Source organism: Sminthopsis crassicaudata, chromosome 6 (genome assembly GCF_048593235.1).
Source record: "Sminthopsis crassicaudata isolate SCR6 chromosome 6, ASM4859323v1, whole genome shotgun sequence".
Classification (NCBI taxonomy): domain Eukaryota; kingdom Metazoa; phylum Chordata; class Mammalia; order Dasyuromorphia; family Dasyuridae; genus Sminthopsis; species Sminthopsis crassicaudata.
The window spans coordinates 2960387-3247654 of record NC_133622.1 but is presented as its reverse complement, the minus strand read 5'-3'; the positions used below and the strand labels follow the sequence as shown (position 1 = coordinate 3247654).

Sequence of the window (287268 nt, the reverse complement as noted above, 5' to 3'; positions counted from 1 at the left end):
CAAAAATGGAATCCTCCATGGGAAAAAGATGCAGAAATCCAAGGTGTAGAAGAACAGTAGGGGTTGTTCCTTCAGAGTCCTAGCAGGCTTTAGATAATGACTCCTGCAATGGTATCCTCAGAATTACAGGATTCCACTTTCTATTAAAGAGGAGACACAAAGTAGAGAAAACACCGGGTCACTGCTGGGGATTCCTAGTAGCTTTTATCTCCTTTAGATCAGGAGCACCTCAAAAATGGAATCCTGCATGGGAAAAAGATGCAGAAATGGAAGGTGTAGAAGAACAGTAGGGGTTGCTGCTTTGGAATCTTATCAGTCTTTAGATAATGACTCCTGCAGTGGTATCTTAAGAATTACAGAAATCTCCCTTCCTATTGAAATGGAGAAACAAGAGTACAGAAAAAAAAAAAGGGGTCATTGCTGAAGAATCCTACCAGCCTTTTTCGCCTTTGGACCAGGAGTGCCCCAAAAATGGGATCTTCCACGTGAACAAGATGCTGAAGTGGGAGGCATAAAAGAACAGTAGGGGTAGCTTCTTCAGAGTCCTAGGAAGCTTTAGATAAAGACTCCTGCAGTGGTATCTTCAGAATTACAGGGGTCCCCTTCCTATTAAAGAGGAGAAACAAAAAATAGAGAAAAAAGAGGGGTTCGCTGCTAGTGAGTCCTAGAAGACAGATATAGGAACCTCGAACCAGGAGCACCCCAAAAACAGAATCATCCAGGTAAAAAAGTTGCAGACATAAGTGTAGAAGAACAGTAGGTGTTGGTGCTTCAGAGTCCTATCAGGCTTTAGATAAAGACTCCTGCACTGGTATCCTCAGAATTACAGGGATCCCCTTTCTATTAATGAGCAGAAAAAAATTAGAGAAAAAGGAGGGGGTCACTGCTGGGAAATCCTAGCAGCCTTCATGGCCATTGGACAGAATCACCCCAAAAATGCAATCTTCCAAGGGAGTGAGATGCAGAAATGGAAGGTGTAGAAGAACAGTAGGGGTTGCTGCTTTGGAATCTTATCAGGCTTTAGATAATGACTCCTGCAGTGGTACCCTCAGAATTACAGGGGATATCCTTTCTAATAAACAGGAGAAAAAAAGACTAGAGGAAAAAGAGGATGTCACTCCTGGGGTGTCCTATAGGCCTTTATTTAATGGATGCTCCAACCAGGATCGCCGCAAAAATAGAATCTGCAGAAATGGAATGATTAGAACAGTAGGGGTTGCTTCTTCAGAGCCCTATCAGGCTCTAGATAACTACTCCTGCAGTGGTATCCTCAGAATTACAGAGGATCACCTTCCTATTAATGAGGAGAAACAGAAAAAGGGGGTCAATGCTGGGGAGTCCTAGGAAGCTTTAGTTAAAAACTCCTGTAGTAGTATATTAAGAATTACAACGGATCCCCTTTCTATTAAAGGGGAGAAATGGAAAGAATAGAGAAAAAAGAGGAAGTCGCTGCTGGGGAATCCTTGAAGCCTTCAAGGCCATTGGACCAGAATCACCCCAAAAATGCAGTCTTCCAAGGGAGTAAGATGCAGAAATGGAAGGTGTAGAAGAACAGTAGGGATTGCTGCTTTGGAAACCTATCTGGCTTTAGATAAAAACTCCTGCAGTGGTATCCTCAGAATTACCGGGGATCCCCCCTTTCCATGAATGGAGAAAAAAAAAGTAGAGAATAAGGATGGGTTACGGCTGTGCAGTCCTTGAAGAAGTTGGATAATGGAAACTTGAACCAGGAGCACCCCAAAAACGGAATCTTCCCTGTGAAAAAGATGCTGAGATAAGTGTAGAAGAACTATAGGTTGGTGCTTCAGAGTCCTATCAGGCTTTAGATAAAGACTCCTGCACTGGTATCCTCAGAATTACAGGGTTCCCCTTTCTATTAATGATTAGAAAGAAAAGAGTAGAGAAAATGGAGGGTGTCACTGCTGGGGAATCCTAGCAGCCTCTATGGCCATTGGACAAGAATCACCGCAAAAGAGCAATTCTCCATGGGAAAAAGATGCTGAAATGGAAGGTGTAGAAGAACAGTAGGGGTTGCTGCTTCACAGACCTATCACACTTTAGATAAAGACTCCTGCACTGGTATCCTGAGAATTACAGGGTTCCCCTTTCTATTAAGGAAGAGAAACAAAGAGTAGAGAAAAAAGGGGGTCACTGCTGGGGAGTCCTTGAAGACATTAGATATGGGAACATCCAACCAGGAGCATCCCAAAAATGGATTCTTCCATGGGAAAAAGATATTGAAACAGAAAATGTACAAAAACAGGGGAAATCCCTGATTTGGAATCCTATCAGACTTTGATAATGACTCCTGCAGTGGTATCCTCAAAATTATAGGGGATCTCCTTTCTAATAAACTGGAGAAACAAAGAGTAGAGAAAAAAGAGGGTGATATTACTGGGGAGTGCTAGCAGCCTTTATGTAAAGGACCCTCCAAGATCACCCCAAAAATGGAATCCTCCATGGGACAAAAATGCGGAAATGGAAAGTGTGGAAGAACAGTAGGGGTTGCTGCTTTGGAAACCTATCAGTCTTTAGATAATGACTCCTGCACTGGTATCCTCAGAATTACAGAGGTCCCCTTTCTATTAAAGGGGAGACAGAAAGTAGAGAAAACACCAGGTCACTGATGGGGATTCCTAGTAGCTTTTATCTCCTTTAGAGCAGGAGCACCTCAAAAAATGTAATCTTGCATGGGAAAAAGATGCAGAAATGGAAGGTGTAGAAGAACAGTAGGGGTTGTTCCTTCAGAGTCCTAGCAGGCTTTAGATAATGACTCCTGCAGTGGAATCCTCAGAATTACGACTCCCTTCCTATTGAAGAGGAGAAACAAGAGTACAGAAAAAAGGGGGTCACTACTGAGGAATCCTACCAGCCTTTTTCACCTTTGGACCAGGAGTGCCCCCAAAATGGGATCTTCCACGTGAACAAGATGCTGAAGTGGGAGGCATAAAAGAACAGTAGGGGTAGCTTCTTCAGAGTCCTAGGAAGCTTTAGATAAAGACTCCTGCAGTGGTACCCTCAGAATTACAGGGGATCACCTTCCTATTAAAAAGGAGAAACAAAGAATAGAGAAAAAGGAGGGGGTCACTGCTAGGGAATCCCAGCAGCCTTTCTATAATAGAACCTCCAACGAGGATCACCCCAAAAATGGAATCCTCTATGGGAAAAAGATGCTGAAATGGAAGGTGTAGAAGAACAGTAGAGTTGCTGCTTCAGAGTCCTATCAGGCTTTAGATAAAGACTCCTGCACTGGTATCCTGAGAATTACAGGGTTCCCCTTTCTATTAAGGAAGAAAAACAAAGAGTAAAGAAAAAAGAGGGGGTCGGCTGCTGGGGAGTCCTAGAAGACATTAGATATAGGAACCTCCAACCAGGAGCATCCCAAAAATGGATTCTTCCATGGGAAAAAAGATATTGAAACAGAAAATGTACAAAAACAGGGGAAATCACTGATTTGGAATCCTATCAGACTTTGATAATGACTCCTGCAGTGGAATCCTCAAAATTATAGGGGATCTCCTTTCTAAGAAACTGGAGAAACAAAGAGTAGAGAAAAAAGAGGGTGATATTACTGGGGAGTGCTAGCAGCCTTTATGTAAAGGACCCTCCAACCAGGATCACCCCAAAAATGGAATCCTCCATGGGAAAAGATGCAGAAATGGAAGGTGTAGAAGAACAGTAGGGTTGCTGCTTCGGAGTCCTATCAGGCTTTAGATAAAGACTCCTGCAGTGGTATCCTCAGAATTACAGGGTTCCCCTTTCTATTAATGAGCAGAAAGAAAGAGTAGAGAAAAAGGAGGGGGTCACTGCTGGGGAATCCTTGCAGCCTTCAAGGCCATTGGACCAGAATCACCCCAAAAATGCAATCTTCCAAGGGAGTGAGATGCAGAAATGGAAGGTGTAGAAGAACAGTAGGATCTGCTGCTTTGGAAACCTATCTGGCTTTAGATAATGACTCCTGCAGTGGTATCCTCAGAATTACAGGGAATCACCTTTCCATAAATGGAGAAAAAAAAAAAAGAGTAGAGAATAAGGACGGGTTACAGCTGCGAAGTCCTAGAAGAAGTTGGATAATGGAAACTTGAACCAGCAGCACCCCAAAAATGGAATCTTCCCTGTGAAAAAGATGTTGACATGTAAGTGTAGAACAGTAAGGGTTGTTGCTTCAGAGTCCTATCAGGCTTTAGATAAAGACTCCTGCAGTGGTATCCTCAGAATTACAGGGTTCCTCCCTTTCTATTAATGAGCAGAAAGAAAGTAGAGAAAAAAGGGGGTCACTGCTGGGGATTTCTTTCAGTCTTTACTGCCTTTCAACCACGAGGACCCCAAAAATGGAATCCTCCATGGGAAAAAGATGCAGAAATGGAAGGTGTAGAAAAACAGTAGGGGTTGCTACTTTGCAATCTTATCACATTTTAGATAATGACTCCTGCAATGGTATCCTCAGAATTACAGGGGATCCCCTTCCTATTAATGAGGAGAAACAAACAGTAGAGAAAAAAGAGGTTCACTGCTCTGCAATCCTAGGAAGCTTTAGTTAAAGACTCCTACAGTGGTACATTCAGAACTACAGCGGATCCCCTTCCTATTAAGGGGGAGAAATGGAAAGAGTAGAGAAAAGAGAGGGAGTCGCTGCTGGGGAGTCCTAGTAGCCTATCCCCTTAGATCAGGAGCACCTCAAAAATGGAATCTTGCATGGGAAAAGATGCAGAAATGGAAGGTGTAGAAGAACAGTAGGGTTGCTGCTTCGGAGTCCTATCAGGTTTTAGATAATGACTCCTGCAGTGGTATCCTCAGAATTACAGAGGTCCCCTTTCTATTAAAGAGGAGAAACAAAGAGTAGAGAAAAAGCAGGGGTTACTGCTATAGAGTCCTAGAAGAAGAGAGAACCACGAGCACCCCAAAAACAGAATTACCCAGGTGAAAAATTTGCAGCCATATAAGTGTAGAAGAACAGTAGGTGTTGGTGCTTCAGAGTCCTATCAGGCTTTAGATAAAGACTCCTGCAGTGGTATCCTCAGAATTACAGGGTTCCTCTTTCTATTAATGATTAGAAAGAAAGAGTAGAGAAAAAGGAGGGGGTCACTGCTGGGGAATCCTTGCAGCCTTCAAGGCCATTGGACCAGAATCACCCCAAAAATGCAATCTTCCAAGGGAGTGAGATGCAGAAATGGAAGGTGTAGAAGAACAGTAGGGTCTGCTGCTTTGGAAACCTATCTGGCTTTAGATAATGACTCCTGCAGTGGTATCCTCAGAATTACAGGGGATCACCTTTCCATAAATGGAGAAAAAAAAAAAAAGAGTAGAGAATAAGGACGGGTTACAGCTGCAAAGTCCTAGAAGAAGTTGGATAATGGAAACTTGAACCAGCAGCACCCCAAAAATGGAATCTTCCCTGTGAAAAAGATGTTGACATGTAAGTGTAGAACAGTAAGGGTTGTTGCTTCAGAGTCCTATCAGACTTTAGATAAAGACTCCTGCAGTGGTATCCTCAGAATTACAGGGTTCCTCCCTTTCTATTAATGAGCAGAAAGAAAGTAGAGAAAAAAGGGGGTCACTGCTGGGGATTTCTTTCAGTCTTTACTGCCTTTCAACCACGAGGACCCCAAAAATGGAATCCTCCATGGGAAAAAGATGCAGAAATGGAAGGTGTAGAAAAACAGTAGGGGTTGCTACTTTGCAATCTTATCACATTTTAGATAATGACTCCTGCAATGGTATCCTCAGAATTACAGGGGATCCCCTTCCTATTAATGAGGAGAAACAAACAGTAGAGAAAAAAGAGGTTCACTGCTCTGCAATCCTAGGAAGCTTTAGTTAAAGACTCCTACAGTGGTACATTCAGAACTACAGCGGATCCCCTTCCTATTAAGGGGGAGAAATGGAAAGAGTAGAGAAAAGAGAGGGAGTCGCTGCTGGGGAGTCCTAGTAGCCTATCCCCTTAGATCAGGAGCACCTCAAAAATGGAATCTTGCATGGGAAAAGATGCAGAAATGGAAGGTGTAGAAGAACAGTAGGGTTGCTGCTTCGGAGTCCTATCAGGTTTTAGATAATGACTCCTGCAGTGGTATCCTCAGAATTACAGAGGTCCCCTTTCTATTAAAGAGGAGAAACAAAGAGTAGAGAAAAAGCAGGGGTTACTGCTATAGAGTCCTAGAAGAAGAGAGAACCACGAGCACCCCAAAAACAGAATTACCCAGGTGAAAAATTTGCAGCCATATAAGTGTAGAAGAACAGTAGGTGTTGGTGCTTCAGAGTCCTATCAGGCTTTAGATAATGACTCCTGCAGTGGATCCTCAGAATGACAGGGTTCCCCTTTCTATTAATGTGCAGAAGGAATAGAGAAAAAGGAGGGGGTCACTCCTGGGGAATCCCAGCAGCCTTTCTATAATAGAGCCTCCAATGAGAATCACCCCAAAAGTGAAATCCTCCATGGGAAAAAGATGCAGAAATGGAAGGTGTAGAAGAACAGTAGAGTTGCTGCTTCAGAATCCTATCACACTTTAGATAAAGACTCCTGGCACTGGTATCCTGAGAATTACAGGGTTCCCCTTTCTATTAAGGAAGAGAAACAAAGAGTAAAGAAAAAAGAGGGGGTCGGCTGCTGGGGAGTCCTAGAAGACATTAGATATAGGAACCTCCAACCAGGAGCATCCCAAAAATAGATTCTTCCATGGGAAAAAGATATTGAAACAGAAAATGTACAAAAACAGGGGAAATCCCTGATTTGGAATCCTATCAGACTTTGATAATGACTCCTGCAGTGGTATCCTCAAAATTATAGGGGATCTCCTTTCTAATAAACTGGAGAAACAAAGAGTAGAGAAAAAGAGGGTGATATTACTGGGGAATCCCAGCAGCCTTTCTATAATAGAGCCTCCAACGAGAATCACCCCAAAAGTGAAATCCTCCATGGGAAAAAGATGCAGAAATGGAAGGTGTAGAAGAACAGTAGGGGTTGCTCCTTCAGAGTCCTATCAGGCTTTAGAAAAAGACTCCTGCAATGGTACCCTCAGAATGACAGGGGATCACCTTCCTATTGAAGAGGAGAAACAAAGAGTAGAGAAAAAAGGTGGTCACTTGTGGAGTCCTAGGAAGCTTTAGTTAAAAAGACTTCTGGAGTGTTATCTTCAGAATTACAGCGGATGCCCTTTTTATTAAAGGGGAGAAATGGAAAGAGTAGCGAAAAAAGATGGAGTCACGGCTGGGAAGTCCAAGCAGCCGTTATGTAAAAGACCCTCCAAACAGGATCACCCCAAAAGTGGAATCCTCCATGGGAAAAAATGCAGAAATGGAAGGTGTAGAAGAACAGTAGGGGTTGCTGCTTTGGAATCTTATCAGACTAAGATAATGACTCCTGCAATGGTATTCTAAGAATTACAGAGATCCCCTTTCCTATTAAAAGGGAGACACAAAGAGCAGAGAAAAAAACCAGTTCACTGCTGGGGAATCCTAGAAGCTTTTATTGCCTTTAGATCAGGAGCACCTCAAAAATGGAATCTTGCATGGGAAGAAGATGCAGAAATGGAAGGTGTAGAAGAACAGTAGGTGTTGGTGCTTCAGAGTCCTATCAGGCTTTAGATAAAGACTCCTGCACTGGTATCCTGAGAATTACAGGGATCCCCTTTCTATTAAAGAGGAGAAACAGAGTAGAGAAAAAGGAGGGGGTCACTGCTGGGGAATCCCAGCAGCCTTTCTATAATAGAGCCTCCAACGAGAATCACCCCAAAAGTGGAATCCTCCATGGGAAAAAGATGCAGAAATGGAAGGTGTAGAAGAACAGTAAGGGTTGCTGCTTTGGAATCCTATCAGGCTTTAGATAATGACTCCTGCAGTGGTATCCTCAGAATTACGACTCCCTTCCTATTGAAGAGGAGAAACAAGAGTACAAAAAAAGGGGGTCACTGCTGAGGAATCCTACCAGCCTCTCGACTTTGGACCAGGAGCGCCCCTAAAGTGGGATCTTCCACGTGAACAAGATGCTGAAGTGGGAGGCATAAAATAACAGTAGGGGTAGCTTCTTCAGAGTCCTAGGAAGCTTTAGATAAAGACTCATGCAGTGGTATCCTCAGAATTACAGGGGATCACCTTCCTATTAATGAGGAGAAACAAAAAGAAAAAAGGGGTTCACTACTGAGGAGTCCTAGGAAGTTAAAGACTCCTGCAGGGGTATATTAAGAATTACAGCAGATCCCCTTTCTATTAAAGGGGAGAAATGGATAGAGTAGAGAAAAAAGAGGGAGTCGCTGCAGGGAGGCATAAAACAACCTTTATTATGTAAAGGACCCTCCAACCAGGATCACCCCAAAAATGGAATCCTCTATGGGAAAAAAATGTGGAAATGGAAGGTGTAGAAGAACAGTAGGGTTGCTCCTTCAGAGTCCTAGCAGGCTTTAGAGAATGACTGCTGCAGTGGTATCCTCAGAATGACAGGGGATCGAGGAGAAAGAGTAGAGAATTAGCAGGGGTTACTGCTGCAGAATCCTAGAAGAAGAGAGATAATAGAACCTTGAACCAGGAGCACCCCAAAAACAGAATTATCCAGGTGAAAAAGGTTGCTGCTTTGGTTTTCCCATTTCTAATAAACGGGGAAAAAAGGACTAGAGAAAAAAGGGGTTCGCTTCTGGGTAGTCCTAGGAAGCTTTAGTTAAAGACTCCTACAGCGGTATATTCAGAACTACAGCGGATCCTCTTCCTATTAAGGGGGAGAAATGGAAAGAGTAGAGAAAAAAGAGGGAGTCGCTGCTGGGGAGTCCAAGCAGCCTTTATGTAAAGGACCCTCCAACCAGGATCACCCCAAAAATGGAATCCTCCATGGGAAAAAAATGCAGAAATCAAAGGTGTAGAAGAACAGTAGGGGATGGTGCTTCAGAGCCCTATCAGGCTTTAGAAAATGTCTCCTGCACTGGTATTTTCAGAATTACAGGGTTCCCCTTTCTATTAAACAGGAGAAACAAATAGGGAAAAAAAAGAGGGGGTCGCTGCTGCGGAATCCATGAAGATGTTAGATAATGGAACTACAAACCAGGAGCATCCCAAAAATGGATTCCTCAATGGGAAAAACATACTGAGATAGAAAATGTAGAAGAACAGGGGGGATGGGCTGCTTTGGAATCCTATCTGGCTTTAGATAATAACTCCTGCAGTGGTATCCACAGAATTACAGGGTTCCCCTTTCTATTAATGAGCAGAAAGAAAGAGTAGAGAAAATGGAGGGGGTCACTGCTGGGAAATCCTAGCAGCCTCTATGGCCATTGGACCAGAATCACCCCAAAAGAGCAATTCTCCAGGGGAAAAAGATGCTGAAATGGAAGGTGTAGAAGAACAGTAGAGTTGCTGCTTCAGAGTCCTATCAGGCTTTAGAGAATGACTCCTGGCACTGGTATCCTCAGAATTACAGGGTTCCCCTTTCTATTACAGAGGAGACACAAAGAGTAGAGAAAAAAGAGGGGGTCACTGCTGGGGAGTCCTAGAAGACATTAGATATAGGAACCTCCAACCAGGAGCATCCCAAAAATAGATTCTTCCATGGGAAAAAGATACTGAAATGGAAAATGTACAAAAACAGGGGAAATCGCTGATTTGGAATCCTATCAAACTTTGATAATGACTCCTGCAGTGGTATCCCCAAATTATAGGGGATCTCCTTTCTAATAAACTGGAGAAAAACAAAGTAGAGAAAAAAGAGGGAGTCGCTGCAGGGAGGCATAAAGCAGCCTTTATGTGAAGGACCCTCCAACCAGGATCACCCCAAAAATGGAATCCTCTATGGGAAAAAAAATGCGGAAATGGAAGGTGTAGAAGAACAGTAGGGGTTGCTGCTTCAGAGTCCTATCAGGCTTTAGATAAAGACTCCTGCAGTGGTATCCTCAGAATGACAGGCTTCCCCTTTCTATTAATGAGCAGAAAGAAAGAGTAGAGAAAATGGAGGGGGTCACTGCTGGGGAATCCTAGCAGCCTCTATGGCCATTGGACCAGAATCACCCCAAAAATGTAATCTTCCAAGGGAGTGAGATGCAGAAATGGAAGGTGTAGAATAACAGTAGGGTCTGCTGCTTTGGAAACCTATCTGGCTTTAGATAATAACTCCTGCAGTGGTATCCCCCTTATGATAAACAAGGGAAACAGTAGAGAAAAAGGAGGGAGTCACTCCTTGGATAGGCCTTTTTGTCATGGACCCTCCAACCAGGATTGCCTCAAAAGTAGAGTCCCTCATGTTTAAAACTGCAGAAATGGAATGATTAGAAGAACAGTAGGGGTTGCTTCTTCAGACTCCTATCAGGCTCTAGATAACGACTCCTCCCAGTTTTATCCTCAGAATTACAAGGGATCCCCATCCTATTAAAGGTGAGAAATGGAAAGAGTAGAGAAAAACGAGCTAGTCTGCAGGGGAGTCCAAGCAGCCTTTATATAATGGACCCTCCTACCAGGGGTACCCAAAAATGGAATCCTCCATGGGAAAAAGATGTAGAAATGGAAGGTGTAGAAGAACAGTAGGGTTGCTGCTTCAGAGTCCTATCAGGCTTTAGATAACGACTCTTGCAGAGGTATCCTCAGAAATACAGGGTATCACCTTCCTATTAATGAGGAGAAACAAAGAGTAGAGAAAAAAGGGGGTCACTGCTGCAGAGTCCTAGCAGCCTCTATCGCCTTTGGACCAGGAGCACCCAAAAATGGAATCCTCCATGGGAGAAAGATACTGAAATAGAATTCCAAAGCAGTGAATCCCCCCTGTTCTTCTACATTTTCTATCAGGCTTTAGATAACGACTCCTGCAGTGGTATCCTCAGAATTACGGGGTTCCCCTTTCTATTAAAGAAGGGAAACAAAGAATAGGGAAAAAAGGAGAGGGGTGGCTGCTGCAGAACCCATGAAGAAGTTATATAATTGAACTTTGAACCAGGAGCACCCCAAAAATGGAATTCTCCACGTAAAAAGATGCTAAAATGGAATGTGTAGAAAAACAGTAGGGGTGAGTGCTTCAAAATCCTATCAGTCTTTAGGTAAAGACTCCTGCATTGGTAACCTCAGAATTACAAGGATCCCCTTTCTATTAAGCAGAAGAAACAAAGAATAGTGGGGAAAAAAGAGGGGGTTGCTGCTGCGGATTCCATGAAGACGTTGGATAATGGAACTACAAACCAGGAGCATCCCAAAAACGGATTCCTCAATGGGAAAAAAATACTGAAATAGAAAATGTACAAGACCACGGGGGATCATTGCTTTTGAATCCTATCAGGCTTTAGATAAAGACTCCTGCACTGGTATCCTAAGAATTACAGGGATCCCCTTTCTATTAATAAGCAAAATGAAAAGTAGAGAAAAAGGAGGGGGTCACTGCAGGGGAATCCTAGCAGCCTTTATGGTCACTGGACCAGAATCACCCCAAACATGAAATCTTCCATGGGAAAAACTGCAGAAATAGAATGATTAGAACAGTAGGGGTTGCTTCTTCAGAGTTCTACCAGGCTTTAGATAATGACTCCTGCACTGGTATCCTCAATTACAGGGTTCCCCTTTCTATTAAGGAGGAGAAAAAAATAATAGGGAAAAAATAGGGGGTCGCTGGTGCAGAATCCATGAAGACGTTAGATAATGGAACCACAGACCAGGAGCATCCCAAAAACGGATTCCTCGATGGGAAAAACATACCGAAATAGAAAATGTAGAAGAACAGGGGGATGGGCTGCTTTGGAATTCTATCTGGCTTTAGATAATGACTCCTGCAGTGGTATCCTCAGAATTACAGGGATCCCCTTTCTATTAATGAGCAGAAAAAAATTAGAGAAAAAGGAGGGGGTCACTGCTGGGAAATCCTAGCAGCCTTCATGGCCATTGGACCAGAATCACCCCAAAAATGCAATCTTCCAAGGGAGTGAGATGCAGAAATGGAAGGTGTAGAAGAACAGTAGGGGTTGCTGCTTTGCAATCTTACCAGGCTTTAGATAATGACTCCTGCAGTGGTACCCTCAGAATTACAGGAATCCCCTTTCTATTAATGAGCAGAAAAAAATTAGAGAAAAAGGAGGGGGTCACTGCTGGGAAATCCTAGCAGCCTTCATGGCCATTGGACCAGAATCACCCCAAAAATGCAATCTTCCAAGGGAGTGAGATGCAGAAATGGAAGGTGTAGAAGAACAGTAGGGGTTGCTGCTTTGCAATCTTACCAGGCTTTAGATAATGACTCCTGCAGTGGTACCCTCAGAATTACAGGGATCCCCTTTCTATTAATGAGCAGAAAGAGTAGAGAAAAAGGAGGGGGTCACTGCTGGGGAGTCCAAGCAGCCTTTGTGTAAAGGACCCTCCAACCAGGATCACCCCAAAAATGGAATCCTCCATGGGAAAAAGATGCGGAAATGGAAGGTGTAGAAGAACAGTAGGGGTTGCTCCTTCAGAATCCTATCAGGCTTTAGATAAAGACTCCTGCACTGGTATCCCCAGAATTATAGGGCTCCCCTTTCTATTAATGAGCAGAAAGAGTAGAGAAAAAGGAGTGGGTCGCTGCTGGGAAATCCTAGCAGTCTTCATAGCCATTGGACCAGAATCACCCCAAAAAATGCAATCTTCCATGAGAATAAGATACAGAAATGGAAGGTGTAGAAGAACAGTAGGGTTGCTGCTTTGGAATCTTATCAGACTTTAGATAATGACTCCTGCAGTGGTACCCTCAGAATTACAGGGGATCAGCTTCCCATTAATGAGGAGAAACAGAGAAAAAAGGGGATCAATGCTAGGGAGTCCTAGGAAGCTTTAGTTAAAAACTCCTGTAGTAGTATATTAAGAATTACAACGGATCCCCTTTCTATTAAAGGGGAGAAATGGAAAGAGTAGAGAAAAAAGAGGAAGTCACTGCTGGGGACTCAAAGCAGCCTTTATGTAAAAGACGCTCCAAACAGGATCACCCCAAAAATGGAATTCTCCATGGGGAAAAAATGCAGAAATGGAAGGTGTAGAAGAACAGTAGGGGTCGGTGCTTCACAGTTTTATCAGGCTTTAGATAAAGACTCCTGCACTGGTATCCTCAGAATTATAGGTCCCCTCCCTTTCTATTCAAGAGGAGACACAAAGTAGAGAAAAAACCGGGTCACTGCTGGGGATTCCTAGCAGCCTTTTATCCTCTTTGCACCACGAGCACCTCAAAAATGGAATCCCGCATGGGAAAAAGATGCAGAAATGGAAGGTGTAGAAGAACAGTAAGGGTTGCTGCTTTGGAAACCTATCAGTCTTTAGATAATGACTCCTGCAGTGGTATCCTAAGAATTACAGAAATCTCCCTTCCTATTGAAGAGGAGAAACAAGAGTACAGAAAAAAGGGGGTCACTGCTGAGGAAGCCTACCAGCCTCTCACCTTTGGACCAGGAGTGCCCCAAAAATGAGATCTTCCACGTGAACAAGATGCTGAAGTGGGAGGCATAAAATAACAGTAGGGGTAGCTTCTTCAGAGTCCTAGGAAGCTTTAGATAAAGACTCCTGCAGTGGTACCCTCAGAATTACAGGGGTCCCCTTCCTATTAAAAAGGAGAAACAAAGAATAGAGAAAAAGAGGGGTTTGCTGCTGGGGAGTCCTAGAAGACATTAGATATAGGAACCTCGAACAAGGAGCACCCCAAAAACAGAATCATCCAGGTAAAAAAGTTGCAGACATAAGTGTAGAAGAACAGTAGATGTTGGTGCTTCAGAGTCCTATCAGGCTTTAGATAATGACTCCTGCAGTGGATCCTCAGAATGACAGGCTTCCCCTTTCTATTAATGAGCAGAAAGAAAGAGTAGAGAAAAAGGAGGGGGGTCAGCCTTTCTATAATAGACCCTCCAACGAGGATCACCCCAAAAATGGAATCCTCCATGGGAAAAAGATGCAGAAATGGAAGGTGTAGAAGAACAGTAGGGTTGCTGCTTTGGAATCTTATCAGACTTTAGATAATGACTCCTGCAGTGGTATCCTCAGAATGACAGGGGATCAGGGGATCACCTTCCTATTAATGAGAAACAGACAGAGGAAAAAAAGGGGGTCAATGCCGGGGAGTCCTAGGAAGCTTTAGTTAAAGACTCCTGCAGTGGTATATTAATAATTACAGCAGATCCCCTTTCTATTAAAGGGGAGACACAAAGAGCAGAGAAAAAAACCAGGTCACTGCTGGGGAATCCTAGCAGCCTTTATGTAATGGACCCTCCAACCAGGAACACCCCAAAAATGGAATCCTCCAGGGAAAAAATGCGGAAATGTAAGGTGTAGAAGAACAGTAGAGGTCGGTGCTTCAGAATCCTAGGAAGTTTTTGATAAAGACTCCTGTATTGGTATCCTCAATTTGAGGAATCTCCTTTCTATTAACTAGGAGAAACAGTAGAGAGAAAAAGGGAATCACTGCTGGAGAGTCCTAGCACTTTATTGCCTATGGATCAGGAGCACCCCACAAATGGAATCGTCCATGGGAGAAAGATGCTGGAATGGGAGGCATAGAAGAACAGGAGGGATTACTACTTTGGAATCATATCAGACTTTAGATAATGACTCCTGCAATGGTATCCTCAGAATTACAGCGATCCCCTTTCTAATAAACAGGAGAAACAAAGACTAGAGAAATAGTCAGGCGTCACATCTGGGGGTCCTACCAACCTTCATGTAATAGACCCTTCCAACCAGGAACACCCCAAAAATGGAATCCTCCATGGGAGTAAGATGCAGAAATGGAAGGTGTAGAAGAACAGTAGGGGTTGCTCCTTCAGAGTCCTACCAGGCTTTAGATAATGACTCCTGCAGTGGTATCCTCAGAATGACACGGTTCCCCTTTCTATTAACGGGGAGAAGCAAATTAATAGGGAAAAATAGGGGGTCGCTGCTGCGGAATACATGAAGACTTTAGGTAATGGAACCACAAACCAGGAGCATCCCAAAAATGGATTCTTCCATGGGAAAAAAAATACTGAGATAGAAAATGTAGAAGAACAGGGAGGATTGCTGCTTTGGAATTCTATCAGGCTTTAGATAATGACTCCTGCAGTGGTATCCTCAGAATTACAGGGGATCCCCTTTCCATAAATGGGGAGGAAAAAAAGAGTAGAGAATAAGGATGGGTTACGGCTGCGGAGTCCCAGAAGAAGTTAGATCATGGAACTTTGAACCAGGATCACCTCAAAAATGGAATCTTCCATGGGAAAAAGATGCTGACATAAGTGTAGAATAACAGTATAGGTTGGGGCTTCAGAGTCCAATTAGGGTTTATATAATGATTCCTCCTCTGGTATCCTCAGAATTACAGGGTTCCCCTTTCTATTAATGAGCAGAAAGAAAGAGTAGAAAAAAAGAAGGGGATCACTGCTGGGGAATCCTAGTAGCCTTTATAGCCACTGGACCAGAATCACCCCAAAAATGCAGTCTTCCATGGGAGGAAGATGCAGAAATAAAAGGTGTAGAAGAACAGTAAGGGTTGCAGCTTTGGAATCTTATCACACTTTAGATAAAGACTCCTGCAGTGGTTTCCTCAGAATTACAGGGGATCAGCTTCCTATTATTGAGGAGAAACAAAGAGTAGAGAAAAAAGGAGGTCACTGCTGGGGAATCCTAGCAGCCTTTATCACCTTTGGGGCCACGAGCACCCCAAAATGGAATCCTCTATGGGAGAAAGATACTGAAATAGAAAATGTAGAAGAACAGGGGGGAATCGCTGCTTTGGAATTCTATCTGGCTTTAGATAATAACTTCTGCAGTGGTATCCTCAGAGTTACTGGGGATCCCCTTTCCATGAATGGAGGAAAAAAAGAGCAGAGAATAAGAATGGGTTACGGCTGCTCAGTCCTAGAAGTTGGATAATGGAAACTTGAACCAGGAGCACCCCAAAAACGGAATCTTCCGTGTGAAAAAGACGCTGACATATAAGTGTAGAACAGTAAGGGTTGTTGCTTCAGAGTCCTATCAGGCTTTAGATAAAGACTCCTGGCACTGGTATCCTGAGAATTACAGGGTTCCCCTTTCTATTAAGGAAGAGAAACAAAGAGTAGAGAAAAAAGAGGGGGTCACTGCTGGGGAGTCCTAGAAGACATTAGATATAGGAACCTCCAACCAGGAGCATCCCAAAAATGGATTCTTCCATGGGAAAAAGATACTGAAATGGAAAATGTACAAAAACAGGGGAAATCACTGATTTGGAATCCTATCAGACTTTGATAATGACTCCTGCAGTGGTATCCCCAAATTATAGGGGATCTCCTTTCTAATAAACTGGAGAAACAAAGAGTAGAGAAAAAAGAGGGTGATATTACTGGGGAGTGCTAGCAGCCTTTATGTAAAGGACCCTCCAACCAGGATCACCCCAAAAATGGAATCCTCCATGGGAAAAAGATGCGGAAATGGAAGGTGTAGAAGAACAGTAGGGGTTGCTGCTTCAGAGTCCTATCAGGCTTTAGATAAAGACTCCTGCAGTGGTATCCTCAGAATGACAGGCTTCCCCTTTCTATTAATGAGCAGAAAGAAAGAGTAGAAAAAATGGAGGGGGTCACTGCTGGGGAATCCTAGCAGCCTTCATGGCCATTGGACCAGAATCACCCCAAAAATGCAATCTTCCAAGGGAGTGAGATGCAGAAATGGAAGGTGTAGAAGAACAGTAGGGTCTGCTGCTTTGGAAACCTATCTGGCTTTAGATAATGACTCCTGCAGTGGTATCCCCCATAAGATAAACGAGGGAAACTAGAGAAAAAGGAGGGAGTCACTCCTTGGAAGGCCTATAGGCCTTTGTCATGGACCCTCCAAGCAGGATTGCCTCAAAAGTAGAGTCCCTCATGTTTAAAACTGCAGAAATGGAATGATTAGAAGAACAGTAGGGGTTGCTTCTTCAGACTCCTATCAGGCTCTAGATAACGACTCCTCCCAGTTTTATCCTCAGAAATACAGAGGTTCCCTTTCTATTAATGAGCAGATAGAGTAGAGAAAATGGAGGGGGTCACTGCTGGGGAATCCTAGCAGTCCTTATGGCCATTGGACCAGAATCACCCCAAAAATGCAATCTTCCAAGGGAGTGAGATGCAGAAATGGAAGGTGTAGAAGAACAGTAGGGGTTGCTGCTTTGCAATCTTATCACATTTTAGATAATGACTCCTGCAATGGTATCCTCAGAATTACAGGGGATCCCCTTCCTATTAAGGGGGAGAAATGGAAAGAGTAGAGAAAAGAGAGGGAGTCGCTGCTGGGGAATCCAAGCAGTCCTTATGGCCATTGGACCAGAATCACCCCAAAAATGCAATCTTCCAAGGGAGTGAGATGCAGAAATGGAAGGTGTAGAAGAACAGTAGGGGTTGCTGCTTTGCAATCTTATCACATTTTAGATAATGACTCCTGCAATGGTATCCTCAGAATTACAGGGGATCCCCTTCCTATTAAGGGGGAGAAATGGAAAGAGTAGAGAAAAGAGAGGGAGTCGCTGCTGGGGAATCCAAGCAGTCTTTATGTAAAGGACCCTCCAACCAGGATCACCCCAAAAATGGAATCCTCCATGGTAAAAAAAAAAAAAAATGCGGAAATGGAAGGTGTAGAAGAACAGTAGGGGATGGTGCTTCAGAGTCCTATCACACTTTAGATAAAGACTCCTGCACTGGTATCCTCAGAATTCAGGGTTCCCCTTTCTATTAATGAGCAGAAATAAAGAGTAGAGAAAAAGGAGGGGGTCACTCCTGGGGAATCCCAGCAGCCTTTCTATAATAGAGCCTCCAACGAGAATCACCCCAAAAGTGGAATCCTCCATGGGAAAAAGATGCAGAAATGGAAGGTGTAGAAGAACAGTAGGGGTTGCTCCTTTAGAATCTTATCAGACTTTAGATAATGACTCCTGCAGTGGTACCCTCAGAATTACAGGGGATCACCTTCCTATTAATGAGAAACAGAAAAAAGGGGTTCACTACTGAGGAGTTCTAGGAAGCTTTAAAGACTCCTGCAGTGGTATATTAAGAATTACAGCAGATCCCCTTTCTATTAAAGGGGAGAAATGGAAAGAGTAGAGAAAAAAGAGGGAGTCGCTGCAGGGAGGCATAAAGCAGCCTTTATGTAAAGGACCTTCCAACCAGGATCACCCCAAAAATGGAATCCTCTATGGGAAAAAAAATGCGGAAATGGAAGGTGTAGAAGAACAGTAGGGGTTGCTGCTTCAGAGTCCTATCAGGCTTTAGATAAAGACTCCTGCAGTGGTATCCTCAGAATGACAGGCTTCCCCTTTCTATTAATGAGCAGAAAGAAAGAGTAGAGAAAATGGAGGGGGTCACTGCTGGGGAATCCTAGCAGCCTTCATGGCCATTGGACCAGAATCACCCCCAAAATGCAATCTTCCAAGGGAGTGAGATGCAGAAATGGAAGGTGTAGAAGAACAGTAGGGGTTGCTCCTTTAGAATCTTATCAGACTTTAGATAATGACTCCTGCAGTGGTACCCTCAGAATTACAGGGGATCACCTTCCTATTAATGAGAAACAGAAAAAAGGGGTTCACTACTGAGGAGTTCTAGGAAGCTTTAAAGACTCCTGCAGTGGTATATTAAGAATTACAGCAGATCCCCTTTCTATTAAAGGGGAGAAATGGAAAGAGTAGAGAAAAAAGAGGGAGTCGCTGCAGGGAGGCATAAAGCAGCCTTTATGTAAAGGACCTTCCAACCAGGATCACCCCAAAAATGGAATCCTCTATGGGAAAAAAAATGCGGAAATGGAAGGTGTAGAAGAACAGTAGGGGTTGCTGCTTCAGAGTCCTATCAGGCTTTAGATAAAGACTCCTGCAGTGGTATCCTCAGAATGACAGGCTTCCCCTTTCTATTAATGAGCAGAAAGAAAGAGTAGAGAAAATGGAGGGGGTCACTGCTGGGGAATCCTAGCAGCCTTCATGGCCATTGGACCAGAATCACCCCCAAAATGCAATCTTCCAAGGGAGTGAGATGCAGAAATGGAAGGTGTAGAAGAACAGTAGGGGTTGCTGCTTTGGAAACCTCTCTGGCTTTAGATAATGACTCCTGCAGTGGTATCCCCCTTATGATAAACAAGGGAAACAGTAGAGAAAAAGGAGGGAGTCACTCCTTGGAAGGCCTATAGGCCTTTTTGTCATGGACCCTCCAACCAGGATTGCCTCAAAAGGAGAATCCCTCATGTTTAAAACTGCAGAAATGGAATGATTAGATGAACAGTAGGGGTTGCTTCTTCAGACTCCTATCAGGCTCTAGATAACGACTCCTCCCAGTTTTATCCCCAGAATTACAAGGGATCCCCATCCTATTAAAGGCGAGAAATGGAAAGAGTAGAGAAAAACGAGCTAGTCTGCAGGGGAGTCCAAGCAGCCTTTATATAATGGACCCTCCTACCAGGGGTACCCAAAAATGGAATCCTCCATGGGAAAAAGATGTAGAAATGGAAGGTGTAGAAGAACAGTAGGGTTGCTGCTTCGGAATCCAATCAGGCTTTAGATAATGAATCCTGCAGTGGGTATCTTTAGCATTACACAGATTCCCTTTTCTATTATAGGGGAGAAACAAAGAGTAGAGAAAAAGGAGGGGGTGCAGAGTCCTAGCAGGTTTAGGGAATGACTCTTGGTACCCGTTTCCATGGTGACAAGCCCATGTGGTCTCCAGCAGCTCTCTGCTGCCCAAGGAGTTGGGGTGAGCGGGGCTCCCGCTCCTCAGCCTGCAGCCACAAATAGGTTCCTTCATCCTTCCAGAAGCCAAGGGCCCCTTCCTTCCTGAGACCCTCGAGACAAACTTTGGGTCAAGCTAACAACCCCTAAATCCTCCAAAGAGCTCAGATCCCTCAGTCACTGGAGGTTCCACAGGGCGGTTTCACCAGTTTCCAGCAGATTCAGGGGGGGCGCCATCGCTGTCACCCCCAGACTGGATCCCCGACAAGCCAGGGCACATGGGGTTAGACAAGGCCCCATGGAAGGAAAAGGCAGACGTTGTGGCACCTTCAAAGCCCGACAGTAACACGAAAATGCTAAAAGACATGGCCAAGGAAGGGCCGAGGGGCCATGCAGGGCCCCACAACAGGCAGAGGGCTCAGGGCCGTGGGTAGCGAGGAAGCCCAGTGTCGTCAAGGTCCCCACTGCACAGAAGCCGGGGAGGGCGATGAACTGGATCAAGCAGGAGAGAGCTGAAACAGCGTGGGTACTGCTGAGCCTAAATCAGCTGCAATGGGAGAAGTCCTCCCCAGTGACTCATCTCAACTGCGGCTGGGATCCTTCAGAGGAGATGGAACAGCCTTCAGTCAAGAAGGCGGCGGGAGGGAGGAGTACTGGGGGGCATTGTACCCCATTCACCAACAACAACAGGCTTGCTCTCACCACTGCCAGGGCCCCAGCGGGCAGGGCCTGGGCACGCCCTGGGAAGAAGAGAGGCCCGTTTGTCACAGGGGATTCCCACGCAACCAGGAGACAATGAGCAAATCTGGCAGGCGGACAGCAAGAGTTGGTCAGGATTCGGGGCCAGAGTAAATGCTTTGCTTTCAACAACCCGAAAGGCAACTTGCCCACGGGCACAGTCAAATTGTTCCATTTGCTGCCAAAGGCAGAGCCGCTCTCCGCAGTTACTTAAGACCTGGAGCCAAAGGTGGAACGCAGCCTTATCACAAAGTTAAAGAGGTCAATCAGAATGGGAAACAGACCACACAGGTACCAACTAAAGAGCATCTTCTATGAGCACATATAACAGAGGAGCAGAAGCATCTCAAGGGTTAAATCTGGTGAACGGCACTACAGCCGCAACAAAAAATACCCCCCAAAAAACCAAGAGAACAAAATGGCTCTCCAATGAGGCCTTCCAAATAGTGAAAAGAGTAAGCAAAAAGCAAAAGAAAAAGGTGCGCTCAACTCGGCCCAAAACACCAGAGAGCAGCAAGGAAAGAAGGTCTTACATGAGCCTCACAAAGACAGAGAAGGCGATATTTCACTTAAGAGTCAAAAAGTGAAGCATCCTTCTGTCCGTCAAGGAAAGTTTCTTTTTAATAATGCTTACAATTTATATCTATAAAAGTCAGGAGGAAATTTTTAAAAATAATTGTTTAAAAAAAAAAAAAAAGATGGAACGACTCCACAGAACCGGACAAATCTCAGTAACCACGAAGACGTGGTTATTGACCCGGACACCCTGAAGAACTCCCATGGGCTTTAGGAATCATTGTTAACGACAAGGCCAGTGGCGGCGACACCTCCTGCCGAACTCGGGGCAATTCTACAACGATGCAGTCCATATGCTAGCAATTGTGGAAAACTAATCGGTGAAGGCTGGATGAGATGGGCCCCGCTTCCCAATTCCAAAGGAGGGAGGCACCCGAGAACATCCAAATCATTCACCAAGCGAGCTCCTTCCGTCCACCGGCAAGGCCCTGCCAAAGGCCAGTGTGAGCTAGGCTCCAGCCAACTGTGGAGGAAAACGTCCCGAAGGGCAGTCTTTGAGGAGCCAGAGGACCAGAGAGCAAATTGCCAACTTTGGCCAATTATCAAGAGAGTGCCAGGAAAACATCTCCCCCTTCTTCAGCTAAAGCCACTGTGGATGGTGACCTCTCACAGGGTCAGCTGGTCAAAAGGAGCCATACGGGGGCCAGGCAAGGTGCGTCACAGGGGTGTGGGAGGGATGAGGTGCAGCCCTGGGGCATGGGGCAACTGGGAGGCTGCTCACATCCAGGAAAGCGGACCGGTTCTGGACACCTTATTTAGGGTCTATGCAAAGGACCTCATGGGAAACTGAGGCTGGAGAAATTAAAAGGATTTTAAGGTTCCTGGTAGAAACAAGGACACTCAGACAACACAATGATGCTAATAGATCATGAAGAAGGGAAAAACCTCTCAAGGAGGGCAAGAGCAAAGATCTGCCTTGAAGTGGAACATTACAAAACCCCTAAACTCATGCTATTTGATCCCATTACTTTGCTGCAGATAGAGGGGAGCAGCTGTACTTGTGGGCTCCTCATCTAAAGGCTAGCAGGAGTCTGGAGAATTGGCCCGCTTTTCTTTTTCCTCTGCTCCTTCCAATGCTCCCTTCATTATAGAATTGGGGGAGCTCTACAATTGGGCTCCCAATGAAGGAGTCTATCTAAAGGCTGGCAGGATTCTGGAGCATTGACTCCCTCTTTTTCCTCTGCTCCTCCTATTGCTCCCTTTGTTTTAGAATTGGGGAGCCCCACAGTTGGGCTCCCAATGAAGGAGTCTTTATCTAAAAGCTGGCAGGTGTCTGAAAGCATCGACCCCCTTCTTTCTCTTCTGCTCCTATTGCTGCTGCTCCCTTTGTTTTAGAATTGAGGAGCCTCACAATTGGGCTCCCATTGCAGGAGTCATTATCTAAAAGCTGGCAGGAGTGTGGAGCTTTGACCCCCTTCTTTCTCTTCTGCTCCTATTGCTGCTCTCTTTGTTTTAGAATTGGGGGAGCCCCACAGTTGGGCTCCCAATGCAGGAGTCATTATCTAAAAGCTGGCAGGAGTCTGAAGCATTGACCCCCTTCTTTCTCTTCTGCTCCTATTGCTGTTCCCTTTGTTTTAGAATTGGGGGAGCCCATGGTGGGCTCCCATTGCAGGAGTCATTATCTAAAGGCAGACAGGATTCTGGAGCATTGACTCCCTCTTTTTCCTCTGCTCCTCCTATTGCTCCCTTTGTTTTAGAATTGAGGAGCCTCACAATTGGGCTCCCATTGCAGGAGTCTTTAAAAGCTAGCAGGAGTGTGGAGCTTTGACCCCCTTCTTTCTCTTCTGCTCCTATTGCTGCTCTCTTTGTTTTAGAATTGGGGGAGCCCCACAGTTGGGCTCCCAATGCAGGAGTCATTATCTAAAAGCTGGCAGGAGTCTGAAGCATTGACCCCCTTCTTTCTCTTCTGCTCCTATTGCTGCTGTTCCCTTTGTTTTAGAATTGGGGGAGCCCATGGTGGGCTCCCATTGCAGGAGTCCTTATCTAAAGGCAGACAGGATTCTGGAGCATTGACTCCCTCTTTTTCCTCTGCTCCTCCTATTGCTCCCTTTGTTTTAGAATTGGGGAGCCCCACAGTTGGGCTCCCATTGCAGGAGTCTTTATCTAAAGGCAGACAGGAGCGTGGAGCATTGGCCCCATTCTTTTTCCTCTGCTCCTGTTGCTGTTCCCTTTGTTTTAGAATTGGGGAGCCCCACAGTTGGGCTCCCATTGCAGGAGTCATTATCTAAAAGCTGGTAGGAGTCTTAAGAAGCATTGGCCCCCTTCTTTCTCTGCTCCTCCTATTGCTCCCTTTGTTTTAGAATTGAGGAGCCCCACAATTGGGCTCCCAATGAAGGAGTCATTATCTAAAAGCTGGCAACAGTCTTAAGAATCATTGACCCCCTTCTTTCTCCTCTGCTCCTATTGCTGCTGCTCCCTTTGTTTTTGAATTGGGGGAGCCCACAGTTGGGCTCCCATTGCAGGAGTCATTATCTAAAAGCTGGCAGGATTCTGGAGCATTGACTCCCTCTTTTTCCTCTGCTCCTCCTATTGCTCCCTTTGTTTTAGAATTGAGGAGCCTCACAATTGGGCTCCCAATGCAGGAGTCATTATCTAAAGGCTGGCAGGTGTCTGAAAGCATCGACCCCCTTCTTTCTCTTCTGCTGCAAGTTTTAGAGAACTGGGGAGCCCCACAATTGGGCTCCCAATGCAGGAGTCTTTAAAAGCTAGCAGGAGTGTGGAGCTTTGACCCCCTTCTTTCTTTTCTGCTCCTATTGCTGTTCCCTTTGTTTTAGAATTGGGGGAGCCCATGGTGGGCTCCCATTGCAGGAGTCCTTATCTAAAGGCTGGCAGGAGTCTGGAGCATTGACTCCCTCTTTCTCCTCTGCTCCTCCCTTTGTATTAGAATTGGGGAGCCCCCAGTTGGGCTCCCAATGAAGGAGTCTTTATCTAAAGGCAGACAGGAGCGTGGAGCATTGGCCCCATTCTTTCTCCTCTGCTCCTATTGCTGCTGCTCCCTTTTTGTTTTTGAATTGGGGGAGCCCCACAGTTGGGCTCCCATTGCAGGAGTCATTATCTAAAGGCTGGCAGGTGTCTGAAAGCATCGACCCCCTTCTTTCTCTTCTGCTGCAAGTTTTAGAACTGGGGAGCCTCACAATTGGGCTCCCAATGCAGGAGTCTTTAAAAGCTAGCAGGAGTGTGGAGCTTTAATCCCCTTTCTTTCTCTTTTGCTCCTAGTTTAAGAATTGGGGAGCCCCACAGTTGGGCTCCCATTGCAGGAGTCTTTATCTAAAGGCAGACAGGAGCGTGGAGCATTGGCCCCATTCTTTTTCCTCTGCTCCTGTTGCTGTTCCCTTTGTTTTAGAATTGGGGAGCCCCACAGTTGGGCTCCCATTGCAGGAGTCATTATCTAAAAGCTGGTAGGAGTCTTAAGAAGCATTGGCCCCCTTCTTTCTCTGCTCCTCCTATTGCTCCCTTTGTTTTAGAATTGAGGAGCCCCACAATTGGGCTCCCAATGAAGCAGTCATTATCTAAAAGCTGGCAACAGTCTTAAGAATCATTGACCCCCTTCTTTCTCTTCTGCTCCTATTGCTGTTCCCTTTGTTTTAGAATTGGGGGAGCCCATGGTTGGGCTCCCATTGCAGGAGTCATTATCTAAAGGCAGACAGGATTCTGGAGCATTGACTCCCTCTTTTTCCTCTGCTCCTCCTATTGCTCCCTTTGTTTTAGAATTGGGGAGCCCCCAGTTGGGCTCCCAATGAAGGAGTCTTTATCTAAAGGCAGACAGGAGCGTGGAGCATTGGCCCCATTCTTTCTCCTCTGCTCCTATTGCTGTTCCCTTTGTTTTAGAATTGGGGGAGCCCATGGTGGGCTCCCATTGCAGGAGTCATTATCTAAAAGCTGGCAGGAGTCTGGAGCATTGACTCCCTCTTTTTCCTCTGCTCCTCCTATTGCTCCCTTTGTTTTAGAATTGAGGAGCCCCACAGTTGGGCTCCCAATGAAGGAGTCTTTATCTAAAAGCTGGCAGGTGTCTGAAGCATTGACCCCCTTCTTTCTCTTCGGCTCCTATTGCTGTTTGCTTTGTTTTAGAATTGGGGGAGCCCACAGTTGGGCTCCCATTGCAGGAGTCATTATCTAAAGGCTGGCAGGTGTCTGAAAGCATCGACCCCCTTCTTTCTCTTCTGCTGCAAGTTTTAGAACTGGGGAGCCCCACAATTGGGCTCCCAATGCAGGAGTCTTTAAAAGCTAGCAGGAGTCTGGAGCTTTGACCCCCTTCTCTTCTGGCTCCTTGTTTTAGAACTGGGGAGCCCCACAATTGGGCTCCCATTGCAGGAGTCATTATCTACCGTGTTTCCCCGATAATAAGACACTGTCTTATTTTTTTGGGACTAAAAAACACCAGAGGGCTTATTTTCAGGGGAGGGCTTATTTTATCCTCCATCATGCCCCTTTTAGCCTCCATCATGCCCCTTTTATCCTCCATCATGCCCCTTTTAGCCTCCATCATGCCCATTTTATCCTCCATCATGCCCCTTTTAGCCTCCATCATGCCCCTTTTAGCCTCCATCATGCCCCCTGAGTGCTTATTTTATTCTCCATCGCTTACTGAACTTACCGAGTTTTTAGATGGTCCTGTCTCAGCTCTACTCCGGCGCTGCTCTCAGTAGCGCCAGCAAGCAAATCACCAGGGAAGAAGAGGATGACGCGCTCACTGCTGCAGCTCTGATTGGATGCAGCTCGGAGCGCGACGTGCGTTTCACCCGGGAGGGGAGGGCGGCGCTGCTTACTGAAGGTACCGCTACGCAGCATATAGCGCAGGGGATCACCTGATGACCGTTTTCATAGTAAGTTCGATAGGGCTTATTTTCGGGGGAGGGCTTATTTTAGCGGAATATTAAAGAGTATGTGGGTGTCTTATTTTCAGGATAGGTCTTATTATCGGGGAAACACGGTAAAAGCTGGCAGGAGTCTGGAGCATTGACTCCCTCTTTTTCCTCTGCTCCTCCTATTGCTCCCTTTGTTTTAGAATTGGGGAGCCCCACAATTGGGCTCCCAATGCAGGAGTCATTATCTAAAAGCTAGCAGGAGTGTGGAGCTTTGACCCCCTTCTCTTCTGGCTCCTTGTTTTAGAACTGGGGAGCCCCACAATTGGGCTCCCATTGCAGGAGTCATTATCTAAAAGCTGGCAGGATTCTGGAGCATTGACTCCCTCTTTTTCCTCTGCTCCTCCTATTGCTCCCTTTGTTTTAGAATTGGGGAGCCTCACAATTGGGCTCCCATTGCAGGAGTCTTTAAAAGCTAGCAGGAGTGTGGAGCTTTGACCCCCTTCTTTCTCTTCTGCTCCTATTGCTGCTCTCCGTTTTAGAATTGGGGGAGCCCATGGTTGGGCTCCCATTGCAGGAGTCCTTATCTAAAGGCTGGCAGGATTCTGGAGCATTGACTCCCTCTTTTTCCTGTGTCCCTCCCATTGCTCCCTTTTTTTAGATCTAGGGGGGAGCCCCACAATTGGGCTCCCAATGCAGGAGTCATTATCTAAAGGCAGGCAGGAGTCTGGAGCATTGGCCCGCTTCTTTCTCTTCTGCTCCTATTGCTGCTGCCTTTGTTTCAGAATTGGGGGAGCCCACGGTTGGGCATTATTTAAAGGCTGGCAGGAGTCTGAAGATTGATTCCCTCTTTTCCCTCTGGCTCCTCCAATTTCTCCCTGTTTTAGAATTGGGGGAGCTTCACCATTAGGCTCCCAATGCAGGACTCATTATCTAAAAGCTGGCAAGAGTCTGAAGCAATGACTTCCTTTTTCCTCTGCTCCTCCCATTGCTCCCTTCACTGTAGAATGGGGGAGTCCCCCAGTTGGGCTCCCAATGAAAGAATCTTTAAAGGCAGACAGGAGTCTGGAGCATTGACCTCCATTTTCCTCTGCTCTCCCCATTTCTCCCTTGGTTCAGAAGGGGCTCGGTGCCCGTTGGGGGGCCACTACCAGTACTCTGGAGCCCCCAGGCTTTTGTCCCTTCCTCCAATGCCCCGTCCCATCTCCACAAGGCAGACAGCCGCCGGCAGCTCCGAGAGGACTCAGGGGCCGAGTTCTCTAGCCTCATGGCCACCGTCCTGTCACCCAGCATTGTTAGGAGGAACAGGTTAAGATGGAGACCCTTCCTGAGGAGGGGCTGATGGCAGATGCTGAATAGTTAATAGGAGAGCCAGGGTTCTAATGCACCGGAAGGTCAAGGCCCCAGCCAGAGGGTTCACACTCACCAAGGGAGGAACCCAGTTGCTTCTCCCCCCCCCACACTGTGTGCTGTACCTAAAGGAACAGGCCCGTGCCATTTATCAGAGCGCCTGGACCAAACTCGCTATGGGGGAGCCGAAAGGTCACGGCTCACCCGGCTTCCTGCGGGGAAGGACTGACCGCAGGCGCTGGGAGGACACTGAGGGGCAGCACTCGCCCTGGGGCCCCAGCAGCCACACTCTGGGGTCCCCCTCCCCCGCAGAAAGCTTTTTTCAAAAAAAAAATCGAGGGAAATTTTTCAGAAGAAAACCCAACGATGATCTAGAAAAAGAATGCTGTCCAAGGCCCGGCGTCAAACTCTCCTGACAGTCATTTTTGCCACTGACCTGCCAGGGACGCCCCTTTCAGCCCTCAAGAGCCCGGGCTCGGCGGGCCAGCAGAGGCTCTCTGCTGCGACCCCGTGTAGTGTTTCCTGGGCAGGCTGAAGGAAGGCCCCCTGGGCCCAACGTGGGACCCCCAAGGCTCCCCAGCAAGCGCAAATCCACACGTGACCAAGCAGCTGTGGGCTGTTTTCTTTTTCAAGTTTAGACTGAAGTCTGATAGAAAAACCCTGAGGAAGTGTTAGTGCGGAGTTTCGCTGAGCCACCAGAGGGCACCAGAGCCACACCAATCCCGTGGACGTGGTTCTGGCCCAGGCCCCTACTCCTAGACTTGTTAATCCCTTAATGCTCTGCATGGCCGCCCACAGGGCAGCTTTCTTAGGCTGTTCTACTCGTTCGAGCCTTCCCAATTCTACTCCTCACTGGGGAGGGCAACTTTCACTGCGAATAAGTCATTTTCCTCATTTGTTCTATTTCTTTCATTTTCACCCTAAAATTTCTTTCTGCCGTCCCTTTGCTCCTCTTCAATACCATCTTTTTTTTAAAAAAAAAAGCACAAATAAAGAAGTTCTTGATGTTTAAAACTCAGTTTCCTCCATTCAGATGTAAAAGCTTTTTCAGATGAATTTTTTAAAGTTTTGTTTCAAATTCTGGGCTTCTGCATCCTTCTTCCCTTCTGGAGGAAGGTAAATCTATGTGAAGGCGTACAATTCCTCATCAGTCACCTTGTTTCACCATCATCCTGCACAGTGCCAACAAGTCCACGCTCCCAAACCCACGCTGCCGCCCTTTGTCGCTACCTTCCTGAGAACCAGTCAAGTGCCCAGCTTCTTGCGCCTTTGGGCAAGGCTCGAGACCCTCAGGCTCACCAGTGGGGGGGGGGGCTCTCCTGGTGACAGAACTTCCTAGAGGGGATCCTCACAAAAGGGTATGTGGGGACAGACTAAGGCTTAAGCCATCAAACCTCATGTCTCTGTCTCATGAATGGCACCCCCAACTACAAGGGCTCCCCTTCTAGGAAGACAGAAATGGAAGTAGAGGAAAAGGAGGGGGGATCACTGCTTCAGAGTCCTAGCAGGCTTTACATAATACCAACAGTGGGATTCCCCCCCATTTCAGGGCTCCCCCATCTGAAAAAGATGCAAACAGTAGCAATCAAGCAGAGAGTTCAGAGCCTGGAGTCTTCAGGCTCCCTTCCTTGTAAAAATCTAGAAGTGAAAGTAGAAAACCTGGAGGGGGGGGGTGTCTGCTTCAGTCCTAGCAGCTATAGATAATGGTCTCTACTGGGAGCACCCCAACTACATGGGTTCCCCCTTCTACAATCAGCAGAAATGGAAAGAGATTAGGAGGCAATTGCTTTGGAGTGCCTTTAGATGAGGACCCTTCCACCAGAATCCCCCACACACACAAGTGCTTCCCGCTTGTAAAAATCAAGGAATGTTAGGAAAAAGAGGAAGTCGCCACTAGGAAGTCCTAGTAGCCCTCCAGTTAGAGGCTCACCTTTCCGGAAAAAGGCAGAGAATTAACAGGAGCAAAGCAGAAAGGAGGGGGATTCACTGCTTCAGTCCTAGTAGCCTTTTGATAATAGCTCCTCCACTAGGAACTTGTTAGGGCTAGAAGCCCCCCCAACTACAGGGACTCCCCCTCATCTGAAAAAAATAGTAGCAACTTAGCAGAGAGCAAGAGCCTGGAGTCTTCAGAGTTCCAGTAGCTTTTAGTAATGAGATGCTCCTAAGTGGCCATCAGCTACAGGGACTCCCCCTTCTAAAAAGACTGACCCGAAAGAACAGGAGAGGGTCAACTACTTCAGAGTCCTACTAGCACTAGATCATGGCCCCTCCCCAGCTAAATACAGTAGCTCCCCCCTTATAGAAGGGGAAAAAACCAAAGGAGGGGGTGGCTGCTCAGGAGTCTGAGCAGCCTTTAGGTAATGACCCCTCCACCAGGGGATCCCCACTTCTATAAAAGAGAAGTGGAACAACAGAAGGGGTCCTGCTCGGGTGTCCAAGCAGCCTTTAGGTAACCTGGCCCCTGTACTGGGAACAGCTCAGCTCCAGGAGCCCCCCTTTCTAAAGAGGGAGAAATGAGAGAGCAGAGGAACAGGAGGGGGACAGTTTGAGTCCTAGCAGCTACAGGTATCGGCCCTTACACCAGGAGCCCCTCAACTACAGGGGTTCCCCTTCTAAAAGGAATGGGAAAATAAAACCAGAATAAGTACAAAAGTAGGGGGTCTGTTTTGGCGTTTTAATAGCCTTTAGAGAACCCCACACAAGCCCTGGTTCGGGGGCTCCCCCTTCGAAAAAAAACGGCAGAAATAGGACAGAGCAGAGGGAGCAAGTTCAGAGCTTTGGAGTCCTTACAGGACAGAGCAGAGGGAGCAAGTTCAGAGCTTTGGAGTCCTTACAGCCTATAGACAACCCCCCCACCCGACCCCAGTTCCAGGCGCTCCCTTCTAGAAAATATGGAAAAACAGGAAAAAAAAAAAAAAAAAGCAGAGCAGAAAGGTATGTAAGGTTGCTGTTTGAGTCCTTAAGAGCCTATAAACAACCCCCCACCCGACCCCAGTTACAGGATCTCCCCCTTTAGAAAAAACGGAAAAACAGAGAAAAAGCAGAGCAGAAATGTTTGAGGTAGGTGTTTCAGAGTCCTTAGCAGTCTGTAAACAACCCCCCACCAGACCCCCAGTTCCAGGCGCTTCCCCTTCCAGAAAAAACAGAGAAATAGAGAAAAAGCCGAGCAGAACGGTATGAGGTCGCTGTTTCAGAGTCCTTAACAGCCTATAGACAACCCTCCCCACCCGACCCCCAGTTACAGGGGCTCCCCTTCCAGAAAAAACAGAGAAATAAAGGAAAAGCCCAGCAGAACGGTATGAGGTCGCTGTTTCAGAGTCCTTAACAGCCTATAGACAACCCTCCCCACCTGACCCCCAGTTACAGGGGCTCCCCTTCCAGAAAAAACAGAGAAATAAAGGAAAAGCCCAGCAGAACGGTATGAGGTCGCTGTTTCAGAGTCCTTAACAGCCTATAGACAACCCCCCCACCCGACCCCCAGTTACAGGGGCTCCCCTTCCAGAAAAAACAGAGAAATAAAGGAAAAGCCGAGCAGAACGGTATGAGGTCGCTGTTTCAGAGTCCTTAACAGCCTATAGACAACCCTCCCCACCTGACCCCCAGTTCCAGGGGCTCCCCTTCCAGAAAAAACAGAGAAATAAAGGAAAAGCCGAGCAGAACGGTATGAGGTCGCTGTTTCAGAGTCCTTAACAGCCTATAGACAACCCTCCCCACCTGACCCCCAGTTCCAGGGGCTCCCCTTCCAGAAAAAACAGAGAAATAAAGGAAAAGCCGAGCAGAACGGTATGAGGTCGCTGTTTCAGAGTCCTTAACAGCCTATAGACAACCCCCCCACCCGACCCCCAGTTACAGGGGCTCCCCTTCCAGAAAAAACAGAGAAATAAAGGAAAAGCCCAGCAGAACGGTATGAGGTCGCTGTTTCAGAGTCCTTAACAGCCTATAGACAACCCTCCCCACCTGACCCCCAGTTACAGGGGCTCCCCTTCCAGAAAAAACAGAGAAATAAAGGAAAAGCCCAGCAGAACGGTATGAGGTCGCTGTTTCAGAGTCCTTAACAGCCTATAGACAACCCCCCCACCCGACCCCCAGTTACAGGGGCTCCCCTTCCAGAAAAAACAGAGAAATAAAGGAAAAGCCGAGCAGAACGGTATGAGGTCGCTGTTTCAGAGTCCTTAACAGCCTATAGACAACCCTCCCCACCTGACCCCCAGTTCCAGGGGCTCCCCTTCCAGAAAAAACAGAGAAATAAAGGAAAAGCCGAGCAGAACGGTATGAGGTCGCTGTTTCAGAGTCCTTAACAGCCTATAGACAACCCTCCCCACCTGACCCCCAGTTCCAGGGGCTCCCCTTCCAGAAAAAACAGAGAAATAAAGGAAAAGCCGAGCAGAACGGTATGAGGTCGCTGTTTCAGAGTCCTTAACAGCCTATAGACAACCCCCCCACCCGACCCCCAGTTACAGGGGCTCCCCTTCCAGAAAAAACAGAGAAATAAAGGAAAAGCCCAGCAGAACGGTATGAGGTCGCTGTTTCAGAGTCCTTAACAGCCTATAGACAACCCTCCCCACCTGACCCCCAGTTACAGGGGCTCCCCTTCTAGAAAAAACAGAAATAAAGGAAAAGCCCAGCAGAACGGTATGAGGTCGCTGTTTCAGAGTCCTTAACAGCCTATAGACAACCCTCCCCACCTGACCCCCAGTTACAGGGGCTCCCCTTCCAGAAAAAACAGAGAAATAAAGGAAAAGCCGAGCAGAACGGTATGAGGTCGCTGTTTCAGAGTCCTTAACAGCCTATAGACAACCCTCCCCACCTGACCCCCAGTTACAGGGGCTCCCCTTCCAGAAAAAACAGAGAAATAGAGAAAAAGCCGAGCAGAACGGTATGAGGTCGCTGTTTCAGAGTCCTTAACAGCCTATAGACAACCCTCCCCACCCGACCCCCAGTTCCAGGGGCTCCCCTTCCAGAAAAAACAGAGAAATAAAGGAAAAGCCCAGCAGAACGGTATGAGGTCGCTGTTTCAGAGTCCTTAACAGCCTATAGACAACCCCCCCACCCGACCCCCAGTTACAGGGGCTCCCTTCTAGAAAAAACGGAAAAACAGAAAAAAAAAGCCGAGCAGAAAGTTATGAGAGGTCGCTGTTTCAGCGTCCTTAAAAGGCTCCCCCCCCAACCCCGTTACAGGCGCTACTCCTAGAAAAGACGGAGAAACAGGAAGAGAGCAGAGAGAGCAAGGAGGGAAGAGAGGGCTTCGGGGAGCTGCCCCTTCTTCAGCGTACTTTGCCCCCACACTAAAAGGCAGAAGCCGCCCCACCCACCCCACCCGCCCAAGCCCAAGCCGAGTCTTCATGCCCCACGCCCTCTTCTCTCCCGGGAACGTTCTGAGCTCGATTTTTATACCGGCGGCGCGAGGCGGGCGGCCTGCGTCACTTCCGGGGGGCGCGTGGACCGGCGAAGGGGAGGGGCCGCGGGTGGGGGATGGGTCGCGGGTGCGCGCGAGTACGCGCAGGCGCGAAGCCGCGCACTTGACTATATATGGTCAAAGCTGGGCGAGGGCGGCTCGCGGGCTCTGGCTTCCGGGTTGGGGAGACTCGGCCGCCGCCTGTGCCCGCGGAGCTGCCAGACCAGACCGGGTCCGAGTGCGCGAGCGCCGTGCCGTGACCGGGGGCCAGGATGCCGTACGAGATCAGTAAGTGGGGGCGGTCGAGATCCCTCTAGCTGCGGGGGGCTCTCCGCGGGGCCGGAGGGGGAGCCCCGAGATGGGGGGAGGCGCCCCCTGCTCCAGCCTGCCGGGAAGCCGTCTCGGGGTCCAGCGGGCCTTGCCCCCCTTCTCGCCGAGGTTCTCTGCAGGGACACCCCCAGAGACCTTCCCGTGCCCTTAAGGTGGCTGGGCGGTCCTTTCCCCCAGGGCGCACCCCTCCCCTCCGGGACCTGGCTCTCTCCTGCTTCCCGGCGGGGTGCGGGGCCTCCCTCCCCCTCCTCCCGGCGGGGTTCCGGGCCTGCCCCTCACCCACCCCCCTACCCGTGCCCCCCCCAGAGCAGGTGTTCGCCAGCCTGCCCCAGGTGGAGCGTGGCGCCTCCAAGATCCTCGGCGGGGACCCCAGAGGCCACAACTTCCTCTACACCAACGGCAAGTGCGTCATCATCCGGAACCTGGAGGTGCGTGCCCCCCCGTACCCCTGGGCGCCCCAGCTGCCCCGCCCCTCCCCGCGGCCCGCCCTGCCGGGAGGGGGCGCACTGCCGGCCTGCGCTCTCCCCGTCTGCGCTCCCGTGTCCCGGGCCGGGACGGTGGGTGCCCCCGGCTCCGCGGGGGGCTTTCCGGCGGCCCGTGGGGACGAGCCCCACCTCCGGGGCCCCAAGGCGTGGTCTTCTCCCTGATTGTGCCTGGGGACACTTGGAGGGGAGGACCTTGGGGAGAAGGGGGCGGGGCGGCCCCAGGTTGGTCCGGGCCTGGAGAAGGGCACAGTGGGGTCTTGTTGCCCGTGGTGGGGACTCCTGGGCGAGGAAGACCCCTGGGGACCCGGGCCGGGGGCCCTGCCCCGGAGGGGCGTGGCTAACGTTGCAGCCCTGGCCCCGCCTCTTGGCTGGGCTGGGAGGGAAGGGGAAGCACCTGGGACAGGTGCTTGGGCTTCTCCGGCCCGGGGGCGTTCTGGGGGAGGGGCCTCTTTCGGAGGGCCGGCTGCGGCTTAGTGCCCCCTGCAGGAGGAGGGGGCGGAGGGGGACGGCGCCCACGCCGGGGCTTTAACCTCTGCCCTCGTGCTGACCCGCCTGCGGCTTCCCACAGAATCCCGCCATCGCGGACATCTACACGGAGCACGCCCATCAGGTGGTGGTGGCCAAGTACGCGCCCAGCGGCTTCTACATCGCATCCGGAGGTAGGGCCCCGCCCTCAGTGTCCGCCTTCCTCCCCCCCAGCCTCTCCTCGGGTACCCTGTGCCCCGCACCCACTGGGGGGGGGGAGATTCGAACCCGGATCTTCAGAGACGCTTCTGTGGTTCGCGGGGGAGATCTTGGTTTGGGCGCATCCCCGAGGCCAGCGTTCACATTTGGGTTGTTTTGCTCGTCTGCCGGCCCGGATGCGGGACCCCTTGTGCGTATATTTGGAGTGAAGCTGAGCTCTAGGAAAGAGGAGGGAGGGGATTGTGGGTGTTCCCAGCCCCCCATTCATTCTCTTGATCCTTTGGAGTCAAAATGGTTCGGGGGGGGGGGGGGGGGGGGGGGGGGCGGAGAGTGTCCGGGCGGGGACTTTGTGGCCAGAACCCGTCTGGAGAACGGAGAGTGACATGGGCCACTCTCCCAGGCTCCCCCGCGGTGGGCCCGCGTGTCCGCCTGTAGCCCCCCTCCCCAGAGTTTGTTCTGTGAAGTTGGTTCAGGGGAGGGGGCGTGGCTTCTGGGGCCCACTGAAGTCGGGCCCCTCGGTTCTCCTGCAGATGTCTCTGGGAAGCTCCGGATCTGGGACACCACCCAGAAGGAGCATCTCCTCAAGTACGAGTACCAGCCTTTTGCCGGCAAGATCAAGGACGTGGCCTGGACCGAGGACAGCAAGAGGATCGCTGTGGTTGGCGAAGGGAGAGAGAAGTGAGCGACTCCTTGGCTCCTGCTGGGGGGGGGGCTCCCCCTCCGGAGTCCTTGCAGAAGGGAGGCTTCCGTCCCTTCCTGGGGCCTTTATTCCTGCCTCTGGGAGCGGCCTGGGCTTAATCTCCAGTCTGTCCCTGTCCCTGAGCCGCTTCCCCTCTTGGCCTTAAAACGGTCTGAAGCTGATCCCGCACTTACCCGCTCGCAGTCTCACACATGCTCGTGTACGGTCTCACTCACACACTCATACAGTCTCACACTCGTACACAATCTCACATAGTCTCACACTCACACACAATCTCACACATCCTCGTGTACGGTCTCACATACAGTCTCACACTCGCACACACTCATACACAATCTCACACTCACAAACACACACTTGTACACAGTCTCATACACATACTCATACACAATCTCATACACTCACACATACACAATCTCACACTCGTACACAATCTCACATAGTCTCACACTCACACACAATCTCACACATGCTCGTGTACGGTCTCACATACAGTCTCACACTCGCACACACTCTTACACTCGCACACACTCATACACAATCTCACACTCTCATACACACTCACACTCACAAACACAGTTGTACACAATCTCACAGTCTCATACACATACTCACACACAATCTCACACACTCACTCGTACACAATCTCACACTCACACACACTTGTACACAATCTCACAGTCTCATACACATACTCACACACAATCCCACACACTCACTCGTACACAATCTCACACTCACAAACACACACTTGTACACAATCTCACAGTCTCATACACATACTCACACACAATCTCACACACTCACTCGTACACAATCTCACACTCACAAACACACGCTTGTACACAATCTCACAGTCTCATACACATACTCACACACAATCTCACACACTCGTACACAATCTCACATACAGTCTCACACTCGCACACACTCTTACACTCGCACACACTCATACACAATCTCACACTCTCATACACACTCACACTCACAAACACAGTTGTACACAATCTCACAGTCTCATACACATACTCACACACAATCTCACACACTCACTCGTACACAATCTCACACTCACACACACTTGTACACAATCTCACAGTCTCATACACATACTCACACACAATCCCACACACTCACTCGTACACAATCTCACACTCACAAACACACACTTGTACACAATCTCACAGTCTCATACACATACTCACACACAATCCCACACACTCACTCGTACACAATCTCACACTCACAAACACACACTTGTACACAATCTCACAGTCTCATACACATACTCACACACAATCTCACACACTCACTCGTACACAATCTCACACTCACAAACACACACTTGTACACAATCTCACAGTCTCATACACATACTCACACACAATCTCACACACTCACTCGTACACAATCTCACACTCACAAACACACACTTGTACACAATCTCACAGTCTCATACACATACTCACACACAATCTCACACACTCACTCGTACACAATCTCACACTCACAAACACACGCTTGTACACAATCTCACAGTCTCATACACATACTCACACACAATCTCACACACTCGTACACAATCTCACATACAGTCTCACACTCGCACACACTCTTACACTCGCACACACTCATACACAATCTCACACTCTCATACACACTCACACTCACAAACACAGTTGTACACAATCTCACAGTCTCATACACATACTCACACACAATCTCACACACTCACTCGTACACAATCTCACACTCACACACACTTGTACACAATCTCACAGTCTCATACACATACTCACACACAATCCCACACACTCACTCGTACACAATCTCACACTCACAAACACACACTTGTACACAATCTCACAGTCTCATACACATACTCACACACAATCCCACACACTCACTCGTACACAATCTCACACTCACAAACACACACTTGTACACAATCTCACAGTCTCATACACATACTCACACACAATCTCACACACTCACTCGTACACAATCTCACACTCACAAACACACGCTTGTACACAATCTCACAGTCTCATACACATACTCACACACAATCTCACACACTCACTCGTACACAATCTCACACTCACAAACACACGCTTGTACACAATCTCACAGTCTCATACACATACTCACACACAATCTCACACACTCATACACAATCTCACATACAGTCTCACACTCGCACACACAGTGATGGCTCATTCCAGTTGTTTCTTAGATTACCGGGGATGAAAAACCCGAGCCACGGCATCCTGGGACGTGGGAGCTGGAGGAGACCCATTAAGGGGAGGCCCCGGGCTCCCACCAGACTCGAGGACGGTGCTCCTGCGCCCTCGAGTCCATTGACCTGGCAAACCCCAAATCGGCAGCCCCTGTGCCTTCCGTGGGGGGTTTCCCGATGGTCCTTCAGTCTGGTCCGGGGGACTTCCTTCTCTCCCTCTGTGAGATGCTCTCCTCCCTCGCCCCCTTTTGGGGAGATCGCCTGCTTGGGATCCTCGCCCTGCCTCAGTCTCCCCCTCTGAAAAGCTCGGGTCACAGCGGGTGGAGGGAAGCGAGCGCGGCCGGCTTGGACAGCCGGTGGGGGCCGAGATGGCACCGGGTCTCCCGCGGTGACGGGGTCGTGTCCTTCGGCCAGGTTTGGAGCGGTCTTCCTTTGGGACACCGGCTCCTCCGTCGGGGAGGTGACCGGACACAACAAAGTGATCAACAGCGTTGACATCAAGCAGACCAGGCCTTACCGGCTGGCCACGGGCAGCGATGACAACTGCGCGGCCTTCTTCGAGGGGCCGCCGTTTAAGTTCAAGTTCACCATCGGCGTAAGTCGGGGCCGGTGGCATGGAGCTGTCGGGGAGGGCAGAAGTTGAGGGGTCTCGGCCGGGGCTTTGGGGGAGGCGCTCGTGGCTGGCCAGGCTCGCACGGCTAGCTGTGTCTGGGTTTGACCCCGGAGATTGCATCCACTACCCCCCAGAACGTTGGAGGGGTGTGCACGGCCCAGCACCCTGAGGGTCAGACCTCCAGGCCCCAGAGGAAGCCGGGGGAGACAGGACGCTGGACTGCAAGCACCTGACCTCAGACCGAGGCTCCCTCCAGCAGGGGCGCCAGCCCTGGCCACCTTAGAGAGCATCTCCTTTCACCAGGGCCACTCGGTGCCTGGACTGCAGCCTCGGTGGCAGGGGGAGCCCTGGGTGTGGGGGCGTGCCGCGAGAGGAAGGAGGGGATGGGATTCCAGGGGGCCGAAAGTTTGGCTGAATGGGGGTGTGCTAGGGGCCCGGGCTACCCAGACCCACCTTGTCAAAGCAGGCGGGAGTCTTGCGGGTTCCAGGAGGTGCGACCTGTGAACGGCCTCCACGGGGGGAGCTGTAGGGGGGGGGGATATCCGGTTCATCGTGACTTCTCCTGGGGTGGGGTGCTGAGAGAGTGGGGCGGAAAGCCAGGTCAGATGAGGGGGCTGCCCTTTCTGGTCTTGGAGGTCGCTGTTCCTGTCACCCCGAGGTACAGAGTGGAGCCTGAAGGTTGCGCCCCATTTCACCTTCGAGGTTTGCAGGCCGTGGTCGTCCACGGCGGCGTTGTAAATGTCTCAGGATCTAGAAGTCCTTGTTAGATTCTGGGAAGGGGGCTTCCTTGAGGGCGGTCCGTGCAGGTGGGGCTTCCTTTATTCTAAGCAACCCTAAAACAAAGCCCTGTGAGGGCCGGGCTCCATGTGGCTCCGTGTCATTGACAGCTGGGCGCCTCGCCCGGCACCCCAGGTTGGGAGGCCCAGGACCTGGCCCTGCTGCCTCGAGGAGCCCCTGGGACGTTTCAGGGGAGACCCCGGGAGAGAGCTGCAGCTGCCACCCTGACCGCAGGATCGCTCTCCTCCTCTTCCCTCTTGGAGTGAGCTGCTCTGCGCAGCGTGTGGGGCCGGAACCTCAAGGGGAAGGAACCTTGGGGGGGGCCTCTTCCCGCCCCTCCTGACGGAGCAGGGCTCCTTTTAGCTTCTGCCTCGGGGAGCCCCACGTTTACTCGGCTCCGCTCCCCTTGGCCCCGGGCTCCGGGGGAGTCTCGGAGAGGAAGGGCCAGAGCAGTGCCCTCGTGGCCCGCAGCCGGTCCCACCTGAGCCCTCACGGGGTCCCTAAGCTTGAGGTGGCAGGCGGGAAAGTCGGACCCAAAGGCAGAAGCTTCTGGTTTAAGTCCCCCCTCTCCCCCCCTTCCTTTATGCACTCGGGCAAACCGAGGCAGGCCGAAGTCGGAGGGTTGGCTGAGCGCCCTGCCATTAGTCCAAGGTTCCCACGTAATGTGACGTTGGTTCTCCGGCACTGCGCCTACTGCTCCTCCCTGACACTTGCGGTCACGTTGCCCACTTCCTTCAGGTCTCTGCTGTCCGGGTCTTGGAAGGACAGGCGGAGGGGATGAGAAGAGCCCCTCCCTCCCCCCCCTTGCTCCCCACTTTGGAGACCGGGTGGAGGTGAGGGAAGGCTGTCTGTGAGTTTCCCCGCCGCCAGGAAGAATCTCTGCGCCGTGGTGGTCAGGCTCTGCAGTCTGGGCCGGGAGTCGGCTAGAGACTGTGCTTTTCTCGCTTGGGGGGTGGGGAGGAGAAGCAGAGCATCCAAGCGCCGCCCCGTCTCCCGCTGACCTGCTTCGAGGGTGAGCCCAGCACACGCCGCCACCCGGGAGGCCTCGGCTCCCCCGTCCGTGTGATCGGGGCCTCGTGTTAGATTTTAAGCCTGTCGCAGGCCGTCGTTCCCCTTCTCCGGCCTCTCGCCGCGTCGCCACTTTTTTAAAAAGCGTGTTCTCCACAAAGCTGGTGCTTCAGGCGGCCGTCTCCTTGTCTGCAGGACCACGGCCGATTCGTCAACTGCGTCAGGTTCTCTCCGGACGGGAGCAGGTTCGCCACGGCGGGCGCCGACGGCCAGGTACGGGGCCCTCGCCTTCTCGCTTGAAGAGTGGCGAGCTTGCTTTTTAAAAACCTGCTTGCACGGCTTCCAGGAAGCTGCTGTGGGGGAGGGGGAGATTTGATCGTTTCCCTGGGTGCAGCAGTTTCACCAGAGCCTTTTGCTGGCCCTCTGGGAACCCCAGCGACGAGGGGCTGGGTCAGCTCGGAGCGAGGGAGGTCCCGGAGCCGCAGATGGTCGTTCCTGAGCGTGCGCTCTTCCGGGAGGCCCGGGTCTGAGGCAGCTAGCTCTCGGGGGGGGGAGTCTGGTCTGGTCACGGGGTGACAGCCGGGCAGCCCGGGCAGTGCTGACAGGAGCCTCTGCTTTGTCTCCCAAGATCTACATCTACGACGGGAAGACTGGAGAGAAAGTCTGTGCCCTGGGAGGAAGCAAGGCTCACGACGGGGGCATCTACGCCGTGAGTGCCGCCTTTTTTCTGGCGTCTGTGCTGACAGATGCACCGCTGGGGGGAGTGGGGAGGCTGTGGAAAGGTGCCTGGGGTGGGAGGCCCCACTTCCCCTCGAGCTCCGCCCCCCGTTCGCCAGGACCGAGCTCCGAGTACTTTTTGTTTTTTGGCTTGTTAAAGCTTATTTTTTCAACGTGGCTTGGATGGCTTCTCGCCATTGCTGTCTGCATGTTCTTATGTCCCAGTTCCGCCCCCTCCCCCCCGGGGCAGGTAGTCCAGCCCCTTGTGCCTTCACTGACCTAGGCCCCGGGACTCTCTCCTAAAGCCCAGTCAGACTGGCCCCTAACAGGCCAGCGTCCGCCTGGCAGAGACGAATTTCCTTGGAATAAAACGCTTTCTCTTCTGATACGTTAAGTGCCAGAACCCGCGAAGGCCACGCTGCTCCAGGACCCCCGGGCCAGAACGTCTGGGTTTCTCCTGGACCGGGGCCGGGCTCTGGTGCTCGTCGGGTAGGCCCGGGCGGGGTCTGAGGTTTAGCGGCGCCCCCTTCCTTCCTGACTTTAGATAAGCTGGAGCCCCGACAGCAGCCACCTGCTCTCCGCTTCGGGAGACAAGACGGCCAAAATGTGGGACGTCGGCGCCAACGCGGCGGTAAACACTTTCGCCATGGGCTCGACTGTGCTGGATCAGCAGCTGGGCTGCTTGTGGCAGAAGGACTACTTGATAAGCCTCTCCCTCTCGGGCTACATCAATTACCTGGACAAGAACAATCCCAGCAAGCCGCTGCGCGTCATCAAGGTGAGGGGGGCCCCAGGCCGCTGCCGCCGCCTCCTCTCCCTAGTCAGTTGGTGTTTGTCTCCCCAGTGAGCCCATAGAGGGCAGGAAGATGCCTGGCACATAGTAGGCACTCAGTAAATGTTGATTGAAGGGGCAACTAGGTGGCGCAGTGGAGAGAGCACCAGCCCTGAAGTCAGGAGGAACCGAGTTCAAATCCTGCCTCAGTCACTTAGTACTTCCTGGCTGTGTGACCCTGGACAAGTCGCTTAACCCTAACTACCTCAGCAAAGTGAATGAGTATCATTGATTCTCTGGCCCGGGAAATCGTAGTCCTCCTCTGCACCCGACCCGTCGCCTCGGCCCCTCTGACCTTTCACTTGTTCCCAGTAAACGTTGCCTGTCCGGGAAGGAAGGGGTTATTAAGCCCCCTGCCCCCGGGACAAACTAGTCTGACTTGGGGAGGTAGTGGGTAAAAGGGGTGGGGCAGCTTCCCGCGGTCTCCTTGGATGGGCTTCGTAGGATTCATCTCAGGCCCGCCGTGAAGGCTCGTGGGGAGGACGGGCCAAGTGGGAGCTGGGGGCCAGCTCAGAAGGGAGATTCTGGGCCGGGGCCTTGCGGAGGGAAGGCTGCTTATTGAGGTGCTCCTAGAAACTGGTCAGCTGCTGTACCCTGGCATCTCCGACTCTCAGACAAAGGCCTCCCCCTTGCCCCCCAAAAGCAATGTGGTTGACAAGGCTGGGCCATCAGGAGGACCGCCAGTCCCGGCCTGTAGCCGCCCCTCTGTGGGCCAAGCCAGGGATCGGCGTTTGGGCCGGCTCCGCTGACCGGTTATTGAGACCAGGGTGCTCTTCATCGAGCCATTTCTCAGCCTCCTGGTGCTGTCGAGCCTCGGCCTCGGGACGCCGGCCTCCCCTGTGCCCAGGGTGGGGATGGAGCTCCCGACCTGAGCAGGGGCCTGCGGATGCGGGGCAGGGGCGGCCTGCAGATGGGGGCCAGTCTCTGCCTTGAGGAGTAGGCCCCGGAGGGGCGGCTTGGGCCCTCCTTTGGAGACCCGCAGCTTTCCGGGGCTGTGTCCGTCTCCCCCCCACTCCACCGGGAGTGTGTCCTACCCGCTTATTCTCCGGTCCCTCTCTTCCTTTCCAGGGCCACAGCAAGTCTATCCAGTGCTTGACGGTTCATAAAAATGGCGGCAAATCGTACATCTACTCGGGGAGCCACGATGGACACATCAATATCCTTTGGAACACGAGCAGGCTCATAATCCTGGACTCTCCCACCCAACCCCTCGGCCCCCTTGTTCAGGATGACCTAGAGGTGGGGACGTTGGGTCACATGGCCGAGCATCACCCCAAGTCTGCCAGAAACTCCCCTCCTGTGGCAGGGTCTGCCTCTTGTGGGCCTGAGGAGCACTGTGGGGCAAAGTGGGCCCTATCTCCAGGCACGTCCCCACCCCCACCCCCACACCTTCAGTCTTTCCCTTAATGCCGCTGGCACATTACTGGGATTCTGAGACGGGCGAGAACGACTCCTTTGCCGGGAAGGGCCACACCAACCAGGTGTCCAGGATGGCCGTGGACGAGGCCGGCCGGCTGGTCAGCTGCAGCATGGATGACACCGTGCGCTACACCGACCTCAGCCTGAGGGACTACAGGTGGGGGGCGGGCCGCTGGCAGACATGGGGGGGTGCCAGGCACACAGCAAACACTGGGCATCGGGGCGTACACGTGTGTGCACATTGACATACACGTGTGGGGTGCAAGGGGAAAGCGAAGGCTTCATGTGGCCAGAAACAAGGTTGCGCGCGGGCCAGAGTGCGCTGACAGTCAAGGGTCAGCAAACTGTGACCCGAGAACAGCCGAGGGATTTTCGATTGAAATTCCATTTTAAAACCAGGAAACCCTGGAGGTTCAGAGTTTGGGGGCAGGGAGCCCGCCCAGAGGCAGAGAAGATGACTGTCCACACCGGGAGGGAAGTGCTGTGGCCGGGGCCTTTGAGCCCCCGCCCTGCAGTGTCACCCGCTCACCCTCCCCCACGTGCAGTTGATTGGAAGCCTTTCCGGCGCACCGGCACACGTTTCCTGTGGATTCTGTAGCGTGGGCCGGGACCCCTGGGACTTCACGGGGAACTTTTAAGATGGGCGCGCCTGATGGCTTTCCCTTCCCCTTTCTCCCAGCGGGCAGAGCGTCGTGAAACTGGACGTCCAGCCCAAGTGTGTGGCGGTCGGGCCTGGCGGCTACGCGGTGGTCGTGTGCATCGGCCAGGTGAGGCTGCGCCCCGGCGCCTCCTGTGGGGAGGGAGGGAGCACAGCAGGGAGTGCGGGGGCGGGGGGGGGCATGCCCTCCTCGGAGCACTTGCAAGGTGGGGGGGGGTCATTAGTAGAGCCCCTCCTGGCACCCAGGCCGCTTTCCCTAGGGTCAGAGGGTGCTCCTCAGCTCAGACTGGCACAGTGCCCAATGGGTGGGGGAGCTCAGGAAGGGCCAGTGGGCTCGGGAGGCCCTGCTGGACCCTCATCTCTCCTCTTGCTGCAGATCGTCTTGATGAAGGACCAGAAGAAGTGCTTCAGCATCGAGGACCCCGGCTACGAGCCTGAAGTTGTGGCCGTGCACCCCTCGGGAAGCACCGCGGCCGTGGGCGGAGCGGTAAGCCCCTTTTTACTTGCCCCCACCCCCCCAGAGCGTTCATGGGGCCTTCCTGAAAGGCGCCCTCACTCACTGCGCTGCCGGCCGCCATTAGGGCGCGGCACCTGCAGCTTCTCCTTTGCCCTTCACGCCCCTGAGGGACGCCGGCACCGAGTCCTCCCCGTTTCACAGAGGAGGAGCCTGGGGTCTGAGCCCCAGGACCAGCGTGCTCCGGGGGCCCTGCCTTTACTCCCCCGAGTCCTCTCTGGGCAGACTCCTTCGGCCCCGGATGGAGAGCCAAGGCTGGCCGGGGTGGGCGGGGTCACGGCCTGCGAGCTGGAGCCTGCCTCCGTCCCAGGGGCACTGCCCTGCAGTGTTCCGTCTCTGTGGCGCCCGGGACCGTCCTGTGCCAGGACTGTGGGGCTAGAGGTCGCGCTCTCAGGGCCTGAGGTCGCAGTCTGGGGGTGCTGCCCCCTGCCTGTAGGGGGAGCTCAAGTGTCCTCTTTGAAGGGCAGGGTTTAGTTTGGGCGTTTCCTTCAGGGAGAGCTGTGAGCCAATGAGCGCGGCCCGGGGCCACCCCTCCCCCCCCTCTGTCGCCCCCCTCACCCTCTTCTTGCTGCGCTCCTCCGCAGGATGGGAATGTCCGGCTGTACTCGATCCAGGGGGCGGCGCTGCAGCACGAGGACAAGCTCCTGGAGGCCAAGGGGCCCGTGACGGACCTGGCCTACTCCCACGACGGGGCCTTCCTCGCCGTCTGCGACGCCAGTAAAGTGGTCACCGTCTTCAGCGTGGCCGACGGTTACTCGGTAAGGGGCGGCCTCGGCGGCACGGGGCAGTGCCCCTCCCCCACACTGGGTGGGGGTATCGCCGGGCAGCAGCCCGAGGAGCTCGGTGCTTCAACTCCCCCGGCGCGGGGCTCTCGTCTCCTTTGTTCTCCTCTGGCGGGTGCTGGGTGCGAGCAGGGCCCCCCGACATGCCGCGCTGGAAGGCGGCTCCCACGGTCCTGACCTTAGAGTCGGAGCGCGGGCCGCTCACTAACTCTCTGTGGGATCCAGAGCTCGGCCAGGGTCCCTTCAGCCGCCTTCAAATGCGTGTTTAAAATGCCCGCCGGAAGAGGGCCGCCTGCCTGGCAGGGTCCCCCCGCCCCGCCCCCTCTGCCACAAGCGCCCGTGACCTCGTCCTGTCTCACGCAGGAGAACAACGTCTTCTACGGGCATCACGCGAAGATCGTCTGCATCGCCTGGTCCCCGGACAACGAGCACTTTGCCTCGGGGGGCATGGACATGATGGTCTACGTGTGGACCCTGAGCGACCCAGAAACCCGGGTCAAGATCCAAGGTAAGTTGTCCGCTTGGCGGGGCCCCCCTCGCGGCGTGGGCACGAACAGCCGGCCCCCAGGGGCCGTGAGTCCCGGGGCAGGCGCTTGGCCACAGCTCGCCCTGTCTGGGGCGGGGCAACTCTGAAATGACTCTATTTAAAAGCAGTTTGTGGGGGAGGGGGCAGTCCCAATGCTCCCCGATGCCTTGGGTGGGGGTCAGATGAAGGGGAGGGAGACTGAGCCCCATTCTGAGCCTCCGGACGAGGCTGGCGGGCGCCTGTAAGGCGGGGCCCCGTGGGAGTTAGTGTGGAGAAAGCAGCTGAGCGGGGGCAGCCGGGGCGGGACGGGGCGTCGGTGTGAGGGGGGGGCTCGGCCCTGAGCACGCCGGGGTCCTCCCTGACGGCAGGCTCTCTCTCCCTAGACGCCCACAGGTTGCACCACGTCAGCAGCCTGGCTTGGCTGGACGAGCACACGCTGGTCACCACCTCCCACGACGCCTCGGTTAAAGAGTGGACGATCTCCTACTAGCCCCGGGGCCGGCCAGGCCTCTCCGGAAGGACCGAATCAGGGACTTCTCTGGCGCGCCGCCCCAGCCGCGGGGGAGCGGGGGACCGCTACTCATTACTCTCCTATCTTTACAGGGTGTTCATGTCTGTCCGTGTATTTTGAAAGCTTTAGCCACTAACGGTTTGCACATTTAAGAAAAGAAAAGAAGCACTAAAGTGTCCCGGGGGGAGGGGGGAGGAAGAGACATCCCCCCCCCCCAATTCGACTGTGCTGAACATTCCAGAAGGAACGGCCACCCAGTGGGGCTCGAGAAGCCCCGGCCTCCAGGCCTTCCGCGCCCTCTCTGCCCTCCGGGCCCTGGGGCTGCCCGCCGCGCAGACAGGGGAACGTGGGGGCTCCTCAGGCAGGCCCTTTCTGCCCCTACTCCTCATGGGTTTTCTGGGGGCGGCGCCGGCCCAGAGCCCCCCTGGCCCGTGGGCGGGGCCGACGTGAACTCCCCTGTTTGCGTTTGTGGGCGAGTGCTGTGCTCCACATCCGGTCTCGTGCTTCATCCTAAACATGCAAACGTGGTTTGTCCCTCTGTCCTCGCACCGTGGCCTGCGGCGGATCACGGCGCCATCCGCGGATGGTGCGCCCTGCGCTCCCCCACATCAGGGCGCGTCCCCGGCTCCGCCTCCTCGGCCTCCTCTGAGGCTCAAAAACGAAATCACTGTAAGCTGGTCACTGGTCCCTCCCACTTTTCCTTTTCCAGTGCAGAAATTAAAGTAAGTATAAAGCAGCACGGCTGGCGAGCGTCTTTCATTGGTCATTGTCTGAGAGGCCATGGCCCAGAGCCCTGGGGGGCAGGGGGCTTCTGCCCTGGCGCCATCTTCCGGGGGGGACTTCTGCCCTGGCGCCATCTTCCGGGGGCGACTTCTGCCCTGGCGCCATCTTCCGGGGGGGACTTCTGCCCTGGCGCCATTTTCCTGGGAGGAGGGCAGCTTGGCAGGAGCCGCTCAGAGCCGCGGTTTTTGTCGGGCCAGTCGTGAGGAGCGCCGATTTGACTGAAGCACTTTATTGTCATCAGGTCTTCCCAACATGCACCCTGTGGGCCCCTCACCCGAGGGGACCTTCCATGCTTGGGTGTCCCCCTTGGAGAGGTGCCCCTGGATTGGGGGGAGGTGGGCTGTGGGTCCCCCACTTTTCAGAGGAACAGTTGTATGGCGGCGAGCGGCTGGGTCTGTAGTGCTGCGCACGCACAGGGGGTGTTGCCTGGCGGGAGCCGTGGTCGTGGAGTTGGAAGGGGCCGGTGGTCTTTTACAGACAGAAACTGGGGCTGAGGAGGGACTCGGGGAGGGAGGGGCAGTGGCAAAGGGGGCTTTGTACCCAAACTGCCGCTGGTGAATTCGAGTCCCCCGCTCGGTGCATTTGTCAAGCGGCACTTCAGCCTTGGAGGCTAGGTTGCCATTTCTCGCTGCCGCCGGGCTGGGGGACCGAGATGTCTCCTCCTTTGTCCATCCCAGAGCCCTCCCCGCTCCCTCCTTGCCCCTGGGGAGGGTCTGGGCCGGTCCATGTCTCCCCAGAGGGCTGGGATTGCAGGCAGCGCCCCCCCCACCCCACCTCTGGCTCCACCCCCATTGCATGCGATGTCCCCACAATTGGGGAGGGGGGAGCTCAGGCTCACAGGGGACCCCATTTCCCGGCTCTGCTCCCAACCTTGGGCCCCTCGCTTCCGGCCGCCTGCCCGTGGTCTTGGCGTGTGAGCGATCCCTTTGGTGGGGTCCCGAGAAGCCGGTTTCGGGGCCGGAGCCCGACAGGCGGGTGCGCGAGCGGCGACTCGTCCCTTCCTCTTGGGAGCCGAGACCCCTTTGCCTGCCCCGGGCTCGCTTCTCCAAGCTGCCGCTGGGCCGACCGCCCTGTGGCTTCGGTCAGCGTCCCAGCGTGTTGGTTGGAGGAAACTGCCCGGCTGCAGCACTTTCTTTTTCCTGGAGATTTCCCCGGCACCGGAACTTCATTCCTTCATTTCCAAAGTATAAGATTGCTTCTTGGAGGTGCCCCCCCCCCAGCTCCATTTTGTTCTTCCTCTCGTTTGTTCTCCACCTTGTTCCCTCTTGCCCTCACTGGTTTTTGCGTCTGCTCTCTAGTTTGCTGGCTCTGGTTGGTTTTCACTCTTGCCCACCATTTCTCTTGCTCACTTTCAGGGACTCTCACTCTTGGTCGCTCTCATTGGCTCTCACTTTCAGGGACTCTCACTCTTGGTCGCTCTCATTGGCTCTCACTTCCTGGCTCTCACTCTTGCTGCCCTTTCTCTTGCTCACTCTTATTGGCTCTCACTCCTGCTGCTCAGTCACTCCCACTTGCTCTCCTTGGCTCTCACTCCTTTTCACTAGATCTTGCTTGCTCTCATTGGCTATTTCTCTTGCTTTTGCTCTCCGTTCTTGCTCTTACTCACTGGCTCTCTTGCTCTCTCTCATTGGCTGTCACTTGCTCGCTTGCTCCTGCTCTCCTCAGCTCGCTCACTTACTCTCATTGGCTCTCGCCCTTGTTCCCCAGCTCTCATTTGCCCTCATTGGCTCTTGCTCACCAACTCTCACTTGCTGTCTTTGGCTCTTGCCCTTGCTCACCAGCTCTCTTGCTCTTGTTTCCCAGCTGTCTCGCTTGCTCTCATTGGCTCTTGCTCACCAGCTCTCTTGCTCTCTTTCATTGGCTCTTGCTCTTGTTTCCCAGCTCTCTCGCTTGTTCTCATTGGCTCTCGCTCGCTTGCTGGCTCTCATTCTTTTTCGTAGCTTCCTTGCTCCCTTTTGCATACTCTCCCTCTCTCAGCATTTGCCTTACTGTCCCACCAGCTGTCTCCATCCGGCTCCGTTTCTTTCTCTCTCTCCCTCTATCTTGAGTTCTCCCCACTCGCTCTTTTGTCCTGTTTTATTCCTTTTTCTCCCTACGCATACACACGTTCGCCCAGATAACTGTTCCTTCTCTGACTTTAGCACAAACCAGCCCCCCTTGGGATAGAGCCTGGGCTGTCAGGAAGGTTGGAGATGTGGCTCAGGGTCCCTGTCCCTCCCCCCCAGCTACATCCCGAGCCTGCCGACTTCAAAGCCCTCCCTGGGGCCCGCGGACGGTGACTGGATCACGCCTGTGGGCGGGAGGTTCCCGGGAGGCACAGGCATGGATGGGCGGCTTTGGGCCGGCTTGTGGCTCTGAGACCCTGCAGCCCTTCCACCAGTGCTGGGGTGTCTGGAGGGGGCGTCCCTCTGCTCAACGGTGCTTCTTGATTAAGGTGACGGTTCCCCATCTGGTAATCATCCCACCAGTCATCTCTTTCGTGGTCGTTATTCCGATTTGTGTGAAGTCGGTGATTCTCCCAGGCTCCTCCTGGGGCAAGCTCTGGGACTCTGCATGAAAGCCTCGGGCAGAGGACTCTTTGCCAGTCACTGTGATGTAAACTATTTTTTTTCTGAAAATGGAGATTTGTATTCTAATGGAAATCGTAGAGAAGCCCTCTTCTTGTACAGTGGTTTTGTGCTTTAATAAAGTAGAACGCTGTTGTCCCGACAGCCCCCCGCTTCCCCGTTTGCTCCTGTCTCAGAGGGGGTCGCTCCTCATCCATCGATTTGTGACACTATTCGTAATCATCGGGAACCATAAAGCAGGGCCTCGGTTTGTTACGCTGCATGTTGACCTGAGGGGGACATCCAAAAAGCGCCGCGTTAGAAGGCGCGGGCCTCAGCGTTTAATCCCAGGGTAGAGCCTCGGTTTCCCCGACCAAGGGAGCTGAGCCGGCTCGTTCGCGTGAGGACTCCGAACAGTCGTTCGGGCCTCGAAGGCGAACACTCGCTCCTGTTGCCGGTCTGGGTTACAATCGCAAATGCCCACCCTGCCGCGGACCCTCACTAAATGTTACAGGGCCCCGTGCCCTGGATGAGTTGTCATAATGATGATGAATAAAGCTGCCTCCTCTGCCTGGCGTCCTGCGTTTCCTGTGTCTGCGTCCGGCTCCGGCCTTCTCTCTGCTCGGCCCTTAGCCACGGGTCTGTGCTGGCAAAAAAGGCCTTGGGCAGGTATGACATGTCGAACACACGCTTATTTACGTAATATACATACACGTGTGTAACGACACATCAGTTTGATATATACACATGTGAAATGACACACATGGGTGTCGCGATGCATGTGATGCATGTGTGCATATAAGATGCATCGTGCATGTAGTGCAGCCCATTTATATGTGCATGTGTGGTACGTGAAGCATGCATTTGTGGAGCACATGTAACACACTTTTTATATATAACTGGTACAAGATGCTGTCGGGTACGGTTTGGGGGTGAGATCAGGCCGGTCCCCAGCCCAGCAACAGTCTGTCATCCAAGAGTAGGAACCCGTCTAGAGTCAGCACAGAAGCCGTCGTCCTCACAGATTATCCATGAAGAGCCTGCGGAGAGGCTGCCCCCAAGCGGTCACCATTAATGAATTGCCGCCAGCTGGAAGGCGGCTCCTTGGGATCCCAGGGGGTCTCCGTGCTGTGATGGAGAGAAAGGTGAATTTAAGAACTTCACAGCCACAGTTGTGAGTGGTAGATGAGGGTGGCAGGTTCCCAAAATAACCCGATAGGGCCGAATTTTAAGGTCAAAGCTAATCAAATTTAAGGAACAGAAATGGAGCTAAAATCATGCCAAAAACTTACAAGAGTGAGTTTGCAGCGATCCTTCGGGCGGCACAGGCAGTCCAGAGCTTTGAAAGTGGGCTGCCGGCCCAAGGGGAGGGAGCCGAGGACCCTTGGTGATGCTGGGCTCCCAGGAGTAGCGGGGGAAGGGACGCCTGCAGACTGCCCTCTAGGCACCGGGTTTTAGGAAGGAGACTGGTAAGGCGCCCGACAGCCCCAGAATGCTGAAGCGCCTTGGGTTGGTAACTTCAGGAGGATCCTAGTGAAATCAGCAGTGTCTAGTCTGGAGAAGAGCACTTGGGGATAGGGTAGTTGTCCACAAATATCGAAAGGGAGCAGTAAGCCGGGAACAAAACGAGGAGCGGGGCTTCGGAGTTAGGAAGGGCACGAGGTGACGGCCGGTGGCAAGAATAAGGATCCATTTAAAAGAAGGGCACATAGTTCACTTATATTGGACCTCCTGCTGGCAGGGTGGGGAGCGGGAGGGGAGGAAGAAAAGCTTGGAACCCAAAGTCTTTCGGAAATCGGTGTGGAAAACTATGTTCTCATGTGTTTGAAAGAATAAAACTGCTGAAAAAATATTTAAAAGCTTCTAGCAATTACTTATCCAGAAATGGAACGGCCTGCCTGAAGAGACAGTAGCTTCCCCCTGCCCCCAGAAGCTCTTGAAACATGTTGGCTAACCCCTCATCACCCCTCCCCCCCCCATCTTCAGGTATGGCCTGAAGGAAACGGTTTCCTGCGAGCACTGTGAGGAAATTCTGTGAACAAAGGCCAGAGGTGAGTGATGGGAGTGACTTACCATGGGGGGGGGGGGGTGCAGGGGAGAAGCGCGTGACCTGCAGAGGAAAAGGCCACCTGAGGAAAAGGCCCCAGTTCGGTGTATCTCGGGGCCTCTGAGCAGAACCCCAGCACAGCCTCCGGAGAAATGTGAGTTTAGAGGAAAGGCGCTCCGCCCTCTTTTCCTTGGCTGGCTAGTGGGTGACCTCAAAGGTTTACATGTTGGTGGCGGTCTCCTTTATTTTTCCCCCTCTGCCCTATTTCCATCTGGTAGGGCCCAGAGATGAAGGCCAAGCATCTGTAATACCTGAAGGGAGATTTCTGCCCACCTTCATAGCGGTCCAAATTGTGGAAGCCCCACATTTGGAGAAAGTGGCCCCCCCTAAGTGATGGCACCGAGAGCCCTCCCTGGGACTCAGGAGCCTCTGAAAGCAGGCCGGTTGGCCCCCCACCGCCAAGAACCGGCCCGGAGGTGGCCAGATTTCCATCTAGGGACAAAGCAACACCCAGTGTTGTGGGAAGGAAAGAGCCAGAGAACCCGTGTCCTTCAGTGAGCAGCACCTGCCCGTTCTTGCTAAAAATAGCTTTTATCGCTAAAGGCCGGCCCCACAGCCGAGGAAGCCGAGATTTTTGCCCCCCACAAGAAAGGCTGAGTCCAGAAGGGGCCTGGGAAGGCCTTGCGGGAGCCACCCGGGGCCTTCAGGCCCAGCCTCCCAGAGCCACAGCAGCGCCACGCATGCTTAATTGCACAAATGGCATGGTTCCATTTTTTAGAGCATTCATTAAAAAAAAAAAGTCCCCAGGCCCTAGCCTTTCCCCATCCATGGAGAGGCCACAGATTACACAGCCATCAGGTGGGGAGAGTCACTTAACAAACACAGGACACACAGCGGCCCCTAAGGTAAACTCCCTGTAACCCATGGGCCTCAGCGTCAGGCCCCAGCTGGTCCCTGACCCAAGATCCAGCCCATTCTACAGATGGGGAGATTGAGGCAAACAGCATCCCACCTGAGCTGTGGCCAAGGCCAGGTTCAGAGCTTCCCAGTTCCGGTGTCCCTTGGCCACAGACAGACGAGAAGGAGGAGCACGGTTAGAAAGTGCTTTAAAGTCCGCAAAGCCCGGAGGGTCTCGCACTCCAGCCTCAACTCCCCTTTTATCCTATTTCAGAGGAGGTAACAAGCAGAAGTGAAGGGCGTTGGGGCTCATCGAGGGCATGTCTGAACTCCGCCTTTGCCTGCCGTGTCCCCCCACCTGTTCCCCTGTCAAGGTCTTCAGCTTAATTCAGCCTGTATTTGTGATGTTCTGTAATCTAAATTCTAATCCTTCTCTGGGAGCAGGTTTCTTGGGGAGCTTCTGGAGGCAGCCTTAGTTTCAGTTCAGTTCAATAATCCAAATACAGCCAGGAGGTAAAGTCCAGATCCTTTCTTGTGTCCTTCAAAGTCCTGAATCTTTTCCTGGGCCCAGTTAGCTTTCGTAGAGGCCTGTCTCTCTCCTTGGTTCCAAGAGCTCCCTCGGAATCTCTGCAGCCAGCTTCAGCCTCTCTCCCAGGGTCTCCAGCCTGCACAAAGGTGGAAGGTATTATGACTGTGAATCTCCCAGAAGTCCAAGAGCAAGCTTTTCCTTTAGACTTGCAAATCTCCTGACTGAATCCTGGCTCGGAATCTCCCGGAGCTTCCAGTGGGCCTGTCCTTTGATATGCTCCTTGAAAGGTATGAAAGGTGTGAACTCTGACCATGAGAACTGTTAAGTACCATGCTAAAGTAGACAACCGACTTAGCACCTTGTAAGAATCCTAACAAGTATTATTAAGCACTTGCAGTTTACCCCGCCATGGAGACAGACCCAGGTGAAACCGTTCTTGCCCTTGTTGAGGCTCCATTCTCCTGGCACGGGCAGAGGGAAGTCCCCACAAGGTGGACTCTGGCTCTGGGACCAAGAGCTCACCTTAGGAAGCAGGAGGGGATGTGATGTGATGGGGAGAAAGGGAGCCCAGCCCAGGGATGGAGAAATGAACTGGGGGGGATAGCAACTTTGGGGTGACTGGGGGTGGTATGGAAATGTAGGTGGGGTCCAGATTAAAGAGAACTTCCTACACAGTCACCCAGGCAATGGCTGGGAAAGAGCAATGTGCCTCAGCTTAAACTTCAAAAGGAGGAAAACAGTGCAGGGACAAGAGGAGAAAGACAAAGTGCAAGGTGAGTCACCTGCATGGGGAGCTCAGAGCAAAATTTATTCCAAAAACAGGCTTTGTGGGCCTGCAGGTTCTGACAGGACTTCCATGGGGATAATTCTGAGACAACTCAAACACAAGAAGTCTCAACAACTTTATTAGCAAAAATGGCGGAGTTTTTTCAATAAAAGATGAAAAACAAGATTAGGAGACATCGAAAATCCAGAGAAATTGGGCCTTATCTTGAAGACAATGCTTTGATAAACTAGGCACACTCTAAAATATAAAAATGATTCATTCTCTCGGATTTTTCCAGAGCTTCCATAGGGGAAAGCAAATCTACAGTAAGATTTTTGATGTGCAAATTAACCCAGGAGAACTCTAAAAATTAGAGAAAGGGAATTGACTGAAGCCTTTGAGATGCAAATTAACTGTGCACTTCAAAGAAGAAAAAGTATAAATGGAAAACTTTGCTTCTTTAAATGGAGAGTCCATGTAAATGGTGCACAGGATTTGTTAGAAAAACAACAACCACCACTTCCACAAATACAAAGCAGCAAAAAGTTGTGATCTGCAATTTCCTAAAGCCAAAAGGAGACAGGGGAATCAAAATAACAGAATTGATATAACTGAGTGCCTTTTTTATTGGATCTGGATTTTGGATAACTTAACAAAGAGCTCCGAACTCTACTGGGGAGGGAAAAGGCAGCAGGAAAGTTATCTGGAACCAATCAGACTCCCAAGAAATTATTTTAATGATCTAGAAAAAATAACAACAAAATCCATATGGAAGAACAAAAGGTCGAAAATTTCAAGGAAACTAATGAAAAAAATAAAATAAAATAAAATCCAGGTGGCCCAGCGGGACCTGATCTAGAACTGTATTATAAAGCAACAGTCACCAAAACCAACTGGTATTGGCTAAGAAATAGACTAGTTGATCAGTGGAATAAGTTAGGTTCACAGGGCAAAATAGTCAATAACTATAGCAATCTAGTGTTTGACAAACCCAAAGATCCCAACTTTTGCAATAAGAATTCATTATTTGACAACAACTGTTGGGAAAACTGGAAATTAGTTTGTCAGAAATTAGGCATGGACCCACATTTAACACCACATACCAAAATAAGATCAAAATGGGTCTATGATTTAGACGTAAAGAATGAGATCATAAATAACTTAGAGGAACAGAGAATAGTCTACCTCTCAGACCTGTGGAGGAGGAAGGACTTTATGACCAGAGGAGAACTAGAGATCATTATTGATCACAAAATAGAAAATTTTGATTACATCAAATTAAAAAGCTCTTGTACAAACAAAACTAATGCAAACAAGATTAGAAGGGAAATAACAGACTGGGAAAACATTTTTACAGTTAAAGGTTCTGAGAAAAGTCTCATTTCCAAAATATATAGAGAACTGACTCTGATTTATGAGAAATCAAGCCATTCTCCAATTGATAAATGGTCAAAGGATATGAACACACAATTCTCAGATGAAGAAATTGAAACTATTTCCACTCACATGAAAGAGTGTTCCAAATCACTACTGATCAGAGAAATGCAAATTAAGACAACTCTGAGATACCACTACACACCTGTCAGATTGGCTCAGATGACAGGAACAAATAATATGAATGTTGGAGGGGATGTGGGAAAACTGGGACACTGATGCATTGTTGGTGGAGTTGTGAAAGAATCCAGCCATTCTGGAGAGCAATCTGGAACTATGCCCAAAAAGTTATCAAACTGTGCATACCCTTTGACCCAGCAGTGCTACTACTGGGCTTGTACCCCAAAGAAATACTAGAGAGGGGAAAGGGACCTGTATGTGCCAAAATGTTCATGGCAGCTCTTTTTGTAGTGGCCAGAAACTGGAAGATGAATGGATGCCCATCCATTGGAGAATGGTTGGGTAAATTGTGGTATATGAAGGTTATGGAATATTATTGCTCTGTAAGAAATGACCAGCAGGAGGAATACAGAGAGACCTGGAGAGACTTACATCAACTGATGCTGAGTGAAACGAGCAGAACCAGAAGATCGCTGTACACGTCAATGTTGTATGAAGATGTATTCTGATGGAAGTGATATCTTCAACATAGAGAAGATCCAATTCAGTTCCAATTGATCAATGATGGACAGAATCAGCTACACCCAGAGAAGGAACACTGGGAAATGAGTGTAAACTGTGAGCATTTTTGTCTTTCTTCTCAGGTTATTTTTACCTTCCGAATCCAATTCCTCCTGTGCAACAAGAAATTGGGTTCTGCACACATATATTGTATCCAGGATATACTATAACATATCTAACATATATGGGACTGCCTGCCATCTCGGGGAAGGGGTGGAGGGAAGGAGGGGAAAATTTGGAACTAAGTGCAAGGGATAATGTTGTAAAAAATTCCCCATGCATATATATGTACTGTCAATAAAAAGTTATAATTAAAAAATAAAAAAAAAAAAAGGAAAGTTATCTGGAAAGGCAACTAAAAGTCACAAGTGGACTTAAAGGTGGAGATGGAGAAATAGAATAAACAAAACAAATGAGGAAATAAAAGACTTAATTTAGATTCCTTATGCATTTAGATACCTATTAGGTGTCTGATTTTTTGCTGGGAGATGGAGTTGATGAGGTTCGGTGCAGGTCAGAGTTGTGGGAACCCCTTCAGGTTGGCACAGGTCCTTCGTAAAAGAATTTATCAACCCGAAAAATTAGACTGATAAAAAGTTTATTGTTACTGAGAAGTCAGCCTTTGCTAGAGGCTAAGATGACAATCCTGGCACAAAAGTAAAGGCCTAGCAGAAGAGTCCTGGCAGAAAGATATACAAAGGGTATAGAGAAATCCTGGCAGAAAGATAAAGAGGGGTTAACACCAAGAAGAGGGTGCTTTCTCAGCAGGCAGGGGGTCCTGGCAGGCAGCTATGCCAAGGAGAGGTCCCTTGGCCAGGCATGGTCTCTGCAAAGAAATGAACCAGCAGAAACTTATTTTTTATATTGGCTGGGAGCTGGGGGCAGTTTGAGTTTAAATCAGACTGAAATCTTCCAATTGAATGCTTGTCCCTGAACTAATTAATAAAGGTGGAGGGTGTAACTGAATGAAACTACTTATATTGATTCCCTGGGGCATGGCTTTCTTAGGGGAGAGCTTCTCTGAGAGTTCAAGGAGAATTTCTCTCCTTGAAGGAGTTTCTCTAGCAGTTACCTCAAGTCCGGAGAGTTTAGGTTGCCCTTATCAGAGTATAGAATGTTCTCCTAGAGGAATCAAAAAATGAATGTGTGTGTGTGTGTCAGAGAGACAGAGAGAGATAGAGAAACATACTCACAAATAATAAATAAATAGCAAAGAAAACGTGAGGGAAAGAAGGAAGCAGATCATACCAAATAAGTACTCCTGTCTTGCTGGGGATGGGGCAGGGGAGAGGAAGACAAGAAGGCTGAATCCATTAAAAATTAAGTTTAGGAACGACATTGAATGTTGTTGTATATTTGGGAAAAAAGATTGTGTTTAGATTCATTCTAGTCAAATGAAATAGACTAATCTTTACAGATGAAGCAAACGATATAGCAGGGTGTGATAAAGGGAAAAAAACAAAACAAAACCAAAAAAAACCTCAAAAACCACATTTAACATTTTAAAAAACAATCAACAAATTATAGCTTTTACAATTAATGCATATTTTCCCCTTATAAAATAAAGGGAGTTTACAAAGATAAATAGGCAACACTTAAAAATATGTTGCATACAGGGAACACATCTGTGTGAAGAGTAACCCTTACCCAAATTAAAATCAAACACTCTCAATGTTAAGGAAAAAAAAAAAAAAAGAATTTATTACAATCTCATGAGAAGGGGCAACTCTCAATAGGCAAAATGTCAGAGAGGAGTGCAAAGCACAAACTCCAAAACACAAGATTAAATAGACCCTAAACAGAGAAAAAACCCCTCTGACTTTTTCTCCATTGTCTGGAGGAATCCAGACTTACATTTTAAACATGGAAATCTATCCCAGAAACAAGAGAGCTCAACTTTTTATTGTAAAATCTCAAATCGTAGTTCAAGCCACATTCACATGTTTATCCCATTTATAACTAAGTTGTATGTGCCCATCAATTTGGGAATGGCTAAACAAATTATAACATGTGAAGTTAAGAGAATATCCCAACTCTAATTCTAAATACACTTGACTCTATTATTTCATAAGAAATGAGAAATATGTAAATTTCCAAGAAATATGTGGTAGATGAAGTTATGTAAAGAAAAATGAATCTCAAGAACTATATATATATTCATATATGCAGGTACCTAACATAATTAAAGACTTAGAAAAGTCACTGAATGAAGAGAACAGATCCAGAAGAATGATTTATACTAGTATATCAATAATCTAAAAATGAACAATTTTGAGGGCTTCTATAAACTGATAAAAAGTGAAATAAGCAGAAATGAGAATAATTTATCCAATAACAATGCTGTTTTTGAAAAATGGGGGAGCAACCTTGAAAACTTTAAGAATAATAATCAATATAATGAGAATTCATCATTCCTGAGGCCTGATGAAACACGCTATCCATTTCAGAAAGGTGATGGCTTCACAGTGCAGAATGAGATGTATTTTTATATATAATCTTTAGGGGAGTTGTTTTCCTTGACCACATATTATTTATTATAAGAAATTTGGCTTTTTCTCTATACTTTTCTCAATGGGGTGAAGATTGGAAAAAAAATTCTTTCTATTCATGAAAAAGACTAGAAAGATGAGAGGTGCTGCTGATATGAAATGGTGCAAGAACTTTCAGATAAGATCACAATTTTAGTTTTAGTGTTTCTTAAATGTTTCTCTTGGTTACCAGAGACCTTTCCAAGAAGCATAAGTAGTCTGTAAACACATCATATAATATAAAAACAGAACACATCAATGAAACAGAAAATGACTAAAAAGGGGAAAAGACAAAGCATTCAGAATCCTCAAAGAAATAAGCAGGATGTTTTTGTCACTACTGTGCTATAATCATAACCTACAGTTTTCTTGGAAGGAGGCATTTAAAATTTGTGAAGAACAGAAGTGAATAGGCATACATAATCATTTTTGTTTCATTTAATTTGTTCATTATGTTCTTTTAAAAATGTTTAATAATCATTTAAATAAATTTAAAATTTGTCATGCTGTAGTGTGCTTTCTAGAGCCCCCACACTGGGTGCTAAAATATGCCTTCCCGACTATCTCTGCGGAGGATCTCGGGACCAGCCAAGTCCTTAGTCTTACTGGAGGAGGGATGAAGGCGGAGGACCCACAAGGACGGCAAGAGATGGAGTCCATTATTTCAAGTTCTCTCATCCCCTAAATACCTTAGTATGATTACATCACCATAGCACACTGAGCATGTGCCAACTATAGTGCCATTACATCACCACAGCACACTGAGCAGTGCCAACTATAGTATTACCATGACATCATCACAGCACACTGAGCATGTGCCAACTATAGTGCCATTACATCACCACAGCACACTGAGCATGTGCCAACTATTAGTACCACCATGACATCACCACAGCACACTGAGCATGTGCCAACTATAGTATTACCATGACATCATCACAGCACACTGAGCATGTGCCAACTATAATATTACCATGACATCATCACAGCACACTGAGCATGTGCCAACTATAGTATTATCATGACATCATCACAGCACACTGAGCATGTGCTAACAACTATAAGCATCCGGCTATTGATAAGTAAATGCCTCCTTACTGTAAGGATCCTTGCTTCAAGTAGATCACAGGTGATCACGCCCCCTTGACCTCTCAGGAAGGGGGAGGTGCCCCAAGGGGAGATGGGGAGCCGAACCAGACACTGTCAGCAGGTTCCCTCTGGGCTGAAGGGTCCTATTCCTCATCCAGAGTTCCCCCACTGTCTGTGCCCTCTACATCATACTCTGAAAAAAAAGCCACAGTTGTAAAAATGACCATAAGGACAAAAGAAAGACGATGTCCGAGCAGGTCGCTGCAGTTACCCCTGATGACTCTCCGCAACAACAAAGGATGGTAGAAAGGGCATCTGTAAGGCTGCTTAAAAGGAGAAAGGAGGAGAGCCCCCCAGGGGCAAGAACAGGAAATAAAGCGAAGCTGCCATCGCACCGGTTCAGTACTCAGTGACTCAGAAAATGGCTTCCGGGGCTCCAAGTCCATATTGATTTTACAGAAAAATTACAGAAATGGACAGACTAGAGTCACGGGGGATGGATTATGATCCACTGACCCACAAAAAGCTACCGGGATGCGTTAAAGTAAAATTGTCAGGTTCTCCTGACGAACTGCTGACTATTGCAAGTGGCTCTCAGAGCGCTTTATCCCTGTCTGACTGTTTCAGGTCCCTCTCAGGCACAGCTTCGGGCATGAAGCCTTGGGGAATCAGCTCCTGCCCCAGAACCCTCTCCGCCCGGAGGGCCGTGGCATTCAGGGCAGCCCACCCAGACGGTCTCGGTGGTGAGCTGTTTGTTCATGCACAGGATGAGAAACATAGATGTGCGTGAGAAAAAACAACCAAGAAAACAAGGCAGCCGTGGCTGTGGGCAGGGCAAGGAGTCCGGCTGTGGAAAGTCAGAGACAAGAGAAACGATGATTTCCAGCGCAGCGCACGTGCACACTGAAGTACCCGTAGACATGTATATGCACCCGCCGGGAAGAATGAAAGTCCTTCCCTGGCTAAGACTGAGGCTGGCGTCCCAGCCGCTGGCGCCCTCTGCAGGAAGCCGCCTTACTTCAAGGGCTTTTCCTCTGCAGCTCGTCTCCTTTTTAGGCGGAGCTCATTGGTACCAATGTTTGCTCCCCACTGTTAAGTTGTGGTGAGGGTAACGCAGAGTAACAGGGAGTGCCCCCCCTCCGCAGGGCACTCGGCCCAGGGCCTGACACAGAGAAACCGTTTTATCAGTGCTTAGTGCCGGGCTGACTTAGGGCAGGATACAGCCGTCCCCAGGCTCGCACCTAGACAGCAGAGCCGGACTCTGCCCACAAAGTCCAGGGAGAGAGCTGTGAGGTCAGGGGAAGGAACAATTTCCCACAGTCAGCGTGGAAAGTGAGCTAAAAGAGTCGTCGGGGGCTGCGAATGGATCGCCTGTCAGCCTGCTACTTCCGGGACGGGTCCAAAAGCTTAGGAAGCACTTTCCGGGTCATGGGGTTCTAGCACAAGCTGATAATCCCTTTCTGCTCCAGGAAACAGCGAGCCCAGTGGAGAGAGGCCTAGAAGGCCGAGCCATAGGGCAGAGGCGGAGCCATGGGGTAGAGGTGGAGCCATAAGGGGCAGAGGCCAAGCCATGGGGTGGAGGATGAGCCATGGGGGGCAGAGGCGGAGCCATATGGGCAGAGGTGGAGCCATAAGGGGCAGAGGCCGAGCCATGGGGTGGAGGATGAGCCATTGGGGCAGAGGTGGAGCCATAAGGGGCAGAGGCGGAGCCATATGGGGCAGAGGTGGAGCCATAAGGGGCAGAGGCGGAGCCATAAGGGGCAGAGGCGGAGCCATGGGGAGTGATACATAATGAGCTCAGAGGTGGGCGGGGACAGTTTGGGGAGGGCTTTCGGCACCAAACAGCAGAACTTATTAGTAATAAATCAGTCAGTCAGCAACATTTCTCAGGTGCCTCTGTTGGGGATTTGCAGGCTTTTGATGAGACAAGGCGCGGGAGAAGTAAAAGAATTTACTAAATTAAAAGTAAAATTAGAAGTAAAAGTTTAGTATAAATGATGGAGAGATCTCAGTGGAGCAGAACTCTCCGATGGAATGAGAGTTCTGTCGGTTCCGCCCACCCGCCCATTCTTCCCACCCTCTTATAGGATTTGAGACTATACAGAGCTATTGGTTTGAATAGGCTTCAGTAAGGCTATAGAAACTTTGATTAGTGATAGTTCAAATTGTATAGAACTTAAGTGGAGGTGCTTAACGTGAATTCAGTTCTATTGAAAGTTAAGTAGGGGTACTTAGCTTTAGTTCAGCTCTATAGAAAACTTGGGGAGTGTCAGCTGAACTCTATAGAAAGGTAAATTAGTGGTGCTTAACGGAGGTGGGGGTTGGCCTGACTTCTGGGTCTGAATAACGTTTTTTAGGGTCTCCAGCCTCAGTTTCCCTCATCACCTCCTGTGTCCGAGGCCGCGCTGAATGCCGGGACCACGGACCTGGGTTTGGACCCCCGGGAGTAGTTGGGAGAGCATTTATTTCATTAGATCATGATTCATCCTCTACCCCATTTAAACCCATTCCTTGGTCTCATCCCCACCGTATTTTCTTGGAGGCTGTTAACAAAGGCCCCGCGGTCTGAGGCTCTTTAATCCTATAATAATCGAATGTTCCTCCTGGGGGTATCTGCTCCCGGCCCGCGCTTCTCTTCAGATTCCCGCTGGCCCCCTGTGAGGAGCCGAATACCTGCGGGTGAGGAAGCTCGCGGTGACAGCTTAGAGGCAGGAGGAAGAACAAAGGAAACCGCTTTGACATTTTTCTGTCCATGTACTTTTAAAAGTATTGACATAATGGATAGGACCCGTGACCTTGAAGTTAAGGAATTTTACTTCCCATACTTATCATGTGTCACTAATGGAGCAAGCCAGGTTTTTTTTGTTTTTATTTAAGGCTGGGGTTAAGTGACTTGCCCAGGGTCACACAGCTAGGAAGTGCTAAGTGTCTGAAACCAGATTTGAACTGGGGTCCTCCTGAATTCAAGACTGGTGCTCTATCCTCTGCGCCACCTAGCTGCCCCCTTTTTTTCCTTTTCCTTCCTTTCTTCCTTCCTTCCTTCCTTCCTTCCTTCCTTCCTTCCTTCCTTCCTTCCTTCCTTCCTTCCTTCCTTCCTTCCTTCCTTCCTTCCTTCCTTCCTTCCTTCCTTCCTTCCTTCCTTCCTTCCTTTTTTTTTCTGTGCTATAATTTCCTCATTTGTAAAATGAGGAAATTGGGCTTCTTGGCCCCCAAAGTCTCTCCCAGCTCTCCCTCCCATAATTTGGTCTCCAGATCTCTTATTCCATCTGCATCCTCCTGCTTTGGAGGAAGCAATATTGTACATGATTACTGGCTATACTGTATGTGGAGCTCATTCTATACTCCTACAATCCAGAACCAGGAAAAACAAAAAATGCCATTTCAGCGCCTCTAACCAGGCCCGGAAGTGCTGCCTGAGGGCAGCAGGAACTGATCTTTAGTGGCTTTGATGAGGGTGGGGTCCCTTTAAGATTCCTTCCTAATTGCCCAACCCATGACTGACCTTGATTCACAAATCCTGGTCAAAGGCACCCTTTGAATGTCCGGGCCCAGCCCCCCACCCTCAGCTCAGCTTCCCCCAGCCCTCACCTGATCTGAGCTAACTGAAAAACCCGCCAAGAACTTGGGAGTACCGCCCATCATCTTCTAGGTATAAAAGAGGTGAGCTGGAACGCCCTCATTGCAGGAGCCCTCCCAGCCAACACATGGTATCCTTCCAGCCATGTAAGGGTCCCTGCCTACCCAGCAGCCATCTCTGGCCCTGGCGTCTTTCTGAGCTTTACTTCCAGATTCCTACATTAAACCTTTTATTTATCAATCTAGGTTTTCGGGCCTGTAAATTCATTTTACAGGGGACACTGCGCCTCATGGGATTATCTATGTGCTGAGAAATGGGGTTCCCCCTTTCCTTTCCCTCATTAGTTTTGGATGATCCGAGGAAAGCTTTCCTACAACTTGAGGTCATTCAGGAGCCAGCTCCATGTGACCAACGCTCATTCAGGCACAGGGAAGGCTGATTGTTCACCTGAGACCGGCAGAGGGGAAAAGAAGGGGGGGAGCGGCGATCTCAAACCAAAGTGTCACACCAGTCACCGGGAGAGATGACAGTTGTTTCATGAATGTTGTGTGAATGCTTTTATTTTTAATGTCAATCGGTTCCCAATACCAGGCCTTGAGCTCGGGCCGCAAAGCCCTGCCTCATGCCAGAGCCGAGAAAAGCCCCTTATTTCCTCGGACGCGGTGAGCAGAGTCTCTGTTCTGGCTTTTCTTTTGAAGAGGACAGCGCCCATTCGTTCTGTTCCAGGCTCCTCAGTCGGGCTCTGGACCCCAGGCTGACGGGTGCCCGAAGGGGCCTCCTGATGGGTCGTTTCCCACTTCCTGCGGGTCACTGTGCGTGGCTGGTCCCTGGTTCCTGCTTTTGTTTTCCGCATCAGCGCATGGCGCCCCCCCATCTTATGAAGTCTCTACATTTACCGCCAGAGTGGGGGGGATGGATCATTGTGGCCAGGACAGCTTCCAGTGACCAAAAGTGGGCCCAGCCCTGAGCACTTGGAGCCCATCCCTGAGGCAGCAGGAAGCCTTCCGCCTGGTCCTCTGCCCTCAGCCTTCCCTCCCTTCTGCCCAAAATCCCTACTCCAGCTTCTATTCTGACAATCATGTCCTTGAAATCTTTTGCACCAGCGAGCTTCCTGTGGGGGCTGCCCTCTCTCTGGGGGTGTTCTCTCTAAGGGGCGTTCGCTGTGGGAGGGGGCTGCCCTCTGTAGGGGGTGACATCTATAACAGGGGCTGACCACTCTGGAGGCATATGACCCCTGTGGGGGGGGTGAGCTCGATGGGGGGGGTTGCACTATGCAAGCGGGTTCTGCCCTCTGTGGTGGCGAGAGCCCACTATTGGGGGGTGGCCTGTGTAAGGAGAACTTCCCTCTGTGGCGAGGGGAGCCCTCTGTAGTGAGGTGTGACCTCAGTGGCTTGGTGTGCACTGTATGGGGGTCCTGCCCTCTGTAGAGTCAAATGACCTCTGTGGCGAGGTGTAACTTGTAATATGGTGTGACCTTAGTGGCTTGGTGTCACTTCTGTGGAAGCCCTGATCTCTATGGAGGCAAATGACCTCTGTGGCGAGGTGTGACCTTAGCTGCTTGGTGTGACCTGTGTGGGGTTCCTGCTTTCTGTAGAGTCAAATGACCTCTGTGGCGAGGTGTGACCTGTGGCATAATGTGACCTTAGCTGCTTGGTGTGACTTCTGTGGGGGTCCTGCCCTATGTAGAGGAAAATGACCTCAGTGGCAAGGTGTGACCTCTGTAAGGAGAACATCCCTCTGTGGTGAGGTGAGCCCTCTGTAGTGAGGTGTGACCTCGGTGGCTTGGTGTGAGCTCTGTGGGGGTCCTGCCCTCTGTGGAGGCAAATGACCTCTGTGGAGAAGTTTGACCTAAGTGGCTTAGTGTGACCTTTGTTGAGGTCCTGCCCTCTGTAGAATCAAATGACCTCTGTGGCGAGGTGTGACCTGTGTGGGGGTCCTGGCCTCTGTAGAGGCAAATGACCTCTGTGGTGAGATGTGAGCATTGTAAGGAGAACTTCCCGATCTGGAGGCATATAACCTCAGCAGCTATGTGTGACCTCGGAGGCTTGTGGGACCTGTGTAGGGGTCCTGCCATCTGTAGAGTCAAATGGCCTTTATGGCGAGGAGCGCCCTCTGTAGCGAGGTGTGACATTGGTAGTTTGGTGTGACCTTTGTGGGGTTCCTGCTTTTTGTAGAGTTAAATGACCTCTGTGGCGAGGAGTGCCCTCTGTGGTGAGGTGTGACCTCTGTAAGGAGAACTTCCTTCTGTGGCGAGGTGAGCCCAATGTAGCAAGGTGTGACCTCGGTGGCTTGGTGTGACCTCTGTGGGGTTCCTGCTTTTTGTAGAGTCAAATGAACTCTGTGGCAAGGTGTGACCTTAGTGGCTTTGTGTCACTTCTGTGGGGGTCCTGCCCTATGTAGAGGCAAATGACCTCTGTGGCGAGGTGTGACCTTAGTGGCTTTGTGTCACTTCTGTGGGGGTCCTGCCCTATGTAGAGGCAAATGAACTCTGTGGCAAGGTGTGACCTTAGTGGCTTTGTGTCACTTCTGTGAGGGTCCTGCCCTATGTAGAGGCAAATGACCTCTGTGGCGAGGAGCGCCCTCTGTGGTGAGGTGTGACCTCTGTAAGGAGAACTTCCTTCTGTGGCAAGGTGAGCCCACTGTAGCGAGGTGTGACCTCGGTGGCTTGGTGTGACCTGTGTGGGGGTCCAGCCCTCTGTAGATTCAAGTGACCTCTGTGGTGAGGAGCGCCCTCTGTGGTGAGGTATGACCTGTGGCATGGTGTGACCTTAGTGGATTGGTGTCACTTCTTTGGGGTCCTGCCCTGTATGGAGACAAATGACCTCTGTAGCTAAGTGTGAACTTGGTGGCTTGGTTTGAAGTGTGTGTGGGTCCTGCCCACTGTAGAATCAAATGACGTCTGTTGGTGAGGTTTGACCTTAGTGGATTGGTGTGAATTCTGTGGGGGTCCTGCCCTCTGTAGAATCAAATGAGCTCTCTGGCAAGGTGTGACCTGTGGCATGATGTGACCTTAGTGGCTTGGTTTGACTTCTGTGGGGGTCCTGCCCTGTATGGAGGCAAATGACCTCTGTAGCTATGTGTGAACTTGGTGGCTTGGTGTGACCTGTGTGGAGGTCCTGCCCTCTGTATAATCAAATGAGCTCTGTGGCGAGGTGTGACCTGTGGCATGGTGTGATCTTAGTGGCTTGGTTTGACTTCTGTGGGGGTCCTGGCCTTTGTAGAGGCAAATGACCTCTGTGGCAAGGAGCGCCCTTTGTGGTGAGGTGTGACCTCGGTAAGGTAAACTTCCCCATCTGGAGGCATATAACCTCTGTGACAAGGTGAGCCCTCTGTAGTGAGGTGTGACCTCCGTGGCTTGGTGTGACCTGTGTGTGGGTCCAGCCCTCTGTAGAATCAAATGACCTCTGTGGTGAGGTGTGACCTGTGGTATGGTGTGACCTGAGTGGCTTGGTGTCACTTCTGTGGGGGTCCTGGCCTTTGTAGAAGAAAATGACCTCTGTGGCGAAGAGCGCCTTCTGTGATTAAATATGACCTCTGTAAGGAGAACTTCCCCATCTGGAGCCTATGACGTCTGTAGCGAGGTGTGACATCGGCGGCTTGGTGTGACCTGTGTGTCGGTCATGGGCTCTGTAGAGTCAAATGACGTCTGTGGCGAGAAGCGCCCTCTGTGGTGAGGTGTGACCTCTGTAAGGAGAACTTCCCTCTCTGGAGGCATATAACCTCTGTGGCGAGGTGTGACCTCTATAAAGAAAACTTCCCCCTGTGGCGCGGTGAGCTCTCTGTAGTGAGGTGAGACTTCAGTGGCTTGGTGTGAGCTGTGTGGGGATCCTGCCATCTGTGGCGAGGTGTGACCTGTGGTATGGTGTGACTGCGGTGGCTTGGTTTGACTTCTGTGGTTTCCTGCACTCTATGGAGCCAAATGACCTCTGTGGAGAAGTTTGACCTAGGTGGCTTGGTGTGACCTGTGTGGGGCTCCTGCCCTCTGTAGAATCAAATGACCTCTGTGGCTTGGTGTGACTTCTGTGGGCGTCCTGGCCTTTGTAGAGGCAAATGACCTCTGTGGCGAGGTGTGACCTCTGTAAGGAGAACTTCCCTTTGTGGCGCTGTGGGACATGTATAGTGAGGAGTGATCTCAGTGGCTTGGTGTGGACCTGTTTGGGGGTCCAGCCCTCTGTAGAGTCAAATGACCTTTGTGGCGGGGAGCGCCCTCTGTGGTGAGATGTGATCTCTGTAAGGAGAACTTCCTTCTGTGGCGAGGTGAGCCTCTGTAGCGAGGTGTGACATTGGTAGTTTGGTGTGACCTGTGTGGGGGTCCAGCCTTCTGTAGATTCAAGTGACCTCTGTGGCAAGGAGCGCCCTCTGTGGTGAGGTGTGACCTCGGTGGCTTTTCTGTGACGTGTGTTTGGGTCCTGCTTTTTGTAGAGTCAAATGACATCTGTGGCAAGGTGTGACCTGTGGCAAGTTGTGACCTTAGTGGCTTGGTGTGACCTGTGTGTGGGTCCAGCCCTCTGTAGATTCAAGTGACCTCTGTGGCGAGGAGCGCCCTCTGTGGCGAGGTGTGACCTGTGGCATGGTGTGACCTCGGTGGCTTGGTGTGACTTCTGTGGGTTCCTGCCCTCTATGGAGGCAAATGACCTCTGTGGAGAAGTTTGACCTAGGTGGCTTGGTGTGACCTGTGTGGGGGTCCTGCCCTCTGTAGAATCAAATGACCTCTTTGGCGAGGTGTGATTTCTGTGGGCGTCCTGGCCTTTGTAGAGGCAAATGACCTCTGTGGCGAGGAGCCCCCTCTGTGGCGAGGTGTGACCTGTGCAAGGAGAACTTCCCTTAGTGGCGCTGTGGGACATGTATAGTGAGGAGTGACCTCAGTGGCTTGGTGTGGACCTGTTTGGGGGTCCAGCCCTCTGTAGAGTCAAATGACCTTTGTGGCGGGGAGCGCCCTCTGTGGTGAGGTGTGACCTCTGTAGCGAGGTGTGACATTGGTAGTTTGGTGTGACCTGTGTGGGCGTCCAGCCCCTTGTAGAGTCAAATGACCTCTGTGGTGATGGAGTGCCCTCTGTAGCGAGGTGTGACCTCGGTGGCTTTTCTGTGACCTGTGTTTGGGTCCTGCATTCTGTACAGTCAAATGACATCTGTGGCGAGGTGTGACCTGTGGCAAGTTGTGACCTTAGTGGCTTGGTTTGACTTCTGTGGTGGTCCTTGCCTTTGTAGATGCAAATGACCTCTGTGGAGAGGAGCGCCCTCTGAGGTGAGGTGTGACCTTTCTAAGGAGAACTTCCTTCTGTGGCGAGGTGAGCCTCTGTAGCGAGGTATGACCTCGGTGGCTTGGTGTGACCTCTGTGGGGGTCCTGCCCTCTGTAGGTTAAAAATGACCTCTGTGGCGATGTGTGACCTGTGGCATGAGGTGACCTTAGTGGCTTGGTGTCACTTCTGTGGGGGTCCTTGCCTTTGTAGATGCAAATGACCTCTGTGGCGAGGTGTGACCTGTGGCAAGTTGTGACCATAGTGGCTTGGTTTGACTTCTGTGGTGGTCCTGGCCTGTGTAGATGCAAATGACCTCTGTGGAGAGGAGCGCCCTCTGAGGTGAGGTGTCACCTTTCTAAGGAGAACTTCCTTCTGTGGCGAGGTGAGCCTCTGTAGCGAGGTATGACCTCGGTGGCTTGGTGTGACCTCTGTGGGGGTCCTGCCCTCTGTAGGTTAAAAATGACCTCTGTGGCGATGTGTGACCTGTGGCATGAGATGACCTTAGTGGTTTGGTGTCACTTTTGTGGTGGTCCTGCCTTTTAAGGAGGCAAACGACCTCTGTAGCGAAGTGTGAACTTGGTGCCTTGGTTTGACGTATGTGGGGGTCCTGCCCTCTGTAGAGTCAAATGAGCTCTGTGGCGAGGTGTGACCGTTGGCATGATGTGACCTTAGTGGCTTGGTTTGATTTCTGTGGGGGTCCTGCCCTGTATGGAGGCAAATGACCTCTGTGGCAAGGAGCGCCCTTTGTGGTGAGGTATGACCTCGGTAAGGTAAACTTCCCCATCTGGAGGCATATAACCTCTGTGACAAGGTGAGCCCTCTGTAGTGAGGTGTGACCTCCGTGGCTTGGTGTGACCTGAGTGGCTTGGTGTCACTTCTGTGGGGGTCCTGCCCTCTGTAGAGTCAAATGACCTCTGTGGCGAAGAGCGCCTTCTGTGATTAAATATGACCTCTGTAAGGAGAACTTCCCCATCTGGAGCCTATGACGTCTGTAGCAAGGTGTGATATTGGCGGCTTGGTGTGACCTGTGTGTGGGTCATGGCCTCTGTAGAGTCAAATGACATCTGTGGCGAGGAGCGCCCTCTGTGGCGAGGTGTGACCTCTGTAAGGAGAACTTCCCTTTGTGGCGCTGTGGGACATGTATAGTGAGGAGTGACCTCAGTGGCTTGGTGTGGACCTGTGTTTGGGTCCTGCATTCTGTAGAGTCAAATGACCTCTGTGGCGAGATGTGACCTGTGGTATGGTGTGACCTTAGTGGCTTGGTGTCACTTCTGTGGGGGTCCTGCCCTCTGTAGAGTCAAATGACCTCTGTGGCGAGGTGTGACCTGTGGTATGGTGTGACCTTAGTGGCTTGGTGTCACTTCTGTGGGGGTCCTGCCCTCTGTAGAATCAAATGACCTCTGTGGCGAGGTGTGACCTGTGGAAAGTTGTGACCTAAGTGGCTTGGTTTGACTTCTGTGGTGGTCCTGGCCTGTGTAGATGCAAATGACCTCTGTGGCGAGGAGCGCCCTCTGTGGTGAGGTGTGACCTCGGTGGCTTTTCTGTGACCTGTGTTTCGGTCTTGCATTCTGTACAGTCAAATGACATCTGTGGCGAGGTGTGACCTGTGGTATGGTGTGACCTTAGTGGCTTGGTGTCACTTCTGTGGGGGTCCTGCCCTCTGTAGAATCAAATGACCTCTGTGGCGAGGTGTGACCTGTGGAAAGTTGTGACCTTAGTGGCTTGGTTTGACTTCTGTGGTGGTCCTGGCCTGTGTAGATGCAAATGACCTCTGTGGCGAGGAGCGCCCTCTGTAGCGAGGTGTGACATTGGTAGTTTGGTGTGACCTGTGTGGGGGTCCAGCCCCTTGTAGAGTCAAATGACGTCTGTGGCGATGGAGTGCCCTCTGTGGTGAGGTGTGACCTCGGTGGCTTTTCTGTGACCTGTGTTTGGGTCTTGCATTCAGTAGAGTCAAATGACATCTGTGGCGAGGTGTGACCTGTGGCATGGTGTGACCTTAGTGGCTTGGTGTCACTTCTGTGGGGGTCCTGATCTCTATGGAGGCAAATGACCTCTGTAGCGAGGTGTGACCTTGGTGGCTTTTGGTGACCTGTGTTTGGGTCCTGCATTCTGTAGAGTCAAATGACATCTGTGGCGAAGTGTGACCTGTGGCATGGTGTGACCTTAGTGGCTTGGTGTCACTTCTGTGGGGGTCCTGATCTCTGTAGATTCAAATGACTTCTGTGGTGATGTGTGACCTGTGGCATGATGTGACCTTAGTGGTTTGGTGTCACTTTTGTGGGGTCCTGCCTTGTAAGGAGGCAAAAGACCTCTGTACCGAAGTGTGAACTTGGTGGCTTAGTTTGACGTATGTGGGGGTCCTGCCCTCTGTAGAGTCAAATGAGCTCTGTGGCGAGGTGTGACCTGTGGCATGGTGTGACTTCTGTGGGCGTCCTGGCCTTTGTAGAGGCAAAGGACCTCCGTGGCGAGGAGCGCTTTCTGTAAGGAGAACTTCCCTTTGTGGCGCTGTGGGACATGTATAGTGAGGAGTGATCTCAGTGGCTTGGTGTTGAGCTCTTTGGGGGTCCTGCCCTCTGTAGAGTCAAATGACCTTTGTGGCAAGGAGCGCCCTCTGTGGTGAGGTGTGACCTCTGTAAGGAGAACTTCCTTCTGTGGCGAGGTGAGCCCTCTGTAGCGAGATGAGACCTTGGTGGCTTGGTGTGACCTGTGTGGGGGTCCTGCCCTCTTTAGATTAAAATGAACTCTGTGGCGATGTGTGACCTATGGCATGAGGTGACCTTAGTGGTTTGGTGTCACTTTTGTGGTGGTCCTGCCTTTTAAGGAGGCAAACGACCTCTGTAGCGAAGTGTGAACTTGGTGCCTTGGTTTGACGTATGTGGGGGTCCTGCCCTCTGTAGAATCAAATGACCTCTGTGGCGAGGTGTGACCGGTGGCATGGTGTGACCTTAGTGGCTTTTTGTGACTTCTGTGGTGGTCCTGCCCTCTGTAGAGTCAAATTACCTCGGTGGTTGGGTATGACCTGTGGGGGCGTCCTGCTCTCTATGGAGGCAAATGACCTCTGCGGTGAGGTGTGACCTCTGTAAGGAGAAATTCCCCATCTGGAGGCATGTAACCCTCTGAGGCGACGTGTGACCTATTTAAGGAGAACTTCCCTCTATAGCGAGGTGTGACCTCGGTGGCTTCGTGTGACCTGTGTGGGGGTCCTGCTCTCTGTAGAGTCAAATGAACTCTGTGGCGAGGTGTGACCTGTGGCATGGTGTGACCTTAGTGGCTTGGTGTCCCTTCTGTGGGGGTCCTGCCTTCTGTAGAGTCAAATGACCTCTGTGGCGAGGAGCGCCCTCTGTGGCGAGGTGTGACCTCTGTAAGGAGAACTTCCCTCTGTGGCGAGGTGAGCCCTCTGTAGCGAGGTGTGACCTTGGTGGCTTGGTGTGTGACCTGTGTGGGGGTCCTGCCCTCTGTAGCGTCAAATGACCTCTGTAGCGAGATTCGCCCTCTGTGGCGAGGTATGACCTCTTTAAGGAGAATTTCCCTCTGTGGCGAGGAGCGCCCTCTGTAGTGAGGTGTGACCTCGGTGGCTTGGTGTGCCCTGTGTGGGGTTCCTGCCGTCTGTAGAGTCAAATGACCTCTGTGGCGAGGTATGACCTGTGGCATAGTGTGACCTTAGTGACTTGGTGTGACCTTTGTGGGCGTCCTGCCCTCTGTAGAGGCAAATGGCCACTGTGGCAAGGAGCGCCCTCTGTGGCAAGGTTTGCCCTATGTCACATGGTGTGACCTCGGTGGCTTGCTTTGACTTTTGTAAGGGGGTCTGCCCTCTGTGGAAGCCTGTGACCCTTCTGTTGAGGTGCTACCTCTGTAAGGGGGGCTGCGCTGTGTAGATGCATGAGCCCTCTGTGGGGTTATGTGAACTCTCTGGCATGGTGAGCCCTCTCAAGCGGGTTGCGGGGCTGTGGGGAGGATGGGGATTTCTTCTCTCAGGGTTTGTGTACTCTCTTGGCTGGGGGTTCCATCTCCCGGGGTGTTGTGCCCTCTCCTAGGGGTGAGGTGGGAGGGAGATGGTGCCCTCTCTGTGGGGGTTGTTTTCTCCCCGGGGTGTGTGCCCTCTCTTGGGGTGTGGGGATGGGTGTGCCCTCTCTGGGGTGTTGTCCTCTCCCAGGGTTGGGGGGGTGTACCCTCTTTTGGGGGGGTGCCCTCCCTGTTTGGTGTTGTCCTTTCCTGCGGGGTGCCCCCTCTCTTGGGTGGGGGTGTCCTCTCAGGTTGGGGGGTGGGGGGTGCCATCTCTGGGGGGGTGTCTTCTCCTGTGGGTGTACCCTCCTCCCGGGGGGAGAGGTGGGGTGGGAGTGGAGGGTGCTTTCATTGGGGGAGGTGTCCTCTGTCAGGGGGACTTTTGCCCTGTCTGGGTGGGGTGCCCTCTCTGGCGGGCATGTCTTCTCCATGGGGCGTGTACCCTCTGGGGGGATGTGCCCTCTCTTGGGTAGGTCGTGCTCTCTCAGGGGGGCATCTTCTCCAGGGGGCTGTACCCTCTGGGTGGGGTGCCGTCTCTGGGGGGGTTGTCCTCTCGGGCTGGGGGGTGGGGGGTGCTATCTAGGGGGGTGCCATCTCGGGGGGCGGGGTGGGGGGCGTGCTCTCTCTGGGGGTGTGCCCTCTCTAAGGGGTGTCCTCTGGGGGGGTGCCCTTTCTGGGGGGGTGTCCTCTGGGGGGGGGCGGGTTGTGCCATCTCTGGTGGCGGAGTGGAGGGTGTGCCCTCTCTAGGGGGTGTCTTCTATGGGGGTGTGCCCTGTCAGGGGGGGTTTGCCCTGTCTGGGGGGGGTGCCCTCTCTAGGGGGCGGGGCCCTCGCTTTCCCTGCTGCCCCTCCTCCTAGATTTGCTTCAGGCTTAGCTTTTGGAGGCTGTGCTGGTCCAGCTGGGCCTGGGGTGGGCCTGCGCGTGCTATGGGTGCTCAGGTGCTCGCCCAGGGCCTCGTCTGCTTCACCGCTTTGCCCAGGTGGTGGCTGTCCGGGAAGTCGCAGAGGGCGATCCCCGTGGCTCGAGCCCAGCGCGTGCGGCTTCGGGAAGGTTGTTCGGACGCTTGTCCAGGTTCAGGGCTGCCAGTCTGCCGCCCCTCTCCTCTTGGGCAGGTTTCTTGGAAAGGTGAAAAGCAAACGCCAGAGAACTTCATTCCCCAGAAGCCTCTGGGGGTAGTTCAGCAGCTGACAAGAGGGCTCTTTGCCGCACGGCCCTCTGGAAAATATAGTCCACAGAGCACCTGCTCTCCCCACACTTGCCAGCAGGAGGAGCCAGCCTTCACGCGGGCTCAGGAGCGTCAAGAGGCGCTGGGCGCCCTCGTGTTTGTCCTTTCACAGCTCCCACAAAAGTGCAGGCCCTGCACAGGGCGCCCACGGAAAGCCGGGGACAGGGAGGCGGCGGCGGCCTGCAGGCGGGGCGGGGCGGGGCGGGCGAGCACAGCCTCTGAGAAGTTTGGGCGGGTCTGGGAGCTGGAGCTCTGGCCCAGGAGGGAGGCGGCGGAGGTGGCGGCGGCGGCAGCGGCGTGGCGGGCCGGCAGGAAGGCGAGGGCGAAAGTGAGGGGAGCTTGGGGGGCCCGGATCTGTTCCGTCCAAACACCGATGAAACGAGAACCGTGCCGGGAGAAGCGCCGCGGCCCGGAAACCTTTGAAAGCCCCTTGTGGTGACCCCCACAGCGCCGGCGGGTTCGGGCCGGCTCACTTCTGGCCTCCGCTGCCCATCTGGGTTCTTCTTTTACCGCCCGTGATCTGATCCTCCGAGCTCCAACACCTTCCCCCGAGCACGAGGGACGTAGCCCGGCCCCTTGAGCCCGAGCCGCCAGCGCTGTCCGGAGCTGGGGGAGGATCGGGCTCAGCATCCTGGGGAAGGTCAGAGGTTAGGGGGAGAGACGCGGCCACCCGAGCTGGGAGCGCTCTTCAGACGCTGCTGCCTTTTTGCACCTGCCCCTTGACCTCTGGATTCGCTGCGGTTGTTGGACACTCACTACTCAGCGTCAAAGGCCAACTCTCCGTACCCTTTGCCAGAGAGGGCCGGGGTGCAGAACCGGGCGTCTTCCGGTCCTGCTTCCTGGGCCCAAGCCTCTGCCCCGCGAAATGCCGGGAAGTGTTGTTCCCACCCCGTCGGGATTCTTGTCAGCCTTCAGTCAGAAAATCGATGGAAGGTGCTCTGGGATGAGCTATTTGCCCTTAATAGCTCCTTGTGGATGAAATTGCATGGGGCCGCTTTGTTAATATCTGCAAAGGTGGCACTTTTGTGACTCTTCGGGCTTCTAACTCCTGAGATACAGCGACGGTCTGGTCCCAGCCCCTCCTGGAGCGGTACTGCCTGGTGAAGCCCCACTTCTACGGTCCGCTCCTGCCGCCGTCTCCGCTCAGTGTGACCCTCCCTCGGGCTTGCGGAGGTTAATGATGCTCTCGGGAGCGCGGCTCCCTCTGTGACTCAGAGCGAAGGCTGTGTTCTGTCATCAGGGACTCCTCTCCCGAAAACTCCCTCTGTGACTCAGAGCAAGGGCTGTGTGTTGTTATCAGTGACTCCTCTCCCCAAAGCACAATTAGGAGATAAGACTTGTCTGATGCTCAGCAAGATTAATGGATTTCTCCGTTGCTCACAGGCCAGTGTGTGTGCATGTTTGTGAATTTGTATGTATACATACATATATGTACTGACATCTGTCTATTATTGACTCTTTTACAAATCATTTACATGCTCAGATTTATCCTCAAGAAACATGTGGATAGTGTAAGTTTAATTATTATTTTTGCAAAGTGCTTTATTAAATGTTATTATTTCATTTGGTTCTTTAGAAGGTAGATGCCCTACGTACCCCATTTTACAGATGAGAAATCTAAGACCAAGAGAAGTTAAGACACTTGGCCGCACTCTCACAGCAGACGGGCGTCTGAGATCGAGCTCAGACCGAGGTTTTTTTATGTGAAGCGTTTCTTTGAGAAATGTTTAACTATTCCCTTCACTCGAGGAATTTATACTGTACGTGGGGGAGACAATATGTACCTAAATAGGTAAAGGACTTTGTGGTGGACTGGAGCTCACAAGTGAATTGATGGTTCTCTGTCTCTCTAGGCATATAGATTTGTCTGTTTATATATACATATACGTATACACACACACATAGACCTGGAACATAAGGCCAATATAGATTATATATAACAGATGCGTGTATACTCCACGGGTTCCTTTGTGTGTCAATTTATGCATATATAGAAAGGTGAGTGAAAAGTAGATGTAGAACTGCCCATTGTAGCCGCTAGGATGGATGGAAACGTTAAGAGAAAGCGGGGAGAGTGGAGATTATCTGCTTGGGGGACACTGACTTTTAGAGGCTGGGATAATGACCCAACCAAATGGACCCAGAAGGAAGAGTCAGGTAGAGGGGAGGGGAGTGTCGCTGCCGGCGAGAGGAGGCTCTAGAGCTTCAGGAAGAGGGGGCTGGAGGTCCGCGGCAGTAGCCGGACAGAGATCAGAGAAGCTTAGGCCTGAAAAGGGCTGTTGTATTTATCAAGTAACAGGTGGCTGGGAGAGGCCAGGTTCAGTAATGGGGCCGGAAGTGACAGTGCAGGGGCCTAAAATGAGTTGGAGCAAAGGGCGGGGTGAAACTACGGATTTCCAGGCATAGATGACTCTTCTTTCAGAGGTTTGTCAACATGAGACTAGAGAGAAGAGGGTGACTTGAGGAGCTGGAAGGAGAAGGTTGTTCATGGGCAGCAGGGAGGCAGCTGGTCAATAAGGGGAGACTAACTGATGATGAAAGAAAAGAGAGAGGAATGAGAAGGCTCCCAGAGCTGCTTAGAATGCATAGGATCAAGGGTGCCCACAGAGGGGTTGGTCTGGCTTAATAAAAAGAGAAACGTCTTCCTCAAAGCAGATGGCTTGGATCAAAGTGGATAAGGATGGGGGACAGTGGGAAAGGATACTGAAGAGCAGAGGAGGAGTAAGCTGGCGTTCATGGTGGTGCTTGGATTTTCTGATAAGTAGGAGTTGGGGCTCTTGGCTTTGGGAGAGATAGTGGATGGAACTAAGGAGAGAAAAGAAAGTTGCAAGTGGATGCTGTGAGAATCGTGCTAAAGGTTTAACCGGGCTACAATAGATTGTCCTGTAACTTTTTAAATTTTCTATTTGTTAATGTGTTGTTGATGCCTTTTTCCCGTCATCTTCATTTCCAGATCCATTCCTGTAATGTTCTTCTCTAAAGTGCAATGTTCACTGGGAGCAGGTTTCCTGGGGAGCTTCTGGAGGCAGCAGCCTTTGTTTCAGTTCAGTTCAATAATCACCTCAAATGCAGCCAGGAGTTAAAGTCCAGATGCTTTATTGTCTCTTTCCAACTGTTCTCTCCTTCCTTGGGCCCGGTTAACTTTCTTAGAGGCCTTTCTCTCTGGTACCCCCCATGTTACCCCCCCCCCCCCGTGGTCCGGGGTGTCTCAAGCCCTCCCCAGCCCTAGAACGCCTCCCCTCCCATTTCCATCACAACCCACTCCTCCTTCGAGACCCGACTCCAGCGTCCCCTCTTCCAGGAAGCCTTCCCTGATTTTGCCTCCTCCTCAGAGCAGTCTGAGTATTTTCCATCCACACGTGCCCTTAATTCGTATTCTATCTATCCGCTTTTATCTCTTCCTTCTACTGGACTGTCAGCTCCTGGTGGGCAGGAACCGTCCTCAGTTTGCAGCTTTCTGAGCTTTTTGCACAGAGCCTTACACGTAATGGGAACTGCAGGGGGAGGGGGGACTGGATGACTGAATTTACAGGTTCGGTGGGTTAGTTCTGTGTCATAGATTCCCTAACCAGACCCTCCCAGGCTGCTCCGGCCATTGATAATAAGCAAACCCGTCCTGGAGAAAGGAATTGGCTGCTGTTTTTCGTCACTTCTTCTCTCTGGGTCTCTAATTTTAAAACAACACGTTTTCCTCCAGGCCTGTTGTATGGATGATTTCAGCTCTTTCTTTTCTCCCACCACCAGGGGTAAATACGGAAAGAAGAACACACGCTCAGCAAGGCAGCCTCTGACACTTGCCCAGATTTTAAGGAAAGTCTCCGGGCCATGAGACTCAACAAATTATAGAACGTGAATCCAATGGAATGGAAGCAAAGTGAAGCGGAGGAGTGAGGAGAGGCAGGATGAGTAGGGTGAGAAGGATACTGAGGAAAAGAGGGGAAAAACACAGTCATTATAATTTAGCATGTGGCTGGGACAAACACCCAGAATATGAGGATTAAAAGTCTGAATTGTGTAAAAATGTTTTCCCAATTTGTTACTTCCCTTCTAATCTTGTTTGCATTAGTTTTGTTTGTGCAGAAACTTTTTAATTTGGTGTAATCAAAATTTTCTATTTTGTGATCAGTAATGGTCTCTAGTTCTCCCTTGGACACAATTCCTTCCTCCTCCACAAGTCCGAGAGGTAAACCATCCCATGTTCCTCCAATTTATTTATGATTTTGTTCTTTATGCCTAAATCTTGGACCCATTTTGATCTTATCTTAGTATGTGGTGTTAAATGTGGGTCCATGCCTAGTTTCTGGCATACTAATTTCCAGTTTTCCCAGCAGTTTTTGTCAAATAATGAATTCTTATCCCAAAAGTTGGATCTTTGGCCTTGTCAAACACTAGATTGCTATTTTTATTCACTATCTTGCCCTGTGAACCTAACCTATGCCACTGATCAACTAGTCTATTTCTTAGCCAATACCAAATGGTTTTGGTGACTGTTGCTTTATAATATAGTTCTAGATCAGGTACAGCTAGACCACTTTCATTTAATTTTTTTTTTCATTACTACCCTTGAAATTCTCGACCTTTTGTTGTTCCATTTGAATTCTGTTGTTACTTTTTCTAGGTCATTAAAATAGTTTCTTGGGAGTCTGATTGGTACAGCACTAAATAAATAGATTAGGGAGTATTGTCATCTTAATTATATTCGCTCGGCCTATCCAAGAGCACAGTTAAAGGTTCTGATAAAGGCCTCATCTCCAAAATGTATAGAGACTTTAGTTTATAAGAAATCAAGCCATTCTCCAATTGATAAATGGTCAAAGGATATGAACAGACAATTTTCAGATGATGAAATTGAAACTATTTCCACTCATATGAAAGAGTGTTCCAAATCACTACTGATCAGAGAAATGCAAATTAAGACAGCTCTGAGATACCACTACACACCTGTCAGATTGGCTAAGATGACAGGAACAAATAACGAGGAATGTTGGAGGGGCTGTGGGAAAACTGGGACACTGATGCATTGTTGGTGGAGTTGTGAAAGAATCCAACCATTCTGGAGAGCAATCTGGAATTATGCCCAAAAAGTTACCAAAATGTGCATACCTGTTAGGTTCTTACTAAGTGCTAATGAGATAATGAGATATTAGGTTCTTACTAAGTGCTAAATCGGTACTTGACAATTCTCTAGTTCCGGCCATGACTGGGAATTTTACTTGTGAATTTCTGGGGAAGAACTTGCATGCTTAGGAGGAGCAAGTTCATTGGTTGAAGTAATTTTTCCCAGAAGCCCTTGCATTATCCCACGCCCATTCTCTGGGAGGATAAAAAAGGGCAGCTCTGGAGGAAAAGGGAGTCTCTGCTCTAGACCAGACTTGAGGCAGCTCTCTGCAGGAAGGGAAATCACTTCTCTGGACGAGAGTTAACGGCAACTGTCTGGAGACAACAGTTCTCTACAGGAACAAGAATCTGTCTGAGAGATTTGAGTTGACACAGCAGATCTCCTCCCAGAGAACGATTGGCAGCTTCTGGAGACAACAGCACATTACACATACCCTTTGACCCAGCAGTGCTACTACTGGGCTTATATCCCAAGGAAATACTAAAAAAGGGAAAGGGACCTGTATGTGCCAAAATATTTGTGGCAGCCCTTTTCATAGTGGCCAGAAACTGGAAAATGAATGTATGTCCATCAATTGGAGATGGTTGGGTAAATTATGGTATATGAATGTTATAGAATATTATTGTTCTGTAAGAAATTTCCAACGGGAGGAAAACGGAGAGGCTTGGAGAGACAACAACTGATACTGAGTGAAACGAGCAGAACTAGCAGATCATTATATATTTCAACAATGGTACTGTATGAGGATGTATTCTGATGGAAGTGGATATCTTCAACATAGAGAAGAGCTAATCCAATTCTAGTTGATCAATGATGGACATAATCAGCTACATCCAGAAAAGGAACACTGGGAAATGAGTGTAAACTGTGAGCATTGTTTTTTGTTTTGTTTTGTTTTGTTTTTCTTCCCAGTTTATTTTTACCTTCCAAATACAATTCTTCCTTTGCAACAACAACAACAAAATTCGGTTCTGCACATATATATCGTACCTAGGATATACTTTAAGATATTTAATATGTATGGGAATGCCTGCCATCTAGGGGAGGGGGTGGAGGGAAGGAGGGGAAAAATTCAGGATAATGTTGTATAAAAAAATTACCTATGCATATGTATTGTCAAAGAAAATGTTATAATTATAAAAATTAAAAATAAATAAATTATTTAATTTTTAAAAAAGTCTGAATTGTGTTGCCTTCGGGAAACATAAAAATGAAAAGCGCACACATAAAACAAAGAGCAGAATTTATATTAAAAAGCAGGGATAGTATCATAACTTCAGACAAATTTTAAATTTAAATAGATTTAATGAAAGTCAAAAACAGAGAAATTACAATGTGTCAGCAACATCATTAAGTGTTGTTGTAGGCCATTTCTAATACAGTAAAAAAAAAAGATCTGCAAGATATCTGGTAAGAAATACTTGCCAAAAGAGACACAGAAGTATATGAACATAAACATAAAATACTCAGCCTGCATAAAAATACAAATAAACAGATCTAAATAATTGAAATAATATTTATTGTTCGTGGGTAGATAAAACCAATATAATTTTTAAAATGACAATTCTACCTAAGTTATTTATTCAATAATCTATGTATTCAATGTCATCCCAAATAAATTACTAAAAATGTGTTTTATTGAGTTAGAAAAAAAATAATAACAAAGTCTGTTTGGAAGAACAAAAAGTCAAGAACTTCAAAGAAACCTGGGGTGGGAGGGGAGATGTAAAGGGATGTAAAGGGAATAGATTCAGCAGCATCAGACTTAAACTATATTATGATGAAAGTATCATTGAAGTGTAAAAAGAATAATTTTGATTATTGTAAAGTTTTTTTTGTGTATAAATAAAATCTATGTAGCCACGAATAAAAGGAATGCAGAAAACTGGGGGGGGGAGAGAAACTTTCATAGATAATCTGTCAGATAGGATGGGATTGGGTTGGAATATTGTGGTGCTGTAGGAAATGATGAGCTGGTTGATTTAGAAAAACATTGAAAAACTTGGACTTATGAGGAAAGATGCTAATCCACTCCCAGAGAAACAGATCAGAGGAGGAAATAAACATGTTAGTACCGCCTTACAAATATGTGTATGAGTGTATATGCATATGTTTATAGATATATAAATATATGTACATTTATGTATGTAATATATCCAAACTTAATTGCTAATATTAGTTAATTGTAATTAACTTCCTTAGATGGTAAGGGGAGGAAGGGGCAAAATATATAAAAAGAACACAGCAGAGAGTAATAGAAAATCTATGAGGAAGCAAAGAAAAGCTGGGCAACTTTGAACACAATAGGTAGGATGATTTCAGAGAGGCCTGGAGAGACTGACAGTAACTGATGCTGAGTGAAGGGAGCAGAACCAGGAGATCATTGTACGTGGCAACAACAAGACTATATGAGGATCAATTCTTGTGGACATGGTTCTCTTCAACAATGAGATGAACCAAATCAGTTGTTCAGTGATGAAGAGAGCCATCTACACCCAGAGCGAAAACTGGAAACTGAGTGTGGTCCAAAGCGCAGCATTTTCACTCTTTTTGTTATTGCTTGCTTGACTTTTATTTTTTTTCTCTTCTCTTTTCTTTTTTCTTTTCTTTTTCTTTCTTTCTTATTTTTTTTTTACTGGTTTGATTTGATTTTTGTTGTGCAGCATGATAATTGTATAAATATGTATGCATATATTGGATTTATTTCTATCATGTTTAATATGTGTTGGAGTACTTGCCATCTAAGGGAGGGCATGGGGGAAGGGCAGGGGAAATTGGAACACAAAGTTTTGCAAGGGTTAATGTTGAAGAATTGTCCACATATATGTTTTGAAAACTGAAAAGGTTTAATAAAGAAAAAATAAAAATTAAACAAGAGGAAAAATAAATGTTATACTATTATTATTTATGATATTATTATATATATTACTTATTATTACTTTTATTGAATATTACTATTATCTGTGTTTCTTATCAAATTGCTGGGATTCCAAGCTAAGCAAAACTAACATTTTGGGAAAGATTTTCTTGGGTTTTCAGCTTAACGGGGTAACTCTTTCACCAAATACTAAACCCAGGAATGCTGTTTTTCTTAATTTTTCTCAAGCAAACCAACTATTCCAGCAAAAGCCAAATGTGGAAAACCTAGGTAAAGAAATATAGCCGAGGGCTGGCAACCTACCAGACTTGACCTGAAAAATTCCTCTGATGACAAAGCATAAGGAGACATGTGTCTTGACTTGAAAGTGGCCATCAGTAAGGTCACGTGATTCTAATTATAGATTCCAATCATAGATTCCAGGACCTCCCTTCAAGGAGTCAACCTCATTCATCTGCAGCTTGGAACCACAAAGGTAGGAAGGAGCTCGGGGCTCTTTGATTTCTGGGATGTTCACGGAATGGGAGAGATGCCTTGGAGCTGCTTCTCTGCTGGTCCAGCCAGCTTGGATGACTCCAAGATGGTGTTTAGAGGTTTCAAGGATCATGGAACCACGTCAGAGGGCATATAATCCAACTTGTTCTTTTAGAGATTAGGAAGCGGAAACCCACGGAGATCGTCTCATGCTCAAAGTCACACGAGTGTCGAGGCTGAGCTCAAGTTCTGGGGTCCATCACACTTTCTACCGACCCGGGCATTCAGTAAGTGCCTACTTTGTGCCAGGCGCTGTGCCAAGCCATCATGGCACAGAGAAAGCCCACAGCAGTCCTTGCTCTCACAGTTAACATTATACAAGAGGACAGCGAATCTAAGTAAATAGGAGGTAAGTAAATGTCGAGTTACTCACCAGGTTATGGAAAGAGCACCCCATGTAATCGCTCTAACAAGGAAAGGCTGGAGAGAAAAAAGGTAGCTCTGTCTGAAGGAAAGAGCACCGGGATCAGGGATCTGAGTCATAGTCAGTTACTACTACTACTTATTATTATTATTATTTTGAGGCTGGGGTTAAGTGACTTGCCCAGGGTCACACAGGTAGGAAGTGTTAAATGTCTGAGACCAGATTTGAACTTGGGTCTTCCTGAATTCAAGGCTGGTGCTCTATCCACTGCGCCACCTAGCTGCCCCCCTACTATTTATTATTTATATTTATTTAAAATAAATATTTATTAAAATTAGAAATATATATCTAATCCTTATCATTTTTTTCCCTCCTATTTCCCCATTTCATTTCCTCAGAGATGCAATCTGAGATGAGCCACAGTGGAGGAGGGGGGATCCACATTTCTCCTTTTGCCTCCATATCCTCAATGCTGATACCACAAGATGGTGAGAGAGCCATGGCTCTTGTTGAGTCAGAGGTTTATAAATTAAGTCAGGAATGCTGGAGGCTTGAAGGAAGTAGAGGGGAGGGAGAAAGATTGAATAATTAGGCTAGAATTCTTCTTTTTCACTGAAAGGAGAGAGTCTTTAGAGCTGAGCCCTGTCCAGGTGAGCAGTATTCACTCTCTAGGAAATTCCAGTTCCCCAGGCTACAGAGCCGTGGTCCAGCCAGACCCTTAGAAATACCCAATTCCCCCCTTTTTATTTTCTGTGTGAATTTGGGGGACAAGGTTTGAATTTCATATTTCCACTAGCTGCAGTTTCATCAGTGTGGCGATTCCCTTCAATGAAAGAATCCATCCCAGCCCCCCAGTATTCCAGTAAATGTTTTTCTTGAGTTGTTATGCTCTAAACAAACATCCCTGAATATTATAATGAACTTGGCTAGGCTGTTCCTGTAGTCCACACGGTCCATTGCTAGTCCAGCCTTTCCAGTTTGACAACCAGATCTGGGGTAGCAAGGTCTTTGCCACTATAACAAACAAGGCGTCAGAGGAGTACTTTAGGGCAGGATTTTGTGTTGGAGATAGACCTCCACGTGCAGAAGTGACCTGTTAGTGTCTGGCCGGGTTCTCACGACAGGACCCTAGGAACTTCTTTGTGTGTGTGTTTGCAGATGGAAGCGGTGGCAACCTGCCAAACACACACCCAAGTGCCAGGATCTTTATGGTTAGTGGGCTCTCTTCTGATCCAGCTGTTGGATGTCACCATTGATGCTGCGGTGATGGACCAGCAAGAGGAGCCACTGTATTTTAAGTTCTGTCTCCTTTCTTTCTGAAGGATGTGGGCCAGAGGAGCAACTGTATTTTACGTTCTGTCTCTTTTGTTTCTAAGGGATGTAGGCCAGAGGAGCCACTGTATTGTACGTTCTGTCTCTTTTGTTTCTGAGGGATGTAGGCCAGAGGAGCCACTGTATTTTACGTTCTGTCTCCTTTCTTTCTGAGAGATGTGGGCCAGAGGAGAAACTGTATTTTAAGTTCTGTCTCTTTTGTTTCTGAGGGATGTAGGCCAGAGGAGCCACTGTATTTTACGTTCTGTCTCCTTTCTTTCTGAGGGAGGTGGGCCAGAGGAGCCACTGTATTTTACGTTCTGTCTCCTTTCTTTCTGAGAGACGTGGGCCAGAGGAGAAACTGTATTTTAAGTTCTGTCTCTTTTGTTTCTGAGGGATGTAGGCCAGAGGAGCCACTGTATTTTACGTTCTGTCTCCTTTCTTTCTGAGGGAGGTGGGCCAGAGGAGCCACTGTATTTTACGTTCTGTCTCCTTTCTTTCTGAAGGATGTGGCTGCTCTTGAAATAGCTTTTTCTGGAAATTTGGATTCAGTCTTTTAAGGGATCAGATGTTTTCTATAGAACACAGTGACATCTAATATGTCTTGCCTTGCCTGTTTATCTGCCTTAGAAGAGAAGACTTAAGTGGGATGGAGAGAACAAATAGGAAGTTGTTGCAACGCTCTGAGGAAGTGATGGTAGCCTTCTCTAGAGTGTGGTCCTGGGATATAGAAATAACGGGATGCATTGGAGAGAAAATCTGGAGTAGAATCTAGATCTCACCACTGTTCGGATAAGGCATGCATGGAAGTGGGGAGGGGCAAAGACAATTCCAGAAGGCCTCTAGCCAGCTGGGTCTCCGTAGATGAAGTTGCTACCGATGGATAAGCAGAAAACAGGAGGAGAACAGATTATAATACTACAGCAAGCAGGGGAACCTGAGCAGGAGTTGGCTAGCTCTGCCTTTAAGAAGAAAACAGATTTTCCATGTGAGCCATGAAAGAAGAAGATGGAGGAGAATACCTTTGAATGGTGCAGGTGAAAGGTAACCGGGAAGTGACCCTAACAGGATCAGTGCCAGAGCATCAATAAAAATGGAGCAATCTTGAGTTCACTATCAAAAAGCCCTGCCCAAGATAGGGATGCCAGAGGATGCTGAGACTGGTTCTTCCGGGTCAGTCCAAGGCATATCTCATCCTGGGAGGAGAGGGGAGCTTCCAGAGCAGCACGACTTCTGTCTGCCTCAGGAAAATCCCAACTGTGGCAACAAGGTTGTGTCTGGGCTTGGAGTAATGTGGCGAATGATCAGCCCGTCTGAGGGAGGCCACATTGCCACTCTCATGGAGTGGGCCCGCTTCTGGGCTGTGCTTTGGGACCTCGAGGCTTTAGGCACGACTCGGGGGCTCACCCAGGGATGGAGGCCGTCCTCCCTGTCCCATCCTTGGTTGTTCTATGCACACACTTGGTGGAGGGCCTGCCTCTTTTTAAAGGAGGGCCTGTTCTTTTTAAAAACTATATAAATGTGTGTGTGTGTGTGTGTATACATATATATGAACTAGTTAAAAAAAAATTGTAGAGGGCCGGAACTCTGGGGAAGTAAACTTGAAACAAGGTGTTAACTCAATGCAGTTGATGAGATGATTGTTCTCTAGTTCCCATCTATACTCAGTACTTAGCATGGTGATGTTCTCTAGTTCACACATATTCCGTGTGCTGTAATGATGTAATCATACCCAGGTATCTAAGGGCTGAGAAGAACTGGAAATGATTCATTCCTTCTTTGACCTGCCTCCTGGTAGCTCTCCTGCCTCCTTCACTCCTCCACTAAGACCAAGGACTTGGGCTGATGCCGAGGTCCTCCAGAAAGCTAGCCTGAAATGTAAAAAATTCATAGTTTCTTAGACAATTAATCTTCTACAAACACATACACACGTGTGTGTGTGTGTGTATTTCTATTTAACAAGGTGGTGATTAAATGACTACTCGAGTCCCCTTCTCCACTTTTTGCTTCCTAGCGTGTAAAATTGTTTATTGAAGCTTTCTGTCATGTCTATCACTCTCCTTTTCCACCCTTGTGTCCGACGTGTAATTTAAGCAACACAAATCAACGCACTTGTTCCAAATTCCAGTCTCATAGGCTTGGACAAACATCCGTGTTACAGGCCATTTAATTTACTAGTAGTAACAGATAATATGAAGATAAACATTTGCAGGAAGGATCAGCGGTGAGCAAAGTCGGACCCGGAGTCAGCTCTCGCTGATAGCTACAACCAGGGACCCCTCCAGCAATTGCATTTTTCCTGCTCTGCCATCTTGGGAATTCTCCTCCAAAATCTACTGTCCAGGTCAAGTTTTCTCCAGAATAAAAAGAGTTCATTCAGATCAGTCTTAGAACATCTCCTGCGGTCCCATCAAACTTAATTGTCCGGGTCTCTCTCTGACGCTTTATGCATGATAGTTAATTCTCCGAGTTTCTTTAGGAAGTTCTTTTTCAGGTCCTTCTACATGCCCTTCCTCACAGTTAACACCATTCAAAAGCATGTGGGCTGATTCCGAGAGTCACGAGCTGCCTTTCTTTAAGGAGATGCTGTGGGAAATGCTGTGGAATTGTTATTCAAGAACAGCTGGAATCACTAATGTCTAAGATTCTGTGCGTATGTATGCGTGTGTGCGTGTGCGTGTGCGTGTGTGTGTGAGAGAATAGTGTGTCTAGTTGAGCTGTTTGTCAGTCACGTCCGGCCCTGCGATCGTGTTTGACATTCTTCCCCAACTAAATACGACAGAAATCAGTTCCGATGTGGGAAGAGAAGAGCAGTAGAAAGAATTAAGGCCTTCCCCCTTTTTCTCAAATAAATCAGAGGCTTCTTTGGGGGTTTGCAGAAAATAATTGAAGATGGAAATTGATGAGATTCTCATTCTTATTACTTTCAAATTTTTCATTTTAAGTTTCTCAGGACTTCATTTTCCTAGCCCTCTGTCCCCTCCTCTCATGGCCTCCAAATCCCTCTCCCTCCTCCCTCCCTCTCATAGTAGGAAGAGTTCCTCTCCAAGACAAGCCTCTCCATCTGCAGGGGACCCCTTTCGGGCAGATGGGCCTTCCATCACCCCCACTGTCCCTCTTCAGGCTCTCCTGGGCCCTGGCTGCTCCCACTGGCCTCCGAAATGCCCCGTCCCCGACCTCGAAGGCTCTCCCTTGCCCGGGTCGTGCCTCGGAGCCGCCGTCCAGGTTCTGTCCTGCCTTGGACTAGACTAGAGAGGGGTTCCCTGCCTCTCACTCCTTCCGGCCTCAGAATTCACTTCGGAAGCCAGACCTAATGGCTTTTCTCCGTCCTCATCCTTGACCTCTCTGGTAGACCATTCTGGCCAGGCTGACCTCCTTAACTGACCGTTCCTCCCTCTTTTTGCCTCTCACAAATGACAAAGCAGAGGACAACTGGTTGTACGTGGGGGTTCAGAGAGGAAAAACTGAAGAAGATTCTGGGAGAACGGGTCATCACAGGCAGGGAAATAGGGAAGCTGGTTCCATCTGGGCCCTCACGGGTCTGGGATGCCCAGGGAGCGGGCAGGTGGAGATGTCGGGCAGCAAGCGCCGGTGAGGGACTGGAGCTCGGCAGGGAGGAGGGCCACCTGTGACGACGGGCGGGGACTTGGTCCCGCTCCAGGGCCCGTCGCTCCCGAGATAGATGAGATCAAGGTTCCCCACAAACGGCCTGGCTCCCCCGGGATAGAGTGCACTTGGCATTTTTCCCACCGAAAACTCCCACGTGGCAAGAGGCTCAGGCCGCGGCCTGGTTCGGCTGCAGGGAAGCGGGTGAGGCAGGTGGGGGACGGAGCAATGGGTGCTCCTGGGCTTGCCACTCTCGCTACCTGCGGGATGTTGCCATTGCCCTCCATGCCCCCCTGGGACTGCTGCTAGGCTCCCAGCCCTGAGTCCTCCCCAGCCGGCTCCCTGGTGAGGAGCTCCTATGGGAGTGCTCTGGCCAGAGGGACCAGGAAGAGCCAGATGTTATGGCCATCGTGTGGGGCGTCCCACTCTGGGGCCCAGTCCCCTCCCCTTTGTGCCCTCTGCCCTTCCCCACATCCTGGGCCCTGGGGCCAGCGGCTCCTTGGGGAGAAGCGTTCCTGGCCTCCCATGGCTGCCCGCTCCCCGGCTCCCCGCTCAGATTTTCATACTGCCACAAAGGCCGCGCCGGGGGGCTCTTACCCACGGAGAAGGGGGCAGGGGCTAAGGGCCGTTCCAAGGCCCCCTGGGCTGACTGCCTTCCTGGCCCCTGCCGGGACCCCCCCTGTCCGCCTGTAACTTAGAACCCGCTAGAACGCCTCAGGAACCAGCCGAGGCCGGGCGCGGAGCTGCCTGTGGGCTCCCGGCATTACTCGTGTTTTATCGGGAATTAAAGGGCGGGAGAGCGGCTGCTGAGCAAAGGCTTCACGCACCAAACAGCTGCTGCTTGACCTCAGCCGACCCGTGTCATGACTAACTAAGGCCGGACTTTGCCGCTGAAATGGGTGCAGTTAATTCCTGGCCCAGAGGAGCCAGCAGGGACTGCAGGGGCTGCAGCGCTTCCACGTCCTCCATGTCCTCCCCCGCCCCCCCCCCCCCCCCAGGATGAGCAGAGAACAGCCCCCTGTGGGCCTTCCCGCTCTGGCTCAACTAAGGCAACCGCGGAGATAAGGCGTCCTGGACGGGCGCCATTACTCACCTCCCGTCCCTGCCCCATATCGCTGCCCCCACACAGCAGCAACCTGGGCTTTCTGCACAGACAAAGGCCCGGACCAGAGGAGCTGAGAGCAGGAGGTGCAAGTACAAAGACCTTCCTCAGTTTCCTCATCTGGGAAATGGGGACAGAGAGTGCACCAATGTCATAGGGATGTCACGGAGCGCCTTGGGAAGCTTAAATCGCAATATTAATTTTAAGTACGTCTATCACCTAAGGAAGAGTAAGGTAGGGGAGGAAGTCTGGGGGCCGAGCCGGGCTCCTTCCTGACAGTCCTCCTCTGCCCTGTCTCTGCCCAGGGTTCTAGGCGGCAGGAAGTGACCTCCAGGGAGGCTCCAGCGGCCTCTCTCTGGACCGGCGGGCGCTCCGCTGTCAAAGGGAGACAATACTGGGCTTGCTGAGGAGCCTGTGGGAGGCCGGGGGCCAGGGGGACGAAGGTCTCTGTGTGGCGCTGGGAGCCGAGAATGTGCTCCAGGCCCCGCCCCCTGTGCCTGTGTTCAGAAAAGAGGAATCAACATGGCAGCAGTTGTTGGGCAGAGATTCTTGGGGTCTTTCCTCCCTCCTCAGCTGGCTCTTCTCACCCAAACCGAGACCTCATGGCCTCCCGAAGAACTCCTCTCCCTCCTTGGTTTTCCACCACTTTGAAGACTCCTCCTAGGTCCATGGAGAGTGTCTGGGAAAGCATTAGGCCATGTTGGGGTTCACAGAACGAACCCTTTTTCTCCCGGGTTAAGAGCATTTAACTAGACTGTAAGCTCTCAATTATCTTACACGTTTCAGGTAAGATTTTTATTTTAATGGTTTCAATGTTTGCTTAGATGACCTTTATTTCCTGTTCAAATCCAATTCCGAAAGTCTGCACTCGCTTTTCCAAATGAGTTATTCTGTCTGTTGGAAACCATTAATAATCCAGTGAAATTTCATTCCCAGGGGGGTCACCCACTCACATACAAAGTGGTTTTGTGGGGCAGGAAAGGTAACTTCATCCTTTCCTCTGCAAACACACGTTGAACGTTTCTGTGCCTCTTGCTTGACTCCAATCCTGCTTTCTGTAGAAGTCTCCCTCTGTTTCACCCCACGTGGCGGCCGGTGACAGCCTGTTTCCAGTCGTGTCCGGCTCGTCCTGACCCCACGGGCCATGTTTGTCTCGGAGGTTTTCTTGGCAAGGATTCTGAAGTGGTTTACCGCTTCCTTCTCTAGTGGGTTAAGTCCTAAATGACTGTCCCAAAGTGATTAGTCACATCAAATTATGATTTGATTCTCCAGTTCAATGACTTGAAGTATGTCTCTGCCTCATAATTTAGTATCTGAATTATATTTTAAACATATTTATTCTTAGAATCTACCTCCCTACTCATACCATGGGCCCATGAAAGGCAAAGGGCCCTTCCCAGGAGCCTTCCCGACTTTCCCACGAGCGCCAGTCTCTCAGAGCCGGAGCAGCCATGTCCCCAGAGAACGCCAGCGGGCTCCGAGAGGCTGGCTCTCCTTCTCGGGACCTTGGGCTCTCACTAGTCACCGTGCAGGGAAACAGGTGCCAGCTGCAGAAGCCGCGAGTCCTGTGGCCCCAGGGACAGAAGGTACCGTCCGTCCCATGGGCAAAGGCTGTCCCTGGGCAGCCCTTCCAAGGTTCCCTGCCCCTGCCCCTCTCCAGTGCTCCCCGATCTAGTCAGGAAAGCCCACAGAAAGTTATCGAGGAAGAAGAAGCCAGGGCAGGGACACGCTCCAAGCTAGTGAGAGCCTTACATGGGAGCAAAAGGGTCCCTTCCTTTCCGCAGACTTGGGAGTAATTTCTCTCCCCACGTCCCCAATGTGGGGACGTTTATTCCTAAATTGGTAAGCCCCAGCAGCAGTCTGGGATGCCTTTCCTGTCCTTTCTCTATATAACACCACAGCCTGAGCCAGTATGAGAACCACAAGAAACCAGCAGAAAAGTTATTCTAGAGGTACAGTAGCAAAGTATTAAAAACGCTATCCCAGAAGAAAAGGAAGAGGAGCAATATTACTTTGTAGAATATCTGAAGTACAGGTACCCAATTGTAACTGTAAAAAGGGCTGTAAAAAAGGTCATTCACTTCCACTGGATGGTCTGCTAGTGACAGGGGAGTCCGGCTGGGGACCGAGGGAAGACAGCCAATGACAGAAGGTGGACTCAAGGAGAACCGATAGGGCAGCTGGGAGAGCCTGCAGTTTCCTTGCTCTGTTGAGCCATTGGCGGTTCTTTCACGGGCCTTTACCCTCTTGTCCTCAGGTCTTTGCCAAAGTTTCACTCTTTCTAAGTGTTGACGCACTCCTGGCTATGTTGACAAGGGGTTGAAATGGCCATCCTTACCGACCGTTAATCATTTATCTCTTATCAAGACTTGTATCAAAAAAAAGAGCTTGAAATGGTGGGTGGATCTGTTTAATCATTAATACTGCGTTTTTTTCCCCTCAATTTCCCAAGTTTACACATCATGATATTGGCGGCTCCTCAATATATGAGGCTGGCTGGATTGTTCTTTACACTGTGACAGAAGAGCTCCCAGAATACGCGGTAAGTGATTTCTCGTTCCTCTGGAGATACGTCCATATGTGTGTGCTCCGCGCTTAGAGTCCCACAGAGGCAAGATTTAGTCATGAGACGTGCTTTGTGAGAAGAACCTAAATAACTGATTTTGTTCCTTCTAAAGGAACTGGAAATTTGGAAATGAATTTCCAAAGATAGGAATACGTACTTTAAATGACGCCTGCAACAAATGACTTTCTGGAGCTTTACTCCAACTCTGCCTCAGTCTTTAATTTTGTTTACTAAAGAAACTTTTGTTCTCACCCGGCAAATGAGGGAGGGGGCTTAGAGGGTCTCTGTAGCTTCTTCTCGATCTAACCTTCTGAGTTCTGTGTTCTAAGCTCTGTCCCAGCTCCAATCTTTTATGTGATCATTCCAAAGACCTCTTCTTACTTCATCATCAGCTATAGTGACCTGAAAGGCGATCAGCCATTAAAAAAAAAAAAAAAAAAAAAAAAAAAAAAAATTAAAGAAAGTAGTTAATTAATTGGAATCTGTTTGGAATTAGGGATTGAGTTGTTGTTTCTTTTTTCATTTACCAGAGCTGAATATCTGTTATTCATGAATTTTTCCATGCCTTTTGGGAAGCTATTTTACCTTTCAATCTATGTTACCTCTTAGGATTGTCGAAGCTCATTAATCACCTCACAACATATAGCTCTCTTTTATCAATCCTGAACTAGCCTCTTGAAAGTACAGAAAATGGGTGGTCCCCTGGAAATCAAACGAAACTTTTGTGAGGTCCTTGGCTCCAAACATCTTCCCCTTGATGCCACGGACACTGCACTGGGAAGTCGGGAGCCGGGGGCTTAGTTCCCACTTACGTGGGACTTGACCTTGTAGGTCCATTTGTGACCTGATGGGAACAGGATAGAGGAGTGCTTATCTACAGCCTCTTCCATTTTTATGGTCTGAGATCACTTGACTTTTACTTTATCAGCTCTTCAGGCTTATGGCCAAGAAATCAGCACCAGGAGTTGTGACAATGAGAGAATAGCAGGCTTCCTGAAGCCCGGCAGCAAGTCTGGCTTCCAACACATGGTGGCGGTGGGACTCTGGGCAAGTCACTGGCTTTGTGGAGCTCTGAGCAACCTTCTCGTACCCCCAGAGGTCAGAACAGGGGGAGCCCTAGTTAGAAAGAGCTTACTCTTTCTTTCTTTCTTTCTTTCTTTCTTTCTTTCTTTCTTTCTTTCTTTCTTTCTTTTCTTTCTTTCTTTCTTTCTTTCTTTCTTTCTTTCTTTCTTTCTTTCTTTCTTTCTTTTCTTTCTTTCTTTCTTTCTTTCTTTCTTTCTTTCTTTCTTTCTTTCTTTCTTTCTGTTTCTTTCTTTCCTTTCTTCCTTTCTTCCTTTTCTTCTTTCCTTTCCTTCTTCCTTTCTTTTCTTTCTTTCTTTCTTTCTTTCTTTCTTTCTTCTTCTTTCTTTCTTTCTTTCTTTCTTTCTTTCTTTCTTTCTTTCTTTCTTTCTTTCTTTCTTTCTTTCTTTCTTCTTCCTTTCTTTCTTTCTTCCTTTCTTCCTTTCTTCCTTCCTTTCTTTCTTCTTCCTTCTTCCTTCTTCTTTCTTCTTCATTCTTACTTCTTTCTTTCTTTCTTTCTTTCTTTCTTCTTTCTTTCTTTCTTTCTATTCTTTCTTTCTTTCTTTCTTTCTTTCTTTCTTTCTTTCTCTCTTTCTTCTTTCTCTCTTTCTTTCTTCTTCTCTCTTTCTTTCTCTTCTTCTTCTTCTTTCCTCCCTCCCTCCCTTCCTCCCTCCCTCCCTCCCTCCCTCCCTCCCTCCCTCTCTCCCTCTCTCTCTCCCTTCCTTCCTTCCTTCCTTCCTTCCTTCCTTCCTTCCTTCCTTCCTTCCTTCCTTCCTTCCTTCCTTCCTTCCTTCCTTCCTTCCTTCCTTCCTTCCTTCCTTCCTTCCTTTCTTCCTTCCTTTCTTTCAACATGTACAAACAATTGTTCTTCTGTACAAAAAGAATTAGACTTTGAAATAGTGTACAATTTGTCTGTGAAGGAAATTCAAAATGCAGGCGGACAAAAACAGAGGGACTGGAAATTCTGCATAGTGGTTTATAGTCATCTCCCAGAATTCTTTCACTGGGGGTAGCTTCGGTTCATTACTGCTCTATGGGAGCTGATTTGGTTCATCTCATTGTTGGAGATGTACGTGTCCATCAGAATTGATCATCACACAGTATTGTTGTTGAAGTATACAACGATCTCCTGGTCCTGCTCATCTCATTCAGCATCAGTTCATGTAAGCATATCCAGGCCTTCCTGAAATCATCCTGTTGGTCATTTCTTACAGAACAATAATATTCCATAATATTCATAGACCACCATTTATTCAGCCATTCTCCAGTTGATGGGCATCCACTCAGTTTCCAGTTTCTGGCCACCACAGAGAGGGCTGCCACAGACATTCTTTAAGATCTCTTTGGGACATAAGCCCACTCACTTGTTTTTTCCCTCGTACCAGTGAAGTCTATCCCTATCCATGCGTAATTTAGCTTTTAAAAATTTAATTGTGTGTATGTGAGTGTGTGTGAAGGTGAGTGTGAGGGTATGAGAGAGGGACCCTGGTTCGCTTGCAGTGGCGCCCCTCCCCCAGGACCGGGCTTCCTCAGGGGGGCGCTTGGCCAGTTTAGTGCACAGACAGGCAAGGAGCCAAGGAGAGCCTCACACTCTGGTCTGGCTTTGTACCGGTATGGGAGGTGGGGTCTATGGGAGGTGGGGTCGGGAGGCCCAGGCCGAGTCTCAGCTCCCAGGCCCCCTCCCGCCCCTAGTCCTCTCCCTCGGTCTTGGGGTCTCCAGGAGAAGCCCCCATTCCTCCCTGTGCCAGTCTGAGATCCCCTTCCTCCCGTTTCTGGTCCTTCCTGAGCTCAGAGTCCCAATCTGTCCCGGGTCCCGCTCCCTCTGGCGCGGGGCAGCTCCCTGAATCCCTCTGCCTCCATTCCCTAATCTGTAAAATGGGAATAAGGACAGCACTCACCTGGCAGGGATTTTGTGCCGATTGGGTGGGATCACCTTCACAAAGGGATGCACAGCCCTGGGCACACAGCAGACGCTCTATAAATGCTTAATCTCTTCCCTTCCGCCCCCTAAAGGCTCTTTCCATCCCGGTAAAACCTTCCCTGCTGTTCTGGAGGCAGCCCAAGAACACCTTGGGTCTAATGTCGCCCTCTTCTCCTTTGACAGGACAACCAGGACAACCAGACGCCGCCATGAAAGACGAAGCCGACCAGAAAGAAGCGAAGGCAGAGAAAAAGAAACTGGTCAGTACCGGCGGATTTTGTAGTGGGTCTGGCTCTGGTGACCCCTGGGGGGTTCTTGGCAGACATAGGTGGTCCTGTCCTTCCTGGCTCTTTTGACAGGGGAGGAAACTGAGGCACACCGGGTGCCTTTTTTGATCAGTAAGAATTAATGTGTTTCTCTCCCTTCAGTCCTCCATTCCAAAGGAGAAAGAAAATAAGAAAACTGAAATTTTTAACAGCTAAACATCCAAATGGGTCAAGCCTCAATGTCCTACATGGCTGTATGGGGGCCCTTATTTCAATAAGCCCATTTTACAGAAAGCAGACATCTGAGGGTGCAGTGCCTTTCCCAAGTCCACACAGCTTGGAGACAGTTTCCTGGCACTGTGCCCTGGGAGTGCCAGTCTTGGAGAAGCTCACAGCTGGATGACTTTAAGGACCCTTTATTCCTCCTCCTCATTTCCCCAGGGGCAGGACTGAGAGGCAAGGACTTGTGCTAAGTGGGCCAAACTCCCCTGGCCTGGCACAGGGTGCTGAGATTCGAACCCAACGTTCCAGACTTTCCCACCATTCCCGCTCTCCCTCTGAGGGAGGGAGGCTCAGAGCTGTGCAGGTTCCAGGGAGGGCCAGTCCCTGGGAACCCTGCGGGAGATATTCAGGGAGCAGTGACCGCCCCAGTGGCGGAGGGGTGCTGCTTTGCGGAAAGGAGGAAAGGGAAGGCAAACGAGGCACCTGCAGGTTTCCTTGGGGCTCTTGGTCCAGTTGGAAAGAAGTCTCCCTGGTGTCCCATTCTCCCTTTAAATAGTGTTTGCTGTTTACTTTGGAGCTGAGGGAACATGAAACAGCTGCTTTGTACTCTGGCTTTAATGCCGGCTCCTCCTTGTGATGGAAGCTGCCCCTCCGGGCTGTGGGTCCCATTCACAAAATGGGGTGAATAATTGACTTCTCCGGGCTTGATTGCCTTACCTGGCTGTTGGGAAGCATCCCCTGGGCCTGAAACACTCTGGTCGGCCCTCAGGGAGATGCCAGGCCTCGCTCCTTGTCTTGGTGAGCTCACAATCCGCAGGGATACCAAAGGAACTACCGAGTCAGTCAATAACCATTTATCTCATCATTTCTATTATGAAAATATTCAGGGGAAAGAGGCTTCTCCTCACAGACTTCTTGGTTAAATGTTGAGAAAAACTTTGGGATTCTTATTTTTCAAAATATTTGTGGAAGTCCACTTTTTTTTTTTGCTTTTCTTCGGCTCTTTAGGGAAGGGTACTGGCTGGTGACGTTCTCTTGTTTTCCCAGACACAGGCGCAGGTCAGGCAGGGCCGGGTCCCTTTGGGAGCCACCTCTGTGAGGGGGATGGTGTGGGAAGAAATGGGGAGAAGCCTGGTTCAGGGAAGGAGAAACCCGAGCCAGCCAGTCAGAGGAGGTGCTCAGCAGGAGCTGCACCCATGGGAAAGCAAAGGAAACTGGGCAAAGGGGCAAGCACAGGTCTTAGAGCTTCCGGGCCTGGCACGGGCCGGGCAGGTGCTCAGGGGTAGGGATGCCAGCGCCTTGCCCCTGGGGGCTGCAGTCTGACACCCACGGGACTAGTGAGTGGGCAGAGGGGCGGAGCCCTTCCCCCCCTGCTGATCTCAGAATGGACCCACGGGGGCGGGGAGGGGATTGGATACAGGAGCCCAGACTTGGGTCAGATTCTGGCTTTGCTGTCTATCTGCTTCCATGGGGGACTGGGGGCAGTTTCATCCCTGAGTGACACTCCCTCCCCCACAGTTGATCGCTGTGGGTGGGCTGAGGATGGGGGGTACACAGCCCTGCCAGGTGCCCGGAGGCCTGTGATTGGTCATGGAAGGGACTCTGCACCAGGGGACGCTTCCCACCTTTAGCGGGGCTCGTGTCCTGAGGCGCCGTGGCTGAAAAGGGTCGTCCCGAGCCCAGACTCCCGTGATGGAGGGGCTCGGGCGGCAGACACCCCCGAGCTCGGCTCTCCAGAGCTTGTGGGCCTGGGAAAAGGCTTCCCCAGTACGGCCCCTGTTCCCTCTCGGAACTCAGCGGGACCACAGAGGGCCATTAATTAAACCACCACGTCACCCTGGGATAATCGGCTCCCCAGAGCTCCAGCAGATGGATTAGAAACAAGAGTGAACACAAATAGCACTCCCTGGACTTATTCCGGGATTATTTACATTTAACTTAATGAAATCCAGCCCATCAAATGATGAATGTTCAGCCCTCCTACATCACCAGCAGGTCCTTTCCTATTTACTTCTCTGCTTAAAGGTCACAATTCATACAAGCTTTTGATGGCTTTTTTTTTTTTTTTGGCACTCTTTCACACAGTTCTTTATTTCTTTATACAGATTCCTCCTACTTGTCAATCGTCCTTCCTTTCTTTCTTTTATTTCTTTTTCTGAGGCTGGAGTTAAGTGACTTGCCCAGTGTCAAGTGTCTGAGAACACATTCGAACTCGGCTCCTCCTGAATTCAAGGCTGGCGCTCTGCCCACTGCGCCCCCTAGCTGCCCCCCATTGTTTTTAATTCTTTTTGTCCATGCAAAGAACGGCAGGAGGAGTGGCTATGTTGTTTAAATTTATTTCTTTGACTAGGTGAGGATGAACTTTTTTTTCTTAAATGATTCTTAGTAATTTGTGCCTTCCTTTTTGGGTAATATCTGTTCCTATCCCTCGACAAATTTCAAATCTATCCACTGGGCTCTTTCTAAAATTTGTCTAGTTTTGTGTATGTGAATGCACACACACATGTGTACGTTATATTTATATTATATATTTACATATTTTAGATGTCAGATAGTCACATTGATCATAAAATATTGATCATCGATTTAAAATTTTGATTATATATTTTTCTGTAGAATTAAAATTTTAATGTAATTAATTAAGTGCATTTATTCATGATTAATTAAATGTAATTAAACCACTGGTCATTCCTTCCATTTGTTGAAAGGAAAAAGCAATCTCATGCTCCTTTCATTGTTTTCAGCAATCGCTCGGCGAGATGGGGAAGGTTATTACACTCCTCCTTTTGGCTGGGGACATTGAGAGCCAGCTAGGGCAGGCGCCTTTCACACAGGGGAGGGGGGGGTCATCCCTTCCTTCAGTCCCGGAGTCCTCCTCTGGCCTTCCCCGTGTCAGGGAGATAACCTCAGGCGCTCGGGAGAGGGCGAGCCCGGGGAGCGCCTCCCAGGCGGGAAAGGCCTCGGAACGGACTCGGAGCGGGACCTCACGGCTGCCTCCAGGGCCCGCCAGCCAACGCGCAGTTTGGGCACTAGGCGGGTCCACAGCCGGGAAGTTTTTTGCCCAAAGCAATTCATTAGAACGCGGCTGACGAGGGGGAGGGGCTGCCGATTGATTGGCTTTCCACGCCAGTGGGGGAAGTGGCAGCCCGTTTCAAACTCTTTAAATGTAATTCTGGACTGGGATGACTAGAAGGCAGCTGTTTTTTCTAACCGACCTAAACTTCCTCGTCCCGAGTCCCCCCCCTCCCACCGGGACCTCTGAGTGCCAAGGGGGAAGTCTCCAGCCAGCGCGAGAGTGGGCGCTTCCTTTGTCTCCGGGGGGGGGAAGGGGGAACAGCAACAAGGGACATTTTTATTAATTGAAAAAGAAAAATGGGGTTTCCCTGAGGCAGAGGGAGATACACACACACACAGAGACAGAGAGAGACACAGAGACAGGCAGAGAGAGGGACAGAGACAGGCAAAGAGAGAGAGAGAAACAGAGACAGACACACAGAGAGACAGAGACAGAGAGATAGAGATAAATAGGCACACAGAGAAATAGACAGAGACAGACACACAGAGAGACAGAGACAGAGAGATAGAGAGAGACACAGAGACAGGCAGAGAGAGAGAGACAGAGACAGAGAGAGAGAGATAGAGAGAGAGACACAGAGAGACAGAGACAGAGAGAGAGAGATAGAGAGAGAGACACAGAGAGACAGAGACAGAGAGATAGAGATAGGCACACAGAGAAACAGACACACAGACAGAGAGATAGAGAGAGACACAGAGACAGGCAGAGAGAGAGAGACAGAGACAGAGAGATAGAGATAGGCACACAGAGAAACAGACAGACACAGAGACAGGCAGAGAGAGAGAGAAACAGATAGACACACAGAGAGACAGAGACAGAGAGATAGAGAGAGACACAGAGACAGGCAGAGAGAGAGACAGAGAGACAGGCACAGAGAGAGAGAGAGAGAGACAGAGAGACAGAGAAACAGACAGACACAGAGACAGGCAGAGAGAGAGAGAAAGAAACAGAGATAGACACACAGAGAAATAGACAGAGACAGACACACAGAGAGACAGAGACAGAGAGATAGAGATAAATAGGCACACAGAGAAACAGACAGACACAGAGACAGACACACAGACAGAGAGATAGAGAGACACAGAGACAGGCAGAGAGAGAGAGAGATAGAGAGAGAGACACAGAGAGACAGAGACAGAGAGATAGAGATAGGCACACAGAGAAACAGACAGACACACAGACAGAGAGATAGAGAGAGACACAGAGACAGGCAGAGAGACAGAGACAGAGAGATAGAGATAGGCACACAGAGAAACAGACAGACACAGAGACAGACACACAGACAGCGAGATAGAGAGAGACACAGAGACAGGCAGAGAGAGAGAGACAGAGACAGGCACAGAGAGAGAGAGATAGAGAGAGAGAGACACAGAGAGACAGAGACAGAGAGATAGAGATAAATAGGCACACAGAGAAACAGACAGACACAGAGACAGACACACAGACAGAGAGATAGAGAGACACAGAGACAGGCAGAGAGAGAGAGACAGAGAGACAGGCACAGAGAGAGAGAGATAGAGAGAGAGACACAGAGAGACAGAGACAGAGAGATAGAGATAGGCACACAGAGAAACAGACAGACACACAGACAGAGAGATAGAGAGAGACACAGAGACAGGCAGAGAGACAGAGACAGAGAGATAGAGATAGGCACACAGAGAAACAGACAGACACAGAGACAGACACACAGACAGCGAGATAGAGAGAGACACAGAGACAGGCAGAGAGAGAGACAGAGACAGGCACAGAGAGAGAGAGATAGAGAGAGAGACACAGAGAGACAGAGAGATAGAGATAGGCACACAGAGAAACAGACAGACACAGAGACAGACACACAGACAGAGAGATAGAGAGAGACACAGAGACAGGCAGAGAGAGAGAGACAGAGACAGGCACAGAGAGAGAGAGATAGAGAGAGAGACAGAGAGACAGAGAGATAGAGATAGGCACACAGAGAAACAGACAGACACAGAGACAGACACACAGACAGAGAGATAGAGAGAGACACAGAGACAGGCAGAGAGAGAGAGACAGAGACAGAGAGATAGAGATAGGCACACAGAGAAACAGACAGACACAGAGACAGGCAGAGAGAGAGAGAGAAACAGATAGACACACAGAGAGACAGAGACAGAGAGATAGAGAGAGACACAGAGACAGGCAGAGAGAGAGACAGAGAGACAGGCACAGAGAGAGATAGAGAGACACAGAGAGACACACAGAGAGACAGGGAAAGAGAGAGAGACAGAAACAGAGAGATAGACACACAGAGAAACAGAGAGAGACCCCCAGAGAGAGGGAGAGACAGGCACAGAGAGAGCGCGCAGCCCAGCTTGCGCCCCTTTCCTGATCGCCGGGGCGCCCGTTTCCCCCTCGAGGGCCGGGCTTCCCGCTGCGGCGGCCGCTGCCAGCCTGGCCCGAGGGGAGGTTGCCCGCTCCGCGGGCGGCACGTTTCCTGTTGGTTCGCTGCCTCCCTTCCTGTGGACTCTGCCTCCTGGCTGAATGGGCAGGGAGCGGGAGATGCCGCTTTCTGGCTCGGGCTGCTAGTGAGCCGGGTCCCCGGCCTTCCGCCCCCGCTCGGTTTGACCATGGCCGCCCTCGGGCCCCGGGGGGAGGAAGGCCGCGTGTTTCTCGTCCCCGAGAGGCGGCAGCCTGACAGTGAGCACCTGAGGGGGAGAAAAGGCCAGGTAACGGCGGGCTGTGGAGAGCCCCGCGGGAGGCCGCGGTCTGGCCCGGGCTGGAGGAGGGGGAGCCGGGCTGCGCTTCCCTTTCCCGGAGCTGGGTCTCTCAGACTTTTTCTCTCACGCCCCTCCCCCGCCAAGCTCTCCGGGCGGGCTCCCTTTCCGTCGGACTCCGGCTCCTTCCCGGCGCCCCCGGCGCTGGCGAAAGCCGCGGCCGTGGGGAGGGGCCGGCTCCTGTAGCTCTTCCTCCGGGGGAGGCGGGGGGTGTGGCGACGGAGGCAACTGGGGGTCCGGACCGGAGACCCGAAACCTTCCGGCGGCCGGCCCGGGGGGCTCAGGCTCCGAGCCCCCCCGTGGGGCGGCGCTTGTCTGTGTCCCGGGCATCCTCCCCGGACGTGCGCCGATTCGAGCCGCCCCCCCTCCCCCCCTGCGGCTGCTTGGACTTCCCCTGTGCTGGTCTTTTTCTGGTTCCCTTTTCTGCCTCCTGCGCCCCCGCTGCCCCCGAGCACGCCGCCGCGCCCCGGCTGGGGACCCGCAGCCTCCGGCGGGGTGCTCGGCCATCGCTGTCCGGGCGCCCAGAGCCGAGCACGAGGCCCGAAGGAGGCGGCCCGGGGGGAGGCCCACGCGGAAACGTGGCTTGGGGGGCCAGCGCCGCCCCCGGCTGAGAGCGGAAGCTCCGAGAACTCGGCTTCCTGGAGGGCACCGGGAGGAAAGGCCGCCTACTGTGTGCCGGGCCCGGGCTACGTGCTCTGCGGCACGAGCTCCCTTGGGGGGGGCGCCGGGAGCTGAGCGCGGCTGGGAGCCCCTGGAGCTCCGTGGCGCCGTCTCGCCCACGGCCTCCGTGCAGGTGAGCCTGGGGGGGCCGACCTCGCCGGACTCCTCCCGGCGGCTCCGGGGCAGCTCCCGCCATGGACCGCCCCACCCCAGACACTGTGTGACCCGGCCAGCCGTGCAACCACCGCAGCGTCCCGGCTCGTAAAATGGGAATCCCAACAGCATCTCCCCCGAGCTCCGATCCAGCGCGTACCTTCTGTAAGGCGCTTAGCGCCGGTGCTAAAAGCTCCTGGGGCTCGGAGGACTTTACTGACTGCTCCCTCCTCCCTCCCTCCTTCCCTCCTCCCTCCTCCCTCCCTCTCTTCCTTCTTCCCTCCCTCCTTCCCTTCCTCCCTCCTCCCTCCCTCCTTCTCTCCTCCCTCCCTCTCTTCCTTCTTCCCTCCCTCCTTCCCTCCTCCCTCCCTCTCTTCCTTCTTCCCTCCCTCCCTTCCTTCTTCCCTCCCTTCTTCCTTCTTTCCTTTCTTTCTTCCTTCCCAGGAGTAATAAGGATTTGAGCTAGGGCGAGGACTGTGTGAGTAGAGAAAGGGGGAGATGTAAAGGATGCTGCAGAGAAGGCAATAGCAGATCACTTATCTAGGATGAGTGAGAGTGAGGGAGGAGACACCACGGTACCCAACATGGGGGCCTGGGAGGCTGGCGCTGCTCTTGAAGTGTGGAATAAGAGGAGAACCAGGAAAGAAGTGACCCCAGAGAAGAGACATTTTCCTTCGGTGTCCGATGCTTCCAGGAATTAGCATAATGGGCTCAGAGCCAAGTTGGAGAGAGGAAGTGGAGATTTCTAATATAGGTTGGCACCTGGTAAAGCTAGTTTAGATCAGTGTTCAGTGCAGAAGGGAAGGACAGGTTCAGGGGGATAGAGGCAATGATGGGATCTTTTGTTTGGGAGGGAGGAGACATGGGGAGGAATCAATAGGTAGGGAAATAGTGAAGACTAGAGAGGGATGATAGTGATGCACTTTGAGAAGATGACGGGGACAGGGTCATGGTGTAGGGGAATATAGGTTTCCATGAGAGCAAGAAGATGGAAGAAACAAGCTATTAAACAAATCTACCATTCAGGGAATTTCAGTAACAACAGAACAGGGCTACATAGGGTATGATGGGAGGGGAAGACAGGTCAGGGAAAAGGATTTGAGTGTGGAAAGACTGAGGCAGATGGAGGATGAAGTAACAGGCTATTCTGGCAGTGGGAGGGATTTTTTCCTTGGCGCTCTTGGATTCTGAGTCACAGAGACGAACAATAAATCAGTCTACTGGCTCCTTTATTGGCTCAACTGTTTTCTCTGGCTATAATTAAGCTTAGCCTCAAGATAGAAAGACTGGTTAACTGGAAACCCAGGTTCTCTGTTGGATAATAATAATGATTTAATTATCTAATTAATCTAATTATCTAATATTTAATAATCAAATATTTGTTTCTTCTGTCCATTTTATATATCTTATCTCTTAAATACACATAGTAGATGCTCAGCAAAAACTTCCAGATAGACTGACGCGGTTGACCGAACCTTTGTCATTTGGGAGGAGCTGTGTGACTGGAAATACTGAGAGCCTTTTCTGACTCCAAAAATAGAATTTGACCTTGCACACACTGTCATCGGTCTAATGGAGACACTAAAGACCCAAGTGCAATCAAATGAGAGAGGAGGAAGGGATATTAGAATGGAGACCTTCATGCCCACTGGTTGGGGAATGGCTGAATAGGCTATGGCATATGAACATAAAGGAATATTGTTGTTTTATAAGAAATGATGAGCAGAATTCAGAAATTCCTGAAAGGGAGTTCAGAAAAGCCTGGAAAGACTTTAATGAACTGATGTTGAATGAAATGAGCAGAAGCAGGAGAACTTGTACATAGTACAGCAAGATTGTGTGATCATCAACTGTGACAGACTTAGTCCTTCTAAGCAATATATTGATTCAAGACAATTCCAATAGACAGGCTGGAAAATGCCTTCCACATTTGGAATTGCAGCAACTGAATGTGGATCAAAGCATACTATTTTCACCTTTTTGTTTCCTTTTTATTTCTTGTGGTTTTCCCCTTTCGTTTGGATTGTTCTTTCACATCATCCCGGTTATGGAAGTGCACTTAAAAGTGTTGTACCTGTCTAGGCTATATCACATTGCTTCCTGTCTTGGGGAAGGGGAGATAAAGGACAGAGGGAGGGAGAAAAAATTTGGAACACAAAATCATACAAAAATGAATGTTGAAAACCATTTTTAAGGTTATTTGGGGAAAATACTATTGAGGAACCAAAAAGAATGTAGACCATAGAAAATGAGAGATTCAAGGGAACTGAGGTCTCAGAACATAGAATTTCAGAACTGGAAGGAATCTTTAGAACACATGACCCATCGATGAATCAAATAGCAAGAATTTATTAAGCTCATACTGTTTGTCAAAAACAGTTCCCGCCTTGAAGGAATTCACAAATCTAATGAGACAGACCACAAACAAATTACACACACGTACAAAGCAAATTATATAGAATAAAAAAGAGAAATACTTAACAGAGGGAAGGCACTAGAATGAACATTCCTGTAGAAGACGGGATTTTAGTTGGAGCCAGAGGGACAGGCAGGATGGCTTTGCCCTCTGCAGGATTAGGGAAGGTCAGGGGAGGGGGAGGATTGAACTGACCAAGTTCTGTCCTCAGTGTGTTGAGTTTAAATATCTTGTGCACATCCAGCTCAAGATGTCTAAAAGGCAGTTCCAGGTGCAAGGTTGGAGCTGAGCTGGGTCGCTGGGCAAGAGATGGACTGGGGAATTATCAGCTTTGAGATGGTAATTAAATCCGTGAGAGTTGTCAGGGTCCTCAAAGGAAACAATGCCATAGTATAGAGGGAGCGGAGAAAGGGGACATTTGAGGACAACAGCTGCCCGAGGATCCAGCCAAGGAGATTGAGTAGAAGGGTTAGGCAAGTGGGGGAGAAAACCTAGAGGGCAGAGAGGCCCACGGAGAGGTGGTGACCCCCAGGGTCAGAGGCTGCAGCAGCTCAAGAAGAAAAAGGCCCTGGATCTGGCCACCAGGAGAGCTCTGGCAATAGGAGGGGGAGCCGATCTCGGAAGGAAGCCAGCAAGTCCCCCTGCCAGGCTCGGGGCAGGCAGAGATGTAGGCCATAAAACCCAGAACTCTGGAGATGGAAGGAGCACCTAGAGCTTGGGAGGAGCACCTAAAATTTGGGAAGAGCTCCTAGCGCTTAGGAGGAGCATCTAGAGCTTGGGAGAAACACCTAGAACTTGGGAGGAGCACCTAGAACTTGGGAGGAGCACCTAAAATTTGGGAAGAGCTCCTAGCGCTTGGGAGAAACACCTAGAGCTTGGGAGAAACACCTAGAGCTTGGGAGGAGCACCTAAAATTTGGGAAGAGCATCTAGAGCTTGGGAGGAGAAGGGCTTCACCCACTGGCCGCCCCGCAGGCTCTTGGCCTGTGGGAAGCCTGCGGATCCTTCTCAGAACAGCGTTCTTTAGGGAGTAAGCTGAAGCACGCAGGGTACAAAGAAGCCAAGGGTCCGCAAATACAAATCGGCTCGGAAGTCCGCAGAGGGCTTTCCGCGCTGCGCTCCATCATCCCGGGAGGAGGGAAGGGCCCGCGTGGGCCGGAAAGCAGAGGAAGCGGCGCCCGTAACGCCCGGGGCGCCCACGCAGGCTTTTCCTTTTCCCGGCCGTGCCTCGGCGGCCCCCGTGGGGATCACGGACCGGGAGCACGCTGGGCCGAGCCCTAACTGCCTCTTCTCCCCGCAGGACTGGTCGTGTTCCCTCCTCGCCGCGTCCCTGGTCGGGGCTCTGGGCTCCTCGTTTCTCTATGGATACAACCTGTCGGTGGTCAACGCCCCCTCGCGGGTAAGTCCCGAAAGTCGGCGCGGCCTCGGCGGGCAGGGGACGGCCCCTTCCCACGCACCGCGCGTCCTCGGCCGGCAGGGGGCGGCCCCGCCTCAGGCACCGCGCGTCCTCGGCCGGCAGGGGGCGGCCCCGCCTCAGGCACCGCGCGTCCTCGGCCGGCAGGGGGCGGCCCCGCCTCAGGCACCGCGCGGACTCCGCCGGGAGGGGGCGGCCCCTCCTTACGCACCGCGCGGACTCGGCCGGCAGGGGGCGGCCCCGCCTCAGGCACCGCGCGGACTCCGCCGGGAGGGGGCGGCCCCTCCTCACGCACCGCGCGGACTCGGCCGGCAGGGGGCGGCCCCGCCTCAGGCACCGCGCGGACTCGGCCGGCAGGGGGCGGCCCCTCCTCACGCACCGCACGGGCCCGCTCGGCCCCTTTGCGTGGACAGAAGCCGGCCGGGCTTGGGGGGAACGTCGCCCGCTGGCCCCGGAGGGTTCCTTTTACTTGGGTTTTAGCCCTGCTGCTCCTTGATTTTACGGCGTAATTCTTTTCCTTTGCTCCTCCCTCCTCTCCCCAGTGGAAGGGCTCCGGTGGGAGGGACAGCGGGGAGGCTGGAGATGGGCGGCTCTGTCTGCCAGAAGAGTTGTCTGGAATAAAGCTGGGAGTAATCCGCCAGGAGCTCAGGAGGGGGCGGGGACAGGTGGGGAAGAGCTTTCCATACCAACCTGCAGAACTTGGAAGCGATAAATCAGGCAGCAAACATTTCTCGGGTACCTCCTAGGTGTCCCAGGCCGCGCTGAATGCCGGGACCACGGACCTGGGTTCGGACCCCGGGAGTAGTTGGGAGTGGATTTATTTCATTAGATCATGATTCATCCTCTACCCCATTTAAACCCATTCCTTGGTCTCATCCCCACCGTATTTTCTTGGAGGCCGTTAACAAAGGCCCCGCGGTCTGAGGCTCTTTAATCCTATAATAATCGAATGTTCCTCCTGCGAAGATCTGCTCCGGCCCACGCGGTTCAGATTCCCGCTGTGCCCCCTGTGAGGAGCCGAATACCTGCGCGTGAGGAGCTCGCGGTGACAGCTTAGAGGCAGGAGGAAGAACAAAGGAAACCGCTTTGACACTTTTCTGTCCACGTCATTTGACCATTTGAGGAAAGTCTCTCCCTAACTCCCATTTCTTCCTTAATCTAGACTCTCGGGCGGTGGAAGCTATTCACACCGGATCCGAGACCCCAGAGTGAACACCCCCCCTGTGGGTCCCTGACCTGCGGAGGAGCAGGCGAGAATAAACCCGCAGGAACACTCCCATAAGTCACGCATCTCTTCCAAAAACCCAGCGATCCTCGTGACTTTCTGGGTTCTTCCCACAAGCTGATATTACTGTGAATCTTTCCAGAAATCCTTTATAGAAGATTCACTGACGTTCCTTCTGGGGTCCTCGGGGATTTATGGGAAGCTTGCTTGTTCATTTTCAGTCCGAGACTTGGCTTTTCTGCTCATACATAGCCTTGTGGTAGCCCATAATGCCGCTCTCATCTGCAAGGTCCTTTTTTCCAAGTTAGTTTTTTTTATTTTTGTATTTATTTATTTTTTATTGGTAACATGCCTCAGCCTTGTTCTTCGGCTAACTGGAAATTTTGATTTTTCTGGCGAGTCACTGGCAAATAGCATCTTCAGAAGGAATAGTGGAATTTGGGATCTTTGAAATCATGGCCATTTTCCTTGCTTTTCCTTAAGATAGCAAATCCACGACTATTATAGATCCCATTTTTAATCTCAGTACAGAAATCACTGAGCTCTTATTTTCAGGCACCAGAAGACTATTTTGAAATATTACCAACTCTTCAATAAAGGGAGATCTCCTTATCCCAAAGGTTTTAAAAATGGTATTTCCCCTTAATTATATCAAGACTATTTTTAGCATTAATTATTATTATTTTTTTTTTTTACAATTTTGAGCTCCCAATTTTTCTTCCTCTGTCCCTTCCCTCTCCTTTTCCTGAAATGTAGAACCTAGTTCCATCTTAGTCACAGTTGTGAAAGAAAAAAACAGATTAGAATGGAAAAGAAAAACATTAAAAAGAATGAAGTTATTAATGAATAAAAAAAAAGAATGCTTTATGTGTATTCAGCCTCTCAGTTCTTTATCAGGAGGCGGATAGCATTTTCCATGGTGAGTTCTTTGTTATTTGTGTTCCTGACAAGACCTGACTCACTCAGAGTTGATCATCACACAACGATGTTGCTGATATTGTACGTGCACAATTGTGCAATGTTTTTCTGGTGCTGCTCATTTCACTTTGTAGCAATTCATCTGAATCTTTTCAGGTTTTCCCTGTTCAGGAGTCTCCTTCTTCAAATCATAGGGAAAAGGAGAGAAAGAGTCACAAGAATCAGGTCATCAGAACCACTGTCTTCTAGGACCTGCAAAGACCGAGTGTGTTTAAAAACTTTTCAAAACCTGGCTTAAAAATTTCAGAATTAAAAGCTTAAAACCTTTTTCTCCCTGGTCGGCCCTTTGAAAATCTGGCAACTTATACATTTTGCATGTCATCCAAGAAGGATTTTTTTTTTTTTTGATGTGGGTGTGGATTATATTCCAGAAAAAGAGATGACAATATTCCATTTATTTCCAGTACATCAAGACTTTCTACAATGATACCTGGCAAAAAAGACAAGGTCGCTCGATAGATGATAATACCCTGATGCTGCTGTGGTCCCTGACCGTGTCAATCTTTGCCATTGGTGGCCTGGCAGGGACGATAATGGTGACTTTCATTGGAAAGATTCTTGGAAGGTAAGGATGCTTCTGTTTGTTCCTCCAACAAACTCCCAAAAGAGCCTATGGAGTCACAGCGTGTGACCTCTCCGCCTCGAAAACCATTCTGTGACGTGCCATGTTGGCAGGGGCTTTCATCCATGGCAAACGGCCGTGGGAAACATCATATCCTGGGCACTTTGTCATCCTGCATGGCCATATTTATACTGAGTAGGAGCAAACACCCATGTCCGTCGCAGAGGAAGTAGAAAAGTCCCAATAAAAAACCAAAATGCTGCTCCAAACTAACTTAACTTATATCTTGATACGCAGTGACTTCAATGTGAATATAATTACTTAGGAAGACATAAAAACGATATGCCCAGCTAGGTGGGGCAGTGGGTAGAGGACTGGCCCTGAAGTCAGGGGGACCTGAGCTCATATCTGGTCTCAACACTTAACACTTCCTAACTGTGGGACCCTGGGCAAGTCACTTGACCCCAATTGCCTCAGGAAAAAAAAAAAAAAGCTATGTTAGAAGATGAAGTCATTGAGAAGACTATCATATGAGAGATCACAGGTGTGTAGGGTACATGGATGTCTCACACTTATTCGTGCTGTTTTCAAAAAGTAAGTAAAAAAGCACTGTATATTGGGAGCTATCTACAGAATTCTCCCAAGACTTCATCCGGAGAGGCAGGAAACAAGTGGTTACTGATGGGAGAATCATTTCGAGACACTTGGTATGATTCCGGCAACTCCAGGCTGTGGACTCTGAGAAACGGAGCATGGGCAAAAGTAGAGACATGGATCACCTTTGGTTAGCCCACTTTTTAGAGGTAATTAGGCAATGTGACATAGTTGCTAATAGGATAACACTGATTTTAGACCACAGGCTCTTTTGCAAACTCTTACTGAAAGGAGACCGGAAGAAGAAAAGAAATATTGTCACATAAATAGTGAAAAATAGTTGAGAATAAAAAGAGCCTGTAAAAAGTGGAACATAAAATGCAGCTAAATCAGATTTTTTCCCTAGTGCATTTATAGAAGAAACTAGAGGACCATAAATAGATGTGAAATATAACAGACTATCGGCAGTTTTCTAACCATTTCTCCACTTATAACGATCAGAGAATCATTAAATATGGGCTCGGCTGTTTTGTTGGAGCAGCCGGGTGGTGCATTGGCCAGCTCTGAGGTTCTTCAACTTTTCCCCCTCATGACCCTCCTGACCGTTAGGGTTAGGGTCTGAATGGTCCTTGTCCGTACCCTTACCACACTCGCATTTTTACCCCTTCCCCTCTCAAATCTAAGCCGAGGTGTTTGTAACAGCATTTGGGCAAGCACGGTGCGAAGCCTACCTGTGGTGCGTTCAGAACGAGGCTGCAGGGAAGGCGCTCCGGCCACATGGGCAAGCACTGCCAGAAATAACTCCGGGTTATTAAGTGCTTGGTTTTGAATTAATTTTTGGTCAGAAACCTTTTACCCCCACATTCAGAGATATGACCCCAGATGGGGTCATGACCCATGGGTAAAGAGGCTCACTGAACTTGGAATCAGTAACCTCATCATCCTAAGTTCAAATCCAGTCTCAAACACTCCTCCTCCTTCCTCCTCCTCCTCCTCCTCCTCCTTCCTCCTCCTCCTCCTCCTCCCCCTTCCTCCTCTCTCCCTTCTCCTTCCTCCTCCTCCTCCTCGTCGTCCTCGTCGTCGTCATCGTCGTCGTCGTCGTCGTCATCGTCTCCTCCTCCTCCTCCTCCTCCTCCTCCTCCTCCTCCTCCTCCTCCTCCTCCTTCTTCTTTTTTTGGTGAGGCAATGGGGTTAAGTAACTTGCCACAGCTAGGAAGTGTTAAGAGTCTTAAATCACATTTGAACTCAGGTCCTCCTGACTTCAGGGCTGGTACTCTATACACTGCACCACCAAGCTGCCCCAGTCGGCTTCTTCTTAACAAGGGGGACACTTAATCTTTCCCCACTGGTAAGGCCAGCTCTGCCCTCTGCCATCACCACTAAGCAAACTCACTTCCTTTGAGCTTTTTTACTCCCTTCTTTCTTAAGTATTTCAGCAACTGGATCAAAGTCTTTCTCCCCTGGCCAAACCCTGTGCATCTCCTATAGCTCCAATATCCAAGGCCATCAGCCTCCCCTGCTCTCGTGCTCCATTTTCCTTTAGTTATCCATTAGCAAGGGTCCACACCGGACCACAGCACCTCTCCCAAGTACCATCTGGAACTAAGGCTGAACCATGAGCTTCCTGCCTCTGGTACAATCCAGTGTCCTGTTTTCTCCTCAGTCCTACTGACTAAGTCCTCCCTGGGACTCCCAGACTCTCAGTGCTTCTGCTGTGGAAGTCCCTCACCCCCGTTCTTGCCCCACTTCCTTCCAGTCATACTTGTGAATATATAGATATAGGTATATATAAATGTATAGATATAGAGAATTAGTTGAATGCTCCACTGCCCTTCACCGCAGATTCCCTCACTCCTAGATGTCACAGCACTCATTCCCTAACAGTTTTTATTGTTAAAGGAACCCTATTGCATGGGTTCTCTGCCAAGGTCTCACGACTCAAACCCTAGTGTTCTTTTGCCCACCCCACAGATTTGGGTCTGTTTCTAGTGGAATCATTCTTTCTGTTTTACAAAATTTGGCAAATAGGAAGCTTTTTTTATCTCCCTGTGTTCTGAGTCTATATGATTTTTCTTGGGTTAGAACCTGGTTTTTTTTTTACACCTTTGTGTGCTAGGAAGATAAAGCTCCTCTTAGTGTCTTTGTCTGTGTTGTGCTGAGTTGATCTGTGATCTATGTTTGTATAAATGCAAATCCAAACGTGTGTTTTTAATAAATCACCGTTTGCTTGACAGCAGGGGAGATAAGTGGGCAAAGCAGCTGGGCGGCCTGGTGGACAGCACTGGATGTGAGTCAGGAAAAGCTGAGAAGAAATACTGATTTGTACTTTTTCAAGCCCAATTTATACTCTTTCAGGCTGGGTGGTTCTGGGCAAGGCAGGTACTCTTGAGTTCCTCATCTACAGGGTGAGGGTAACAATAGCTCTCGCTTCCAGGATTGTTGGAAGGATAAATGAGGTTTTATATGCACGTATGTGCGTGCAGGAGCACACACACGTGTATGTAGTACATATATGCCCATGTGTGTGTATGCACACACAAGAACATGTAGACACTTGTATTTATGACCTATATGTGATACATGCTAGTCATATAGTCTACATATAATATGGCTTTGGAAACCTTAAAGTGCTTCACAAGTTATCATCATCATCATTCCCTCCTCTCTCAGGAGGCGCTGTCCCATTAGTTCCATTAGGTCATGTGCCCCTGAACCCTTGACCACTGCTGGAGTCCAGTCTGTCCACATGTCACGTCTACTTCTCCCAGAGTTCCCACAAGTAAGGCTCCCTTCGTGTTGGCTCTTTCCAGAATCCCAAACACAAAACCACAGACTTGCAGTCTTGCCAGGGCCCCCAGAGCTCCAAAGTGTGACGTGTTTTGGGACAGATATCTCGGCAGGGTGCAGTTTTTGTTGTGGCTCGGAGACCTCTGGCAAGTCATTGCTGCCTGAGAGCTCGGGGATAACTCAGGTCTTGGCACTTCTTCTTTTTGTCTGTCTGGAATTCCCGGAGAACTGACCCTTCTCTCTCTCCCTCCCCACACTCACCTTAAGAAGCCTGCCCAGTGCCCTGGCATCCTGCTCGTGCTGCTGGTCCTTTTTGTGGCGAGCAGCCTGGCTCTGTGGCCCGGGTTAGCAGTGAGATTATAGCGTGGAAAACTCCAGGACCAGAGTCACGGAGTTTCAGAACTGAAAGAGAAAGAAGTTCTCCATTCCAGTTCCCTGATTCTATTGATCCAGAAGACCAGCGAGATGAATAAATGGGCCCTTGTGTCCGAAGCAGAGCCGGGACTCTTGCTTTCTTTCACCTGATTCGTCGAGCACTTGCTCGGCACTAGAATGCAGAGAGGAGAGTGGAATACAACTCACGCTGCTTCTCTCTTTGTTTTAGGAAATACACGTTACTAGCCAACAACGCCTTCGCCATCTTGGCAGCCTTACTCATGGCTTGCTCCCAGAAGGCCGGGTCCTTTGAGATGCTGATTCTGGGGCGCTTCGTCATGGGCGTTGACGGAGGTAAGAGGGCCCTTGGTGCTGTTTCTTGTGCGAGCTGCAGACCGCGGGCCCGGCTCAGGTCTGTGCACTATCGCCTTGTAGAATGCTGTGCACAGAAAATGCTCTGTGACCTTCCCTGAGACAGGCGTTATGGTCCTGGAGATTAGAACACCGGGACCCCGTCTGGCCCAACCCTCATTGCACAGATGAGGAAGCAGTGATTCAGCTGAAGCGACTGGCTCACGGCTGAATCACTGGCCAGGCCAGAACTTCAGAGTCCCTACTCTTTCCCCTGCTTGTTATTGGGACTTGGAGGGAGAGGCCTGAGAAGAAGCTTGTTCAATCTGTGGCCGGCCTCAGGAGAAGCTTCAATAATGGCCGGAGGCGGTCTCCAGAGGCAGCCAGGCCTCAGCAGAAGAAGCCTTCCAAGCTGTAAAGTCCTTTGCTTTATCAGCTTTTTCAGTCATCCTAAAGCTTTGATATCCGAGTGTGCCTTAAGGCCGGAGGCTTCAGAAGGGATTTCTGCACTTCCCTTACAAGAGGACGAAAAGAAAGTCCCTTCTTTAAATGTGGGATTCTTCCCTTTGATTGGAATTTTAGGCCCAGCCAGTGACAAACTCTAGAGGCTGCTGACCAGGACAGCCGGGCCCTGGGGATCATTACTGTGGGTGGGGAGGCTCAGACCAGGAGCAGAGGCAGGATGTGGTCTCCACTTTCAGATGTTTGCAGAATGATTGTGCAGAAGAGGGAAGTGAGGGTGTTCTGTGGGGCTCCATAGGGCTAAACCAGAACCAGTCTGTCCCACGCAGGGGAGGGATTTAGCGTCAAGTAAAGGAAGAAGCCCTTTCTGGCTTCAGAACTGTTCCACGGTGCATCAAATATTTACAATATAACATACAAGAGTGTGGTATAGAATGTATGCAATAGTATAGTATGTATACAGTAGTATAATATAGAATACATATAATCATATAGTATAGTATAGAATATATACAGTCATATAGTATAGTATAGAATATATACAAAAGCATAACATAGCGTAGAATGTATGCAATAGTATAGTATGTATACAGTAGTATAATATAGAATACATATAATCATATAGTATAGTATAGAATATATACAGTCATATAGTATAGTATAGAATATATACAAAAGCATAACATAGCGTAGAATGTATGCAATAGTATAGTATGTATATAGTAGTATAACAGAATATATACAGTCATATAGTATAGTGTAGAATATATACAAAAGCATAATATAGCATAGAATGTATGCAATAGTATAATATGTATTATTGTATAGAATATATACAGTCATATAGAATATATTCTAGTATAGAATATATACAAAAGCATAATATAATATAGAATGTATGCAATAATATAATATGTATATAGTATAATATAGAATATCTATAATCATATAGTATAGTATAGAATATATGCAGTCATATAGTATAGTATAGAATATATACAGAAGCATAATATAGCGTAGAATGTATGCAATAGTATAATATGTATTATTGTATAGAATATATACAGTCTTATAGAATATATTCTAGTATAGAATATATACAAAAGCATAATATAGTGTAGAATGTATGCAATAATATAGTATGTATATAGTAGTATAACAGAATATATACAGTCATATAGTATAGTGTAGAATATATAGTCATATAGTATAGTATAGAATATATACAAAAGCATAATATAGTATAGAATGTATGCAATAATATAATATGTATATAGTATAATATATAATATCTATAATCATATAGTATAGTATAGAATATATGCAGTCATATAGTATAGTATAGAATATATACAAAAACATAATATAGTGTAGAATGTATGCAATAGTATAGTATGTATATAGTAGTATAACATAGAATATATACAATCATATAGTATAGTGTAGAATATATACAGAAGCATAATATAGTGTAGAATGTATGCAATAATATAGTATATATATAGTAGTATAACAGAATATATACAGTCATATAGTATAGTGTAGAATATATAGTCATATAGTATAGTATAGAATATATACAAAAGCATAATATAGTATAGAATGTATGCAATAATATAATATGTATATAGTATAATATAGAATATCTATAATCATATAGTATAGTATAGAATATATGCAGTCATATAGTATAGTATAGAATATATACAGAAGCATAATATAGCGTAGAATGTATGCAATAGTATAATATGTATTATTGTATAGAATATATACAGTCATATAGAATATATTCTAGTATAGAATATATACAAAAGCATAATATAGTATAGAATGTATGCAATAATATAATATGTATATAGTATAATATATAATATCTATAATCATATAGTATAGTATAGAATATATGCAGTCATATAGTATAGTATAGAATATATACAAAAACATAATATAGTGTAGAATGTATGCAATAGTATAGTATGTATATAGTAGTATAACATAGAATATATACAATCATATAGTATAGTGTAGAATATATACAGAAGCATAATATAGTGTAGAATGTATGCAATAATATAGTATATATATAGTAGTATAACAGAATATATACAGTCATATAGTATAGTGTAGAATATATAGTCATATAGTATAGTATAGAATATATACAAAAGCATAATATAGTATAGAATGTATGCAATAATATAATATGTATATAGTATAATATAGAATATCTATAATCATATAGTATAGTATAGAATATATGCAGTCATATAGTATAGTATAGAATATATACAAAAACATAATATAGTGTAGAATGTATGCAATAGTATAGTATGTATACAGTAGTATAACATAGAATATATACAATCATATAGTATAGTATAGAATATATACAAAAGCATAATATAGCATAGAATGTATGCAATAGTATAATATGTATTATTGTATAGAATATATACAGTCATATAGAATATATTCTAGTATAGAATATATACAAAAGCATAATATAGTGTAGAGTGTATGCAATAATATAGTATGTATATAGTAGTATAACAGAATATATACAGTCATATAGTATAGTGTAGAATATATAGTCATATAGTATAGTATAGAATATATACAAAAGCATAATATAGTATAGAATGTATGCAATAATATAATATGTATATAGTGTAATATAGAATATCTATAATCATATAGTATAGTATAGAATATATACAAAAGCATAATATAGCGTAGAATGTATGCAATAATATAGTATGTATATAGTAGTATAACATAGAATATATACAATCATATAGTATAGTGTAGAATATATACAAAAGCATAATATAGCATAGAATGTATGCAATAGTATAATATGTATTATTGTATAGAATATATACAGTCATATAGAATATATTCTAGTATAGAATATATACAAAAGCATAATATAGTATAGAATGTATGCAATAATATAATATGTATATAGTATAATATAGAATATCTATAATCATATAGTATAGTGTAGAATATATACAAAAGCATAATATAGCATAGAATGTATGCAATAGTATAATATGTATTATTGTATAGAATATATACAGTCATATAGAATATATTCTAGTATAGAATATATACAAAAGCATAATATAGTATAGAATGTATGCAATAATATAATATGTATGTAGTATAATATAGAATATCTATAATCATATAGTATAGTATAGAATATATACAAAAGCATAATATAGTATAGAATGTATGCAATAATATAATATGTATATAGTATAATATAGAATATCTATAATCATATAGTATAGTATAGAATATATACAAAAGCATAATATAGCATAGAATGTATGCAATAGTATAGTATGTATATAGTAGTATAACATAGAATATATACAATCATATAGTATAGTGTAGCATATATACAGTCATATAGTATAGTATAGAATATATACAAAAGCATAATATAGCATAGAATGCATGCAATAGTACAGTATGTATACAATAGTATTGTATAGAATGTATGCAGTAATATAGTGTATATACAATAGTATAGAATATGTGCAATTGTATGTGCACTAGTATCGTATAGGATATCTACAGTAGTGCAGTATAGATTCAGTAGTATAGATTGCTGCCCGGGGAGGTGGTGAGCTAACCATATCTTGGTGAAGGCTCCTGGGCTGTCTTAGATATAGAAGCACTTTCTAGATTTGATGGGAAGTTCAATCAATCAGTGGCTTCAAACTTAAATAGAAACGGCCACTTAGCTGTATGTAAGGATCCCTGGTGGGCCACATACTGAATGAGGAGACCACATATGAAGGTTACATTTCATCGTGTTTTTATTTTGTGAAGTATTTCCCCATCACAGTTTATTCTGATTCAGCCTCCTTAAGGAACATTGGCGGAGGCATCCGATCCTGTGAATTAGATGATCCTTAAGGCTCCTTTTTGAGTCCGATTGTCTCCTTCTGTTGTAACGGCCTCCTCCCGCATCCCCTCAAGCTTCTTACATAAAGCCTTTACCGTCTTGCTCAGAAACCTCTCTGTTTTGGGGACGTGTCTGCTTCTCCCACTTACACTGGGAGCTGTCGTTCTTCCTTCAGAAATACTTGGCTTAAAGATAGATGCGGTTGCAAAAGCAAAGATTCCAAACAAATACCCTGCCACGTATTGTTCCCAGGATGTGTTGATAAAGAACATGTGAAAGTAAGGGAAAGAGGCTGGAATATGAAACGATCATTCTTCTCCACTTCCAGAACACCTTCGGCTTTCATAGCTTTACACATCATGCTGTGAAGTCTGACTAAATCTCTGTGGAATGGAAGGAAGATCTTTCCCCGACAAATCAGGAAGTAAAGCTTTCTTTCCACATTGAGGCTGTTGGTCACATTCTAGGAGACTGGATCTAGGAATCACAGACTAAAGGTGGTCCCTTCTGCACCCCCCACCTGCATCATGAATCCCCCCCATAGCATCTCTCTACTTAACACTCACTGGGAGAAGGAATCCAGCCCAGTGGAAAGAACTTGAATTCCCATTTTGTGACTTAGAGCACGTCATCTTGGGAAGAGCCATTGGTGGCCAAGGTCTCTTAGCACAGACTCTTACGAAGTGATTGAACGAGGAGCCGATTCCATTACTAGATAACTGAACTAAAAGGGGCTGGAGAAGGAACTCCCCGACCGCTCCAGTATCTTTGCTGGGAAAATCCCACGCGGGGCTGAGAAGAGCCGGACATGACTGAATGACCATAGACATGAAGCAGCTTTCCTCCACTGAACAGAGATTTGCCTCTTTCCCCCTTTTCTAGGATTGGGAGCAGAACATGGAGGCTGGGTAGATGTTTTGGAGAAGGTTACAAAAGGCTCCCTGCTTTGCATCTGAGTGGAGCTGGATGTCCCATCCAGCGGGGCCCAGGGCCTTCTCCATCATTAATCATAGTTCTCTTCCACAGGCATCGCGCTCAGCGCCCTCCCCATGTACCTGAATGAAATCTCCCCCAAAGAGATCCGGGGGTCTCTGGGGCAGGTCACCGCCATATTCATTTGCATTGGAGTATTTACTGGTCAGCTCTTGGGTCTGCCTGAAATTCTGGGACAGGTAAGAGAAATATCTTTTCTTGGTCTTATTGGAAGTGCGTTGGGTACCAGCAAGGCAAAGGACTACCCAGGAGGCACCACGTTCCCATCATTCAAGAGCTTCAAGCAGGGATTGCATGAAGAGCTCTGAAAAACCCACCAGTTCGCACTTGTGCTTGTGCAGCAGTGGTGTGTGTGGTGGCCACAAACCCGTCACGGCCTTGGGCTAAGTCAGGCTGAGGGTGATGGGCGGGCCGCAGACCAACTGGGGAGTCGGGGAGGTCGGCCCCTCAGGTGCTCACTACCAAACTCCTTACCTCTCTTGGTTATCCATCCACTTGGCTTGGCTTGGCTACCCCAGGTTAGGGAGCCAGGTTAAAGAGCGCCAGGTTAAAGAGAGCGACGGCTGTCTGCAGTGGGCTTATAAAGGGCCTGTGAGGTCACACACACAGCCAATCAGTGAGAGAGTCGTCACCCATTACAATATGGCCAAGATCCCACCCACAGGGCAGTCGTAATATCCACAGAGATTACTTCTGGGCTACTCAATCTCCTGTTGCGCTGTGGCCGCCCATTTAAAGGGCCCTTACAGGCCCCAGCACGGGAGGACTTCATGGCAGAATGGGTGCAGGAGAAGAAGCCGCTCCATGCCATGAAGAAGAACCGTGGATCAGACGTCCAAGACCCAGGGTCATCGCCTGCATCCTGGGTCATCCCCAGTCACCTGACTTCTGAAACTGGACTTTGATGAGTCTGGAAGAGGGAGTGAGTGAGACTGATGACTGAACCTCCCTTCCTAGCCAGTCTACACACAAGTGAAGAAGTCGCCTGTGATGTCATGGAGCAGAGCGTGTATGGGATGCTGAAGGCACCTTGCTGATCCCCATTAAAGTCTCAACTCTGAGGTCACAAGCTTCTTTCAGAAGGGAGGAGTGCTGGTCACGGGGGCTGAGGGAGAGATGACGTGATCCAAGGGCTGCATTAAACTAGCAAATAACAAGTGGGTGTGAGCACAATTACTCATGGCACCTCTTCCTGAGGAAGTTAGCAGCTGACAGGGGGCTCCTCAATGGGGAAAGGCTGAGCAGGGGGTGGCAGATGGAGGGAGAGGATCCTGTCTGACGTAAGCAAGAGGGACGCTTCGGGGAAAGCCAGGGAGATGTGTATAAATTCATGGCTACTAATGTGAGGAAAACCCAGGACAATTTCCACGATGGCAGTGAGGACAGATGTCTCTGAAAGACTTAAGAACCCTGATTGGCGCCCCAGGGCACAGTCCCCCTGCCCTCCCCCTCCCATACACAGAAGTGACCTGGCTTCTTGGGACATGGCTACCAGCTCTGGAAAGGGTTTGGGGCTGGGATTGAGGGTATCATGATGTGCCTTGTGGCCAAAGACAAGCCAAAGCAAGCTTGAATGGGCTCACCACCACCGTGACTTAAAGATGGACTACTGAGGTCTAGAAGGCCCAAAAGCTGGGTGCGGGGAAGGAAAGCAGAGCCCTGAAAGGGGAACATATCGGAGGCTGGATGCAGGGGGACGGATCCCGCTCTGTCAAGGGCTTGTTTGGGTTCCCTTGGGTCTCTGCCCTAATCTAGGAGTTGGTAATGGAGAGGGGAGCCCCTCGGGTGGGCTCTTATGACTGTCTTTGGGGAAGTTGTGAGACATGCTGCTCCTGAGAGCGGTGTGCCCTCCTCCCTCCCTGAGAGCATACTTGCTCTGTGTCCTTCATCCATCTCAGCGTGTTTTCCTTTGGATCTTACCCTGCTCAGACAGGGGAACATCGCCCTTGATCTGAAGGGGGAGCAGCCGAGGGAAGGGCTTTCTCCCATGCCCTCGTCCTGGAAAGCTTCCCAGTTCTATCAAACCTCTTCATTCCTTGCAAGCAGTTCGCTCTGACTGTTACTTTGGGGCCCCTTGAAAAGCCTGTGCATGCAGCTCCAGCTTCTCAGTTAGTCCTGTTTGGAAACTTCCAGGCGTGACTTCCAAGGATTCGGATCCCTTTAGAAGACCTCACCTGGAGAAAGACAGGCCCAAAGGAGAAGCGCGCTGTAGACTGCCATCAGGCAGGATTTCCTAATTCTAAAGGCTCGACTTCCCTTTCATGTTTGAGAACATGACCAGCCACAGTTGTTTAAAAGGGATCACTGATCCAGTCAGCACTTACGGTGTCTCTGCTCTAAGAAAATGAGGTATCCCTGTATTGCTAACAGACTAGTTGAGATTTCTATTACCCTGTGATAAATTTGGTTTAGGTTTTGTGCCTAATGTGGAGAAGAAGCCATGGATAGAGAGAATTATTGAAGGAACTGGCAGTCATCTGGAGGAGAGAAGGAACATTTTTAAAGCTAGATGACAACATTTAGTGTTCAAAAGTTGGTTAGAACATATTATATTGGAGTGTGGCTGATTTCAGATACATGACGACCTAGACTGTAAAGTACTTGAGGACAGAGGACTCTATCTTCCTTATCCTTCTTTTTCATTGAGTACATTGATCTCCATAAAGAAAGTAATTAGTGTAAGATGGTTGAATGTGAGAACTCATATCATTCAATGGGGAGTTGATAAACAAATCAAAGTAGGTGATGACAGTCGTCTTATAGAATTACAGAAATGTGAGAATGCTTTGGAAGATCAGATACACACCCAAGTAGGAAGATATCTATATCTATAGCTCTATAGCTCTACAGATATAGAAAGATAGCGAGAGAGATACTGATAGAGATAGAGATATACACACATTCATGTTTAGAAGCTAAGTGACTTGCCCAGGCTCACCCTACAGTCAGTATGTTCCAGGGGTAAGACACAAATGCAGCTCTTCCTAGTTTATTCTCTCATCATCTTTTCCCTGGACTCTTGCAATAACCTCCTAACTCCCTGCTTCAAACCTCGCGTTACTCATAACCATCCTCTGCGTAGCTGCCAAAATAGTTTTCCCAAAGCTCAGGTCTGACCAAGTCACCATCCTCCATCCTACTCAGTAAATTGCATTAGCTCCCTGTTACCTCAAAGATCAAATCTAAACACTTTTGTTTGGCATTTAAGCCCCTTCACAAACTGGTCCTCTTCAACCTTTCCATTGATGTGCAGAATTTCCCCCTCCATTCCTTGGCTGTCTGGCCATTTTGACCTGTTTCTTTTTAATAAAACATGGTGGCTACAGCTCCCATTTCCCTGGCTTTGCAAAGGCCGTGTCCCCTGACTTCCCTGCTGCTTTCCTTAAGCCTCCCGAAATCCTGGTTTCCTTCACGAATGACCTTGAGTGAGCTCTCTCAGGTACCTGTAATCCAAGCAGCCTCCCACCTTTCTTGTTTTTGATTTATTTTTTTGATTCCGATTCTGTATCAGAGACTTTTCTTCTTCATTCAAATTTAAGATCATTGGGATTGATACCTCTGTGTGTAGAAGTTGTTTCCCTCCTCAGAGGTAAGGTCACAATGACACTCCTTCACATGGAGGGATTGTCGTCCGTAGAGCATAAGGTCATTGGGAATGATGTCTCTGTGTGTAGAGGTTGCCTCCCTCCTCAGAGGTAAGGTCATGATGATGGATGACCCTTTCACATGGAGGGATTGTTGTCAGTGGAACTTAAGTCTCTGGGATAAAGACTTCTGCTTTGGTTGTGGAAGCCCCAGGGCTTGGTGAAGTGCCTGACACTTAGTAAGCACTTACTGTTTTTGTAGACTGGCCACTCTTCCTGATTCAAAGCCAGGCATTCTAACCACTGGGCAATGTTGTCTCTCCATAAAGCGTAGCTATTTGTACTCCATTTCTTGGTGATTTGGGAGGAATTTGTTTCTAGTCTTATATTTCTGGAGTGGGAGTCAGTTACAAATATTACAAAATCAAATACTACTTTTTAACTTCACCTGACAGGTACAAAATAAACACCATGATTAACTGGGTTTTAAAAATAGGCCTTGTCTGAGTGAAAACTCAGAGGAAAAAGGTCTTCAAGTCTATCTCTTTGGTTTTGATGAAAAAAAAAAAACAAACAAAACCTCTTAAACTTTGTTTTAGATACAAAAAGTTTAAAAACACCACATGGGTGACACACATAAAAATAAGTTTCTTTTCCTCCTCATTGGTATAAAAATACATTTTAAAGTCAGCCAAAACAACTTTTCACCTTCAAGAATAAATTATGAAATTCTGACTTGAAAGCTGAGTGTTTTGTATTTAGGATTTTTTTTAGCTATCTTTCCTCACTGGTGCAATCTGAATAGACTCCATTAGGTTCCACCAGATTTCTCCATCTTTAATCTCTTTTCTGGCCCTGGGCTAGTCATTTCATCTTCTGTTCCTTGTTTTCCCATCTATAATGAGTGAGTTAGGCTAGGAAATCTGTAATTACTTTTTTGACGGCAGCCCTCTATTGTCTCTGAAGGTCCTTTTCCTTCATGACATTTTATGGGCTTCTAGCGCCAACTTTCTCTGAACTATGAACTCTGACCTCTTCTGTTCCTTAGAGTCTATTCTGTTCCATTTTCTTGTTCTCTTACTTGGACGTGGGTGAGCTGACAGGAATTCTACCCACATGCCCACCACAGGAACCAAGGACTTTGGGAAAGAACATTTCTCCTCACTCTCTAGTTCTTCTTCTGACTGACAGGTCCAAAAGGCTCCTCCACAGCCTCCTTCACCTCCAAGGAGGGCAGCTGGCCTGGTGCCTGCTCCTCAGAAAGAACGGGGAGGGAGAACAAGCCCCACAATGAACCCTCACGGTGCTGGGCAGTCTCCCAACCTCGTGTGTGTGTGTGTGTGTGTGTGTGTGTGTGTGTGTACAGACCCCCCCCCCCACAACATACATAGCTACTTGTGCACATAGTCCATGTGGCTGAGCCACTCATCCCTGTCCTGCTCTGGAGGACCCCAGGGACCACAGCCTGTTTCGAGGGCTTTCTTGGCAGAGGGACGGGACCATTTCCTTCTCCAGCTTGTTTCACAGATGAGAAAACTCGGGCAGAAAGGACCAGCAGCTTGGCTGGGACCTGGGCGTCTGAGGTCGTGTTTGGGCTCAGTCCTTCCCAACTCCAGGCCTGGGGCTCTGCCAGCTGAGCCACCTTGCCTCCTTCATGTACACAAATGTGGGCATGTACAAAGTCCGTGTAGGTAGCAGAGGATAATGATTCCTCTTATTGGCCCTAGAGGGCAGAACTATGAACATCTGTTGTGATTTATGGAGATATTTTCACTCTTTAAAATAGTTTCTAACCTGGGACCTGTCCATGCTGTAGGAAGGGTTAGTGCCCATGAGCCTAGCTCTTTCCCACTGCGCTCATAATGCATATAATTTTCACTGACAATAAAGGGAAGACTCTTTCCTTACTCTCGGCCATGCTCATTCCCTCTCTCCAAGCTGGGGTGCAGGGACAATCTGTTCTCGTTCTTTTATCCCACAGTGCTGTGCGCATTGGAGGGTATTGAACCAGAATGTGGGAAGAACTGTATTTAGTTACACTATTGAACTTTCTCAGTCTCCCTCCATCCGATTCCCGGGGAATTTGGGGAGGTAGTGTGAAATTAGCTTCAATAAACTGCTTTCTCAAATTTGTGGGATAATAAAGTAGAGAGTGGGCTGCTGGGTTCAAGAAGAACTTAAAATGAGAGATTTTCATTTGAACTCCTTCTGGGTTTATAATGTCTGAGCCTCAATCCTAAGAGAGGCCGCTTATCTCCAAGGGATGAAAATCGTGCTGCTTTTATTTTCTGGCTTCAGTCACGTTTCATCTTCAAAGTGAAAGACAATTGAGCTTAAAAATAAGTTTTTAAAAGACGAAACAGAGACTAGATCAAAACTGATTCTCGCCTTCCTTAGAACTTCTATAGGCAGAGGAAGCTGAGTGAGGAGCCTTTTGGATATGGCAGTCAGAAGATGAACTTGAGAAAAAATTGGCTTGAATTAAAACATAGATTATAGTAGTTAAACATTCATGTCAGACTTTATGCTGGCAAAGTTTTTATAAATCATTTTCATTATATATATATATATATATATATATTATATATATATATATATATATATATATGAAATTTAAGAGGATAGAAACTAAAAAGAGAATCAATAACACTTTTAAGCAAAAGATTGAGATGTGATAAAAAGTAAAGTCTTGACAAGGGCTCAAAAAGTCAGTTTTTATGTGCACAGGTGAAAAATCAGTATCGAACTAGCTGGTATCATTTCTCCATCGGGGTCCTAAAATGTAACAGAGATTAGGGATATCACTGGATCTAAAGAAAACTGTGCTGTAGAATGAATGCAAACCAAGGGCAAGACCAGGTCGGAAGGCAAAGTTTCTCAGAAACACCAGAATCCAAAGGCTGTGTTGGAAGTAAGGAAGCTGGCAACAAAGCACATTTCCAGGCAAGCAGGGCTCTGTGAGATCCAGTAGAATTAGCAGAATTGGAATTGGTCCAACATTCTCTGCTTCCCAAAGCTTTGCCTCTCCCGATGGAGACACGTCCTTTATGGTCTTGCATTAATTGAAAATCTTGGGGTGATTCAGGTTAGGGTACCGTGTGTACCAGTGGGGCTGTGAGCATCAACACAGGGGTGTCCCGCAGAGGAAATGAGCTAGGAGAGATGCTTACGTGATGGCCAAAATAGGTCGCTTTTTGACCTTGCAATTTAGGAAGGAGAACTTTCCCATATATTGCCTCAGTAATAGAATTCACAGTTGGGTGAATGAGTGTGAGTGGATAGACCATGTACAGTGCTCTATCTTAAGTGTTGGGAATACAGATAGAAAAGTGAGACAGTCTCTACCTTCAGAGGGCTTCTAATAGCAGGGGCAAATCACTTGGGAAGTATCAGCTGCAAGTCAGAAGGAAGGATCCTGGGAGCTGTAGGATATGACAGCAAAGCAGAAGGAAAGGATGCTTTTTTCCTCTTTCTTTAAATAAATTTTTATTGTTTTGTTAAATTACTATAGTTTCACATAGTATTGCACTCCCTTTCCTTCCCAGAGAACTGTTTGATATGATAAATATTTTAAAGGCAAAGAAGAAATAAAAGGAAAAAATATAACTGAAAATATGTGCAAAATGTAACCTTTGGAGACCTCCTGTAGCAGGGAGAAGAGGTGGGTATCTTCTCTCCTATCTCTTTTTTGGAACCGGTAATGTTCTTTTCTCTAAATTGTAATCCTTCTCTGGGAGCAGGTTTCTTGGGGAGCTTCTGGAGGCAGCCAGGAGTTAAAGTCCAGATCCTTTATTGTGTCTTTCAAAGTTCTGAATCTTTTCCTGGGCCCGGTTAGCTTTAATAGAGGCCTAGTTCTCTCCATGGTTCCCGAGAGCTCTTGTCTGAAGCACAAAGGTGGAAGTTGGAATGCATGTGACTCTGCCTCCAAGAGTGTGGGATTGTAGGTTTCTGTAGGCGTGTGAATCTCCCGGAAGTCAATCCTAGTTGTGAATCTCCTGGAGCTTCCAGTGGGCTTGTCCTTTTAAAGGTGTGAACTCTTGAAAGGTGTGAAAGATGTGAACTCTGAACTAGAGAACTGTTACCATGCTAAATTAGACAACCAGCTTAGCACCTTGTAAGAACCTAACAGGAACCTTTTTGATTTGCATATGATTGTTCCTTTATATTGTTGTGGTCATCGTGTATTATTACTTTCTTGGTTCTTCATGTTTAACTGATCAGACATCATTTCTTACAGCACAGTAATATTCTATTTAACTTATGTAGCATCATTTGTTCCCCAATTGGTGGTCATCTGTTTTGCAATTCCCTAATTAATAAATTTGTTTCTAATTCTTTGCATTCACAAAAAAGTGCTGCTATAAATATTGTGGTGTACACAGGGACTTTATATTGATAACTTTCTTGGAGTATAAGTCCAATAGTGAAATCTCTGGGTCAAAGAGTATGGACATTTTAGTCAATTGATTTACATAATTATTGTTTCTCCAAATGTCCCATTCCTTAATCTCCTGTCCACTGGCAAAATCTTACCAGTTTCTGATGCCAAACCATTTGACAGTGATGGAAAGAACTGTCCTTTCTGGGGCTTCAGTAATGTCGGCTCTGTCTCTGCAAAGGTTGTTTCCCTGGGATGATGACTGAGAGCTCTGGGCTGGGACATTGCTGCTCTAAAGGCTTTGGGATCCAAAGGATCTCTTCTGGGTCTGAGGGCAAGAGGTGCGCCTTCTCTCGGCTGCCTTTCCTACTCTCTCTGGCAACTGGCCCAGCTTTGGCGAGGATAGCTGGCCGCTTGCCTCCCTGGCTTACAGAGGTGAGAGCTGGACTGCTTCCAGCAGCTCTGGTGGTCTAGAGGTTTTTGCCATTCCCATGGTCTTCATGTCTTCCTGCCTGTTGGTAAATAAAAAAATTTAAAGGCTCTAATTTGCCTTTAATTTGGGATTTACAATGGACTAAAAATGTGTTTCTGGAAAATCATATTCCCTTTCTGATTCTCAGTTTCCTTCTTTGTAAAGTCTTCCACTGTGTATCTCAAAAGTTTGTTCTGAAAACTAAATGTGATCGTCTATGGTAAACTATTTTACAATGATAAAGTCTATGTCTGCATTGACATAGACCTGGGATTTGAAATATCATTCAACTCTTATTTTATGAGGGAAGAAACTCAGGTTTAGAAAAGTGCTTAGTCCGTGATAATTTAATTTTAAAAAAGATTTGGGCTCTAAAAAAACCATTCCTTTCTCCTCCCACTGAGCCAGTCAGGGTTACAATCTCTCCTTTCCTTACAGCCTCTGTCTCACTCTTTCTCTTCCAGTTGGAGGATGAAGTTATGCCTAAGGCACCTAAATTGTGTTCAAAGTGACTTAACTTGGCTGTAAGAAATACATTTTAGCCTAGGACTGAAATGATCCTTGATTCGCTTGAATTACCTCTCTGCTAGGCTGAGCAGTTTAAGTGATTCTTAAAAAACTTAAGTCCCCAGTTAGGAAAATTTCTACCATTTGGACAGAGCCCCTAGTTAGACTATGTATATTTTCCACATATTCACTGATTTCCACTATCTTCCCTTTTCCTGGCACGGAATGCATACATACACACATGCAAAACACATTAGTCCTGATCAATCATGGGTTTTTAAATAAATGGAAAGCCCTTTCAAAGATTCACATTGAATCAGAAGTCAAAATAAACTTGAATGATACACAAAGTTAGCCATAAATTTACTGTTTGCAGTTGGTTTAAAATGGATAAAGGGAGAATTTTGACACATCACCAGTTCCAGCTTATGCTTGGGAAGAAATAGGTTAATTAGCCACACTTCTCCACTGCATTACTTTTTTTTTTTTCTTCTTTTTTTAGGTTCTCAACATTCATTTTTTGAAATAAAATTTTAAGTTCCATTTTTTTCTTTATTTCTTCCTTTCAATCCTTTCCCAAGCTGGCAAGCAATCTGATATAAATTATATGGTTCAATTATGTAAACATATTTCCATATTAGTCATGTTATGAAAGAAGAGAGGGAGCCACCAAAAAAAAAGGGAACAGTCTGTTTCAATCTGCCTTCAGACTCCATAGTTCTTTCTCGGGACATGGACAGCATTTTCCGTCATGAGTCTGGGAACTTGTGAAAGTCCAGGTTAGGGGCAGCTAGGGGGCGCAGTGGATAGAACACCAGCCCTGAATTCAGGAGGACCCGTTCAAATCTGGTCTCAGACACTTAACACTTCCTAGCTGTGTGACCCTGGGCAAGTCACTTAACCCCAGCCTCAGGGAAAAAAAAAGTCCAGGTTAATTCCTTGGAGGCCTCAGGATCAGTCAGAGTCAGGATCAGCAAAAGTCTTTGGTCTTTAGGGGGAGAAGTGAAGGGGATCGCTCATGCTCTCCATCACTAGACCTCCCTTCTCCTTGTTCTCCAAAGTGACTCTGGCTTGTCTTACTCCACCCCTCAGTCCCTCCTACAATTCTCTGTATACACCAAAAAATTGGGCCAGCACAGAATTGTGAGAAGGGCCATTTCCCAAGCATAAGCTAATGGAGTATTGTCCAATGGGTAATTAGCCGTAAGTGCTCAGTGTCTGATTCCAGTGCACCTATTCAGAGTTTCAGACCTGTACAGGAACTCTGTGGGACCAGTGCTTTGCTGAGAAGAGCTAAGTCGGTTAACCAGTCAGCGTGCAGTGGAGCTGTTACTGTGTTCAGACTTCTGGTTCTGCCCGCTGGACTCATCAGTTCACGGGGGTCTTCCCAGGTTTTTCTGAAATCCTCCTGCTCATCATCTCTCACAGAATAGTGGTGTTCCAGCCACCACATATCAAGGCTTGGTCAGCCCTCCCCCGAGGTGGATGGGCATCTCCTCCATTTCCAGCTCTTTGCCAACACATAAAGAGGTGCTATAAACATTTTTATACACGTAGTAGTAGGCCTTTTGGCCTTTTTTTTTATGATCTCTTTGGGACACAAACTTGGGAGTGACATTTCTGGATCAAAGGATATGATTACCCTTTGGCCACGCTCCATAGTGTTTTACCAACATAGTTACCAGTTCGTAACTGCACCGATGATGCATTAATGCCGGATTCCTTTTAGCAGATTGATTAGAGAGCCAGAGGAACTCCTTCCACCTCAGTGTTCCTTGCCTTAGGCTCTGGTCATTGCCTCTGTCAGACTAAGACCTACTGAAGAAAGGTCAAGATGTTTCCTGCATTCAGGGCCATCTCGAGTCTGTCTCTGTATCTTGCCACCAAATAGCTTGAGAGGAGAGGGAGAGGCTGGGGACTTTGCACAGCCCTCCCTCACTTAATTCCAGGTGCCTTGCATTTCTTCGCATCCCCCCATGACATCTTGGTCCTCTTTTGAGAACAAAGGACAACATCACTGTAGGTATATGAGCCAGATATCCTGTATCGCACCAGTACTGCTGCCCTCTAGCTTCTGGCTTCTTATTTCTCTGGAAGATTCATCATAGTCTGCCACAAATTCTGACTTTTCTCAGATTTCCTGTTTCACTGAAAAGAGTAACTTCCAAAATCCAGCCTCCATGAGCCTACTGTCCCCAAGCTCAAAGATCACGAGGGCTTCAGGCCCTTCCAAGACTGGAAAGACTAGGTTTTAACAATTTTATTAAATTATTAATGAGGAATCAAACTCTAGCTTTCAGCACATCCAAGCCAAGTGGAGGGTTACATAATACAATGTTTCATGGGAGCATCTAAGTCTGTAGTTTCTCTGGATTCATTTTAGCCTAGAAATATTTTGTTTTGTTTTGTGTCAAGACTGTGAAAAGAAATGCAATCAGCCCTGAAGAATCCAACATCATTTCTGTCCTTTGAAAATGATTTTCATACTCCAGTGATTTGTGAATACTTGTTTTATTTCCCTGAGGCATTAAACATCAACTTTCTTAGTCATGACCCAATTTTTCAGCAGTGAAAAATGTGTCTTCATCTGGGTCAAAAGCTGTTAACCCTGACAGCTTCCTCTGAAGTAAAATATTCTTCCTTTGAGTTATAACTCTATATTAATTGCTATAAATATTAGAATTTTGCCTGTAGTCGGTTTGGCTTTTTAGTGTTACCATAAACAGAAAGGCAGAATCGTTGGATTGTGGGAACAGAAGGTGGCAGCTGCTGCGAGGAAGCCTTTGTGTCTGCCTAAACTTGCTGCTAGAAAGCTTCTTATAATACTGGGAAGCTCTAGATAATTCAGAAAGTCAGTAGCAGTAATGGTTTTTTTGTTTTTTTATTTTTTGTTTACAAATCCTACTTCCTCTATTTTACCCTCTCACATGTACCTATGTCAGTTTTTGGCCCCCTGACAGCCAATGGTCATAGTATCCTATATTTAGAAAAATATATGCTTCTATTGCCAGTTTCGCTGAGAAGGTAACCAGGGTTAATTCAGAAAGCAGATTTTTTTTCTCTCGAAAATTAGGAGAAAGAAGAAAAACTAAGTGTTGGGGGTAAAGGGAAGAGGAGCTGCCAGTTATATGTTATAGGGAAAGAGAGGAATTCAAAAACATGTAGCAGAGGTAAGCCATGAGAAAATACATGAATCGGGCTCCAGTTGGCCTTCTGGCTGAAGCACAGTTATCAACACAAGAAAATGTTGGGGCTACATTGGGTCCCTGCTATAAAAAAAGATAATGAATTTCCAATGTGCTTGCACACATTCTAGCACATTTTAATGTTTTTCCTAGCCAACAACTTAAGGCAGAAAGAACTCTTTTTAAATCCTTGAGTCATGGACTGCACCACTAGAATTAGGAACAGGATCCTTATTCTTGAATATTGATGTTTTTCTTTACTGAGCATATTGGCTATATTATATTCAGTGATGGAATATGGGAAGTAGGGAGGCATTCAGAACATTCAGTTCTTCAAAAATGTGAATGATTTCTAACCTCATCAAGCATTGATTAAGTGTCTCCTATGTGCCAGGCACTGTGCTAAGCACTGGGAATACAGAGAAAGGCAAAAACAGTCCCTGATCTCAAGCAGCTCAGTTTGGGAGTGGGGGGGAGTGTTACAAGTCCCCCAACTGTCACCAAGGAGAAAGACGCTTTTCAAGGCCGTCTGTGAAACGGAGGCGCCCAGAGCTTAACTGTCCTGCTCGGATCACGTGCCTCGGGTGGCAGCACTGGGGCGACTCAGCTCTGGGGAGGGCGGCCTCTCTTTTCCTGCATGCTAAGAGTTTGAGGAGGGCAAAGTGGACCTAGTGCCTGGAGTCGGGAAGCCTCACGTCCCCACGTCCAGACGCTCGTGGCTGCTAGTTGGGTGACCCAGGGCAAGGCACTTCATCTAGTGTGCCTCAGTTTCCTCATCTGTAAAATGAGTTGGAGAATAATACCCTCCAGGATCTCTGCCAAGAAAACTCCAAATGGGGTCTTGACTGAAATGACGGAACAGCAGCAAAGCAATATTTGCCTATAAATATTCTCTGTTGGCTTTCCTTTGCTTTAGCATTGTGTTACTCAAAGCTCTAAATCTCTGATTTTATGACTCTGAAGCTACTCCCCCTTCTTCCCCAGGATTTTGCTCTAGGTTTCTTTGAATGTAAGACTAAAGGAAAGATGAAAAGGCTCTTTTTATCTCTTTCCATTCGGATAGTTCAACAATGATCTAGCTAAAATTGGAGCCTGGGAATCCTCTTAAATTGACAAAATGTTGAATTCTGGGTAAAAAATTGATCAGAACAGGCAAGGAGACATTTTTGGTTTTTGAAAAAACAAAAACAAAAACAAAAACAAATAAGGCCCTCGTAACAAAGAATGCAAGATCCCAATCTGGCATATGTTCTCTTATTCCTGATACTGCCTTTTGATTGACATTCATTTGTTCCTTTAATACCCAAAATAGAGAATTTTTTGTTCGATCTTCTCAATCATTTCTGACTCTTGGTGATCCCACTGGGGTGTTCTTGGCAAAGATGAGGGAGTAATTTTCCTTTTCCTTTTCCAGCTCAGTTTACAGATTGGGAAACTGAAGCAAACAGGATGAAGTGACTTGCCCAACAGTAATTGTCTGAGGCTGGATTTGAACTCAGGGTTTCCTGACCCCAGGCCTACCGCTCGATCCACTGCCAGCTTGCTGTCCCATCTGTTAGTGAAGGAAGCTGGGTAGCATGTATTAATAATACAACGATTCTTCTAAGACAGTTGTCTGAAGGGTTGCAAACAATTGAAGTTTACTGGAGCGCTGTTCAGTTTACTGAACTGGAGTGGAGCCCATTGAAACAGGAGTGCAGAGGTCCCTCTGTATCAGCCTGATGAGTCTTAGGTATCCCATTCAGATTCCCCACACTGCCCAGGAAGAGAGGCCGGATAGTGTCTGCTCGGCGATGGCCATTTGTGGAAGTTAAGATTCTTTTCAACTCAGTTTTGAAAAATGAAAGTTAAACTTTTTTCACATGTAATGGAGAAATCTTTGGTAAAATAAACTTTAAAATATTTAAAAAACCCTTTCCAACCCATGCTTATAATGTATCTTTTGTTGAGACAACTCCACTCTGGTCTCAGTGGACCACCTGATGTTTCAGGCGAAAATTAACCAGCTGTGTGAACTTGGGGAAGCAAATTCCACTCTCTAGCTGTCAGTTGTTTTATCTGTTAAATTAAGGGGTTAAATCAGATGAGATTTATGGTTTGTTCTCAACCTAAAAAAAATGTCTAAGGTTGTTGGGGAACAGCTCAGAAGAGCAAGGACCGAGTTAGGAGATAAGAGTATTGTGAATGCAAGGAGAGAACAGGGGAGTCCTGGAGAGGGGGCTCAAATGGAATGTTTTGTTTGTATTTTAACATGAGCACATCCATTAAAGTCTGCGGGTGCCATCTTCACGGGAGCAGAAGGCTGCTCCCCCCAATTAGGTTGATGACTCAACTAGAAAGCCGAAGCATTCCAGGAACGACTTGTTCCGATCATAACGCAGCTGTTAACAGAACGGCGCATCCATTGGGGGCCCTATGAGGCAGCTCGGAGGAAAGAATGGAGAAAGAGCCGTGGAGGAGGAGAGGCCCAAATAGCGTGTGACCTTGTGCACTGGGCTTGGTCCCTCTGGGCCTACTTGAGGGGGATGGACTTGGATCCCAGATGGAGCCCCTGGGGGACCCTTGAGACCATTTCGTTCAAATTCCTCATTTTACAAATGAGCAAACTGGAGACAGAGGGAGGATATGCTCATGGCTGTAAGGGATGAAGCTGGCTTTTAGATAGACCCAGCATGACTCCAAGTCCGTACGGAATCTTTTTCTTCTTCTTTCCAGAAATCACTACAAACCAATCTTGGCCATTCACACATGGCCTCCAGAGTTTCCCTCAAATATCTGTTTGCTGGGTCTCCCAGAAATACTGTGTCTCATAAGATAGGCATTTGACAAAGTTATAATACAATTGCTTTGTTGGCTCCCTTTTGATTTTTTTTTTGCTAAAAACATTTTTTGAAAAGCACTGTCCACAAAAAGCACTGTGAAGTAAAGAGTACAAGTATTATTGCCTCACATTTTACAGATGAGGAAACTGAGGCTGGGAGGAAGTGAATCTGTGTTTGGGATACTAAATATCAGAGGCAGACCTTGAATTCTGAATGTGTCCCTTGAAGGCCATTTAAAATTTACCTTTTACGTAATTTATGTAATTTCTGATGCTTTCCATCAAGTTGCCTCTGCCAATTACCAGCCACCCGGACATTATTTCCTAATTTCCACTTTTTGAGCCTTTCTGCATCTGTAAAGTGGAAAGTGATGAAGCATTCTCCTGATGAGATTTATTGTAAAGATGTTTGAGAATGCTCTAAAAATGATAAAAGTTCCACGTGAGTGACAGCTGCTACTGCTGTAAGCTTTAAAATCTGACTATAGGGCAAAGTGAACAAGTACATGTTAGTAAAATGGGTCTTCTCCCTGTTAAACTTCTCTGGAGACATTGGAGAGCTCTCATGCAAAGCACCCAATTTAATTAATAAGAAAGTAGTAAATGGGAAATACCAATACTGTTACCCACTGGAAATACTTTGGGGCAAGTGGCCCTGACTGCCCTAGCAGCCAAATGATACCTTCAGGATGGGTCAGAATGCTGTGTCGTGATGTTTTGGAAAAGAGATCTCACTCGGTATGTTCAAGGGTGTCATACCACGTTTTATCCACACTGGCCTCAGCTTTTGGGCCTGGAGGTCAGATCCAGCCTGAGACATTCATTAGCCGGGGATCCTTGGAAAGTCATTCAGTTTGCTTCAGTTTCCCCATCTGTAAAATGAGCTGGAGGAAGAAGTGGCGAACCACTCTGGTGTCTTTGCCAAGGATGCCCCAATTAAGGTTACAAAAAGTCAGGCTTGACGGAAATGATTAAATTACAACCGAGGCCCCTCAGCTTCAACTTCAACCCCTTTATGAAATCCTAAAAAAAAATTCTTTAAATCTGGATAGATGAAGTAAGAAGTAAAATGGAATAGCTAATAAGACCTAAAAAGGGAAAAAGCTGAAGACTCCAAAGTCTTTGAAAATCTTCTGGTGTGAATTTTGGAAATTATATTTAATGACAACATAGATGGCAAAATAGCTCCAATATCTCAATCTATTGTGAAAAGGACATGGGCCCATTTAGGTTGTTTCCAAGCAGCCATTTTGGATTTGGGCTGTCTTGAAACCAACTTGCTATTTACTCAGTAAAATTCTTAACATGTGCCAAGGAAAGCTAGAAATAGGCTTCGTGTTGGAATTTTGCAAGGTTCTGTTAGACTAAAAGATGATAAAATTTATCAATACCTTGGTCTCCTTTAGGGAAGACATTCTGAGCAAAAAATCATTAAGGTGAATGTTACGGCAGAAGTTAAGTGTCTGTTAAAATCAAAGGTGAATAGAAAGAAGACATTTCAGGCAATTAGTTCCTACAAAATACTAATCTTGATATATAGAGTAGAACTGATCTTAATAGTACCTTAAATATCTTAATAATAATATTATTATTTATAATAAAATTATAACATACCTTAATAAAAATTATACCTTAATAAAAATAGTACCTTAAAAAATAGTACTTTAGTAAATAGTACCTTAGCAAAACCCTATAGAATATTAATGTAAGCCCATCAGAAAATAGCTATAGAAAGATTAATACTCGGAAAGCACAAAGGAAGAAAATTGTAGTCTTTATTGTGCCAAACCTTTCAGAAATAAAGAGATATCATTTCATTAAGGAATAGTAAGGCATAATAACGGGCACCACGGATCTGTCAGATGTAAACCAAGAGAGCTCATCTCCAAATCAAGCCACCAAAAGAAAGGGCGTTTAGGAGAGGAGTCGTCCAAAGGCTTTCTGCAACCGATCTTTACGGGAACTCTATCAATAACATGTTGACGAAGTTGGAACACATGAGCGTCATGCAGATTTTTTAATGGAAGTGGAGGTTTGTAATAGCAATTCCAGACTAGATTATTATTACAGGAAAATGTAGAAGAGTTACGCTTAGAGATGTGGATTTTGGAATCAATATAGATTATCATGCAAGGAATATGGAGCCAGGCTAGCACCACAGCAGACTGGAAATTCAGCACCTCCTTAATTCCTGGTAAGACAAGCTGATGGCCAGAATTATATGTCGAGATATTGTTTTTCAGGGACTGACAGATGACAGTTTTAATAACCGCAATAATTAGCATTTTAAGTTTACAGAGTGCTTTAAATGTACCATATCATTTGATCATCTCAACAACTCTGGGTGGTCTAGACGAGGAAGTAGTCTGAGAGGCAGCATCACACAGCTAGTAGCTATCTTAGGATTTGAACTGATCTGACTCCAGGACAAATGACAAAATACTAAACTATAGTAATCTCACAATATCCCCAAGAACTCACCCATAATCAATTATACAGAATCCAAACCATCATTGTGACTAAGCTCATTCAGCTCCTCACAATCTTCTGGACACAGCACTGACAAACATATAACAGTCATTTAAGGAGATGTTGTCATTTGTGATTGGTTCAGTATTTACCAGGGTCCTCTATGCCAGGCTTCTGAATTAGGTACACAACAAAGATCATTCGCCTCCATTGTGCTGAGAAAATTGTTGGTTCAGGGTTGTACAACTAGTGACCGAGTTCACTATGTGATGTTATCCCCCACTTTGTGACATTTCCCCTCACTGTACCTCTTCAAAGCAGAGAAGGAAGAAAAGGCAGCACTTGAAGGGAAAGTTTGGGAGAGGAAACAGGGAAAAGGAAGTGGAGAATAAACTAATTGAAGGACCAGGGTGGGCCGTGCTGAGCCCCACATGTGCCTGGCAAAGTCCCTGGGAGATGAACTACCCACAAGCCAGCGCTTTTGAATGAGTTTCCAGGAAGGCTGGCAGATGAAGCTTAGCCTTTAGTGGAGGATCCTCACTTCAGAGGAAATCCTTCTGCCCGGTTTCAGGAAGCAGTCCCCCCAACGATGGACGGACACATGTAGTTAGGGTCTCGGTATCAATGGCTTTAAAGCCAAGGCAGGTTGACAGTTCTCTGGAATGAATGTAAAGGGAGTACGTGCTTCCCAAGAGACTGGCCAAGAGGCTTGGGTCAGGCTCCCGCTAGCTCCAAGACTCAATGGGCTGCGGTTTAAAGCTCGTTCCCATTCTGCTCTCTCAGATGCTGGGGGTTCCAGCTGGCTTTTGAACTCAGCTCTCTGGACTCTTAGTCCAGTGCTTTCCCCTGCTGTCCTAGGTGAGCACACCCCTCACCACCAAACCAAGAGAGGTCTTTCTCTGGTTCTCTGATGGGAGCAAGAAGATGGACAGACTCTCTGCCTAATCCGCTGGGTTTTCTGGCCACCTTTGTCCTTGAAGATCTCTTTTACTCCACTTCTTGCTTGGGAGGGCACACTGCCTGTTCACACCCATTATGCATCTATGTCTATTGCTCTCTGGATGAGCGGGCAGGGAACGGTTGCCTGCAGCTTTTGACTTGGAAGGTACTAAGGATTGCCATTATGGAAATCAGATTTCATTAGAATGGCAAAATGGGAATCCAGGTAGCAGGATGCTAAATGGCAGAAAGTTAATGTGAACAGGAACAAAATACGAAGACTCTGTAATAATACGTGTTTGAAGATGGGTATAGACAGACACACACACTCTGGAGAGGCAGTGCACCAGATGGTTAGAGATCCAGCCTCGCTGCGGGGAAGCCGCATGCCGAGACCATGCTGGCACAAGCGCTTACACTCATCCCGGATTCTTACTTCCGCTGTCGATGTTGCATCTTGTTCATGCATGTTATGCTTCCCTTATGACTCGGGCAGAGAGAAGACTTCCTAGTGGCTGCCGACACATCCGTCCCTGTAATACTTTTCCTGGGGCAGTGGGTGAGGCAGCAGACTTTGTGCCCGGCCCCTAGACATTCACTGTCTATGTGAGTCTTACCAAGTCACTTAACCTCGACTTCAGATTTCTCAAGATAAAATAATGATCGTACCGACTCAGCAGGGTTGTTGTGAGGACCAAATAGGTAATATTTGTAAAAGGCTTAGCACAGCACTGGCAGATAATAGACATGTAATAAATGATTTTTTCCTTTTTCTTTCCTTTTTTTCCCCCTTTCCTTTGGTCTTCATCCTTTTCTCTCCCTTTTTTCTTCCCTCTTTTGCTCCCTCCTTCATCTCTTCCTCATTTCCTTTTGTATCAACTGAATTGGGGGACTGGGGCAGGAATCCAAATCCTCATTTGCTTGTACCCCTCTCCATCCACATGCATACAGCTGTACATGTACCTCAGAAGCTTTATTTTAGTTTATTTCACAATCTCAGAAGACGACTCAAAATGTTTGACTACTAGCAAATAGTTAGCTATAGGTGAAATTTGGACCAGAAACCGAGAATTTGATTCTTAGCTTTTGGTTCTAAGTAATCCTGTGGCTTCAATACATTGTTCAATCTCTGTGAGTTTATAATTTCAGCATCAAAGGATCATATTTTTCATTTGAAAGCGATCTTAGAAGTCATTCATTTAGCCCTCCGATTTTCCCCCAAGGGGGAAGTGACTCCAACAAGGAGGTTGGAATAGATTGTTCTAACTCTAAAAGTACAATTATCTATATTCTTGGGTATTCTGAGCCAGTCAAAAATCTCCGAAACTACGCTGGGTTGGTCTGCCGACTTCTGTTCCTTAGCTTTTGCCCTTAGTGTTTTCTGATACGTGTATATGTATGTGTATCTACATATACACATAAAGACAAACATGTGCATGTGTATGTATGTGTGTAGTAAAGAGGACAACTGTAGCATCATCTGTGTCCCTCTTCTGACATTACTGGGATGAAACAAAGGAGATTCGAGGCTCCCGTGGTTGAATGGTTCTACCAGAACAAAATAAGAGCATGTAATTCACGGTTTGGCTTTTGTGGTTGCCAGAGAACAGAAGTAGAACCCCTCCGGGTTGGGCGAGACCCAGAAGAGAGGTGCGGCGTATTGGAGAGAGCCCTGGCCAGCCTAAGTCCCAGCTCAGCCATTAGCTTTGAGACCTTGGGGAAATCATTTCTATTCAATGAGCCTGAATTTAGTCATTGCAAAAATCCGGGGAAAAAAGGTTATTTATTTAGTGTCATCTGAGGTTCCTTTGACTTTTGACATTCTCACTTGTAGCTAAAATCGCAGTCTCTAAAAAGATGATTCACAAGGTTTTCTTCCTCCTTTGTAGGCTTATAGCAAATGTTCACAGAGGAACGAAATCCATAGGGAATTCAGCATTTGTCAGAGCCCAGAGTCTTCCTGGGTACCGCTGAATCAGGAAGCAGTATACAGCAGGCCCCGGCCTTGGCTTGTAGTGGGGGCGGAGAACCCAATCTGTACCGGAAGGCTGAGGCTCTGGGGGAACAGGCTGAGTCAGACCAACCGTCAGCGCACAGAGACTGACTGCTCTCTCTCGCTTCCTGCTGGGGCACTTCCTCTCTGCCTTCCCTTTTGTTCTGTGTCAGAGCCTGGCAAGCAGTGATGATATTCTTATAATTACTATCAGCAGTTCGTACAAGTCTTCTCGTGTTTCTCTGACCGTCTTTGCCATTTCTTCCATCGCAGTTGTAACCCAAGTACATTGTTGAATCTTCCCAGGGGAGTGATGACAGAGAGAGAGGCCTGGAAGGTGGGTGAAAGGGGTCTTCTCCCCTTCCTAAGAAAGATTAGAAACAAGGCTTCAGCTTAGCTGCAAATCCTGAATTTTGTGGTCCTCAGACAAGCCAACGTGCTCGTATGTCCCCGATAAAGAATGAGGTTGTTCAAGAAAATGGTATTTACACACATATATTGTATCTAGGTTATATTGTAACACATGTAAAATGTATGGGATTGCCTGTCATCTAGGGGAAGGAAGAGAGGGAGGGAGGGGAAAATCTGGAAAAATGAATACAAGGGATAATGTTATAAAAAAATTACTCATGCATATATACTGTCAAAAAATGTATAATTATAAACCTATCTTCTACAAAAAAAAAATGAGGTTGTCCCCTCAGAGCTCTGTCACCAAGAAGAAAAGTCCAAAAGTCACCAGATTCAATCCTTGATCATCCATTCATAAACCACAATTTGTTCAGCCATTCCCAACCACTTTGTTTCCAGTTCTTTGTGATCGCCAAAACCAAACAAAACCCTCAATTTTTCTAGGAATATTTTGAGGGCATAAGGGGCCTTTCTTCCTATTTTTAGTTTTTTTAGGGATATTTGTCCAGCAGTGAGATATATCTAGCTCAGAGTTTACATGGTTCAGCCACTTGCCTAATTCCAACTAGTTAAGAATTCTGATTTCCAGCTCACCCAATAGTATACCCGCTGCTATCCTCCTGTAGCCCTCCAGTATTGACTGGTCTCTATTTTGTTCTCTTTTCCAACTTGCCTCAAAGGGGTTTTTAATGGGCTTTTCTTTCATCATTAGCGTTTTGGAGCAATGTTTCATATTGTCATTGTCATTGCTATTCTGTTTGTTCATGAAGATGCAAAGTGAGCAGAACCTGGAAGACCATGTAAATAATAGTCGTCGTAGTATGTCTTGGTATAGCTGTCACTGTGTTCCAGGAACTGTGCTAAACCCATTATCTCATTTGATCCTCCTAAGAGCCTTGGGAGATAGGTTTAATTATTTTACAGATGAGGAAACTGAGGCAAGGGTCCCACATCTAGTAAGTGTCTGACACTAGATTCAAACTCAGAAGAATCAGTCTTTGTGACTCCGAGTGACAGCCACCTAGCTGCCCTGTGCCTCAGGACGACTCGGTTAATCTCACAGGACTTAAGACTGAGGCCCTGGAAGCTGTGACTTGGCAGACTGGAGATGTGTCCCATGGCACCATGGCCAGCGGCTCCTAGGTGGACTTCCATTCCCACCTTTCCCAGTCCATTGCTTCATTCTGTCTCCCCTCTCTGCTCCTCAAGGACAACTCCCAGGTCTCCGGCTATAGTTACTTCTAGGAAAAGAGCTGGAGTTGGCTTTATGAACTCTGCTTGGGCTCCAAGGCAAGCTGGTAGGCATTACCAAATGCCCCAGATGCCGGGCCCTGGGTTGGAAATTGATAGAACCATCTCATGCCTGTCTCTAACGAGGGAGATGGCGGGCAGGGTACAAATGGCGCACTGGAGGATGTGTTGGAAAGGTCTTGGAGGGAAGTCTGAGGAGGAGGGTTGGGAGTCTGGAAGGAAGCCAGGGAAGGAGGGGAGCAGAGGGAAGGGGGCTGGAGGCCTGCCCCCCCGCCAGCAGTGAGGCAGTCAGATGGCGGAACCCGGGTGGGGGCAGCTAGGAGGCCAGGGTCACATGGCTATGAAAAGGGGGAAGGGGCGAGAAAACGGGAAGTATAGGAGGGATCCAGATGTTAGCAACGTTTAAAGGCAGAGAAAGTGAGCACTTTGGAGCACCACATTGCCTGCCTGTGGTAATTCAGATAATGGGTTTGGAGCAAGAAACCCATGCTCTGTGGCTACAAAAGTCTTAGGCCCAGAAGGTGACCTAGCTAGTTACCTTCTCAATTGGGCTGCCGCTGGGAAGCTCGCCAGTTGTGTGGGAGCTGGAGAAATAGTTCAGGGCCACGTCTTGCTCCCTCCCCCACCCCATCCATTGCCTGGAGGCTGTATGGAGTCTGTCGCCCTTTCTCCTCTGAAGGCTGTTGGGCATTCTCTGCCATTTCAGAGAAGGAACCTTCACGTGGAATCAGACAAAGGGCCATTGGCTGAGAGCTGGAAGATTTCCCCTGAGAAAGCCACTACATGCTGTTGAGATTCCCATCAGGGGACAGCTTCTGGGGTTCCTTCCAGCCTCCGGTTTCCTCTCCCGAGCTGCACTCTCCAAGGCTGGCCTACCATTCCTGAATGGGCCCGGGAAAGAGTCCCGACACCTAGGTACAGGGGCCCCCTGCCCGGCCCCCGGATTGGAAGTCACCAAGACCATCCCGCTGAGCTCTGGACCCTTCTTTAGCAAAGAGTGAAGGTGAGGAGCAACATGGGAATGCTCTACACAGCTGGACCAAATTCCTGTCCCCCGTCTGCTAGCCCAGTATGGTTTCCTTGACTTGTTCTCGAATTCTGGATTTCCCGACACTTGGGATTTGGGGTCTCTTGTCCCTGACCCAGCAGTTGGTCCTGGCTCAGACCTCTTATTTATCCCCTTCTTTGAAGAAGATGTCCTTTGCTTCATCCTCTAGGAATGTCCCAACCATCCAGAAGTTCCCATCTATATAATGCCTCTTATACTTAAATGCCATCTTCTTGTGCTTAACAGACAAAATGTCTTGAATTACGTGCCTTTAATCTATTCTCTCCCTGGCTCCTTCCTCTCCCTCGTTCTTTGAAACAAAGTCTCTGCAGGCAGCTCCCACAGTCCACTTATTAGTAATTCTCATAGAAAATGGATCAGGAAGAAGGACGCCTCAGGTTGTATAATCACAGGGTTTTATTATACCGTTTGCAGCTGCGTTATGCATAAAGGACTTTGTAAGAAGTGAATTAAAATGATCTTTAGTTTGTCTTTAAGGAGGAGGCTCTGCTTCCGGCAGAGACGTGGGGCCCTCCTCCGGAAGTAATTGGAGCCCACCAGCCTGTGACGCTCCCACTGTTCCGTCGGAGAAGCAGCTCCAGTCATCTTTCAGTTCTCTACCCTGTCGCAGATAAACAACAGCTTTGGAATTGTCCTGGAGAGCTTTAAAGTTGGAGCTAGCTAAATCTCCCTATCACTGGTCCACGATCCTTTGTGGTTTATGCTTAGTGCTTATTTCGTAGCTCCTGCGTTTTAAGCTAACAGTGGTTATGAGGATAAAAATAGGAGTTTCATGAACTCGGTGCCTTCCAATCACAGCGTTCTGTGTGCAGTACTCCATTTGTCCTTCCAAAGAAGCTGGGAGTTAAGTAGTTCAAGTATTAAGTGTGCCCATTTTACAGGCTCAGAGAAGTGAACTTCTGCCCCAGTTTGGCAGATGGGCAGAACCAGAATTCAAACCCAAAGGTCCTGGTTCCCGGGCATGGGAGCGTGCAGACTACATTTGCCTGTCCTGTGCACAATCCCGTGCAGATTGCAATCGTCTCTGCTCGATATTCCTACCGTGAAGGAAACGCAGTAAGGACGTTATTACAATCCTCCTTTACCGAGAGTTTACAAAGTGCTTACAGCTGTCTCCTTTGTTGGAGGCCGGTGCAGACAAGACCCCCGAGGGCAAGAATGGCGGGCGAACATGCCAGGCCGGCTCTGCCCTCCCTCATCTGGGCCTCGGTTTCCTGCCTGGGCAAGCGTACGGGCTTCATCTCTAACAGTCGGTGACTTTATGCACATTTCCTCCCAATCCACACTGGCTCTTAGCACAGGGCCTTGGAGTGCCTGCATGTGGAATTGGGTTTTCCGTGTGGGTTGCCCCCGGGTCTGTCCTCCACTTCCAGGGGCGTTGGCCAGGGCTCCGAACGGGAGGAAAATCATCAGCAGATCATTAAGAGCCCTTCCAACACCATGTTCTTTGGGTCTCATCACAGATCCTAAAGGCTTCACTGCTCTTAGAGAAGACACTTTGTGCCTCTGTCCTGCTGGCTAAAGGCCATTTTCCAACTCGACTCTACTCAAGATATGAAGGTTGGGGACGACTAGAGCAGAGGTGGTGAGAGCCAGAAGGCGGTTTCCGAATTGGCGCCTTCCCTTTGCTTTACAGAAACGCCTGTGGGGGAAATAGATTCTGCAAGGTCACCGGGAGAATGCCAAGTGAGCATTTGAACCCGAACCTTTGGATTCCAAATCTAGCAGTTCTTCTATTTCACTCCAGTAGTAGGTACGACCAGATCCAACAGCGTGCCGGGGAAAGTGAAGGGTAACAGAGAAGGGCCCGGAGCCATAAAGGCTCGAGCTGGAAGGGCTTTGGCATCTCTGCCATTGAGCACAAGCTTCTTGTGTTCCCAGAAAGGAAACTGAGGCCCTAAAAAGGAAGGTGAATCGCCCCAGATTTATGTGACGATCAGACTGGATTAGAACCTGGGCCTTGTGTGCTTCCAGTTCACCACGGAGGATATTCCCAAAGTCTGGCTGCTAACGCTTACGCTGACCCAGCTTTCAGAAACGCCCTCCTTCCTGCGCCCGCATAACGGTGCGCTTTGCTGCACGCCGGGAGAGAAAGCAGATGGGTCACATACATAGACAACTGTCATATTACTCGTGTCCAGTTCGGTGCGCTCCGAGGGAAGTGCTGGTCCTGATGGGGCGGATGCCCAGGGCATCGAGCCGGCTCTCCAGGGTAGGTAGGAGCTGCTAAGCAGAAGTGAGGAGGGAAGGGATCAAGGGCAGAGAAGCCCGAGCCGGGGGAGCATGAGCCTCCTCTGGGACGGAGAGCCGGCGAGAAGAGCTGGAGCCGAGTTCGAGGAGATGCTGCCCTGGCATCCCGAGGGAAGCGCTTGGGCGTTCTCCCCATCAGGTACCACTTCTGCCGCTTTGTGGAGGGCCGCACGAGCCAGACTTGTGAAGACCTTAGCTTTAGACTAAAGCACTACTAGTGGGTGCCCTCCAGTGCCGACGTTCTGCCCCTCAGGGTCTAGGCTTCCCGTCTGTCGAACCCTGGGCCTTCCTGCTTAGTCCGTGGGTGATGGGCGTGAAGTCAGGCTGCCTCAGATCGCCGAAGCGGAGGCGGTCAGTGTGTATCCCCAGCGTCGGGGTCGGCCGTGGAGGAGTCGAGCCCCTTTGTCCCGAGCAGCCGCATCCCGGCCCGTCGGGAGTCGGAGGCTCCGCTCCGGCTGCCCTCTGCCTAGCAGGAGGGCAGATCAGTGGGCATGGCTGGGCCGCCTGCCTACCTGCCTGTGCGGAGGGGAGGCTCCTGCAGGACTGGAACTCGGATCTTCCCGTCTCTGCGTCTCATGCTGTAGACACGGGGTCCAAAGTCAAAAGAGAATCCACCTGGGAAGAACGCCCCCCGCCTCCCTCGCCCTGCTCTGCCCGAGCTGTGGCTCCCTGCTGACTCCCATGTGGTGGGAACCTGATAAACGTGAGCCTGAGCCTGAGTGACTGAGCGCAGAACATGGGGGGACCGAGTCGGGCGCTCCGGCTCCCCAACCATAACCTTTCTCTCTGAACCCCACACAGTGCACACCATCTGTAAAAACAAAGAGGTGTTCCAAAGAACAGTCTGGCTTTAGCCCGTCGTGGCTTAAGGCAGGGCGGCCGGCCCAAGATGATTATGTGATGATCAGCTGGGATGGACTCGGCTCTTCTCAGCAAGGCAGTGATCCAAGGCAATCCCAATAGACTTGGGATGGAGGGGCGAGCTATGGAGGCTGCGTGGGGAGCGAAGGGGACGATTTTTACCTTTTTTTTTGTTTCTTTCTCACTTTTTTTCCCTTTTGGTCAGATTAATTTTGCACAACATGACAAATATGGAAATATGTTTAAAAGGATTGTACATGTTTAAACTGTCTAGGGGAGGGGGAAGAGGGGCGGGGGGAGAAAAATGTGCAACGCAAGATTTTGCAGGGGTGAACGTATTTGGACAATAAAATACTATTAAAATATTTTTTTTACCTGCCTAATTTTTATAAGTACTTGGGAAATATTTCAAGTAAAGAACATACATCTTTAATTAAAAAGATTGCAGTATTTTCCTATGTGAAATCAGGCTTGGGTTGAAAGTACGATGTACAGTAGTGCTATGTAAATGGTATCCTTTACCCATTGTGCAGATGAACAAGTTGTGATTAAGAAAGGTGAAGAGCTCCTCTGTAGAACGCCAGCTGCTCTTGGCTGGCTGGATGGCTGGGGACGCGCAGCAGTCGTGGCAGCTGGTCCAAGGACGGGGGAGGGTACGCGGCTCCCCGCCCTCAGTCCGAGTCTTCCCGTGGCCCCCGAGGGACAAGTCCCGCTAACATCTGCGTTTTGTTCCCAGGAGTCCCTGTGGCCCTACCTGTTTGGCGTGATTGTGGTTCCCGCCTCCATCCAACTCGTGAGCCTCCCGTTCCTGCCAGAGTCCCCGCGCTATCTGCTCTTCGAAAAGCACGATCAGGAGGGAGCACGCAAAGGTACGCCTGCTTGGGCCACACACAGGCTGGGGGCCGGGGCAGGCACGCTTGCGCGCCTCTCCAGCTCCCGGCTCGTTTCGGCCTTTGCCGATGGCTTTGGCGATGACTACTGAGGTACAGGGAGCGGAGCACATAGAGGGTACCCGGGGAAACGTGGCGAGAGCAAAAATGGATTTCTCTGGCCATCTCTGATGGGGTTTGCCTTCAGTCCTGGTCATTAGGTCAGAAGCTCTCCTCCTGCTCCTTTCCCTCGCACTCTCTTGGCGGTGGTGTGTCCCTGGCATAGGGGGCCCCAGCCGGGCCCATGCAGACTTCTTCCGCCCGAAGCACAGGCCCTTCTTGCATCCTTGCGTCCTCCAGGAGCCGCCATTTGCCTTCCCTCTGACTCGGCTAGAAGTTTTTCTTGCTCCTCGGACACTGGGCACTTGGCGGGCCCGGCCCTGGCTTTGCCCCATGGGTGGCTATTGCGTTCCCTCCTCTCCCCCAAGTCGTGTTACAAGCTGCTTAGGTCAAATGCTGTTGTTTTCCCTCCGAGTCCCCAGCATGTCCGGGATGCTGGCGCACGATGTCTGCCAACTTGAACGGACCACGGCGAGTTACTGTAGCTTGGTAGAATAGAACAAGCGATGGATCCCCTCTCAGACTTGGCTACTAACTGGGCGACCAGGAAGAAGGGGTTTAGTCAGCCCACCCCCCAGCTTCTGTTTCTGACTGAACAGCAGCATGGGTCCCGATTACTTCAGAGAGTAGTTAGGAGGAGAACACCACAGCCTCGATGGCGAAGCTCACCGAGACCCCAGGAGCCCATGGGGCTCATTCAGGTGCCATCGATTCCAAAGTGCCCTGCAAAAGCTTGAGGAAGAAGCCCGCAGAAGACCCCCTCCTGGGTAAATTCAAGCTGGCCCCCATATAGGACCCTTGTCTCTTAAAAAAGGCTCCAGCTGTCCCCCTGCATAACTTGTGCTTGCCTCAGGTGCCCATCAAAACCTGGGCCGGCTGTCCTGTCCTGTCCCGCCCAGAAGGGCCCACACCAAGCTCAGCTCCGATTCCCTCCCATGGCCCAGTTCCAGGCCCAGCACAAGGCTTCTGACTGGGAGCAGCAGCCCTGGATCTAGACTGCTCAAATGCTGCAGCACCTAGAATGTGGGATGGAGGGGGCCTGGAGGGAGAGTGAGCACCTGGACTGTGGGCGATGAGGGCTGACTCATTTTACAAATGAGCAAGCTGAGGCGACCTGGTGCTCCGGGGGCAGCACGAGCAGGTGCAGGTGTGGCCGCATGGTGTTCTCAGGCCAGGCGCTGCCCCTTCATCCTCCTCTGCCTGGCAGCCCTGGTGCATGCTGCCTGCTCACCTTTATAGGTAGCCATTCTAAATCTCTGGTCCCATGGACCCCCCCCGAGACACCACCAGGATCGCTATGAGCCCGCTGCTGCCACGGCGCCCCAAAGGTGCTTCTGCAGGCCCAGAGACACTTTCCACAGTCATGGGTCAAAATGTAGACAATTGGAGTGGATCATGATTTGCCAGAGCCTGGGAATATATTTTTAAAAGCATCCAACATGCTTTTGTTTTGAGTTAAATTTTTATAATTTCGAAGAATGCTCGGACCTCGTTAAGGTGGCGTCATGGAAAGTCCCAGACTTGGAGCCGGGAGCCTGCGTTCAAGCTCTACCATTCCTTCTCTCTGTGATCATCCAAGCTTCCACTGCCTTTGCTCTGAAAGGGGGATCACGAGGCGAGCTTTACGCCTCTCGGAATCAGATGAGATACTTCTTGGGAAACCGTCTCTGCGGCCCGTGAGGGGACGGAGCCCAGCGCCAGGATCATCGTCCTGGTCGTCGTGGTGGAGTGTTTCGAGCGAGTTCTTGCTTATGTGCGCTGGCGACCCGTAGCGACGGATTTTTCACCTCACCACAGGACACTGAGAATTGTGATTCAGCCAATCAAACAAGCATAAGATACCATGCTAAGTTCTGGAGATACAGAGATAAAAACAAAACAGTCCTTGGCTTCAGGGGCTTCCACTCCCCCGACGTACAATATAACCGACCCCATGGAGGAGCTTTCAACCCCAGTCCGTCCTAAAGCCCTGATCAGATTCAGCAGCGCATCGCCAACTGATCAAGTGTCTGTTAAGTCCTATGAAATGTCAAGGGAGAAGTCAAATTAAAGCTGAAGGAACAGAAAAGAGAAATCGAAAGGTTCCGCCAAGAAAAGAAAGACACCAATGAGTTACTGGGCTTCATTGCTCTTGGGCTTTCAAAAAAAAAAGGGGAGGTTGGCTGCCTGGGACCAACTGGACAGACAAAACCCCAATCCAGAGAGCCTGCTTGCTAGGCCGACTTAAGCTTGCCGAAGGGGGCGAGCTGGGGTGGGCGTGGGGGGACGAAGGGCGCTCCGAGCAATATAGCACAGTGGGCAATTTTAACAAGATGAGAAAGCTGGCTGAGTTGAAGTGGTTTCTTGAAAGCAGAAGAGAATAGTGTTATTGGGAAGCTGAAGTTACTAATGCTATGGCCTCTCAAGAGGTGGAAGAATAATTCTGAACCGTCCGCAAGAACTTGCAGTCAGTTCTTGTATTAAAAACCGCTCCTGTGGCCAGCCTGCACGTGGTAATGAAAAGAGAATGAGGGAATCAGGGGAAATGGGAAATTGTGGTTCTGGCCTAGGTGGGGATAAATCTCCTCCACTGCAGAGTTAAAATCGTAAAAATAAAAGTATTTGTTCCCCGTGGAAACGTAGAAATATTTAAGTGCTAGGTACAGAGATCTGCACTGGGCAAGCATTAGGGGGTGATAAAGAAAAGGAAAACCATCTTGTCTCGGTTATGAAGAACCTAGAACCAAACATGGAAGGTGAGACACATGTCTACAGCAATCGGGAGCATGAGAGGAGTACAAAGGGCTCTTGGAGGTCTGGGGTGATCAGAGAGGGCTCCCCGAAGGAGGCGGCCTCTGGGCTGGACATTCAGAAGAGATTCACAGCTCAGGAGGAACACGAGGGCTCCTCTGGCCCCACGCTCGCACATAACACTTGGCCAATCTGAGGGTCACGGGATTTTAAATCCAGTTCTCAGATTCCCGTGGGGCCTAAACCCTGTAGTACAAAATAAGTTCTATGCACATCCATTGGCAGGATGTCCAAAGGAAGTGTGCGATGACTTATTAAACTGATCCAGGAAAATATTGAGACAGAGCAAGAGTGTCCTAGCGGACCCCGAAGGGTATGAGCCGAGACACGGGTATGAGCCGAGACACGGGTATGAGCCGGACACAGAGAGGGAAACGTGGGACCTGCGCGGAGAACGGCAGAGTCGTCTTGTTTAGCTGGAAGGCTAAAGGAGGAGTATGAGATAAAGCTGGGGGCAGCGCTCGAGGGCCTGGGAGGTTAGCCTTTGTTTCAGTAGGTGGCAGGGAACCTTACGGTGCAAGGACCCGCACGTATGCTGACTAATTATGAAGCTACGGTAAGCTTGGCTTCCACGTTCTCACGTGCAAGTATTTGAGTGTCTGCTGCACGTGCAGAAATGTGCTCGCCGCCACAGAACGCAAAGAATAAGAGATCCGCGCCTGTGTTTGAAGTTTGTCCGTGCGCTCAATTAAGGGTTTGGAAGAAGGGGAATAAGCAGTCACTAAGCACCTACCGTGTGCCAAGCGCCACGCTAAGGGCTTAAAAAATCTTGCATTGGATCCTCACAACAACCCTGTGAGGAAGGTGCTTTCCCTCGGGCCTCTGGGCTGGATGTGGCCACAAGCGACTGACTGCTGGGGTGGAGGCTCAGAAGAGGCCCCAGCTGGATGCTTGGTGAAGTATCACACCGCCGGCTGCGGGCTCCACTCGGGCTCCACTCGGGTTCCCTGCTCCTCTATCCGTCCTTTGGCCGAGCCCCTGCTGGGCTTCTGTGTCTCTGCACCTCTCTTCCAGCCGAGGCAAACTTCTGCTTTTCCATGGAAAAGCAGACTCGCGCAGCTCTGGTGGTCCTAATTAGTGATTGATTATTTGGGTCTAGGCCAGGGCTTCTTAAACTTTTTCCACTCATGACCCCAGGTATATCGGTATATACAATAGATATACACATCAAACATTTACTAATAATAAATCATAATTCTGTGACCCCCGCATTCAGTGACAGGACCCCACGGGGGTCTGGAACCACACTTTGGGTCGTTGCCTCCCGGATCGGGGCAACGGCTAAAATTGCTTTCTCTCTCACATCTAATTACTGTTTTAGGGAGGGTTGAGGATTTGGGAGGATTGGAGAGAATGCGTAGGAGTTTTTCTCATAAGTCACTTGACCATCACTCTCTTTGTTTACAGAACTTTCAATGTGTTTAAGGGAAGAACCGCTATGATCATCTAAACATTGGCTAATAGATCCCCCGAGTTCTCTAACAAAGATATATTGAGAGACAAAGGAAAGAAAGAAAGAGAGAGAGAGAGAGAGAGAGAGAGAGAGAGAGAGAGAGAGAGAGAGAGAGAGAGAGAGAGAGAGAGAGAGAGGGAGAGGGAGGGAGGGAGGGAGGGAGGGAGGGAGGGAGGGAGGGAGATAGATATGGGATGAGATGGGAGGAAGAGGAAATGGGAAAGGAGAAGGATGGGGAGAAGAAAGTAGAGGAGAGGGGAAGGGTCAGAGACAGAGAGACAGTATTTCCCGCGCTGGAGCTACATGGCTAGTAGCTCAACAACAGATGCAAAAAGTCAGTTGAAGTTGAGACCTTTCGGATAGCCCATCAGTTTCTTTATCAGCACCAAGACATCTATCAGAATGATTTCCCCGTAAGCCCAGCAGAGATTCTGAGTAATACCTAAGTAGAAGGCTATTTGTTTCTGAAATGAGAAGAGGAAGCAGAATCAAGGAACGGTTCCCCTCTCGGGGATAAAAAGAAGGAAAAACAATGAAAGTCAAAGGGAGAGGCCTGTGACGAGCTGGGTCTTGAGGCTCCCATCAGTCCAGTCATGTTGGGTCTCCCTCTCCTGGGAATCTTCTTCCTTTCCAGAACGCAGGCCCTCTCAGCTCCTCCCCTCTTGAGGGCTCGAGGACTGCCCGCTTGCTGGGGTCCTTCTCGTCGATAACCCAGTCAACATGACACGTGGGGAATCAGAGTTGAGTCAAGGAGGTCTTACCCCGTTAATAAGCAGCCTGCAAACCCCTCAGTCCGTAACTCGTTGCAGACCCGTTCTTTTGGCACAGAACTACCGTTCCAGCTGGAGGTTGAGCGAGAGCCAAGTGGTCCTCTCTGCCTCCGTTCCAAATATCAGAAAGTATTTGGGCATCCATTGTCAACTGTGGTATTGCCAAGGATAACTGGACAGGTGAGTCCCTAACACAGAGTGTGTGTTAAGTGGAGGTGCAGGTATAAATGTGAATCTAGAAGGTGTAGGAGATGCAAGGCAATATGAGTCGGGCCAAGGTTTTGATTTTATGTTGGCTACGATGAACCTGCTCATTTTTAAAGGGGAGTCAAATGTAAACCTTATGATTGGTTGAGAGTGGAAGAAAAAAGTCCTGGGCCGGGATTTGGAAGAACTGGGTGGTCCTGCAGCAGTGGATCCATCTCTCACGCCTTCCCCCATTTTGTAGAAGAGGAAAATAAACATCAGAGAGGATACTTGCCAAATACGAGGCAGGAACCGGGAGAAGCAGGCTTGGAACTCAGACCTTTCGACTTCAGTCTACTCTGCGCAGTCTCATAATCATTGGCTCTTGGAAGGACTCGACTTCCTGGGACTGGAGAAGGGAAGCGCGCTAAGACCGAAAGCTTCGAAGGGGAGGCTGCTCTATTAATGGAGACGACTCTCACCCTGGAAATTCCCCAAATTGATAAAATCACAAGTGCAGATCTCACACTCTTCAAAAACCCCCCAAATCAAGTTATCCTCCTGCTGCTGGAAGTAGAACAAATCACGTCGTGTGGGTATGCCCCGTCGCCCTGGTCGGCCCTCCTCTGGTCCGTGTTTCACGGCGAAGGATAACGGGCTTTCTTCCAGGAAAGCACTCAGTTTTGTCCCAAAGGATGGTGGCAGTGCCAGAGAAGCCAGTCATGGCTTCGGCTCTTCCAGAACAGTCACTTTCCAGGACAGAGCAGCAAAAACCAGTCTTCTCCGGCCCCCTCCTTCCCCCTTGCACCAATTGGGGATCAAAAGATGGAGAACATGAAACTCTAAAGGATCCAGAGAAATTTAGGGTCTCATATATTAACGTGCCTGGCAGGGAGCCCGAGATCTTAGAATGCAAAAATATGCAAAAATAGCAGAGCCAGCTCGTCCTGTTGCTGGGATGTAATGAAACATGAGATCCACCCGGTTCAATGATTTATGAGACATCCAGCACTAGAGGCTTCACAGGAAAAGCAGAATGGGGGGGGGGGGATTAAGTGCCCCACGCTTGCGCCACAGTCATTAAGTTGGACTTGCTACTTCCCCTTGGGAAATACCCTTTAAGTCATATACTGACACCCCCCCCCCACCAATGCTCCAGTCCTGAGCTCCTTTGCCATTAATAAATGTATCAGCTTTGTTTCCCCAGGGGTTGGGGAAAGTGCCGGCTGGAGGGGGGGGTGGCAGGAGACCTGACTTCTTGTACTTGGGCCTGCCACATCACTTCTCCCACTTGCAAAAAAAAGGAAGGAGCCGAGTCCTAAGATCTTTAAAGTCTCCTCCAGCTTGATTGAGCGTCCCGCGTCCCGCGTCCCGTGGGGGATGATGCAAGGGGGCTCTGCTTCTGGAGCCCAGGGTCCCGGCTCGTACTCGTCGCCCCTCTCCATGTTCTCGTCTCTGGAGTGAAGGGCACAGACTAGGGAAACTAATGCCTATCGTTCGCAGGACACTTTTACCTACACTCATTACGTCTGATCTTCATACAAACACTGGAAGGTAAGCTGGATGACTATCCCAATTTTAAAGATGAGGAAACTGAGGCTACAGATGCTGAGTCTAGAATCCCACAGTTAATTTGATCTGGGACGGAATTTGAACTTGGGCCTTTGTGGCTTCCAATTCCGTGCTCCATCCACCGTGCTATGGTTCCCCCCCCCTTGAGCTCTCTCATCCCTCCCTCCTGGCTGCCTTCCGGCTCTCATGGTTTTTCTCTTCCCTGAATCTCATAACCTGAGTCTTGGAGGGCTGATCATTTCTGCTGTCCCTATACTATATGTTCCTGTATGTCCCTCTCGCTGTAAATTCCGTCAGTGTAAAGATTGTGTCTTGTATTGCACTCTGCCCCCCGTCCCAGCCGCGTCAGGGGGTGGGGAAAGGAATAAGCCTTTATATAGCACCTACTATGGTTAGCACTTTGCAAAAATCTCATTTAAGTCTTACTTAAGGAGGTAGGTGCTGTTATTCCCATTTTGCAGATGAGGAAACAGAGGCAAAAAGAGCTTAAGTCACTTGCTCAGTGTCACATAGGTAGCATCTGAGGCCGTATTTGAACTCGGGTCTTGGCCTAGGGCTTGGTGCACTATGCTACTCCCTTGCTGTTTCAAGGAACTCAAGCGTCAGTTGGTCGCCCATTACTCAAGAAACTCACATGCTGGAACGTGATTCTGAGTAGTGGGAGTCTTGAATGTGCTGGAAATACTTATTAATGAAGACCTGGGCTGAAAGAAAATTACCACATGAAAGTATTTCATGGTTTTGAAATCTGTCATTTCTTTGCTGTATGCTATTTTTTTCCCGCCCAGATAGATTCCTCCCTCTCCAAAGCATGGGAAATAAAAGTGTCCATGATTTGCTGTGTCCAAACAAAAACCACGCTAGATTCGGGCTGCTGCTGAGCCTGGGTGAACTTAACTCGGCGGGATCTGCCGGCAGGCGCATCCTGGAAGGAGTTCCAAGCTTGTGGGGTGCTCCCGCGACAAAGCCTTCCATCATCGAGGGGGTTCTCTCTATACCATGATATTGGAATAAAACTCCATGATTGTCCAGAGAAAAAACTTCTTAGAAATAGTTATTTTATGGATTCCTTTTCTTTTTCCATCTTTCCCATCCCAGTCATTTCCAGAACTAGGCCCTCCCTTATACCAAAAAATAGTTCGTTAAAAAGTAATAATTAGCGAGTGTGATTGTGAATAACATCTTCTATCCTCAGAGACCCTCACCCTCCTGTTACCTATCCTACGGAGAGTTTTGTTGATTTGGGGTTGCTCGAGAGCTTTCCTTACTTTTAGTGATGGCTGACAGTGCAAGTTGTGCATTGTTCTTTTGTTGATTTTATTGTGTCTAAGTTTTTACAAGTCTTCAAGTGTGAATTCTTCACACTCATCATTTCCTGCTCCCCAATAATATAGTATGTTCTTATAACACCATTATTCACCCATTTTCCAGCTGAGGAACACTCATTCTCCACCCTGCGTCCCAAGTCCCCGTTTTCAAAAGCACTATTATGAATGATTATAAAGGTTATTTCATTTCACCAAGTTGGACCACCGGACCAGGAGGGGACACACACAGACGTGTACAACCCCAGAAAGTCAGATCCGGACTAACCGCTGACCCAGTGTTCTGGTTGCTTCTGGGTGGGAGGGGGGCATTCAAAGGGGTTTTCGCTAAGGAAGCAGGGGATCCTGCAAACATGGGCAGCATTGCAGTAGCTGGGATGGGCTAACGTGGACCAAATGTGGAAAGGGATGTTGCAACCAGTGGCGCACTACTAGGGCAATAGTGTGGTATCATCAGGGCATTGGAATGCCCCCTAAATATCATTGAACAACCAAGAAATGGGCATGGGAAATTGCTCCCGAGAGCCAGCCTTAAACATGCGCTTAGTTGGCTTTGGGACTTTTAACCTTAGTTTTTTCTCCTAGTTGATCTCCCTAAAGCCTGGGACCGCGAGTCTGGACACATACGATCATCACTTCCATCTTCCAGATGGAGCCCAAAGTGGGGAAGTGGGGGTATCCCCAGTGATGTGCGGGAAGCGAATGGCAGAGTACATAAAAGGGTGTTCTGGTGCCCGGTTTGGCGCTCTTTTCATTCACGTCTTGCCCAAAGATAGTGGTATCGATGAGCCAATCACCTCCCCACCCTGTGCTAGGGGCGGGAAGCAAATCCACCAACTGGAACCCTCCTGACTCTCAGGACCTTGTGTTTTATCAGCAAAGGGAGATCAGGAATCGCTCGAGGGAGCCATCAGGAATTGAGGGATATGGGGAGATCGGGCTCTGTGCACATGACTCGAGCACACCCTTAGGTGCCCAAACTCCGGAGAGGGTCCTCTGCTCTCTGTTCCAGGTGGTACAGAGGGAAACCAGAAAGTCGGTATTGTTGGGCTTCGGAGAAGCTTTTCAATTTACAGGTAGACTCCCTCAGGGGACCTCTTCTTCTTAATCAATAAACAAACATTTATTAAGCACCTACTATGCTCCAGGAACTGTACTAAGCATGAGGGACCCAAAAGAGGCGAGGGACAGTTCCTGCTCTTAAGGATCTTATGGTCTAATGAAGGAGGCAACATGCAAACCAATTTATCTACAAAGCCAGCTAAATACAGGATAAATGGGAAATAACCAAAAGAGAGAAGGCACTGGATTGAGGAGGGTTGGGAAGGCTTCCTTCCAGGATTGGATCGGGGACTCAGAGGAAGCCAGGGGAGCCAGGAAGTGCGTGTGCCGAGGCAGAGCGTCCCAGGCATGGGACGCGGCCAGACAAAGTGCCCCAAGTAGAGAGAGGGGGTGTCACCAATGCCCCCGGACCAAATGGTGAGTGCCGGGGAGTAAGGCGTAAGAAGACTGGAAAGATGGGAGGGAGCTAGGTTACGAAGGGCTTTGAATGCCAAGCAGAGAATTTTGTATTTGTTCCCACAGACAGTAGAAAGCCACCGGAATTCATTGAGTAGACAGGTGACATGACTGGACCTGTGTTTGGGGAAATCACTTCAGTGGCTGAAGAAGGCATTGGAGTGGGCCCTTGAGGGAGGCTGTTCATTAGCAGGAGGCTGTTACACATAGTCAAGGGAAAAGGTGACAGGGGCCTGCTTCGGGTCAGGGGAGAGCATAAAGGTGCCATCAGTAGAACTCGGCAACAGCTTGGATATAAGTTGGTGAGGAATCCGGGATGATTCCTAGGTTGTGAGTCTGAATGACTGAAGGATGGCATTACCATCTACAGTCAAAGGGAAGACAAGAGGCGGGGAGGATTTACAGGGGAAAATTCTCTTCTGGGCAGCCTGGGTTCAGATGTCTATTGGCCTCCATCCAGAGAGATCTGAAGGATAGATGGAGGTGTGAGCCTGAAGGGTAGCAGAGGGTTCGGGGAAGGACAGATAGATTGCAGAATCGTCAGCCAAGGGGCCAGAAAGGGCAGACTGTCCTCTGTGGGCAGTGGGCTCGGGACTCAACCTTGAAGTTGCCCTTTCCGTACCTACTCTGGCACCAGGAGGCTTCCCGGGATTTCTGTTTTCTCTTGCTACAAGGGCATTAACTTAAGGGGTTTAGGACACTGCCCCAATTGGGATGTTGCAGCAGCATGGTAGAAGCCACAAGCATGCTTTATCATTTGCCCAGTTCTCCTGGTATAATCGTTTTGCTCTTCCTAATTCTGGACACTGGAGAATGTAGTGTTGCACCCGGAGCAAGTCATTGAGCAAACTGCACTTTGGATTTCCGTGACGACCCTGGCAAGCCCATTAATGATCTGGAGTATGTGAAGCGGTCAATGTCAGTAGGTTTACAGAGGGGATGCTCTGTTTGAAGGAAGCTATCCTCTCAGAAGAAAGTCAAGATTGCCTTCATAATGTAGTCCATGAACACCTTGGAGAGCTGCTGCTAATTCTTCAGATCATAACAAACACACACGAAGCCCTCAACTCAGCTGCTCTCCTTCGCCCTCTGAGAGCAGTCATTGCAAAAGTGGAAGCTGTGAATCTCAATGACGTTAATAAAGAAAATGAGAGACATCTTGTCAGGGAAAAAACTTCTTCTAGTGAAACGTTTGATGTCCGTCTTGGGTAACATTTTTTCAGACTTCTGATGGGAAAGGTAGGCCGTGGTGCATCATTGGAACTTTCTGTGTCTCTAAAAAATTCAGTCCTTGGAAAACATTTCTGTGGAACCAGTGGGATTACTACATGAAAAATAGTCTTTTCCAAGACTTCTGTGGCCCAAAGAAGTGGATAGCATGCTTCTGGGAAAGGACAATGGAATTGAATTGAATTATTCCCTCAAAGTCATTTTTGACATATGCTAAAATATGGTCAAAATATACCAAGGTTATAGCTGCATGGGTTGAGAAAAAAAAAAAAAAAAACTTTGCTGGGAATTGGAATGTGTTAGAAACATTGCAAAAATGGCGGAGGCGACTAAAGTCATCTCGTTGGGCTCTGGGAATTGACGCCATTCCTGGCTTTATTCATAAATTCTTTTGATAATGATTTTGAGAGCAGACAGCTTTCACAACAAACAGCAGTAGCTCTTCAAGGCAACAAATTTGTTCAGCCTCTTCTTGGGAGAAAAAGTGAATTGGATAAAGAAAGGAAAGAAATTAAAGAGCTTTGGCAAGGAGAACAGAAGAAAATGCAAGCATCAGAGGCATCTCTCAAAAAGGCAAAACTCTCGTGTATACAACAGCAGAATGAATATGAAAAAGCCAAGTCTTTCCATAGTGTGGGCTGACAAGGAGCATCTGAGCTCAAGTAGCGGGATCGGGAGAGAGGCCAGCAAGCAGTTAGAGAAAAAGCGAAGGCTGGAGGAATTAACTTTAGAAAAAGTAGGAAACACAAATGAACACTACCAAGTCTTTATGATAGATATGAAACATAGGTGAAATGATTTAGATAATTCTAAAAGTACGACGTTTTTTCTGTCGCTCGCTCATTTTATTTTTAATTTGTGGAATAAAACAAGCATTTCTATACCATAAGTATAATTTAAAAAAAAAGGTAGTTGCACCCCAAACTGCAAATCTACTAGGTACAATTTGCTGTTCTTTTTAAATATACTAAAGTTATCATGAAATATTTCTTTTTTTCCTCCTTTTCCCCCACCCTGCTCTATGTCTAGTGGTTGTCCATCTCTGAAATAAATATACGTAAAATTATCCTACATATACTTCTATTTATCATTTTCTTTTTCTGGATGCAGATAATGTCTTTCTTCATATGTCCTTTAGAGTTAATGTGGGCATTTAGAGTAGTCAAAATGACTTCTTCACTCAAAGTCATTTTTAAAACACTATTGCTGTTATCGGATACAATGTCCTCTTGGTTCTGCTTATTTCACTCTTGGTTATTTCATGCATGTCTATCCATGTTTTTCTAAGATCATTGAGCTGATCATTTCTTATATAGCACAGTAGTCTTCCATCACAGTTGTATACCATGACCTGGTCAGCCATTCCCCAATTGAAAGGGATCCCTGAAATTTCTAGTTCTTTGTCAACACAAAGAGAGCTGCTAGAGACATCCCGTTCACATTCAAAATTATAGTCACCATTTTGAATGTCCCTTCATCTTTATTTTTACTCACCATTTTCTTTCTCAGCTCTATCCCTGCTGCCTTATCTTCTCCCCCAGCTTCCTATCCTCCCCACCAATTCCCTCTTTCTACTCCCACAATCTTAATTCAGACCCCCCTCAAAGTCCTTCTCTATTTTGTCCCCCAATTTTCTCATCTTTTTACATGTTTGGAAGACTTGTGCATCTTTCCAGGTATACATGTAATTTACTTGTCAATGTAGATGAGAGTAAGGTTCCATCATTACCAACTCTTCACCCCCACCTACTTCCTCTCTATTAGTTCCTCCTTTCATGGGGCAATTTTAAAATTTAATTGCTCCCTTTTACTTTTTGCAATCCAGTTTGTTTTTTACAATCATCCCCATCATACACCACCCAGCCCCAGCTTTTCTTTCAAACTACCGTAGTAATAAGGAATCTAAAAAATTCAAGAGACATCATTTCTGGGTCATTTAATAATGTCAGCATTAATAAATGGGCCCAAAACACTCTCGGGTGCCAAAGGCCATCTTAGCAGCATGCTCATGGCTTACATGCCCATGGAAGAGGAGTGATTTGCTTAGGTTAACTAGTAAAGAGAGTTGGACTTCACAAAGATAAGTGAGCTCTTTTCAGCGAGGGGCTGAGCATGACATCATGTCATTCTTGGACAGAGAAACTATCCCTATATCCAGACCACCCCTTAAGCCTTGGGCAATCTAGACCAAGAATCTCTATTCCCCACTCAAGCCTGAGATAGTTGGGGAGAGTAGCAATACCCAGAATGAAGAGACTGTTAATTTTATCTTATAGCAGTCCTGTCCTTGAGACACTGGACAAGGAAACAGGCCAGGGAAACAAAAAACTTAAGTCTCCCCAATGTTAATACTTGACTATTAATGAGAGAGAAATAATCATGTCTCTCAGTAATATTGACAGTTTTAAGAACACTGATAACATTTTCACATATATAATAAGTAAACAATTTGATCTTAATGAATATCTTCTAACCAGTCTTTAATGGTTTCCTTTTATTTCTTCTGGATCTTTTGTATCAAATTTTCCATTGAATTCTGGTCTTTGTTACAAATATCCAAAATGTCTTTCAGCTTGTCGAATCTTTTTTTTATTCAAGATTGTACTCAACTTTACTGTATCTTATTCTTGGATTCAACTCCCACTTTTCTACTCTTTGAAATAAAATTTTCCAAGATCTACAGTCTTTTAAAGTAGAAGTTGCTAGATCTTGTGAAATCCTAATTGTATGTCCATAATATTTGATTTTTGCAATTACTTTCCCTTTAACTAGGGAATTTTCAAAATTGACTATGATATTGCTGCAAATTTTCCTCCTGGGATCTCTTTCAGGTGGTGAACAGTCAATTTTTTTTTCTATTTCTATTTTACCTTCTAGAATTTTCAGGGCAATTTTTCTTAATAATTTCTTGCAATATTGTATCTAATTTTTTTGGTCATAACTTTCAGCTATTATCTTTCTTCAATCTGTTCTCCAGATCAGTTTTTCTGAAGAGAAGTTTTAAATTTTTTTTTCTAGTTTTATTATTTCTTGGTGCCTTCATCTTGTCATTTGATTCTTCTTTCCAACTATTTTCAGGAAGTTATTTTGTCCCTTAAGACTTTGCACCTTTTTCCAATTTGATAACTTTCTTTTCATAATTTTTTTTAAAAACTGCTATTATTTTCTTCTAATTTTTCCTCAATTTCTCTTATTTGAAGTTCTAAGAACTTTTTGGGGTCTTATGACCATTTGATGTTACTCTTTGAGGTAGGAGTGTTTTCTTTTACTTCATTATCTTTCTCTGAATATGAACTCAGATCTTCTGTTATATCAAAGTAGCTATCAGTGGTTAATTTCTTTTTCCTTTGCTCGGTCATTCTTTTTATTTTGTTTTGTTTTATTTTTAATATAATCAAGTTTGAATCCCAAGTTGTGGGTAATATTACCCTGAGCCCCAGTATTTCTGAATTTCTGTCTTTTCTGAATTCTGTCCAGGGCTCAACCTCAAGGATTCCTCTCCTTTCCTACATCGCCATTAGGATCCCCATTCATGCTGCCCCAAAATGTTCTTGCTTCCTGCAGTACCACATTTGTATGTGCTCAGTGCTCCCATCCACGGCCACAGCCCTGGTCAGCACTGCTAGGGTCACATGGATAGCCTCTGGAAATGGTTGAGGGGAAGGAGGGAGGGAGGGAGGGAGCCCTTCAGTCTTTCCCTCCTCAGCAATCTTTACTCACATCTAAGTTGGGTGAGGTAAAAATCCTCGCCTGCTTTCCAATGAAGCCGTTTGTTGACCCAGCGGATTTGGCCAGGATGGGTCTGTGTACAATTCACTCAGGCCCAACCCTCAGCCTCCAGAGGCCCTTTTATTTTTGCTGCTCTGCATTCATTCTGTGGCGATTTTCGGGAGTTTTTTGGAGGAAATCTGGAGAGCCTGGAAACTTCTGATCAGCTCCCTCATTTTCCCAGAATCTCCCCCAAAGTGAAATTTTGCTTTTTTGAAATTTCTCCAAATTTGGAGACAACTCTGTGAACTTGTTTTCCAGTGTGATCTAACTCTTAAAGCTGCAGCAGTTAACCTCCATGGACGCAATCTAGGCAGGTTGTCTCTCTTCCCGTTAACTACGAGTATCTCTGTGAGAATGCCAAGTTATATGACCCCAGGTGAAAGTTTGCAGAATTTGTGAAGGCAAAAACTTCACACCCAAGGATCTAGTTCTTTGGAAAATTCAAAAATCCATGAACTTTTCAATAAGGGATCAACAAAGAATCAACATAGATCACATGGAAATGTCTTTCAGAACTCCAGAGACTGTCCACTTCATTCGTCAGAGGATATTGCAGGTTCGTTTATCATCCTGTTAAAACTGGAGATAAAGAGGCCTTGTAAGAGCACTGATATCCCAGCGGTCAGGGGGCCTTCCCCCTTCAGATCATGATTAGTTGGTAATCAAGGTAGTGCAATGTGAAGGACTGAACGGATGCCTTCAGATGTTCCTGTTGCCAGGCTAGGAGATTTTAATGCAGGTTTCTTCAGACACCATCAATGGGGACTAGGTCTTCTGCTGATGACCCAGATGAAAGAAAACCACCTTCTTTTTCTGAGACTGGCTTAAATGAGCATGTGCCTGAAATTACCAGTTCCCCTAACCATTTAGAAATGCCCTCAAGTCAAAAGTTATGACAGCTGAAGACTCCATCCAAATGCAGGGATCCTGAGAGTTTAGTCATATTGCATGAAGCAGAATGTGTGTGGCGTGCTCCTTTGCTTGTCACAAAACTTGTTTGGAAGCCATAGCCATTCAGTGTGGGCACAAGAAACTTCATGGAAAGTTACGTTTATTTGGTGTGGAATTTGCTCCCGCTGCTAAAAATACCCAGGGTGGCAAGTCCTTCATTATTAGAAAATAATGTACTTCAGACTTTGAAAGCCGAGCTTTGGATATGCAGGGTATCTACCATGTGAATGGAGCTAAAAACAGAATCAAAATACTCGGTAAGAGTGGAACCAAAATGGTGAAGACATGGCAGGAGTTCGTCTGAGCTCTCCCCAGAACCTCTCCAAACACCTTTAAATCATGCCCTAAAACAAATTTTTGAGTGGCAGATCCCACAAAAGGGTGGGATGGAACCATTTCTTAGCCCAACACATCTTAGAAGGTTAGAAGGAAAGGTCTATTACACTGGAGTGAGAGCAAGGCCTATGAGTGCAGACCAGGCCCCAGCAAACCATGAGCAGGCCTTGAGAGCCACTGAAGCAGCAGGAGCAGCAGCGGCTCCCAGATGGGAAGGGGATCCAAGAACTAGAGAGAAGGAGATTACAGAGAAGACTCGTTCTGCCTTCAGGGTCGCAGTTCTGGCTGAAGGGGCCACAATCAGGAGGAGCACCAGCACTCCGGAGCTCGCAGCCGCCAGGGAGCGGAAACCCTCCTCACAGTTCTAAGGCAGAAAAGAGTGCCTCCTGTCATCCACAGACCAGAACATCGGCCAGGAGCGTAGTAAACATACCTCTCCTAGACCATACCACCTTGGAAGAACTGAAAACTTGAAGGTCCCTTCTGAAAACAGGTACACAAAAACCCTGAAGCTTGGGACAGTGCACCCTCCACCCTACAAGCAGAGCTCCACCCCCTCCACCTTAATAGTTAATAGTCAAGAAATAGGGTAGGAAAATGAAACAACAGAAAAAAATTCTGAGTACAGAAAGTTGTGGTGGTGATAATATCCAAACACACGCTAAGAAGAAGATAAAAGTCAAAACTCCTACACATCCAAAGCCTCACAAAAAGTATGAACTGGTCTCAGGATATGCAAGAGCTCAAATGGGATTTTGAAAATCAAGTCTAGAGAGGAGATAGAGAAATATAAGTGATGCAAAAATCATGAAAAAAAGAGTGCACAGATTATTATTATTTTTTTAAAGAAGGCATTCACCCAAAAAATTTAAAGTAATATTTTAAAAAACAGACTAGACCAAATGGTTAAATCCAGTGAGAAGAATGCCTTGAAAAGCTGAATTGGCCAAAAGGAAAAGAATAATGTAAAAGATTATTGAAAATAATTCCTTAAAAATTAGAATTAAGTGCAAGTTAAAGGCTCTATGAGATATTAAAAAATAAAACACAATGAAAAGGATGAAAAAATAGAAGACAAGGTAAAATATCTCATTGGAAAACAACTGACCTGGAAAAAAAGGAGAGAATTTAAAAATTATTGGGACTTCCTAAAAGCCTTGATTAAAAAAAACGAAAAGAGCCTAGGCACCATCTTTCAGGAAATTATCAAAGGAAAACTTCCCTGATATTCTAGGACCAGAAATCAAAAGAATTCCTGGATCACCTCCTAAAAGAAATCCCAACATGAAAATTCCCAGGAATATTATAAGCAAACTCCAAAGCTCCAAGATAAAGGAGAAAAATATTGCTAGCAGACAAAGAAACGATTCAAGTATCATGCGGCCACAGCCATCATGCACACACACAAGATTTAGCAGCTTCTACATTAAGGACTGGAGAGGTTGGAAGATGATGTTCTGAAGGGCAAAGGAGCTAGGTCTGCAGCCAAGACTCACCTACCCAGCAAAACTATAATCCTTCGGGGAGAAAAATGGATATTCATTGAAATAGAGAACTTTCAAGTGTTCTTGATGAAAAGACCAGAGCTAAATAAAAAATACAAATGGAAGACTCAAGAGAAGGAAAAATCATATGGGACTTCATGACATTGAGCTCTTTACATTCCTATATGGAAAGATGATATTGAAGCTCCTAAGGACTTTAATTATTAGAGCAGTTAGGAGTATATATATATAGAGAGGACCCAAGTGTGAGTTGAATATGATAAAGTAATTATCTAAAAATAAAATTAAGAGATGAGAACAAGGATTTAAGGATTTCCTGTGAGAAAGGAAAATGGAGAAACAAAGGGGAAAAATATCTCACATAAAAAAGGCAAGAAAGAGCTTTTTCTGTGAAGTAGATGTCAGAGAATGCATAAATGAACCTTTCTTTAATCAGCATTGGTTCAAAGAGGGAATAACATATACAATCATATACAATTTGTAACATACACAAATCTATTTTACCCATAGAAAAGCATTTTTTGAGGAATAAATGGACAGAATAAATGGAGCAGGGAAGATATATAATAGAGTGAAATAGTTAGCAATCATAACTGAAAAAAAATTTGAAGCAAGCTTCTCTGATAAGGGCCTCATTTTTCAAATATACAGAGAATTGAAGTCAAATTTATAAAATTAAGAACTATTCAACAGTTGATAAATGATCAAAAATATGAAGTCAGTTTTCAGATAAAGTAATCAAAACTATCCATATGTGACATGAAAAAATGCTCTACATCATTATTGGAAAAATGCAAATGTTCTGAGGGACAACTTTACAACTACTGGATTGGCCAACAGGACAAAAAAGGAAAATGACACATGTTTAGTGGATGTGGGAAAACCAAAACACTAATGAATTGTTGATAGAGTTATGAACTGATCCAGATAGGTTCCACTATGTAGAACAATTTGTAATTATGCCCAAGTTCTGGAAAATCATGCACCCTTTAACTTGTATACTGTTACTAGTAGCAATGCTATTGCTATGTTTGTATCTCAAAAAAGATTTAAAAGATAGGAAAAGGAACTAAAGGTACAAAAACATTTCTAGAAGCTCTTTTCTGGTGGCAAAGAATTGGAAAATAAAATGCTAAATAAATGTTCAAAAAATCCTCTGCAAATCCTTTGAAAATGGAATTGATTTAATAGGAATTCCCCTCAATTGGGGAATAGTTGAACAAATTGTGGTCTATGGTTATGATGGAATACTATTGTGCTCTAAGAAATGATGAGCCAGATGTTCTCAGAAAAACTTGGAAAGACCTACACGAAGTGATGCAAAGTGAAATGAATAGAACCAAGAGAATATTGTACACAATAACGGTCATATTATAAGATAATTATGAATGACTTAGCTCTTCTTAGCAATACAATGATCCAATACATCTCTGAAAGACTAATAATGAAAAATGCTATCCATCTCCAGAGAACTGATAGAGTCTGAATATAAATCAAAACTTAAAACTCTTAAAAAAAAAACTTTATTGTACTTGGGTTGTTTTAGTTTAAGTTTTTTTTTTAAACAACATAACAATATGGAACTATGACTACCTGTGTATAAAATTAAATTACTTGCCTTCTCAACAAGGGGGTGAGGAGGGAGGGAGAATTTAGAACTCACTTTTTTAAATGGATTTTGAAAATTGTTTTTACATGTAATGGGGGAAAATAAAATGCTAAATAAATGTTAAAAAAATCCTCTGCAAATCCTTTGAAAATGGAAATGATTTAATAGAACCAACAGAATTCTCTGCTTATTGATATCAGAAATGTTAAGTTATGTCTTCATTAAGTTAACAGAACCCTTATCTTTATTTCTTCTTTATGATGAGCTTATTGGACTTGTCAAATAAGTCAATGTAAGTGAAGAATCCAAACAGGCAAATCCTGAAGTTGTAGGTGATGGACTAAAAAATCTTGAGGAAAATCAAAGATTTTCTTGAAAAAAATAATGTCCCAAAACAAACTTTGATACTTTCTAACATAGGACGTCCGAATAAGGTTGTAGAGCAAACCAAGGAAAACAGTGCTGTCCAGAAATGTGGGTCTGAGAAGGGAAAGCCGCAGAATGAGAAGGGGGTGGTGGAAGTTAAGCCAGTGGGATGGCATGGGTCTGTCTGTAGGCAGGAGGAGACAATTTGAGAAGAAGAGATTGGAAAGAGCGGGGAGCATGGGGGGCCATCAGTCGGAGGAGATGGGATGGACTGGGATCACGTGAGCAAGCAGAGATGGCAGGCTTGGCAAGGAGCCCCTTAGCCATGCGAGATGCGTAGACTAGGGGAATGTGACAGAAAGTATGGGTATGATAGTGAGAGGGGACAAGAGGGAGTTAGTTCTTAGTGAGAGGAGGGAGAGGTCTGAGGAGGGAAGAAGGTTGGGGAGAGACGGGAGGATGAATTGATGATGGAGGTATGGTAGAATTGCCCAGCAGCAGGGAGGGCCCCAGTCAGGAGGGCTGCCTTATGTCCTCCACTTTTATTCAGCTGTACACAGGGACAAATGGCAGGGAGTAATCTAACTCTGAAGAGTTAACAGTGTAGATATTATTGCTGTTCCCCATCTGGGAAAATGACAGAAATGGTTTGTTTACAGAATCATTTCTTGACTCCAACTCCAATGAATTTTTAAAAGAAACTTTGCTTATCAGACTGGGAGCTCTTTGCAGGAAAGGACCTTGAGTTTTACCTAGGCCAAAGCTTCTTAACTGATCCACTTGACACCTCTTTTCATCTGAGTAAGTTTTACATGACCCTTGGGCATATGGGGATGTAAGACAGCTCTACAAATCCAATATTCACTGATAATAAATCAGAAAGAAATTTATTTTCAAACAGTTTTTGATGTTCATATAGTTTTACCCTTTAAATATATATGTACTGCGATGGATATGCTTTTTTGTTTTTACCTAAGGAATTAAATCTTGCAGAATATTTGAATCTTTTACTGTTGACAAATTTTTCCCTGTCCCCACATTCATTTGTGAGACCTGGTGTTGGATTGTGACTCACAGGTTAAGAAGCTTTGATCTAAACTATGAATCTCTTCCACTACCCTAGCCTGTACTCTGCCAATGGTAGTCACTTGATAAAAGATTGTTAAATGCATGGACTCAGAAACCTAAAGCCTGTTAGTTCTGTGATAGCATGACTTTCTTGTCCCTCTCTTTAGGATGTACATGTCTCTCTTCCTGGGTGGAAAGTCTGATTTATGTAATGATTTCTTTTCAGCCAGATATATAAAGGGGTGAGCCAGAACCTCAAGGGTCTCTTTTCAGATGAAAAACGTTAATTTCATTCTCATGCCTTTTTCAAGTCTTCCTCAGACAGTCATTATCATGTGGACAGGAATACAAATGAACAGTAACATAGAACCAGGTTTCCCACTTCCAGGGGAGAAGGATCATGTGCCCGACGTTTTTTCGACAGGATGAAGCAAGCTAAGATTCAGACTGGGGAAACATGAATGTGCATTTGAATTTCAAGTAAAAAAAATTCACCTACTATAGGAAAGAGAAGCAGTTTAGGAATGGCAAATATCTGACCAGAGTCTGATAGCCAAGGCTAAGAGGGGCAGGACTCCAGGATTGGCCTTCGCTCAAGAAATTCAGGCATAGGAACACATGAGAAATGCTTCTTGAAACAACTTCACATCCATCAGATGACAAAATATAATAATTTTCCATTAGATTATATGTTGCAGAATTTTTCTGCCATTAATTTTGTTTACAAAATGAAAAGAATTCAGTATCACTCATATACTGTGCTCACAAATGCCCCTTTCATAATGTGGTGGTGATGCTCAATCTGTCAAAGATGTATGGATTTTGTCCCAGATGGGGACCCTCACGGCCCTTTGCCACTTGCTTGGATGTACTTGGAGGCTGATATTATATTAGGGGGCAGGTTTTTTATATGTTCCTGCTGAAGCTCTGAAGCAAACAGATGTTGGTGCCCTAATTGCACCCTGTAGGTCTGAATTTCTTCCATAGGACTCTAAAAATAGCCTGGATCATTTTTATTTTTTTTATTAAAAATCTAAGCCATTTAAGGTAGGCGTTTGGGAAAACTGCTAACTAACTGCTCAACTAACGGGTTTAGATTGAAACAAGAAAAGGGACAGATCACTTTGGTAAAGCCGCCAAAAGTTAGCAATGGAGTGAAACTTCAGACATTAGCTAGAAACGAAAAGGACCTTTAAACAATGACCATGGAATATTAAAGCTGAACAATATTATAGAAAGTAAGAACTAGAGGGAATCTAGTAAATTAAATTTAACTGGCAAAGTGGGGGAAAAACAACCCATAGAGAACACACATACAAACACCCTCTAGTTTAACTCCTTGGTTTGATAGATGACTACATTGGAGGCCCAAAGAGGTTCAATGATTGGACTAAACTCCAGAGCAAATGAGAAGAGACAGATAAAAGAGGTCAGATTTCTAGATCCCTGGGCTAATTGTCTTCATACTGCTCCATAGTTAGCACCCTCTGTTCTATATGAAAGCTAACAGCAATTATACTCAATCTTTATTTTTTATGTTGGCATGTGATTTTTCAATTTTTATACTGATGATCGTATTTGGCTACTCAAAACATTTTTGATACTCAAAACAATCGGTCAAGGTAAATAGGATGAGTATTTTCACTGCCTAACTTTTAAAAATTGACAGCTTCAGTATTTGTCCTAGAACAAGTTAACACAAGATTTGGGATAAAAGTCAGAATCAGAGCAAATTTAGGTTTGGGAAGGACCTTAAAGGAGAAGAGAACTCTTATTTCTCAAGATCTACTTCACCATTTTTAGTACAATATAATTTGGAGACTAAAATTCTGGGGCATTCACTGATATGCTTTTCATTTATATCTAGTTTTGATAAATATTTATCGAGATCCCACTATGTAGGAACTAAGGTTCTGAGAAAGTATAAAACATAACCTTTGCCCTGAAGAGGTTTAAAATCTAATTAGTGAATTAGTTATAATAGCAGACATTCATATAATGCTTTTTAAAAGATATATATTTTAAAATTATCTTTTAAGTGTTTTTGTTATATATATTCTGTTTTTATATCATCATAGTTATTCCCAGTGTCCTTTCTCCTCCCCCACTCCTGATGAAGTCTTGGACAATTAGTTCTGGTAACAGAGAAAGCCTGAAGTGCTGATGAGATTACCCCCGAGGCAGCAGTGATCAGCACAGACTCTGAAGGTTTTGGTTGACCCCACTTCACCCTATCTAATCGAAAGCCAAGTTAGGATGTCAGACCCTCCAGGTTAGATCTCCCCTATAAATCAGTCCGGAGTGAGCGCCATCTTTGCTGAATCCCTTCTGGGTGAGCCTGCCATAGCGCTCTGCCTCCTGCTGTCTTTTCTTTCATTCTGCTGAGGGTGCTAAACAACTCTATGGACTTAGCCTTCCAGTAAGGGACATGCTCCCCCCTCATGAGGGGGGAATTTGTCTTTTCCATTGTTAATTGTTAAAACCCTTTTCCTTGCTGACTATATACTCTTCCCAATCTATTTCACAGTCACCACTCCAGATCATTAGTTTACCTCTTCATTTTGTCATAACCTCCTAAGTAAATGTCCCTTTTGGCAAGGAGAAAGCCATTGTGAATTCATCACATGACTGAACCTCATCACTCAGGTCCCAACTTTTATCATTTGTTGCCTACCCCCAACATCTGGTGCCAGAGTTCAACCTCATTACACCCAGAGCGCTATCCTATAACACAAATATTTTTTAAATTAAGAGGAAAAAACCAGTATAACTGATCAACATACTGAAACATACTGCACTTTTAAATTTCTCAGTGGACTTAAAAAAAAATCTGGATACATTTTGATGTTACTAGGCCATTTCCAACAAGCCTCCAAATAGCCACTTTGACACAATCAGGAAGGAAGGATGTGTTTTTGTGTTTGACATTGACTTTTGTAACTGAACGGAGATTTGAGTTTGTTGGGGTTTTTCCGCCTCTTTATGTTAACTTTATATTGTTTTGGTCATTGTGTATTTTTTTTTTTCATTTTGTGTCACTTCCTAAAGCCTCCCCATACTTCTCTACTGTATTTATTTGTTGTTCTCTCCCTTCCCTCTTCTCACAAAAGCTACCGAAGTTCTTTGAGAGAGAGAGGTCTGTGGGGCAGCCTGTTCCGTCAGGCCATGAACCAATCCAGAAGAATGCTCTCGGTTGAGGATGCCGATTTCTTTTTTGACTGCCTGTGTCTAGTGCTTCTCAAGGTCAGGGAGGATGGCACTGTGACCAGAGACTGGGTGGCTTGAGCCTAGGCTATGACTTTGAATTCCTATTGAGATCCCAATTGTTTATGTCTTCTAAGACTCTTCTCCTTCCCCAACCTTTGATAACCTGGAGACTGCCTTAAGAGGCAGGACCAAGACTCTTCCCAACTGACCCGACAAAACAGCTCCTATTGGAGCAGTGAAGTCAGCAGCATCGATAGTTTTGACTTATACTCGTCTATCAACAAGGAAGTGACGCCTTTTTTTTCAGATGGGTGTTAGCAAAATCTTTGTTTTCTATCCCTCAACAAAGAGGGTCCATGTAAATTATATGGGTCCCTGCAGAATACCCGTAGGGAGCCATTTGTGGCCATCCCTAAATGAACCCATAATCTATCATGGGCGGTTATTCCAGCTACAGTACAGAGCCCAGCACCCAACCCCTGACTGCATCTGGGTTTCCCTCCAGGTGGGGTGACCTATTTCTATAGGCTATAGGGGGGGGGCTGGCTTTTTTTTGTCCTTTTATTTGCTATATTTGATTAAAATATTAATCCCCTTTGAATTGCTTCATTGGCAAAAGCAAACCTTTTAGTATGGGTATGCAACTGAGCACACTCTCCCTTCAATTTGGCTAGTTGTTCTCAGGTCCCTCCTTTGAGAACGCCTTAGGGACAATGTGGATACACATTCCCCCCTCCCAAGACCCCAGCACCCCGGAAGGCAGGTATTATATTTCACTTTTTAGTTTTTTATTTCTACTTATTCACTATTTTTATTTTATGCCTTATGTGTCAGAGGCCTTAATAGTCTTTAAATTAAATGCTACTGAGGATCAAAGGTCCCTACGGGATGCTAAGTGTGATGGAGAGTGTGTAAATGCTTTGGATTTAGGAAAACTTGAGTTATAAACCTCAGACACTTACTGTCTGGCTGTGTGATGCTGGGAAAGTCACTTTACCGTTTCCCTCGGTGGGTTCATCTGTAAAATGAACCTAATAATAGCGCACTTTTTCCAATGGAAAGAGCGACGAGATGCCTTCCAAGTCTTAAAGGGCTTTATAAATGCTAGCCATTTTTGTGGTTATGGAAGCAGGCAGCTCTTGGCCTGTCTGGTCAGGAACTAGGGCTTTCCCAGAGAAGCCCCATTCCTTAAGAGGGAATTCTTTGCTTGAGAGGACAGCCCGGCTCATCCCACAGGGCTCCGGCTTTTGAAAGGGCCATTTTGATGTCTCACGTCCTTGGGATTTACATGCGTTGTGCCCAAAAACTTCAACAGGTCCCGTTTGGCAATTCCATGGCACCATCATAACTCCCCCCCACAGCCCCGAGTGGTTTAGCAGAGGTTTTGCCTCCCAGGAACCCACCCAGACAGAGACGGGGAAACAGTATCCCCATTTTACAGATGAGGGAGTTGGGGCCAGTGGGCACAGAGCTATTGGAGGCAGCCGTTGGGGCTGAGCTGTGGCGGTCCTGCCCAGGATGCATTCGGCATCCGGGAGCAAGTGAAGGATCCTCCGGCCCCTTGTCAAAGTGATGCCAGCCTGGGCACGGAGGCCAGGCTTCCCCGTCCTGCTTTGCAAGGCCCCAGAGTTAGAGCCCCGCGAGGGGCTCTCGAGAAGGCGCCTCCTCCGTAGGATCCCTCGGGCGAATTCAGGGCCCCATTTTACTGCAAGCCTTTGGGGGTTCAGGAAAGGCCTCGAGTGGGAGGCAACTTCCGAGCTGGGGCCGGGCAGCACTTTCCGAGTCCCGATTTGGAGTCATCTAGGCAGAGATACTGGAAGGGCCGGCCATTTTCCTCTCCAGCTCATTTTACAGATGAGCAAACCGAGGCAAAGGCGGGGGAAGTGACTTGCCCAGGCTCTCTCAGCGGCCGAGGAAGATTTTGTACCCGCTCTCGTGCCCAACCGCCCAGGGAGGAATCCAAAGGGAGGCGGGCGCTGCCAGTCCCCGCGCCGGCCAATGGCCCCAGGTGGTTCCTTAGGGAGACCCCACGACGGAACTTCCCCAAGGGGGCGGGGCTGCCCAGAATCTGCCCGAGTGGGGGCTCCCACCCCAGTGAGGAGGGAGGGGGCCGTCTCAGCCCCTGGCTCGCCTGACGGGAATATGTAGAAATAATGGAGCCGGTCCCTTCCAGGGAGGTCCAGGAGAGCACCCTGCCGCCCCTCCCCCCAACCCAGAAGCCTCCCTCTGCGGACCCTAGAACCTTGGGCCGTTCCTCAGGAATGGTTCGGTTTTGCTGTGGGAGAGCGCAGACAGGGGCAGAAGGGACCGCTGGACTGAGCCGGGCTGGGCTGGGCGCCCCAGCTGGACAGGGCGCCGCCGAGACGGCCCAGAGCTGAAGCCCGGGGCCGGAAAGAGGCTGAGGGGGGCGGCTCCCGGAGCACGGGACGAGGGGAGGCGAGGGCGAGGGAGCTGGCCACGTCGGGAAGCCCGGGCCACCGCAGAATGGCCGCTCGGGTGCAGCAAGGGCCCTCCAGGGAAGAAGGCGCCCCCCCCCCGGGGGAAATGTCTCAGCCAGCCCCACAGGTCTCCCCAGCGCCCCTCAAACTGTGGCCTGGGGGTGGGGGCACAGGGCGAAGGAGCTCCGATTTCATTACGGGATTTTCCTCATTAAAACCCCAACCTTTCAGCCGCCGAGGCCCGCGCCTTTCTGAACCCCCGTTTGAGGGTTTCCTGTAGCTGGCGGGCGCGGGGCCCCCCTGCCCTCCCCACCCCAGCTCCCCCCCCCTCGCCTCGCCGAGGCTCGCTAACCCCACCCGGAGCACGCGGCCGGCCTGCGGGGCTGCTGGCCCAGAGGAGCGCCGGAGGCTCTGCCCCAGAAAGGAGCGGCCGAGCCTGGGCTGGGCTCGGTCCGGCCGCCCTCCGTCCCGGCCGCCCTCCGTCCCGGCCGCCCTCCGTCCCGGCCGCCCTCCGTCAGGGCCGCCCTCCGTCCCGGCCGCCCTCCGTCCCGGCCGCCCTCCGTCCCGGCCGCCCTCCGTCCCGGCCGCCCTCCGTCCCGGCCGCCCTCCGTCCCGGCCGCCCTCCGTCCCGGCCGCCCTCCGTCAGGGCCGCCCTCCGTCCCGGCCGCCCTCCGTCAGGGAGACAAGCTCTCGGAATGGAGGAGCTTCAGGGCGCTTTCCAGGGCTGACATTCTTAGTCCAGGGATTTCACAGACTCGGGCATTTGGGGGCAGAAGAGACCTCGGGGTGAGCCGGGCAGGAATCCTCGCCCCCGGCAATGTGCCCACCAGCTCTTCTTAAAAAAAGGGGCGCTGCCGCACAAGTTTAGTCTTCGTCACTGATGTTTTCTCCCCCACTTAAGCCTAGAACACCACAGAACAATAATTCAGACCTGGTTTGGGCTATTTGCCAACTCGGAAGGGCACGTGCTCACATTGAAAATTTTTAAATTTATTTTTTCCCAGTTGCTTGTAAACATTTTAACAGCCACTTAAACATTTGAGTTGCACGTTCTCTCCCCTTCTTTCTCTTCTCTCTGAGATAGTGAGCAATTTGATGTCAGTCTCACGTTGCATTGAAAAATCTAACGGTCCGCGCTCACCCAAAGAGCCGAGGGGCCCAAGTTAAACCCCGCCCCCCTTTGCCGACCGGGACCTCTCGGGCTTTGGTGCCCTCTCACTGCGGGCTGGGCCGGGCTCGCGTCTGCCCAGGAAGATTTTCCTATTGGCTGCCAGTGTGTGTAATCTGCCAGGAAAGCCGTTGAGCCGGCTCAGCTAAGAGGCTCTTTCCCCAAGCTCCCTTCTCCCCTTGGCTTCCATTTCCCTGGGTTTGGGTCTTCATTAGCGGGATCCCTACTAACGTCCGTGCAGGGGCGGGAGCGGGAAAGAGGGAGCTCTGCTCTAGGCTCCGCTCTCTGGCCCCCTCTGCTCTCCCTCACTTCTATAGGAGACTAGAGGACTCGGGAATCCCCTCCCCCCCCAACCTCTATGGCCGTCCATGATCCTTGAATATTCCGAATTTACAAATACTGCTTAAATGATTTTAACAATGGCACCAGTAGCTTGTGTTCACAATCGAGTTGAGAAGTAATTTCATCCGGGAACACCGCCCTCCCTTGACATTTCAGATGTTCTATGATCCCCCCTCCCCCCCAATCCGCACCCCCAACAAACCCTCAATGACAGCAACACCCCCTTTCCCTCCCCAACGTCTCTTGGCCAGTTTGACCTATGAGTCTTTTTGTGTGCCGGGCTTGAACAATATATGACAAGGATGTCATCCGTGCTTCAGTGAGGTATTCCTCCTTTACATTTTACCATTTTGTGCTGCGCTGTCTCAGAGTGGAGAAGCCAGGAGGTGCGACTCCGAGGATGCTGGGAAAATGGAGTCTGTTATTCCAAGGGCTTTCCCCTCTTTATATCCTCATCACCTTAGAAAACAAAGCACTGGGCACACACCCAGTACACCGCCCACAGGGACCACATAAACGCTTGTATTGCGCAGAGTTTGCCCCCTGGCATCACTCTGCCTCAGTCTCCACACAGGCCTCCCTCAGGAAGGCTGAGACCTTGGGGGAGGTGGGGAGCCCGACCAGACACCGTTGGCAGGTTGGGCCGGAGGGTCTCGTACCTCACCCAGACTTCCCCCACTGTCTGTGGCCCTCAACGGTCCATCATCATTCCCTATTTCTCCAACTCCACCACCAAACCCGGCTCCCTCAACTGGGTAATGATGCAAGTTCTTGTGGGAAGCTTCTCTTACTTGGGCAATTGTATACTCAGCAGTTTTTACAATCCCTAGCACATTGTAGAAGCTTAACCTATGCTATTCATCATTGGGCCATCAGAGTTCAGCCTTAATCTCCGGTCACGGCATTGGACTATAATTGAATCAGTGTTGATTTTGCTCCCATCAGAAAAGCAGTTTTTGTTATTGCTATTTCATTTCCAAGGTGTTTGGTCAATTCTTCCTGTGTGTTGCCCTAAATAAAATCTACTTTTCCTGCTTCTTCCAAAAACTGGAGGCTTTCTAACTACTCTCCACTGCCTAAAAAGGAACAACTTCATCTACCCTGTTGTGAAAACCAATGTTTTTTGAGGGTAAAGCTGACTGTGGGGAAAGGAGCGGCTGCAGTAGCTTTTACAAGTCATATTTCCCTGTAGGAGAATTAATAGAAGAGTAGTGAATATTTAAATTTATATTCTAAAGCCTGCCTCCCAGGAAGAGATAATTTAGGAGACTTTAATCTGACAACTGTTGTAGACTGGACATCCATGGAGTTTTATAATTAAGAGCTCAATATAATCATAAGGAACAGCCTACAGAGACTTTTTGAGACCGATAGATTTCACTGGCAGTTTGAAGGAGGACCAAATCATTTGAGTTGGGTACACATTAGTTCTTTGAAAACCTTTCAGTGCAGAGACTTTACATTGAGAAGATTCTAGTTTTTCTAGTCACCTATTACCTGGATACTTTCTAACTTAGTGATTTCATTAGCTGCCATACGTTCAATTAATTATTGATGTGGATGCTCTATCCATCAGCCCCAATTTCTCTCCTGAGTGCCAGCTCTGCAGCCATAACGGGTCCTTTGCATGGCTCAAGACTGGATGCCCAGGAGGCAGCTGAAACCCCGGGAATTAAAAATAGGACTTTTCCTTCTCCACAAAACCAAACTTCCCTTTCCCTGCTGGTATCCCATGAATCACCGAGGCTCCCAACTTGGGATCATGCTCGCTTGGGTTCAACCCCACAGAGTGCATCAATTGCCAAATCTTGTCATTTCTATCTTTGAAGATCTGATATTTTTGTAGCTTATTCTCCTTACATAACCTGACACATCATAGGAGGGAGGGGACGACACCCTGGCAATCTAGAAAGTCTACATAAAATCTTTTGGCCCTCCCTTCCCCCCAGAAAAGATTTCTGAATTTGTTCGTTCTTTTACGGGATGTTTGCAGTATTACAGTTTTCAATATGTTGATATTTTCTCAGAATATACATGTGTTTCATGCATTTCACAGTTTCTAAACTTTCTCTGTGTTGCCTACAGGCCTGTGCGTGTCGTCTGTAGTTTCTGCAAAATCCCAAATTCCCATTTAGTTTTTTTATGCTGACTCACGATATGCTGAGGAAAGTCGTGATGTAGAAAGTCTAACTGTGTTTAAAATGTAGCCCATCCTGGGCTATGTCCTTTCCCGTATACTTTGTCCCTCATGATTTCATAGCTGCCACGTGTTCAGTTATGGACTTGATGTGGATGCTCTGTATGTCAGCCCCAATCTCTGGGAGATGAGGAGAAATCACTTAATCCTTGCTAAGCTAAAATATTTGAATCAGTGATCTTCAAGACCGTTTATCTGTGACTGGCTCTAGCTTTGGGCCACCTCTCCATTGCCCAAGGCCATCTTTCTGCTGTTAGTGAAGCTGCTCCCTCCCTCCCTTCCTCCCGGGTCCTTTCCTGCTCTGACAGTCCAGGTTTTAGATTTGAAAGCTCTTCTAGGCTCTAACATTCTGTGCTTTGTAACTGAAGTTAACTCCTAACTGTCATTCTGTACTGGGTGAGGAGAACTCGGTGCAGTGCAGTGCGGTGCGGTGCCAACTCAAGCAGCTTGAGCCACCATTCTGTAATTTTCCTATAAAACAGGAAATACACTCTGTCCACACAAAATATATTCTGTAATCATTTTGTCTTGTTTTTGTTTTTTTTTTTTTTTTTTTACTCTGTCATATCACTTGTCATTTCTATCTAGAAAACGGGAGTTTTAATCCTCGCGTCACATGCTCCCTTTGTGTCCTCCAAAGCCCATCCTGGGCTATGTCCTTTCCCCTATACTTTGTCCCTCATGATTTCATAGCTGCCACGTGTTCAGTTATGGACTGTGCTCTGTATGTCAGCCCCAGTGTCTCTCCTGAGCGCCAGCGCTGCAGCCATAACCGGTCTCTTCCCTGGCTCAAGACTGGATGCCCAGGAGGCAGCCGACCCCAGCCATTCACATTCTCTACAAAGCCCAAACTTCCCTTGTACTGCTGCTATCCCGTGAGTCACAGAAGCTCACAACTTGGGATCATGCTCACTCGGGCCCGCCCCGTCGAGTTCGCCGATGGCCAGATCTTGTCATTTCTCTTTAAAGATCTCTGATATATATGTACCCCCCTTCTCTCTGCTCACATGGCCACTGCTTTATTTCAGTCCTTTATCATGGTTTTCATTTCTCCCTAAATCAATACAGCCCTTTTCTTATAGTTGTTTTATTTTTAATATATGGTATTAAAGCAAGCTATAACAATATAATAAACAGGAAACTGCAAATCTACTATGTACAACTTGCTATTCTTTTTAAAATATATAAAAGTTATCGTGTCATTTTTTCCCTTTTTTTACTCTCCCTTGCAATCCTAGAGATGGCCCCAGAGCTGCCAAAGTGATTCTCCTACATCCCAGGTCGGTGTCTCCCTGTTCTCTGCTCTTTGCCTCCAGTAAGCACCACTGATTCTCTGCTACCTCCATGATCCCAAAGAAGTCCTTTGGTGTTTGAGCTTGCTCCCACATGTCCCGTTTTTACACTTTTCTGTCTGAAGTTGTAATCTCCTGCAGTTCTTTCCCCAGCACAGCATTTCCAAGTTCCCTGCCTTTGTCTGGGCTGTCACTGATACCTGACCTGCTCTTCCTCTTCACCTCTCAACCAGAGAAGACCTTTGCTGATCCCCCCAGCTCCTAGCGATTCCTGTCTGAGATGACCTTCCCTCAGGTCTGCCTTGTCTTGTTCTCATGTGTGTCTCTTACTAGAATCTGAGTCCTTGAGAGCGGGGCATTTTTCCCATTCTTGTCTCCCAAGGGCCACCCTTAGCACACTTCCAGACAATCCTAATGGACCAGCTGATCTTTATTGATGTGGTCTTTCCTGACTTGAGAAAACTTGCCCTCTGCACTTTGGCCTCTTTGTTTTGCACTGACAGCTTCTAGGTGACTGGGGGGCTTCCAAGACTATTCCAGGAGAGGCACAAACCCTCCAAAACCCATCCAGAGAGGGCGGTCTCTGTCCCAGGAGGCCCAGCCTCGCTAAAAAGGGAGATTCTGGACAATAGGATGCCATTTGTTTGGCCCACAGCTGCTCTTCAAGCCCATCTACCAAACTGTTGAAAAGTCGTAGCCTGTTTTGGTGCAAGAATGCCCAATGAGGCAAAAAGCTTACTTCTTGAAGTGCAGGAGGTCCAAGAATCTGGAGAACTCTTGGGAGACCAAGGAAGGCACATGTGGCTTCCTAGGGAGCTCGCTCGCTCTCTTATTCTCGTATTTCTGGGAAGTAAGACTTCGACTTGATTGACATCCACAAGTTTGCTAGGCTTGATAATTATTTGTTTCCTTTTGAGCTGAGTGCTCTTTTGCCAACAGATCACTCAGTGTAGTATTAAATGACGTCTTCTTTTGTTTGGGTCAATTCCACAGGTACCGAAGGGGCTGCAGTCATTTTGTTGGGATTGTTTCTCATTTATAGGAATATCTTCTCCGTTTCCAAGGGTCTGTGCAAGCTCCCAGGAGATGTTCTTTAATCTCCCTAACTATTTTTTGGGGGTGGGGTAAGGTGTTATATGGTTAGTATTTGCGCTAAATGTACCTGTTTGATTGGCCCTCTAATGTATATGCGCTGTCTGTATTTTAAAATATATACTCGTCATCTGTTCAGTGTTTTCACTAAAGCCGTGGGATGCCTCATTGTGCTGCTGAAATGATCTCAGGTGCTTTTGGGCCACGTGAGTGAAAAGCAAGCTCTGGACATACGAGCAAGCCAAGTTGTGTAGGAAGTGGCTTAGTAGCCTGACGGATAGAGCCCTGGACTCAAGAGTCAAGAAGTTTGGAGGTTGAATTCCCCCATGACACTTACTAGGTGACTAGGAAACTCACTCAGTTGCCGTATGCCTCAGTTCCCCCATTTGTAAGATCATAATAGCTATGTCCCAGGTTTTTATAAAGATTAAAATGAAATATCTCATTTTATGTAACGTGCCTTGTAAACTTTAGTCCACTTAACAAATACTAGTTATTATGATTGTTATTAAAACTTTTTCTTGCCCTAATTAATCTGAGCACCTCCCTTCTAAGACCATCCCCAGTTTATGCTGTGTGTCGCTTCTGTACGTAGTTGTTTGCGGGCTCCCATCTCTGCCCTAAGACACTGGCTTCCTGAGTGCAGAGAATGTGCTCTTGCTTGCGTGCGTGGATCCCCAGTGCTCAGCATCCTGCCTGGGATGTAGTGGGCTCGTCACTTGGCTAATTGGTTGGTGTCTGGTGAAACTATCTCAGTAGACTGATGAAATGATAGATCATGGATTTGCTGAACTAAATATCAGTTTCACTAATTTTTATTTAATAAAGAGCTCAAAGTTTTGCTTTTTTTTTGTAGTAGATCCATTCTGATGTTCGTGCCTTCAAAAGAACAGTACACAATAATTGCCTTTTTTGTACAAAGAGCAATGGGGTCAGACAGATAAAACCAAAGTAGGGAAGACAAGGGCACGTGGAGGAAGATGGTGCAGCTAACATCCAATTGGAAGCCATGTTTCTGTTATCTAATCTCACAGCAATTTGCACTCCCATACTTTGTATTATCCATTTTTGAGCAAATGCTTTTTTGTCTCTGCTAAATTATAAACTCCTTGAGGGCAAGGCTCATGTAATTTATCTTTGTCTTTCCTAGTCTCTAGCATAACGTGATGCACATCATGGATAGTTATTAAATATTTAGGAAATGAATGAATGAATATATTGTTCCTATGCACAAATCTTAGTACTCAAAAAGAGCACAAAATCCTAGAGAGTCTTAGAAGATTAGTGTTAAAAGAGACTAAGTTATTCACTATCTTGCCCTGTGAACCTAACCTGTTCCATTGATCAATTAGTTTATTTCTTAGCCAATACCAAATGGTTTTGGTGACTGCTGCTTTATAATATAGTTTTAGATCAGGTACAGCTAGACCACCTTCATTTAATTTTTTTTTCCATTAGTTCCCTTGAAATTCTTGACCTTTTGTTCTTCCATATGAATTTCGTTATTTTTTCTAGGTCATTAAAATAGTTTCTTGGGAGTCTGGTATAGTGCTAAATAAATAGATTAGTTTAGGGAGTATTGTCATCTTTATTATATTCGCTCAGCCTATCCAAGAGCATTTAATATTTTTCCAATTATTTAAATCTGACTTTATTTTTGTGGCAAGTGTTTTGTAACTTTGCTTATATAAGTCCTGATTTTCCTTTGGTAGATATATTCCCAAATATTTTATACTATCGACAGTTATTTTGAATGGAATTTCTCTTTGTATCTCTTGCTGTTGGATTGTATTGGTAATGCATAAAAATGCTGAGGATTTAATGTGGATTTATTTTGTATCCTGCAACTTTGCTAAAGTTATGAATTATTTCTAATAGCTTTTTAGCAGAGTCTTTGGGGTTCTCTAAGTATGCCATTATATCATCTGCAAAGAGTGATAGTTTGATTTCCTCATTTCCTACTCTAATTCCTTTAATCTTTTTCTCGGTTCTTATTGCCGAGGCTAGAATTTCTAATACAATATTGAATAGTAATGGTGATAGTGGGCAACCTTGTTTCAGTCCTGATCTTACGGGAAAGGTTCCAGTTTATCGCCATTACATATGATATTTAGATATAAAGGGTTATACCATAAGCAAATTTATAGAGACCAAGGAATACCTTATCTGTTTGATCTATGGAGGAGGGAAAAATTTATGATCAAATGAGATTGAGAGCATTATGAAATGCAAACTTAATAATTTTTATTATATTGAATAAAAAAGGTTTTTGCACAAAGCAACCATGATTAGAAGGAAAGAAGAAATCTGGGAAACAATTTTATAGACATTTTCTTTGGATAAATGCCTGATTTTTAAAAAAATATAAAGAACTGAGTCAAATTGAAAAGAGTGCAAGTCCTTCTCCAGTTCACAAATGGTCAAAGGATATGAAGAGACAGTTTTCAGTTGAAGAAATGAAAACTATCAATAGTCATATGAAAAAATATTCTAAATCACTATTGGTTAGAGAAATGCAAATAAAAATAACTCTGAGGTACGCCCTCATATATACCAGTTTGACTAATATGATAAGAAAAAAAAGATACATGTTGTAAATGTGTGAAAATGGGACACTTTTTTTCCCTTTTATTTGGTCCCCCTCTCCCTTCCTTCCTTTCCTTCTCTCTCCCTTCCTCCCTTCTTCCCTTCCTTCCTCCCTCCCTCATTCTTTCTTTCCTTTCTTCTCTCTCTCCTTCCCTCCTTTCTGTCTTCTTTCCTTCCTTCCTTCTTTCCTTCCTTCCTTCCTTCCTTCCTTCCTTCCTTCCTTCCTTCCTTCCTTCCTTCCTTCCTTCCTTCCTTCCTTCCTTCCTTCCTTCCTTCCTTCCTTCCTTCCTTCCCTTCTCCCTCTCTTCCTCCTTCTTTCCTTCTTTCTTTCCTTTCTTCCCTCTCTTCTTCTCTCCTTCCCTTTCTTCCTCCTTCCCTTTCTCGCTCCTTTCTTCCTCCCTTTCTTCCCTCTATCCTTCCCTCCTCCCTTTCACCTTTCCACCCTTCCTCCTTTCCTTCTTTCCTTTCTTCTTTCCTTCTTTCCTTCTTTCTTTCTTTCTTTCTTTCCTTCTTTCCTTCCTTCCTTCCTTCCTTCCTTCCTTCCTTCCTTCCTTCCTTCCTTCCTTCCTTCTTTCCTTCCTTCCTTCCTTCCTTCCTTCCTTCCTTCCTTCCTTCCTTCCTTCCTTCCTTCCTTCCTTCCTTCCTTCCTTCCTTCCTTCCTTCCTTCCTTCCTTCCTTCCTTCCTTCCTTCCTTCCCTCCTTCCTTCCTTCCCTCCTTTCTTCCCTCTCTCCTTTTTTCCTTCCTTTCTTCCCTCTTTTCCTCCCTCCCTCCTTACCCTAAGACCACCCAGCCAGAGGAAGAGTCAGGAGTAGGACCCTGGAGTCTGAGTTGAGCCTCTCACTTGCCTCTTTCTGCTTGCAGCCTTTCAGACGTTCCTTGGGAAAGCGGACGTGTCTCAGGAAATGGCCGAGGCCCTTGCCGAGATCCGGCTTCAGAGGAACATCCGCCTGGTGTCGGTCTGGGAGCTCCTGACGATGCGTTCTGCCCGCTGGCAGATAATCACCGTGGTCATCACCATGGCCTGCTACCAGCTCTGTGGCTTGAATGCGGTAAGCCGGGCCTTTGTGTCCGCCCCGGCCACACTTCCTTGCTCCGGGGAGGGGGGGGAAGAGTTGGAGCTCTCTCCTGGATGGCTTTAGCTGTCATGTGCCCAGGAGGTGGGCAGGGGACATGGGACTCTCTCCATGGACCTCGTTGGTGAGCTTGATGCCTTCCCCACCTTTGCCTCCAAAAGCTGGTCTAGACGGGGCCAAGGAGCTGATTCCTTGGGGCTTCTTCATCATGGAGGCAGGGAGGCTGGAGACCCTTTGGGGGAGCCTTGGATCCACAAGGTGGAAGCAGGTAGACCTGAAGAGCAGACATCGGAGGCAAGGCCGGGTAGGGAAGGGTGCAGATTGTAGCTCTAGCTGTGGGCAGCTCTGTTCTCATCTGTAAAATGGGCTGCATATCATTTGTCCATCTATTCCAAAGTGCTCTCCCCAAAGCCGCTTGTTAAACCTTGAAGAACTCTGGAAATGTGAGCTGTGCTGTGGAGATGATAAGGAAAAATCATAGCCAGTATTTATGCAATGCTCTCAGAACAAGAGTGTGAAGTTGGCACTAGTACCCTCCCCCTTTTACAGATTGGGAGGCTGAGGCTGAGAGCTAGTAAGCAGATTTTCCAAAGTCAGAGGAAAGGGGTTATCACCTGGGTGACATGGGGCAGGTTGCTCACTGACTCAAGGCCTGGGGAAGTTTGTAGGTGAGGGCTTGGCAGGGGCCTTCTGTGGTCCCTGAAGGTCTAGGCTGGGGTGGTTCTCTCTGCACGTTGTTCAGAGACAAGGTCCTGGGGGACAGTCGAGAACCCTTTCATCCCTGTCCTCCAGGTCTCCCAGCCTTGGCCCAGCTCCCAAAGCGCTTGGGCGGCCTCCCCTGAGATCTCTCTCTCTCTTGTCTCTCTCTGTCTCTGTCTCTCTCTGTCTCTGTCTCTCTCTTTCTCTGTCTCTCTCTCTCTCTGTCTGTCTCTCTGTCTCTCTCTGTCTCTGTCTCTCTTTTGTCTCTCTCTGTCTCTGTCTCTCTCTGTCTCTCTCTCTCTCTCTGTGTCTGTGTCTCTCAGATTGGGCTTGTTAAATAGAGCTTCATTGAGTCCCAGCATATTTGCTTGATGCAGAAAGTGGATATCAGTTGGGCTCAGCTGCCCAGAAATCCTTGCAGGATGGTTCTCCTCCCAAAGGAAGCAGAACATCTAGAACGAGTGCGTCCCTGGGCAAAGAGGAAGCTCTTGTCACTGCCTCCAGGCCAGATTGGGCGACTTGGTCTCACAGCCCTTCCAGCTCCGGCATGGACCTGTCGGGAGCATCGGGCCGGCCCCCGTGCCCCAGGTTTTAGAACACATGGTGGTTATTCCAGACAGATGGGGTCTATTTTAGACAAAATGTTGTCTGTTCCGAAGGCGACCCAGGGAGGAGGCTGAGAAGGAACTGGGAAACGGAAGGAGGGGTGGTCAGGTGGGAAGAGTATATGGTTCTTGTCAGACGGATGGTGGTTGAACATCAGGAAGAACTTGTAAAGAGCAGAGCTGTCTTAGAATCACATATTTCCTCCGTGGTTCTTGAAAAGACAGGACGGCCCATCCAGAGCCAGGTCCCCCAGAGTGGTCCAGCTTCTCCATCACCTGGGAGTCCAGAGCCCTCTGGGCGGAAAAGCATTTTGGAGAGGAGGGTTGGGGAGGAGCCTGACTGTCAGCAGGGCCTGGTGCTGTCAGGACTGACCTGAAGGGCCCCTCTGAAGGAGCCTCTGGAGCAGCTTGTCTCTTCTCGCTGTCCAGGGGAGGAGAGGAAACGTCTCAGAGCAGCCTGGCCCAGCCACTCTGAGCTTGGATGGCTGCTGCGGTTAATAGGGATTGTGGTTGCAGCTGCGAGGAACGGAGATGGAACCTGTGGTCGGGAAGGCTGGGAATTGTCCACTTGAGGAGAAGGACCTTCGGCTGGAAGAGGTTCTGTCAAATCTGGCTGCAGACGCTCGGCAGCCCGTGACCGTGGGGAGTAGCCCGGGGCCCACGTTGTCGGGACAATAGGGGGAAAGGAGCGAGCATCGCTGAGATGTCTGCACTTGGCCCGAATCACAAGCCCGGGAGTCAACGTGGGACAGAATTAGATAAAACATTGGCGAGCCACTTGTAACTCTTCAATCTCTGTGGAAATGCTAGTTCCTGGTTTGCAGAGTGCTTCATTTGTTCTATTTGGTCCTGGTAGCAAGATGTGTGTATGTGTGTATATAGGAATCCATGTGTTTCTACCATACCACCATACCCATGCAGTGTGTGCACATACATCATAATGGCTGATATTTACGCACCTTCATGTGTACAAATATATATGGGTCGTAGCTAAGTGCTTTGTATGCATGTGTACTTATACCTGTACGTGAACATATTTGTCGCTGAGCTTTTTAGGCGCTATAAAATATCAGCAACTATAATTCTGAATGTTTCACACCAAATAATCCAACAAACATCTAGTAGGTGCGTGCTGTGGGCCAGGCACTATGCTAAGCACTGGGTACAGTTCCTGCCCTCAAGGAATTTGCAGTCTAAAGTGGGGAGACGGAGCCCCAAAGAGGCAGGGGCAGCAGGGGGAACGTGTGGAAGCGACCTGAGGCAGAGAGCAGATGCCGAACGGGGTGACCTGGAAGCCAGGGGGGTGTCTGCGCTCTCAGCGAAGAGCCAAAGGAGGGGTCGATTCGCACCCGGAACGCGGCCTCTTGAATCGCTCGCTGTGCAGCGTTGAAGTCTAAACCAGTGGAAAGGTAACAAGGGTTGAAGTTTATATGTTGCTTTAAGAGAAGCCCCCAAGTTGCGTTGCTTAGACAGCCCCCGTCTAAAGGCAGCATCCGGCCAGAGTGAAATAATCCAAGATAATTGGCCCAAGAAGCCTTCGTTTCTCTTTTCCTCCAGAGCCTTTTCCCCGTCTGGGCCCTTCTCCTTGCCCGGGGGGAAGGATGGCTGTTACTGTTCTTCTCTGGAAGTCTTCATGCACACTGAGCTAAAAATGGCTTTAAGGGATGACCATCCGTCAGCCTGGCGTCTGGCTTGGGTTCTGTTTTCGGCACAGATGCCGGTCCCCACTTCTCATAAAGGTCATCTCTGCCCCAGGGTGGACGGCAAGAAGCCGCCGAAGGGAGGAAAGGGAAAAGTCGATCGGTGATTTCCCAGACTTGCCACATTCGATCTTGTGGTTTATGGACCGTTTGTCTGATATGCTCCTGGGGATTCTTTTCACAGATGGGGGACGAGGCTGAGACCTTTTCAGTCCTCGGTTCTGCGAGTCTGACTCTCCCTGGCGCCCAAGGTTTGACTGCCCCAAGTTTGGATGTCACCCAGTTAGCGCCATCTCTGTTGTTCTTGATTATGAATCACAAGCTAATTCATTACCCTGGCTCTGTGATGTGTCTGAGTATTTATTTTTGTCACAACGCTCTGGGAGCTAGGAATTCGTTATTTGCATTTTATACATGGAGAAACTAAGACTCGGAGGATTTGCCCACCTTCACCCCACTGATGAGCAGCAGAGCCAGAACCCAGATTTCAGACCCTCATCTAATATTTATTCCGCTTTGCCATGGAAACCCCAAAATCTTTTCAGAAAACCATAGAATTTGGAAGTGAAGGGAGCTTCGGGTCATTTTCATCTCTTTTTTGGGGGTAAAGTGGGATGGGAGTGATTTCTGTGACTGTAGTTACTCAGAGCGGGGGTACCAGGTGAGGCTGTGCCAGGGCAGCCGAGGACCATTCTCCTCAGCAGGGTGCTTGTTTCTGCAGCCAGCAAAGGGAAAGAATGACTACAGGAGCCAGAGAGGAGGTCCAGAGATCAGAGAGCACAAACAGGTGGCAGGCTCCTGGTGTCCGAGCCCCAGCTGGGAACCCCCTCCTCCCCAGGAAGCGGGCCCTTTGGGCCTGGGAATTCTGGCCTCTTGGATCACATGCTATTTGCCCCATTAGAGCAGGGGCCATCTTTGATCTTTCTCCGTGTCCTCGGTGCCTGGCACGTGGGGGAAAACACTCACTGAGAAGCGAGATGGGAAAGACCTTTGACGTCATCAAGTCTGTCAGCCTGTCGTACAAAGGAGGAAAAGGAAGAGGGAGACCTTACCTCGGAGAGCTGGGCCCAGGCTCCTCTGAGCTGCCCCTGCTCCCCCTCCCCCTACTCTGGCTAGCTCTGTCACAAGGGGCTGGGGCCATCCCCCACACTGAAGCTAAGGGAAGCCCCTGCCCTAGGGATTCCAAGTGCCCTCCGCTGCCCACAACCAGCAGAGATCCGTTTGCTTTCAGAATTGGATACTGGTGTGGGCTAAGGGTCAAGCAGAATGCACTCTTGGGGCGGCCAGCCAATAAGGGGACAGGTTTCCAGTGAACTGGATCACGAAGGTGCCATCTCTTTGTGTTTGTGGGAGGGCTGGAGAATGCGCTTCTCGGCCTCGCTGGGTGGTGCCGTAGCTTTGCTATCACAGATATTAGTGAGTGAAAAAAAAATAGAGGTGAGACAGTATTGGGGTCTTCTTCTAAATAAAAAAGATTGCCCATGAAACTCAACTCGGTGGGATACTATTTGCTATTCCTCTGGCTTATAGAACAAAGTTATCGACCAAATTCCTCCCCCCTTTTTGTCCCTCCCCTTCCCTACCCTAGAGATGGCTGCCATTAGACATAAATGTAGTTACACACTCGCACACTCACACACACACACGTACACACACACATACACACACACACTCACACACACACATACGTACACACACACACATGCACACACTCACACACACACACTCACACACACGCACACACTCACACACACTCACACACACTCACACACACACACACACGCACACACACACACACACACACACGCACACACGCACATGCACATAGGTAGAATGATTCTGTGCATCTGCCAGGTTTTTCTCAGGGTGCAGACTTTTTTTGGTTACCGTGGTTGCCATTTGGGAACTATAGATAACTGTGTCTACTGGGACACAGTTGGACTGGGACCTAATTCCTGAGCAGTGCGTAACAAGATCACTCATCTCCTTTTATAAATAAGGAAATCCAGTGCGAAAGAGATTAAATGAGCTCTCCAAAGTCACACAACTAGGTAGTGGCAGGCTTCACACTCCCTGCCTTTTTATATATAGATAATATTGATATTTTATCTATTGAGGTGTTCTTAACCTTTGTGTGTTTGTATGTGTCATGGACGCCTTTGTCGGTAAAATCTATAGATCCCTTTTAGGAAAAATATCTTTATTTAAATAGAGGATTACAAAGGAAAAAATTTTTATTACAAAGGAAAAAATTTTTATTGAAAGAAATTACCATTTTTTTTTAAAGTTTGTAGCCTCCCAAGTTAAGATCCTCTGATATAATAAAAACATTTTTATGTCAGTACATACAAACACAAAAAATTACGGAGTACTTCCTTGCTTGGTGCAGATTGTTTCCAGGATTCCTCAAGATATGAGACAGTGTGTAAACAAGAGGGCATTCGATCTCCTTCACAGTCAAATTAGAAAAATGGAGGGATCCACGGTTTTGGAAGAAGGCTCAGAAAAGTGACTGTACAAGTATAAGGTGAGGAAGGACTATCTGAAGAGCTAGTCATCTCAGAAAAGAAGCCTTGGTCTTAGTGGGCCTCAAGTCCCTAGGATAAGCTGCTACGGTCAAACGTCTTGGCTAAATGTTGGGCTGAACAGAGTCAGTTTCTAGCTAGAGAGATTGTCCCACTCTCCTTTGCCTTGCTCAGAGTAATCAGGGAGAAGAAAGTGTTTCCCAAGGTGCAAAGGGGCTGTGATCTGCCTCCCTGTGGAAACAGGGGAGTCGTGCATGGACACACTAGGGTTATCCAATAACCAGAGGCGTGAGGGAGAGCCGTTGGAGAGAGTTGGAAAGATGGATTGTGCAGCACTCCAGCTTGGGAAGGGTCCATCCTCTTTCTGTTTTCAGAGGTTCCTTTCCATTATCCCGCTCTGGTGAGAAGGAATGCTCTGTCCAGCAGCTGATTCTCCTGCAAGTGAATTCAGGCGCACGGGCACCTGCTGGAGACGAGGCAGGTGCCTGAGGAGCCTCCAGAGGCTCCGTGAGGGTCACCTGCAGTGACCTGCTCTAGCTTTTGGTTCCACGAGGCAGTGACCCATCTTTTACAAGGACAGACCGCTCAGCAACCTGAGCTTTGTGCTGTCCCAGTCCGTGCACACCCACAGACGGAAAGATCCGTGCTTACTTGCACATTTTAGTAGACTACTCCTGTGCACAAGGCACTGCTCGGTGATGGGTTACCAAGAGGAAAAATGGCACAGTCCTTGCTTTTAAACAGCTGCTAGTCTCTTGGGGGGGGGAAGTGATGGTATATAAATTATATAGATAACCTTAATATAGAAGGCAGTTCAGAGAGCTCCAAGGAAAGCTGTAAGATGATATGAGAAATGCTTAAAAGGAAGAATACAAGTCCAAGAGGGAAGAAATCGCAGAATCTTTCTGATTCTAAGCACATCTGTTCCTTAAAACGTTTGATTCCTGGAAAAGCAGCATCCGAGATGAGACTTGAAAGATAAAAGATTCCAACTCGCAGAGAGATAGTACAGGTCATGTGGGGTGGAAGGGGAGGATGAGGGCAGTAAAGAACCTGAAAGAGGACGACAATCTGAAAGAAAAGCTGGAAAAATACATTGGAGCCAACTCATGCAGGCTCTTATGTGCCAGAACAAGACGCTGCTATTTTGGCCCCTAAGCCCTAGGGAGCCATTGATGAGTTTTGAGCTGAAGATGTGAACATATCTAGGGATTAGAGTATTTTGGTAACTCCACAAGAGATTGGAAGTAGTGCAGCCACAGATCAGGAGAGGGGTCCAAGCAAGAATTGGACTGGAAGATGGCACAGAGAGCTGGGACATGTGACCTTGCCCTCAAGTGTTGATTAGCCTGATTGCCAACTTGGACAGAAGGTGATCAATGCACCAAAACTATGGAAAAGGCCCCTTCGAAATGGCTACCACCTTGATCTGGGTATTGAATTCTAAGTAGATATGCAAATACTATACCTCCAGAGAGCCTTCACTCTCTGGGGCTTAATCTGATTAGCTTGGGCTCCTTATCCTGGGCCGGGCTATCCTGACTGGTGGGTGAATAGAGGAAAACTCACGACACAGTTTCCTGCCAACCCCATGCCATGCTTTGCATCCCACCCTGCCAGAATCAGACCACTGGGGCTTCTCCAACTTGGGAATAGCCGTCCCGTTGTATTCATAACAATTTCTTCCCCACCTGAACCACTGATTTTCACCCCAGGTTCTGGAAATAATCCTAAAAGTTCCTAAAAGGGTGTGCAAATCCACTGCCTTTTAGCCTCAGACCCCAATCCCCACTTTTATCCCCATTCCCCATGATGTGTTGTCCCATTCTTACTAGGGTACAAGCTCCTAGAGAGCAGGAATGGTAGCCCTCATATCTGGCCCAGGGCTTGCACCTAGGGGCTTGCTTATGTTCAGTCAGTCACTCATTCAAAAAGACTCTGGCTTCCCAGGTCACGGAGGGTGGAACAGATCTGAATCCTCCTTCTGGAGGAAAGTATTCTTGGCATCCTTCCAATTCTGCACCCACTATTCTCAGTGGGGATCCAACCCCAAGGGCATCATCCTGTGGCGTGTCTCTGGGGGAAGGTAGGACAAAGGAGTCTTCCAACTTGAGTGGAATACAGAGTGAGCCGCTTAGCATCCGAGCCAGGGTCCTGAGGCAAGGACACTGGGAATTCTGCCCGTGATTTAAGAGTCTTCATAGTGACCATGGGAGGGGGCGTGACATGGAGGTAAGAGAATCCAACCTCGGTCTTTTCCCTGCCTCGGGCAGCCCCATCTCCAAATGCATGAAGGGAGAATGAGGAGCATTGAACACAACTCCAGAGATTTCTAGACAGTACGGCAGAATGACAAATTTGGAATCTGAGAACCCAAGAGCGCTGGTCCTGGGTCAGGATGCCCTGAATTCAAATCCAGGAATAGACCTTGAACTAGCTGTGTGAGCCTTCCCTGCCTCAGTTTCCCCATCTGTAAAATGGGGGTCATAATAGCACCGCCTCCCAGAATCGGTGTATCTAAGGAGAGCATTTCTACAGCCTGGTGGAATGCCTGCCACATAGTACGTGCTTACTGCTTGTTCTCTTCCAGTGCTAGAGTTTCTTCATCTATTGAATGAAGGGGCAGTTTCCTGGGAATTTCCTTCTGCATCTAGATCTGCACTCTTAAAATTCCCAGCAAATAGTAGGAGGTGAGAACAGACCTCACACCTCTGTGAAAAATAACGATGGTAAAATGGCTACAAAGCAGAGAGTCTCCAGTGATCCTGTGGGAAGGTGCTTTTGTTATCCCCATTTTGGCATTGGGATGGAGCAGACTAGTAGTTAGGAGAAAAATCAGGAAAGATTTTATGTGGAATACAGGGCTTGGGATGCAGCCTAAAGGAAGACGGGGACTCTGACATGAAAGGAAAGAGAACGTGGATTCCAGGCATGAGGGAAGTCTCCTCCATAGGCGTAGAGACAAGAAATGATGGCTGTTTTTGTGAGGAGGAGAGAGAAGGCTGGGTTGACTCAGTTGCAGGTCATGGGACAGGGCACAATACCCTAAAAGATTGATTTTGAACCAGAGGCCAGCAAAATCCAGACTTGCCTCCTGAAAGGACCTTGGAGATAATCCAGTCCCGAGCCCCTCATTGTATGTGTGAACAAACTGAAGCGAGATGAGCTGCTCATGGTCACGCAGCAGAGTCAGGAGTGGGGTAGCTGCCTCTCGATGTCTGCTCCAGGGATGTTCCTGTGGTTGGGGCTTCAGCTGGGCTTGGATTTCACATTTCAGGTGCCTCTGACACAAAGCCCCGTTTTCTTTTCTGGTCTAGATTTGGTTCTACACAAACAGCATCTTTTCCACGGCAGGCATCCCTACTGAGAAGATCCCGTATATAACCCTGAGCACGGGGGGCATTGAGACTTTGGCTGCCATCTTTTCGGTGAGTTACCGGCTACAGCTATGTCATGAAAACCTATCTCAGGGAGTGCAACAAAGCAAATTTTTCTAGATACATATTGAGAAATAATAGTGTATGCTGTCAAGATGTCAATTTTTTCTAGATACATATTGAGAAATAATAGTGCATGCTGTCAAGATGATGCCCTGTTCTTATGGAGGAGACCTTGCATTTTAGAAGATTAATGTTTACCTTAGAAGTGACAAAAACCCTTTTTCTGCCTTTTGTCTTCATTTGGGGGGACACAATTTCTTTTGAATCGCTGTGGATCCCAGTGGATTTCTCCTATGGATAAATTCCACCACTTTTGCTATTTCTCCTACTGTTTTTCCCTACTTCTCTTGTTCTCTTGTTTGGCAAACACTGGGATATGGAAGTCCATTTTGGGAAGTCTCTTCTTACACAGTTGTCTTAATCATCCTGAAACAAAACCTTGGTCATCTTCTCCCATCTTGCTCCACTCTAGCCAGATGCCAGTTATATCTCCTCTTCCTCCACAAGAGAAGGGTCTTCACCTTTTGTATTTCGTGGACTACGCCGGCCATCTGGTGAAGGCTGTGAACCCGTCTCAGAACGATTTGTTGCCTGCATTTGTAACTAAAGTAAATACTGCATTTCAGTTTGAAGCTAGTGAAAACCAAGGTGTATTTCTCCATCCAAGTTCCTAGACCCTGAAAGCTGTCAGTCAGTGGACTCTCTGAATCCTGGTTTAAAAACCTGTGCTCTCTCATATTCTCCTTGCTCCCTTCCCTTCCTGGCCTTTCTGTGTTTGTCAGCTTTCTCATTATTTCTCATGTGGGGCATTGCAACAGACTCCTAAGTGGTCTTTCTGCCACCTTCGATCCCTTGTTCTATTCAGCTGCTTTTAATTGAGCTTGGTTAGGGTTACAAATGTTTTCAGGCCTAAACACACCACTGGCTTTTATTTAGCTTTCATGTATCTTTCATTCAGTACATGAAGTTATCATATACCAGCCCACAAAAAATCAAAGACATTGTTTTTATAAAAAAACCTTATTTGTTATATAAAAATTTTCCCAATGTCATAAGGATGTTAAATGTTTACCTGAACATATCCAAATATGGATTCTGTTTCTTTTCAATCCATAGCTTATTCAATATAGCTCTTTTTTATTTTAACATTTTTTTCTAATTACATGTAAAACAATTTAAACTTAAATTTCTTACAATTTTGAGTTCCAAATTCGGCAAGCAATTTGATAAAGGTTATATATGTTGAGACATGCAAAACATATTTCCATATTAACCATGTTGTGAAGGAAAACACGGACAAAAAGAAAGAAAAATAAAGAGCAAAAACCCAGCATGCTTCAATGTTTTTTTTTTCCTTTTGGTCTGTTTTTTTTTCTTGCACAGCATCAAATATGGAAATATGCTTAAAAGGATAGCACATATTTAACCTATATCAGATTGCTTGCTGCTTGGGAAGGGGGGAGGTAAAGGAAGGAGGAACAAAAATTTGAAACACAAAATATTACAAAATGAATGTTGAAAATTACTTTTACATATCGGGGGGGGAATACTATTGAGAAAAAAATAACAGAGGGTGGCAAAGCAGAAAGGGCGTCAGGAGTCAATTAGTCCAAACCTCTCTCATTTATGACCTAGTTCTTTTTTTGAGTTAAGCTTTGTTTTTTTAAAAAGATAGATGAAACTTCTCTGCCTCCTACCTTTCCTCAAAAAAGGAAGAAAAACAAAACCTAAACACATTGATGTCGCTGTTCGGTCATGACCAATTCTTGGCAGAAATACTGGAGGGTTGGCCATTTGCTCGCCAGCTGATTTTATGGGGAACTGAGACCAACAAGGTGAAGTGAGTTGCTCAGGCTTATACAACTAGCAACTGTCTGAGGCTGGATTTGAACTCAAGAAGATGAGTCTTTCTGATTCCAAGTGCAGCACTCTATCCACCTGGTCACCTACTGCCCATCGCACACATATCAGCCTCTTCTCTGAGCTCATCGCCTCTGTCAGGAGGCAAGTTCCTCAAGAGCTCTCTGAAATCCTGGTTTGTGATCACCTGGATCAGAGCTCTGTCTTTCAAAGCTGTTGGCTTTGCAGTATCATTGATATTATGCAAAAATGATTCTCCTGGATCACTTTTCTCTGCCTTGGTTCGTACAAGATTTTCCAGGTTCATTCTTCTTTACAGTACAATAAGTGAGTCCATCCCTTTTATCCTCTCAATCTTGAATTCTCTGCCATTGCAAAAAGAGATGTGTATTTTGCGCATCCTTAGAGCTCGTTTGGCTTAGGATAAATGTCTCCCTCAATAGATCTTCCCTTTCCCTCCTGCTCTTCCTTCCCTGTTTCTATGGTCTGCCAGATATATTTCTGTGCATTTCTGTGTGTTTGTGCATACATTTTGCTTTCCTTTGACTAGTTCAGGCAAGAGTAAGATTTAAGTGTGGTCCACTCCCTCCCTCCGTTCCAGTTTGTATACCAACTTCTTTTTGTAGACCCTTTTCCTCCCCCTTCTCCCTTCCCATTGTATTCCTCTTTTTCTCCTTTTCCATTTTTCCTTCCTCAGAAAACCCAGAACCACTCTACTGCCTAATGGTGAGGGAGTTCTGAAGGGACAGCTGGATCATCTCCTAATATTAGAATGTCAGGGTTTTAGCCTGGCTCGCTACCTTAGGATTTTTCAGTCATTTCTGTCAACCTGTTGGGTTTCTCTTACCTCATGTGTCTGAGCTTCAAAGTTGTTACAGAGCCAAACTTCTCTTTTTAAAGATGGGGACACTGAGGTGAGTGAAGGAAGATGACCAGACCAAGGTAATGAGCCAGACAGCGGCCGGCATCTCCCAGTCCCTTCCCCTCTCTGCAGCATCACCAATCCTTCCCTCGGCACTCCCTGTTATTCAGGATGAGAACTACTGTTTGCAGGCGTGTTCCCTTCTCATATTGTAATCAAAGGCTGGAAAGTGACGTTTGGCACCCTCAGAGTCCTTGATGATGAGAGAGGGTCCTCAGCCATTGTATGTGAGCTCCCAGCTTTTAGAAATGAAGCGTCTGTCCTGGCACTGTTTGTTGAACAAGCTACATCAGTCTCTTGGAGAGGGTTCATTAAGTTCTGCCCTTTGCTTGCCATCCACATGGATTTCTGTAGAAAAAGGCCTCTAGCTGGACTCTGTTGGCAGAGGGAGGGAGGCACTGGGAAGAGTAGTCTCCCTAGAGACCAAGGACCTGGGCTCACTTGCCAGTTCTATTCCTTACTAGCTGGGTAGTCATTGGCTAGTCATTTAATCTTTCTCCACCTCAGTTTGCTCATCTGTCAAAGGGACGTGGTAATGCTTTCACGCCTCCTCCTGAGGAGATTAGTTCACGTGAGCTGAGAAAATCGTCACCACCCAAAATGCCGATCTGACTGTCTTGTGGCTTAGCATCAGAAGCGGGTATCCTTTCATTAGAGAAAGTGACATTAAAGATTTTCCTCACTAGCCACCCCATGGGACCGCTCGCCTTGCGACAGAACATGGGCTCCTGGGAACGGCCCTGCTTCTCCTTGCGTCTCTAGGACTTGGAACCATCCTGCTCAAGTGAGGATTCCTTTTTTGGAAAGGTGCAGTCACTCATTCACTCACTCCTTCTTACCGGCAATATTGATGGAACCGGGCGGTTTACAGAAGGGAAGAATCGGCTTTTAAGATCAATTTTGCTTCAAAGAAGTGGGGCCTCTTATCTGGGCTTGTCTTTCTGTTGCTATTTCTGGGACTCTGCTTTAGGCAGACAAAGGCTCCCCACCAGCACTGACGGCTTTCCTGGGGCTCCCAAAGAGAACTACTCTGGGTTTGGGGCACCTGAATTATGATTCTGGGAGCGTCTTCCGTTCCCCATTTTGTTAACTTTCACTCTGACGGATCCTTGGGGAGCGCTCAGAACACCGAGGAGAGTTTAACATATAAAGCGTCTGAGTGAGCAAGAAGGAAGTGGAGCCATTTCCAGTATTGGCTTGAGGTTTATCATACAGCCGGTGAACTAGTGAAGGACATTGTCTGTGCCCAGAGACCGATGGCTTGGTGGTCTGTGCAGACGGATGTAGGAGGCAGAAGACATGGCGCTAAATCTGAGCACAGAATCCCAGAAAGAGCGCTGACTAATCCTAGCTCTTCTGGGTGATTGTGCAAATGACTTTCGTTCTTGGCTCTCAGTTTATCCCTGTGGAAAATAAGTTTGCTGGGCTTGATGTCCCCCTAAGCGCCTTGATCCTGTTTCACCCCAGATTCTTCCCCTAAAGCACTTCTGTTCCTGTCACTCTCCCACCCAATAAGCTCCAGTGGCTCTGCTTCGCTCTGGGGGCCCTGGCAGCAGGTGGCCTGCTGGGCACAGAGCCCTCCCTTCCTCGGTGACTGAGTCACTTCCCCTCAGCCTGCCTCGGCTTTCTCAAAGGAAGGCAGGGAGAATAGCAGAGAGAGGCTCTGCACGACTGCACACATAGGACTCCATCAGACTGCTCGCCTCCTCAAGAAAAGGAAGGATGGAGCAGGATTCCAAGGGGGATTCATCAAAAACCCAAAGGCTAAGAACTGTTTTATGGGTGGTGGGGAAAAATAAAATAGCAGAGATTTGAAGAGATAGGTTGAGGCGCCAGTGCCCTGGCACATGGCAGACAATAATTGTTCATTTCCTGTCTTACTTTCATGACCAGTGGGAATGAGAACATGGGGAGATCCTTCTGATGATGAAAGATGAAGGAGGGGACTAGGAGGGCTTTTATCTGAGGAACGGGGTGGGGAGGACTTCAGCTTCCACAGGGTTCACAGTTTCCAAGCCAACAACAGCCTCGGAGAGGCTGAAAGCTCCTTGTTTTTCCGAGGGGACACCTGGGACCTAGCAAGGGGAAATTACTAGTGTGAGCCACGTCGGAATTGGGGGCAGAGATCGGCCTAGAGTGAAGGTAGTAGGGGCAGGGGCGCCGGAGCCACAAAACCCTCCCATTGCTCCCTCCTCCTTCCCGTTCCCCTTGGCCTTTCCACTCCCTTTGGAGCTTCCTCTCCTGTTCCAGCACCCAGTACTGGCTTGGGCCTGGGGGAGGCTGATTGACAGATGCTGAGCGTGGCTCCGAGCTTGCTCAGTGGAGAGGGAGTCTGGGAGCTCCAGCGGCACCTCAGCCGTGTGCCCCTTTCCCAGTCCCAGTGCGTTCATCTGTGAAGTGGAGCTGACGCCTCTTAATGCACAGGGTTGTTGTGAGGTGAAGCAGGACGGTAAATAGCAGAGGCACAAGTGCATCGCCACCTTAAAGCTCTCCATGAACACTGTTTTGAGGAAGGTCCTGTGTGTGATTTAGTCACAGAACACGTAGCACATTTCAAGAAAAAATTTTTTAAATATTTAAAAGTTTTTAATGATTTTTAGATCCTTTATTGAACGTTCAACCATCAAGAGCTTTTTTATTCCTCAAGCAAATTGCGGAACTAAAAATCTAAACTGGACAAAACTGGACAAAATCCAACAATCCCACAGAGCACCCTCTTATCCATGGGCAAAATCTCACAATCCTCCCGCAGCACAGAACTGACTAGACTTTGCACGTGGCCCATATAGTTCGCATAAAGAGTGGGCTCTCGGGAGCCGCTCTGGGATTGCCTGAGGAGCAGAAGTGGAGAAGAGGGAGGGAGGGGCATTTCTCCAGCCCGCTGGGCCTGGGACGGGCTCACCTTGGTCTTTTTGAGAGTAAAGAGAATGGTTGGCAGGATTCTCCATGGTTAAAAGATTTTGAGAATGAATGGCAATATAACAAAAGCATATTAATTCAAAATCCACTAAATTAACAAGCAATAAAAGAAAAAGAAATGTTTGTGGAAATGCACTGGAGGGTAAATTATGGCCATGCTTTGCTATGCAGTCATGAAGCTAATGCAGGAGTCAGAGCACTGTCTAGCTCTTGAATCACCCTCAAGCCCCGACCCAGTGCCTGGGGAAGGGCAAATTCTGACCGTCCACCCAACCAGTGGCACCGGACTCAACTGGACGCAAAGCCGCTAAGCCACAGATAAGGATCCCTAGGACACAAGTGAATCGGAAAAAAACATCAACAGTGTCTGCGTTTTAGAGGATTCTCATTTCCCAATGGATTTTAATCAAGGTCTGTCCACGCTCTCAAGAGCCTTGTGTTGAAAGCTTTGGTCTGAAGCGTGGTGTAGTGAAAGGAGCACGCACTTAGGAGGCTCCTGGGTGTACGGCTCCCGGATGATCTTAAGTTGATCTTTCCTGCCTCTCCTTGTTCGCCTTTTGTTGGGATTACTAGCTGAGAACTCAGGTTGTCTGGATAGTGACAAGGTGAGAATTCAGGTTGGACAATTACAAGATGAGAACTCAGGTTGACTTGATGGAAGGAGCAGGCTCATTGGCTGAGGTGGTTCTTCCCAGAAGCCCTTGCATTATCCCACGCCCATTCTCTGGGAGAATAAAAGAGAGGACTCCCAGAGATAGAAAAAGACTCTGCATTACATCAGCCCTGACGGGGCTCTCTGAGGAAGGGAAGTCACTTCTAAGGACAAGAGTTAACAGCAACTGTCTGGAGACAACGGTTCACTACAGGAAGAAGAATCTGTCCGAGAGATTTGAGTAGACACAGCAGATCTCTTCTCAGAGAGCGATCCGGCAGCTTCTAGAGACGACAGCTCGATACATTTGGCGCCCAACGTGGGGCGCCAAATTGCGAAGGTCTGGTCTAGCTCCTCTTGTCAGGATAAGCAAAAGTCCTTGCCCCATTCACAGTTCTTCACAGTCCCACGTTGGGCGCCAAATGTATCGAGCTGTCGTCTCTAGAAGCTGCCGGATCGCTCTCTGGGAAGAGATCTGCTGTGTCTACTCAAATCTCTCGGACAGATTCTTCTTCCTGTAGTGAACCGTTGTCTCCAGACAGTTGCTGTTAACTCTTGTCCTTAGAGCCTTTCTCATCTGTAAAATGGAGCCAGTCCTACTTGGAATTCTCCCTTACAAAACTGTTGAGGGTTATTCCCCAATTAACCCAGTTCCAGTCCACCCCCCCTTCCAGTCCCACTTTTACCACCAACTGCTCATCATGAGTGACTTTAGGAGAGCTGGAGATTCCTGGGGGCTCACAAGGTGTCTTATATGTAAAATGAGAGAGTCAGATCACTACTTGGGGATCACCAAGAGCTTTTGCTTTGATGATTTAAGTTGTTTTATGTAGTTGGGTTTTGTTTCCCCAATTACACGTAAACTCCGGGGAGCCCCTCATCACGTTCCACTCCTAAAGTGCCGGGTGGAAACTGGAGGTTCCCGACTGAGTCATTTGCCTTCGTTAACCCTCAAAATCACCACTGCGGCCTGCCTCCCAGGAGGGAGAAGCTCAATGAGATAATGTGCATGGAAAAGTCATTCTTAAACTAGGAAGTTTTTTTTGAACTTCTCGTGGACATCTGACAGAAGGGTGACGGAACCCGTGGGTGAAAGAACCATGTATAGGACCTGACTATTTGAACTCCCTTTCCTGGGCTTCTTCAGCTGTAACCCGTTGTGGCCTCCCAATAAAAATCTATGGGATGACGACGATGATGATAAGAAATATGGCTGTCAAATGACTGGCAAATATGTTTCCTATTCTAGAAAACGGGGACCATATTAGGAGTTGGGGGAGCTTTTTGGAGAGAGGGAGTTGATCCTTCTTTGCTTAGACTCTGGGTATATGAGGTATTCCGGGAGCACTGGAACTTGTGGTGTGAAGGCTTGCCCAGCCTTTTCAGGGCTGCTCTGCTCCCTGGGATGTCCACCTGATGGACCCAACTCTCACTCAAAGCTCCGGGAAGCTTTAGTGTGGTAGCGGCCACGTCCTGATAGAACTGACCCAAGGGAAGGGTGACCGACAGCCTCCACTGGAGACTTAGGGGAATGGCCAAGCTCATGTGAACTTTTCCCAGCAGAAGGGCTCCGGGAGAGCTCCAGGGTCCCTGAAGGCGGCCAAAGCAGTTACAGGGAAGTGCCGCGGCTCAGTCAGGCTCTGGAAGTGGCAGGGTCACCCTGCACCCCAGGCCGTCCCAGCCATCCTGACGTTGGTCCTGCAGAAGAGAGGACGAGGCCGACATCTTGGTATAATTCTTCCTCACGCGATGCCAGTTCACACGCAAATCAAACCAGTGGCCCTCTTTGAGAACAAGGGACAAACAGTAACGATGACAAGCCAGATTCTCTTCTATAATGATACGAATTCATTTTTTCCCGGGATTTTCTGATTTATTGACCAATTGGCCTATGACAGCTTCAGTGTTAGCTAGTAATAGTATCACTAGCAATAATAGTAGCTGGTGTTTCTGTAGCTTTCTAAGTTTTAAGAATCAGCAAAACCTGGGTTCAGACTGAAGCGTGCTACAAGTGCCAGCAGGGCAGACAGCATCCTCCTCTTTACAGATGAAAAAGTCCAAAAGATCCTTTAGTCCAACCCACTTGTTCTTCAGACGAGGAAGCCTTAGAGGGGCAGTGACTTGACCAAGACCACACAGACAGTAAGGAGCAGACCCTTTGTGCCCACCAGGTCGCCTCATCTGCAGAGCTAAAGTCTGGCCTTCATGTCTTATAGTGGAGAAGAGTTAACTCTAGGTCCCTGAAGGATGCATCAGTGGAGCTCCGTCGGACTCTGCCAAGTGTCAAGGGTTTCAAGGCCGGGTCTAATGAGGGGCGTCGCGTTTGCCGTGCAAAGGCCGGCCTGCTCAGATCCGGAGAGCCCCATCACCTCACTGATTTGGGGGTCATACATTTTTAGCCACAGGAACTCTGAAGTCACATTGAAGCAGGATTCTCATCTGTGTTATTGGGCGGGGGGCGGGGAGAAGCTATACCAACCAATCATGGAATGCTGAGTTACTGAAGGACGGATGAGGAAGCTAGGAGTCAGGGAGGTTAAGTGACGACTTCTAGGAACGTGCAACCTGAGAGGCAGGTCCAGTACTGCATCTAAGGCTCCAGACGCTTTCTTTGCATCGTCCTGCCTCTTCAGTAAAATATGAAAGCAATATCAGGTTATTATGAATGAGTTCCAGAATATGGCTGCTTTTCTCCATAGACCTGAGTCATCGCCACTCTCCCATCTGGCTCCTCTAAGAGGAAATTCTGAGAGACGTCTATAAATAAATTCCAGTTATAAACATAGCACAAAATGTAGACTCATGCTCTCGCTCCTTCTTTCTTACCTAATCTCCAGAGAAGAATAGTAATGTTTGTGACATGACTTCGTTTTCTTAGGAAGGATCAATGTGTAAACATTATCTGCTTCTATCGTGTTTTTCCTTTACCACAGGCAAGCTTTACAGATCATGGTAGGGAAAAGGCACGTTTGTAAATAGAAGTCACCTGAAAAAATGAAGCAACTTTTTGGGTTTTAGCTTTTGTCCTTTTTATATCTTCTTTTCAAATGAAAAAACCCACAATTCTCCTTTTTGCCCCAACGTCATTCTTCTCCTACAAAATTTGATTTGCTAACATTTGCTCTTTCACTTAATCACCAAATAATTCATAGCTGACAAAGGTAGCATCCTCTAGGGTCCTTTGGGTACCCCGTTATCTTAATGGGTGCCTGGTTCAAGGTAGAACTTTCCTTCCCATTTGGGTCTGCAATTCAGATGGAGCTGAAGCATCTTACTATATGCTCATTTAAGAAAATGTTTTTATTCATATCATTTGTTTTCATATAATTGACATTTGTTATCAAACTTGTCTCCCCCCTCTCCAGAGAGTCATCCTTAATAATGATGCATTAGTAAAAATGACATAAAATAAGTACTTAATAAAGGGGGAAAGTTCAGCAAAATTAACTCATATATCCCCCTCCCTAAAAATAAACTGTTTCCTGACTACATTGTATAATGTCTTTAGGGCTTCTTCTTAGGTATTCCTATTTTTTTTTTTTTTATGTCTTAGACTTTTTGGCAGTTTGGTAAAGTCTATTTAGAATAATATTTTAAAATGAATAAAATAAAATATGCAGGATTACAAAGCTTAGTGAAAATAAAATTGTCATTTTTCCCCTCCAAATTTCCAGACTTCCCAACTCCCCAAATCTATGCTTGGGCACTTGGACCCTGCCTTAGACTGTTTAATGGCTACACTCTATAAAGTGTTGGATTTTTATCAAGGATTCATTGGCTTAGAAAGCTAGGAGGAAACAGTGACCTCATCTGATAAAAGGGGAAATGAAGTCCGTGGGACTAAAATATAAGTTTAGAAAATAGTAGAGCTGGGACTTGAACTTAGAAGGCAGTGCGATAGATAGAACACCCAGTTTCAAGACAGGAAGTTCAAATCTAGTTGACTCTGGGCAAGTCATGTAACCCTGCTTGCTTTGGTTCCCTCACCTGTAAAATGAGCTACAAAAGGAAATTACAAACTACTCCAATATCTTTGTCAAGAAAGTCCTAAATGGGATCACAAAGAGTTGGACAAGACTGAATGAAAAGTTTTAACTCCAATTCTTTCTGTTACACCTGCCACTACAATAGTTTCCAAGGCTGATAGTATTTTCCTTAGAAGTAACTCCTCTATTCTAGAGAAACAAGTGAATGTAAAGGAAGGAGTGGACTTTAGAAATGAACTGGCTTGGATCAAAGCTGAGATCTAAATGGAGGTTTTGTGACACTAGCTTTGTGACCTTTGGCAAAGGACCTCATTTCTCCCTCTTCTAATCTATCTTCCACATAATTGCCAGGGTGTTTGCTTAAGCATTCTGAATATGGGTGTGCCATATTACCCAGTAAATTTCAACGTCTCTTTTGTTATCTCCAAGATAAAAAAGAAACTTTATTATATATATATATATATATATATGTATATTTAACATGCTCTTCTTTTTAAATTTTAAGTTCCAAATTCTCTTCTGCCCTCTTAAATTCTCTACCCACTGGGAAAGCAAGCAATATATCAATTATACATATGAAATCATGTAAATATATTTCCAAATGAGCCATATATTTTTTTTTTGCCATTTCCTTCTCCAGTTTATTTTACAGATGAGGAAATTAGGAAACAGGATGAAGTAAGTTGCCCAGATTTACATAGTTACTGTGTATTATGTCACATTTGAACTCAAGTCTTCTTGACTCCAAGTTCAGTACCACCTAGCTATCCCATCTTTTAAAAAATTTAATATACTTTTATTTTTTCACCAAATCCTGCCAAGTTTTAAAAAGAAAAGAAAATATTCAAAAACAAATTGCATAGTCAAGAAAAATAACTTCCAATGTTTTCTCTTTCCAAAACATCTGTTTCATTCTGCACTTTGAAACTATACCTTTTCTGGACTCTCAGCATCTTCCATAATGGAATTCATCATTAAATTAAGGGAATAATTTTCCTTTCAATCTATAGAGCTTGCCTCTGATCTCTCTAGGAATGTATAGAAGGAAATTCTATTGCAGCAAAGATATAGGATCTAAGTCACTTCATTTTGATCTGACCAGGTTGTTAAAATTTTTAGCAATGAAAATGGCAATCTTTTGGTGTGCTGTTGAGCCATATTTTTTTAAAAAATCAAGAAAAATAAAGTGAGACAATTATACTTTAATTTGTACCCAGAGTTCATCAGTTCTCTCTCTGGAAGTAGATAGCATCTTATTATCATGAGTCCTATGAAACTGTCTTGGATCATTGTATTGATCCGAATAGCCAAGTTGTCCACAGCTGATCAGCATTTCATTTCTCTTACTATGTACAATGATCTCCGGGTAGCCAGACTTATTGCTTCACTTTGGCTGTTCCGTGATGCTCGAAGGCTCAGTGTGACCAATGACCATCATAATGATAGCTACGCTAATGGCCTGGTCCTGCTGCGAGCCACTTCACCTATCTCATGGACTCATAAGGGATAGTTTGGGGAGGGAATTTTCACAGGCCCAAGAGCAAAGACCATAAAGTCCTAATGACGTCCCTGACTTGCTGTCTAATATCTGTAGCTGCCGTACAGAGTTAATCGATGTCATAATATCTCTGCAAGCATTTCCCCTTTGAAAAGTAGTCAGTGATATTGAGTGCTATAAGTGACTATGAATTAGAAATACAATTATATATGAAAAAGATATTTATCTGAAAAATGTTCTATCATTGGTTATTGCTTTTATGCCTTTATTAGTAGCTATTCCAATAATATGGGATATAAAATGTTTTTTATGTGTTTAAAAAAAAACTATGTTTATAGTAATTAATCCAAAAGTATTAAAATGTGGGAAAATTTTCTGAAATTGGAAGAAAAATTTCCCATTTTTATGAAACCTGCAAACTTAATTACATTTAACATTGTAATGTAGAATTAGAACCAATATCAGAGTTGCCAAAAAAAGTTTTATATTCTGAAAAGAATAAGAAAGTTGGTTATCAATTGCTTTAAAAAAAGTGATTCCTCTAACTTGAATTACAGATACCTTTTGAATGGCCATTTCTCTCTACAAATCTCAATTTTACGTGGTATCACACTTATTTAGGTACTAATCTATCCTCTATTTTACTGAAAACTCCTTGAGAGCAGGGTCTGCCTTGTATCTGTCTTTGTTTTCCCAGCATCTGGTTCACAACCTAGTCAGAGAGTAGATACATGCCGAATTTTTGGTAAATTTGAATTTGCTTCCAGATGTGACAAGATGGCATGGGGTCTCGTTACTGTCACCCTATAACCAACAATGATCCTGGAACCTCTGGCTTGTAAGGGATCTAAGTATACAGAATTTAAAAAAAAATGGGAGAACCGATAGTAATCTCAGTGATCATTGGATATTCTTATTAGGCAGATGACAAATCTGAAGGGGGGGGCAATTTCATGATAAGTTGGGATGAGAGTAGTGTGGGGAAGGGGGAGGAGAGGGAACAAGAAAGACCACTGCTTTCAGGTTAGAGGGCACCATAGCCAGAGAAGGGTCTAATCAATAGTTGGAGTCTGTCCTGAAGGAGAGAAAACTTAATTATGATCAAATAAGTCTAGAGACTTGCTAGTAATTACATTTCTATTTAGAATCCATTCACACACAGCAACCCAAGACTGCCCCTGGCTGAATTAGGGCTTGCTAGGTGTAACAAGCTAATTGCTAATCAAGAGCGACTCAGTTTATTGCCCCCCCCCCCTTTTGAGAGAAGAAGCATATTCAGCTGGAATAGTGGGGAGAGGATATCTGAATGAAGAGGTAGATAATTAGATTAAAATAAAAGTTTCCTTGTAATTAGATTTCTACTGGAAATTCTTTCCCGGTAAACAGCAGTGGGGACAGCTATTGTTGGCCATTAGGGTTTGACTGCAATCTGAAAAGTGTCAATCAAAGATAACTGAGTAAGGCAACACAAAGGCAGGAAGTTTGCTAGGAAGAATAAAACCTTATGCAGCAAGCCTTGAGCACAGTGAACGGGAGTGCAAGGAAGCTGGACACACTATGGAAGTTCCCCTATAAAAGCTGACCACAAGAGCTACAGCTAAGGATGGCGCAGGATAGAGGTCTTGCTTCCTGTAAGGATGGCTTGGAGAGTTTGAGCGTGGGGTGGATCTTGCGCTAATTTGTAAGAGTGTTGTGTATCAGTATTTTTCTCAGTGGCAAGGAACAACTCTGTATGCACAACGTGAAGCTTGAGCTCTCACCTAGAAGACATGGTGAATATTCTTTTTTTTTTTTTTTATTCATTTCTCCAAATTATCCCCTCCCTCCCTCCACTCCCTCCCCCCATGACAGGTAATCCCATACATTTTACATGACATGGTGAATATTCTTGAAAGGAAAAGTTTCAGAAAGAAAACAACCAAGCACAGAAGCTGAGGAGGCAGAATGAAATTCTGAATTATCAAGAGAGGGGAAGAAACTGAAACAGAGAAGGAAGGGGAGGAGTCCAGAAGGCTTGGAGTTTTGTGGGTTTGTTTGTGTCTTTTTGGTTTTCATTTGCATTTTCTCCATGTGAAGTCTATTCCTCCACTAAAATTTAAAACAGAGGTGTCACATCATCCTCCCCGTGCGAGGATATATACTCATCCTCCAATCTTCCAGAAGAATGAGATACTTTAAAGACTTCATTTAATACATGAATATATAACTATTAGTGGCCACAACTTTCAGAATAGAAGTTAAAACCAGTAAGATCTTTCTTATTTGCATCCTCACAGCAATAGGAGACCTCAAATACATAAACTTTTAGAGTTCACCAGCTCTTGTAGGGAAATTTGCTATGAAAGGAAATGGCTATAATATCAAAACTTTCCCTTTAAGGGAAAAGATAGACCTTACATAAGCAAAGCAGGTAAAAGCTTCCTTAACTTTATTTGATTCCAGGTAAGAGTCATAATTAGCCTTTATTTTGGAATATCCAATCATGCAGCAATGTTCCACAGTGGCTTTTACAGAACTGAGTAAAGTTCTGCCGTGGTCAGGCTCAGAATTAACCAGTTGGGAAATTACTTGTTCGGAAGGAAATAATTCAATGGGGAAACTGAGTCAAGAGGCTTCTATTATCCCATATGCAAGGTGGTCATCCTCTTAACCTCTAGGAGTTCTCAGATTACACTACTTTTTAGCGGCATTTACTATTTCCTTTAAACGGTGGAATATTGTCTTCATGACAATTCAGACAGTCATACTTGAAATCAAAACTCAGAACAATAGCAAATTACAATCCTAAGAGACTTTTCCTCAGATTTCTAATCACAGCTTAGCTGCTTCTATTACTATTTTAATGTATTTTTACAATAATAGTTAACCATAAACACATACAACATTTTTTCTTCCTCGTCTTTTCTTGTTTCAATTCATGCTCTAATTGGCATCTGTAATTGAAAATTAAGAAAATAGTATTCACATTCTATATCCAATGAATACAAAAATCTGGAAAAACATTGGTTACTGTAAGTCTTGAAGCTGACAGACATCTGAATCTGAAGCTATTACAAATTAATCCCCAAAGCTTTAAATCTTAAATTTAAATTTTAAATCTTTAAATCTGAGATCTGTTGATGCTAAGTTGACTATTGATCTAACTTCAATACATACTAATCTAAATGTACTGCCATAATTTTTAAAAGCAATGATAAAGACAATCAGTCAAGAGAAGAACCATAAGCCCCTTTCCTTCAGTTATGAGAGATCCTGTTTCTTTTAAACCACTTCATTATTTAATGTTACAACATTTTTTCAGTATCTTATTTCATAGAATTAATAAGATTCATGACCTCACCGAGAGTACTTAAAATCTGGTAAATCCCTGAAGGACTATTTGGATATTTTCAGAGTCTATGGTACTTTCCTAAACTATAAGTTATTACATTATTCATTTTAAGTAAACCATTAATACTTAATAATTTTGTTTTTTTCATCTAAGGACCACAAATGATAGGTGGGATTTATAACAGTCCCTGGATATCTATTTTCATATTAGCAGCATTTCTTGTGGGATGATTTCTCCAAAATCCCAATACAAGAAAAATTAGAAACTTAATAACAACATAAAATTATTATGGGAAAAAACTCCTCTCATCCCTTACCTCAGTCTTCAGCTCTAATTGGGTTCTGAGTTAGAAAACCTAGGTCTTGAGTTAAGCATCAAACAAATCTGGTCTCTAAGCAGCAGGTCTGGTTTCTCAGACAACATCAAAGCTTTCTGACAATGTCATTCCTCTTCAACCGTTACCCTGTGGCATTAAGTCCTCCCAGAGAACATCGTTTGTCTGATGGTCTCAATGGGAACACTTCTGCTTATGGGAGAGGCCTATGTCTCTCCTGACAAGCCAAGGGCAATCACGAGAGATTTCTTATCTCTAGACCAGTCGTAGCCATTGCAGCTTTGAGGCACCTGATGCTAGAGAGAGAAGTCACTGGAAAGAGTTATAAATACTCAGATGCCACAATTAAATACAAAGTTGACCGTCTTAGAATGAAAGGTTTTAAATTCAGTTGTCTGTAACTCCTTTCCAACAGTCTCTGAAATCCTGTAGGAGTTCCAAATTTGATTTCTCGATCTTTTCTTCCAAGTCTGATTTTTTCTGTTAGAAATCTGCTTTGTCTGGACATCATGGCCTTCCACTCCTGCTTTTGCTCCATTATTGCACATTCCTGTGTGACCTTGACCTCCTTCATACTCTGATAGAGCTTCCTGAATGTCTTGGTCATCTTCCCCTCAATGAATTCTTTTCTTGTACTATCTCTGGCTCATCTTTCTTACTTATAGGTATTCCTGTATTATATATATTTCTCAAATATTCCTTCATTTTTGACTTACTATTAAGGATCACTGAACCAGCTACCTGTCAACTTGAAATAAACACAAGAAACCTGATGACTTCACAGGACATGTCTGCAGAACCTCATAAAAAGACTCCGTGAGACCTATCATACCTAACATTGCATTCCCTGAGGTTCATGTGGATACAACGGATGTTCCTGGAAGGCAGCTAGGAAGAGTTGCCAGGAACTTGGAAGTCCTGGCTCAAAGCTAAAAACCTTAATGGCAAAGTCTCCTATATTCCTGACTATTGCCAATTGGATATCAATTAATCAAATTTTATTAAGCTCCTACTCTGTGTCAGGCACAGGGCTAAACCCAAAGGAGATAAGAGGCAAAAAAAAATAGATCCTGCCCTCAAGGAACTTATGATTTAATGGAAAGGAAACCAAGCACACACAAAAATCTACAAACAAGCTATATACAGAATGAATAAGAAATAGTTTACATAAGGAAGGCACTAGAACTAAAAGGAATTGGGGAAGGCTGCCTGTTGAAGATGGGATTTAAAGGAAGTCTGAGAGATCAGTAATTGGAGCATAGAAAATTGGGAGTTAGAGTTTCCAAAGAGAAAGGAGGATTTGTGATGTAAATACCTAAGAAGATACTATCTGAGAATCTCTGGACCATGACTAAAAAGAGCAAGATAATTTAAGACTCCTCAATTAAAAGGGCTAAAAACTAGAAGAGAGGTGGAAAATTGCCTACAAATATTTGTTAAATTAGTACTTTAAAACAACAAGAACAATATATGACAAAGATTATTCCTAAAAAACAAGTAATTCACAATATCTGAGAAGAAAACTAGCTTTAAGACCCATGACTTCAGATATGGACACAAAGTATGGGCAAAAACTAAGAGAGATGGAGCCCAGATTCAGAAGTAGACATCTTAGCACAGTAAGACAAATTTAACCCGGGAGACTTAAATGCAGCTGTGGAAGATCGTGCCTTATTCAGAAAGGAGCCACATACATCGAAGAGGCGATGGAGGTAGACTTGTGCACTAAGAACTAGTAAGATGAGGAATCCAGGAGCCCAGCTCTCCAAGCGAAATCCTCTCCAGCGCTTTCAAGCCACTCTTTTGATCCCCTGCTTACCACTGGAAGTGCTCCGGTTTGTAGATAACTTAGGGATGGCAAAGTCACAGATTTTGAACTAGAAGGAGCATCTGAGGTCACTTACTTCAAACCCCTCATTTTACAGAGGAGCAAACTAAAGTCCAGAAAAGTAAAAGCCAAAGCAGCATGAACAGTAACATTAAGTCAATAACAGAGCTGGGTTTGGAGCCGTATGTCCCTTGTCTCTCCGCCTAACACTCTTTTGGTGATTTCCTGGACTAAGCACACAGTCTGACTAGAACGGAGAGTTTACATTAATAACCTTCGATGTTGGGATTCGTGTCGAGTTAGTGTCTGTGCTAAGATTGTAATACTGACTGAAGTGAGCCCTTTCCTCTAATGCCTTTTGACATGATAAACTTGGATGTGACAGGACAATGGGAAAGCTTCCTCGGAGGATGATGTGGAATTGGAAATGAAGGGGATAGAAACATCCTGATTTAACGTTTTCTTAAGTGTTTGTGTTAGTATCGTGCTCCCGACTCTCTCCTCAATGTCACTTCTCAGGTAAACATGACGGGCTTATTTCAGATGCATATCATTGGCCGGTTCTTTTTGCAAATATATGTACATATGACTCTCCTATAATTATACGCTCACATGTGAATCCAGTCTGTGATAGGCATTATGGCAGGCTGTGGGAGAGGTGCAAATTTCCAGTTCAAAAGTTGATTTAAACCACTAATTCAGACATAGAACCTAAGTGGTACAGATGGCAAAGTTAAACTAACAGAGTAATGACTCATAGTAAGTTTTTAAATGACTAGCCTTAAATCAACCACCTCTGTGTGCCTCAGTTTCTTTATAAGTCATAGATGATAATGTAGCCATCCTGTTTATCTCCATGAGTGACATAAAGGGTCAAATCGATAATAGGTGGGAAAGCCCTGTAGAACATAAGTACTTATACCCATAAAGCTCACAGATAAAGGGAATCTCACTCATCCTGCTGCTTCAGAGGAGCCCCTCTGCCCCCTGGATACTTCAGTCTCCTGCCCAAGACCTTCCCACCGGCCTGTAAAGACCTCCACGGAGGCTAGGCCTCCTTATGCCCGTGTTTGACAGCCTTCACATGCGCTGACTTTGATGCTGCTAGTCCCCCTGGGGTTTGGGGGAGTGACCCTCTGTTGGACGGCCTCCTTCTCTCCCCTCCAGCCAATGGCGGTGGCCAGCTTGGTCAGACAAGCTGGCAGAAAATAGATGCTCAAGTGCCCTTTGCCAGACCCCCACAGCCCCTCCCTCCAACTACACGTTTGTCCCTGGAGATGAAATGAGCAGAGCCATGCTGAAGGGCAGGCAAGACCCAGGATAGAATATGCCAGGAGGGAGAGAGAGGGCAGCAAGAGGAAACTTGGGCACTGTTAAATCGAGTCACAAGGAGCCAAATTGTCTGCCATGTGGGAAGCTTCCTAAGGAAGGAAGTGACAAGTCGGGGGCAGCTTTTTCCAATGCAGGATTACTTTCTGGGAGTGATTCTTGGTTGCAAGCCTAGATCTTTTTGCCTTTCGGAATAGCATATTTCTATTTATTTTTTATGGATGAAATGCATTGAGAAGCAGACAGTTTTATGGTCTCATATTTGTTACAGAGTGTCTTTTTCTTCAGTGGGGAAGGAAAAGAAAAGAAATGGTCATTGGACAAAATAATATATTGAGTAGGATATACAAATACTTCTTCCATGAGCTGCATAAAAATCTGCTTCTCTCTTATTATCCCTTTGCAGAATAAGATTCATTTTCTTATTTAGAAATCCCAGGTCATCGGGAGAATGGGCAGCAACAGGCCATTTAAATCTCTCAAAGGCAGAAGAAAAAGTACAAGAACATTCAATAAAGCATATGCTGAAAATCAGACAACCACTATTTCGCGGTGTCATCCAAGTGATAAATAGAAGGAACTTTACAGATGAGACATGCGTTCTTCTTGTTTTACAAATGAGGAAATTGAGACTCAGAAAAGGAATGTGCTTTGCCTCAGGTGCCACAAGGGACAGATCTGGAATTTGAATTTGGATCCTCCAACTTGGAATTCAGGGCTCTTTCCTCTGTATCATGTAGCATTTCCCGACTGTGCCACAATGTAACTTACTGTTGGTGAATCCAGTCCCGATTAATAGAAAGTCTTGTCTGTGGTCCCAGACATTTCAAAAGAGTGATACTTTTCTCTAGGAAATATTCCATTCAGTATGTAGTTTTGGAGGTTTCCTCTGTGCCCAACTCCCAGGATACACTGAGAGACAAGAATTAGTACCTGTCCAAAAGATCTACATGGAGAGAAGAAGGGCTATTGAGCAAAACTCTCTTAAACCAAAGGATCTTTTGCTCTTAGAAGCAATGTCACTTGTCACATTGTGCCCTTTGAATCACCCATTCACAGATCTGCCTTAAAAACTGCATGGAGGCAGTAACACGTCAATTACTAGATACATTTTTACATGAGAAAATTTCATCTATGACTTAAAACTTTCTCCATTCATGTAAGTGCAATTTCCTCCAATGAGGGATCCCTAAAATCTTAGCCCCAGATATTGCAGCTCCCCAAAGAATCAGGGAAAAGGCACTAGAGAAAAAAGGATTTCTCCCTCCCTCCCTCCTTTCCTTCCTTCCTTCCTTCCTTCCTTCCTTCCTTCCTTCCTTCCTTCCTTCCTTCCTTCCTTCCTTCCTTCCTTCCTTCCTCCCTTCCTTCCCTCCTTCCTTCCTTCCTTCCTCTCTTTCCCTCCCTCTCTCCGTCTCTTCCTTCCTTCCTTCCTTCCTTCCTTCCTTCCTTCCTTCCTTCCTTCCTTCCTTCCTTCCTTCCTTCCTTCCTTCCTTCCTTCCTTCCTTCCTTCCTTCCTCCCTCCCTCCCTCCCTCCCTCCCTCCCTCCCTCCCTCCCTTCCTTCCCTCCTTCCTTCCTTCCTTCCTCTCTTTCCCTCCCTCTCTCCGTCTCTTCCTTCCTTCCTTCTTTCCTTCCTTCCTTCCCTTCTTCCCTCCCTCCCTGAGTGCTCTTTCCTTCCTTCCTCAGGGATCAGCCACGTTTGGCACAAACTTGGACCTTGGAGCTGCCGGCTCTTCGCAGCCTCAGCAAGGACGGCTCCCTGTGGATGGCCTCTGAAGTCCAAACCCTTTCCTTTCCCCTCTGTTTCAGGGCTTGGTCATTGAACGTCTGGGGCGCAGACCTCTTCTCATTGGCGGCTTTGGGCTCATGACGCTCTTCTTTGGGATCCTCACCGTGACTCTGACGCTGCAGGTACGGAGCACTGCTTGGGGGTGTGCAGTAACACTGGGATGCGCAGTACACTGGTCCAGGTCACATGACCGATTCTGTGTCTGCAGGGGAGCCTGCTGAGAAGGGGAATGACGAAGCTGGGCGTACTGGTCTCCACTCACCAGCCAAGGGCTTTCTGAAGCACCATGTTCAGCCGGAGTAATGGCCGGTGTCGGTCCTTCTAAGTTTAGCTAACCCATTGGCTCTGTGGTTCTTTGAGAGAGATGGCAGAGTCACTGCAGGATGACTGATCAAAAAAAAGATAAAAGTGGAGCCACAAACTCCTGAGGAGGAGAAGGCCGAATGTCAGGGGCAGAGACGCCTGGACAGGGCAGCAGGACCGGGGGTGCTTCCTTGGCCCTGTCCTGCTTCCCCTCCCGTGAGCTTCTGAGCTTCTCTGGGGTTCAGCTTCCTGGTCTGCAGGAGGAAGGGCTGTGGCTAGGAGCCAGAAGTCCATTTCTAGTTCTGGATTCCGTGATGAGCAGCAACCTCCGGGGAGGGAGGGATGCTGGGAAAGGCTCAAAAGGGGAAACCAAAGCTGAAGGGAGTTGTGATGGCAGCTGAACCTCAGTGGAAAAGGAAGGTGGAAGACCAGACTGGAGAATGGTACAGCTAAGTCGCAGCTAATACGATAAGAGCTTGAGGAGGGCTCACCGAGCGAGAGGGCAGTCGCCCTTGGAGGCAGAGACTTTGAGTTGCTAGGGCAGGTGTTGACCAGGGTGCCTGTTGGGAGATTGCATCATTAGTTCTGTCCCCAAACTGGGGAATTGGAAGAGAGAGGGGCCGAGGATTTTAGGATGATCCACCACGCTGCCTCGTCACAGGGAACTATGAGGTGGGTAGGGAGCCGTCTTGTGTCAAAGGTGGTACTTAAGATATAACACACACATGCTTCCACACATACATGTTTGTACAGAACTTTATAGCTATATAACATACATACACATCTGTAACCTACATATAATATACATTCACATATGCATGTGTGTATACACACGTTACATCGCATGCTTTTATAAAACAAGTTTTATGTATTAAGTACATTTCAAGTATATGCTATGTATTAAATATAAAGTTTGAGATAACAAGTTAGAATCAATAATGGAGGACGATCTCTTGGGACTTTGCATCTCTGAATAGAATCATTTATTTGAAGAATTAGAATTTCAAAGGGCTGATATCATTTGTGGGGGTTTCAAAACCCGAGGCCGTCCTGGCTATGATTGTCTATTATGCGCAGGAGCAGGTGTTCAAGTTTTCATTTTGCCCTCCGGGGTATCCTAGGGAGCCAGTGAAGTTTGCTGAGTGGTGGAGTGCCTTGCTCGGTCTGTGTTTCCAATAAATCTCTTTGGCTGCCATTGCAGCTGAGAGAGACAGAAAGCCTAACGATTACAAAACGATCTCATTAATCCAGTGAAGGGTCTTAAAAGAGATTGTAGCTGTGGGAGCCAAGAGAAGAAGTCAGATGTCAGAGGTATAAGCATCTCTGAAAAGGGCCGATTAGATGTATGGGGTAAGGGAGACTGAGGCATTGAAGATGATGTGAATGTTATGAACCTTAATAACTGGGAAAATGGGGGGGACCTTCAGTAGAAAAAAAGGAAAGAAGGAATTGTGGGGCCGGGGAACAGATAACAAGGATAACCAGGGCTCTAGGAGACGTCCAGCTTGAAATGTCCGGCAGGCAAATGTCTGGTAGTTGTTGGTCCTGGCGAGGAGCTCAGGAGAGAGACTGCTCTGGATGCAGAGACGGGGAGTTCTCCGACGATCATAAACTCCATGGCTCTCACCGAGAAGGAGCGTGAGAGGAGAAGAGCCGGTATGGGGCACATGAGCAATGAAGAAGTGACCAGAGGAGACCATCCAGGAGCCATGTGACAGAGAGGAGGAGAGCCAGAAGAAATGGCCTCACGCAGAGAGAGTGGAGGTTCCAAGTCAGAGCTGACCCAGAGAAAACTTGCCTTGCCTACAGTGTGTAGTCTGGACTGAAGTGATGTGAGGCTGGGGGCCCATCGAGGGCTTTCTTTGTGCCCTCAGTGCTCAGCAGAGCAGAGGGGCCGAGAGAGGAGCTCACGTTTGGTGCATTGAAGCTAACTGCAGGGGACGCGAGAGACCACCAGCCAGGGATTTGTTGGCTCCCTCAGAAGTCAGGCTGAACAACACCTGAGGGAGTATTATCCTGACTGGGGGCAAGGGTCAGGACTCCTCCCACCTGCAAAGCTTCTGCTGTGGCTCTCTTAGGGGCTCTCTCGGAGTTTCATGAACTGGAATCCCCGGGCCTGAGTCCCTTCCATGAATGCTTCAGAGAGGGATCTAGCTTGTGTGCCTGGCTCTGTGCTAAAGCCTGCCCAGCTATTCTGCGTGATGGCAACCTGTGAGAGGCCGTGGGCTGGAGCGCTGTCCTCAGGAAGACCAAGTTCTGCCGCTGACACATCCTGGCTCTAGGAAAGTCACTTAACAGCTCAGTTCTCCAGGGAGCTTTCCAGCAGGAAACTTTGTAAAGTGCTGACTTGCATCACTAAGAAGGTGTTTCCTCTCCTGGGAGGCGTTTCCTGGGACCAGAAACCACAGGTCCATCTCCATCCCAGTCACCTGAGATTCCTGAAACCCAGATAACTATAATGTAGACCAGTGGTCCTCAAACTGTTTAAATAGGAGCCAGTTCACGGTCCCTCAGACTGTTGGAGGGCCGGACTATAGTAAAAATAAAAGCCCACACTCTGTCTCCGCGCCTCAGCCCGTTTGCCATAACCGGCGGGCCGCATAAACGTCCTCAGCCTGCAGCATCTGGCCCTTGGGCCGTAGTTTGAGAACCCCTGGCATAGATGATTCCATGGTGAGTTCATAGAGAAGCGCCAGGGTAGAGGGAGGAATTTGGAAGCAGGATCCCCGAGTTCCAGTCCAAACTCCAGCACTCAGCAGCAGATTGGGGTCCTGGTCACATCAGGACCCCATCTACTGTAGTGTTTGTTGGAGTAATTTATGAGCCCTCCCCTCACCCCAGCCCTGCCAAGGAAATAAGGCAACGGGTTTGATCTGCATATTAAAAATAAGGAAGCTGAGATTGAGCAGGGTGAGTCGTTGGGCCAGGGTCACCCATGCAGGATGGGGATCCAAAGTGAGTTCTGACCCCAGATCCCTCGCTGCCCCAATCACAGCACTGGGCTGAGAGCACGAGCCGATCCTCCATGAGAAATGCTGCCTTGCATCCTACTCCAGGAGTGTGACCCGTGCTCACTCCACCAGCACAGGAGCCACCCTGCTTTCTCCTTCCACCCCAACTAATTGCCGCCTCCACGTGCCAGACTGGCAACACAATTACTCACTTCCCTGTCTCTGTTGGCTGCCCAATTACCAAGCCAACGTTTGGGTTCAGACAGTGCAGGAGAGAGTGATTGAAGAAGGAGAAGAGAGAGAATTGAAGAGCTTGGGGGTGAGCCAGAAGCAGTCCTGATGCCCACAAGGTCACAGCCACTAGAGGCCTTTGAATGTCATCCCGACCCCGGAGACAAGTTCAGGATGCCCAAGACCTCGCCTCCTCCAATTCATTTAATTTTAAACGGTCCCTGCTGCTCCCCAGCACAGTGTAAGCACCAGCAGCTCGTGGTAGTAAATGAGATGAGTAGACGGGCTGAGAATTCAAAGCTGGCCGTCCCCATTGGCTCCCTGCGTGCCCCCCAAAGCTCTCGGCGGTACAAAGTGGGCTTGGTCATGTCCACGGCACCTTCCTCAGGGCTCCCACGTGCATCTCCAGAAATGGCTTGTTCTGCGGTTTGTGTCTTTGAGACCCAGAATTTTCCTGGATGCTCAGAACCTAGCACTGAACCTCAGAATCTTAACTAAATGCTTGTGGAATTAAACGGAACCAAAGGTGTTTTTGAGTCACCTGTGCGTTCTGCTCTTTGCTGGGCACTGTGGGGTAAAAAAGAAATACATGACAGAAGCCTGGGAGACAGAAGTCCCCAGCCAATTTTAGTAATTGGGCTAAAATCCCTAAAAGTCATGATTATTTCTCCTTTGTTGAATGCCCCTCAGGTTCTTGATGTTTCCAGAAAAAGGCAATCATAATTCGGCAGTATCTGATGAAAAAAACTGATAATATTGCCATTTAGTGAAAGGAAATTATGAAGCAATGTGATTGTACAGTTAACCATACAGTGATGCATGAAGCATGAAGTAATGTGATATGGCAGATTTACCATCTGATTATCTTGGACATAAAAGGTTACCATCAAGCGCAGTTTGATTGGAGGTCAACTTTGTTAATTGTCATTTTCCTGGGGCTAGAGCCATAAGATTTAGAAGGGAGCTTAGAATCAGCAAGAAATGAAGCTCTCTTGGGACTTTGTTTTTCTGATGCATGCAATCAATTCTTTTCAGAATGAGGACTCCAAAGGACTAAAGTCTTAGTTCATCTGGGTTTCTAAACCATTCAGAATTATTACCGTCTGTTAATAATAGCTTATATTTATATAGTGCTTTGCAGATAAGGAAAATAATTGAAATGAGTCACCTTTCCAAGGTCACACTGCTATCAAGTTGGCCAGCCAAAATTCATACCGACTTTAAGTCCAGGACTACTTTCATTTCAAGGATCTTCATAGAATTTTGTATTGTTCGGAACTTCCAACTAAGGGTCATAATTTGTAGATGAGGAAGGCAAGGAGCAGAGAGGTTAAATGCTCTGTTGCCCAAAAGACGTGAGCAATAGATTACCAGCCTGGCACTGGAACCCAGATCTCCTAGCTCCAAGTCCCATACTCTTTCCTCCACACCGTGATCCCATTGCTTGCAAAACTGCTCTCATCATTGGGATACAACAGCACCTTTTTCAGCCTTCATTAGGTTTCAGTAGAACAAGTGGGGAGAAGGAAATTGTGGTTATTGCCTCCAATGGGAGCAATTCACCTACATCTTTTCCCATCCCCAGCGGTAGAGCTGGGATTTCATACATTGTCCTCTGAATCTATCTCCAGCATCCATTTTTCTGCTCATTCTTTCCCACTTGCTTAGAAACATAGAGAAGATCTCTGACTGCTGGTGTTTTTTTTTTACCAGCTCCAAGATCAATTCTGTCCATCTCCCAATCAATCAGAAAGCATTTAGTCCAGACACTGTGCTACGCGGTGAAGATACAAAGAAAAGCAAAAGCGGTTCCTGTCAGCAAAGAGCTTTCAGATCAAGAGGAGACAAAGAGAGAAATTAAAAGTTACACGTCAGCTACCAAGAGGGTAGAGGGAAAGGAGACCGAGGGAAAGAAAAGTCGAATGCTTAGGGGGATTGGAAAGCATCCCGCAGAAGATCATATATGAGCCGAGTCATAAACAAAGCCAGATCTCAAGAGTTGGCATAGAGGAGGGAGAACATTCCAGAGAAGGAGAAAGGTCAGGACAAAAACAGGAGTTTGAAGATGGATATATATTCCAGGGAATTATTTGTATAAAGATCAGTGAGCCCATGGGAGCTGGTGAGAGCACCAAGAAACACTGTAGAGAGCAAGGAAAAGGAGCCCAGGATGGAGGCTTGGGAGACAATCAGAGTCACTATATTTTTATATGCCATTGTTCGGGGCGTGACAAGGCTGAAGGCCCAGCAAGGGCACTGAGAAAGATTGGTTAGAGCAGGAGAACAAAGAGAGACCAAAAAGCCTCCAGGAGGAGAAGGCCATTAACCAATCAAATGCTGCGTAGGAGTTCAGAAGGAGGAGGACTGAGAAAAGCTCTTAGGTTTGGCATCTGGTGATATTGGAGAGAGCCAGAGTATCATGGGCTTGGAAAAGTGGGAGTGGAAGCCCTGATCGAGCTTAGTGGGAAAAACAAGGAGAGCTAGAGGACAACAGCCCGTGGAGATGGTAGGACGAGAAGAGGGAATGTTGTAGACGAGAGGGGAGAAGCTGAGAGACAGGGAGGGGTGTTAGAGAAAGAAGGATGACGGGAAGGGCACAAGAAGCCACCAAGGTAAAGGCTGGAGGAATGCTGAAAATGTCCACAAGAGCCGTGGCATGTGTGGAACTGGGAATCCATTAGAAAGGAGCAGGAGGATTCTTTTTATGCCACTGGTTCCCAAAGGAGACGAGGAACAGCGATCTTTAATGTACCCAGTCAGCCTGGCTCTGTGGCGCTGGCTCTGTTAGCAACATGTGAATAGGAGCACCGGAGATGGACGGCAGAAGTCCAGGATTGAGATTTAACTTTGCATGACAAAGAGCCAAGGGGTTTGGGAAAAGAGAATGCAGTCAGTGAGGCTGAAAGTAAGTGAATGAAGGATAACCAGTTTGGGAGTGAGAGCCTTGGGAAAGTATTAAGGGGTGGAAGTTCCAGTGAGGATGAAGAATAGTGTTTGGAGTCTAAAGGCATAGAAAAATCTGGAATGAAAAAAGATTATCATCAGATAAAGGAGTTCACTGATGTGGAAGTGGAACATTTATGGGTGATGGTCAGAATACATATGACCATCTCTGTGTGTAACTGAGAGAGAGTGAAAGAACTCATCAGGGAAACTGAGTAGATTGAGGAACTGGAAAATTAAGCAATTTGAAAGAATGTCGATCTCTAGGCGGAAGTCCCCTGAAATGAGGGCAGAAGTTGGGTTATAAAGAACAGACACTAAATTCATTAAGAGAGGAGAGAGAATGACCTGGGGGCAATAGGTAATGTCCACCATGGAAATAAATTTGTATGTCACAAACTTCAAAGGAATAAAAGCTGTTAAATGATGTTGATGGAGGGAAAGTCTGGAATGGGGATCAAGAAATATTCCCATTCCTTCAGTACAACCTGAAGTAGTCAAGGTATGGTTAGTATAAGAGAAACCCATTCTTGCTACATCCCTAGATCTGAAGAAGCTCCTCCATTATGAGGAAAACAGAAATGTCAAGTGTCCTCTCCAGGCAGAGAGGAGAAATACATTCAATTCAAGGTATTTATTAAGGGTTTTACAGTCTTTGGAGCACTGTACTGGGCAATGGGGGAGAAATCAAGATAATGAGATGAACCTCGGGGAGCTTCGAGTCTAATGGGACTCAAAGATATAATCACAGAGAGCTGCAGTACACAGTAACACGGGGTGAATATAACAGAGCAATGGGTGACAAAGTGATGTGTGAGGTCTGAAGGAGAACAATCGTTTCCAAGCAGAGAGCTCTTTGGCGAAGGTTGAGTTCAATTTTAAAGGAGGATTGAGGGTTCCTCAAGTAAATCAGGTGGAGGGAGACACAGGGAAAAGCTTGCACCTGGGTATGTACAGGAGGGCACACGGAATGCTTGTTAGTAGAGTCTAATTTGGCTGAAGTATGTAGTATATATGGAGTAGATATTGGAAGGAATATTTGTGGACTAATGGAAAGGGAGGATGGAGCCCAAGGGTAGAAGATTTTGGCTTTGCAAAATATTAAGCTGAATTCAGCGAGAATTCAGAGCAAGATTTCTACCAGCAGCAAGGGGGCATTTTGAAAATGATGATTTCCAAACAAGAATGTGCCTAATTAAAGGAGCTTAGGGAAGCACTTTGATAAATTGGGAGTGGAGACAGTCTTTACTTAAGTTAAAAAAATGAAGATCTGAAATGCTACGCCCCCAAGATGGCCACCTAACAGTTGGACGAATTTGTCTTCTCACTGATTTTCATGCTCTAATTTTTCCATTAAATCAATAATTTAGCATCCCATAGACACGCCTTCACTCAAAGTCTTGCTGGGAAAAGAAGCCGGCTCATCTCTTTGATCTCATCCTTTCCTCACTGGAGACTATTGTCAATGCTTCCTTTCAGGACAAGGCTCCCTGGATCCCCTACCTCAGCATTGTCTGCATCCTGAGCATAATTGCCTCATTCTGCAGCGGACCAGGTAAGGTGTTCTTCTTCCCCCAATAAATCTGTTCTTGTTCAGCACCTAGCTCCAGCATTTGTAAAAGCATGGGGCACTCCATTCAGTTCAGCCAGCATTTATCAAATATCTAGGACGTGCAAGGTGCTGAATCGGGTCCTAGGGATACAATGACAAAAATGACAAGCATTTCCTGACCTCGAGGAGTTTGTGGTCAACCAGGAGGGTACGAGGTGGAAAAATCACTCACAAACACCTGAGAGATGAGGGAAGGCTTTGCTAAGAGATCCTGGGGTCTTTAAAATGTATTCATTTATTCATTTGCTTGCTCATGCAAGCATTTAATTTCTCTCCCTTTCCCATCATGCCCTTAATTGAACAATGTAACAAAAGAAAAAGAAAATTCTCATAACAAACTGGCCATGTCCACAGCCGTGGCCCACCACTCTCCTGTCAGGAGGTCAGTGAAATGGCCTGTTTTCAGTCCTCTGCACTCACTGTTTGTCATTACATCTTTAAAGTAATTTTTCTTTATGGCACTGTTGTCATTGTATAATTGATTCCCCTTTGCATTTGTTCTTAGAAGCATTTCCATTTTCCTCAGAACCTCACTTTGTCATTTCTCATGACACAAAAATGTCCCGCCGTTTCCCAATAGTGGGTAGGCCTTTACTTTTCATTTGGGATGACTACAAAAGAAACTGCCACTTTGATTTTTGTACGTCTCCCTCCTTTGATCTCTTTGAGGGAGAGGAGAGATTTGGGTCAAAGGGTGTTCACAGTTTAGTTACCTCTGGAAGCATGTCTAGATTATTCTCCGGAGTAGCTGGACCAATTCCCAGCTCCACCCACGGTGTATCAGCACGCTGGACTTCCTCCAGCTTCTTGCCCAGCTGTCATTTGCTTCTGTTGTCCTCTTTGACACTGATGAAAGGAAACCTAAGAGTTGCCTTAGTTTGTATTGCTCTAATAATTATTTGGAGCATTTTTTTCATATACTTGTTGACAATTTGGCTTTCTTCCTTTTAAAATCACTTGCTCATATTCTCTGACCATTTGTCCATTGGGGAACAGGGTGAATTCTTATAAACCCTAGGCAGTTCTTTACGTACTTTGAATATGAGACTCTTATGAGAGAAACCTGCTACAGAGAGCTTTTTCCCCAGTTGCCTGTTTCCCTTCCCATGTAAAACTACATTCAGTTTGTTTAGGGAAAAAGTCTTCAGTTTCACAGGAACAAAACTGTCCATTTAATCTTCTGCCATCCATCTTCTCTTTCCATAAGTCTAAAATGTTATTTCTTACTTGGTGCTCTGATGTCACTCTGTATCCATTTGGGATTTATCTTGGCGATTCTGGATTCTCGAAGGCTTTTGATCTGGGAAGTAGACGGTGTAGCAGGGCCATGTCTGGACCAGATAAAGGGCCCAAGCATCTGCCATTCAGGAAACTGTGGGTTGTGTCATCATCACAAGTTTGGCCAGCAGGGGACAGATTATGTTTGGATCCAGAAACTCATAAAGACATAAATGCACATTGCGGTGAGCATTACCTTTGCACATATTTTGTGTGTTCTTACATATATACATGTGTGCCCCAAGGGAGCATCAACTCCTCGAGGGCAAGAGATGTTTCCTTTTAGTCTTTGCACTTTCATGCAGGACCCTGCACTGAATAAGTATTTAATGATCAGTGAAGGGGATGCTGCACTCACTGAACACACACACACACAATTGAAGAACTGGAGTCTTGAAGTCTTTCATTTCTCCTGTTCCCAAACCCTGCCACTCACCACCTTTGCCCACCCTTTTTCATTTGATTCTAACTCCCGTGTAATACTCTTTTTAAAAAACGACCAACTACATCCCATATAAAAGTATAGAACACAGACCTGCCAAGTGGTCGGCCCTTACCAAATCTTTCCCTAGGTCCCCTCCTCCACATTTTTGTCTGCATTTCCTTCTCTACAGGCACCAAGGTTCTTGTGCAAAGGGGGCAGATTCTGTGGTGGTGGAGCTAAGGTGGGGTCCACTACAAAAAGGGGGCACCTTCTTTAAGTATTGCTTATTACTTAGGTCCTCACCGGGCATCGGAGAAACATTGGCCACACCTGAGCCAGAGCTATTGTTCTAAAACACCATTTTATAGGGATCGAGGGCCTTGGGTCCACAAGATAAGGCTATGGGACTAGGTAAACTCGAAGGACTTGGGCAGATCATACTCTAAGTTCAATGTTCTAAGGGGCTTTCTCCCTTTCTTGGTTCTAAAGTCCCAGCCATCATTATGTATCCTGCCCTCTCAGGTCCCAGCCAGCTCAGCCATTGTCTGCTTTAACAATCTATGGCCTATACCATTCCATTTTTTATTCTCTAAAATAGTGTGCTTAATGCAAGCAACACGGTCAATCAAATAATCAACTAGTCGTAATAAGTCATCTCCTTTGTTCCTCCTTTGTCGGGTTTTGTACTAGGGACATACATACGCAGAGAAAAATAGTCACTCTTCCGAGGAGCTTACACTCTAATGGCCAAGACATATATATTACATACGGGCTAAACATCAAGAAAACAAACACAAGATGTGAGGGGGAGAGAGTGCTAGCTCTTAAGGAATCAGCAGGAAAGTTTTCCTGTTCAATGATGTCCGAGTCTTGAAGGAGGACAGGACTGCTGTAAGAGGGAGAGCCTTCCAGACCTAGAAGATGGCCAGTGCAAAAGTGTACGAAGACATGAGAAGTACGGTGCCATGGCTCAGGAATACAAGCAGAGCCTTTGGCTGGACCACAGAGTGGGGAAATGAATACCGCAGAATGAGATTGTAAAGAGAGGTGGGGCTGGACTGAGAAGGGCTTTCCACACCTTTAAAAACCGGAGGAAATTGTACTTTATCTTTGAGGCAAGTTCCTGGGGTTTGAGAAGGAAAGTGACTGGTGAGATCTGCACCCCAGGAAAGTGGTTTTTGGCAGCTCTGGGGAGGATCTCCTGGAGAGCCGAGAGGCTTGGGAACCAAGAACAATTCAGAGGACTTTGTTTTTGTCTTTTTTAAGTTCTCATTTTCCCTAGCTATCTATAAGAAAACAACTGTTTTTGGTTATACGTGTGTGTATTCATTTTTTTTTTTACATATTTCCTCATGAGTCATATTGGGAGAGAAAAATCAGAACAAAAGGTAAAAACCATGAGAGGAAAAAAACAGAAGAAAAAGAAAAAAAGTGAAGATTTTTTTTTTACAATAACCAAGGTTGCTTGATGATGCTGAGAGTCTGAAATTGGGAGGTGGCTACGTGACTAGAAAGAAGGGCTTAGATGGGAGAGATGCTGTCAAGGGAAACATGGAGAGACTGAGCAGTTGACCAGCAGTCTGCTATGAAGAGAAAAGGTCACAGAGAACACTGGCCACAACCCCAGGAACCTAGGAGAAAATGCTTTAATGTTTCAGGAACAACCAATCCCTGTGTTTTAAATACTCCCGAGGGCTCCCAGCTGTAGGGCCTTGTGGAACAGGAAAGGACTGGGTCCGCTGCTCCAGAAAACTTTTGTCCCAGGGCATATAGGGAAAATGCATTTGCCCCAGCTGGCAGTCATCCCCCCTCCCATCTGGCTGCTTTGCTTTCCTTCACCTTTCATCGAGGCGGGCACTCCTTTTGTCACTTTGTTGGCAGTGTACAAATTTGTCCTTGGTGAGTCTCAGACAGGGACTAATTAGCAGCACAGAGTCACACAAGATGTCACTTCTCATGAAATCTCAGAACATGAGGGGGAAGCAGTGCAGAGATTATTTTCCTCCAGTTCCTTCATTTGAAAAAAGATCAAAAGGGAGACCTGCTGAAGGAAAATGGTACACAGATAGACAAAAGTGTTATTCCAAATGCAGTAATAGAATGAATAAACCTGATTCTCCCTCTCATCCAGGGAACATTCCTCCCTCCTTCCTTCCTTCACAACCTCCCTTCACAACCTCCCTTCCCTTCCCTTCCCCTTCCTACCTTCCTTCCTTCCTTCCTTCACAACCTCCCTTCCTTCCTTTCCCTTCCCTTCCCTTCCCTTCCCTTCCCTTCCTTTCCCTTCCCTTCCCTTCCCTTCCCTTCCCTTCCCTTCCCTTCCCTTCCCTTCCCTTCCCTTCCCTTCCCTTCCCTTCCCTTGTCCTTCTTTCCTTCCTTCCTTCCTTCCTTCCTTCCTTCCTTCCTTCCTTCCTTCCTTCCTTCCTTCCTTCCTTCCTTCCTTCCTTCCTTCCTTCCTTCCTTCCTTCCTTCCTTCCTTCCTTCCTTCCTTCCTTCCTTCCTTCCTTCCTTCCTTCCTTCCTTCCTTCCTTCCTCCTTTCTCTTTTTATTTATTTTCTTTTAATTTATGGAATAAAACAAGTATCTCCATTGATGCAGTATAATAAAAAGATGATTTTTTCCTAAACATGGAAGGTAGAATAAGAGGGGCTAAAATGCCCCTTCGTCCTCGAGCTCACATCCAGATGCTCGTGTTGCTCCCCCTAGTTCTGCCAAGGGTTGGTGGTCAGCACGGAGAAGGTGCCCCCCGGTACCTAACCTAGGCATGATAGCATGGGGGATGTGCGTTTGTGCTCCGCTGTCGAGGGGAACGCTGCGGAAGTGGGACTGATGCCTGAGCTGGGAATGCTCAATTTTAAGCCACTAATGCATGTTCAGTGCAGGTACGTGCTGTATGGCACCCCAGGACTAACTGGAACGTGGTCCTCAGGACCAGGAGCACTTTGTAGGGGAGATGAGGCGTGCTCGAAAAACTTAGTACAGAGCAGAAGGTGGAAGTGAGGGAAACCTTCATTGGATTAGGAAGCAGCATGGCTCAGTGAGAATAGGAAATACCGGCACTAACATAGCACCGTGTTACTGCAATTATCTAGTTTTATGTAGGAAGCAATAGGGAGTTTATTTTAGGTGAAAAGTTCTCAGTGCTGTCATAATTACTCTCAGCTCTATTTAGGAAAAATTCCCAAGACCTAGACAGAAGTTGAGTTCTCTGCTTAACCATACATTTATATCTCTAATTAACACTTGGACTATTTGTGCCTGAGGCAAAATGCAATTTACTGGAAACATTCAGGTAATTAGGCAGCAGAAAATATTATAGTATGTGTGGATAAATAGGCCCTGGGATGGAAGTTGGAGAAAGAAGCAACTTTTCTCTGGAGCCTTCCATTATCCTGGAGCCTCCACTCCATTTTGCCCACAGTCAAGAAGCAGTCTTTCACACACTGTGACTGTTATTGATCCAAAAAGCTGTGGCGGTCTGGGACACATTCACTTGTAATCATTTGATTCAATTAATAAAAAAATATTTACACCAAGTTAAGGGACTGGCGTCAGATAGGGTACAGTGATAATTAACAACTCAGGTGGCAACTCTCATCAAATTTCTTGTAGCACTATTGGACCTGTCTTTTACAATAACTGACAATCAATAAGCATTTATTGCTTATTTCCAGGCTTCTACTACAGAATGTTCCGAACATTGTGCAAGAGACTAAGTTGACAAATAGAAAAGTGAGATAGCCCCTGTGCTCAAGAAGCTTACCGTCATGTCATTCTTTTTTATGTCATAGTTGACTTGCCCTCCCCAACTGTAAGCCTGGAGAGCAGGACCTGTTGCGCTCCAAGCACCCAGCACAGGTTCTGATCCACACGAAGTGTTTATTAATTGAATAAATGTAAGGCACTGGAGTTTTCAAAACACTTAATATTTACTTTAATAGACATTTAATTATTTAATTAATTGACATTTAATAGAAAAATATGCGAAAGAAGGTAGGGAGATGAGAGACAGAGACATTTACACAGAACTTGGAGTCTTATAGAGTGTTTTACATAGATGTGTGTCTATATACCTATACACATATAATCATTTAATTTTTACAATAACACTATAGGTACCAAAAATTGATAGTTAGAAAATCTTATAAGGCATCCAAGAAGGATCTGGGAATATTTATCTGGTGGAAAAGAGGTTTTGGGGGACATATTTTTCACAAATATTCAAAAAGTTAAGGAGTAATTACATGTACATATGCATATACTGGATATATAAAATATCTGTTTTCTGCTTTACCCCAAAGACAGAAACTGAAGAGTGAATTATAGAGAAAAAGAGGCTAGGGAGCTATATAAGGAAGAACTTATAGAAATTTTAAAAAATGAAATGAGGCAGTTCAAAAATGGTGTGATCCCCATTAAAGTGTGTATGTGCCTGTGTGTATGATTGTGTCTGTGTATGTGTGTAAGTGTGTACATATCTATGTGTGCACGTGATGTATGTGTGTATGTGAGTGTGTTTTTTTAATTATCCCAAGATCCCACAGCCAGGGCAGAGTCAGGAGTCAATTCTAATTCTCTTGGTCTCCAAGTTCAATATTTTTTCCGTCTTTCTCTTGTCTGTTACACGAATACATAGGGTTTTTCATGGATGATCTGCAAGTTGCTTGAAGTAATTTATTCATTTGAGAATGAACATGATTCGAATCTTGTGCCATCCTTATCTGTAACATTTTTTTTCCTGGGGATAACGTTAAGGCATTGACATTCTAACTTATCTGGCTGGTTAACTTTCTAATCCATCCGCCCAGATCAGCTAAATGAGGGCAATGGCAAAACGCTGTCAGAGAGCAGCGAGTGTTCTCGAGCACACAAGGGATGCTCGGCCTTTGCCAAAGCTCTAGCATTGTTCACCTCCTAAGGAACAATAGCCTGCTGCTTCCTCATGAGCCAGGACTTCTTCAGGATTCCCTTAATGTAGCTGTTGGGCACTCTCCCTCACTTTCCTCTGCGTGCAAGACAGTGTTGCCTTCTGGATCCCCAAAGCTCAGCTCAGCCAAAAGCGCTAGTGCCCCCCATTAATATTTCCCATCTTCAGGAAGCAACTAAGTTCTGCCTGAATCTCCCCATGCTAAAAATTGTATTCACTCAATGCTTTCTGAGAAAAGTTTAATTCTTTTTTTAATAGAAAAAGTTCCAAAACTCATTTGGAGTCATTTATTGCTAGGAAGCAAGGAAAATAATCCAGCCACAATCTCATTCCATTTGGATTCTGATTTTTCTGGGATTTTTGTGTATTTTTAAAATTAATAAGCATTTATTTTTATCTCATTAACACCCCCACTCCCACCATGAAGAAAAAAGGAAAAATCATGCAAACACATCCATGCTTTTTTCCATATCCAAAGTGTCTCGTTGGGAATGCTTGTTTCATTATCAAGGCAGCAAGGTGATTCACTGTATAAAACACAAGTCAGGAAGGCTTGAGGTCAAATGTGATCTCGGACACCTATTAGCTGAGCTAATAACCAATTAGTTAGCTAAACAAATCACTTGACCTCAGCTTGTCTCAGTTTCCTCATCTGTAAAAGGGGGGTAATAATAGCACCCACCTCCCAGAGTTGTTGTGAGAACCAGATGAGATAATAATTATAAAGGATTTAGCACAGGGCCTGGTACAGAGTAAGTGCTATGTAAATGTTGTCTATTACTGTTAAATATTATTGCTAGCTGTATGACCCCAGCAAGTTATTAAACTTGCTTGCTTCAGTTTTCTCCTGAAATGGGGATAATATACTTCTGAGATTGTAAGGACCAAATGAGGCCAAATTTGTGACATAATTTGCAAAGTTAAAGCAGGAGATGAATGTAAACTATTACCATTGTTATCATTACTATGTTGTTATTATTATTTAGCTCTCTGTCAGGTAATTTGCAGCTTTCTTTGTTATTATTCTATTTCCTAGTACTTACCATGCTGCTTTACACAGAGTAAAAGTTTCATAAATGCTTTTGCATTCATTCATTAAGTGAACTTAGACCACATGGATTTTTTCACTTTTTTAGCTATTATATATATGGTACTCTTAAGATTAATCTAGAATGAAGTTACAGCAACATGTGGGTATGTATATATGCTTATACACATGTATCATTCATATATATATATTTACATGTTGTTCTCCCCATTAAAACATAAGCTCCATAAGAACAGGAACAGTACTTTTTGGCCTCTCTTTGTATAAGAATTAGGGAAATTTTTTCACACTGAGGTAATTAGAGAAGACTTCTTGGACTTTTTACTGAAATTTGAAGAATGGAGAGGGATTTGTCCAGGGATATGAGAACCTGGAGTAGTGTCAGCCAAAAACAAAGGTGGGAAAACCTGGGGAGTGTTTGAGAATAGGTCCATTTGGGTGGAATTGTTGAGTTGTGATGAGGAATGGTGGGAGGGGGCCAGACATGCAATCTTAGGCTGGTTATCAGGCTAGGGAGTCTAGATTTAGTTGGGGGAGCCCTTGGCTGTTAATGTAGGTCCAGATTGCGGAGGATCGCTATAGGTCTGCAGTGAGCTTACTGATACCGGGCAGTTGTTACTGCTCCTTCGACATATCCAGGTCTAAATATTTCAGGCAGTAAAAGGAGCAAGGAGGGGAGGGTTAAGTAGCTTCTCAGAAGATCTGAACCAGTGAATAAACCCAGTCTGAGTTAGAATTTTCATTTAAGCCCATTAGCTCTCCTAGATTTATGCTAGCTTGATTACCAGTGCATTGACTGAGGAGTCAGGCTCACGATTACTTCCCAGCCAACTAATCCATCATCTGATGAAAAGAACCCTTTGAATATACATTTTTCCATTTAAACAATTTTGGTTTAACTTTTGAGTGGAAAATTAAACATTAATATATATTTTTCCATTTAAACAATTTTGATTTAACTTTTGAGTGGAAAATTAAACATTATTAACATATATATGCATATACATATATATGTATGTATGTATGTTTTATACCACCACCAAGCAGATTCTGATTATATATGTCACTAATGTTCTCTTGACTTCCTTTTATTTTTAAGCTCTGTCAGAAAAACAGAGAAATAGCCAGAATTAGACAGACTGGCAACAGAAATTGGAATGAAATAGAAACAGAAAGAGGCTGACAGTTAAAAGAGATGCAGAGACACGGAATGAGAAGTAGGGGTGGGAACAAAGAGATAGGGAGAAACAAGCATAGGCACCCATAGCCAATGTATACAGACCAAAGAACCTCAATTAAATGTGTTACTATTCATGTAAACTAGATATAAATCTTGACTGAAGAGACATTAATATAAAAGGAAAAGTCATTAAAAATTTCCATCACCTATGATGAAAAATGCTATCAATGGACTCTAATGAGTTGTTTTGATTTTATTCTTTTCTTTTGTTGACAAATATGGAAATATGTTTTGCATGACTGGATATGTCTAACCTTTAGCAAATTGACTGCCTTCTCAATGAGATAGGTAGGAGAGAAAAAGATGAAGATTACAAATTGTTCTTTCATATGTAATTGAAAAAAATAAATAATTTTTGAAAATTTAATCTATTTTTTTCCAATTAACAGGTTAGGAATTTATTTTAATAAGAGATTTCATAGTTGATATCTCTAATATATGAAACAATGATACTTAATTATTTTTGTTTTGGAAGATTATAGTTGATTTTAAATAATGTTATTTATGTTAGCGTGTAATAGTTTATTATTGGTGTTTAAATTAACAAAATTTACATAATTTATCAGTTTTAATTTCTAATATCTTATATGTCAATAGATATAATTAGCCTTGCTACCACCTCTCTCTCTTGAAAACTGAAAAATTCAATAGATCAGCAGACTGGCTTATGAGGAAAAGGATTGTTCTTCAGATAATATCTCCCATTATTACATTATCTTGATTATGTTGTCATTTTTTATGTTTCTGTAAATCAACATTCATTTGCTCATTCCTTCCTCTCTTCCTCCCTCACTGATGGGCTATGGGGCTAGGAGGATGTAAGGGAAGCATTCTCAAGACTCCTCCAGCTTCAGCTCAGGGAAGCTTTTGAATTTAGATCAATGGGATTCTTGGTGCCAAAGGGCAGTCATCTAAGTTGAAAAGCTTTCCATGATATATGGATCATTTCTAAGGAGATAGGATGCATTCAACCTACCCATAATAACATCTCTGTCTTTCTTTAATCTTGAGACAAATATGCAGAGTTTTCCACTTATCTTTTTCCAGGCAGCCTGAGACAAAATTAATCAATTGGCTTATCTCTTGAAAATTTAATGTAGAGGGAAAAAAAGCTATTGTATTCTTGGTGACATTTTCCCAAACCACTTTTGAAAGCGAAGCTGTCTCAGGGGTATTCCTACAAAGGGAACATTTCTCTTGGAGTCAGTTCTCTATTTTCTAAGTTTCTAAGTGTCTCTTTTCTAGCTTCTGTCTTTCTCTGAATACAATAAAATGACCCTGAGTCTACAGCTCCCTTTCAGTGGCTAACAGATGCTGTACTGCTGATTATCTACCTCATAGAAGACTAGAAAATTATCACTCAGTTATTCCTTGCAATTACTATACTAGCTACAAGATTCACTCTCTTGCTACTGGTAAACTTACATTTCCCAGAGTTGCATGGTTTGGTTTTTTCCTAATCATCTGCAGAATACTTTAAACTGAAATTAGGTCCTTCTCTTCTTTTCAAAAGCCTTTTCTAATTAAAAACTCTGCTTATCACTCAAGTCCTCTTGAAATCCATCTTCCAGATAAGCTCCATTTTGCTCTCTTAATTCCTGCAACACTCCTACCCACAGTCCTCTTTCCTCTCTTCGGAATGATTTGTTGTCTGGAAGTACCTCATAAGATGGTGAGTTAGCTATTACCAGAATTGTCAAGAAAGAGCTTGGAAATCCATTTTGGGGATGTTAAACAGTATTTATTTTTTTAAATTAGTATTTTATTTTTCCAAATCCATGCAAAGATAGTTTTCAACTTTGTAAAACCTTGTGTTCCAAATTTTTCACCTTTTCCTCCAACCCTCCAGACAATAAGCAATGCAATGTAGGTTAAATATGTACAATTCTTCTTAACACATTTCTGTATTTGTCATGCTGTGCAAGAAAAATCAGATCAAAAGGGGGGGAAAACATGAGGAAAAAACGAACAAACAGACAATAACAAAGATGAAAATGCTATGTTGTGGTCCATACTCAGTACCCACAGTCCCCTCTCTGGCTACAGATGGCTCTCTCCATCACAAGTCTATTAGAATTGGCCTGAATCACCTCCTTGTTGAAAAGAGCCAAGTCTATTACAGATGATTGGCACATAATCTTCTTGTTTTGGACAGTGTTCTCTAGGTTCTGCTCACTTCACTCAGTATCAGTTCATGCAAGTTTTTCTAGGCTTTTCTGAAATCAGCCTGTTCTATACAGTATTTATGTTTTGATTGGGACTTGAACTAAGATGACCTATGAGGTCCTTTCCAACTCTGAAATTCTATGTTTCTATTTATTTAATTCTATGTACATAATTATTTGCATGTTACTTCCCCTTTAGAATTTTCGTGGGGCAAGGACTATATTTGGGATCACCTTTTTGCTTTTCTTTGTATCCCCACTGCTTATATAGCCCAGCAGCTGACACAAAATAAACAGTAACTATTGTTGAATGACTGTTTTGTTCTATAGATATTGCTACAGTTAACTTGCAGAAGCTAAGTCGTTTGTAATGGGAAAAATTACAATAAAAACTGATCCCAGGGCAGAGAAGACCTTGATTTAGAATATCTTAAAATAATACATTTAACTTATTGATTTTTGAAACCATAATTTAAAAAACATCGTAGTCTACATTCTTCATTTTACCATTGAGGAAACTGAGGCACAGAGATATTTAGTTACTTTTCCAAAGTCACAGAGGTAGTAATTGAGGCAGGATTTGAACATTGGCCCTCTTCCTCAAGAGACAGGCTTCTTTTCATTGCACCATGCTGGCTGTTTGACCTTATTCTGTAGAGACCCATTGCAATCTCTTTATTCTCATGTAAATGAGATTGACTGGTTTAAGGACACACAGTAAATTGTAGAGCCAAAATTCGAAGTCTGGTCCTCTGCCTGATTCTAACAATGTTTCCATTTCATTCCAATGAAGGAAGGTCATTCTTAAGAATATTCCTTCATTCTAGAATAACTTATTTCTGACTCTCTTCCAACTGTGAGATTCTTTGATCCTGTGAGGATTTAAGGTGGGTCCAAGAAGAGGGAGTGGATCAGCAAGGAACGTTCTGATAGGGCTGGTATCCCAAGGTCAAATCTGGTGTGAAAACTGGCTTTGAAGTCAGAGCTGTGTATGTGGGACCATGCTTCATCTCAGCTCTGAGGATCAGCACTGTTAGTGTGGACAGCTCCATCACCCATAGAGCCGGCACTTGACAAGTTATCTTTAAAAGGGGGATCAGGAGATGAACCTCCACCTCCTCCTGCTCCAATTCTACCATCCTATGCCAGAGGTGGACACTTGCCCAGCTTTTCTGAAGAGGACCAGGGAATACAGGGTGTCTTGACTCAAGTACTGGGTTTAAGTGAGGAAGAGTTACCCTCGCGCTCTCTTCCAGAGTCATCAATGTCCAGTGGCAGGACAAAGGTCAAGACAACTGGTGGTAGCCCAGGATACAGTGGATGAAAGAGCTACTTGATTATTTTTCTGTTTTTAGTATGATTTGAAGAATTTTCTTTTCCCTAGGGAGAGATCACAATTGAAACTAGCAGGAAGGATTTAAAACTCCTACAGCTAGCTCTGATGAAGCTCCCATCAAAAACTGACATGAAAGTTTCTCCTACCTCCACTCTCAGGGAATGATTGATGAGTAGAGCCTAAAAGGACTGAGTCTTTTAATTTCAATACTGTTAAGGCCCGGGGCAGGATTAACAAGTTTTCTTTAGCTTGGAAAATGAAATCACAGCTGTGACAGTCTGGCAGTGAGAAGAAAGTGATAACAGACCTCCAGAGGGAGTTTTTACTTAGCAAGATCTGAATTGCACACAGGAGGATAGGCACCCCAGAAGCCCCTGAAAAATGTAAGAACTGAAATGTAACACAGAGAAAAACTGCTGGGAGAGAAACTGGAAAAAATGGTGTCTGTCCCTGGTCTATCCCTACCTAGCAGGTAATAATTACTGCATGGACATCAGGGTAAAGATGCTCAGCAACTCAAGAGAGAACAAGGTAAACTCTGAAGAGAAAAACTCCAGGGGAGACAGGAAGCAACCCAGTGTTCTTTCCAAAAAGTTCTATTTCTTTACCTGACACTCGATAAGAGATAAATTTATAAGTCGCATAGTGAAAAGAATAATGGATTTGCATTCATATGAACTTAAGACATCTATATTCATATGCTTACTTTGGCCTGATTAAAATGAGTGACCATTGGTAACAGCAACAACAATAATAATGAAAAGTTATATGTGTGTGTGTGTGTGTGTGTGTGTGTGTGTGTTAATATCTCATAGTTCAGATAATTTGCAATATAAATTTCTGTAAATATACAAATACACATTTTATTTATTTGTAAATAAAATATAGATTATATATGTCAGTGTTATTCTCAGAACTGAACAAAAAGCCCCAAAAGACAAATAATTAGCATGGCAGAACCCAAAGGAATTTCAAATGAAACCTTTATCGATCTGTGAGCAATTCTAATATTCTCCAAAAGCTTCTGTAAGTGATATATATATATAGAGAGATATATACATATTGAAATGTAATCAGAATAGTCCTATTTTGCAAGACTATTTGGTGGGGACTCTCTAAATCCTTTGAGTCTCAGCAGAGAGCTACAGAGAAATATACTATTGTAGACTACTAAAAATATAAACTGATCATGTGTGTGTGTGTGTGTGTGTGTGTGTGTGTGTATGTGTATGTGTGTGCATGTGTATCAGGATAAATGTAAAGCTTTGTGCACTTTCATTAAAGATGGAGAGAAGCACAATTTGTGTTGAAAATCTTAATTTTTAAATTAATTTTAAATTATTTTTTAAAATTAATTTAGTTTAATTAGAGTTTAAATTAAATTAAATTTATATTAAATTTTTGTTTTGTTTTAATAGGCTACCCCCCTCTATAATTCTCTGCTATGATCCAAGGATCAATGGCTTCCTAGAAGTCCATAAACACCATTTTTTTCCTGCCACAAAAGGTCAAGATACCTGTAGTTACTGACGGTCCTGCAGTGACTGTCTTTGCCCTTCCCCTACCATCAGCTCATACTGTTTTGGTGGCTATAGCAGTGCTGCCATTCAGCTCAGACCAATGATTGGACCTCAAACAGAACCTCTGGATCTCACAGATCCTGAGCACTCCACCTTGGAATTCTCATTCACATCAAATCGGGAAAAGAGCTAACACTGAAGAGGAGCAGCTGCACTGGAGAGAAGGCTTATCTCGGCAGGATGGGCACTTGAGGGGGCCATTAGGCCGGGCGGGAGACTAGGCAGCCACACTCACCCTTTCTTGGTTCTCCAGAGGTAATCCCACCACCCTTCAAAGACAATAAGCAGAGAGACAAAATGGCTTTGGCACTTAAAATTCCTTCTAGGTCAGGAACGACCGAGTCATCACATCTATTGTCTGCAGCAGCCAACGAGAACAATATTCATCATCACCGAGAAGAAGCCCTGGAATCATCATGGTATCCCCCAGTCTTCCACAAGCCACTTGGACAGAAACCATGATGGGAGTGTTCCAGGCCGGTCCCGTTGCCATTACATTACCATATGTGACACTACCAGAGCATGGGAGGTAACAAATCCATGTGGATTTACCCCGTCATACCACAGCTGAGCATTATGTTCAGTTTAATGAAGGACCACCTTTTAGAGAAGATAATGTGGAGAACGAAGGAGCTCAGAGAATGGAAGATGCAGGAGGAGAGAGCAAATGAGCTGAAACCCTGGAGAGGAGATTTAGGGCAGACATAACACAGAGAACTTGAAAGGCTTTTAAGTGGAAGAAGACCAAGCAAGGAATTTTCCGCTTGGCCTGGGAGGCAGAGCTAGGGCCAAAGGTGAGAAGCTTCAGAGAAGCAGATTTAGGCCAGGAAGAATGAAAACTTCTTAAGAGAGTTAACTCAAAGTGCAATGGCTCACCTTGGGAAGTGAGCAGCTCCTTAGAGGCTTTCCAAGAGAGGCTGAATCCTTTTCAGAGATATAGTATTAAGGATTCTTGTCCAGATCTGGGGTGAATGCTGATTTCTGAAGGCCCTCCTGATGCCGTATTCTATGAGTATCAAAAGACATTAAATGCAAGGCATTCCCCCCCAAAAACAAAAACAAAAACCCGTAGTGGTTTTTTAAATGGAAAACTATTTTATAACAAATGCCCTATTTCATCATGTATATGGAATCTTAGAATTGGAGGGTTAAAAAGGGTCTTCAACAAATGGTCTTGCCAAGGGTGACTGTTCTGGCTATGTCTCGATGTTTGACAATTATAAAAACATCGTACTTTCATCTTTGGAGAAATGTTCACTGACAGATGAAGGGATGGAATTGAAATTCTTTTTAGGTTTCTCCATGTTGGTCATTTGTCTCTTAAGGGATTTTATTCCATTTTAACAATCATAGTGACAAGCTGGAACATGCTGAAAGGTGAAGGGAACCAAATTCATGTCTTAGCATATATGCTTTGAGAAGAGACACCTTTTTTACTCTTAATAATTTGTACTGTCACACTACTCGGCGACATTTCAAGCAAGGGACTTCAGACTCCCCAGGACTCTCTTTGCTCTGTTCTGCAAGGGCTGTGGAAGATCTGGTGACAAACTCACACCCTGAAAAGTGTGATTGAGTCATGATGAGTCATGGAAAATCTCATTCCTCCTTGTCAGAGCTGACTGGGAAGAGGGCAGAAAGTGTCAGCCATTGGGAGAAGGCGAGTGAAGACATGGGTGATCAACTTTCCTGGTCTTCCAGCACTTTGTCACTTAGTTCAGCACAACAGAAATTCTGGGCTAAGGACTCAACCTTGATTTCTCACTTCTTACCCTTGGGCCCCAGGCGTACGAGACTCTCTGCTACCAGCCTAGCCTGGCTTTTGTTTTAACTCTTGTTTACCACTGTGAACATCTCCTACAAAGTGCAAATTGCTGTAATGCGACTGTTTACCCAGACATCATCCCATATCTTGGTCCTGCCTCAAGTGGAATATTCAGTTTAATTCCACAAGCTTGCATGAAGGGTTTACTACACGGTGGGCATGGGAGATACAAACACACAGATGAAAATAAATCTAGCGATGGGGGGTGCCTATTATGGGGCATGGAGGGACTCTGAGAGAAAGAGTCAGCTGTAAGAGGGCTTGTGGCAGAACATGGGAGCCGGGCTCTGCAGGAAGCAAGCTAGAAGGCATTCACCAGCTGTGTCTCTGGGCTTCTCACTGAACAAGCCTGAGGCTCAGTTTCCCCATGTGTAAAAACATAGCATGTACCTCAGAGTGTTTTGAAATAATGTTGAGAACTTCTAACTGATGTCTCCTTGTGCCTTGCCCATCATTGGAAGTCTTTGTGAGTTGTAGAGAGAAAGAGTACTCAGATAGAAATTTTTTTTTTTTTTTAATTGATGAATTTGATAGTTCTTTTTTTTTTTTTTCTTTTTTTTTTTTATTTTATTTTATTTTATAATTATAACATTTTTTAACAGTACATATGCATGAGTAATTTTTTACCACATTATCCCTTGCACTTACTTCTATTCAGATTTTTTCCCTTCCTCCCCCAACCCCCTCCCCCAGATGGCAAGCAGTCTTATATATGTTAAATATATTACAGTATAATTTAGATACAATATATGTGTGTAGAACCAAATTTTTTGTTGCACAGTAAGAATTGGATTCAGAAGGTAAAAATAACAGTTTACTTTCAGATAGAAATTTGCCCCGGGAAGGATTAGGCCAGCCTCCTTCGGTTCTGAGAGAGCCAGGAGAAATGGGGGGAGGGAAGTTCATTCCAGAAGGGGATGGTGGTGGTTGTGCCCTCGTCTATAATAATCTCCCTCACACAGCATCTCTTCTCTCGTGAACTAAAGGGTGTCGAACAGACGCTAGTTACATTTCATCTCTCCCTTTGATATATAATGCTGTAGCCAATTCCTGTAACTAAAACAATTGAACAAGACAGATGCCTGCTATATGTACTTTGATAGATTTTAACCGTGTCGTCGTCGTTTTGCCCACACGTTTATTTCCCATTTCCATCAGCAGTTAAAAGGAAAAATTTACTTTTGATAGCGATTAGTAGGGTCAAACGATCTGTTTTTATATTTTTTTTCTTATCTTTTCTAAGCATTTGCTTTTTTGGAGGGAAAGGGGAAGAAAGCACTGCATGGAAAAATCCAATCACATAATACTATTCTAAAAGCTCATTCTAAAAGCATCAGCCAAAGAAATGACATTGGAATTCAGTGTGGATCAAAATATGCTAATTAGTATTCAAGAGAGGGGGACTGCTTTATACTTCAGTGAAGAATTATTCATTTAGATGATTTAAATAAGAGCTATGACTAATCCTGGACAAATTGAAGCTAGATACACAGAGTGTGGGTTATTAGCTGTTTGTTAATTAATGAAGCAGAGAGGAGTGGTTTTTCGCTTACAAATATTTCCATTTTCCCTGGGTATTCTTAATTATATATGCATTTACCCAAGTGCTCAAATACATGGGAGCAGAGGCTAAAATACAGAAAATAATAGTTTTCCATGGCATCTCACTTTGTACTCTTTCTGCAAAACATTATTCGTTTTATTTTGTTCTAACACTCTTTCCCACCCAGTCTCAATCCCATTCCCCCATCCCTCCCCCCAGCAGCTGAATGGGGAAGAGCAGCGTCGGGCCACTTTTCCAACTCTTAGTGAATAGTGAGCCCCCAAAGTGGGCATCTTTCATGTAGAAGGTCCCCACCACCTCTTTCATCCTCCTTTGGAAAATGCCTTCCTTTTAACAAGTTTTATTTCTCATGTTAAGTGTCCTCCTCCCTCTGTACAAAGGTGTATTCTCGAGTTTCTGTTCCCTCTTTCTCACTGAGTCAAGTTCACATTCAAGTTAGCTGTCTAGGTGCTAGGTGACCCAGTGGATACAGTCCTAGACCTCGAGTCAGGAATATCCGAGTTCAAACCATCCCTCCAATACTCACTAGCCGTGTGGCTCGGCATAAGACTCTCTGCCTCAGTTTCTCCATCTGTAAAGTGGGGAGGTTACAGTACAAATTTGCCAGGGTCACTGTGAGGATAAAATAGGATCATTTGTGTAAAGTGCTTCACATAGAGATGCTAGCCACTATGATTAGCTATTGCACCCCCATCTAATGAATGATGGTTTGGGGGTGCACGTGATTACTTCTGAGAATGCTTCCGGCCCCGAGTCACCCCTGTGCAGAGCGTCAGGACTTAGGAAAGTCTCATTGGTCTTTGAGTTACGAGACCACTGTTCCATGGGAATTGTATCATTACATCGTCATTCTATTGCAGCCTCATTCTTCTAACATTAGACTGAAAGGGCCGGTGTGCCCAGGTCTGTTCTCTGCCAGGATACGGGGAAAGGGACGAGATGTTTAAGTAAAAAGCAAGGAATGAGGGGCTATCTTGGGCGAGCATAAACTTTCCCACACTTACACACACACAGAGTCACATACATACACACACGTGCACACACATGTACACATACACACATGCACACACACGTGCCAGGTGGTGGATTGCTGGAATTATAGACAGTTTTCACTGGAACTGGACGTGCACTCTCAGGTGGTCTGCCTGAGATGAATTACTTACGGCAATGGCCAAATGAGAGTCGGGATCTCTGCACTGTATTTCCTCTGTACCACTCTGCTTTCATATTTCATGGTGATCGCAATGGCATTTCCTTCCCTCAAGGGGTCTATGAACTTAGATGAGAAAAATAATGTCTTCATTTTTCACTCTCTTGAACAGAAATTTAGCATTTTCTTCCCTTGGGAATGTGAGGCAACAAAACACAGGAGCACTTCTTGGACTTTCTCACTGAGAGAAATCAGAAGCATTTTTATGTCACATTTTAATTGTTGTAGATATTTCAAAATAGTGTTTATTCTCCTCACTCCTTTACAATCATTGCAGTTATTGTTCTTGTTGCCCTGCCAAATATTACTATATCAGAAATTCAATCTTTTAAAAACGGTTTTACAGTTTTGGCCATTTTTCAGTCGTCTCCAGCTCTTTGTAATCCCATTTGGAGTTTCCTTGACAAAGACACCGGAGGGGTTTGCCATTTCCTTCTCCAGCTCATTTTACAGAACAGGAAACGGAGGGTGAAGTGACTTGCCCAGGAGCACATGGCCAGATGGCAAATCAGATCTTCCAGACTTCAGATCTAGTGCTTTATCCACTAAACTACCTCGTTGGCCTGCCAAATATTACTATATCAGAAATTCAATCTTTTTAAAACAATTTTTAAAACTATATTTCAGTATATTTTGTTTCTGTGCAATCCTGTGTTATTTTTAATAATATTTTAAAACATTCTATGATGAAAGGAATCTATAGGTTTCCCCACACAGAGAGGGACTTGCAATTGTGTAGTAAATTAGGGTCAGATTGTGGAGGAGAAAGGAACTGAATAAGTAGCCTCTGGGACTTCCTCCTCCCCTAGAAGATTCTGTGCCGTATCCCAGCATTCTGAGTTTCCGAGGACACTAAATCATATGAATGTGCTTCACTGGGACCATTATTTACCATTAAGTGAGAATTACTTGGGAGCCTCAGCACTAAATATGGAATAAAGAGAATAGGAAAATAGCACGGAGCATGTGCCCTGCAATAAATGCGTATTAGTTGATCCCAAATCTAGTCAGCTACCGGTCTGCTGGCAAATCCCAGGGACTCGTTTTAAGGAGTAGTAAATTTTTCGTGATTAGCTTCCCAGTGCCAGGACGCTCCATCTGAAATTCCTCTGCTTAGGGGAAGCCGATCTGGCCAGAGTACCGGAATATGAAGCCTCTGGCACCGAACAATATCTGGGTGACTCAGTTCTAGACGAAGTCCAGTCCCTAGTTCAGAAATATCCATGTGATCTCTTTTAGAATCAGCGGCCAGAGTTCTTGTTTACAGGGGTCTCGTTCATGTCCCCAAGTGATAAGCTACTCTATTTCCATTTGCCAATTGTTTTTTTCCTTTGAATGTATCCACATGATCCTCCAAAGAAATGAGAACTTTTTATTGAAAATCTCTCAGCTGGCCAGGACATAAGTAGAATATTGTGTTCAGGTCCAGGAACCTTAATTTATCAAAGCTGGTGAGGAATAAAGAATGATTTGAAGCACAAAAATAGTCTGGAAATCCAGCATGTGAGAACTGGTTATAGGAAAGGTTTGACATAACCAGTGTTTGTTAAGCGTTTACCCGGTGAAAGGTATTGAGCTCAGTGTGAAGATGCAAAGGTGAAAGAACAGCTACCCACCAGCCTTTGCAAAGCTTCCGATCCAGTATGAAATATATGGTCTGGGTAAGGGGAAACGGGGAGCAACCCAAAGGACATTTAAACAGAGTTGTAAGAAATACAGCTGTCTGCTGCCTGATGTCGGCAAAGCACACTGGATTTGGGGCCCTCAGAGGGCTAGGTCAGTAGAGAGTTCTGGACTTAGTCAGGAAAACTTGAATTCAAACCCTCCCTTGGGCACTAGCCATGTGATCCTGGAAAAGTCACTCCATCTTAGTTTCTTCATCTGTAAAAGAGGGAGGGGAATATCACCTCCCTTTTGTTGTTAGAGTCAGATGAGGCGACCTCGGCAGACCAAACCTTAAAACCCCCTAAAACGCGGCTTCTCCTTATTGTGATTGTCCTTGGGCCTTGGCCTGCTCCCTGCGGGTGCCTCCTCCTTAGGCTGGTGAGGACCTTGAAGGCATCTCGGCTCTCTTTTGCCCTTTGACAGTCTCCGGCCCCCCAGCATCGGACGTGGAGGAGGTTTTTAATAACATTTGCCAAATAAAATAACGCTGGGGTTTGAGTCGCCTCCGCGCTTAGGCTCCATTTTGGCTTTTGGCTAGTGAGGAAAGGCAGCTTAGCACGGGGAGGTCTGGGCCAGCCTCCTGCTGTATTCCTGGCCAACGTTCAACAGACGACTCTGGTCCCGCTTTCAAATGCACGTGGAAAGAAAATGCTGAGAGAACTCGAGAGCGGCCAGCAAAGCCGGCTCTGAGCCGCGAGGCCCTTTGAAATCCTTGGCTTTCCAGCTGGTTCCAAAACTGGCATTTTGGTGGCTTTATACCATGGAGGGCCTTCTTTGGCAACAGACCTGGGAGGCAGAGAGCCCGAGTGTTGTTGTCTGCCCGATACCACGGGCCCTTCACTGCGGTCTGCTCTGGGGGCTACTGCAGGGCAGGGAGCTGACCCGGAGCCTTTGGAACTGACCCAGAGCCCTCGCAGCCAGACCCCCGGGCTCTCCGTGTCCGCCGGATGCAGGAAGGGCCGGGCGAGATGTCATTTGTGGTCTGTTTCCCCACCTCGCCATGTTCCCCACCGCACAGTTCTTGGGCCATTCTGGAGGGCCCGCAGGGGAATCACGGAAAACCCCATCAGCCCTAATGTAGCCAGTGCAGCCCCGTGTATGTGATTGTCTGCCTGTCGCCTCACCCCACTTAATCTTGGTAGCTTCCATGTCCCTTACCTGAAAACGAGGGACAGAAATTATGCTCCTGCGGCAAAGCCCTTGCTAAGACGTCTGATGGCAGGGGACGTTGGCCCAGATGCGTAACGAGTTCCGCCAGTCGAGTTGGCAGCCCGGCTGATTGTCCTGGCGGTAGAGGTTTAGAACAGACTTACTAATGGTGCTGTGCCCGGGCTGCTGTCACACATCACCCGCTTGGGAAATGAGGATTGAAGCTTTCTCCAGCCGGTACAGACCCGCCTTCATCTGGGGGGCGCTAAAGGAAGGCTTTGGAGCCAAATGCTGGAATTCTCTATTGGATCTAGAATTTCAGTGGACTTCATAGATCCACCTGCTGATGGCAGAGATGAGAAAACTAGGGACCAGTGAAAACTGAGAGGTTTGGTCAAGAAAGCACACAGACCAAGTATCAGAGTCCGGGCCCTCCGACGTCAAGAATGGCACCGTGGCATGGGGAATCTCAGTGCTTCGCTGGAACGGCCCAGTTATCTCGCATGGCAGGAGGGGAAGGGGCTCGGGAGGGGAAGGGGGAGGAACCAAACAAACCAAGAGCGGGTCTGGAATCGGCTCTCGCTCGGCCTGTTATTCTCTGTGAAATCTTGCTTTTCTCAGCTTGGCGAAGGCCTGGGCCATTCTAGGGAGCTCGTGCTGAAGATTCCATGGAGACTTCGGAGACTCTAGGAACCTGGGACTCCCGCATTTGGATGTCTCAGAGCTGACAGACTTCTTCCAGCTCTTTCAGAGCTGACATGGCTTCTTTCAGCCGTGATTCACTGATTCCGGTCTGAATGACAGAACTACATAAAAGTCATGAAATGATCTCCTTACATGCGTGATGAGTCCAGGGTTGTGATGACTTTGTGGACTTTTAAAGGGGGTAGAAAATTTCAGAGAGGTCTCTCTGCTTCAACTAGCAAGTAGAGGGTTCTACGAGATTGCCCATGAAGGAGCACTTTTTGTGTTTTGTTTATTATTGCATCAAATTTTTATTTTTTTCAATTACATATAAACACAAATGTTTATTTTTTTTTTTAAAATCTTGAGTTCTCCCTCTCTTCTCTCCTTCCTCTTTGTGAAGGCAGGCAATTTGATGTAGATTATACATGTGCAATCATGCAAAACATTTCCATATCAACCTCAGAATAATAAAGTAAAAGGGGGGAGTATGTTTCAATCTGCATTCAGACTCCATCAGTTCTTTGGATAGGAAGAGCTGAACTTCTATGAACTACTCATGGGGATTGAGCAAATCAGCTTATTTTTCTGGAACTCAAAACGAGGTGATTAAACTAGATCATTATTAAACTCACTAACACTTACATTGTTTTTCATAATTTGCTTAGCACTTTTCTCAGGACACCCTGTGAGGTTAAGGGTATAAGTATCCCGAGTCTCTGCCCTTCTTTAAGACCCTAATGCTTTATGTTTCATTTTCTAATAAAACCGCTAAGTCTTAGTTAAAATAGACACTGACAGTGTTCAAACTAAATTAACAGTGCCTGTGCTTAGGTGAGTTTGAGAGGAATGTTCCCACTGGACAATATGGATGATACCGGGAGCTTGCTGTGAGTCTTTTTTTTTTTAGCAAGTCAAGAGAAAAGAATAAGAATGCAGAAGAAAAAAATGTGTTTCATCTTCTCTCCAACATTCATTAGTTTTAATCCTGGGAAACTAATTTAACCTTTCTGAGCTTCTGACGCCTCATCAAAATGAGCATATTGGTACATTATGTGCCTGAAGGCAAAAGCTGGACTACATGATCTCTTGAAGTCTCTCACCTGGATATAGAATTTATGATTCTGTGAGTTTCTTGGAGGAAAGCTTCCTGTAAACATGAAATATTAGTTCCTTAAGAAGGATTGGACCAGAGACATAATAAATAATTTTTATGGCCTAAGCAAACAGCCACAAAATATGCCCCAGGAAACTGGCACAGACTATGTCCCCAAATCAGCTTTTAAAGGCATTGCTGCTGGGAAGAGAAGAACAGTGGGTGAAAAGTGGAGGAAGAACTTGAATAGGGTTCAACTACTGGGCGAAGGAAGCTGTTGTTAGCTGCCCGTCTTAACTACTCTTCTTGCTAGCTAATTGCTAAGTTTAATTATTTAATTTTGGTTCCTTAATCATTCATTCCTACTCAAGGATCTAGATTGAACTGAATACACAAGATTTAGTGGTTTTATTCCAGTGAGCTTGAAATGAGTTTGAATGTTCCTTCCTTCCTTCCTTCCTTCTTTCCTTGCTTGCTTCCTTGCTTCCTTCCTTCCTTACTTCCTCCCTCTCTCCCTCTCTCCTTCCCTTCCTTCCCTTCCTTCCTTCCTTCCTTCCTTCCTTCCTTCCTTCCTTCCTTCCTTCCTTCCTTCCTTCCTTCCTTCCTTCCTTCCTTCCTTCCTTCCTTCCTTCCTTCCTTCCTTCCTTCCTTCCTTCCTTCCTTCCTTCCTTCCTTATTTCTGTCTTGCTCTAGCATTAATATGATGAGTTCCCCACTCTTCCCCTCCCCATTTAATGCTGAAAATGGTGTAATCTTAAACTCAGAACCACTTTAGCTTGGGATTCCCCATCAGCGTCTCCCCTTCCGTAGGTGGGATTCTAGGCTTGTACATGTTCTGCATGTCCTGTGTCATTTCTCATATCATTCTGGTGCTCTTTAAGTTTCCAATTTTGCATCACCTTCTCCTAGGGGCTGTAATCTTCTTCAGAACAAGGACCCCCATCTTGTCTTTCCCCTTTTCCCAACACCTAGCAGCATACTGAGCACAAAGTGATGGGTGAAATTAATACTAGAGATTTTCCGAACTGTTTTTAACCTCTCCCTATAGTTGCGAGCTGTCACTGTTGGGACCTCCTTGAGCCCCACTTTCCTCATTTGTAGCATGTGGGGCCTGGACTAGGTAATCCCAGGACTCCTTCTGTTCTGAAACCTGAGGGGCTGCATTTTTTAAATGGCCAAATGGGAAGCTCAGGGTGTAGAACACGGCTCAGGCTGCTCTTTGAGTGGGAGATCCTACAGCGAATTTCCCTGTGGCCATCCCACAGCCTCCTGAGTCTCTCCCACATCTCATGGGGGGGATTATCTTGCTGGCAATAAAAAGCAGCCTTCTCTCTGCCTGGAGGCCCTCCACTAATGCTGCTGTCTGGAACCAGGAGAATTATTTAGTGGGCCAGACTCTGGAAAGAGAAGATACATTGATGCACTGATTCCAGATAGCTAGTTCAGTATAATGAACGGCATCACGTGGCTCTGTAATCAATTAATGGGCATGGGTACGGGCAGCTGGCAAGGCAATTTCTACTCCAAATTGCACATGGTCATTAGCTTTCTCATCACCTCAGCTTTATCATATGTAGAGTTTGATAAAACGGCCAGGCTCCTTTTAGAAGGTCAGAGCTGGGAAAGAATTAGTCTGAAAACAGAGAAGTCTCAATTCTGGCTGAAGCCAGAAAAGAGCTTCCTGGTTGCCTGGTGCCATACCACCGTCACTGACAGACAGGTCAAGAGGAGTGACTTGCCCAACAAGTTAGTAGCAGAGTTGGGATCCACGGGGGAGAAAGAGACAGAAGGAGATACACACACACAGAGACAGATGCAGAGACAGAGGGAGAGACAAAAAGAGACACAGAGAGACAGACAGACAGACAGGCAGTGAGAGACACAGAAAGACAGAGATAGACAAAAGAGAGAGAGAGACAGAGTCAGAGACAGAAGGAGGGGGAAGGAGGGAGAGACAGACTCAGAGACACAGAGAAACAGAGTCAGAGACAGAAGAGAGAGGAAGAGGAGGAGAGAGAGAGAGAGAGAGAGAGAGTGTGTGTGTGTGTGTGTGTGTGTGTGTGTGTGTGTGTGTGTGTGAGAGAGAGAGAGAGAGAGAGTATATACCAGTGTGCCCAGATGCATCCCACTCTCTTCATAGGTAAAGCGTCTCCACAAGCCCCAGAAGTTTTCAGGACAATCCCATCTGACAGGTTCTTTCGCCATTTATGAAATAAAACGGACAGTACTTAATAGCTTTGTGTTTATGCAACAGTCCGTGGCTTTTGGTGGATTTTTGTTTGTGGAAACCGGAGTAGGGGAGTGAGCAGGTGGTAGAGAGAGTTACGGGTCACGGGGAATACATAATGCTAGTAAAGTTAGGGAGGATTCTTGGAGAAGGGAGGATTTGAAATGCATTTTTGATAAAGCCCATTTTGACAAAGCCAGTTACTAAATTTTACAGAAGGGGTGATCCTTGACATAAGAGAGCTTACAATTAGTAGAAGAAAAGGATACAAAACGACAATATTATATATTAGGTAAATGTGTATTAAGTCCTTGCTCCCAATGGGTAGTCTGGGAGAAAAGTGTGTCAGGAACAGAGTAGCGAGCTGGTACTCTCCAGGGCTGGCTCTCCGATGTGCTGAGGAGATTCGGGGCCATTCTCCTTCTGCCACAGTCAGGGTTCGGCCCTGTCCCACCCTCAGACTGGGGCGCGCTTATGGGCGTGTGTGCTAGTGGGAGCGGATGGGGACCTTGGGTACGACCCGATCCCTTAATGCTACAGATGAGGATGCGGTCCTGCCGGGCTCGGTGGGATGTTTAAGGCACACAGCTGGTCTCTGATTTTCCCCATCCTGCGCTCAGCTCACAGGAGGCAGCTCCCTGAGGCATTTTTCAGAGAGCAGTTTTTAATATCCATCACTCTCTTTGGTGACCCCCTCCCCCCAGGTAGGATCCACCGTGCATCAGGAATACTGGACATTTTGTTTGGACAGCACTGGGATTTGTGATGAGCTCTCCAAGGTCCTGTGTGGATGATGTAAACGTTCACTAAAGGGAGCAGGATTTCGGGGTGTTGCTGCCAACACAAAGACTTGGCTCTGAATGTGGCTGATGCAGGAGTGACTATCAGGGGGTGGTCCTTAACCCGGCATCTTGTCTGCTTCCTTTCAGGTGGGATCCCCTTCATCTTGACTGGAGAGTTCTTCCAGCAGGCTCAGCGGCCAGCGGCCTTCATGATCGCAGGGACGGTCAACTGGCTCTCCAACTTCGCAGTGGGGCTCCTGTTCCCCTACATTGTGGTATGTTTTGGGGTCCCTACTTTTCTTCCACTTTTCCTAAAGATCTCTGCATCTCTAAGAGAAGGGGATAAGGAACAACCAATAAGAGAAGAAATGATGAAAGAAGTTTGCAGGAAGGTGATGGATCTTTCCGGATTGCTCAGATTTGTACTTAAGGTTACCTTCTTAGCCAGGGAGAGTGAAGAGCTTTGGCAGAGGTCCAGGCTTCTGATCTCATCCTGCTTCTGTCTAGGAGGTGGAACTTGTGGCTTGCACTTGTATGACCTTGACAGCTTTCAGGGCTTTGCTTTCCTCCTCCATAAAACAAGAGCGTTGCACCAGAGGGTCTCTGGGCTTCTTTCCAGATCCAGGACTTGGTTCTTTGCTCCCCATTTTGACACTGGAAAGTACCTCTCTCTTTGGGACTCAGTTTCCTTACCTATAGAATGAAAGGCGTATTAAGGTCCTTTCAAACTGTTAACATTCTACCTTATGTTAAGTAGGATTCCTTCCAGTTCTTTTCCTCCTCCAGTTTCCCTGCTTGAATATCAATCATTATTAACCAGTATTATTATATAAATGTCCAAATGCCTTCCCCACTGCCAAAAATTGATTGTAAACTCTTTGAGGAAAGAGACTTTCATTTGTTTTCATTATTAGTGCTTAGGAGACGGCCATTGATTGAGAGACTGATAAAGCATTAGCTAAGGCTTACCATAAGCACTGGGAAAGCAACTGCAAGAAAGAAAAATAATTCCTTCCATAAAAACAGTACAGTCTAATGGTCTTTGGTTAGAAATAACCAAGTAGCTGCAGATGAAAGAAAAAGAAAGCTCCCTTAGTGCAGCCCAATGTTCCAAGACAAGAGTCCCACATTGCAAAGGAAGGGAACGAGGATGACAAAGGCACAAGAGAACAGGCGGCACGGTTTGCAAACATCGCCCCTTAACGAAGCTTAAATTGAATTCCAGTTCTCCATGCTAAGGGCCCGCCAGCTTTGCCATTCTCTGCTTGTAAATGAATTTCTCTCAGCCGTTTCAGATGGGCCCGTCACCGTCCCATATAATTGAGGTGCGTGCCTGGGGATGTGGGCTGAGCTTGTCACCAATTTCATTCAGTATTTTCCTGGAGTCAAACAAACTTTCTTAGCTGAATTCATAAAATGGCTCATTTTCTTTTCAGTCAAATGGAAATTACTTTTCCAGGCCTGACAATTTTGTACAAATTTAATTCAATCAGGAGTCGCAGGATGACCTAGAGGCTGCGATTTAGATCTCCCTTAAGAATTCAGCAGAATACCAGCCCCTTCTTCTCCTCCTTCTTCAGTTGCTGTATATAACAGGAGCGCCCATCTTTAAGATAGGGACAGACCAAGAAAGTCTTTTGTTTCCTCGTCTGTCACTTGAAGACCGGCGCACGCCCCTGTAGAACTGCCAAGATCTCCTTCCCCTCCTACAGTCCCTGCTTCCTCTATGATTTTAACAGTGTTTGTACAATATGTTTCACCAGACTTGGTTGGCAATGAGGCGTATTTTACTGGATGTATAATACTGGAAAGAGCCGTGGGCTCCCAGACAATGGTTCTGGAGGCCTGGCTTGGATGCCCGTGACTGACTTATAGCTATTCCAGGGAGTTCTGGGGAGAGAGATCAAACGAGTTATCCCCGTGGTCTTTAGTGGATTCCAGAGAGGTGGGGTTTACTCACTTCTCAGTACATGGAAAACATTCTCAACTTACCGTCACATCTTCTCTTCCCTCTCTCCCAAAACGGTAGGTCCGTGGATGGGAGGGGGGAGGAAGTGGGCACTTGGGTGATGTCGTGGACAGAACACTAGATTTGGAGTCAGGAAAACTTGAGTTCAGCTTCTCCCTCAGACATCTCCTATCCGTGAGAGCCTGGACAAGCCTCTGATCTCTGTGTGCCAGAGCTCCTTTATCCGAAGGTGAGGACGGCACTCATCGCACCTATTTCACTGGAGGGGCAGCCAAGGCTGCACAGTGGCTAGAGAGCCAGAACCGTTTTTCACGAGGACTCGTCCTCCTGAGTTCAAATCTGGACTCAGGCACTTCCTGGCTGTGTGACCCGGACAAGACACTTCCTCCTTGTGCCTCAGTAAAATGAGCTGGAGAAGGAAATGGCCAAGCCCTGCAGGAGCTCTGCCTAGAAAACCCCCAAAAGAGTTAACAAAGAGTTAGACTTGAATGAAACAATTGGACAACACCAGGAACAATCTTACGGGGTTGGCAAACCCTAAGTGCTACCAAAAGGTTGGCTAGTATTACAGTAGGTCAGTCTGAGAAGAATCTCTCTCTCCTTAAATTTTCCTTTTATGGATTCGTCTTTTACCCTCATCATTTCTTTTCATGTATTTGTAACTATGCTGTATTTATACAAGAATCATTACTTAAGGTAGTTGGGAGAATGAAAAGAAAGTAGAAATACTGGATTGCTTTCTTTTCTGTTTGCATTGTCAAGGAGAGTTGGGAAGCGTAGACCAAAAAATGCTTATGAGGCAGTTGAAATCCAATATAGTCCTAATAATACTTTTATTTCGGCAGTACCTTACAGTTGACAAAGGACTTTCCACCCAAAAATGTGGAGAAGTAGGCAGTACACCCATTATTATCCCCATTTTACAAGTAGAGGATTGAGGCCTTAAAAATTTAAGTGATTGTTTAAATGATCTAAATGAGGACATGAAAAGGAGAAGACCTAGCTGTCCTTTGAGACCCAGTCACCAAGTCCTTACAAATAATATTTCAGTATTTTTTTAAAAAACCGTTGTAATTTTTTCATTGATCTTTGAATACAAATTGGGTGGTAACAAGATGAGCAAACACCCTGATTTTCCAAATAGAGGAAAAGAACTCCAAATGATTGGCTATAGGGTTAATTAGCTCGGATACCTGTCAAAATTCTAGAAATTATAATAATTGCTTGAATTGATAGCACTTTTTAAAAAGTTTGCAAAATGCTTTCCACACGTGAACTCATTTGATCGTTACAACTAGTCTCACCGGTGGGTACAATAGTTATTATATCCATTTTGCAGATGAAAAAATGAAACTAGGGGAAGTCGATAGATTTGCTGATTGCAATAAATGTCAGAGGCAGGATTTTCTGACTCTAGAACTCTCTTCTAAAGCCTCTCACTCTGAACAGTCAGGGGACCGTGAACTAGTAGATAGATTGATTAGATAGGTAACAGTTCAATATAATTGGTTTCCTTTGAAATCATATATCTTTTTGTGCATTTTAATACATTTTGAGGAGTCCAAAAGTTCCACTCTAGTGCTAAATAAATCTCTAACACAAAGATTAAGGATATCTGCTCTAAAAGGCTGGGATAAATCTGATCATTATCTGAGTCTCAAGCAGCTCTTACTCTCCTTGTTTCTCCCTCTGTCAGTGAGTCTGTGAAACATTTATTAAATGCCTACTGTATACCAAGCACTATGCTACAGGCTTGGGATTTTTAAAGAGTGAAACAATCCCAGTTCTCAAGGACTGTTTTAGGAAGAAAGAGAGAGAACATGGACAAAGGTAGACATTTCATTCAGATTTCTCAACTCAAATTAGAGTTTTCTCTATGGGAGATGACTCAGTCCTTTTATTTCCTAGTTTCTTTTCTAGACTGCCCATTTTCAATCTGTAATGCACAAGTTTTTGATGCTCCGTCAGGTAACGAGTCACGGGAGACACTTAAGCAGAGGCTACATAACTACCTCTCTGGGGTGTTGTAGTAGACCCTTCACGACGCATTGATTTGAGTTTTCTTTTTGTAAATTAAATTGCACTCAAAGAGAAGCTAGATAGTCTTGGAGACTAGCCAAGTCTAGAATCAGACGGGGCTGAGAGAAGAAACATTCAGAATAATTTTATGGAGATCCAAATTAAACCTGGAACGCGCCACGTCTCAAGCCCATTTTTAGAACATCTCGATGAGCGAAGCTCGTCTGCTTCCTCCAAGACTTGTCAAGAGCAGGAAGAAGATGTCACTTATTCCTCTCTTCACAGTCACTCGGCAAAGTTTCCTGGAGAAAGATGTGATAGGAGATACTTAGGTGTCTCAATTGTCTGGGGGGAAATGGGAGCTTGGGGAGATGGGGCCAGCCCACGAATGAGCTCCCTGAAAGCCGTGACATCCCCATTTACTGCAGCTGGCTCTTCGGCGATGGTCCTGGGAAAGTTAGTATAGTGGGACAGGAACAGGATGACAGCTTGACTGACCAGGGGAAGCCCCCCAGGCATCCAGCAGGTGGGGCATGGCATAAAGCCAGTCTTGCTGGAGAGCCCCCCCATGAGGAATGGCTGACTGGATTTAAAAAAAGATCTCAGAGCCAACTTTATGGGGGGCAGGTGAGAAATTCTTAGCAGCCATAATCAGAGAGCTTGCCCCCTCTCAATATCCATGGGGGGAACGGTCCAGGATGTACACTTTTGACCCCATTTCCTGGCTCCTGGGCTCAGTCATTCCCACAGATTCTTCTGCTGCCCAGCAGCGGTTCTTGCCAGGAATAAGAAAATGCAAGAGAGGTTCTCTTCTTCTTCTCGCCAAGCTGGGATGGGCAAAGGGGAGGCCCACGACACCAGCCCTTGGCACCGTCCCCAGTATGTAGTAAGTGATTAATAAATGCCCTAGGCAGCCACAAGTGGCACAGTGCGCAGAGATTTAAAGCCAGTGGCAGCATCCCTGAATGGGGAGCTGGGGGCGGACTGAGGCTCAGAGACCTTAACTTTCTTGGCCAGAATGCCATGTGTGTGCACAGAGTGGAGGGGCCAGATTCCGAGCCCAGGCTTTCTTACACACGCCCTTCTCACTGAATGGGGACAGCCTGGAATAGATAGAGGAGGAAACTGGGACCCACCAACCGAGCCCGGACCGCCAGGTGGTGAGGGGAGCAGCCGGAACCGGCCATTCCTACCACAGAAGACGGCGACTCCAGGCTGGAAGGTAGTCCGAGGCCCGGCGGGACGGAGCAGCCTGTTCAAGGGGCAGACTTGGACCCAGACCTTGGGATGTCAGAGGCGGCCGTCCTCCCTGGAACTCTGTGTGCTTCCCTTGGAAAGGACAGCAGGAAAACGCGAGCAGGAGCAAGATTTGATTGGCGCGGAGGGCGGCGGAGGGGGCTCTGCACACTGCGGCCTGTGGGTCTGCGCGGTCAGTTCTCCAGAACTGCTTGTTTTTGGTAAGGTCTCCGCGAGACCCGAAATAGAGCTTAGAAGTTGGAGTGATTACTGACCGCGTCCTGACCCTCTTTTTGAACCACTAGAAGTCATTGAAATAGTTATTCTAGAGAAGAGTTCATCTTTGAATCGGCTGAGATCTGCCTGTGCAAACCAGGTGCAAAATAGGGAAAAGGGGAGGAGCCGACTGCTCCCCCACAGCCACTTGTCCTTCCCGTCATGGCCACCCGCGAGTGCGTTTGCATGATGAGCAGAGGCGGCCGGGACGCGTATTTAATGGCACGGCACCCCCAGGCCCGTTGATTGGACCCTTGTCCTGAATTCCAAGGCAGAAAGGAGGCGGCTTGAGTCCCGGGGCCTTGCTCCTCCGGAGCCGCGTGAGTTCAGAGAACTCGCCTCCCACGGCCTCACCCCGGACATAGACGTGTCTTCGCTGGCTCAGAGCCGGCTTTGAGTCTCCGAGGGACAGAGCCGCTGGTCGCGTGGGCCGTCCCAAGGGTCTCGGGAACTTTGAGTCACACGGAAACTGGCCAGGACCGCAGATCCCGCAGGCGCCCTGTGGGCCACACGCCCATTAGACCTGTTAGCATCTTGTTAAATAAGTCCTGATTCCATTTTTAAATGGTCCAGGCCTCCCTTGGGAGTCGTGCGACCCCTGGCTCATGGCCATGTGGATGACCTTGGCTGTTGAAGCTTAAAACTACACGGAGGGGAACACTCGGAAAGGCGAGTGTCCCAGGGCTGACCGGGTGGGAGGTACAGACCGAGTGAACCCAGAGGGGGAAGCCGGTGGCAGGGGGAGAGCCAGGAAACAGCGGAGGTCACAGCGTGTATCTTGACTGGTCCGTTGGGGGAAGGGCTCCTGGACAGCGTGGCTAAGGAGGCTACGAGATCTGCAGGGAGCCAGAAGCCCAAGAGAGCAGAAAAGGAAAGACTGAAAGCGGCAGGTGACTGACGCCGGCCGGCTCCTGCTCTCCGCAAAGTGGCGCGGCCCAACCAGATGGTGTCCAGGCTCCCTCCTCGCTCCGACCTTCATGCTTGGAAGGCTCTGGGATTTGGGGACTTTCCAGATTTAGGGGCTCCCGTCTAACTGCGTGACTGTGAGTCTAGCTGCGCCTCCATCCCCTGGCCCCCAGCCAAGATTTATCTACCTGGTGAGCTCAAGGGACACAGAATGGGGTAAACTGCCCCTGTCCCTGTCTCCTGCCATGGGTTCGGAGCGGGGACCAGCGTTTCTGGGGCCAACAATTGAGACTTCTCCTCATCTCCCACCATTCTCCCAGTCCCCACTACCACCCCTGCCTCCCATGACCCTGTAAAGAAATGGGTCACAGGGACCAAGGAACAAAGGCCTTTATCCGACCCAGTCTGCTCGGACTTCTCGGTGAAATGGCCGGCCAGGCTGCCGAGGTCTCCACAGGGGACATCTCTTCAGGGAATCGCCGGTCTGGGCCGCTCCGTGCTTGAATGAGCTGGGGACCCCGATCCATTCCTAAGACACGGGCATAATTGTCAGCCCAGCTTTACCCAGCAACCCCAGCATCCAGTTTGCCATAACGTGTCATAATGTCCCCAGACGCATGTGGAAAAAGGTCCTGATTAATGTCATTTGCAAAGCAAATCCACATGACAGTTTTCAAAGTAACTGGATGGTAATTACCCTAATAGCAGACATTTATTTAGCATTCTCAGTAGTCTCATTCATCTTTGTGATGACCCATGACCCTGGGCCCTCCTCGGTCTAACACCACTCAATCCTTCCAACCCCGACTCAGGAAACTGGGCTCTAATGCGACTCGGTCTTTCCAACCGGGCCTCTTGTGACTCGCCTCCATTATCTCTACACTTGAGAGCCAAGTGGGATTTTTTCTGTCCCCTCAATGGCAGGCAATAGCCCACAAACATTTATGAAGCACTTACTGTGGGCTAGACGCGAGGCTAAGTGCTGGGGACTTTATATTGCATCTTTAAGTTTTCTTGATGCCTTGAGTCCAGTATTTCATTTGACTCAGCCAGACTGATTCAGGTTCTTCTGACTTCTCCCACATTTTAAAGATGAAGACATTAAAATGGAAAGTACCTCACCAAGGCCCCCACAGCTACTAAGTGACAGGAGCCATGTCTTCAGAGTCTGAGACTAGGGCTCCTTACTCACAGTCGCACCGGCCCCCACGTGTTCGCCAAGATTTACAGAGCATTCCATGGGCCCACGCCCCATTTTGAACGCCTTCTCTCGCTTTATTCTCCTGACAACCCTAAATGGCGCTTACTGTGGATATCATCCCTGCAGAGCTGTAATGTCAAGCCCAAGTCCTTTCCCAGATAACACCAGGAGACCCTCAGAAAAGCAGTTCTTACAGAATCGAGCAAGGAGGACTGCTGGGTCTCCCCTCAGGGAGCTGTCCAGGGCCGTGGCGGTGCTAGTCTGCCACAGCCTAAGAGCAGACTTAAAAGCTCCAGGGCAGGGGCCCCTGAAGGCCTCCAGGATCCTTTAAAGACCTTTCTTTGGCTGCTGAAGGCCCTCACAGCCTTCCCACTTTTCTTGTCTAAGCCCTCTAAGGTCCAGCAAGGCTGGTCTTCTGGCTGCTCCTAACACACCCCATCGCCCAGCTCCCTGCCTTTCCCCTTCACCTCTGCCTCCTCAGCTCCCACCTTCGGCCCTTCCTTCTCCCCTCTAGCCCCCACTACTGGAGTCTTCCCCCTAAGACAATGCTCAGCCTGCCCCGTGTGTGCCATCCCCCCCAACAGAAGGAGAAGAGGGACCATTTTTCCTCTCCGCAGCTCCAGTCCTTAGTACAACGCCCAGGAAACAGCGAGCCCTCCGTAATTGCTTCTTGCCTTGCCTTGAAACTCAATGGTCCCCAGAGCAGCCCATTCTGTGCTTTACTGACTCCGTTAGGAAATTGTTACAATTTCCTTCTATCGGGAGGACTCCTTCCTGCCTCCCTTCGCCTCCATCCACCGCTCCTGGTTTTGCCCTCTGAGACTAAGCAGAGCAAATCCAATCCTCTCTTGTGGATGAGTCTCGTGTCCCCTTGAGTCTTCTCCAGGCTGAACATCCCCAGTCCCTACAGTCACTCCTCAAACGGCGTGGCCTTCAGCCCATCCGCCATCCTCATCCTCTTGTGAAGGCCCTCTGGTGTCCTTCCGAAAATGGGTTGCCCAGAACCAGAAACAGCTCTCAGTACGGCGTGCCGGGGGAAAGATCCCAGAACTGTGAGCCTTCTCATCCTGGCCTCCGAAGGCCTCTTCCGTGACCAGCACGTCATCCAGTGGGAAGCCCCGTCAGCAGCCTTGGCCAAGATCGGGAAGGACAGGGCTGGAGCTTTTTTTGGAAGACGGGGGCGGCGGCTGCATCTTGACATTTTGTAAAATGTTACACGCCAAAGCCAAATCCTAAGAAAATGAAGGCAAGTCTCATTAATTACCTTCTCAGAGACGGAATTGCTGCTGGAGAGTCAGCTCAGCCGGGACTATCTTTAGAAACAAGAAATGGTTTTTTTCTTCTTTATGATTCAGTGTCTCTAGTTAAGGTAAGCTGTGATCCCCAAAGGGCCTGCTTGTGGCGTGACCTTTTCCTGCTGCCTCCCCGGTCTGCAGAGCGGGGAAGATGTCAGGTTCGCAGTTGCCATCATGGCCCTTCTGACAGGCTTATTAAGCTACCAAACCAGAGCCCGCTCCTCCGAGCCACGCTCCTGACCTTGCTGACATCTCGAGTGTACGAGCAATTGGATACCAGCATCAAGAATGATTTAACATTTAGACTGAAATGCTCCTCAAACTAATTCCTCATTCAGATGGCAATTTCTGGGGCTACGGTGGTAATCAATCAACAGAATGTCGCGGAGCCCTTTGCATCTCCCTCATCAGCTTTCCCTGTGTGTTAAGGGTTTTATTTTGCTGTATGCCCCCACCCAAGCTTCCGGGCTCCAGCAGGACAGAGACTCGCTCCAATTTAGGGTTTCTTCCAGTGCTCTACAGACTGTCCAAGCTGGAGAAGTGTTTGTTGACAATATAATGAAGCGTTTATTTCCTTCCTACTCCAACCTGCTCTTGGGCGAGGTGTTTGGGGGATTTAAATGATGGAAAGCAGTTTCACGGATAGTCCGTGCCCTCAAGGAGCTTCCCGTCGCCAGTGGAAGCACACATGGGAAAGAGAACAGTATGAGACAGAATTCACTCCTTGATTTATCCAGCAAACATTGACTGAGCCCCTACTACGTGCAGAACTTTGTTTTAGGTATTAGTGAACTACGGGCAAGTATAAAACACCGTCCTTCCCCTAGAGAAGTTTATAGTCAATGAGAGAAAACAAAATGAATCTATCACCATTTATGACACTGCTGTGCACAGGAGGGTTACAAAGAGTTACAACCAAGAAGGAATATTTAGGGGGAAATTAGCCCTTTTGAGAGACTGCATCATCTGAGTCACCGAGGATGGCGATGAGGACCTGGTCAGAGGAGGCTTCATGGAGGTGTCCCCCGTATCAGCCTCGAAGGATGGCAACAGAAAGAAAGAGGAGGGGAGCCGGCTCCAGGGACAGCAAGATTCTCCGAATCTCTTTTTGCTCACCTATCACTGGAGATGTTAATGGTTATCCAACTCACCTCACAGGGTGAGGGAAAAAACACTGTCACTTTTAAAGTGCTATAGAAATGTGGTTTTTGTGGTTATTGTTCAGTTATTTTTCGGTCATGTCTGACTCTTTGTGACCCCAGTTGTTTTTTTTTCCTGTCAGAAATCACTGGACTGATTTGCAATTTCCTTCTCCAGCTCATTTTACAGATGAGGAAATGGAGGCAAACAGAATTGGGTGACTTGTGCAGGGTCATACAGCTAGTAATAAATGTCTGAGGCTAGATTTGAACTCGGGGAGATGACTGCACTGTGCACCATGGCACTCTACCAGCACCGGGCTAGCCATCGTTGTTCCCGTGCAGACGTCCCCTCCGGCGTCGGCGTCCTCGTCAGAACCGGGGGCCCAGAGCTAGAGCTACCAGGGAGGACATAATCAGTGGGACAGACAGCTTCCAAAAGCATAGGAACAAACTCTAAGCAAGTGCCTTCCTCAGGAAGCCGGCCTGAACACTCCACCGTGCTTTGTCCCCCTTCTCTGCCCCCAAACTGGAATCCCAGAGGAAGCCGACAATTTCCCGGTGGCCGGCTGCCCCTCCGGCGCACATCTGGTCAGCACGGGCGCTTCTCCAGCTCCAGCTCGCATCCCCTTGGCTAGCTCAGAGTGCAGGACACATTTCCACTCTGCTTGAATGGCAACATTCTCCTTGAATCTAATAAAATATCGGGGGTGCGCCTTTTAAAACTGCACCTTATTGGTTCAAGTCCCATCAAATGAAATGGAGATTCGATGCGGTTATTTGGATAATTTGGCCAAAAGAAACAAGATGGAGCCACCGAGCCGCTGGCGTTCCACCATTCTGGAGGTTTCCATAAAGCTGATTTCTTAGCTGAATTGTTTGGCAAGTTTCTTTGTCGCTCTGCTGGGCACGTGCAGATTCACCAAACCTGGCCACGTGTGCGCGTGACCTTGGGGCGCAGAGGAGGGAGGCAGGAAGACTCTGGGTGCAATTCATGCCCTGGTGTTCAATAATAACAATATCTAGCATAGTCCTTTACTAATATAATCTTAATTCTCACCACAGTCCCGGGAAACAAGTACCATTTTTATCTCCATTTTGCAGATGGGAAAACTGAGGCAAGCAGGGTGAAGAGAGTTGCCCAGGGTCACAGCTAGCAAGAGTCTGAGGCTGGATTTGAATTCAGGTCTTCTTGGCTTCAGACTTGACTACTCTATCCACTGAGCTACCCAACACCCTTCTTTTAAAAAAAATATATCTTCATAAATTAAAAACTGGAAATAGATATTTAGGTAAGAATGAAAAAAACAATGTCCCATGAAGTGTCCCCTGAGATATCCATTAATGATAAACTTGAGGTAAATAGATGTTCAAGGACTCAGTATGAGAGTCTGGGCAGGTCACTGTAAGCCTGTCTACCTCAGTTTCCTTCCCTGTAAAATGAGATGGGAAAGGAGTGCAAACCCCTCGAGGATTCTTGCCAGTGGGGTCGCCGAGACCCACAAACAAGTGAGACGACTGAGCGGCGATCACGTGAGTGCTCTCTGCCCAGCGGCCTTTGAGACCCAGTGTCATCTGTAGAATGGGGATAACGACCCTTCTGCTGCCCCCTCACAGAGTGATTGTGATGATTAAATAAGGATGTGGAAAGTATCCCATAAATCCCAAGTGTAAATTGCTGTTCCCCACACCACCGACAGACCCTGCTGGCATCTGGATGCCAAGCAGCCCCAGGCCCCAGCGGGGGGGAGGGGCTCCACAGACATCTCCTTGTTGTTGATCCCTCGGGCCCCAGCTGTCCGAGGAGATAGGCGTCAGCCTGGTAGCGCTCTGTCTGCAGAGAACCAGCATCCTCGGTCAGCTCCTCGGCATCTGCCCCCGGCTGTGTAAGGACCCAGACGGGCTTATGGGAGAGCCAGGGAGCAGACGTGTCGGGGCTCGGCGAGAGGAGGCTCACAAGGACAGAGTCTGTCCCCAGCCAGGAGGGACAGCCAGCAAATACAGGAGGGACCCCGCGGAGCTTTCTGCTGCCAAGGCGGATCACTGACTTAAATGCTGGTCTTTACATAAGGCTGGTCCGGTCCCCGAGAGGAAATGAGGGTGAGGGATTGCGCGGAAATGCTTTTGTCCCTTTGTCCAAGCTCCATAACCACTTGCATATGTTCGGCCTCGCTTTTACCCAAACTGATTCACACTGAAGCTAGGAAAGGTGCCCGTTTCACCAAAAGAATCGCAGGGGAAAGTCTTGGTGCATTTTAAAGTCATCAGAGCTTAGAAACTTTCAGCTGCCTTCTGACTTAGGAGTGCCCCGGGAACAAAGCTCCGGATTGTGCAGGTGTCAGCACGGGGCACAAGCCCGTAGTAAGCCCCTACCGGGCCGGACGCCGGGCTAAGAGTGGGGCAGATGTGGGCGAGTTTGAGCCATGACGAGTGAAGATGACAAATGTCAGGGCAGCTGGGGACCAGAGCGCCACCACCTCTTGATGCTTCACCATCCTTAAAGTAAGGCCCAAACATAGTCACTTCCACGGTCCTTTTCAGTTGTGAATCTGACCCAAAGTCTGTAAGGGACTGCAAAATCCTGGAGATCAGAGGAGGAAAAAAGCCACTTTCAGAACAGCGAGGCTCTGCAGTGACTCTTCTCAGGCCAGAAAGTGACTCTGAAGTTTCTCGTCACTGTATTTTGAACTCATTTCTTATCACTAAATAAAACAAGAGGGACGCTGCTGGTGATTTAGCCATTTCATTCACAATTAAAGCCGTGGCTGTTCCCAAACTGTTGGCTGTTGCCAAAACTGAAGCCATATTTTAGTCCTGTTGAGAATTTCTATGGGATTTATAATGAAATCGTTTTTCCTGTGTCGGGGGGGAAATTCATGATGATTTCTAATAAGTCTCAGGTTTTTGGAGGAATGACGAGAGGGCCTCTGGTAGCATCCGTGTGGGTTTGTAAAAGGACACTGGGAAAGGCGACTGCTTCCATCAGCGAGGGGCTAGAGTCAGGGGTTTCCCAGAATGGCTTGGACGTCTTCTGGCTCCTGCTTTGTCGGCTCCACCTCAGACTCACCGCGTGGACTCGATCCTAGAGGGCTCAGAATGCCATTCCTTCTTTTCCCCTCTAGACAGACCTGTACCTAAAACCCTGCAGGGAAGTTGAGTTTTGCCTTTGCTGTCATTACTAACCGCAGCCCAAACAACAACCTTTGTGTCGAGTCCGCGTGGAATTTCTACCACATGCAGGGGGGGGCAGAGGAGCTACAAAGTTTGAGGTGGCCATGACCCTGCCTTCCCCAAATGTCCCAGGCACCAAAAGAACAGGGCAGCTAGGTGGCACAGTGGATAAAGGGCCGGTTTGCTTCTCAGAGACACGGATCTGCACATACACAAGAATTTAACCACGACCAAATGAAGAGAAGCAGAAATAGTAAATGCATCCTTCTTAGATCATAATGCAATAAAAATCACACTCAATAATAAAGAGATTGAGAATTAATTAAAAATTAAATAATCAAATCCTTTAAAAAAGTGGGTCAAAGAACCAATCAATTGATAATTTCATTAAAGAAAATGACAACAATGAGAAAACAACTAAATTGTGCTGCTGAGAATAGCGAAGTCATGTGTCATTTCTTGTAGCACAATAGCATTCCACTAAATTGGAACACTGATACATTGTTGGTGGAGTTGTGAGCTGATCCAACCATTCTGGAGAGTAATGTGGAACTACGGCCAAAGGGCTCTAAAGCTGGGTACACCCTTTGATCCAGAAACACCCCTGCTAGGTCTGTATCCCAAAGACAATGAAAAAGGGAGAAGGGATCTATTGGTACACAAACATTTATAGATATATATTTATCTTTTTTCTGGTGACTAAGAATTAGAAATTGAAGAGATCCCATCCGTGGGGGAGCGGCTAAGCAAGTTGTGATACATGATCGCAGGGGAAGCAGGATGATTTCAGAAAAACCGGGAAAGATTTCTGGTGCAGACTAAAGTGAGCAGAGCCAGGACAACTTGTCCACAGTAACAGCAGCGTTATACGATGAAGAATTGGGAATGGCTCAGCCGCTCTCAGCAATGCAGTGAGCTGAGACAATAGTAAGAACGTTAGGATGAAACATCCTCTCTGCCTCTAGAGAAAGAACTCATATTGTTTGAATGCAGACGGAAGTGCGTGATTTTCTACTTTCTTCCCCTTCTTTTAGTGGATTCTTCTTATGCCAAATGACTAATATGGAAATGTGGTATATAGTTGCACATGTATAACCCAAGTCCGATTGCTTGCCATCTTAGGGAGGGGGAAGAAGAAGGAAGGAGGAATATGATTTAAAATTCAAAATTTTAAATAAAAAGAGACAGAGACAGAGACAAAGAGTCAGAGACAGAGAGACAGAGACTTGGACAAAAGCTTCCTCCAGCACTGAGTGGCTCACCCATAGTCTCAAATCGAATGTAAGTCAGAGGTGTGACTGGAACCCCAATTTTCCTGTCTATATTTACCCAGGTAAAGTGCTTAAGGCATCATGTAAATGCTAATTGCTGGTGATGAAAGTTGGGCGGCACAGTACACAGAGTGCCAGGCCTGGAATCCGGAATACCTGAGTTCAAATCCAGCCTCAGACACTCACCAGCTGTGTGACCCTGGGCGGTGCTTTACCCTGTTTGCTTCAGTTTATTCATCTGTAAAATGAGCTGGAGCAAGGAATGGCTGGCCGGCATCTCTCCCAGGGGAAGCGGATCCCCGGGGCGGCTCACAAGTGAAAGGACTGAGCGAGCAGTCGTGCTTGTTGATGGCGGTGCCAGTGGTGGCTCTACCTTTCCTGCCTTGTACAGGTGCGGATGTGAAGAGAAATTAGATAAGGTTTCTGCAGCTAAGGAAGGATCTTTGGGGCAGCAAGTGAAAATGGAATGAAAAACTCCAACTTTTATTAAGCTCCTAAACAAATAACTCTCCCGTAAAAGAGGGGGCCCAGCTTCCATTGGTCACCAGTTAGAGTTTGCCAGAAGTGGCCAGGCTGCGGGGTAGGTGGTGGGACCTGCAGTGAGTCACTTACGTTCTCAGTGCCTCCATTTCCTCATCTGTAAAATGGACTCGGAGGCCTCTGAGGTACCTTCCAGCTCTGGCAAAGGCCCTCTGAGGCTTGCCGCTGCTCACCACGTTCCGGCTCCCGTCTGCTTGCCTCAGCTCCGGGCCCTCCAGACCGAGCTCAAGTGGCCCTTGGGTAGGAGGGCCTCTCCCAGGCCTCCCAGCGCTATCGCCCCTCATCCCGGGCTCCCTGTCTGCATGTCTGATGATCTCCCTGCTTAGAATGCAAGCTCCTCCGGGACAGGGACTATCAGGATTTATCCCGGTGTGGGGCATGGAATAATCACTTAATAAGCATTTGTTGATTGATTGGTCGATAGTGACACGTGCTTGGCATGGAAATGTCAGTCACTAAGTGTTGTTGAATGAATCAGTGGGTGTGTTTCCCACTGCACACCACACACTTGGGGGGGGGGGGGATGGCGTCCGAGATCCCTTTGTATTCCCCTGCGCACCTGAGCAGGTCCTTGCGTGTAACGGAGCTCCTCCTCTCCCTGCTCAAGCTCCCCGGGAACATGCTTAATCTCTGCCCGGTGTTTCTCCTTTATGCTTATTTGTGCCGAATTCTCTTTGTGGAAGGGAACCTCCTTGAGATCAGGGCTCATTTTTGCTCACTGATCTGCAGCGTCTTGTTCCTAGGAGGTGCTCAGATCGGGCGTCACAAGGGCGCATCTGGGACAACTTGTCGACATTCTGTCGTCAGGAGCTGAGATAGGAACGGAAGTCGTGGAAACTGCTTAGTTTCTTTTCGGCGCCTTGTTTGGCCTGTAGGCGGTCAGCAGGAGAAGTGCTCCCGGAGCAGGGAAGAGTCAGGCTGTAGTTTGGAGCTGATGTTAGTCGCGTTGCAGACCAGCCCATCTCTGCCCGCTCCGAAATCCCAATGCCCGTGATCTCTTGCTGTTGTTTCTCAATGCGGCTTTCCTTTCTGTCTACCTACAGGAAGGGTTGAAGACCTACTGCTTCCTGGTCTTTGCTACCATCTGCTTGCTGGGAGCCATCTACTTCTATTTTGTCCTTCCCGAGACCAAAAACAAGACTTACGCAGAAATCAGCCAAGCATTCGCCAAAAGGAACAAGGAGAACCTTCCCGGGGAGAAGGAGGAGCAAGCCGGTTCCAACGGACAAGCCAGCGGGAAGTCGGAGCTGGAGTCTCCCACACTGGACAACTGTGTCCAGAACAAGATCATTTAACTGGAACGGTCTCTCTATGTCGGTGTCCTCCTGGAAGACCTGGGGGCCAAGCTTCTCTGCCCACGGAGATTTTCAGACATTCACCTGCGAGAATGAGCAGCCATAACGTCTCCCGTGTGATTGTGGCTGCTGATTCTTGACCTTCCAGAGTCCAGAAAGTGGACCAACCCCCACCCTCCGCATCCCTTCCCTGCCCCACCACCGTGGCCCACTCCTTCGGGGCACTTTCCTCTTCCCATGGGGTCACAGACAGCGTTCCCTCGAAGCATTCTGGGCAAACTGCTTGGTCTCAAAGCAAAATTGAGGCAATGCACAAGATGAACATTAAAAAATAACAAGTCGACTCCTGGGCGCTCGGGTCCTGAAGAAAGTCCCTTTGATGGGCTGAGGATAAGCTGGGTCTTCAGGAGCATTCTCCCTCAAGCTAACAGGAGCCTGTGGTCAGGCTGCTCTTGGGGATGAGATGGGTGACCCCTTCTCCCTTCTGCTTGGGAGGAATTTTCCAGCTAGCTGGGACAGTGAAGAGACAATCAGACCTGAAGCAGGGAAGACCCGAGCTCAAATGTGGCCTCAGCCACTTACTCACTCTGCGACCCTGAGCAAGTTACTCAGCCAGTTTGCCTCGGTTTCCTCATCTGTAAAATGGGGATAACAGCCTCCCAGGGTCCCTGGGAAGATCAGATGAAATGATTGTAAAGTGCTTAACACAATGCTGGCACATAGTAAGTGCTGTATGGGTCAGCCATCAAGATTGTCTAGTCTAGGTACTGAGTGGGTATTTCCTGTCTTGCCTCAGTTTCCCTCTTTCTGTCACCAAGACCAAGAAGGACAAGTTTAGCTCAGACCCTTGACAAGAGCTCCCATGCCCCCTTGCCATAAAACACGAAATGATCTGAATGAAAAAGGCAGACTTGAAGCAATCCACAAACCAAGCCGGCTTCTGTAAATAATGAGCCCCCTCTTCTTCAAGGGGAGCACTCCTCCCCTTCGCCAGTCAGCCCCAAGCAGGAGGCTTCCTAAAGGCGGTGTCCAGAACTGCTTAGAGCCCAAGCACAGCGGAGGGACCGTGGTTCTCGACCTCGCACTGCGGCTGCTACTTTCTCAGATTGCACAGACTCTCCAGCTGGGCTGGCCTAGGGTCCTTGCCATTCTCAGTCACCTTGAGAAATGAGCCTGGCCCGGACCTCAATCCTACTCCGGATTCCACACGTTTGGCGTGCTCCTGTAACAATTCAGGGCAAACCACTTCAGAGACTCCCCAGAAACTCATTTTGTGTTCCCCACTTCAGAAATCACCAGGCCCTCAAAACCTGCAAACCTCAAAACGTGTCCTTTGACTAGAATTAGACAAGGTTCCCAGAATTCCATTTTCATGGGCAAAAAGAAAAACTGAGTCACTTAATTTTTCTTCAAACCATCCATGGGTAAATTACATCCTGCTTTGCTTTGCCACCACTTTATCTGAACTGGAATTCTGAGTAATTAATTTGCTCATTGTTCTTTGTAAACTGTTCTGATGATAGACTTGCCTTTCTCTCACATACAAACTTGTCGCACTTGATGACGATTATTCTCTTTGACACGTCAAACTGAACTTTGTTTCCTGTTATGCAAAGAAATGAATGTAAAAGCAGAAAGTGCCTTAAAATGGAACCAAATAAAATGAATATTAAACTGAGTTTTTGAAAGTTGTCTTTCATTTGATGGCTGGCAAATGGGGACACGGGGTAAACATACTGACGTCCAAGCGCTATGGAACCAGATGCCAGCATCTTGAACAAAAGCATATACTCCAAGAGACAGAGAAAGAAAGAGAATTGGAGACAGAGAGACAGAAAGAGTGAGGGAGAATAGAGACAGAGAGGGAGGAGAGAGACAAAGAAACACAGAGACAGAAACTGGGAGAGGGAGAAAGAAGAGATTCAACAAGGCTGCAAATCTGTAAACTCCTTGAAGTCAGGAATTGTCATGTGAAAGAGAAATTAAATGTATTTGTTTGGCCCAAAGGGCAGGATCAATGATCAGAAGTTGCAGAGAGGCAAACTTTTGATGCGGGGGAAAACTTCCTAATGAGAACTGTCCACAAATACAACATCCACAAGAAGCATAGCTTACCCCTCCTGAGATGTCTTCACACAGAGCCTGGAAGAACACCTCTCGGGTATTTTCTAGCAGAGATTTCTTTAAGTTTTAGGTTAGACTAGGTAGTCCCTAGGGTCCGTTTTAAATCTAAAATTCTGTAATTCCTTGGTGGGCTCATTTATCTTTATTTTCCCTAAAGGGTTTGGTAGGAGTTCAGTAAATGTGGTGAGTGACTCAACAAGGGATTGAACAAGTAAACAAAAGCAATAAGAAGTGAAAATGGATTTGAATTTTGGTGAAAACTGTAAATGTGCACATTTCACAGTAGAATCAGGCACAGCCAGTGAAGCACTGACAGCTGGGATCAAATTTTAGTCTCAGTTAAGCCAAGCAATGATTACGCTTCACATGACTCTAAACCCTAGTTATTAATCTTCTAATTCTTCTTCATGGCTCCAGACAGTTGGTTTTCTCATTTTTGTGCTCATAATCATCTCCATCCCTAAATAATGACACTGTGCTCTTACTAATTAAAACCTTCATGTAGTTTGATATTCTGTGTGATCCGGTCTATGAAGTTCAATAGTCGATGTGATCTGGTCTATACAGTTCAATATTTGGTATGATCGGGTCTATGTTCGATATTCAGTGTGATCCAGTCCATACAGTTCAATATTTGGTGAGATTCGGTCCATAAAGTTTGATATTCAATGTAATCTGGTCTATGTTCAATATTTGGTGTGATCCAGTCTATATTCTATATTTTGTGTGATCCGGTCCATGAAGTTTGATATTTGATGTGATCCGGTCCATAAAGTTTGATATTTGATGTGATCCGGTCCATAAAGTTCGATATTCAGTGTGACCCGGTCCATGAAGTTCAGTAGTCGGTGTGATCCAGTCTATAGAGGACACAGTAACTCACCTGCTCTCTAAGCTCATTTCTCAGACTGAGGCTGTCCAGTGGCAGACAAGGAGACCAGGGGATAAATTATTTCATCTGATTTACTCCTGTACCATGAAGTAGAAGATGCAAAGCACCGAATCCTCCTCAGGGATCATCCAGAGCCCTAAGAATCCCAGGGCCAGTGGGTTCAGGCCTGGCCCAGCTGCCTTTTGGGTCGTGTTTCTATGACTTCTGTCTGCGAGAAGAAAAGCCACCTGGAATTTTTTAAATGATGGGAGGTAGACAATGTGAATGCTGGCAATATCCCATCGTGTGGTTGCGTCGGTGCCGGCCAACCTGAAGAATTCTTTTCGGAGTGCTTGCCCAAGCCAATTGTGGTTCCCAGAATTCTTGCTTTTTCCCTGTGGATGTCAACTAGTAAGAGCTAAAACGCGGAATCTGACAATCTTGGTTGGAGACGACTATCTCAGCTCCCTTGCATGGGATCATCTGGCCCTGGCTTACAGAAGAGCATTGATGGAAAGCCTCCTCCCTTCGGAGTCAGCAAATTTCTTTATTACCGGGCTCCAGCTGTTAGGATGGGCTATAGATAGATAGATAGATACAGATATGTAGATGGAGATAAAATAGTAGTAATAGTAGCTGGAGGAGGAGGAGGAGGGAAGGTGACGGTGGTAGTAGTAATTGCAGCAGCAGCAGCAGTAATAATGGCGGCAGTGCTGGTAATAGTTGAAGGAGATGGGAGTAGTGGTAGCAGCAGTAACGGTGGGAGGAGGAGTAATGGGAGGATTAGTAGCAATGTGAGAGGTAGTAATGGTGGTGGTAACAGGAGTAGTTAAAATACTTATGTTTATTACTCTCATTTGAGTCTCCCAACAACCCTGTGGGATATAATTATTATCCCAGTTTTACAGGTAAGGAAATCGAGAGAGTTCAGGTGGCTTTCCCAGGGTTGTACGGCTAATGAGTTTTTGAGGCAGGATTTAAATTCACACCTTCCTGATTCCAAGTCCAGTTATCTATCCTCAGTGGTCATTTATTTGCTCAGGATATATACTCTGGGAGAAGAGATGGACTCAGAAAGAGTACAGCATAGTCTTTTTGTTGAAATAATTTCTTGCCATACAACTGCAAGACAAAAGCTTTCATTTTGAACTGGTTGCCCCTAATTTCTTGGATTCTTTTTGAATAGTTCCAAAAACAGGCAGACCCCCAACCCCAGTGCCCTCGATGCTTAATATTTATTGAAATGAATTAATTTAGTGCTGGTAGATGAGTGTATTTTCTTTGCATTCCCCCCCACTTTCTAGTCTCACCATAAGCAAGCATTCACAAAAGTAAAAACATCATTTGTTTGAAAAGAGCACTTTTCAAACCTGCAGGAAGATCAAGCTCCCTTTAAGTCCTTTCCTTCAGAAATGTGGAAATCGGAGTTCCTCCTTAAACAAACCCAGGGCCAAAGGAGCTGGAATGGAGAGAATCATCCTTTCTAAGCTGTCCTTAAAAATTGGGCCCTGAGGGGGCCAAAGTAAAGCGCCCCACTCACCCACAGTGTACTAAAGGGAAAAATGCCCAGAGAGATCCAGGTAAGCTCTATATGTCAACACACATTAATCAGAACAAGCTATTTAAAAAGCAAATGAGCCAGGGGAGGGGTGGACCATGGACCTTACAGAGGGTCCAGCCATGAAGAAGGACATGGATACAAAACCCAAAGACAGGAGGTGAAATATGGTGCATGGAGAGCAGCAAGCTGGCCATTTTCTCTGGAATATAAAGTGGATTTGGGAAAATCTTGTGCGATAAGTCTGGAAAAATGGGTTGGAGCCAGATGGTGAAATGTTGTAACTACCAAAGTAGTTTGTGCTTTAGCCTAGAAGCAATAAGGAATCTCCAAAGCATTCCTTAAGCAGGGGAATGACACGATCACATCTGGGCTTTAGGAATATCAGCGAGGCCGATACCTGGACGATCAGCCGGAGAGGGCAGAGGTGCGATGCAGAGAGACCAATTGGGAGGCTCTTGCAGGAGTCCAGACAAGGTGCTATGAGAGTTAGAACTCTCTGTGAGTGGAGAGAACGGTGTACTTGGGAAAGGAGGAGGGAAGTTGTAATTATATTAGAGATGGTGTCAAGCTTCCAGTATATGAGTGGCCTTGGCAAGGACAGGGCCCCCTCTTCCTCCCAGACTAGAGAATAAAGATGAGGAGCTGACGGCTAATGCTCGGTGGATTTTAGGTGTGGGCAGAAGAGAGCATCCGGAATGGTGACTTCAATTCTTTTCAGCTAAGTATGAGGCAAGGTCATCTCCTGCAAGGAAAGGGGAGGCCTGGGTGGTGTGGACGGTTAAAAAGAGAACTTGGGAAACGCTCTGAAGTAGAAGAGCTGCCATTGGCAGTAAAGCCCAAAGAGCCATTGGACAATGGAAATTAGTGGTGTGATTTCCTCCCCCGGCACAGATTTGATCTGAATGGAAGCTAAGGTGACTAGTGAGGAGTAAGGCTCTTGGGACCCTCCTTCACTTCCCTGAATCTCATTTCCCTCCTCTGTAAAATGGAGGCATTCATACTAGAGATGACCCAGCAGAGCAGAACGGTGGATTTGAGATCAGTGAATGCAAGCATTGCCATTTCCAAGTGGGTTAAGTTGCATTAAATGAGTATAATCATGTCCCGAGAAATGAAAAAGAGTGTGGAGTGGAAGGAACATTTCATATGGAAGCAAAGAACCCAAGCTCCAATCCACATGACATTAGCAATCTGGGCTTCAGTTTCTAGGTGATCTTTTAGCTCTAGGATTATTTCTCTTCTATGTCCAAAAAGTAGCTAAGAAACCTCCTTGGATTAATACCCAGGAAATCTGGTTTCTAATCCCAGCACTGCTGCTAATTAGCCCTGTGACTCTGGACAAGGGGCTTGGGACCTCAGTTTCCCCAAATAAAGCAGGGGGAGAAGTTTGGCCCAGAGGTTTTCTGAGGTCCAAAAGAGCCCTGGGCTTGGAACCAGACTACCCCTGCATTCAGGTCCAGGATGTAGCATTTATTGGGAGTGTGGCCCAATGGACAACGAGGATCCTAATCTACCTCGGAGAGTTGTGAGGATTCAACTGGATCATTTATGTAAAGCACTCAGTAAAACTTCAAGCACTTTAGAGTCATAAATTGTTATTGTGGTCATTCCCCAGGCTCGCAGAACTGTGATGAGAGCAGTTCGTAAGCTGTAAATAAAATGTTAGAACTCTGAGCTAGCTGTTTGTAAATGCCTGACCAGAGGATCAGAGTGAAGAGAGCTCAGGGAGTGATTTGAAATAATCACCATCATCTGCCCTGAGAACGAGATGTAATTATCCTAATCAAAATTAGGACACTTCCATCAGGGAGTCTGCACAGAAGTGGCTCAAGTTCCCCTTGTTTCACCCCAGCACTCTAACTGGGAGCCATGAGCTGGCTGAGTAATAATATAGGGGAGTGAATGGGTTTGGACCAAGAATTTAACTCAATTCGATGAGCATATAGAAGTATTCCTACTAAGAAAACTACTTCTCCCGCTACAGAGAAGAAGCTGCCCTGCAGACGTTCAATCTGGGAGATCTGCCGGGGGCTCAAGGGGTCACATAAGCAGAATGAGGCAGAAGCGGGTCTTTCTGAGTCCTAGGATGGCAATTGCCAACGGCCTCTCCCAAACAGAACAGCACCGTGAGAAAAGGGTAGATTGTGCAACTAAAGAACCTAAGTGCGAGTCTTTCTTCTACCACATACAGCCGTGTGACCTTGAGCAAATATTTTTAGAGTTGGATTAAATGACCTTAAGCCCCTTCCAGCTCTGTCTGTGATCTCCGTGCAAAGAGCACTGAAGCATCATGGATATCAAGAGGCAAAAATCAAGAAGGTCCTCCCCCTAAGGTGCTTCAAGTCCAATGGATCTCTGTTTAGCACAAGCGATGCACTGACTTGCCCCTTCCAGCTTCCGTGTTCTTCTTAAGGACGCACTTTCGCAGCTGTCATCTGTTGTGATTTCATATAAAAGAAAGCGAGCTTTTGCTGACATGGACTGATGCATAGGGAAGTGAGCAGAACCAGAGGGTTGTCCCCAGCAGCAGCAAGGTTATTCCCTGATCCACTACGATACACTTGATCCAAGGCATTTCCAACAGACTGGGGATGGAAAATGCCGCCCACATTCAGAGAGAATACGGGCTGATGCAGATTGGAGAGCACCGTTTTCGCCTTTGGAAAGATGTATTTGTTTTTTCCTTCTCATGCTTTCCCCCTTTTGTTCTGATTTTTCTTTCCCAACATGACGAATATGGAAATGTTCATTATAAACAATGGAAAGAAGAGAAAAATCTTGGAATAATTGCACTAAAACCTTGGAGGCACTCAGCATTTTCTTGGAATCTCTAAAGTTCTATCAAGAATATGATAAGAATATCATATTGATGTTCTTGAATATGAAAAGAAGAGAAAGAAGTAACTATCCACATCTATTTTTTCAAACCGATTTTGAGATAGAACAGCAAGAATAACAGAAAAAGGAATTCGTTAACTAGCACTGATCAAGCACGGTCAGATCCTGTGTCCGACAATCCAAAGGAAGCCAAAACCAGCAGCCCGACTCCTCAGGACTACTGCCAGACTGCAGTAAAGTGCCGGTGGACGTGGCCCAGGCTAAGTACCCTCGGAGTTTCCTCCCGATAAATCAAGATAACGCAGCACACAGCTCTGGGGGCTATCCATCCATTCTGTGCAGGAAGAATGGGGGGAAATCTCGCACTGCCTCCTACGCCCTTCCAGGAAGCCGAGGCTGTGAGTTTCACTTGCATACTACCCTCCCCCCTTTTTGTGTGATGTCTAGGATACTCACGCCTTCTTATTTATATTTAGAAAGATGAAAAAAAAATATCCTCGGGTTATCTGAATTCCTAGAGAAATCTAATTTCCTAGAGAAAAGTATAGAACAGAATATCACACTCGGAGCATGTGCTGTTTTTGTCATTGAAAGCTGCTATTTATTTACTACTTGCTTGATACTGGCAAGTCAGCTCGCTGTTCCTGCCTTGGATTTCTTCGTCTTTTAAATGAGATCATTGGACTAGACTGTCTCGATAATATGTTAGATTTTAAACAGGATCATAGGTATCACCTATCTAGCTCTCATCCTCCTCTCAAATAAGAAACGTTGCAAAGGAAAGCCTTCTAATGCAGTTATTTACTGGCAGAGCTATCCTAAAATCGGAGGATCTCGGAGGTGGAGGATCCCAGAGATCCTCCTGTTTAAATCACACTTGAATGAACACAAAATGTTCAATATATGGTCATCTGAGCATGGTTTTTTTTTCCCTGGAGATGGCTAATGAGGAAGTATCTTTTGCCTCCTAAGAAAGCTCATTCTTCTGGTGAACATACATCAAACCAAATTTGATGCTGATATCGATCTGTGGGTGTGGTGAGAGAAGGGGGGAGAGATCAGCGGGTGGGGTAGGAGAAGGAGGAGCACTCTTTGGCAGTGGAGAGAGAGGAAGGAGGTGTGGAGATTCCTATTTCTAATCCCCTGAAAGCCACCCCAAAAGACCAAGAATAAAGACTTTGCTTATCCTGACTCCGGCTGATTTTAAGATACCCAGGGTCTCAGCATTGTGACCATGGCCATTTATGCTTCCTCCTGGGTAGCCAGTGCCAACTTGACCTCCCTGGGAAGTCCCTTCAGCTGGAGACTTCACCCTGCCACTTTCTCAGCCATGCCAATGGAGGCTGCTGAACCAATGATTAGAACGATCTGCTTAAAGCCGGCTTGTCCCATATTTGCCAGTGGAAAAACCCAGCGGCCTGGGCTTTAAACTTCAGGGCACAGCAGAATCCTGACCCTGTGGCGTTTCTTCACTGGCTTATTTCTTGCTCATAAAAATTCACACACTCCTTTTCCGTGGCCGCTGCAATGAAAGGCAGGACCCCGTCACAGACGCTGCTCCCTTTGGAGCCATTCATTGGTCTAGGTGATATCTCGGCCTTTTACCATGACTGGCTTCATCCCCCGAGCCCTCATCCATTCCTCTCCATTGAGAGCGCAGACCCGACTTTAATCTGCCTCCGAGATAGTTCGTTTTCAGGGCCCATTTGCCTGGAAGGTGAGATTGCCAAATTTCTGCTGAGTGACCCGTGTGACTTCATCTCAGACATCTTAGTTTTGGGGCTAACCACGTAGCGGTTCCATAATCTAGCCAGAATTCACTTTGGGTGACATGGATGGCTGAATAAAGCAGCTTGTGCTTTACATTGCACTAAAATCTCCATTTGGACCAAACAGTGTCATACAAATACACAACAATAAGCAAAGGAAACATTGTACATTACCTAGAATGTTGTGTTATGTTCTCCGTGACACAGGAGGAAGGGAACATTAATAAGCTGTAGTAGATACAAGGGAAGGCGATCAGAATGGTGAAAAGCCAAAACCATGTCACGTGAAGAAAATCTGAACCGCAAACACTTAGACTGGAGAAGAACCAATCTGGGGTGATATAGGGGAGACCGTAGGAAACAAGTCAGCCATCTTTAAATAGCTAAAAGGTCTATTTTTATTGTTGCTCAGTCATTTCAGTCACGTCCAACTCTTCATGACTCCATTTGAGGTGTTCTTGGCAAAGATAATGGAGTACTTTGTCATTTCCTTCTCCAGCCTATTTTACAGGTGAGGAAACTGAGGCAAGCAGGGATAAGTGACTGATCCAGGGTCACACAGCCAGTGAGGTCTGAGGCTGGCTTTGAATTCAGGAAGATGAGCCTTCCTGACTCCAGGCTCCGTGTTCTACACCCTATGGTATCCCCTTGCTGACCCTCTTTTGTTTAGAAGAAGAATTAGACTTATTTGCCTCAGAGGGCAAAACTAGAATTAAGAGTGGAAACCGTGGGGAGGCAGAGGAGGGAGAAGCAGACACTTTCAGCCAAAAATTGCCCTGGAGACAGGCAAAGAATACGAAAGAAATGTTACCGGGTAAAGAAGGTGGAGAGAACGAGAGCGTCAGAGAGCCGGGAGGGACAATCCCAAAGGCTCGGGGGGTGCACCTGGTGTCAGAGGACACCTGCAGAGCCGGGAGGCCGGCCCACTTGCCTCTGTGGCCCTAACTGCCCTTGCCACAGGATGAAGAGAACAAGAGGATAAGAGAGCTGTAAAAGAAGGGATCCTCGTCAGCTCCTGGTCAGTGAGGTAAAGAAAGTTTTCAAGCATTCTGGCCGAACCCCCTGCAGAGAATTCACAGGAGAACATGGACAAGCGTGAAACAGGAACGAGTGGATGACCGAAGGAATCACCTGTGGGACTGAGATCCCAGTGACTTGGAACTATCAGTAACAGTTAATTAGATTGGCTCACAACAGCAAGGTCTGCCTGGTGATGCTTCACTTCCCCTCCCTGTAGCCGGCCAAGTATGGAGGCCTGGCCCCACGGCAGCCACATCCTGGGGGATGGCTGACTCCGGCAGAATTTAGACTGGATGATCTACACTTGTCCTTCCAACTCTGAGAGACTATAATTCTTGCTGTGATGTCTGTGGAAACATCCACCTTTTCATCGTGACCAGCATTTTGTCTCCCTCAGAGGCTATTTAAATGATCCAAAGAACAAAAGGGAAATGATTGATTCTATAGGAATAGATAGATCCCAGGGTGGGAAGGGGAACATTGAGAAGGGACACAGCAAAGGTCTATTAAAAGGGGGGCAGGGGATAGAGATGACCGGAAAAGATCCATAAAATAAATTAGATTATTTCAATTACATGAAATTGAAAAATGGGCGCAAGCAGAATCAGAATGATTAGTTTTAGAATTGGGACAGTTAACCCGAGGAGGCAAGGGATAGATAAATTGAACATAAACTCCTTGCCCGGAGTATCTGGCTGTAGCCTAAGTTTCCATATAGATTAATTACGCCATATAATCTGCATGCTATTGGACTCACCTTCTTCCTGTCCATTACACCACAGGATCTCCTGCTTTTGCACCTTTGAAGAAGCTGTTTCCGGACCTAGAATGTCCTCCTTCCCTTCTTTCCCTCTATTCTAATCTCCAGTTCCTTTGGAAGCTTACTTAAGTTCCAACTCCTCCATGAGAGCTCCCTTTCTTCCCAGCTGCCGGTGGCTCCTAAATTCCTATTTACCTCACGTGGCAGAGGGAATAAAGAGCTGCTCTCGTCAGGATGATCTGAGCTCAAGCTCCCTCTCTGTTTCTAGCTTTGAGACCCTAATCAATTATTCGATTGACTCTCTCAATGACTCAAGCGATCTCCTAAAACTATAAATTTCAGAACAAGCGTCAAGGGGTGCTGATGGAGGAAATTTTCCTAGTGAAAGTTCCATATGGAAGTAAAATGACGGGTTCCGTCTCACTTTAGATGTATTTTGTACTTCTGTGACCCAGCAACGGGCTGGGTATGACGCCTGCTTTCTGTCTTCCCTGGCACCTTGCTCACTGTTGCCACACGAGCAATCTGTTCTTTGTTACTTTCCTTAAGTAAGTCCCTGGTACGATGTGTGGATTAAACTGTAAAGGACTCCAGAACGTGGCAGCTCGGTGGCTCAGTGGATGGAGCCCTGAAGCAGGAGGATGTAAATTCAAATCCAGCTCATTGTGGGCAAGTCACTTACCCCTATTTGCCTCAATCCATTGGAGAAGAAAATGGCAAATCCCTCTGGTGTCTTTGTCAAGAAAACCCCATGGTCCACAGGGGCAAAAAGAGTTGGACCCGACATCTGAACAACAGCAATAATACCACAATGTATAACTTTCCATCAGACGGGATACTGTCAGGATACTGGGCCAGAGCCTTACAGATGCATGTTCAAAAGACTCTCTACCTCCCTGCCACAGGAGCCACGCACGCGCACGCACACACGCACACACACACACACACACACACACACACACACACACACACCACACACACACAGAGTTTGGTGAATTTAAAAAACAAACAGAAAGAAACAAAAATAGAAGCTGACGTGATTCAGAGAATATCTAGGGTTGAAGTGATGCATGCTTCCAAAAATGATTAAAAAGAGGAAAATCTCTAGGTCATTGAACCCTCAGCCAGATTCTCATATTTTCCATTCTCAGCTCTTGCCCCCAAATACATACAGAATAATGAGTGTCCTATGGCCACACCATCTGTTGTACAAAACGAAAAGAAAACTCTCCTTCTCCCATGGGCCCTCCCAGATCTCTAGGGCTTGGAATGATTCGGTCAGGGGTTTCCAAGCTTTTTCATTCCCGGATCCCCTTGGCTTTCAATAAACTCCTATTTAACATGAAATATTTATTATAACATTCATATAAATATGTTAAAAAGGTTCTTTTTGCAGAAGGAAACATCGGCCCCTCGTCAAGCTTCTTGTACCCCCTGGAGGCAAATTGTCCCAAGGGTGGGAATCCCTAAATTAAGGAAAAGAGTTATGAGTGTGGGTGGGTGTGGACCACGAGGGAGAAGGAGAGGAGAAGGACAGAGGCGGCCCTTGTTTCAGAGGAGTCAGGCAGGGACTGCAATCAAGTAGACAGCAGAGGAAATTTGATACTATGAGAGGGAACTTCCCTCCAGCCCTTTTACCAGTGAATGAGGTTTTCATTAAGTACTAGACTCCTAGATCCTGATTTTTCATCTTGTGTCTCTGCTCCAGGTCTTGGGTTCCATCTCCCCCACATTGTTCTTGGTCTAGGAGGGTTACAGCAGACAGCAAGTACAACTACATTATTACACCTGCCTACCCTTAAGCCGACTACTTTGGTCTTTCTGGAGGGTCTCCCCAGGATGTACCTCAAATAGAAAATCTCTGGAGGGCAAAGGGAAAGGAAAATCCAGACCCTTGGCATGTGTTCGCCGGATTACGGGTCCCTCCAGTGATGTTTTCCTTCCTTGTGACTTCCAAGGTTACCCTTCACTTCCAGTGGAGAAAAGATTCATTGTGGACCTCACTTCCAGGAAAGCTCTTGAGGGCGAGAACAGTTTCTTTTGGTTTGTTCATTTGGTGTCTGGATCCCCAGTTCCTAGCCTGGTGTGTAATAGGTGGTTAATAAATGCCTGTTTGTTAATCGAGTAATATCATGAGGCCAGATCATCATGATCATCAACAAGAAGATGCAGCATTTATTAAGCATCTACTGTGTACCAAATAGTATGGTAAGAAAAGTAAAAGCACGGTCCCTGCCCTCAGGGAGCTCACGATGAGAAGAACTGGCACAACTTACCAAACTTGGACTTGTTTGTGAAGTTTTTGACTCATCCAGACTATTCTGTGAGTTTGTTTTTAGGTGGACAGATACATAGACACCTAGAGAGAGATGTAGATGTGTAAAGAGAGAGACAGGTGTGTAGACAGATACACAGACAGACAGACAGACACAGATAAGTAGATCGATGGAGGTTGGATACAAAAATAAAGAAATGAAGGTCTCATCACTTGCCTCTTTCTCTACAAATACAAGTTTGGCTCAATCTGGCATTCATGAAGAATCCCCACGATGGGACAGAGTTCACAGGCAAAGTCACGGAGCCCGCTCTCGAGTCACCAAGCTCAAGGTCTAGTGGGCCAATGATCCAGCCACCGGGGAAGTCTGAGGCAGTGGGACAAGGGCCAAAGAGAGGTCCAGGGCAAGAGCAGAGAGAAGGAGAGCAGCAGAGGAAGGGAGGAGGGGAAGCCTCGGGCGCTAGGAATCAAAGCTTAAAGGGAGGGCTGCGTGGGCAGGCCAGGGCTGCCGTCCGGAGGGCCAGTCTCCCCGGATGGCGTCACCTCAGGGCAGGGTGAGCGAGACTGGCTAAGAAGGGAATCGTAGACACCATGATGTCTTCTTCCCTGTTGTCCGGCTCGGCGCGATCCCTCGGATTTCTGGGAAAAGCTACTAGAGAGGTTTGCTTCTCCAGTATGTGCCCATTTTACAAATGACAATAGGAGGTAAGTGAATTGACCAAGGTCATACAATTAGTAGTGAATAAGGTGGGATTTGAACTCAGGTCTTCTGATCCAGACTTTGACCTCCATCCATTGCACTACCTATCATTATAAAGGCGCAGGGCACCTCAAAGTCCAAAAGCTGTGGCTCTAGTGGACTCTAAAAATAAAACTTATTTGCTTTAAAAATGGCCCAATGTAAAGTCAGGACTTAGAAGTACTGGACTGTCCCACTCTCTAAACAAAGCACCGTGTGACCTTGTACTTGTCACTCTGACAATGGAGAGGCCCGAGTACAGACATTTGCAGAGGGCTATAAGCTGGCAGAGTCTTTTTATGTACAATATTCCACTGATCTGTGAAATAAGGGCATTAAAACAGATGAGCTACAAGGCTCCTGGCCCTTCTCCATTTCCAGATCCTTCCAGCGCTAATATCCTTTGTCTTTCAAACAGCTTCATCAAGAGGTGGTAAGGTACCTCAGAGACATTCTTCCAGCTGATGAATCACCCCAAATTATCCAAAGAAATATGTGATCTATACAAGGGGGGGAGAAAAATCCTCATGAACTATTTTCCGCCTTCCCAGAAAAGAACAACAGGGTTCCCCCTATGTAGGAGGAAATAATGACATTCCCAAGCCCTCCGGAGACTAGATTTATTCTTTTATGAATCTTTAAGCTCTTTAATATTTAACTTATGCAGTTCCTCCTGCAGTGGATAAAGTTTGTGCTGCCAGAGGGAGAATTCTCCTACTGATACTGATTCCACCTCCACTCTCTCTCCATCATCTAGCTCTTCCTTATTATTCCTCCATTGTTATCACCTAAGTTCAAAGTCGGTTTAGCTTTCAATCGACCTTATTTCCATCCTAACAGTTCTCTCTTCCAGTCTTTCCCCTCTCCAATCCATTACACTCACCCAGACTTTTTTACTGCATCGGTCCGATCATACTCATGCTAGAGCAGAGACCAAAGTCACGATGACCGTCAGATAAAGTCCAGCTTCCTCAGCCTGCCTTTCAAGACCCTCTGTGGAATAGAGCTACCCAACAGGCTGCTGGGCAATATTTTTAACAACCGACTCTACAAAGACCCGAGACACACTTTAAAGGTTAATCTGTATTGTTAACATTTTATCTCTAACATTCTAAAATCTAGACAGTCATCCAAACAATTCGTCAAGCCCAGAGCTGTAGTACTGGCTACTTTCCAGAGTGTAAAAGCTTACACTGAAAATTTTTAAAACTGCTTCTTGGGAACTCATACAAGCTGGCTTTGGCACACAGTGAACTACCCTAGTTTTCCAGCTTTATCCCCCACTACTTTGCCTTGTACCCAAACCAGAGCCTTCTCCGAGTCCCATTCATGAGCCATACCTTCCTGTCTTTGCTCACTCTTCCTAGGATGCCCCTCTTCTGTCTACTGAGATCCTACCCATATTTTATTTGTTCGTTTGGTGTCTGGCTCCCCAGTTCCTAGCATGGTGGATAGCATGTCATAGGTGTTTAATAAATGCCTGTTTGTTAATCAATTAATATCATGAAGCCAGATCATCATGATCATCAAGAAGATGCAGATGAAGCACCATTTCCTCTTAGAAGACTTCTCTTACTTTTATTTCCTTTTCTCTCTCATCGAGGCAACAAATACATATGAAGCATTATAAATACAAGCAGAAAAGAGAGTCCTTGCTCTAAAAAAAATTGTTTCCTGGGGAAAATATGTAAAAGGAAACAAAAAGGAGAAACAGGAAGTGTAAGGAGTAAAATCAGTGCAAACTTCTGCCTTTCGATTCATGGAGATGGCCCAAGATCCTAATGCCCAGAATCCTAAAAATAATGCTCCATCCACAGTCGATTCGCCTTCCTCCCCATCTAGTCTCCATAGACATGACTGAGGGGAGCTCGCCTCCGGCTAAATCTACACCCACCACTAGGCAGGTCAGCCCAGGAGCCCCAGAATTTCCAAGGGCTGTACTAGATCACCAGCTCCCCAACTCTCATCCTGGAAAATGACCACCCAGGCGAGGAGAGCTGGCGAATGCTGTAGTACGTAGTAATAACCTCTGCCTTTTCAGCACCCCAAGCCACTAAAGAAAGACTTCTCAGCACCAATGTCCTTGGCTCTATGAAATGGGTCCAAATCAGAACAGCTATGATGTTGTCAATGGAAACGTCACTGAAGGAGATCCAGGCCATCTGCTTTGTGGCTGTACCATGGCCCTTTTTTCTGACTTCCTGCTGAAACTTCCTATGTTTGTTGTTTCCCCATCAGAAGTGGGAGCCTGCTGAGAACAGACACCGCTACCTTTTTGATTTGTAATCCCAGTGTTTAAGGCAGTGATCTTTTCACTTGCCACTATTCAGTCATGCCCAAGTCTTTGCTAAGCCATTAAGGGTTTTCAGTCACGTGTGACTTTGTAATCCTCTCTGTGGTTTTCTTGGAGGGGTTTTGCCATTTCCTTCTGCAACTCCTTTTATAGATGAGGAAACTGAGGCAAGCAGAGTTAAGTGCCTTGCCCAGGCCCACACAGCTGGGAAGTATCTGAGGCTGGATTCGAACTCAGGAAGATGAGTCTCCTGACTCCAGAGCCAGCCCCTGTGCCCCCTCGCTGCCCCACGATGGGCTTCAAGAACAAGATGAAGACTTGATGCTTTATTCTATGAGCAATGAGAAGCCATTGTAAGCTTGTGAGTAAAGAAGGAATGTTGTTTGAGTGATTGCTGGAACTCTGTCTTCCCAGAAATCAGCCGGAGTCAGGATCACCAAAAATCTTTCTTCTTGGTCTTTTGGGGTCGCCGTCAGGGGATTAGATCCAGCAATCTCCACACCTCCTTCCTCTCTCTCCACCGCCAGGAGAATGCCTCAATTTCCTCCTCCTACTCCACCCACGCAAGTCACTTCCCCCTCTTTGTCCCACCAGTCCGGCCAGCACAGGGAGGGTCAGCCTTCAAACATGTTAATAGAGAACTATCCAATTGGCAATTAGGCTCACGTGCTCCATTATCCAAGTGCATTTGCTCAGTTCTAGCCCTTCACAAGTGATACATTAGGAAAATTACTCAGACAACAATGTAGGGGGATGGAGAAGGAGGGAGGCTGGAGACAAGGTCAATTATGAGACCTTCATGAGAGTCTGCAGGTAAAAAGAGATGGGTCCTGAATTGGGATTAATGCAGTGGGAGTGGAGAGGATGGTCCTAGTGCAATGAATAATGCAGAGACAGAAAGAGCAGTGAGCCATTAGATGCAGGGGGCGGTGGGGGGGGGGGGAGAAGAAAGTGCCAGACATGACCTGGAGCCTGGCGGATAGCAAGAAACTGAGAAAAGTCACTCAGCTGGACACACTGAGCTTGAGGGGCTGCAGAACGACCTACCAGAGAGAGCCAAGGCGCGGCTGAACCTACGCGGGACTAACCAGGGAGGCTGCGGATGGAGAGAGAGATTTTAGATCCTCTCCCCATTTACCGTCTGAAGCCTTTGAAGTCTGGTTCCAGCCTTCCCTTCTCGGCTGCTTTATCCTTATTCCCCTTCACAAACTCTGATATTCCCGTTACACTGGCCTCCACCGCGCCATTGCATCTCCGCCTCCAGATCTTTGGACAGGCTGTTCCCACTTCCTGAGGGCCACTGCCTTCTCCCTCTTGGCTCTGAGAATCCCTAGCTTTCTGCAGAGCAAACTCTGTCACCTCCTAGAGGTGTAAGCTGTCATGAGTTCCTCAGCTCCCCTTGTGTGTGTGTGTGTGTGTGTGTGTGTGTGTGTGTGTGTGTGTGTGTGTGTGTGTACACATATCTCTGGTACACATCTGACTGAGCCAGTCATGGTGTGCAGGCGATTCTTTAAGACCAGGAGTTGTAGAGGGGGTGCCCGTCTCCATCGGTGGGGGGGGGGCTCCCTATACTGCACCTGGGTTCAGTTCCCATCTCTCCATCCTCTGTATATGTTATGTATATGCTCTATCACCTACTAGAATGTAACTTTTCTGAGCAGTGCAGCTTGCTGGGCTCAGTGGTGCCCCAAGGACAGCTTTGTTTTCTCTTCTCATACTGCGTTCTTGAGGTTCTTCCCCCCCACACACACACACAGCTTTTTCTCTGTTTCCTTTTCTGGCTCTTCATTTCCTTTTTTTTTTTTAATCAATAAAAATTTATTTAAAAAAACAAAATGAAGAATAAGGTGTTGCAGATGAGACAAAAGCCCAGGAAGAGGAAGAGGCAGTGTGCCCATGGTAACTTTCCCTATTTTTCTGCATATGGGTTCTGCCCATTTTATCACATTCTCTGGCAACTCTCTCCGTGACTTTTTTTAAAATAGTTTTTATTTAATAGTTTTTATTTTTATGCATGGGTAATTTTACAACATTGACAATTGTCAAACCTTTTGTTCCAATTTTTCCCCTCCTTCCCCCGCCCCAGATGGCAGATTGACCCATACATGTTCAATATGTGAAAGTATAAATTAAATACGATATATGTCTACATGTCCAAACAGTTATTTTGCTGCACAAAAAGAATCGGACTTTGAAATAGTGTACAGTTAGCCTGGGAAGGAAATCCAAAATGCAGGCGGACAAAATCAGAGGGATTGGGAATTCTGTGTAGTGGTTCATAATCATCTCCCAGGGTTCTTTCGCTGGGTGTAGCTGGTTCAGTTCATTACTGCTCTGTTGGAACTGATTTGGTTCATCTCATTGTTGGAGATCCCACGTCCATCAGAATTGATCATCATACAGTATTGTTGTTGATGTATACAAGGATCTCCTGGTCCTGCTCACTTCCCTCAGCATCAGTTCCTGTCAGTCTCTCCAGGCCTTTCTGAAATCATCCTGTTTGTCTGTGTTAGGGCTTATCTTCTTCCCTCTCTATTCTCTTAATGATTTCTTTTACTTTGGTGACTTCAAAAAACATCTATATGGCAGTTAATCAACAAAAACATTTATTAAGTACCTACCATGTGTCAAATGGAAATAAAGGAAAAGTTAGGAGAAGGATACCCACCTGTGGGCTGGAAGGCCGGCGATTCCACCTGAGCTTTGCAACTCACGCGCTCACTCTGGAACTTTGACAGATCATTTCCGCCATTCTGGGACTCAGTTTCTCCAATTGTACAATGAGTGAGACTAGGTGACTTCCAACAGCCTTCCAGCTATTAAGCGGCTACATTCTTTGACACGTTGCATGGGCTGGAAGATTCCTTTGAAGAAATCCAAGGAACTGGGAAAAGAACAAAAGAGAAAAGTCTTATCATTTAAGGCAGTTAGAGGCAGAATGCCCTTCCTTGATCTCCCTCAGACGGGGTAATTGATGTGTGTGTGGACATTTTGTTCTGTATTTTCCCAACCAAGAGAACACATTCACCTTGCCTTTTATCCTTCACTCCTCTGCAAGAGGAGCCTCCCTCTTCTTCAGGATAACAAAGCCTATTTATTCATCCCTTGAAAGCTTTTTTCTTATGTGCCCCAATAAAAGGAGCCATTCATCAAGGGCTTGAGGAAGAAGGAAAGCACCAGCAAACTTCTGCAAGAACAGAGCGAGAAACATGCCTGTTCCCCATTCCTCGCGTGGGTTTATAAGCCCTGGGGAAGTGATTGTCCTTAACTGGACGTGTCAGCTTATGGAGAGGTGTAACTCACCCGCTTCCTGTCTCTCCCCAGAGCAAAAGTAAAAGCCAGCTGCCGTGGGGGACTGTCAATCGGAGCGGAAGCATCGAGCTCCAGCGGACTTGGGAGCCGCTAAGTCATGAGTCCCCGCAGGCCAGCCCTCAACCTCTGGGGAGCACATTCATGATCCCCCAGGATATCACGCGGGGTTGAACTAACACCTCCAAGATTCAGGGTAACATATGAGGCGATGTGGCCGTCAGAGTGCCCTGTTCTGCTATTTGCTGCCCGGGCGACTTCAGGCAAGCTTTTCAGCTTCTTGGACTGTTTCCTCTTGCCATTGTTCAGTCATTTCAATCAAGTCCAACTCTTCGCGACCCCGTTGGAGTTTCCTTGGCAGAGACACTGGAAGGGTGGTCATTCCCTTCTCCAGCTTATTTTACAGATGGGGAAACTGAGGCACACAGGGTGAAGTGACTTGTTCAGGGTCACATAGCTATATTTGTTGAGTCTGTTTATGAGACCAGGGCAAGGAGATTGTCTTTAATTGTATGTGCCTGCTGAGAGGTACCACACACATCTCTGAGTCACGTGTAAACTCAGAGAAATAGTATTGAGACTCTCCCACTACCCCGCCCAGCTGCCCCAAAGCCATTTTGAAGTAGGTATTTAGAGGAGACGGGCATGTGGGGGGTATGAGGCTGAGGAGGAAAAGACGGGGACCACGCAGTTCCATCACGCTTACTGTAGAGGAGGGGAGAGCAGGCGGGTCCCAGCCATGGCCCAGCACCGTTTCCCCTCAGGGGTCATCACTGCTAAGCCAAACGCTCAGCACCCATCGCAGCGGGCGGTCCTGTGCTGGCTGCTGCTATTTAATGGAAGCGGGATGCAGGATGCAGGGATCCTGGAAACGAAGCCCAGAGGCCAAGCTCCTGCATCCAGCGCTTATTGCCATCCTACTCCCGTCCCTGGAAAATGTAGTCAGTCCCTCCTTGAGTCTCAGCTTCCTCCTCTGGAAAATGAAAGGACCGGACGGCCGCCATGTTTCCTTCCAGACCGAAGTTTAGTGAGGCCATAAACACGACAGCCTCAAAGCATCTCTAGTGTGAGGGACCTCAGAGATCCCCCAGTCCCATCACATGGTGGAATTGTGGGGAAACCGCTGAATGTAGACTCCCAGGACCAAACTGCCGGGCCACTGCCAGTGGGAGCTCGGCCAGTCTCTGTGGTTCTGAACTTCACGGGGTCCGGGAGTCAGCCGGAGAGGAGGAAGGTCCGTCCCCTGCACTCCGTCAGCAGAGCCTCCTTCCCTCAGTGGTGGGTGAGCACTGTGGGCGTGTGCTCCCTGACAGTCACCACGGCTATTTCTTGGGGTTTGAAGGGGAGAGTGAGGAACCCGCGTGTGGTCAAAGAATTCTCTGCAGGAGGAAATTGAGGCACAGAAAAGTCAGGAACCTCGTCCACCTCCATGGGTAGTATGGAGCAAATCTACCTGACATGGCTACCATGACAATCGAATGGGAAAGTACTAGGTGGATACGAAGCACTGTTATCCTCCCATGGGGCCCCAAGGTGGCGCCACCTGCAGAGCCGGGAGGACCCATTTTCATGAGTTCAAATCCGGCCTCAGACACTTACTAGGGCTAATCACTTAATCCTATTTGCCTCAGTTTCCTCATTTGTAAAATGGGCTGAGGAAGGGAATGGCAAACCACTCCAGTATCTTTGCCAAGAGCCCCCCAGATGGGATCACAAAGAGTTGGACTCAACTGAAGTTACTCAGCAACAAAAATGATCTTCCCATGTTCTCCCTGGGATTTTGTGGAAGACGCTATACATTCACGTCTGCCTGTGTGTTCATGAAGGACGTCTTACCCTAACTCCTTCTTAAAAAATAAGAGAGAAACTCGAGAACAGAATGAAACCTATTTTTTCACGCCCTTTTCTTGATTGGGGTGGGGGCAGCATATCCAAGGTGGAACTGCGTTTTGTAGGACTTCCCAAGAATAATGGTTATTGCATTTCTTTCCTTTTCAACGGGTGGGAGACAGAAGGAAGGGAAAGTGGAACTGAAAATAATGTTTTTAAATAAGAGAGCTAAAGTAGTATGGGGAGAAGGATTTCAAACCCTGAGCCGTGTGATAGAAATAGAAAGCTTTTGTGAGCCGAGGCAGTCTGGGAAGTATTCGTAATGGTAGCCCGAGCCAGCCCAGAATGACAGCCTCTACCTGCATCATCCCTGTGTCCGTCCTTTAGTCACGGCCTGCCCGTCATCCTTTCTCAGCCAGCATTCGGGGCTCCCTAATATTATCTGGTTTCAGAGAAGAGACGGCACTCGGAAGACAGTGCCCAAAATAGGAACAAATGGAGGATAATAGCACGGTGAGTGGAGCTCACGAGGGAGAACACAAATCAATTTTCTTGGCTCCCGGAGATGGACGTTCTGCTCACAGACGCGCTCTCACGGCATGATTGAAGACAAAACCCCCAGAGGTGACCGGGGCCTTGAGGGGAGTTGGAGGCAAGAACGGGACTTTTTGAGCGAGCATCGAGCCAAAGTTCAGTAGCTGCTCCAAACTGCAACCTTGTGACACCATTGGGGTCATACTGGGGGCCGTTTACTGTGACGGCCGAGACGTGGCCGGCCATGCTGTTCTGCTGGGAGGGGGGGGGTGGTTTTCCAGGTGCTTTGCCGGGGTCAGTGCTCTGGAGAAAGGATGAGGAAGAACTCAGAAGGTGTTGGCAAGAAGGCGTCATCATTATTTACATGTAAAAACAATTTTGAACTTTCCTTTTTAAAAATGTTGTGTTCCAAATTCTGCCCCGCCTTCCTTCCCTTCCCCCCACCTAAGAGAAAAAGTCATTTGATATGGGTTGTTCATGTACAGTGACGCAAAATTTCCATATTATTCGTGTTGTGAGAGAAAACAGCCTCTGGCTACACTCTTCAGCCTCTTTATTAGACTGGGGTTGAGCGGGGCCAGTGCCTGGAGCATGTGCTCTCACTCCCACCTCATCCCCAACACCCCAGGAAGTTTTAGCCACAGCCTTCACTGGTTGCTGAGGAGGCAGTGAGGAGGGATCACAGAAGGGATACAGTAGTGCCCTGGGGTTCAGGAGGAGCTGACTTCCTGAGTGAGTCACTTAACATCTCACCCTCTCTTTCCCAATCTATAAAATGGGGATAATAGAGCCCACCTGACGGGATCTTTGTTAGGTCGTGTCACAAATCCTTCTTTATCAGGTATTTCACAAAATATCTCCCATGTCCCAGTGAGAGAACATCTGGAGAATAATCTGCAAACTTTAAAGTACAAGCAAGGGCTATTATTATTACTGGGGTTCAACATTTCCCAAGGGCATGGCAATGGCAAAGAGTGAATGACATTTGTCTGCTATACAAATCTCTCCTTTTCCTTATTTCCCTATCCTCTCTGGTGTTTGCTAGCTGTGTCACCCTGGGTAAGGCACTTAACCCTGTTTGTCTCAGTTTCCTCTTCTGTAAATGAGCTGGAAAAGGAAATGGCCAAGCCCTCATATGTCTGCCAAGAAAAGCCCAAACGGCATCACAAAAAATTGGACATGTCAATTTTTCTAAAAAGCCTAAAAACACAAAAAGAGAGAGACAACAATTTAGAGAGACTCAGAGACAGATACACAAAGACAGAAAATCTTCAAATCATTGACCAAGAGATAACCAAACTCTTGGGAACAAAGATGGCCATTCTAGTTAAAGAGACTGGATTGAAAAAAGAAGAGGGTCCACACCCGGGGGGTAAGACCCTGCAGATCTATGAGATTGGGGAACACTTTCCCTGCTTATCGTAGAGAAGATCCGAGATACACCAGTTAGCCAGCGCAGACCCTATCCACAAGGTGAGCTGCTGCTATTATTCTGAAGTCCTTCCTGCATGCCATGAAGATGCATTTGGGCTCACAGGCTCAGAACCTCTTTACTTAGGAACTTGGACAGATCTACAGAGGGGGAAACCGAGGCTTGAAGGAGAACCATTTCCCTGGGTTCCCACACCGGTAAACAGCTTGAGGAAGCTAAGGGTGAGGGCTGGCTTTGAGGAGGATCCTGGGTCAAGACGGAGCCTTCCATGCAATGGTTGCTACAAGTGGACAAAGGCAGCTCCACAGCAGTTTGGTCCCCAAAGGGGGAAGTTTTCGGCCAAAATAACACATGGAGTAAACCAACACCCTGACGAACAACTCTCTGATCTGAATCACAAGCCTGTACATCCAGGCTTTCCCTGGAAGTGTTGGTACTCCAGGCAGGCAGCTCTATGTGCACTATCCCAAAAGTCTTAGTGCTATTTTTAAGCTTAAATAAGATTAAGATTTTGTCATAGCCTCCAGGCAAAAAACTGTTTCATTTTGTCTTTGCATTTGTAGCACCTAGCACAGAGCCTAGCACACAGTAGGCACTTAATAAATGCTTGTTGCTTGATTTGCAAAGTGATCAGATCATATTCAATACTTTAGAATTGAATATTTTTAAAATAGAAAAAAGTCTTTGCCCATAAGGAACTTACAACCTTTACTATTTTCTTCTTGAACTGTCTCGTCACCTCTTTTTTGAGTTGGCCAAAATAGTTATTTTTCCCCCTTAGAAAAGAAGCAAGAAGCCCTTCCTGCCTCTGAGAGAAGTGATGCTATGCTTTATACCAAAGGGAAGGAAGCCACCTCACCCTCTATTTGGGTTCGATGTCTGTAGGAGGCACTTTCGTGGCGATTACACGTCATTTCTGGGAAAACTGTTGGACACCAAAGTGGGTTCTAAGTAGAATCACTTTTCAGAGAGCGGATGAAGCATAAAACACCATGCAGAGAAGTCAGGAAGCCTGCCCAAATCCCTCTCCGACAGGAGAAGATGCCGCAGAACAGGCCCTTCTCAGATGGGGCTTGTGACAGCTGTGACGTGGCTAATAGAGTGGGGAGAGACGTGTTTGGGATGAGAACGAATTCTGAAAGGGCTGGCTCGGTCCTCGGTTTCACGGTGGGGAGTCCAGTCGATGCTTCTTCAAATGTCATCCTCATAAGGGCAACCTTTAAAGAAATATAAATTATTAATAACCACCCAAGAATGCCCCCAAACTGCTAAATATGAGAAATGCACATTTAAAAACAGCTCTGAAGTTTCCCTTACACCAGCAGCAACTGGAGGAGAAGACAAAACGATACGAATAATCCTTTTTAGTAGAGCTACGGTGGACTCACAGTCCGGAAAGCGACTGGTGTAAGGGAGCTGGCCCCAAAGTCTGCCCCCTGGACCAGGAGCCCCCACGACTGAGCTGACAGGCGTAGCACCTCTTTTCTCACAGTACCTTCACCATTTTCAGGATCCCCGTTTTATAAGAAAAGAAACGGATGTGGAGGGAATTGCCTTCTCCAAGGTCACCGAGCCGGTGACAGTCGGAAATCACACAATTCTGAGGGCAACGGTCCTTTTTACATCCTGGTACCAGCAGCGTCGTCCTGGGGTTAAGCAGAAACAATATGCAGAAGAGTTCCCCATAACACAAATGCTGTCCAAAGAGAGGATGAAAGCACTGTGTTGTTATTTATCCCTCATGGAATGGGGGCAGCTCTTGCTTCTTAAAGTTCCTTCAGTTCTGCTGAGGGAAAGTTCTGGTGGACTCTACTAACCTGGCCGGAGCCCCAGTGACCTCATCAGCCACGTCTGCTTCTGCAGGTCAGCCCAGAAAGACTCGCTGCCGGACTGGCCACGGGCTCAGGGGTCCTTCAGGCAGAGCAACGCGAGAAGGCCTCTGCTAAGAGACAGAAGGACCGTCACTGAGAGGGGCGTGGCTGTGCCACTGAAATCACCGATCCCCCCACCGATTGAAAAGAAAGATTTTCTGGCTGGTTTTTGAAAAAGTCATCACTTTCATAATAAAGAATAAAAAAGGAAAAAAACGGAGCGACATGTCAAAAATCTGACTTTGTATTCCGGGTTCCACACCCGTTGTTCCCCACATCCCAGAGAAGGGGGATGTTTCCTCATCTCTCCTTTGAAATCGAGCTCAGTCATTATCGTTTTTAGCATTGTGTCAATTGGTCTGTTTTACGTTGTTGTTATTGTGTGTTGTTTTCCTGGTTCTTCCTTGGCTCTGTAAGTAGTAGTTCATATAAATCAGTCAAACGGACATTTGCTGAGTGCCCGCTGTGCGCCAGGCGCTGTTGTCCGCGCCCACGGTCTCCATCTCGCTAACACAAGTACCCCCCATGATGCTTTTATTCACCACAAGGAATATTATCCCAGAAGGACACCCTGGCGGGAAGGGGACCGAGGGCCCGGGGCCTGTTCTGCCCGACACTCGTCAGCTGTGTGATGTCAGGAAGCTGGCTTACCCCTCCGCCCTCAGGCTCGTGGGCTGTAACGGGCAGTGGCCGCTCACTTCAGCGTTCCCTTCCGTCCCAAGGCTCTGGACTTCCTGACCAGCAGCAGGCTGAGCCTTGTTCACGCACTACTGGGCCGTGGTCTCCTCTCCTGATCCGCGTGTTCTCTGGCCTGCCCCCGGACACTGCAGGAAGCATCTGTGCTAAAAATAGCAGCTCTCATCAGCTGCCTGGAGGAGCCCCGAGCTCCCACCCGCCCCAGACTGCCCAGAAAACAAACACCTGCGGACCCCCTGACTTCCTCCTAGGGTCCGACCGAACAACGGACGCCGAGGAAGGTGGGCTCTCCAAGAAGCAGCCGGAGGTGGTCCATCCCCGCCTCTGCTCCAGACATGGGCCCTCCATGCTACGGCTTCTGCCCCAACTTGGCCCTTCTGCTGGGCCACAGCCAGTCGTCTTGACCTTCGGCCTGGGCCAGTGGACTCTGATGGCCTGGAGGAGAGAGCGAGGCTGCTGACTCCCATCGCCCCATCCCACTTGGAGCCAGTTCCCTGGCAAGCCAAGACAGCTGCCTCCTCACACTGCCATTGGTCCTCTGCAGCCAAGGAGGAGCCACAATAACAGCCCTCCTGGCAGGTCCGCAGCCCCCTGCCCCAGGGGCTCCTCCCCACTTCCCAGCAGCACATTCACCTAGAGGGATTTACAAAGCGCTCTACAAACATCCCATTTTATCCTCACAGCAATAGTGGGCGCAGGGGCTGTGATGCCCCCATATATAGAAGAGGCTGCGAGGAAGGACCCTGGGGCCAGAGTGGCCCTCAGGCCCCGTAGCCCCTCCTTCAGGGCGCCCTCCTTTTGTGATCGCTGACCGCCGCTTCAGGAACGTCTGACTCTCTGACCCCCTCTGGGGTCTTCTCGGCAGAGGCTCCGAGGGCTTGGCCATGTCCTTCTCCAGCGCCCTTGACAGATGAGGAAACTGAGGCACACAGAGCTAAGTGCCTTGCCGGGTAGCAGGGCGGCGCCATCTAGTGGCCCCATCCTAATTCCCAGCTCTCCGCGGGCTCCCAAACCACTAGGCTACAGATGGTCCAGGATCTCCCTCTCCCTTTGTACCCCTATGGACACCCCCACTTACCCGGTGTCCTTGCCCCGTCGGACCCTAGATTAAGGGGGGCTCCCTCCTCGGGAATCTGAGCCCCGAGCTCAAAAGTGCTATCATACAAACTCCTCCCCCCAAGATCTTCCCTTCCCCCTCTCCTGGTTCTTCCTCCCCCTCCTCCACTCCGCGTCCCCCACTTCTACATGCCACATCCCGGCTTGAGAACTGTATTCAGGCCTGGGGGCCACATGGAGCAAGGGCAAAGGTCTCTCGCTGGAGAAAGGGCTTTCTCTCTGCGGCCGCTGGTCCTTCCCACCTCAGCCGCCTTCTCCCAGATCTGGGGTGATAAATTCTTACTCTGATGTGGTTTTTTTTCCTTCTATCTTCTGGAATCATAGAATGTCATCGAGGTCATTTAATCCAAATCCTGTCGTTCATTTTTACTTTAAAGATATGCTACATATGCTTTTTCGATAAAAGCATAACTCCTCTCCCTCCTCCAGAAAGATTGGAGGGGAGGAAAGAAACACAAAACTCTTGCTACAGATCTTAAGATCAGCAGATGAGGAGAGGGTGAGGCACAGACAGGAGGTGATTGGCCGAGGGGACCCATACAACGGAGCAATGCCAGGTGGGCAGGGCAATCGGGGACTCCCGACTCCTGGCGGAGCGCTCTTGGAAGTCACCTGCTGCCTCCACGAAAGCCTTGCAAGGGAACAAGGATGCACACACTTGGACCAAGACAAAAGCCTTAGTTCTTCCTCCCCAAGAAGTCGTGATGCATGATGTACCTTACAGCGGATGCACAGCTGCTTGCTACCTCTTAGCCACATTTTTCTCCAGCCCGGAGGGCCCCCTTCCCGTCTCTCTGGTACCTTGAAGACTTCAGGAGGGTGACCCAGACATTCCCCTTGTTCAACCTGAACAAAATCCGGTTCCTTTCCAAGGAGACAAACTGTGGCTTGGGAGCTGGGATGTTTCTTGGGCTTTTTAATAATTCACCTTTCTCCTCCTGCAGAAGGCTGAGAATCTCCAATACTTCAGGATGGTTGCACTCCGTACTA

General features: G+C 47.0%; 2 protein-coding genes across 4 annotated transcripts; both read left to right on the top strand.

Annotated features, from left to right (window-relative positions):
• The first annotated feature begins 32572 nt into the window (after nucleotides 1-32572).
• On the top strand, nucleotides 32573-45983 carry WDR1 (WD repeat domain 1). The gene is made up of 15 exons (XM_074272940.1): nucleotides 32573-32740; nucleotides 33089-33210; nucleotides 33836-33926; nucleotides 34482-34629; nucleotides 37305-37485; nucleotides 39484-39561; nucleotides 39917-39997; nucleotides 40550-40783; nucleotides 41906-41993; nucleotides 42257-42413; nucleotides 42936-43023; nucleotides 43291-43401; nucleotides 44013-44186; nucleotides 44574-44718; nucleotides 45120-45983. The coding sequence occupies exons 1-15, from the start codon at nucleotides 32725-32727 to the stop codon at nucleotides 45224-45226; spliced, it is 1821 nt and encodes a 606-aa protein (XP_074129041.1). The 5' UTR covers nucleotides 32573-32724; the 3' UTR covers nucleotides 45227-45983.
• Nucleotides 45984-81368: 35385 nt separating this feature from the next.
• SLC2A9 (solute carrier family 2 member 9) lies at nucleotides 81369-260903 on the top strand. 3 transcript variants are annotated; one of them, XM_074276072.1, is made up of 14 exons: nucleotides 81369-81472; nucleotides 89959-90048; nucleotides 93236-93312; nucleotides 103880-103978; nucleotides 106601-106761; nucleotides 110744-110868; nucleotides 116276-116421; nucleotides 143169-143301; nucleotides 179056-179243; nucleotides 188114-188224; nucleotides 208703-208804; nucleotides 216590-216665; nucleotides 243070-243197; nucleotides 258989-260903. In XM_074276072.1, the coding sequence occupies exons 3-14, from the start codon at nucleotides 93262-93264 to the stop codon at nucleotides 259238-259240; spliced, it is 1572 nt and encodes a 523-aa protein (XP_074132173.1). In that variant the 5' UTR covers nucleotides 81369-81472; nucleotides 89959-90048; nucleotides 93236-93261; the 3' UTR covers nucleotides 259241-260903. The 3 variants fall into 3 exon arrangements, with proteins under 3 accessions (XP_074132173.1, XP_074132171.1, XP_074132174.1); XM_074276070.1 differs by lacking the exons at nucleotides 81369-81472; nucleotides 89959-90048; nucleotides 93236-93312 and adding an exon at nucleotides 99092-99303; XM_074276073.1 differs by lacking the exons at nucleotides 81369-81472; nucleotides 89959-90048; nucleotides 93236-93312; nucleotides 188114-188224 and adding an exon at nucleotides 99092-99303.
• Nucleotides 260904-287268: the final 26365 nt, after the last annotated feature.

Bases quoted from the DNA above. Each gene is read 5' to 3' on its own strand.
- WDR1 (XM_074272940.1), top strand. The intron at 33,927-34,481 runs GTAGGGCCCCGC...GTTCTCCTGCAG, and splicing joins CTTCTACATCGCATCCGGAG to ATGTCTCTGGGAAGCTCCGG. The intron at 44,187-44,573 runs GTAAGGGGCGGC...TGTCTCACGCAG, and splicing joins GCGTGGCCGACGGTTACTCG to GAGAACAACGTCTTCTACGG.
- SLC2A9 (XM_074276070.1), top strand. From the start codon at position 99,205: ATGGCCGCCCTCGGGCCCCGGGGGGAGGAAGGCCGCGTGTTTCTCGTC. The intron at 188,225-208,702 runs GTGAGTTACCGG...CCTCTGTTTCAG, and splicing joins CTTTGGCTGCCATCTTTTCG to GGCTTGGTCATTGAACGTCT. The intron at 216,666-243,069 runs GTAAGGTGTTCT...GCTTCCTTTCAG, and splicing joins CTCATTCTGCAGCGGACCAG to GTGGGATCCCCTTCATCTTG.